This window comes from Sarcophilus harrisii, chromosome 2 (genome assembly GCF_902635505.1).
Source record: "Sarcophilus harrisii chromosome 2, mSarHar1.11, whole genome shotgun sequence".
Classification (NCBI taxonomy): Eukaryota; Metazoa; Chordata; class Mammalia; order Dasyuromorphia; family Dasyuridae; genus Sarcophilus; species Sarcophilus harrisii.
This window is the reverse complement of record NC_045427.1, coordinates 194,285,237-194,564,046: the sequence shown is the minus strand read 5'-3', so window position 1 is coordinate 194,564,046 and position 278,810 is coordinate 194,285,237. Positions and strand designations below refer to the sequence as shown.

The 278,810-nt window shown below is 34.3% G+C and overlaps 1 protein-coding gene across 3 annotated transcripts; it reads left to right on the top strand.

Annotated features, from left to right (window-relative positions):
* The first annotated feature begins 129,211 nt into the window (after positions 1–129,211).
* Positions 129,212–278,300, top strand: MBOAT2 (membrane bound O-acyltransferase domain containing 2). 3 transcript variants are annotated; one of them, XR_004231857.1, is made up of 14 exons: positions 129,212–129,444; positions 169,858–170,003; positions 177,683–177,760; positions 218,058–218,153; positions 232,519–232,574; positions 243,744–243,798; positions 248,991–249,174; positions 259,739–259,931; positions 263,799–263,902; positions 268,623–268,687; positions 269,299–269,431; positions 270,642–270,793; positions 271,926–272,217; positions 277,693–278,300. XR_004231857.1 is itself a non-coding variant. In XM_003757883.4 (13 exons), exons 1-13 carry the CDS (start codon positions 129,367–129,369, stop codon positions 272,149–272,151), a joined length of 1,566 nt encoding a protein of 521 aa, XP_003757931.1. In that variant the 5' UTR covers positions 129,212–129,366; the 3' UTR covers positions 272,152–278,300. The 3 variants fall into 3 exon arrangements, 2 of the variants coding, with proteins under 2 accessions (XP_003757931.1, XP_023350412.1); XM_003757883.4 differs by having other exon boundaries at positions 271,926–278,300; XM_023494644.2 differs by lacking the exons at positions 129,212–129,444; positions 169,858–170,003; positions 177,683–177,760; positions 218,058–218,153; positions 232,519–232,574 and adding an exon at positions 236,972–237,035 and having other exon boundaries at positions 271,926–278,300.
* Positions 278,301–278,810: the final 510 nt, after the last annotated feature.

The window sequence follows — 278,810 nt, the reverse complement described above, 5'->3', positions numbered from 1 at the left end:
CTTTGTATATATTCATTCAAATATATAGAATGTCCAGGATTTACATAGTAGTTCAAATGTGATTTTTTTTTAAAAAGCTGTTACTATACTATAACATTTTGGTTCTTCAGTTTTTGAGCTGCTCTCTCTCTTCTGGTCCATTGTCAACCTTGCCAATGGTGACTAGAAAAGAAACCATCAGATGGGGCATCTAGGAATCCACCACACATACCTCTGGGCATCCCCCCTACATTCTGATGTGACTTAGTAATTATTTATTCATCATTAATTCATTTAACAAACATTTATTAAGCTATGTGCTGGCACTGTGCTAAATCGTAGTGAGATTGAAGACTTTTTCCAATTCTTTCTGCTTAAGTTAAATCTTTCCTTTTTAGCAGTCTGATTCTTATTCAGCCAGTTGATTATATCACTGCTTTTATTAAGGAACTTCTATTCATTTTCATCACCAATTTTTCTTGAAGTTTTTCAGGGTCAACTGTGACCTTTATGTTGAAAGCACCTGGTGTCTCTGCTTCTCATCTTGAGCCTTGTATTTATCAGTTTCCTAGACCATTTGTTTAACATCTTCTTTGCCTTTGGTGACAATGATCTCATTCTTCTGGCCTGTGCTCTTATACATAGTAGGTAGTGAAGAGGGCTGTTTCTATCAGTGTCAGAGGTCTCTTCAATCTGAGAAATATCAGAGGAGCAAGGGGGAGGATTTTTGTGGGCTTAGATTTGCCAAGTAGCTTATTCTCTTTTATCACTGCTCTCAGATTTATTAACTAACTGGGGTAAGAATACTGATAAGTAAGTGGCAAAAGGTCTATATCTGCTTGGTAAATATGATGGTATTGAAATTAGAAGTTTTAGTACCAAGGGAAAGAGGAGTAACATCCATTGGTGGTAGCGAATTCTGAACATTTTCAGATTTATCCCCAGACAAAGTGGCAATTGTACCAGAAGCAAGAGCCCCATCAGGATGGATACTCTTATTCAGCTCCCTAGCATGGAAGAACTCCTGGGAAAGTTTCTACAACAGAGATGTCAGTGAAACTACCTACTAGGATGAAATCATTGATCTATGACTTTAACCAGCTTTGCATCTTTAGAGATTTTTTTCCCCCCAGTGGGGTCTAGTGTGCCATAGAAACTATTATCATACATATCTTCAAAGAGCAGGGAAGAGGGCATAGAAGTCAATACTTCATAGAGGGAATCAACCTCAGTTCTGCTCTGAGTACTGGCAGAGAAGGTACAATTTATATATTCATGAGTGGGACAAAGGTAACAGATGGCTCTCTTATTCTCACTGATTTTGTGTGTGTGTGTGTGTGTGTGTGTGCTTATTCTTGAATTTAGCAATGAAATGGTAGACTTAGCAGTTATCCTTAGCTGTGGGTTTACTTTCAAAGATATTATCTTCAATTCTGAGCATGAAGAAATTGAAAGTCAAGTCAAACATCAACACATTTCTTTTGGCTGAAAACCTATCCACATTTTTAACAATAATAGTAATAGATGGCTCATTGATGATTCAGAGCATGGTGAGACTAGTGATGGCCTTTTTGTTATCTTGATGTTGGTTGTCAATGAAATAGGCTTTTACTGTGGCTATTGCATCAGTAAGTTTTTCCAAGATAAGTTTTGATAGTTTATTTTATCTTTCTAAAGACCATAGAAAAAATCCTTGGATAGAAGCTTTTAGCCTTCCTTTTGTGTTGTACCTGAACCTTAGGTTTACCTGCATCAAATACCATTGTCAAAGGCTAATGCTTCAGGTAAGATTATACAATTGTATCATCAAATCTGCAACCAATCAGATGCTTGATTTCACAAACTGCTGGTGGGGCTCATTACAACTGGATTCTTTGACAACCAAATGGTCTTAATAACAATATAAGGCATTTATACAGCATTTTAAAGTGCTGTACAAAGGTTATGTAAACCTTTGTACATATGCTGTCTCATTTGGTTACTATAACACACCTGGGAGGTAAGTGCATTATTACCCCCATTTTACAGTGAAGAAACTGATATTGAGAGAGGTTAAGTACTTGCCCAGGATCACATGACTAGTAATTATTAGTAGGATTTTAAAGCAGGTCTTCCTAACTCCAAAATCTAGTGCTCTTACTCAGTATACTACCCTGCTGACTATTCAGTAATAATTTTGTCTTCCATGTTGAAAGACTCTTAGATAATAATAAACAGGACCAAGGAAAGAAGCAACTTCAAATGCCTTCAACATAGTTACTGGCAAGTTTGGGTCCTTGCTGATCAATGACTACTGTTGCTCTAAGTGAACTTTGTGGGAATTTTTCTAGCTTTATTTGTGAGGTTGTTTGAGCTCCTATTTTTGAGATTCTAGAATAGAAATGACCTCATAAGAAATAGGTTAACTTAGAAGAGGAAATCATAAAGCATTAGATTTGAATGACACCAGTATAAGTAATTTTTCTGAAGAATAAAAGGAGTCACAGAAATTGTGGCCATATGGAGAACTCATCAGATAATAAGAAAACATGTCAAAAATAATATAAGCAAGGCTGGGTAAGTGGTGACAATTTAATATAGCAGTTACCTATCATATGTTTGCTTTTTCACCCACATATACCATCTCATATTTGCCATCTCTAGTTCCTGGATTTCCTCAAGAGCATATTACCTCTATAAATGATGCAAATCATTTGCGTCTGTGCCTGTTTAATCTATCATATTTCTTTAAAATAAGGCAGATGCTTTTAGTCATGTTCCAGTCATGAGTTCTATCCATCCAAATCTCAGGGATACCTGTTAATATGTTAGAACATCTGTGCAAGTAGCACAGACCTCTCCAGTTTGGGTTTAATATCTCTTGTAACAAACTGCTTCTGCTCGAGAAACCCTCTCCTCCCCTTTTCTGAAATTTCTGGAAATTTCCACACCCCATGCAACTGTTATTTTTGTTCAATGTCAATATTTGGATGAAGACCAGTAGAGCTTCTCTTTTGTAATAAAAGCTCTGGCTATGCCCAAGTTCAAAGCCCTTTGCATTTTAACCTTTGCATTTTAACAACTTGAACCCTCCCTGTGGCAATAGATGAATCATTCTGGTCAGCCCCTGGCATCTCTCTCCCTGCTTATGATGCCAGAGATGGCAAGCTAATCATATGTACCTAAAAGAGAACATGCCCTTTTCTTCTCTGATAATCATAATCAACCTCTCCTTCTCTGATTCCCTTATTTTCAGTTTCTAACTACCTACTGATTTTTTTTTTCCTGGATATCTGTAAACTACTGTTATCTACAAGGAATACTGTCATTCTTCCTCCTACTTTTTTGTTTATTTTTAAGGCTTTTCACTTGGTGGAGCTATAGGCAGTTTTCTCCCTTCCTCTTCTTTGTAAAACTTGAAGCAAATAAACTTTTTTATTACTCAATCAACAAACATATATTAAGTAGTAGAATATTCAACAATCTTCTCCATCCTTAAAAAAGAATCTCATTAGACCCTGCTATACCATCAAATTATCATCTTATATCCATTCTCATTTTCACAAACTCCTAGAAGAGGCTAGGTATCTTCATTATTCCAGGTTTTTTTCTTCTTTTTTGGCGTTTGAAATATGCACAGTCTCAGATCTCATCACTTAACTATAACTACTCTCTCCAAAGTTATCATTGGCTTTCTAATTCTCAAAGATGATGATCTTTTCTAAATCATCTCTGCACATTTGTCACAATAAAGCCTAGGTGACTTCCTCTGATTCAGCACGTACTACCGGGATGTAATTTTGGATTAATACATAATACAATTAGTAAATTTACCCCGTCGCTTTTTGAGATAATTTGTACATAACCTTCAGATTCCCCCTTGTAAATTTACTTCCTGCTATTTGTTCCTTTATACAGCTACTTATAAACTTACTCTACTGATTAGAGTCAAAGGAACAAGAACAAGATATAATTTTAACATGAGATACATGAAGAAGAGATGGAAGATAACCTTGTGAAGAAGACTTTATTTCTGGGGAGGGAGTGGTGGAGGCAGTAACTATTGCTATATGTTGCAGAAAAATCTTACATTTATCATGTTGATTACCACTGAGATAAGAGGGGTTATACTCTGAAATCTTAAATCGAGGCATTATGGAACTAATGGGAAAACTTTGGTACAGGGATTCAGGAGACTCAAGCTATTTTATCTCTGCTATCAATTATCTATATTATTATAGTTATAACTTAACATCTCTCCCCCAGTTTCCCATCTGCAAAATGACATGATGATTATCGTATTATATATTTCAAAAGTTTCATAAGTTCCTTGAAGACAGGGGTTATTTCTTTTTTTTTTCTTTCCTTTTTTTTTTTATTTAATAGCCTTTTATTTACAGGATATATACATGGGTAACTTTACAGCATTAACAATTGCCAAACCTCTTGTTCCAATTTTTCACCTCTTACCCCCCCCACCCCCTCCCCTAAATGGCAGGATGACCAGTAGATGTTAAATATATTAAAATATAACTTAGATACACAATAAGTATACATGACCAAAACATTATTTTGCTGTACAAAAAGAATCAGACTCTGAGTTATTGTACAATTAGCTTGTGAAGGAAATCAAAAATGCAGGTGTGCATAAATATAGGGATTGGGAATTCAATGTAATGGTTTTTAGTCATCTCCCAGAGTTCTTTTTCTGGGCATAGCTAGTTCAGTTCATTACTGCTCCATTAGAAATGATTTGGTTGATCTCGTTGCTGAGGATGGCCTGATCCATCAGAACTGGTCATCATCTAGTATTGTTGTTGAAGTATATAATGATCTCCTGGTCCTGCTCATTTCACTCAGCATCAGTTCGTGTAAGTCTCTCCAGGCCTTTCTGAAATCATCCTGTTGGTCATTTCTTACAGAACAGTAATATTCCATAATTTTCATATACCACAATTTATTCAGCCATTCTCCAACTGATGGACATCCATTCAGTTTCCAGTTTCTAGCCACTACAAAAAGGGCTGCCACAAACATTCGTGCACATACAGGTCCCTTTCCCTTCTTTATAATCTCTTTGGGATATAATCCCAGTAGTAACACTGCTGGATCAAAGGGTATGCACAGTTTGATAACTTTTTGAGCATAGTTCCAAACTACTCTCCAAAATGGTTGGATTCGTTCACAACTCCACCAACAATGCATCAATGTCCCAGTTTTCCCGCATCCCCTCCAACAATCATCATTATTTTTTCCTGTCATCTTAGCCAATCTGACAGGTGTGTAGTGGTATCTTAGAGTTGTCTTAATTTGCATTTCTCTGATTAATAATGACTTGGAGCATCTTTTCATATGACTAGAAATAGTTTCAATTTCTTCATCTGAGAATTGTCTGTTCATATCCTTTGACCATTTTTCAATTGGAGAATGGCTTGATTTTTTATAAATTAGAGTTAATTCTCTATATATTTTGGAAATGAGGCCTTTATCAGAACCTTTGACTGTAAAAATATTTTCCCAGTTTATTGCTTCCCTTCTAATCTTGTCTGCATTAGTTTTGTTTGTACAAAAACTTTTCAGTTTGGTATAATCGAAATTTTCTATTTTGTGATCAGTAATGATCTCTAGTTCTGCTTTGGTCATAAAGACCTTCCCCTTCCACAGGTCTGAGAGGTAAACTATCCTATGTTCCTCTAATTTATTAATAATTTCATTCTTTATGCCTAGGTCATGAACCCATTTTGACCTTATCTTGGTGTACGGCGTTAAGTATGGATCAATGCCTAGTTTCTGCCATATTAGTTTCCAATTTTCCCAGCAATTTTTATCAAACAGTAAGTTCTTATCCCAAAAGCTGGGATCTTTGGGTTTGTCAAAGACTAGGTTGCTATATTTGTTGACTGTTTTATCCCTTGAACCTAATCTATTCCACTGATCAACTAATCTATTCCTTAGCCAATACCAAATAGTTTTGGTAACTGCTGCTCTATAATATAATTTTAGATCTGGTACAGCTAAGCCACCATCATTTGATTTTTTTTTTCATTAATTCCCTTGAAATTCTTGACCTTTTGTTTTTCCATATGAACTTTGTTGTTATTTTTTCTAGGTCATTAAAATAGTTTTTTGGGATTCTGATTGGTATAGCGCTAAATAAATAGATTAGTTTAGGTAATATTGTCATCTTTATTATATTTGCTCGCCCTATCCAAGAGCATTTAATATTTTTCCAATTGGTTAGATCAGACTTAATTTGTGTGAAAAGTGGTGACAGGGGTTATTTCTTATACATATTATTGTTCTTGACAATGTCCTACCATATGGCCTTTACCATGTTAGGGAGATTCGATTGATTTGAGATGAGATAATGGAAATAAGTCATGGAGGATTTCCTGTACAAAATACAAACAGAAGAGAGATTTCCTGTTGGTAGAAAGATCCTATGGATGCTCTTGTTTACAGATGACATTGAGCTGATTGCAGCAAGCCCTAGAGCCTCCTCACTTTGATCTATGATCACTCAAAGTAATTAGCCTAGCCATCACAGAGGAAAAATCAAGCAGACAAAGAGTGCATATTTTTTAGATTATAAAATACAGCTGGTTGGATGGGCAATCCATTGTGTTAGTCTGTAAATACATATACCAGGTGCGAGGACACAATGAGTTGGGCTCAAATAGGCATAGTAAGAAAAGAATAGACTGGATCAAATTCAGCAACAATAACTGGAAAACCTGACTGTTGCACTGGTATCCTCAAAATGGTAAGAAACCAAAAAACAGAATAATCAATCAACAAACATTAAATACCTACTACTGTTTGTTCCAGAATTGTACTCAGTAAAAATAAGGTAAAATAGTTTCTGCCCTCAAGGAGTTTATAATATCTCTGTGTGTAGATAGATACATAGATAGATAAAAACATATCTATCAACACACCTACACATCTGATTCCAAGTCCAATGCTCTATCTACCATCTCACACTGTTCCTAGTTTTGTTTTGTTTTAATGTTTTCAGGGACAATTTTGAACACTTGGCTTCTTTTTTGCTAAAGCTTTATGTATGGTGTACCAGTTTCTATGGAAACTGGCCCTTGATCTGTGATGGTGCTAATTATTGTTGTTACTGGGCATGTAGTAAAGTTGTTCCTAGCAGTTTGTAATGGAAGAGCACTGCGTTCAAATTTGACTCTACTTCATAGGGCAAATGTTTCATCCAACATCTTTGAAACTCATTGCCTTTATTAGTAAAATAAGGATAATAATACTTCCATAGCTACCTCATAGAGAGGATTATTATTTTAGTTAACCAATTTCATGAATTTTTCCTTTAGGTACATATCTAAACCCAGTTCCAGGTTTCCTGAAGACTCTTGTGGATCGCATTAGAGAGAGACTGCCACTGGCTATTCATTTTTCTTAGAAAAGACGGAAACAATTTCTCAATGACCTCTCTAATCCTTTTCCAGGGAAAACCTAAGCCAGGAGGCAAGTATAGTCATCTGAATAACTGATTCCACACATAATCATAGAAATGTTATAACTTTCTTGTGCTCTCCTCTGCTAGAAACTGAGGGCTGGGGAGAATGATATAACTTGGATGGATAAGTAATTGGGAAGGAGGGGATAGAAATCATAAGCTAGATTACTATGTCAATGTGTAGCCCAGAAAGAATGTAGGAAGGACAAGTAGAGAGTCATAACAAAAAAGAAATGCTAGAACTTCATGAAGAGATTGTATGTGTATGTGTTTCTCTCTCTGTCTCTGTCTCTCTCTGTCTCTCTGTTTCTCTCTCTCTCTGTGTGTCTTTGTTTCTCTCTGTCTCTCTATTTTTGTCTCTCTGTCTCTCTGTCTGTCTCTCTCTCTGTCTCTCTGTCTCTGTCTTTCTCTGCCTCTCTTTCTCTGTCTCTCTCTGTCTCTCTCTCTCCCTCTCTTTCTCTCTCTCTCTCTCTGTATTGCATTATTTTTATTATTTGTCCTCCATTCTGGAAGAGGACGAATGACATCAAGCAAGTGATGGCTTGACTTTTCTGTGAATTGGATTTACATGAAGCAGAGTTGTACAAAGTTCTCTCTCTAAGAGTCCTCAAAGTCCAGTGAAATCCTGAGTTGCATTGAATAACCTTGGACTTTCTAAATCAAAGTCTTTCTTAAGTCTATAGTCTATGGGCAATGTCAGAGGATAGAAGGGGGCATATTTGAGAGATGTCATATGAAAAGGTGAAATTGGCAGTCCTTGGCAACAGATAAGATTAAGCACGGAAGGAATAGAACACAACAGACTGGAGTGGAATAGGATAGAATGGGATGGGTTAGAATGGGATGTGATAGGATGGGATAGAATATAATAGGAAAGAATGGGATTGGAATGGAATTATAGAAAGAAATTCATTCTTCCCTCTCCTAAATTCTTCTGGTTGAATTGGAAACAGAAGTAAATGAACAAGATTTTGTTAGGTAGACTCCTGAATCCAAATAATCCAGTTATACCCTTTGGTGCTGAAATGGCATTCAAGTTCCATTCATATTATTGAGTCAACAAATATTTATTGTCTACTGACATGGATATATTCCTGAAGCTTCCTGGAATGATATGGAAGAGATGGAAGTGACTTTAGGGTTCATTAGCTCATTTTATTCAGAAAATTGAAGCCTAGAAAAATTGAGCAGCTTGTCTAGTCACATTGTTATTTAGTGGCAAGGTGGGACTAGAACTCAATTTTCTTTCTCTTAGTCCAATCCTCTTTTTACCCTAATACTTATAGGAAAAATATTCTTACTAGATTCCTCAGGATCCATGCAAAAGATCATTTCAGTCATGTCTTGCTTTATAACCCTCTTTTGGGAATTTTTATTGGCAAATATATTAGAATGGGTTTGCCATTTTCTTCTCTAGCTCATTTTACATATGTGGAAACTGAAGCAAGGGCATTTAACTTCTAAATGTCTAAAATCAGATTTGAACTAAGAAAAATGAGTCTTTCTGATTCTAAGCTCAGTGCTCTATCCATTTCACCATAGGCAATTGTAGGGAATTAGTCTGAGAGCTATAAAATGATTTCTGATTTTGAATCGACCTCATTTTTCATAGGCTCTTCTACAGTTTTTTAGTAGAATGATGGAGCACAAATTTGCTTGAATTTTGACAAGATGGATTTTAGTGAATTGTATTTACGTATGTTATCTAGTTGCTAGAACTGTTAAGGGGCATTCAAGTATCCACCCATTTAATAAATATTAATTTGTCTCCTATCCTGGGTCTTGCCTTCCCCTTTTGCCTGAACTGCTTGGCTGTACACAGAGTCCGGATGGCAAGGTCATTGGACCTTACCATCTGCCCTGCCTGTGCTCTTCCTATCCTTCAGGCCTTATCATCAGCCTTGCCTCTCTGCCCTCCAGATTTCTGTAGCTGTTATCTAATCTGCTGATGTCACAAGGAGAAAGGGAAACAAAAGAAACTCTTTTCAGGGGCATGTTGGGGAGAAAAAGCACGTATATGAAACAGTGATCGGATAAAATGAAATATTCTGTAGTCACTCTCAGCTTGAGGCTGTCCTCTTGCCTTGAGCAAGAAGTAATCACCTTATTTTGGCAATGTCATCCATGACAGGGCATGACATACACTTCTTGGTATGTTACCCACCATCCTTTGGGCTGGCTGGCTGTTTGCCTCCAGGCTGCAATTATAGCACTTTTAACACTGAGCTGTCAGCATTTTATGCCCAACATTGGTGCTAAACTAGAAGAGAATGTCAACTATAATATATAATAATAATAATAATATAATGAAATGTTTCACGAATGAGGCCTTTAAAGATGGAAGGAGGTGGGGAACTGAAGTATTTCTGGAACCAGGATAATGGCAGGAGACCAATAGAAACTACAGAACATTTTCTTCTTCCTATTAAGAATAAAGTCCAGTCACTCCTCAGGATACTTCAATTACCTGTGCTAGTTATTAGGGTTAAGCCAACCAGGCTTCAGTCTATTCAGGAACTACCATGTAAGGGGATTTACACGTTACAAATTAATCAGAGGTCTCTAATCTTTTTATGTCAAGGAACTATTGTGCTTCTTCCCTTGGAGTTGTTGGGGGATGGATACATAGGGACATACTGGGAAGGAATGCTAGTAGATTGATCTCTCAGATCTCTTTCAGGTCAAAAAAGTCTAGAATTTGATGACAAAGAGGAAAGGAGAGATATTAAGATCTAGAGTGGAGCCTTAACCATCACATGGTGAACAAGCCTCTCATTTGGTAAAATGATCAAGATCCTAGAGAAAGATTAAATCACTTACTCAAGCTCACATGCCTGTTGACACAGATATTAAATAGTAAAATGGATATTTGGAGGGCTGATAGGTCCTACTGGGGAAAGGAGTGGGGCAAGCTTAGAGCTGTGAAACATAGGGAGTCAGCATGCTGTGGTTCCCCACAACTCACATTTGGAAATGCCAGTTATAAGCTACTAGGAGTGGCCTTGGAAGCACCTTTTAATCAATCATGGACCAGGCTTGCCTTCATGATCAACTGGTCCTGACTGACTTGCTGGGAACCTCTGGTTTAAAATAATAGGAAAAATTCTGAAGTTTCCTGAAACTAAAGGCTAAAAGTATTACAAATTCAGAGCTAGGAGGGGCTTCAGAGGTGATCTAATCCAACCTTTCCGTTTTTAGTTTATTAATTTAAATTAGATTAAATGATGTTCACAAAGTTGCACAGTAAACAGGTACCAGAACTGGGCTATCAATCCAGTTTCTGTGACCTCAGACCACCTGTATACCCTGCTAGTCTTCTAAGAGGGACTTTCATAACTTTATTTGGTACCAACAACATAAATGTGTTTTTGTAGTTATGTTACAGGGTTGTTAGGTGGTGCAGTGGAAAGAGTGCTGGGCTTGGAGTGAGGAAGACTCACCTTGCTGAGATCAAATATGGCCTCAGACCCTTAGTGTCCAGGCAGGTCACTTAACCCTGTTTGCCTCTGTTTTCTCATCTCTAAAATGAGCTGGAAAAGGAAATGACAAATTACTCTGGTATCTTTGCCAAGAAATCCTCAAAAGAATCACGAAACACAACGGAAATGACTGAACAACAGTTAGATGACAAAGCTGTTAATTAAAACTAATGGCTAATGATTGTAATATTTACAAATGCCTGAGCACAACTTTTACAGGATTTCTCTGTGATCTTCAGAAGAGGTATTTTTTAAAGAAAAGGATTAGATTTGACCCTTTTTAAAAAGTATAAAATGTGTACATAGACACTAGTTGTTTTTCCTTTTAAAACATTAATAAATTAAAAATGTTAGTTTTCAACATTCATTTCCTCCCTTTTTCTCTTACCTCCCCCTTCCCCAGTAAAGCAAGCAATCTGATATAGGTTACATATGTACAATCATTTTAAACTTATTTCCATTTTATCTATTTGTTTTTCTACTTCCTTCCTACTCTGTGACTTTCTTTGTCTTTTCCTTTTATTACTTTTTACAGTGTGTGACAATATCCTATTCACAGTGCCAGGGAAAAGAATAGCCATTTATATCTTTATTGCATAATGACACTCATGATGTAGACAGAACATAGCCATATACATGTCTTTGCATATTAAGCTATAGAACCCAGGAATATGGAGTCTCCTTTACTTGAAACAATGCTTGAGTTTGTACCTGGATCCTTTGAGCCAACATTTGACTACTTACTTAACATGTAAGAACTCAATGAATTTATGCTGAGTTCAGGTTCTCTGTAGTTTTGTTAAATCAAACTATTGTTGCTAGTATTATTTATAAGAAGCTGGATTTTTAATTTCAAATTTTAAAATTAAAAATATAACCCTTTATTATTCTTCTCTAATAAACATCATTCACTGTTCCATTTATAGTGATTAGTTTTTATTTAAAAGACTCAGGTTGTTCCAAAGGACTTTCCATTTTAGAGACTGAGCCTAGAAATAGGTAACTACTTATTCATAGTTAGGGAAATCCAGAGCAACATTAAAATGCTTTCTGTGTCCCTAGTTTGTTCTATCTTTTTACCTTATGTTAGATTACCTTAGATTACCAATTAGGTCTCTAGATCCTATTATCCCTTATTTATAATTGACTAATATATACAACAATGTACATACTTTCTAAGTAGTGGCCACAATATTCTTAATCAAAAAATCAAAAGGATGGAAGGAAATAATCCCTTTGCCATAAAGCAACAATGATCCCTAACTCAGTACTCATTGATAGTTTAACTGAACTGGAGGTTATTTGATCACATTTTAAGCCATCTGGAATAGCCAGACAGGGGGAAGGCCCACCACAACTCAAGATCCCGTCTCCTTTTGCCTTTGCTCCTGGACTTTTCCCAGGGCTTGGATGAGATGGTTTTCAACAATTCTATTCCTTCAGATAAAATGGAGGACCAACAAGACTTACTATCTGCCCTGCTCCTGTACACTGTAGGCACTGGCACTGTTATCTAATCTGCCTAAGTGCAAAAAAGACTGGGTATTGCCATGTGTCCCACCCCTGCACCTTTAAGACTTCAGAGTCTTTCCATCTGTCCTACAGCTAAACTTTCTTTTATGTATTCTCTCTCCCAATTAGTGTGATCTCTTTGAGAGCAAAGACTAATTGCCCTTTTCTATTTGTATCCCAAGAGTTTAGCAAAGTCCTTGGCACATAATAAGTGCTTAATGAATGCTTTTTCACTCATTCATCCATTTCATTCATATTTGCAGCCTTGAGTGGGGATGCCTTCTGAGGATTTAGAATTTCAAGATCGTCCTATCCAATCCTCCTCATTTAATTAAAAAAAATTATTAAACATTTAATATGTATTAGGCACTGTGCTAGGTGTTGGTATAGAAAGACAAAAGGAAAAATAGTCTCAGCTCTCAAAAAACTTCTACCTTACTTAGAGAGGAAGTACTAAGAGTAAGGGTAGAATAAAAAATGTAAAGAGAAAAATAAATACTAAATAATTTGAAAAGTGAGAGAGAATAGGTAAATTTGGAAAGGCTTTCAGAGATTGCCACTGAGTTGAGCCTTGAAGGATGACAAATATAGCATATTTGCTTTCAAAAATCAGTGCTCATATAGTATAGGTAGTGAAAAATATTTGTATTTAAACGTTTGACAAATCTACAAACGCAAATTTACAAAAATTATCTCAAATGGAACTGACTTGTGTGGGAAATGATGTTAGCTTAAACAAAAGAGGAAAAAAATCGCCAATTTCTTTAGGAACCAGCAAACTAGAGTTGCTAAAAAATAAAAATCCTAAAGTAGAGGATCTCTAGGGGCCCCTAAAAATGTAAAGTCTTGATTTTATCACAGAAAAAGCCCCATATAGTAAGTATAGTCTCACTCACTCTTCCAAGAGTCAAACCAGCTGCACCCCTCCCCTGAGGGATTTGGAACTATCTCTTCTCTATTGCTATAGACTCAATCTCCCTCTAGGTTGTGTTCTCCTTACTATTTGGTGCCCATGATTAGCATCCTTAGTTACATTTTAACTATTTAACATCTATTAGCTTTTAGAAAGGAATTTTTACTTGAAGATTTAGCAATTACAAACGTTCAGACATTTTACCACAACACTTGAGGGACACACACTTTGTTATACCACCTTGGTCTCTGGGAAGGAGGCTTAAACTTAATTTAGATCTATATAAGTTTGATCCCACCAAGTTCATATCCAAATGTGGCCTTCCTGCTAGGTGAGTTCTTATCTCAGCTACTACTGGGCAGGTTCTCAAGGTCGCTCCTAGTCAGCAATACTGGGCTGACTACAAAACTCAGCATGCTCTCCAAATCCCAAATTTCTGTAGCTCATTCTCCTGACTACTCTCCTTTACCTAAAATGGAAAAGAACACAGACAGATAGATGCCCTATCACAGGCCACGTGACTTTAGAAGAAAAAAAGCCCCTTTACAAAGCATTGTCTCTCACTAGCAACCACCATTAAAAGAATCAAAACACCAGTGTGAATCTGAAGAGAATCAGGCAGGAGAATAAGCCAAAGTAGACTTCTCTTAACTATATCTGGGGTGAGCAGACTTGAGCTAGTAAAAGAATGTCTACTTCCATTCTACATCATCACGACTCTCCCGGAGGCATGCTTTTCAGAATCTCTGTGGATGTCTCAGACTTCCATTATATAGGATTTTAAAATAACCTCAAAATCAGATCAAAAAGGAAAAAAAATGAGAAAGAAAATAAAATTCAAGCAAACAACAAAAGAAGTGAAAATGCTATATTGTGATCCCACAGCCCTCTCTCTGGTGCAGATGGTTCTCTATCACAAGATCATTGGAACTGGCCTGAATCATCTCATTGTTGAGAAGAGGCACGTGGGACTTTCTCTTTTGGTATTTCACTTTCATTTGGTATATATTCTCATATGTATACTTTCTCTGATTTCTGTTTGCAATTGTCTTGGGTAAATGGGTTTCTTCACTAATTGCCATTTGGGTTCTTGGGAAACTGGTATTTAGTAAGAAGGAAAAGCCTTGGACATAGAGCTTGGGGCGTTCCTTTCCCTGTCAGAAAATAGCAATGAGGTTGTTAAGCTGGTACTTTAGAATTACATTCCCTTTGATCAGGACTTCTTAAACTTTTTTTCACTCATGACCCCTTTTCATCTAAGAAATTTTTTGCATGACCCCAAGTACATAAGTGTATAAAACAGGCATACAAATCAAACATTTACTGAAAATAAATCATAATTTATTTTAAAACAATTCTTTGGTATACATATAATTTTACCATTTATTAAAGATGAAAGCAAATTTTGCATTAATGAGCTGGATATGCTTGTTTATTTTTATATAAAGAATTAAATCTTGGTGGAATATTTGATACCCTTTATTGCTGCCAAATTTCTTGTGACCCCCACATTTAGTTACTTAACCCCATATGGGATTGCGACCCACAGTTTAAGAAGCTTTACCCTAGACAAATAATATTTAAAGAAGCAAAGAGATATCATTTTAGCCTAAGAACTCCTCTCTCTGAAGAGATCAAAGTGAATAAGGTTTTGGCCCCAACTTCCTGGTTCCCTTCCTAGTAAGAATTAAATCTTTGTGGGAGAAGTTGTGGGGGGAGGACGAAAATGAGAGATAAATATATATTCATGCTTCCCTTTAAACCATACAGGACAAACCCATGTTGAAGCATGTGTGTGGAGGATGGAATAAGAAGTGGAGGTGAGAAGGCAGGGCAGAAGACAATATTATACATATTAAATTAAAAAAATTTAAACTATAAACAACGAACCTTTTTTATATAAAAGAACAAGAAAAAAGGGGGTTGTATTTGAAACTGTCACCTTCTATTGTATACATTTGTTTCCTAATTAAAGAAGATGTATAAAAACATTAATGTATGATATGAGCCAGGTATTAGGGTGTTAGGTTTACCCCCAGTCTCTCTGAAGTAAGTTTTGCATGGATTTGTCTCTTTGGAAGAGGTGAATGCTAATTCCATGATGAGGACTGTAAGAAGGGACATCTAGGTGTGTACCTATTAAAGGATGCCCCTTTTCCCCAAAAGATGGGGACTCTTTTCTTATCTCTTCATCCCAGGCTTTGGTTTGAGAGTCATATCTAATCTAGGGGAGTATGACTTGTTTAAGGTTATTAAATACTCTCTGTTTCCAATTTCTGCTTATCACTTTGTGTTTCAGTTACATTAAAATAACTGAAAAAGACTGTGATTTTCCAGGGAAGAAACTGTTACTTTGCCACTTCCTGTCCCATGCCTCACACTATTTGTTACCTGTGTGTTCTGCTTTTCTCCAGACTACCCAACACCAAACCAAAATCCCCAACTCTCTATCAGCTAGCATCAAACAAGACACAGAGTGAATGATTTCTGATTTCTTTATAAAACAATGGAAATAAACACGGGGAAGAGAAGGACAAAAAGTACAGGGGAAAGGGGAACAGCTGTGGGTGCATACTGGCTGAGAACAGTCAGCTCCCCCAGGAACCAAGGCTCAATCCTCCCTTAATTCCTTCTGCTCACAAAGAATTGGAACAAAAATTTTTGGAGAAATGAAACAATTGAGAGCAGCTGCCTTATACCCCAGGCTCAGAGGCATGGGAGAAGGAAATGGTTTTTAAGGGGAATTAGTCTCATCTCACCCAAGCTAGTCCAATCAGTTCAATTCAGCAAGTATCTTATTTGTTGCTTTTTCTCAGTCCTTGCCAACTTTTTGTGATTTAGTAAGGCAGTGGTTCTCAAATCTTTGTTCTCAGTTTCCCTTTATATTATTGAAAATTATCGAGGATCTATCCAAAGAGTTTTTGTTCATGTAGATTATAGTCATATTTATCATATTAAAAATAAAAACCAATTTTGAATTTGTAAATCCTCTGAAAGGGTTTCAGAAACAACTTCCCACCCAGAACTCTCTGGACCACACTTTGAGAACCATTGCGCTAATGTAATAGCACTAGCCTGAATCTCTCTCCCTTTTTATATTTAGACATTGGGGATTAGAATTTCTTGAACCAAAGATCTTGGCCACGTCACATGATGGAGAATAGACTTCAAACTCTCAATCTTAATCTAGCTTCTTCCCTTCTAATGTCTCTATTACTGAATTTTTTAATGTAAACTCTCCCAACCATTCCCCAAATAATGTCAGTACTGATGGATTCTGGGGAAGCATTTCCATTTCCATGGCAATTGAAATACAAGATCATATTTTTTTATGGTGTTTATAGTTTATTTTTTTATTAAAACTTTTTATTTTCAAAACATACGCATGGGTAATTTTTCAACATTAACCCTTGCAAAACCTTGTGATCCAATTTTTCCCTTCCTTCCCCTCCCCCCCTCCTCTAGATGGCAAGTAATCCAATATATGTTAAACATGTTAAAATATATGTTAAATCCAATATATGTATATATATTTATATAATTATCTTGCTGCACAAGAAAAATCAGATCAAAAAGGAAAAAAAAATGAGAAAGAAAACAAAATGCAAGCAAACAACAAAAAGAGTGAAAATACTATGTTGTGGTCCATACTCAATTCCCATGGCCCTCCCTCTGTGTAGATGGTTTTCTTCATCATAAGATCATTGGAACTGACATCAGTCATCTCATAGTTGGAGAGTCATGTTCATCAGAATTGATCAATCTCGTTGTTGCCATATACAATGATTTTCTTGTTCTGCTCATTTCACTTAGCATCAATTCATGTAAGTCTCTCCAGGCCTTTCTAAAATCATCCTATTGATCATTTCTTATAGAACAATAATATTCAATAACATTTATATATCATAACTTATTTAGCCATTCTCCAACTGATGGGCATCCACTCAATTTCCAGTTTATTGCAAGGTTATATTTTTTAATGTCTATTAGATATGCTAGGATAGTAACAAATATTTATCCCCTTCTAAAGTTCTAACATTTTTGTTTTTAAAAAATGTTTTATTGACCTTCTTTTTTTGCATTATTGCAAATCTCCTCCCCAACTCTCCTCTACTCTCTAAATATGTTATCTTTCATAACAAATAAATATAGGTGAGAAAAACAAATTGATTAATTGACAATGTCTGAAAGCATGAGTCTCATTCTGCAACTTGAGTCCATTATCTCTTTGCCAAAAGAGAAGCAATGATGTTTCATTATCAATCTATTCAAGTCACAATTGGTCATATCAGTTTTCTGAATTATTAAATTTTTAAGTTAATTTTCCTTGATATTATTGTAGTCATTGTATAAACTGATCTCCTACTACCTTTCACTTCACTCTATAGCAATTCCTACAAATCATGTCCCTTTCATAATTTCTTATGGCAAAATTATATCCTTTCCATTCATTTATCATAATGTACCAAGCCATTCCCCAATTGATCCACTTTGCTTCCAACTCTGCCAGTATAAATATTTTCTAACTTATGGATCCTTTCCCTTTGTTTTTTTTTCTCCATGAGGGCATATGTCTAGTAGTAGTGGTATTACTGGATTCAAGAAGATGAATGGTTTAGTACTTTTTTCCAATTATAGTTCCAAATTATTTTCCAGAATGGTGGAAACAACTCAAAGTGATGAGTATGCTTGATCTCTTACAATCCCTCCAACAATTATTATATTTCCTTTTTTGTCATATTTACTAATCTGAAGGTTGAAAAATAGAACATTAGAGCTGTTTTTATTTGTGATATTCTTATTATTAGTGGTTTAGAGCATTTCCACATTTTATTGATAGTTTTGTTTCTTCCCTTGAGAACTACCTATTTATATCATTTGGCTACCTATCTACTATGGAATATATTCATATGGCTTCCCTATATAGCTGAGATATAAGACTTATCAGGAAATTGCTACAATTTTTTTGTCAGTTAACTATTTAAGGGGGCACATTCCAGGCAAGGAAAATGGCTATGTAAACATGTCAAGTTGGAAGATGAAATGCCAAATTTGGAGAATATTAAGTAAGCTAACTTCACTAGGTAATAGGGTAAATGAAGGGGAGTAATGAGAAACCAATCTGAAAGGTAGATTGTGATAGTAGTAAATGACTTTAAATGTTAGATTAAAGGCGGTTCTATTTTATCCTCAGGCTAATAAAAAACCATTGAAGATTCTTGACCAGAGGAAAGACACAGTGGAAGGAGGATAGACTAAAGAGGCTAAGAGAATGGAAATACAAAGACAAATTAGGAGGCTTTATAACAGTTCAGGAAAGAGGTAATCAATGAACTAAGTGGTAAATGTGAATAAAAAGAAAGAATGTTATAGAGATCGAATCTCTAAGATTTGGCAAGTGATTGGATATGTGAGATGAAAAAGGAAGGTTAAAGATGACTCTAGAGTTGTGAACATGGATAACCAGAAATATAGTGGTACCTTCAGAAGAAATAGGAAAATTTGGAGAATCTGTGAGGCTGGGGATAAACTTTCCAAATTTTGCTAGACCAGACCTCAGAAGACAATCCACAGAGGGCTAGAACCTATACCTGAAACCCTTTTAATTTGGTACCTGGTACAATGTCTCATAACAGGAGCTCAATAAATAAGAGTCATTGATTGATGAGCCCTCCCAAAACCTGTACTCCAGTAACAGTCCAGGATTGCTTTCGCTCCATGATGAAATGCTGGAATATAATTTTATTGGAGGATCCCTTCCATTTATCCTAAAAATACCACACAAATATATCTTTATCTTTTTCATGATTTGCTTTAGTTCTAAAATTTTGATTTGGCTGAATACTTCAGATTTTAATTTTTTCCATGTGGGACGGGTGCAAGACCCCCTTTCCCAATTAACTTTTCAGAGACATCTTCAGGTACAAAGAGAAAGCATTTATTTAATCCCTGCAGGGAGAGGCCCAGACACACCTGGGAGCCATCCCAACATTTTGCTCCTGAACCTGGCCAGCTTCTGCCTTGTCCAGGACTTAAAAGCAAAAGACCCGAGCCTTCTCATTAGATAGACTAAAAGGACATAACCATCTTTGACCAATGGTCACCAATGTTGTCTGCTTCCTGTAACTTCACTAACTTCCTGCATCTTGGAGTTCAAGGATGGGAATAGGGATCATGTAACTTAGGTCTGGTGGAATAAACTTGAGAAAACTTCATCCAATCATTTCCATTCATCTAGCATCATCTAGCCCTTATAACCCATATCATTTATGTGAAAAATATAATTTACTGACTTGTATCATTAGTTACTTTGCCTTGTGTATCTTGTCTCCCCACCTAAAGATACTTTCTGACAAAATCCTCTATAATCTGGTGCTATTCTATCTGTCTGATTTTATTTTGTTCTATTTTTTCATACATACACTTTGTCCTGGTTAAACAGGACTCCTTGCTATCTCTCCAACACATCTCATACTTTACCACTTCTGTAAATTTGTTCACGCTGTCCTTAATTCCTAAAATACTCTCACTCCTCTCATATCTAATACTTGAAATCTTTCTCCCATCTCAGACCCTGCTGCAATGTTGCCTGTTGCATGAAGCCTTCCTTCCTCCCTATCTTCACCATATTCATAGATGAGCTCCTATATAGTATTATTATTTCTTTTTACTTCTCTTATACTTTTATTATTTTCTGATTTATATTTTACTTGTCTGTATAGGTCATTCCATCCTGCCCCACCCCCACAAGGCTGTAATTTTCGAGAGAGCAGAGACCCTGAGTTGTATATTTTTTTTTATCTTCCTCATTATATTAGAGGTTTTATAAATGTTTGTTAAATTAAATTGAGACCGTTGCATAATGTCTGCTTGGCCTTAAATACAAGAAAATTGGTATGAAAACAGTTTGTCCTCTGATTAAGATTGTTAAATGAACTCTCTACGTCAGCCAGTTCAGGCTTAGCATTGTATCCAGAGTGTTCATTTCCAAGTACATGTTTTTGATGGTTGTTTTCTTATGGATGCTCCTTGTCTTTTGTTTGTTTTTTAAATATGACGCATATTTTAAGACCTGGATGAAATGTATTTCTTCATTAAAATCTTCCTTTTCTTCTTCACACATCTTATGAGGTTTGTTTTACTTTCCCAGTAAGATGATAAACTCTGAGATCAGGGACAATGTTTTATGCTTTACTAGCTCTCTCAGAGAACTTAGGATATAATAGGGATTTAGTAAATATATGAAGACAGCACTGAAATGGAAAACAAAGCTCTTGTTTACATAGGTCAAGGAAGTCACATATCACATCAGTTGGAGCTAGAGTCAGCAGACAGGTCCAGAGGGACAGGTGCTAAGTCAAAAGAAGAACCTGGGAATAAGAAACTTGAGGGAAAGAGAAACTCATGACTTGAAAGTTGAACTTGGTCTAAGTGAAACTTTAATTAGCCATTCTCCGATGGCTGTGCCAAACATACTTGTTTTGGAGAAGTGAATAAATTTTCCCAGCAGACTTAGGGAACATGAAGCCTCTGGGGGCTGAGACACACCACACAGCAGGGTACTTATGTTTTGTTCAGGAGGTATACAGATTCAAGCCCTTTCAGTAGGCAGAGAATCAAATCAAAATTTTTAAAAATTACATATTTGTTGAATATCTATGGTATGCAAGGCTAGTGCTCTTTTATCTTAGTCTCAAGGACAGAGGAATGCCTTTGACATTCAGATGCCTGTGTAGGACAGAGAGGATCACAGAATTTAGAGTTTATCTAGTCGGACCTCTCCCCATCACCTATTATATAGAAGATCACTGAGAGGACTCTAAGAGAAAAAGACTTGTTCAAAGTCTTTCAGGTTACTTGTAACAAAGTCAGAATTTGGTTCCATCATCTGCTGATTGGAAATCCCCTGTTCTTTTTACAAGACTGGTGCAGTAACAACAGTAAGCACATGGAGGGGGAGAGAAGTAATATGTTTGGGAAACATGCCCAAAGTGATCATTTATTTCATGTGATAGATAATTCATTTCAAAGTGATGATTCATTTCATAATCCTAGGTTATTACTTGAGCTAACAATTGAAAGAAAATGTTCTTCTATGTCTTAACTCCATTTTTTCCCCCACTGGATGTTCCCCATGGCTGGAATTCTTTCTATCCTTATTTTGGCTTCCTGGTCTCTCAGGATTCCTTCTCATCTCATCTAAAATCCTCATTTCTGCAAGAAGTCTTTTCTGAATACCCTTAAAACTAAGACATTCCATCTGTAGATTATATCCAATTTATCTTACATAAGTGTTTGAACATAGTTGTTTGCTTATTTTCTCTCCCATTAGACTGTTTTGTTTTTATTTTTATGTTTTGCCATTCTTCATATCCTTATTCTCCCAGTGTGCAATACCTGGAAAATAGTAGATGCTTAGTAAATACTTAGTAAATACTGATCTGACTTCCATTTAAACTAATTTAACCACGAAACTACAAAATAGTTCCTTATTGTTAAGGGCCAGAACTCTGAACTTGAAACAAAGGATTTTTACAAGGGACTAAGTCAGTGGAATTGATAGAGATAATAATTATCTAATTTAGAATGGTTCAGTATGATTGATTTAATCCTACCAGGAAATATTATGGGCCAGAACTTGAAACAAGGTACTAAGTGGAATTGAGGAGACAATGGTTAAATCTAGTTTAGCATTGATTTAATCCTACAACAAATAATGGTTTCCTAGTGATATAATAATTGGTGTATACTCAGTGTGGGGCATATAAGGAGAAGTTCTCAGGGCCAGAAAAAACAAGCACACTAGAACCTCTCGAAGGCTCAGCCAGGATTCAGTCAGGGAGATTCAGAAGCCAGAGAAGGCAGGCAGGAGCTCAAGCTCTCAGAACCAAGTCCAGACTGAAAGGCTCTCCAGAAAGCTGCCAGCCCCAGGAAGGAGATAATACAGGATCTGAACTATATAGCAAAACTAACTGGGCCACAGGAAAGGAGACAAAACTTTGGACTTTAACACCTGGCTGCATTTGGGGTGATTACTGAACTGAAACGAAGGCTGCCTCCAGAAACCCCAAGAAAACCCCAATAAGAGATTACATTTTAGAGAAGAATATTACACCTTATATCTGGAAACTTAGTGGATGCTTATCAGTTGAAGAATGACTGAATAAGTTATGGTATATGAATGTTATGGAATATTATTTTTTTATAAAAAATGATATTAGGATGATTTCAGAAAGGCCTGGAGAGACTTACTTGAACTGATGTTAAGTGAATTGAGTAGAACCAAGAGAACACTGTACATAGCAACAGCAAAATTATGCAGTGATCTGTTCTGATGGATGTAATTCTTTTCAACAATGAGATATAATTCAGGCCAGTTCCAATGGTCTTGTGATGAAGAGAGCTGTCTACTCACAGAGAGAGGACTGTGGAGACTGAGTGTGGATCACAACATAGTATTTTCATTTTTTGTTGTTGTTTGCTTGCATTTTATTTTCTTTCTCATTTTTTCTTGTTCAGCATGATAATTGTGGAAATATGTATAGAAGAATCGCACATGTTTAACATATATTGGATTATTTGCCATCTAACAGAAAAGGGTAGGGGAAAGGGAGGAAAAAAATAAAGTTTTGCAACAGTGAATGTTAAAAATTATCTATTCATGTGTTTTGAAAATAAAAAGCTTTAAAAAAAACAATAAAATATAACAAATGGCAACATAAAAAAAAAAAATTGGTTCCTTAAATACAGTAGTAAGTGCTGGAAGAAAACAAAGTATAGGATATAATCTTTGATGTCCCAGAGTTTGGAATCTAGTTATAATCTATAATTCCTCACTTGCTGAATTCTTCTCCCCTCTTCCTTTCACCTCCCAAACCTTTGTCTTGAAGCCCTCATTGGGGACCATTTAGCCTGAATCTTTTTCTCTTGTTTGTTTCATTGCTCCCTCCCAGATGCCATTCTTCCTATCCTCCCCTTCCTAGAATGCTTCTATGTATTGTCTTCCCTATTAGAATGTAAGCTCTTGGAGAATAAGACTGTACTGCATGCTTGCATTTGTATCCTCAGAGTTTAGTACACTTCCTGATATACTATAAATATTGCATATATTTTTCCTTTGTGTTTCTGTGTTTTTGTCTCTCTCTTTTACTCTTTCCCTCTCTCTCATATCGTTTTGTTCACAAGAGTCAGAAAGGCAATGTCAACTAAGGTAGACAACTTCCTCAGCAAGGTTCCAAAGTCCCACTGCTTGAGACAAATTAGTTTAATAAATGCTTGTTGGTTGATTGATTGGAAGCTTCACAGATGCCTAATTGCTAAGTTAGAGGATGGGAGTGGATAGGGGTGGGAACTGGGCCAAAGCCAGCCTTACCTGACTGGGTTTCATTTCTCAAGCAGCTTACAGTCAGGATGGTGATTCTTAGAAAAGCACCCAGAAATCTACCTATATCATACTGTACACATTACTATCCATGATGCTCTTTAATGAGTCAGACTTTTTCTCTAGTGACTCCATATTTCCATATGGACTGAGTGTGTTGCTTCCTTTATTGCCATAGGAAGTATGGGACTGGGACTGGGTATGGAAATAGCTCTCCTTTGATGTAGGAGAAACCAGCATTCTCCCAAGCCAACTCCCAGGTTGTATTGTACAATAACTATATTTTTGAATGTAGATGTACAGCTCATTCTCATAATTTTTCCTGCCTTTACCACACATAGAGACTCAAATCATGCTTACACTGTTGGATAGTTCATTAACTTTTCCCCTAGTGATCCTACTTACTGAAAAATTTTTGTGACCCTGGATTTACACACCCACACACCCACATACCCACACATCCACAATAAGAATACAAATCTAACATTTGCTGATAATCATAATTTCACAACTCCCACACTCAGACCCTGTATGGGGTTGTGACCCATAGTTTAAAGCTGAAAGACAGCAATTGATTGGGTATGAGAGCTGATAGGAAAGAGTCAAAGGTGACTCTATGGTTGGGTGAACTTGAGTAATTGGGACAATGGTAGTAGTACCCTTGACAAACCCTGGACCTTTTAAAGGAAAAACATCTTAAAGGAAAAAGATGAAAATGACCATCATGAACAAGCTTTTACTAAATATCTACTATGTGCCAGATATTGGGCTAAATCAACTGCATGATACTAAGACAAAAATGAAATAATTCCAGATCTGAAAAAGATTATATTCTATTAGGAGAGACAATATGTTTACTGTACATTTTTGGTATATACAAAATACATACAATAATAAATATGATTTAGTAGGTGGAGGGCTGAACTTGGATTCAGGAGACTTGGATTTAAATATTGTCACAAATATTCATTGGACTTCTACTCGTGGATAAGTCACTTCTGAGAGTTTCAAAGCTCAAAGATGAGGACAATTATCTACTATTGCACTATCTTCCTCACAGAGTAATGAAAAAAATGCTTTGTTAAAGTGCTATAGAAATATAAATTATCATTATCATCATTTACTAGTATCCTATTTAATGGAGTTCAGCTAGAAATGGTCCTATGACTAGTTATTATTTTGCTATTCTTCTTCAGTATTTAACATTCTGGAAGTTATCTCACAGGTTGATGAAATATTTGCTTTTGGTTTTCTTTTGTAATTGATTGAATTTATTAGGGCAGCTACGTAGTGCAGTGGCCTGGAATTAGGAAGACTCATTTTCCTGAATTCAAATATGACCACAGACACTTACCAGCTGTGTGACTCTGTACAAATCAGTTAACCCTATTTGCCTCAGTTTCCTCATATGTAAAATGAACTGGAGGCAGAAATGGCAGGAAAACCCCAAATGGGATCACAAAGAGTCAGGCATGAAAGAAACACTTGCCAACAAAAGCATTAGGATGCAGGCTCTTTGAAAATATAGCCAATACAAATTCCATAAAAGCTGAGGATAATATGTACCCTCACCTGTTCCCACATGAATTTGATCTCTTCTATTAGGTTTATATATTTTGAAAGCTTTTTGTACTATAAAGCTTAGCAATTATTAGTACTGGGTAGAGCAATACCTATAAAACCATTGTTCTTTAGTTTTTATGGATCAATGCTATGTCTGGATGACTGTGGGCAAATATAGCCTATGAGAATGATTCAGTTGAAGTAGAATCTATTGGTTGAATTCTCAAGGATTTTTTGAGATCAATATTTGTAGTATCAGGATTTGCTCTCTGTTCATCTACAAAAGATAATGAACCTTTGACATATCATGCCAGTTACAAGGTAATGTATTGCTAGGTATATTTTTATTTCATTTCTTCAACTCTTTTTTGTTGGCATATCATTTTGACTGAATTCTTGTGGATGCTCCTCATAGAAAACATCTGGGATCTAAGCCTTCTCATAGGCTCTATCTAGAAATAAATTACTTTTGCTAATATAACAGACTAAACAGCACGCATCAAGCTTTACTATACATAATGAAGTTATATCTGCTTGATTTAAAAGTGTTTCTGGTTTGGGGCTATTTATAATGTGTTCTGAAAATATCTATCAATATTCCTCTTTTTGTGTCAAAAGTGTTTTAATTTTATTATTCCTCTTTTTTTTGGTGACAAAAGTGTTTTAATTTTATTTTTAACATTAATTTTTTAGAAGACAATTGGGATTAAATTACTTGCCAGGATCATACAGCTAGTAATTGTCTGAGGTCACATTTGAGCTCAGGTCCTCCTAACTTGGGGGCTGGTACTCTATGTACTACACTACTTAACTGCCCTGTTAACATTCATTTTTAAAAAACTTTTGAGTTCCCAATCCTCTCCCTCCCCTATGTCTCTCCCCCCACCCACTGAATGTGAAAGTAAATGTGAAAGTAGTTATTCATATGAAGTCATGCATAACATATTTCCACATTAGTATCTTGGGGGAAAAAAAGCAAAAAAAAAAGTAAAAAAAATGCACGCTTCATTCTGCAAAGTTCATCAGTTCTTACTTTGAAGGTGAATAACATTTTTCATCATGGTTCCTTTAGAACTGCCTTGGATCATTGTTGAGAAAATGTTAATCTTCCTATAGTTTCCTCAAAATAATAGAGTCCAGGATTGTTTAATATTATTTTTGTTAGTACGTTTTCCAAATTGGTTGTGTTCATTTTTTAGGTATGAAAGTGTACATTGAGACTGATATTGTCTAGGTGTTCATTGTCTTAAAAGGATTTTTCCCATTTAGCTTTGATTTCAGGGCACTAAGATGTCTCATAACATAATCAGTCACTGCATTCTTAATAACTTTCTATTGGATGTGTCTTGCCTGAAGAAGACCTTGCTAAGGCATTATTATTATATTATTTCCTCATTCCTTTCCAGACTGCACTCTAGACTTCTACCATGCAATAGAAACCTGTTCATCCTTGAAGCTCACTCTAACCCTGGAATTACTTTGTGGAAGTACTTTGGCTTCTTCCTCTGATTGAATGTCTTCTCCCAGAATTTCCATTTAAGGAGGATAATCAGGTCAACCTTGTCTCATTCCTCTCCTGTCTATATTTCAAAATGTATCATCACTACCATTTCCCTTCAAGAACTTTCATGAGTTCTTCTCCCATTAGAATATAAACTAGAGGGCAGGGCCACCCTTTCAGCTCGTATTTGTATTCCTAGAATTTAATAACATGCATGCCTATAGTATTTACTTAATAAATGCCTGTTGATTTTTGCATCATTGAATTTATTCATTGAATTCTCTAGTTTTCTGTCTCTGTCTCTGTCTATCTCTCAATTGGGGTTAAGTAATTTGTCCCAGGTCATACAGCTAGAACTAGGGTCCTCCTGACTCTAAGATCTGTATTCTGCCACCTAGCTGCCCCTATTCATTGAATTCTCAAGAATATTTTGAGGTCTATATTTATAGTGTGGTAATTTGTTATCTATTAATTTAAGAAATATCAAACTTCTGATGTATAATTCTAGCAAATAGATTATGTCTTAGTTGGTATTTGGCAGGCACAAAATATCTGTAACCTGTAGTGAAGCTCCCCAGTCCCAAGAAAGATGAATATGGGTCAAGAAGTAATTAGTCTGACATTTTTGATATTTCAGTGCTGCCAAACCAGTGGTCAATTATCACCTACAAGTTTCCATTCCCTGTACTCATGACCTTTATGATTGCTTCCAAGTCTAAAATTAAATAATTCTGTGAAAATATAGTATGTTGGTGTCTGCAAGCAATATTACAGTGCTTTTTAAAGGAAGGATCCAAGGAATTAATTTAAAAAAATAAATATAGATTTACATGTTAATTTGTTTGACATTTTCATGTAATTTTAGTGGGGTTTTTTGTTGTTGTTAAAATCTAATCAGGTCCTAAGCCTTTCTGCCTAGCTTTGGTAATTTTCTTCAATCTCCCAGACTCCCTGCATTTTCTTCCAAAGCACAACAATTCCTTCAGTTTTAGATTATCTCAGCTCTGTCACTCACTAGCTGTGTGACCTTGATTAAGTTATATTACTTCTCTAAACCTTAGTTTCCCTCTCTGGAAAATATGGGGATTAGAGTCTAAACTCCCTGGTTTAGTTCTAATTGAGTCCTAATAAATGTATTCTGCCTCTTCTACTGAAACCACCACAGATGCTTGGCAAAATCTTTGAAGTTGCTAAAGTTTGCCTTTTGTCCTCCCCACCACCGTGGATAATGCACTGTCACCCCTAGCTTTCTCTCTCATTCAATACTTCTTCCTGTTCTCTATAGAAGCCCAGTGCTTTCCTGCTGTCCAAAGTTGTAACCAGAATGGGGTAAATGGACAAAGTCCCAGATGTGGATGAATTTAGACAGTGCCAAATTAGCATTCCAAGCATAGAGTGGGAAGTTACTATGACACATGAAAGGCTAAAGGGGAGAGATGGAACTGACTGCCTATAATAGACTCTTCCTGAATCTAAAGAAGTCAGAAGCATATTTTTATGTTTCTCTTGGAATACCAGGGCTCCATCATCCTAGGTGCCTCACACTCAAAGCAAAGTAGAGGTAGTTTTATGGATGAATGGTAAATCTCCATCACCTGACAAAATAGGTACTTGATCATAGAGGAATGGGGAGGAGGGAAAGTATGGCTCCCCCTGCCCCAAGCAAGGTTCAAGAGCAGAATATCAGCATTTATCACCCTGTAGTATAGTAGTTTACCAAGTATGATCTGGAGCCCCCTGAGGGGGGTCTCCAAGTCCTTTTAAAAGGAGCTGTAAGGCAAAAACTTCCTGATAATACTGAGATGTTTAAATTTCCCATTTGGTTATTATGGATATATATATATATATATATATATATATATATATATAACTCACATAAGTAAAAACTCTTTGGGGTCTTCAATAATTTTTAGGAATTTAAGGGAACATGACTCATGGAAATATGTTAAGAATGAGTATACGTCTAACATGTATCAGATTGCTTGTTGTCTGGGGAAGGAGGGAAGTAAGGGAGGGAAAGAGAAAAAATTGGAACTCAAAATCTTACAAAAATGAATGTTGAAAACTATCTTTACATGTAATTGAAAAAATAATATACTATTAAAATAAAATAAAATTTAAAAGTTAATTCAATTCAATAAATGCGTTTCATGTTCAAAACCCCCCAATAATTTAAAGGGATCTGAAGTCAAAAATTTTGAGATCTAACACCATGTATTTGATAAGTTTGACCTAGGATGTAAAGCCAGGACCAGAGAACCTCTGAAGTGGCAGCATTCCAATTTACCAGCTAGGATGAACTTGAGCAGGGAGGGAAGGGGAATCCTGTCAGCACTGAGCTTCCCATAGCCATAAATTCCTATTTTCTCCCATGCCATAAGCCAATTTTCCTCCCTTTGGGTAGCAATGAATAGAGAGATCACATATGGCCTTTCTTTCCCTTATGCTATGTCTCCTCACCATCAATGTACACCATTCTCAAACATGTGAGGAGGATCTCAGTCCCTATCCAAACCTTATCCATAATCAGTAAAAAGAGGGAGAAATGGGAGTCTGGGGTCCCATCTGCATGTGGGCAGAGATGGTAGTGGTAAAGAGGAAAGGTAGATGGATGAGGAATAGTATCTTACCTCCCTACTTCCCACATTTGACAACTTAGAACTACCAGTGGTACATTAACTCTACTTAAAAAGAATAATTAGTTCAAAAAACAAGCTATATTTCTCCTCCCTTTCACAGTGACAATCCTGGAAGTAGTCACCTATACTTCTTGCCTTTTCAGCCTTTTCCAAGGATTTTTGAATTGCTAGATCTGATTAACTTTTTTCAGTTTTCATTCTTCTGGACTTTTGGAGCTTTTGATATTGTTGGTGTGGAAAGACCCACCTAAGATGAGGACTCCCAAAAGGGAGACAGAATAGACATTTCTAGCTTCTTCTCTCCTCTTACCCCCTTTCTAGAAGACTTTGATTCCTGCCAGGAGTATAAGCAGGAAGCTGGGGCCAGAGGCCACTCTGCTCTTCATCAGAGAGCAAAAGAACAAAGCTACAAGTATATTTAACCACTTTCTTAAATACTATTAGTCTAGGGGGTATGATTGGGTTCAATCTAATTTTTGACTACTTAGCCATTATTGGGGAGAAGGGCAACCTAAGCTTTATATCTAAAACTTGTCCCCTTCCCCACCAAATATCAGCTCCACAAAGTGAATAGCCAAGAAACTCATTTATCCAAATCATAGCAAAACAGCAATCAAAGAAGGGATACATGGGACAATATACCAGATAATACAAATTGAAGGAGCTCTCCCTTTAGGAGAGAGGTAACAACTCAGCCAAGAGACTTACTAAGGGGAAGTAAATACTCAAGGATATACCCAAATACCCAAAGTCTTTAGAGTATCTAGCTGGGGATAAGGACATGAGGGAGACTTCTAGCTTCTCTCTTTTCCTTCAGCAGCCTCAAATCAAATTGGCCTTTTTCATCTTCCCTCTCAAAGCTGATAGTGAAAAGCACCTGAAATCACTTAAAGCTCAAAGCAGGCTTCTGCTGAAGCAAATTTATTATCTTCACCAATGAGGAGAGAGTTCTAGCTCAGTGGGCTTTGCAACAGGGGTCATATTGATTATCTCTTCCTCATCTTTCCTTCTCCAGATTTCATGACACTACTCTGGCTGTCTGACTGCTCCTGCTCAATCTTTTCTGGCATACTTCCTAACAGTGGCTATTCTCTAGTGCTCTGTCCTGGATCCCTTCCTCTTCCTTTTCCTCCTCTCTCCTCCCCCTAACTCTCCTCTCCTCTTATTCCTTAGTGATCTCAGCTCCCATGTTTTCAATTATCTTCTTATAAGATGAATCACAGATTTCTAATTCCAGCCTTAAACTCTAGGTGAACTCCAACTCCATTGGACGTTTCCAACTGGATATCCCACAGGCATCCCAAATTCAACGGGTCTCAAATTATTTTTTTCAAGAGTCAACTAAAGTATACAATAGATAAAAGGCTGGGTCTAGAGTCAGGAGGACCCGAGTTCAAATTAGCCTCAGACATTAATTAATTGAATTACCATGAGCAAATTACTTTAATTTGTTTGGTTCAGTTCCTTAAATGTAAAACGGAAATAATAATAGCACCTATTTTACAGGCTTGCTGTAAGGATCAAATGAGTTACTATTTGTAAAGTGCTTAGCATTGTACCTGGAATAGACTTATTAAATGTTTAATGCATTTTTGCTTCTGTCCCTTTTTCTCTAAACCTAGAATCTGTCCCTGACCAGAATATAGCAGGTGCTCATATCTTGGAAGGATTCTTCTCTGCTTTTTCAATGGTTCTACACAGAATGATGGCAGCAAAGTTCTTTCTGTCCAGGCTCATTTCCAGTCCCTAGTCTGGCTTTTCTCTCTGTGTGTTTTGTTTTCTTTTGTTTTCAATCTGGCCCTTCTGCCAAGCAGCACTCCAGCCCACAGAGAGACAGGCCAGGTTCAGTTGAGGATTCTGCCTTTCTCCTAAGAATATTAAACAGGTTAATAATTATATGGTCAGCTCGTCTTCCTGTCCTCTCCCTGTCTTTCTTTCTCTCTCTTTCTGTCTCCCAGCTTGCCTCCCACCCATCAGGTGGCTTTAAGGATGGCTTTAAAAATACCAACTCTCATAGAATCCAAAGTAATTTGTATTTTTTATAACCCATTAACTGTTGTATTTTTGGAGAATATTTATAGTGGCTTTCATTTAGATTCACTTGAATAGATTTCAGTTGGATATATGTAATAACTGCCTTCAATAAATAATCCATATTTCATGGTAAGAAAATACTAAACTCATAATTCTAGGACTGGAAGAAATCTTACAAATCATTTTATTCAAGTAATTTTGTCATCATTTCTTGAGCATCTATCCCTATCCCTTAGCACAATGTCTGCACATGGAAGGTATTCAATAAATGTTTGAATTGAATTGCAAAGCTCTATGATAGACACTGAGAAGCATACAAAGGCGATTGTATTTCTGCAGCTGAAATATGGGGCATTACTTCAAACTAGGTTTTTTTTTTTTTTTTTTTTTTTTTTTTTTTTTTTTTGTAAAGACTAGCCTTTGCCATGGTAGCAGGAATTTTGGCAAAGACTGACAACTTTGCTCCTCCCCCACCAGTGTTTTTGGTGCCTTATTGAGACTTTTTGGAATTTCAATGCAATTTGCACTGTTGGGTTCTGGTAGGAGACAGAGGAAGGGAAGTGGGGGTATGAAAGAAGTTGAAAAGGCAAATGGAAAAGGAGATAAGCATCTATCACAAGAGGATGACTTACTGACTGAGGGATGGGGAATACGCTGCCTGCATCCTGAAAGCAGGGAGTTGGAAGTGGTGAATTCAGTCACCTTAACACAAAGCAAGTGCTGGGAACCTTCTACTGAGACGTATGAATCTTCTGACGGTATCAAATTGGCCTTTTTTGTGTGCCAGTAGAACAGCAAAGATAAAACTGTGTTAAGTAGTCCTAAGGCATGTTGGCCCCTTTATGTTCTCCTGGCAAGAAAGAATTGACACTTCTCAAAGTAGCTGCAGCAGAACTTCAGTAAATGGCAACTGCAGAAAAGCATCTTGGGCTGCATCATTCTGTCTGCCTTCAATGGACAGGAACAGTGTTAACAGAGTACAACAGCACAGTAGTGAGTTTTGGAAATGCATTTTGAAATGCATAAATGCAGGGTAGATCAGTAGCAGTACAGTTCCTGGACCAGCCCAAGGGCTACAGGAGATGAACCAAGCAGCAGTAAGGCACAGGCAATTGGAGGATTGTGGTGACTTCTGTGGGAGAGGTTTTCTAAGTTTATGATGAAAACTTTATCACACGCCAACTCCCATTCCACCAAAGAATGGGCCTGTTGGGAATTGTATTAATTTGTATAGTGGGGCTGAGAGTGATTCTCATGTTTTCCTTTTTTCTGTTATCCACTTTGATAGCATGTTCCCAATTAAATCATTTGATATTTGATTGATGGTTCCTTTATGGTCTTTCAGTAGAAGCGCTGAATGTGGCTTAAGTTGAATATTATTTAATTTCCTATATTGAACAATCAATCAGCATATACTTATGAAAAATGATACATGATGTGGGCTGCATAAACTTATACAATACTTTTATACAAATGGATATAAATGAAATTCCCAATATATATTCTACAGCCATGTTCTACCTCTTCTTTAATGGGGGAGAAGTATTAGCTATGTCTACATTTTAAAAACATGTTTATAAACACATTTTAAGTTTGAGAGATATAATTTCTAGGTGATTAATCATTATATTAATAAAATGATGGGCATTTGGCTTTCTTTCTTGGTCCAAAGATGAATCGTGTCGGTGGTCTCACAGTTTACATGCCCTCGGAAGAGCTGGTATGGCTGAGGATGACAATCAATTCTGATTGGTTAACAATTAATGAAAAAAATTAATATTATAATGAGAAGTGGGTCTATTGTAATGAGTGGCTAGGGGATGTGAATAACCCTCAGCTTCAGGAAAATAGGGCACGAGTCTTACCTTAGGTTAAATTCTTTGTAAGATTGAGTGGAGTAGTAATATTTAGATTGAGGAGGAGCAGGGTAAAAAGAGAATGAGAAAGAAAGATAAACTGGAGAAAATAGGGTGAAGGGAAATACAGTTAATAACCATAACTCTGAATGGGAATAGGACCAAAAAAAAAGGAAAAAAAAAAAAAAGAAGCATGTAATTTTATATTACTTCTGATCAGAGAAATACAAATCAATACAACTTGGAGATACCACCTCACACCTATCAGATTGGCTAATATGATAGAAAAGGAAAATGGCAAATGCTGGAAGGGAAGTGCAAAAATTGGAATTTGAATGTCCTAGTTGTTCAGCCATTTCAGAGTAGGATTCTCACTCACCACACAGGACTTTGAGGTGAGTAAAAATGGTAAAATGGTATGGGTGATGTCTTTTAATTTTTGCATAAATTAGATTTAAGGAGGCAGAGTTGCATGAAGTCGAGGCTTCATTCTTTTCCAAACTTTGGAATCTAGTGGCGAAAGGAAAGTTAAGATGTCTGGCAGTGGCTGGGGTTCAGTGGATGACCTTGGCTTCTTTAATCTCTAATCAAGCTCTAGCTACTCCACAGAAACACCTGCTTCAGTCACTTTCATCGTCATTGGAACAAAATGTTCTCATCCCTATGTCACCAGAAAGCCTTCACATGCTTGGAGCAGAGAGCATCGTCCATCCCAGTTCACTGATGGGTTTGTGGTTCCTTAGTTACTCTTAACCTTGTTTAATACATCGGCCAAAACAGTTTATTAGGCTATGGCTAATTTTCGTGCTACTGCTTCTTGGAGCCACAGGTAAGAATAGGGTGGCAGAAAGACCCAAAGATGGATGAGCAGCCCTGAGAAGGACTCAGCTACCCTCCCACCACAGGGACTAATCTTCCTTAAACATCTGTAATCCAGGGCAGCTACGTGTTGGGGGCAGCTAAGTGGTACAGTGGATAAAACACCAGCCCTGAAGTCAGGAGGACCTGAGTTCAAATATGGTCTCAGACACTTAACACTTCCTGGCTGTGTGACCCTGGGCAAGTGTCTCAACAAAAAAAAATAAAAAATAAATAAAAATCTGTAACCCTTTTCAAAATGTGATGATGGTATAATATCGTTTCTATAGGAGACAACAATGATTTTGAGGTCCCCCTGATTTCAGAGGGGCTTCTGTTCTAACAATAAGTCAGTACTCCTGAATCTTCTGGCTTTGGAGTTTCCCTCAGGGACTTCCCACATGCTCAATCTAAAAACAACAATTTGTCTGATTCCGAATAGACCACTCCTCAATTCATGGATGACTGATAATCTGGTCAGTGAGAACCAGATTCCAGAGACCACTCCCTGGCCCTACCTATGAGCCCTAGAACTAGCATGTCAATGAAAGAAAGCTGGATAAATGTGTCTCTTTGCTCCTGTTACTTTGCTAACTTCTTTTGGAACTTAGCCCACTTGTAATGGCGTTAGAACTACAATAAAACTTTGCCTATTGACTAGGAAATGGGTTCAAGCCAGCAAATTCTTTTGAAACACCTTGCAACACTATATACAATGAAGTATATAGACCACATGATGTATAGAGAAGGTGATAAAGATTTCTGGAAGGGAGGTTTGGATCCTCACTGAGAAACCTTAAGGCTTGAACACCTTTGTCTCTTAAGTGACTGGGATAAGGAGAAAATGTAATGAGTACGGTGGTACTGTGAGAGGAAGCTCTGAGCTAGTATGGAGGAGCTGAGAGGTTAGAATGAATGGTGGTCCCAAAGGGGTGAGAGTACAGCCACAGAAACAGCAAAGGACCCAGGGAGTTATAGGGCTTCATGGCACCTATAGTAATAGCATCCCTGAGGATGGCTCAGTGTTTGTTCCGAAATAAAGGACTGAGGACTGTCCTTTTAAGAATTTCAGAAAAAATTGTGAAAGGAGGTTTCCCCCCCTCTCCAATCTCTTTCTTGCTCCTTATAACTAGGAGCTCCCTCATGTTTGCTTCTGATTGATTTATTTACTCTACTTTGATTAGCTCCTATTGACTCCATTTTCTATTCCATATAAAATGGTGGCCAACAATGAGTATTGTATCGTTCCTGTGTATACTTTGGTGTGTAAATGGGGGAGGTTCTGGCTGGTTGCCTGTGCAAATTCAACAAAGTTTTTTTTTTTTTTTTTTTTTTTAGCTTGGTAGTTAGAGACTGCCTGTGGGCTTGGCAAGCTGCTGATTCTTATTAATAATCTGAACAGTTGGAAAAGTGTCCCAAAAGGCAGAACCTTTTAAGCTGAATTTGGGATTTCCCTTTCACTTCTATACTACTAAGCTTATTGTTGTAGCAGGGTGTGGTTATCTAATCTCCATTCACAAGGAGACAGAAAGAGGAAAATATGACTCATGGATCCTATAGGTAAAAACTTGCCTGGATTTCTACTGCCTTAGCAGAAGAGAGAGTATTACTTCTGAAGTGGGAAACTGAGGCAACCAGGATTAAAATGACTAGCACAGAGTCACACAGCAAAGGGTTTGAGTGTTTGAGATACATGTTTAAGATTTGAATTCAAGTCTTGCTGATTCCAGGCCTGATACTCTATGTAATATATCAAAGTTTCTTAAACTGTGGAACACAACCCTATATGGGGTTGTGTAACTGAATGTGGGGGTCATAAAAAAATTTGGCAATTTTTTGAATATAATGACCAAAATTTAATTCAAAATAAAAAACTTCACTCTATCCTTGGTTTTGAACATACTACATGTGCATTTTGCATAAGTAAATGCTGCCAGAAACATCAGCTCAAATTTGAAGTGTAAAAATTTCTTGGTTGAAAAGGGGTTGTGAGTGGAAAAAGTTTAAGAATCCTGGTGCTATATCACCTACCTACTTAGATAAAGGATTAAAGTCTTCTCAGAAGGGAGGAGGGAGGGATGTATTCCCTATCCAGCCAACCAACTTTCCCTTCCTCAGTTTTTGTTGTCTCCTATAGAAACTATATTTTCTAGCCCTTCCCTTGAACTTCTGGTTAAGCTGGCAATCATAGAAATTAGAGAATCACACAATTTTAGAGTTCAGCAGGATCTTAATGGCCATTTAGTCAAACCTACAAACAAAAAAGAAAGCATAATACGATCCCAACAAATGATCATCTAGTTTCTGCTCTGAGGTTTCAAATGAATCTCCTGCCTCTTGGACAATCCATTCCATTTATGGCAAATTCTGATTGTTATGAAGTTTTTCCTGCAAATTTTCTTCACTTTAAGCCATTACTCCTGGTTCTGCTCTCTAAAGCCAAACAGAACACATCTTATCCTTCTTCCACAGGACAGCCCTTCAAATATTTAAAGACAGCTGTCATGTTCCCCCTGAGCTTTCTCTCATTCAAGCATAAATTGAATCAGGTGCTTGAAATATTGGATGGGAGCTTGCATTAATGTTTGATGGCAGATGGAGCTTGGTTAGCTGAGATGCCAAAGCTCACCCAGTGGGAATCCTCACCTGGAAAAAAAGTTAACCTACTTCGTGCTCTCCACTACAAAATGAAAAAATTAAAGAATAGGAGAGTTGGTAAGGACCTTAGTGGAGAATCCCCAAGTCCTCCAGATCCCTGCCTTTACAAAGAAAGAAAATGAGTCCCAGAGAGATGAAGTTACTTGTCCAAAAGGAACTCATGCTAAATACCCTATGAGTGTGAAAGTGGCACTAAGTAAGAATTTTCTGGCCTGATCTCTCTTTTCACTTGTGTCATGAGCTTTTTCTGACAAAACTTTCTCTATGATCCTTTAAATCCAACATTTCTTTGATGTCTATTTAACAAAAGCCCATACAGTATTACCATATTAGGAGCACCGTGCTTGGAAATCAGGAGATTAGGCCAGGGGGCATCTAGTAGTGGTTTTACTTTTAATAGTCTGTATGGTTTTGCATAAGTCACTTGACATCTCAGTTTCTTTATCTGTGAAATAAAGGCTCTTTTTAAAATCCCTTAAAATTTAAGCAATACTGATATTGTATTTTATGGTTATCATCTTCATCACCATCATTTTCATGTTATTGTTCAATCTTGCCTAATCTTCATGATCCCATTTGGAGTTTTCTGGGCAGACATACTGGAATGATTTGTCATTTCCTTCTCCAGATCATTTTACAGATGAGGAAACTGAGGCAAGTAGGGTTGAGTGACTTATTCAGGGTTATACAGCTAATATGTGTCTGAGACTAGATTTGAACTCAGGAAGATGGGTCTTCCTGATTTCAGGCACAGTAGTCTATCCACTGTGCCCATCATCATCATCACAGGTCTGGACCAAAAGATTATAAACATTTTTTTCTCTGTTTTCTAGAGCTAATTCATCAAATGTCCAACCCACTGGTGATAACTCTTCTTAACACTTAGGCTGGTCCCGCAGTCGTACTGTATCCTTTTTTCAGGATCAAAATTACAGAATCTCAGAGTTGGAAGGGACGTCAGAAACTCTCTAGCCTAATTCATAGTTAAAGAAGAATATCCTTGATGATTCATCTTCATGAATGGCTACAACTAGAAGTCATTCAGCCTTCTCTTCAACATCTATGGTAACAGGGAGCCATCTACCTCCTGGAATATCCATTTCCATTTTGAATATCTAAGATCATTAGAAGGTTTTCTTAAACTAAGCTTTAAATTTGCCCAACTTCTATCTATTGCTTCTCTATCTGCCCTCTGATGCTAAGCAGAACTATTTTGAAGTCAGTCAGTTAATATGCATTTAGTAATCACCTAATATATACCAGGTACTGTGATCAGTTCTGGGGGTACAAAGAGCAGAAGTGTGGTTCCTCCCTTTTAAAAATTTCACATGCTAATGAGGAAAAAAAACAACAACATGCAAACATCTATGTTCATTTCCCTCTGTCTCTGTCTCTCTTTTCTCTCTTTGTCTATCTCTCTCTCTTCATGCTCCAGTCATAGGAATTGTGACAATATTCCTTAGGAAGAAAAACTCTAATTGCTCCCTGCCCTCCACTCCCTTTTACAAGGCCTATATTTCCTTTCTATCAATAAGTTCTTTGTCTAAAGTGCTAGGCTCATCGATACTTATGGCTAAATAGCCAGTGTCCTCAAACCAAATTCTATCTTTTTACCTAAGTTTTATGGTCCAGGGGTTTGGGTTTTTCTGTCAGAAATCTCATTCTAGCTGATGGTGAGCATTACCTGTCTTCCAATTTAAATCTCTACGAGTGAGACTATACCTAATTATCGAGGAAGTAGAAGCTATTTACCCAATAGCAGCCACAAAATCTCTCTGGGTCTCTCAGTTTTTCAAACACAAATCACTTCTACTTTTCTAAGTAAATGAGTAGATACAGTAAATACACAGAAACAAATTAAGCCAAGGAAACGAAGTCATCTCCTATCTGGCCACATTCTTGGCCTTTCAGGCACACGTATATGAGATGTTGAATCCACCCTTTCTGTCTAGTTTCATGTGTGACCTAAACAGAGACGCTGAGTGAAAATGTAATTACTGATAAGATCACCAAGTGAGAGAGTTTATAAGAGATCATGGCTCTTGTATTGGGAAATAACACAATTATCATAACCAAGCTCTTATGACATATTTGCTTTGAAATTAAAAGATTAAAAATACAAAAACATCCACAAGAAATATTTGGGAAACTTTCCCAAATTAGGGAATTAGGAAATTTTCCTAATATGTCTGCAATCTCAAATTTATTTTATAAATTTGTCAGCAAACTTTTGTCCAGTGAATTCTTTTTTAGTTAAGTATTTGTTTATTTTTTATATTTAAATTGTTTTTAATGGACAAAAACAAAAATTTCTTCCTCCTACCTCTTTGTCCCATCCCATTGAAAAAAATGAAACTCTTTAAACAAATGTTCATAATTAAACAAAACAAATTTTGGGTTGGCCATATCTAAAAAATATTGTCTCCATCTGCACCCTGAGTCTATCACCTCTCTGTCAAGTAGTGTGTTTCATCATGAGTCCACTTGGGATCATAGTTTGTCATTTAACTGATCAGTCTTCCAAAGTTGTCTTTGCAATGTTGTTATTATAGAAATTATTTTTCTGGTTCTGCTCACTTAATCTGCCTCAATTCATACAAGTCTTTGAAACCACCCTTCCATCCTTTCTTAAATCAAAATAATATCTCATTATTTGCATATAACATAATTTGTTAGGTTGTTTTTGTTTCCCCCTTTTTCCCACTTTTCCTTCCCAATTTTGGCCTTTGCATTAGGTCCAGGCTCACATGAGGGTGTATCCAGTTCTCTTTGTTCTCTTGGGATCCTTATGTAGCTTTCTCCAGGTATTGAGTGTTGTGCTCTTCTAGGACCTCTAGGATTGAGATAGCTCAATCTGAAGATCTTGTGACAATTGGATGGGAGTTTAATTTCCACAGTTACAAAAAAAGTAAATTGGAGAAATGAAGCTTACAATAGAATAATAAAATTGAAACCTAAGAAATGGAGGTTAAGATGTAAAAGAAGGAAACAAAACTAATAAATGGAAAATGTAATTGTGTGGGGGACTCAGACTTGCAAAGGATTGTAATCAGAGGTGGAGACTTAGAATAAGAAATAGTATTGTAAAATTTAATTAGAGGTGGAGAACCACTTACATGTATGTGTGTGGGGCAGATGTAATGATATAATCAGTGGAGGAGACTTACTTAAGTTGGGGGGACCTAATGATGTAATTAGGGGTGGAAACTCACTGGGGGAGGGAGGAGAGAGTTATAAAGATGTAATCAGGGTGGAGATTCACAATCATATGGCAGGGATTAGGAGCTCCTGATGGGTTGTGACTTCTGTGGTACTTAGTGAACAGAGAATTAGGAAAAAGACTTGCATAAACATGTCTGTTGATTCCAGTTGTTCCTATTCTATGGGATACCCACCTCTGTAGCTGTGTAATCAAAGATTTTTAACTTCACCCCTCCCAAGTCCAATGGAGATATTTTTCACAGTCTGCAAGTTTTCAGTGTGCCCAAAATGGTCTGATCCAGGGTGAAGTCTGATCATTGGCTTCTTTGCCTGAGTTTTGTGAATTCCAAACCTGAGTTTGGGTCTGAATAACACAGTTTGTCTGTGGTGGGCTACTGTTGGTCCCAATTTCTATCACCTAGTTAGAAGGTTCTTCAGGAGCAGAAATTCAGAATTGTTGGTTCCCTATAGTCTGAATTCCCTGCCCTGTTAATTTCACTAGGCTTCAAACTGGTAAAGGGCCTAGATCTGAGACATCCCTTCATTTCTAGAATCAGAGACACACAACTGCTACTAACTTCTGCTCCTTGCCTAGTAAACACTTTGTTCTAGATTCAAGTCTCATTTTCAGTCTACTCTGGATCGGTGACCCAGATCTGGGAACCTAGTTCCTGTAGTGTCCGACTCCCCTGGGCTGTATCTGGGGTCTCTTTTCTCAGTAGTATATACCCTCAGGCCCTCGTTGACTCAAAAGTCTATCTCCCCAAGTCATCCTGGGCTAGAAAAGTGGTCTAGTGGTTTTTCCCCCTTGAAATTCTTAATCAAAATTTAGTTCGAACTCTTCTTTTGCCGAGGAAGTGATCTTTTCAAGAACCAAATACTCTTAAGACTACACCTAACACAAAATTCCCATCTGCCTTAGAAGAACTCTCTTTACCATAGGAATACTAAGTAGTAAAATCTGTTATAATAAAAGCAAGGTCTAACCTCCTTTCCTTTTCATTTTTCAATCTTTCCCCCTTTCTTCTCATCCAGTCTCCTGTAGGTTCTCCTCTTTCTAAGATTCCTTCTCCTCAATGCTAGCCTTTGATTTGACTTGGATGCATCATGTACTCCCCTCTATCCTCTTTTCATGAGCCTTTCCATTTTGTCATGTAGTCCGACAAAAAACACTGATTCAGTATATTATCAGATTCTGTCCCATAATGCCCTAAGCCAGACTCTTCACTTGTGATATATTTCCACCCGAGTTCCACTTTCACCTTGTCTCCTTGCATACATTTAGAAAAAATACTATTACTGGTCTCTCATCTATCACTTTATAGCTGATAGTGTCTTTGGTTGTTGTATTCATTTATCTCTCCTGCTTTTCTGTAGTCCCTTGGTGTTTAATAAGCAAATAATCTCTTCAGAACTACTTTTCTCTCTAAGAATATTTCAGTTACCTACCTCTTTATTATTGAACTTCAATATTTTTTTCATTTATGGTTAAGCTCAGATTTTCACTCTGGGCTATATCCTGAGATCTATCACTCTGGAAAGTATCATTCCATTCCTTCCTTCACTTCTGATAAGAAGGATAATAGTCTTATGTTATTCAAATTTCCTTTCCTTAATATTTTAAGATCTTTCTCCAGATGACTTACAGAACTAGTTTCTGAATTGAATTGTTAAATTTGACTATTTTGTGACAGAGTTTGCAGCCTTGTTTTGTTTGTTTTGGTCTGTTTTTTTTTTTTTTTTTAGGAGATGACCTATACATTCTTTTATTATTTCATTTAATGTGTCTTTTTGAGAGTGAAATATATATGTACACATGTACAATCATATTAAACATTTCCACATTAGTCATATTGTGAAAGAATAATCAGAACAAAATGATGAAAAATAAAAAAAACAACAACAAAATGAAGATAGTATACTTCTATCTGCATTCAAACTCCATAGTTCTCTGGATGTGGATAGTATTTTCCATCATGAGTCTTTTTGAACTGGCTTACATCATTGTATTGTTGACTAGAGCTAAGTCTATCAAAGTTGATCACTGCATAATGTTGCTGTTACTATATACAATGTTCTCCTGGTTCTGCTCACTTCACTCAGCATCAGTTCATGTGAGTCTTTCTGAAATCTGCCTGCTCATCATTTCTTATAGAACAATAATATCCCATTACATTCATTCACCACAATTTATTTAGTCATTTCCCAATTAATAGGTATCCCCTTGATTTCTAATTCTTTACCATCACAAAGAAGCTGCTATAAACAACTATAAACATGTATAAAAATTCATATGGGTCCTTCTCCCTTTTTAATGATCACTTTGGAATACAGACTTAATAGTGATTGCTAGATCAAATTGCTATGCCTTTGGGCACAGTTCCAAATTGCTTTCCAGAATGATTGAATCAATTCACAATTCTACCAACAATGTATTGGTATTCCAATTGTCCCACATCTCCAATATTTATCATTTTCCTTCCCTCCTATATCTCCCTGCTCTTCCTTTCTTCCTAGATTTGCTTATTTATTTATTTAGATTTTTTTTTTTTTTTGAGTAAAGGAAAGACATCATTCTTTGCCTCAATTTCTACCTAATCTTAGTCACTAAATGGATGTGGCCTCAAACTAAGAACTGTTGGAGACTTTATATTAAAAAGACCAAGGTCTCCTCCTGCATTCAGGGCACTCTCCAGTCGTTCTGTGCTATATTTGGCCACTGGACCCAGATGGCTCTGGATCCCTTACTTAAGTAAGGCAGGTAACTTTGCACAGTCCCTCAGTTAAATCCAATTCACTTGAATGTCATGGCATCACCTTCCAATGTCATGGTCTTCTTTGAGAATGAAGGACAAACAACAACAAGAAGGATGCTGAGGAAGCTGGGGAGATACTAAGAATTCAAGGTACATTAAACAGCACAGTAAGAAGGTTTCTCTTTACCATTTTATCCAGGGAAGGACATCTTGTTCTGTAGGATTGATACCAAGGAGAGTGACAGATGGGTAGTGGAAATGCTCTCAGAATTCTCCTTTTTCTTTTAAATCACTCACCAACAAGTTGGGTTCCATGTTTTCCTCAAATCTCACAGTATCCTATGTCTCAAGTGTTGGATAATTTTCCATGGTTTTTCTTTCAGTACTTATTCTTAGACACTTCATTTATTAAATTTTGGAGGTCATATTTCCTTCTGCTAATGCTTCTTTGATGATGTATCTGTTTATGTTCAAGATCTTTGAGTTTTCTAATACATGTTAAATATGTTAAAGTATATGTTAAATCCAATATATGTATACATATTTATACAGTTATCTTGTTGCACAAGAAAAATTGGATTCTAGAAAGAAAAAAACCTGAGAAGGAAAACAAAAATGCAAGAAAACAATAACAGAAAGCTATGTTGAATCATGCCATTTTTTATAACACAAAGACAGTGATAGAGCATGAGAATAATGTTTGTCCACAATCTTTTGTTGTTTCTTGCTTTTTGAACAGATGTGTTTCTGAGGAGTTCTATGTAAATCAAATGTTATTAATAGGACTGCATTTTAAATATTCTAAGGGAACTCATTTTCTCATCTATAAAGCAGTAAAATTAGATTAAATTGTCTTATATTCTTTCTGACTTTGTTTTAAAGATCTTATAATTCTATATGTTTTTTTAATGCTATAGAAAGTGTTTGTTTTGTTTTGGGTACAGCAAAGAACAATATTTTTATAGTCTTTTATGGTTATAAAAGCACTTCCATATCAAAGGATTATGAGATTAAGAGCTAGAAGGGACATTAGAGATCATCCAGTTCAAGTCTCTCATTTTACATTACATTATATGATTCACAGCAACTCTGTGAGGTAGGTACTACAAGGACCATAATCCCCATTTTATAGATGAGGAAATGAAGCCTCAAAGAGATTAAATTGCTTCTTCACAATCACACACTTAATGGCAAAACCAGGACTCCAAATCAATTTTTTTTTGGGGGGGGGGATATAATCTCAGGCTTGATGTGCTATCTACCATACCATACCACTGACTCTCAGCATTTGGATGATTTATTCAAATAATTGCTTAACTTTACCTATGACTCTTCTTGTGTGCTTCTGACCTTATGTTTCTAGTATAGTATTTTACTTAATTTGGGATTATTATCTCAGGTCAATAGCAATTTTGATGTAAGAACCTTAAAGTGGATAAGTAGTGATTGGTTATTAGCTGATGAAACTAACATTTAATCTAAATTTATACTCCCAAGGTGTCCAACTTCACTATAATCTGTGATTGATTGTTTTATGCTTTTTTTAAAAGCTTTTTATTTTTTAAACATATGCATGGATAATTTTTCAACATTAATCTTTGCAAAACCTTGTGTTCCAATTTTTCCCTTCCTTCCCCTATGCCCTCCCTAAATGACAAGTAATCCAATATATGTTAAACATGTTAAAATATATGTTAAATGCAATATATGTATACATATTTATACAATTATCTTACTGCATAAGAAAAATCAGATCATGAAAGAAAAAAATGAGAAAGAAAACAAAATCCAAGCAAACAACAAAAAGAGTGAGAAGGCTATGTTGTGGTCCACACTCAATTCCTATAGTCCTCTCTCTGGGTATAGCTGGTTCTCTTCATCACTGAACAATTGGAATTGGTTTGAATCATCTCATTGTTGAAGAGAGTCACATCCATCAGAATTTATCATCATATAGTCTTCTTGTTGCTGAGTATAATGATCTCCTGGTCCTGCTCATTTCACTCAGCATCAGTTAATGTAAGTCTCTCCAGGCTTTTCTGAAATCATCCTGCTGGTCATTTCTTACAGAACAATAATACTCCATAACATTCATATACCACAATTTATTCAGCCATTCTCCAATTGATGGGCATCCACTCAGTTTCCAGGTTCTTGCCACTGCAAAAATGGCTGCTACAAACATTTTTGCACATGTGGGTCCCTTTCCTTCCTTTAAGATCTCTTTAGGATGCAGACCCAGTAGAGACACTGATGGATTAAAGGATGTGCACAGTTTGATAACCCTCTGGGCATAGTTCCAAATTGCTCTCCAGAATAGTTGGATCAGTGTATATCTCCACAAACAATGTATTAGTGTTGGTTGATTCTTGAATGATGGACTGGTCTGATACTAGAGCTTTCTGGTATCTAACATATTTAAAAAGGAATGCTATTAGCAAAAATAATTTGCAGCCTCTTTGCTGAAAAGGAAGACTTAATAGATTAGCATCCTCTACTGAAGAACTCAGATGCCTCATCATGCTATACCTGGGTCCTAGAAGGCAATGCTAGTAGATTACAAGTTAAGGGAAATCTTTTTAAGCTGGAAAGGCTTTGGGGAAAGTTGAGGACCAGCCTAGCAATGTTCTGAGAAACTCGTTGCTAGAGGGTTGACTATCAAGCAATGATTCTCCCCCCCACACCAGATTTAAATCCTATGTCAGTTTTCCTTCTCTCTTCAATGTACCTTATATTATACACTTGTATGTACAGTTTCAATTCTTTCCCTTTCTTCCCTCTCCCCCCATAGAATGTAAGTTATTTGAAAGTAGAGATTGTTTTATTTGGATTCTGCATATACAGCACCAAGCCCTGTGCTTTACTCATAGTTAATAATTTTTTGTTGGCTGAGTTGACGTAATCTTTTCTTTGGATCAATCTTTTCTTTGGATCTTGCATAGCACTTTGCACCTCTCTTACGCATTTAGGTTTTAATTTTGTTTTATTTTCATATTTATAAATTTGTCATATTCATATTGTAATGCCAGGGATAGCAGAGAACATGTATGCACTATTAATCTTTATATCTTTTCATTAAGGTCTATCCAATATTTAAGCAGGGACTTAAATTGGCAGAATTGAATTGTAGGTATGGTGGAAAGCTCCCAAAGCTACTATATACCCATCTTTTTTATACTCTCATATGACCACATGCCTCATGCTTAGAATTATCAATCACCCCCACCCTTCGGGAGAAACATCTGAACATGAACTTACCTTTTGAACCCACCCAAGTGTCTTTTATTTCCCTTTCACAAATTGAAGCCTTGGCCTTTTCTGAGCAACACAGTGAATTTCTGTTTTACCCTCAGGATTTTGAATGATCTCTTGAGCAGCTGCTCAAACAGATTGTGTTGTCTGCCACTTTTCTCCTCCTTCACTCTCCCTAGTTGTTTTTCTTTGTTGAGGATTGTTGTTAAAATTTGCTTATTCACCTTTCAGGCAAAATAATTGAACTTTTCTAGGATGTGAGTATAAACACAAACATATACACATGTACCCACTCACACATACAATATAGCATCTGCCTACTAGAATACTAATTTGGAAATGATATCCATGATATCCTGCAGGGAAAAGATCAATAAAAATGGGGTCAGTGTTATTAAGAAGAAAACAATTCTTTAGAATTTAAGCTTTTCATGCATCTTTCAAGGTTTCTTGTAATGATCAGAAATAATATCATGAACTTTGATGCCCCTTTTCACTCTATTATTTCTAAATAATTTTCAAAAGTCAATATGTTAAGTCTTGAACTAGTATTTTTTTTTTACCTAATTATGTAGATGGAATAACACTGACTTAGTGAAGTCAGTGTCTTTATTCATTATCATTTAGCAAATCAGGAAGGCATTTCTCACAAAGACCCCATGCTTCCACACTAAGTCAGTCTCTTGTGAACACTGAATCTCTGCCATACTGCCTTGCTTATTCCTCTCTAACACAATAAATTCCCCACTGGAATTACGTCTAACTTCTGGCAAATCTGTTCAAGATCAAGAGCAATGAATGGATGGATGGGTAAAATAATTAAGTACTTCGTGTAATGTAGATACTGGAGACAAAAATAAAAAAACCAGACAGTTCCTGTTCTCAAGAAGCTCATACTCTAATTGAAGGAGATAGAACCTTAAAAAAAAAGTTCAGCTGCAGGCCAGATGGGTAGGCCCATAAGTCCCAAGGGTTCAACAATGGGACAGTGGCCAAAGCCCTAGGATTCTTATTACTTAAGCACTTGAGATGATAATGTCGGGGAACAGTAGAAAGACAAAGAGTATGGTAAAGGCGGGAGAATCTTAGGAGTCAGTCACAGGTCAGATGGTAAGGTTTGCTGGCCCTCCATCTCACTGGAAAAATAAAGTTGGTGAATTCCATTTTATCCATTTGTGTGAGCAGCCAACCAGCTCTGGGGAGAAGGGTTTTAGCAGGATAGAAGACAAACAGGAAAAGCAGTGGAGAACAGTGGAAAACCCTAGTAATTTTTTTGTGTGTGTGCTGAAGCAATTGGGGTTAAATGACTTGCCCAGGGTCATACAGCTAGTTAGTGTTAAGTGTCTGAGGCCAGATTTGAACTCAGGTCCTCCTGACTTCAGGGATGATGCTCTATCCACTGCGCCAACTAGCTACCCTTAAACCCTAGTAATTCTAAGTGGATTGTACCTCCAGATATCTGGTTTAGCAAGTTTCAGTGATAATGTTTCTAGGGAAGGAGGGGCAAATCCCATTCAGATCATACAACTAACTGGAAAACTTCAAATACATGCCTATTAAATGGTCTAAATTTAGATCTATTTTCTGATGACTATCATAGCTAACATCAGAGAGGATCATCACCAAAAGTTTTTCCATTAGCAGAAGAATTTTTTAACCACAAAAATACATGAAAATCATGTGGAAAAATAAGATTTAAGAAAGCTTCAGGATTGACTGGGGACATACAAGGTATTTTTAATGGGAAATCTAGCAAATAAGGTAATATAAGCAGCACATTCTTGTCTGTCCTGCCTGTTTTCAAGGAAGAATCATACCAATATATTAATTAGCTGGAAGCAAATCATTTAGAATCAACCAATCCCATTTAGCATTATATTTACTTTTATAAAAGGTGTGACTATCCAGCTTTATATCTTTGATGACCCTATTCCTTTTTTCCTGCTTTTCTATTGTGTCCTCTTGGATAGTCTGTTCTGTGGTTAGCAAATGGCTCCACATTACCCAATAGAAATAGCAATAAAATAAGGGTATGTTTCTTTCTACTGCTATTTAACATTGTTCTAGAAATGTTAGTGATAGTAATACAAGAAGAAGAAAGGGTATAAACACTGACTAAAAGAAGATACGGTTATGCCTATTTACATGTTACATGATAGTTTACTTGGAGAATTAGTGAAGAAACAATTGAGAAAATTGAGCTTCAATTAAATAGCAGGACACAAAATATCTCCTCCCCCCCCAGATTGTCACTATTTCTCAATAACAATTACAAAATGAAGGAAGAAATTATAGAAAGGGAAATCTCATTTTAAATAACTACAAAACGTATAAAATATCTGGAAGTCAATCTACCAAGACACACTCAAAACACATATAAATACAATTACATTACAAAACATTTTTTTTCCTCTTTGTTTCTCTCTCTTTTTTTTTTATTAAAGCTTTTTATTTACAAAACATATACATGGGTAATTTTTCAACACTGACTTTTGCAAAGCCTTCTGTTCCAAATTATCTCCTCCTTTCCCCACCTCTCCCCTAGATGCAGGTAGTCCAATACATGTTAAATGTGTTAAAATATATGTGAAACCCAATATATATGTATAAATATTTATACAGTTATCTTGCTGCACAAGAAAAATTGGATCAATAAGGAAAAAAAAAACTGGGAAAGAAAACAAAATGCAAGCAAACAACAAGAGAATGAGAATGCTATGTTGTGGTCCACACTCAGGCCCCACTTTTATCACTGAACAATTGGAACTGGTTTGAATCATCTCATTGTTGAAGAGAACCACGTCTATCAGAATTGATGATCGTATTGTCTTGTTGCTGTATATAATGAGCTCCTGGTTCTGCTCATTTCACTTAGCATCAGTTCATATAAATCTCTCTAGGCCTCCCTGAAATCCTCCTGCTGGTCATTTTTTACAGAACAATAATATTCCATAACATTCCTATACCACAATTTACACAACCATTCTCCCATTGATGGGCATCCATTCAGTTTCCAGATTCTAGCCACTACAAACAGGGCTGCCACAAACATTTTGGCACATGTGGGTCCCTTTCCCTTCTTTAATATCTCTTTGGGATATAAGCCCAGTAGTTATACTGGGAAAGAGCCCAGTGGGTCAAAGGATATGCACAGTTTGATAACTTTTTGAGCATAGTTCCAAATTACTCCCCAGAATGGCTGGATGTATTCACAATTCCACCAACAATGTATCAGTGTCCCAGTTTTCCCACATCCCCTCCAATATTTGGTCATTATCTTTTTCTGTCATCTTAGCCAATCTGACAGGTGTGTAGTGGTATCCCAGAGATGTCTTAATTTGCATTTCTCTGATTAATAGAGATTTGGAGCATCTTTACATGTGGTTACAAATAGTTTCAATTTCTTCATCTAAAAATTGTCTGTTCCCATCCTTTGACCACTTATCAATTGGAGAATGGCTTGAATTCCTATAAAGTTGAGTCAATTCTCTAGATATTTTAAAAATGAGGCCTTTATCAGAACCTTTGAATATAAAAATGTTTTCCCAGTTGATTGCCTCCCTTCTAATCTTGTCTGCATTAGTTTTATTTGTAGAAAACCTTTTTAACTTAATATAATCAAAATTATCTATTTTATGATCAATAATGATCTCTAGTTCTTCTTTGGTCACAAATTCCTTCCTCCTCCATAGATCTGAGAAGTAAACTATCCTATGTTCTTCTAATTTATTTATAATATCATTCCTTATGTCTAGGTCATGAACCCATTTTCATCTTATCTTAGTATACGGTGTTAGATATGGGTCAATGCCTATTTTCTGCCATACTAGTTTACAATTTTCCCAGCAGTTTTTGTCAAATAATGAATTTTCTTATTCCAAAAGCTGGGGTCTTTGGGTTTGTCAAACACTAGATTGCTATAGTTATTGGCTATTTTGTCCTATGAACCTAACCTATTCCACTGATCAACTAGTCTATTTCTTAGCCAATACCAAATGCTTTTGATGACTGCTGCTTTATAATATAGTTTCAAATCTGGTACAGCTAAGCCACCTTCATTTGATTTTTTTTTTTTCATTAATTCCCTTGAAATTCTTGACCTTTTGTTCTTCTAGATGAATTTTATTGTTATTTTTTCTAAGTCAGTAAAATAGTTTCTTGGGAGTTTGATTGGTATAGCTCTAAATAAGTAGATTAGTTTAGGTAATATTGTCATCTTTATTATATATGATTACACTATCCAAGAGCACTTGATAGTTTTCCAATTGTTTAGATCTGACTTTATTTGTGTGCAAAGTGTTTTGTAGTTTTGCTTATATAGTTCCAGACTTTCCCCTTGACAGATAGATTCTCAATTATTTTATACTATCAACAGTTATTTTAAATGGAATTTCTCTTTGTATCTCTTGCTGTTGGGTTTTGTTAGTGATGTATAAAAACTCTGATGATTTATGTGGATTTATTTTGTATACTTCAACTTTGCTAAAGTTGTGGATTATTTCTAATAATTTTTTAGTTGATTCCCTGGGTTATAAAACATTTCTTAAAGAAAATAACTAACAAAATATTAATTGATCAAAATTGAGCCATGCCAATAGAGTAAAAATGAAAATGCTACAGACACTTAGCACTTCCTACTGTGTGACCCTGGGTAAGCACTTAGTCCCAATTGCCTCAGCAAAAAAAATATAAATAAAATAAAGAAATAAAGAAAGAAAAAGAAAAAGAAAAAAAAGAAAGAAAAGAGAGTAGTGATCAAAAAAAAAAAAAAAAAAAAAAGAAGAAGAAGAAACCCATACTTTTGATTATGTAGCAAATACATATAGTTAAAAAAAACAAATTCCCACATTGGCCTACTATATGAAAAATTGTTCCAAATTTTTAGTAAAAGCAATACCCATCAAAATTAATAGGTTTTTCCTCTTAAAGTGAAATTTAACAAAGGTGACAAAAAATTGTCAAGATTGGAATGTTTGTGGGAAGACAATCAAGTTAATAATATATTTTTTTGGTACCACTGTGAATCATTCTAACCATTCTGAGAAGCAATTTAAAATAATACTGAAAAAATGAATGGGGGGAAGAGGATTCTGGGGAAATAGATCAGAAAATTCCAAGCTCTCCAGATTTTCCTCACAAACAAAACAAAATTGCTCTTCAGTGAACATGGAACAATAAAAAACAAATAAGACTTGAGGCAAAATTGAGTTCTCCTGAGAAGACCAGAAGAAAGATCCCAGAACCAGGGTTTAATTGATGTGAAGTGTAAACACCTAAACGCTGATTCCACAGAAAGCTAGTGAAAATCCCTGGGGCTCACTGAGTTCCAAAAAAGCATAACCACAGGAAATTTCACCTTCCAGAATGCGGACGGCATCTGAATGAGGACATCTTTGCTGATTAGGAACTCTAGGGCTAGCTGTGTTGCTGAGATCCTGAGCAAGAAGGAACCAGCACACTTGGTGAGTGCAGAAACAGTGAAGCAGGGACATTCCTGACTGTGGGCACTTACAGGTGGTTGGAGCTTTTGATTTGGGGTTCCAGATCAGAGGGAAGAGCTAAAGTGAAATTAGAGGCAGCTGAAGTGAGGCTACAGGCATCATTCCCCAGCCCACCGCAGGATTAGAGGTGCTTACACTAATAGTTCTCATTTTAAAAAAAATTAAAAGGCAAAGAAGGAGAACCCAACTGTAGAAACTTACTGTAGGAATAGGGAAGACTGGCATTCATCTTCAGAGAAGGATATTGAAGTCCAAAAAGTAATGTTAAATGGCTACCTGCTGAGAAAAAATTTACAGAAGAACTCAAAAAAGATTTTAAAAATCAAATGAGAGAGAGTGAAGAAAAACTTTTTTAAAAAAGAACCATCAAAAAAAGATCATGAAAAGAAAGTCAATCAAATAGCAAAGGAGGTACAGAGTCTTAAAGAAGAAAATAATTCTTTCTTTTTTTTTTTTTTTTTTTTTTTTGGTATTACAAAATTTATTTATTTATTTTTTTTAAATAATTTTTTTATTGACAGAACCCATGCCAGGGTAATTTTTTTTTTTTTACAACATTATCCCTTGCACTCACTTCTGTTCTGATTTTTCCCCTCCCTCCTTCCACCCTCTCCCCCAGATGGCAAGCAGTCCTATATATGTTAAATAGGTTACAGTAGATCTTGGATACAATATATGTGTGCAGAACCAAACAGTTCTCTTGTTGCTCAGGGAGAATTGGATTTAAAAGGTATAAATAACCTGGGAAGAAGAACAAAAATGCAAGCAGTTTACATTCATTTCCTAGTGTTCTTTCTTTGGGTGTAGCTGCTTCTGTCTATCCTTGATCAATTGAAACTAAGTTATATCTTCTCTTTGTTGAAGAAATCCACTTCCATCAGAATACATACTCATACAGTATCATTGTTGAAGTATATAATGATCTCCTGGTTCTGCTCATTTTGCTCAGCATCAGTTCATGTAAGTCTCGCCTATCCTCTCTGTATTCGTCCTGCTCGTCAAAAAATAATTCTTTCAAAGTTAGAATGGGCAAAGGGAAGTCAGTGAAGCTACAGGAGACCAACAAATAATATATACAAATACAAATACAAAAAAACTTCCAAAATGTAAAGAATGAAAAGATAGCACAGAATATGAAATATCTTATTTAAAAAATCAGATCTGGGGAATAGACCAAGAGAAGAAAATATAAGAATCATTGAACTACCTGAAAACTGTGACAAAAAAAAAGAGCCTTGACACAAAAAATACAAGAAATAATCAAAGAAAATAAAAGTAGAAAGAGAAAAAAACAAAACAAAATAAATGTTGAGAAAATGAGCTTTTCACCCTATAAATGGAATATCATATATATCATATTTAATATATTTACTTATATTAACCTGTTTTTAAAATAATAGCTTTTTATTTTCAAAATATATGCAAAGATCGTGTTTAACATTCACCCTTGCAAAACCTTGTGTTCCAAATTTTTCTCTCCCACCCACTCCTTCCCCTAGACAGCAACTAATTCAATGTATGTTAAACATGTGCAATTCTTCTATATATATTTCCACATTTATCATGCTGTACAAAAAATAAATCAGATCAAAATGGGAAAAAATGAGAAAGAAAAGCACTACTTTTTTTTTTAAAAAAATCTTTCTTTTTTAATTTCTGTGCCAAGGGATGGCTCACTGGGTAGAGGAAGAAGGAAGGATTCATTAGGAAACAAATTTCATGTAAAAACAAAAGGCATCAATAAATATAAAAGATAAAACAAAACAAATCAAATAGTCCTTTGTATTAGAATTGCCCACCTCACCTCAGAAATTACTCAAATATATGTTGCATTTACTTATAAATATACATTCTCCCCTACCCCCTTCAATGGAATGTAAGCAGGGACTGTTTAATTTTTACTTTAAATCTCTAGTGCCAAGTAAAGTACCTAACACATAGTGAGTACTTTATAAATTCATGTTGAATTAAATAAACAGGAAAATGCTTCTTCAAAGATACAGAACTACAAGGGATTTTAGAGAACATTTAGTCAAAATTCCTCATTTCACATACAAGGAAAAGAAGACCCCAAAATCTGTAATGACTTGTACAATGCCGTGCAGGTACTAAGGGGTAGAAACATGATTTGAATTAAAATCAGTTCTCCTACTACAAATCTAGTACCTCTTCAACAATACCATGCAGTCTCTTTGTCTTTGCAAAGAAATCTGACAGTAAGACCTGCCTTAGGAAAACTGGATTTGACTGATTATTTAGCTAGAAGCTTAATAAGACAAAAGAGACAGGCAGGTGAACAGTCGACAAGGATTTATTAAGTGTTGACTATGTGCCAGGCATTGTGCCAAGTAATGGGGAGACCAATGGGAATTGTCCCTGCCCTCAAGGCGTTCACATTTTAAGGATAACAAGCTCAAGACAGATGCAACACTGAAAAAAGGCACTTGTGAAAAACTGAATTGGCATTTAATATTATAAAGATCTCTGTAAATATGAATAAAGCTAAGTCGGTTATGGAATATGAACAGATCCATTCTCTTATTATTCTGCGAACTACCTGGAGAAGAGAATGAAGTGTCTGGGAAATAGCTGACAAGTCTGGACATAAAAGCATGATATAGTAGTGATGGAAGATTTTCATATTCCAGCATCTGCTACCAGAAGCAAAATAGTTAACAACAAAACAACTGTTTTGTTAACTTCCCAGTTAACAAAGCTGATTGTTCAGCTTTCAAAATTTAGACAAGCCAACAACAGGAAATGATATTTTGAATCTCATTAACAAAGAGATTATTGGATGGAAAATGACAAGAACCTTTTTGGGGGAAGTGATAGAGGAGGAGATATTGAATGTGGTCTAACATGCCCCCTAGATTTTAGAAAATGAAAAACTCTTAGAAATAAAATTCTGACTGGAAATTGAGTGAATGCCCATCAATTGGAGAATGGCTGAATAAATTGTGGTATATGAATATTATGGAATATTATTGTTCAGTAAGAAATGACCAACAGGATGATTTCAGAAAGTCCTGGAAAGATTTACATGAACAGATGCTGAGTGAAACGAGCAGAGCCAGGAGATCATTATATACTTCAACAACAATACTATATGATGACCAATTCTGATGGACCTGGCCATCCTCAGCAATGAGATGAACCAAGTCAATTCCATTGGAGCAGTAATGAATTGAACCAGCTACACCCAGTGAAATAACTCTGGGAGATGACTAAGAACCATTACATAGAATTCTCAATCCCTATATTTTTGCCCACCTGCATTTTTGATTTCCTGCACAGGTTAATTGTACACTATTTCAGAGTCCGATTCTTTTTGGACAGCAAAATAACTGTTTGGATATGTATACTTATTTTGTATTTAATTTATACTTTAACATATTTAACATGTATTGGTCATCCTGCCATCTAGGGAAGGGGATGGGGGAAAGGAGGGGAAAAATTGGAACAAAAGGTTTGGCAATTGTCAATGCTGTAAAATTACCCACGCATATAACTTGTAAATAAAAAGCTATAAATAAATAAATAAATTTAAGAAAAAAGAAAAATAAATAAAATTCTGAAGGTCCTCAGAGGAAACAATTTTGATGAGAAGAAAATAAGAGTTATCTAGAGAGACAAACAGTGATGAATAGAGACTGCACCAAACAATCAATGTTTTTAAAGGATATTTACGGAAGAGAGAAGAAAGAAAAGATAATAAGGGGTGAGTATAAAACATAAGACAACCCTAGGAGAGTATCAGGAATCACAAAGTTCAAATTGAATGAAGGTCAGTGAGAAAAACTAAGGACAACAGGGTTAAAATAACTAAATTGGGGGGGGGGAGGGTAAAAGAAGTAAGGCTGAGATGAATGGGATAACCTAGAAAAAAAGAGAAGACAGTCCTATTCAGTTCTTCTTTTGCTTCCCATCTTTCCTCCTTGCATCAAGGAGAATGCCATCTGAACAGGAAAGGTTAGAACAAAAATGGCTAACAAGGGGAGAAAACACAAGATAAATAAGGTGAAAACAAAATAATTCCTAACTACTCTTGATAAATACAAGCCACTTGCTCCAGATATACTATTTCCCAAGATACTGAAACAATTACTAAGTGGACTTGCCAAGTGATGAATATTTAAATGATTTGAAGATAAGAAAGGTACTGAAACATTTGGAGATAGGTAGATGACATGATGCTGGAATCAGAAAGAACCATCTTCCTGAATCCAAATCTGACCTCAGACACTTATTAGCTGAGTGACTCTGGGCAAGTCACTTAACTGTCTTTGCCTCAGTTTCCTCATCTGTAAAATGAAAAGAAAATAATAAATCTCTTCAGAATCTTTGGCAAAAAATCTCCAAAGGAGTGCACAAAGAGCCCGAAATGATTGCATAATAATAACTAATGCATTTTCTAGAAGAGGAAAGTATTCTGACTTTCAAAAATAGATAATGGAGTCTACAAACTATAAATTAGTGAGTTTGACTTTGAATCCTGAGAAAATTCTGAAACGTGTTATTAAAAAGTTGTTGAACATCTAGATAAGGAAATTGCTTAAAAGAAATAAGGATGGTTTCAAGAACAGGTTTTACCAGATGAACTTTATTCCTTTTTTTTCCCCCATAGGATTACTAAACTGGTACAGCAGGGAAACGAACTAGTTAAAGCTTACCTAGATCTTATCAAAGTATAGGATAAAAATATCTTATTCCATTCTTTTGGGAAGATGCAGTAATTTGGGCTAGATAAATGCATAATTATATGGATTCAGAATGGATTTATTGAATAGCTTGGCTAAAAAAGTAGAAATTAAAGGTTCTACCTGTCAATTTGTAAGGAGATTTCCAGTTAAAAACCCCAAGCATCTTTACTAGGTCCTGTGTCTTCTAACAAGTTTTTAAATAAATAATTTGGATAAATATATAAATGGCATCTTCATCAAATCTGAAAAATCATGCAAATCTGGGAAGAACAGCAAGTTCACTGGATTATAGTCAGGATCCTTAAAGTCGTTGATAGGACAGAACATTGGACTGAATCTAATAAGATAAAGTTCAAGAAATCAACTTAAGTACAAAAATAGGGAGACACTGGATAATATCTAAAAAAAATTTTGTTGTTATTGTTTTTAGTATGTTTCAAGCTCACTAAGAGTCAATAGTCTGAGTGCTGGACACTTGGTAATTAATTATTTGGTCATAGCCACCCATGAGACATCAGAAAACACAAAATGGCCCTCAGGTCTATATGGTCTGCTTTTCATTCTGCAATGACCATGTTGGAGTGGTGAAAAGAGGGGGTTGAGTAGAAGAGGGGAAGAGGGTGCTAAGAATTAAAAGTTTTTAGGCTGTAAATGTTAGCTTAGCTATTGATACTCTAAATGTGAGAACCTTACTCAATTACCAATTAGTGATCAAAAAATATTATTTGAAAAAATGAATAGTCTGTTTTGACAGTCTAACTACATTTTGTAATGAAAATAAGTAACAACTGATAGCATCCTCCATTGCTATTTGTCAATAGCATATCAAGAAAATGGTAGGATAGCCTTCAACAAATTGGATGGATCCCTATTGTAGTACAGGAACAAGAATAACATGGAATGGTATATATTTGGTTGGGTTATGATTTGCATCCCTGGAGAAAATACCCACATTGATGAAATTTCTACCATTGGTATAAATTAAAATGAAATAGTTATAACTAGCTGGTTTTTATTGCCTTTGATTATCTGTTTTGGGTGCAAGTTTCTATCTCTATTTAATGGAGGCTAGTGAGCATAAGCAGCAATCCCTATATGGAAGAGGGTTGGGAGCCTGTTTCAGGAAAGGCATGTTGACATGCAATGAAACCAGAAGCATGCTGATAAATATTTAACAACCAGCTCTTTGAAAACACAACACATTTAAAGTTTAATTTGCATTATTAACATTTTTTCCTTCACTTTCTTAAATCTAGAAGGCAACAAAACAATTCATCAAATACTAATTTGTAATATCTGCTGCTTTCTGAAGCATAAATGATTATATAGAAAAGTTAACAATTGATTCTTGTGAGACTGTATGAGATAGCTCCAGGATACCTTTGAGTAAAACAGCCTTGCTCCCTAGTTTGGCGTATGTGCAGACTGATTTTAACTGATTCTGGTCAGTTAACTATATGGTGAAGTAATGAATTGTTGACTGACTGCTGAGCCAGAAACTGAGTTCATTTTAAAAACCAATACACACACACACACACACACACACACAGCCCTCTCATTTTCTTTCTTGGTATATTTAACTGAAGAGACAAAGACTGATGTAGGCCTTTGGTTGGGCCTTCCTTTTCCTGGGGCCACCTTTCTCATCTATGAAGCCATGAGAATATGGCCCTAATCCTTTTTTTGCCTCTCTATTGTGTCAATCTTTGTCTGCTTTTATTTGAAATAGTATTGGAGCAGACTACAAACAATGAGTTTCAAAAGGTCAAGAGAGAAATCTGGGAGATGATTCCATGCTTGGATCTGCCAAAAACCAGATGATGAGGAGTAAAGTTCCAAGTGATTTGTTTGATCTAGCATAGATCAAAGGTAGCCAAGAGATAGCTACAGGGATTCCTCTATTACTATGCTGAACTTGGTAAGGCAAGAGCTTTGTATAAACGCTTTTCAGTTTGAGCCTGTTCTTATTGGAGACAAAGGTGGTACAGAAGAGCATATGCTCCCACAAGTCCAACACAATGCTTTGTAATTTCTCCTTTTAGTATGTCTTCATGATATTTATCCCTTTATAAAAATTTTATTGTTGTTGTTCAATTATTTATCATGTCTAACTCTTTGTGACCCTATTGGGGTTTGTTTGTTTGTTTGTTTTTGTTTTTGGCAAAGATAAGAGAGTCATTTGCCATTTCCTTCTCCACCTCATTTTATAAATGAGGGAACTGAGCCAAGCTGAATTAGTGACTTGCCCAGAGTCACACAGCTAGTACATGGCTAAGGCCATATTTAAACTCACAAAGATATGTTCCTGACTCCAGGCCCAACATTATCCATTATACCAACTAGCTGCCCTTTATAAAAACTAATTGACATTATTTAGATAAATGAACCTGAAACAGTAATCACTGGTAGTTGACATAGGTTAGAGCATTCCACAATAGAGATTCAATTCCATATCACTAAAAAATGACATCCCCAGCCCTTTAGAAATACCATTCTAACCCTATAACCTGGCCTCTTGGAAAAGTGACTCTAGAATATCCTATCTTTAAACAGTGGTTTTCCTCTAGGTTGACCAAAGAAGTGAATATAATAATCCATGCCTTGCTTACTTCACAAAACATATTTGAGGATCAAATATGACCATGGATGTGAAGACACATTATAAACTATAAAGTATTGGTAAATAAAAATAAAGGCTTATGATTATTATTTCATGGGTTTATTTTTCCTGTAGAAATCAATATGTGCACATTGGATTTTTGGCAACATCCAAATCTCCATGGGGTTAGTAGAAGGTAGACTAGATAGGAACTCTGTCCCAGGGAAGCTTTTTGTATCAGTCCTATTATCTGGGCATTTAAGGCCCAGGAAGATTTGAGATCAGTATACATATGAAAGAGACATCAGGCCACTGGAATGGTAAATGAAGTAGCTCATCAATAGAGAGTTAATTAACTCAACTCTCAAAGCTCAGTATTTCCTCCCTCACCTGCCTCCTCTTCTTACTATTGAACCAATCTTTCATAAACTACAATTCTCATCACCTCTGGCTGGTACTACATCCCAGAGCCCTTTATGTGTTTTGCCTTGGTCTTAGGCCAATCAGAAAGCCTCTGTCCTCTTTGCTACTCCAAATTTTAGCTTCAACAGTCTGATCAGGACAGGATATTTCACTGAGGAAAACAAGGAAAATGAACAAAATGATGTCCATTAACAGCCTTCATCGCTCATGTATTATTAATGGCTTTGTTGGGAAGGGGTGGGGAAGTTTGGTTGTTATCATGCCCTAAGAATTGGACAAATACACAATATTTTTTCTCTTTTAAAAATACTCTTCCAATGTTATCAAGAAATCAAACAAATATATTTTTGAGTATCTACTTTCAAGTTAAAATATTAGGCTTGTTCTTTGAGAGTTATAGTAGAATCAGTAATTTGCTGCTTTGATTGGGAAATTATGATTTGGGTTCACTCAATCTAATTTGGGTTCATTGTAAACAAAGAAAACCCATGAACAGCAAAGGATGCTGTATTGGGCTAGGTAGAAGGAAGTGACCATGATTATTTGTTGTTGTTGTTGTTTTAATCATGGGAAATAGCTGGAAGAAAATTAATTCCTTCACCAATTTCAGTGAATTTCTGATCTCATTTATACAAACTTCCTCCAACGGGCATCAATTTATCTGTGCTTTCTAATCTTGTATGATTTATCTTATCCATGTCCTATAATAAATATTCTGTGATGCGGTCTACCTACCCAAAATGCTTCATAACCTTTCTCGAAGTCTCTTAGTATTACATGAATGCCAGCCCAGGGTTTTAGTGATTCACTTATAATCACTTTGTAATTTGGGAATCAAACAGGACATGATGCACAAATCTGTCCTTCCTGATTTCAGCTGACCATGAATGTGGACTTTGTTCTTGGATGTTGTGAGGACACCAGATCTACTGCTTCTAACCATGAATGCATGACAATCTGAAGGGTTTGTGTTTTGAGATGACAAAACAACTCCCTTATTGAGTACTGAGTAGGAATGACTCAGTGGACTTTTAAAAAGGGGACAACTTTATTCCTAATTCTTTCTTCTCCCCTTCTCCTCTCTCCTATGAAACATGGAGTCCCCTTTGTGTCTTGGTCTGACCTTGTGAGTTTGAGAGAATTGATGATTCCAGCCCCATTGGGTTAAGTTGACTGGTATCAGAGAAGCCCATCACAAGGTGGAGGAGAAATCCAATCCATTGCCTGACTGATTAGTAGAGTAGCAGACTGAGGGAACAGTGCAGAGTAACTAGACTTATTAAGCAATCCCATAAATTGCTTTAATATTCTAGTTAGGTTCAAGTAGCAACTTCCCAGGGGTGGATAACCATAGCTACGAATTAAGTCACTGAATTCTATTTTAAAATATCTATCAATATGCAATCCTGAAAGTTTTACATTTAAGGAAATAAATGTCACTCCCATACTTGGTTCATATTGTACACTTCTTCTTCCAATAGAAATCCTAGATATGAACCAAAATCTAAATGTAAACCATGCCCCAGGGAGAATCAAGATGAAGTATAATAAGCCAGAAAATAAGGAAAGGAAACCTAAGCACAATCATGAGAGGCCAAACTCTCTTAGGATTGCACTCAGTATACCCTTCTTATGTAAAACCCTAAAGCAGACAAGCTGCATAGAAAAGGAGGGAGTATCTCTTTGTAACTCTGACTGTTGGATTTTGTTAGTGATATATAAGAATGCTGATGACTTATGTGGGTTTATTTTATAACCAGCAACTTTGCTAAAGTTGTCGATTATTTCTAATAACTTTTTAGCAGAATCTCTGGGGTTCTCTAAGTATACCATCATGTCATCGGCAAAGAGTGATAATTTGGTTTCCTCATTGCCTATTCTTATTCCTTTAATCTCTTTCTCAGCTCTTATTGCTAAAGCTAGCGTTTCTAATACAATATTAAATAGTAACGGTGATAGTGGGCAACCTTGTTTCACTCCAGATCTTATTGGGAATGGTTGCAGTTTGTCTCCATTACATATGATGCTTACTGATGGTTTTAAATAGATGCTGCTGATTATTTTAAGGAAAAGTCCATTTATTCCTATACTCTCAAGTGTTTTTAATAGGAATGGATGTTGGATTTTATCAAATGCTTTTTCTGCTGAGATGATCATATGGTTTTTGTTAATTTGGTTATTAACATGGCCAATTATATTGATAGTTTTCCTAATATTGAACCAGCCCTGCATTCCTGGTATAAATCCTACTTGATCATAGTGTATTATCTTGGAGATGATTTTCTGTAGTCTTTTTGCTAATATCTTATTTAAGATTTTAGCATCAATATTCATTAGGGAGATTGGTCCATTTAAAGTAACTACTGATAATATAAAATATTTAGGAATCTATCTGCCAAGGGAAAATCAGAAACTTTATGAGCAAAATTACAGACCACTTTTCACACAAATTAAGTCTGATCTAACCAATTGGAAAAATATTAAATGCTCTTTGGATAGGAGCAAATATAATAAGATGACAATATTACCTAAACTAATCTATTTATTTAGGCTATACCAATCAGAATCCAAAAACTATTTTAATGACCTAGAAAAAATAACAACAAAGTTCATATGGAAAACAAAAGGTCAAGAATTTCAAGGGAATTAATGAAAAAAAATCAAATGAAGGTGGCTTAGCTGTACCAGATCTAAATTATATTATAGAGCAGCAGTTACCAAAACTATTTGTATTGGCTAAGGAATAGATTAGTTGATCAGTGGAATAGATTAGGTTCAAGGGATAAACAGTCAACAAATATAAGAACCTTAGTCTTTGACAAACCCAAAGATCCCAGCTTTTGGGATAAGAACTTATGTTTGATAAAAATTGCTGGGAAAATTGAAACTAATATGGCAGAAACTAGGCATTGATCCATACTTAACGCCGATACCAAGATAAGGTCAAAATGGGTTCATGACCTAGGCATAAAGAATGAAATTATTAATAAATTAGAGGAACACAGGATAGTTTACCTCTCAGACCTGTGGAAGGGGAAGGTCTTTATGACCAAAGCAGAACTAGAGATCATTACTGATCACAAAATAGAAAATTTCATTATACCAAACTGAAAAGTTTTTGTACAAACAAACTAATGCAGACAAGATTAGAAGGAAGCAATAAACTGGGAAAATATTTTACAGTCAAGGTTCTGATAAAGGCCTATTTCCAAAATATATAGAGAATTAACTCTAATTTATAAAATCAAGCCATTCTCCAATTGAAAATGGTCAGTTGATATGAACAGACAATTCTCAGATGAAGAAATTGAAACTATTTCTAGTCATATGAAAAGATGCTCCAAGTCATTATTAATCAGAGAAATGCAAATTAAGACAACTCTAAGATACCACTATACACCTGTCAGATTGGCTAACATGACAGGAAAAAATAATGATGATTGTTGAGGGGATGCGGAAAACTGGACATTGATGCATTGTTGGTGGAGTTGTGAACTAATCCAACCATTTTGGAGAGTAGTTTGGAACTATGCTCAAAAAGTTATCAAACTGTGCATACCCTTTGATCCAAGTGTTACTCCTGGGATTATATCCCAAAGAGATTATAAAGAAGGGAAAGGGACCTGTATGTGCACGAATGTTTGGCAGCCCTTTTTGTAGTGGCTAAAACTGAAACTGAATGGATGTCCATCAGTTGGAATGGCTGAATAAATTGTGGTATATGATATTATGGAATATTACTGTTCTGTAAGAAATGACCAACAGGATAATTTCAGAAAGGCCTGGAGAGACTTACATGAACTACGATGCTGAGTGAAATGAGCAGGACCAGGAGATCATTATATACTTCAACAACAATACTATATGATGACCAGTTCTGATGGACCAGGCCATCCTCAGCAACGAGATCAACCAAATCATTTCCAATGGAGCAGTAATGAACTGAACCAGCTATGCCCAGAAAAAGAACTCTGGGAGATGACTAAAAACCATTACATTGAATTCCCAATCCCTATATTTATGCCCACCTGCATTTTTTATTTCCTTCCCAAGCTAATTGCACAATATTTCAGAGTCTGATTCTTTTTGTACAGCAAATTAACGTTTTGGTCATGTAAAAAAAAAAAAAAAAAAAAAAAAAAAAAAGAAAAGAAAAGGAGGGAGTACCATAATCTATACTTCTGATCCCTGCAGTGGATTATTATTGTTATTAGATGTTTCTCTTGTTAATGACTTCCAACTTTTTTTTTCTGATTATACATCTCTTTGATGAATTTTTATGCCACTTTTGCAACATTTATCGTTATTTTATGTGCTATATATTTACACTTATCATATTATATATGAAGTTTTGCTGATGTATCAAATCCTATAGCATTACAGAAACTATTAAAGGAAATTCAGGAACATTCAAAGAATCTGTTCTAACCGTCCACACAGGATAGACTAGGTGGATGAAGCCCACTGTACATGGGGTACAATAATTCACTGAAGCAATTCGTCAGTACAACTCTCTTGGACAGAAATTAGATGAAAATTAGAACTTTCATTCATATTTCTTTAAAATTCTTGTTACTTTGACCTGTATCTTCTTTTAAATTTGTTTTTGTTAAAGTTTTTTTTTCTCTATTAAATAAAGTACTGTTGGTTTTACTTGACCTATATCCACTGCCTTTTGAGCATTCCATGTTACTTATTTTAATAGCTGCTTAAGCTAATATTGACAGACATAGCAGAGTTTACTGAAATAATAATACTCAAGAGAGAAAAAAGATGAAGCCATACAACTAAAGAATTGTACTACTAAATTCTTTGCTATTTTTTATATAATTATATTGTTCTTTCTCCCCATTTTAAAAATAGCAGTTATATTTGCTAATTTTAGCATATCTTATTCAATTAAGACATCTCAAAAATAGTTTGCATTCATGCTTCTGGAGAAAGAGTTTTCTCTGAAAAACTTATTTTGCATAGAAGTAAGACGACACAGTGGAAAGATTGTGGGACTTACTTCAATGGAGATCCAGGTTCAAATTCTTGCTTCTGATACTAATGGCATAACTTAAAGCAAATCGCTCAGCCTCTTTATGTTTCAATTACCTTGTAAAAGGGGGGAAATAATATTCATTTAGCACAGTTTAAGTACTTAATGAGTGCTTGGTGACTTGATTTGATGTGAGGAAAAAAATATTACTTTGTAAACCTTAAAATACTATATAAGTGTGAATAATTATAAATAGGGTAATGATGTGGGGCAGTGAAGAGTGTTGGACCTGGAGTCAGGAAGACTATCTTCCTGAATTCAAATTCTGTTTCAGATACTTATTAGCTGTGTGGCATTGGGCAAGTCACTTCACCCTGTTTGCCTCAGTTTCCTCATTTGTAAAATGAACTAGAGAGGGAAATGGCAAATCACTCCAGAATCTTTGCCAAGTAAATCCCAAAATCATAGAGTTGAACATAACTGAAATGACTGAGCAACAACAAATTTTATAAACAGTATGCTGATCATAATTTTGAGAACCCAAAATAGGGATTTCTGACAAATGTTACTCCTTTAAAAAATTTCTGATTTGTAAATTACACTTTCATTTCTTAAAGTCAGGACTATTATACAAAATAGAGGATCTATCTATATTTATTGTACCCTCCTTGAATGTTATGGGATCAGCATACTGTCTAATCTAACTTTACTTATAATACTTTGAAGGCTTTGTAGCAAGAAATTTGGCACAGGTGCCTCAGAAAATGAGAATAAGGAAAAACTTAATACTTATTCTAAAATGTTCTTGATTCCGGCTCTACTGGAAAACTCAAACTGTTAGATTTAAATCCCCCTAATTTACCCTTATTTCCATCTCTATCTCTACACTCATCCAATATCACTTAGAGATAAACATTTTTCTGTAAGCATTTTATTACAGCTGTGTCCAAGAAAAGTGGGAAGGCTTTATTCTTCAGTGGTTTATGGAGAAGTTGAGACAAAACTGTTCACTTGTCCACAAGAAAGTCAGAAAAACTTGGGTTCAAACCTTGCCTTTTACACATACTGGCTGTGAGATCTTGGACAAGTCACAGACCATCTCAATGGTCTAAACATTCTTCTAAGACTATAAGTTGGAGAAGGTACCAATAAGTATTGATAATAAGACAATATAATTGAATAGATATACAAGACCTTATATTCACAGGAAGCCAATATAGGGGATATTGTGTGAATTCTGCATGAAACTCAGACCATATTCTTCCTTCATTTTTTCATTTATTCTGGTTTCCCTTTTCCCCTTTTCCTCCTATGGTCACTCCTTTTAGTTCAGTTAGCACTTTCAGTACTCTATCCTCTCAGAATGTTGTTCCTCAGAAAGATCATCCATATTCTTGGCTTCAAATTAAGGGATTGATTCCTAAATCTGTATCTTCCAAACTGCAGGACCATCTTTTTAACTACTTACTAAACATTTCCTATCCCTTCAAACAACATTTGTAAAAGCCAAACACATCATCTTTTGCCCTCTGCAAACTTTCACATCTTCCTGAATTTCTATTTTTTTATTTAGTAGTACCATAATTCTTTCAGTCATCCATGTTTGAAATCTGAAGTTTTCTTTCACATGTTCTTCTAGAGGAATAAGTACAGAAATCATCATTAGCACAGATTGCAGAGGTATATATAAACTATGACACAGCCTATTGGTATTTTCAAGTCTTTGTACTGTTGTGGGACTTACACAACATAGGTGTAGTCTCTTTTCCTGTTGTGTTTACTCAATCCTTGATACTGACCTACACAATGTGCTTAGTTACTATTGAGTTATTACTCACTGCTGTGATTAATTGATTTATGGTGCTTATGCTATCAGAAATTCCCACCAGCAAATGTTCTTGAGGATTGCCTCATCTAGGGCTATGTATCTCAAACTTTGGTAACATTTGTGCTGTCACATATCCCAGATTTGAGGAGTGTTGAGACTCCAGGGATAACTGTGTGGGCAAGAAATGGCATAAATGTTCCTTTTTACATCTTTTGCTAATTTGAACTTTTAACAAGTGAATGTTCCCTGCTGGCATATTCTTTGGCTCAACTTCCAGAATCTGAGGCGAGTTATTTTATTGGCTTGTTCAGAATTAGCTGGTATAATCAGACTTCTATACCCTCTTTTTTATTGCCCACTCCAAGTCCCATGGATTCTGTTTCTTCTTTTCCAGATTAGTGCCACTTTCCCAGTACAGCCTTTTGTCATACATTCTCTTGCAACAGCAGCATCATTGGTTTTTGCTGCAAATCACCCTTTTAATCCAACCTACATAATCCAATCAGATTAAATTTATATGAAAACATTTTAATCAAGTCACTCCTTGACTCAACATTTTTCATGGTCCTCCATTCAAATTTCTAATCCTAAAATCCCCCACTTTTAAAAACCCATTTTAGTCATAGAATTTTAGAACTGGAAAGGAACTTGGAGATTATTTTGCTCCATCATTTTTCTGATGAGTAAACTAAGGTTAAAAAAAAAAAAAAGATGAAGTAATGTATTAGAGATGCCAGTTAAATGACAGCAGAACTTTTTTTTTTTTTTTGCAACCTGGAAATGTTTTCCAACTTAAACCTTCCATTCAGGCCAGACTGGTCTACTCATTATTCCTCAAACATTACTTTTTCATTTCACTTTTGATTCCCATCTTTAGGTTATCATTTTTCTAACTCTCATCCTCCTACAAGGTCTAGATCTCTCTTAGGAAGAATGATTTCTATATTGGGAAGTTAATTGATTGGTTGTCCTTTGTTCTCGAAGAGGACCAAAATAGCATTACTATTTAGAGTCAAATTACAATGTATCTGACTGTGGCTGATCAAACCAATATGAGCTGAGACTGTTCTGCCACAGGTTGGACACAAACAGTCCCTATGAACATCTGGGGGGCTTCTCTAACTTTGCTCATGTCACATTTCTTCTGAGCTACTTCAATTCTGCTTTGCTCATAGAGCACATCACCTTCTCTGATGAAGGCGTGCCATGCTGTGTGGTCCTGTGGCAGGATCTCCCATGTCATAAAATCAATTCTAAAGCTCTTAAAAGAGACTTTGAGAATGTCCTTATATCGCATTTTCAGACCACCTTGTGTGCATTTGTCCTGTGTGAGCTCTCCATAAAAATAATCTTTTTGGAAAATGTACATTTGGTATACAAACAATATGGCCAGCCTAATGGAGTTGTGCTCTCTGCAATAGAGTTGGAATGCTTGTCAATTTAGTTCACAAAAGGACCTCAGTGTCTAGTATCTTATCCTGTCAAGTGATCTTCAGAATCTTTCTAAGACAATTCAAATGGAAGTGACTCAGTTTCCTGGCATGGTGCTGGTAAACTGTCCAAGCTTAACAGGTATACAACAATGAAGTCAACACAATGGCTCTGTAGATCTCCAGTTTAGTAGTCATTCTAATACTTTCCCACACTATCCTTTGGAGCCTCCCAGAACTATCTCTGGCAATATGTGAATCCATCTCATTATCAATGTGAATATTCCTGAAAAGTATAGTGCCAAGATAAGAGAACTTACACATAACATTCATAACTTCACCACTTGTGGTAACTGATGATTCCACATATGGCTGGTGTGGTGCTGGCTGATAGAGAACTTGTGTTTTCTTGGTGTTAATGTTAAGACCAAAATTAGCATAAGCAGCAAAGAATCAATCCATACTTGGTCACACCTCAGTTTTGGAGTGCACTATTGTCTACAAACAAAAAAATCAGGCACCAATATTCCCTCCACTTTAGTTTTGGCTTGTAACCCTTTCAATTTAAAAAATTTACCTTCAGTGTGGTAGGTGATTTTGATTCCATTTTGTCCTGTAACAAATACAAGAAGGGTGGGGTGTCTCTCTCTTAGTCATTGCTGGCAAGATTCTTGCCAAAGTCCACCTTAATAGGTTGACTCTATGCCTGAAAAAAGGCTCATCTACTTGAGAGCCAGTGTGACTTCAGAAGAGTCTGAGGAACAGTAGATATGGTGTTTACTGCCTGACAACTCCAGGAAAAATGCCAGGGGCAGAATTGTCAGTCATGATGGCTTAATGGAAAATTGTAGTGTTCTTCTTTTTCTAAATTATGATGATTTTCTGGGTGCAGGTTTCTTGGGGAGGTTTTCTGGAGAACTAACTGAACTAAGGTTTCGGTTGAGTGTAATAATCACCTCAAACGCAGCCAGATGATAAAAGTTCAAATCTTTTATTGTCTCTTCCAAAATAGCCCAGTTAGCTTTCTCTGGTTCCGAGAGCTCTTGTTGGTAGCTTTAGCCTCCAGTTTTCTCTCAATCTTGGTTCTGCCCGACTGCAGATTAGTTTCTCAATCTCCTTAACTCCCTGACTCCACTGACTCAGCTCCTTTTATGTTCTTTTAGACGTGTAAACTCAAAGGTTGACTCCTCCTCTGAGAGTGGGATTATGGGAGGTGTAACTTTGTGAATCTCCCTGACTTGTGAACACTTGTGAATCTCCCAAACTTGTGAGTTAATGTGTGAACTCTCAAAGGTGTAAACATAAACATTGTTTCTATCAATTCCATTGAGTTAACACTAGGATTCTAACAGAAAATTATGTCGAAATTTGGTTGTCTAGAGAAGTTCATCAGTATAGTACATCAATTTCATGATAGCATGCTTGCCCAGGTTCTAGACAATGGACAATGCTTTCAATATTGGGAAGGATAGATAATGAATAAGAAAGAAATGGAAAAAGGACATATATTTCCCTAAATGGGTTCAAATCATCATATCTAAAGGCACTATATCTTACTTGATGATATGCTTATTGAAGTGTCTCTGGTAATCTTTTTTTTTTTTAATAATTAAAAATGACAGTTCTGTAAAATTGGAAGGTAGCTAGGTGGTATAGTGGATAGAGTGCTGGATCTGAAGTCAAGAACACCTGAGATCAAATGTAGCATGAACTACCTATGTGTTCTTGGGCTCAAGACATTTAACCTCTAAATGGGAATAATAATAACCTGCCTCCAGGTTTGTTGTGAAGATTAAATAAAATGATATTTATAAAAGTTCTTTATAAACCATAAGTACTATATAAATGCTAAATATCATCATCATCATCATTATAGATATATCAAAAAGGGAGTAAAGGTAGATTTTGAAATTGAAATTCTATTGTCTAAGAACCAGAAATAGTTTGACCTAAACTCCTCCAATATTCTCAAACATATTATTATTAAAACTATGTTTTGTGCACTGCTAGGAAGGGATCATTAAGAGCTTCCATGGTTTTATAAAAAAAATTAACCCAAACTAGATTTACTTCATTTTTTTCTTTGACAGGTTTCCTAGATTGATGAGCCAGAGGATGTGGTAAACACATTATATCAAGATTTCAACAAGGCATTTGTCAAGGTTTTTTCACAATATCCTTGTGATTAAGGTGAAGAAATAGTACATTTAGGAGAATTTGGAACTAGTTGTTTAGCAGAAACAAAGCATGGTAATTAATAAATTGATGTTAACCTAGTTCTAGAAGATCTCTTGTGGAATGTCATTGTCCTTGGTCCTATTCTGTTCAACATTTTTTATCAATAATTTAATAAAGTCATATATTACAAGCTTACATAATCCTTTTCAAGCTGTATGAAGCTATATAATTATAGGTAAGACACTTCATAATACCCACAAGCAACTCTAAAATTCTAAATTATAGAGAGTTGCTAATTTTCGCTAAGGAAAGAAAATTCCATACTGGGAGTTCCCCACACCAATAAAATTACAGGTCTGGACATTCCACCACCCCTCTCATGAAGCTGTGGAATATAACTGAAACATTCTATTTCAGGACTAAGATCCAAAAATAACCTGAAAAACTATAATGACAGACCAAACTTAATCAGATGTATTTTTGAAAGATCTTTTTAAACTTGCCTTAGTTTTGGGTTGGACCATGTAGTTTCTTGGGAAGAAATATTAGCATGATAGCCATTATCTATTGCCATATGTCTTTTGTGTGTATTTGCTAATACTATCATTCACTAAAACATTTACAAGCATGGAGGAAGGAATCATATGTATATGAGGAAATGCATTCCATTTTAATTTGACTTCTCTTCATCATCCAACAAAATACTGGACTTTTGAAAGCAGCTAATGGGATATCATCCATTTTAAACCACAGAATCAATTGCTGAGAGATTGGAGAAGATAACCAAAGTAAACAAGATTTCCAGTAAAATATATTAGCACTAAACATACTAAACCAACATGACATTGGTAAAGATGTAGTTACTAAAAGATAGTCATGCACCTTGACTATTGTTTTATATATTTGAGTGCTCCAAAGGATTATAATTACTCTGTCATTCTCCCACCCTCTTGGAATAATTGCTTATGTGACTTACTGTTTTTTATTGTTTTCATTATTTTTAAATGTTGGAGTTTTTTTTCATTTTTTTTTCTATTGAAAGAGCAGGAAAATGCCCATTAATAAGAAGCACCATACTGTAAATAAGCTTTCATTTGTTTTTGTTTTTTTAAGTGCTAAATGCAATATTTATCCAAGAGGAGATGAATGTCTCCTAAAGAAATGTTCCATTCTCTATTTAGATCAAAAGCAGTGGAAGACAAGAGAAAAAGACATCAGAATCAAAAAATTCACATTTAAAAAAAATCATTATTGAATCGACTAAAGCTTGAGTAGCTTCATCCAACTTGGTACTTTTGCTATTAATTCCATGAATTGTCTTCCTCCTTAGTCTTATAAGTGGATTTTTTCTCATGATTTTATTTTAGAGCTTCTAAAACTTATGACTTGATAAGTTGAAGTCTGATAAAAATCTTCCGTTAGTTGAAATTAAGTAGCTTTAAAAAATAGTAGTTTGCTTCCTTTTAGGATAGTGAAAAGAACACCAGATTTGGTGTTAGAAAAGCTGATTTTAGATCCCAGCTCTACAGTTTCCTACTCCTGTGACCTTGAAAAGTCACAGACATATAAATCATTTCACCTATGTCTTGATTTTCTTTTCTGTAAAACATGGAAATTGGACTAGGTGATTTTTTAGATTTCCACAGACATTGCCACTATTCTTTAGCTTCCTGCTCCCTTTGCCACTGATTACCCATTGATGATTACTTTCCTGATCCACCAATTTGAGGAAGAACTCAGACCAGCCATGCTTTATTCTCCAGTTTGCCACTATGTCTAGTTTTCCTCTGACTTTACTTTCTCATTTTCCTTTATGTGTGATCTACTCTCATTATCCACTAATCAATCAATCAACACACATCTATTACTATGTGCCAGGAACTATACTAAACAATGGGAATACAAAGAAAGGTTAAAAAAAAGAGTGCCTACTCTCAATCTACTGGGAAAAATAACATGCAAACAACTATGCAAAACCAAAACGGTTAATTGGAAATAATCTCAAAGGAAAGGCAATAAAATTGAAGAATAGGAAAGTTTTCTTATAGAAGGTGATATTTTCATTGAGAAGTGAAGAAAACTGGGAAAGCTAAGAGATAGAGATGAGAAAGGAGAGAATTTGAGGCAAGGAGGATAAGCTATTCATGGGATAGGATATGGAATTTCTTGCTCCAGAAATAACAAGGGGGTGAGTATTATTGAACTGCAGAATACATAAAAGTGAGGAGGAGTAGAGAATAAGAATGCTATGAAGATAGGAGGGGACCAAATTATAAAAGGCTTTAAATGTAAAATAGAAAATTTTATATTCGATGCTGGAAGTGTTAGGAGCCATTGGAGTTTATTGAGTTGGGGGAAGGGTCATGGTCAGACTTGTGTTTTAAGATCAGTTTGACAGCATGGAAGATGGACTGGAGCAGGAGGCAGTGAGACCAACCAGCAGGTTATTACAATAGTCCAGGCTTGAGATTGTGAGAGTCTGAACTAGGATGGTGGCAGTGTCAGAGAAGAGGGGTTTAGATGAAAGATTTTACAAAGGTAGAATTGGCAAATAATTAGATTTAGGAATAAAAAAATTCAATTTTCAAGCAAGGATTCAAGCATGGTAGCTACATGGTGAACCTGGGTGACTGGGAAGATGGTGGTACCCTCAACAGTAATAGTAAAGTTAGGAAAAGAGAAAGTTTGACTTAAGTTTGGTACATGTTAATTTAAGTTGTCTACAGAATATTCAGTTAGAGATGTCTAAAAGCAGCAAGACTGAAAGTCAGGAAAGAGGTTACAACTGGGCAAATAGATTTGAGGATAACAACAACAACAATAACAACAATAGCTAGCAATATATAGCACTTTTTAAGATTTTACGAAGCATTTTGTAAAATTTATTTCATTTTATTCTCTCAACTCTGAGAGGTAAGTACCATGTTTATACCCATTTTTACAGATAAGGAAACTGAGACAGACAGAAAATTAAAATTTGTCGGGGGAGGGGGAGGAGGTTATACAGTTTATCTGAGGTTGAATTTGAACTCAGCAGAATGATTTACATGGAGATGATCACTGAATCTATGGGCTGGTGAAATCAGCAAGAAAATTCATATAGGGGAGAATAGAACAGAGCCCTGAGGGATCCTCTACTTTTCAAAGTCATGATGTGAATAAAAATTCAGCAAAGGAGACTGAGAAGGAGCTGTCAAATAGGTAGAACAATTGGGAAAGAGTAGTTTAAGAAAACCTAGACTGGAGAGAGTGGCAAGGAAAAAAGAGTGATCATAGTATCAAAGACTACAGACAGGCCAAAAAGGATGAGAACTGGAAAAAAAAACAACCCATATATTTGATAATTGAGAGATCATTGATAACTTTGAGAAAGTTTTAGTTAAATAATGTAATTCAAAGTCATAATGCATAGAATTAAAAAGAAAGTAAAAGGAAAGTTAGTAGAGGAACTAAATGTAGATGATCTCAGGAAGTTTAGTCAGGAAAAGGGAAGAGAGATGTTGGAAAACAGCTAATGAGAATAGATCAGGTGAGTGTTTTTTGAGAATGAGGGAAAGACAAACCTGTTTGTATACAGTCGGGAAGTAGTTAGAAGACTTCAAGAAACTGAAAATTAGTGATAGAATGGGGAAATGATAGAGGGAATCTATCATTTTGGAGAAGATGGGATAGAATGGGATGTTTTGTGCACACAGAAAGATTTGCCTTGGCGAGTAAAAGAACCATCTCTTCAAGTGAGACTGGGGTGAAGGTGGTAATTCAAGTGATGTGAGATGAGGAGAAGGGAAAACAAAGAAGCTCTTAATGAATCGTATGAAATTTTTCAATGAAATGAGGCAAGGTTCTTAACTGAGAAAGTGAAGAGAAAAGGGATCCATGGAAGTTTCAGGAGGGATGAAAAGGATTGGAAAGCTGTTATATTGAGTGAAATAGTGAATTGATTATAGAGGACATAGATAATCAGCTCCTTGAACACAATCTTTCTCTTTACTTGTATTTCTATTCCCAGCACCTAATGCCTATTAGTAGGCACTTAATGAATTCTTGTTGATTTTTATTTCCTTTTGAATCTGGATCCTGTGATTCTAAGGTACTAAAAGGTAAGGGCCCACTATAGAAAGGCAGTTCAGCAGAGTCTACTGCATTGATTCTATCAGCATCAGATGTTACTGAAGGAAACTGTAGCTGGAAAATTCCTATTCAGTTAGGGTTAGACTCAACAGGTAAATAAGCCAAAATCGAAACCTAGACAGATGAGCAATAGAGCTGAAAGGGAATAAGTAGGAATCAAATTCAAGAATCAGAATAAGATCTAAGGGTAGGTAAGTAAAATAGAAGGCACAGGATTGTGGTTGCAATTATTTAGTACCAGGCAAATAACAAGCTGCCAGGTCAGGGAAGGAGGAATTTCATTTTGTCCACTTGACTGACCCATGAGCATGTGTGTTTTTATGTTTAGCACTGTGTGGTTAACCCTGCCCTAGTTTCTCTAAAGTCCTTTCAGCTGGAATTCCTGCCACCACCGTCTGTTTTTACACGGTAATGATTGAATCCCTTGAGAAGGGAAAGGTATAAGACTTAAGTAGCTAGGAGATGTGTAGGTTTCACACAGGCCAGATCAAGTAGAGAGATAAATGATTGCCTAGCTAATTCTTTGTCTCTCTGTTTCTCTGCCTCTCTCTGTTTCTGTCTTTCTCTCTGTCTCTGTCTGTCTCTCACAGATACAAACACAGACACACTTTTTTTTTTAAACTATTCAGGAAAAAAGAAGGGGGTTAGTTCTTTTTAGAAACCTGGCTATATAAATGTGAGAAAATAAAATGTATAAGGACCCTTATATTGCCTGTTCTTCCCTAAGCTGGGTGGAGCAGCAGAGAAAGTGCTAAATAGAAAGTGACTCCATGAAGAAGCTTGAGAGAGGTATCATGGATGAATATTATTAAGGTCAGTGAGACAAGAAGGATATCAGAATGGAAACAATAAGATCCCCTTTCCGGACTGATTGCAGAATCTTTCCCACCTGCTCTATGGTGAGCTGCCTACTATAAGAAGCAATGAGAGATCCCTGGCAATAATAGAACACTAAAGAGCAAAAGCACTGGTCTAAAGGAAGTTCAGCTTACATTGGGATTCTGAGTCCATATCCCAAGATGCAGGAAGTCTCTGAGTCTTCACCAAGACTATTGAATCAGTGAATTGAACAGCAGTTGTCAACTGTGTTAATTTATCTGCTCTCTGTTGCCTGTTCTCAGGTAGAATACCCTTGAGTATTGAGCAAACTGAGCTGTGCATTTCCTAAAACTCATAATGTAATCCTAAAAGTCTTTTAAAAAGGGGTTTGGAAGCGCAATTTATTGGTAAATTCTTTATTATGATTTTTATTGGTTTTATTGCTTTGATACTATAAATAAAATGCTAAATACACTATTCAAGCAAACTTGCCTATTTCTTTACCTTGACAATTCCATTATGCTAAAGTCATATGAGTATATCTCAGTGAAATATAGCAAATTCAAGGAGGAAATAGGATTTTCCAGGAGGATGGGAGCTTGGATGTGATTCTTATTTGATAAATCCACACCAATCCATACCTGTTATTTAACACATCAGTGATGGTAACCATAGAGAGGCAAAACTAGGGGATAGAAATCCATCTTCTCTTTGAAAACCATAGAAACCTTGGCATTTCTCCCAGCATTTCCACTTAGAGGGTGAAGCACCAGAGTTGAACATGGGATTTGTTCTGTAACTTATCCTTCTTACTGAACAGACCAGAATACTGGTTATCAATCCTACATAAAAATATATAGCTGGGCAATAAAGTACAGATGGCCCTAGCTTAAAAATGCATGACTTGTAAATGACTAACACATGAATAGCAATTGCTACCTCTGCCCATCAGCAGCTGTTACTAACATGAGAACAGTCTTCACTATAGCTGAATTTCTACTGGGCCTTTGTCACTAGATTCTCACCATCCTATCCTATAACTCCTATGTCCCATCAAAGTCCCTGACCTTCTGCAGTTAAGACTAATGATATTAGTGGAACAGGGAGAATCCCTGTTCCAAATAAAAAGGCCAGTGATGAGTTGGGGAAAGGAAAATAATGTTTAGACATCATATTGAAACTTGGAATTAATTTTTTTAATAAAATAAGATTATAATAGTAGTTATTCATATTATAATAATGGTTCGTAATTATATGATGCTTTACAACTTACAAATATAACTGTTGTTTCAGAAATTCTCTCCTGACACAAAAGGCTTGGTTATACTTTGGGGACTTTTTGTTTCTATGGCTTATTGTGCCTATCCAGATAACTTGGGAACTTCAGGAACACCTCTTACAAGCCCACAAGTTCACAAGACTAAAAGCATAAGGATTTTATTCACAAACACATAGAAACAAGGCCTATATTTGAGCCCACATGTGACTAACACTAATGAACAATCTTTCTGTAAAGAAGACTACAGGCTAAGTGACTCACAGTGTATACAGATACACTGTTTTACAAACCACACTGCTCTATCTTGAAATGGGCAATTGAGGTTTGTTCCTCAACATCAGTGTTCTTTTTCATGGTCCCTCTGGCTGAGTCTAAAAACTGTTTCTAGAAACTCTCACTGGCTTCTTCTGTTCTCAGTAGCCTCACATTGCTGTTAACCATAATTGCTTTCCATAGCTTCACTGAATCTCTCTGCATCCTAACTGTAATAATATTTTGTGATCAGCCCCATTCACTGTCCTCCACAATTCTACGGTCTCCTCTACTGGTAGAAGTAGATGGTAGTATTATTACTTTCCTGGGGACCAACTCTCTTATATTTAGTCCATGTAGGGAAGAAACACTAACTTCTATTATCCTTAAGTTTCTTTTCTTTTGTTTTTTTTTTTCCTCCTCATAGCCCCAGGCTTCGCGTACAAGGGTCCCTTAGGATCCAAAGGAACATTTTCTCCTCATGTCTCACAAGTGAGCTCTAATCCTAAATTAGCTCAAGGTGACTCATTACCATTTACTTCCTCTCTATCTCAAAACCTGGGTAGCACATCTCCCACCCATGTCATTAACACCTCCTCCTGGATTCAGGAGCTTAGGAAAAACCATTGTGTTTCCAAAGTTCGCTCTGTGCCCTTCCTCATCCTGTGCAACTGAACCAGATTTTTCAAATTACTTGGAAATACTTTAGAAAAAAAAATTTAGGCAAGGGAGAGGGGGTCAACACAGGGAGATAGAGTTTTGTAATCTCTGCTGTATTGAATACTTTCCCTATAACAAATCTAGTTGTTAGTATTATTATTCTCTTTTTACAAATAAGCCAAGTGAGGCTGAAAGAGGTTAAAAGATATATTGAGGAGTAATATAGCTAGTTACTGGAAGAGATAAGACTAGAACTCGATTCTTCTGATTCTATAGTCCAGGGTTTTCAATACACCAAGGTGAGCTGGAACCTACAGAACTAGTATTAGTACTTAGTGTTTAGCATATTATGAGTTAAATGATTTTAGTGGACTAGCCCCAGAGGAATCTAACCACCATTTAGAACATTTGTCTAAGGGGAGTGTGGTCCTTGTACAAATAATTGACTCAGAATGGTTTGCAATAGAAACTATTCATTAACTGAGGACAACCAGTTTGGGAGAGAAGAAACATTTCCAAAACCTATGATTCTGTCCGAGGCAGTTAGGTTATCTCAATTTCTGTCCCAAATTCACATTTGCTAAACTAAAGATATATTTTTATCTTATTTCTAAAACAGAGCAAGTTGTGCTCACTTCTGATAAGGGAGTCCAGAGTAATCCAAACATAGAAGAAAGTACAGTTCTTGACTGATGAACCTTACACATTAAACTAGATAAAGACAAATGAAAAGGAAGTAAGAAAGTAAACAATATAAGAGAAAAGTAAGGCATTCTTTGTATTCTTTTTTTCTTCCTTCCTTATTCAGAACCCTTTTGTCCTAATGGAACACATGAGAACTCTATCAATTATTCTTTTCTCTTGCCATATAATCAGGCCATCTTTTTTATTTTCTGTTCATACTTTTTTTGATGACATCCTTTATACCTCTTCCCTTTGTAATTCTGTGTTCATAAGGTATTACAGCCCCCTCACACACATTGTGTGACATTATATTACTCTTTGGGTAACCTTTATATTATGAGTAGAAAGTAAAAGTAAAATGTGTTAAGAATATATGTCAAAAAATTGTCAAGTGCTTAGAGATGGCAAATCTAAGAAGTGATATAGTGATATAGGTAGTGAGCATAGGTTAAAAGATGAAATAGTGAGGCAATATATATGCTGAAGGATTTGTTCTGTTATTTATTTGTTCAACAGCTTATCATAGTCTGAATAGCAGACAATTTCTTCCATTCCCCCCACACATATGGAAAATAATATCTAAGATTCAATCCAGTTCTAACATTGTGATTCTGACTTTGCAGCACTGTAAAAATTAAAAGAAAGAATATGTTTAAAGTAAAATGACTAGATAAGAAACTTATAACATGCCTGTAATTATACTTTTTATTTACAATGTCATACCATGAAAAACTCAAAAAAGTTTTTATTGCCATAAATTAGTTCTCATAAATGTTATATCCTTATGAAAAAATTTGGGAAGCAGATGGAAAAACAATCACAGAGTTTTTGAGTAGTCTGCCTGGATTGGCACAGAAGTGAAAGTGTCTAGAAGACACTTTATATTTCCTGACTGGATGTAGGGTGTCTCTTTTGTTAAATCACCTTTCCTTCTTCCAGGATCATTGGCCTTTGTTAGTATTTTAAGGACTCAGTAATGGGATTATGGAAAGATTAGTAGGTGGGACCCATATTTTTATCTGCCTCTTCAGCTTAATAGCTAGATGAGTTGGACAAATCACAGCTGCCCCATTCTTAGTTTCCATAACTGTAAAATGAATAAAATTATTGATCTCATCTATCACGGTGAGTTGACAGGATCAAGTGATCTAAATGATTATACAACTTACAAGTAAATGTTTGTTGAGTTGAAAATGCAAGACAGAAGGTAGTATCCTTTTGTGGTTGAAGTCAATGCAACAAGTATTTAGCAATTACCTAATATGCATAGAGGAGTATCTTCTCTGAAGGAAAGCCTCATGGGACTTGTAGACTAGGAGGAGAAAAGGATTGATATAAACTAAGCACAATATAAGTAAATTTAATATAAATAAGATTACAAAGAAATAAATATAATTCAATAGCATACCTCCAGAAAAAGAGACAGTATTTTTCAATGGAAAGAGCATGGGATTTGCTGTAAGAACATCTATGTTTTAATGCCAATGCACTTTACTACTACTTACCTCATGATTGACCTTGGGCAAATTATTTAATTTCTCTGGGTCTTAAGTCTCTCTCTGAAAGAAGGGAGTTGGCCTAATTTAAGGTTATTTCCCACTCTATATCTATGATTCTTAGCAACCTCTATTGCAATCTCTGCTTTCATGCAAGTCCCATCTTAGAAAGAAATGTTAGAGAGAAGGAAAGAGGAAAATTCATGTATTTGATTTCTTTCCACTAAGGCAATTTGCTAAGACCCAAATAATTTTAAATATTCCCTTTAGATCTTCATTTTAAATTCTATCTTTGACACAGCTAACTAAGCCTGAGAAGGCTTAGACAATTTGATGGGAATTTCCTCAGCCTTTCATCTTCATTCTTCTCTATTCTGTGAAATGCATACATGTATGAGAAAAAGGGCAATCAAAATAGCCTGTGAGTTCCCAAGAGGAAGGTAATGTCATTATTATTTGGGCAACCAGGAAAGACTTAATGGGCTGGCCTTTGAGTTGGGGTTTTAAAAAAAGATAGATAAGAATGCAAAAAATCAGTGGAGAAAAGGTCATCATGGGCATAGGAGATGAGTCATTAAAGTAAATAAATATTTATTAAATATCCACAATGTGCTAGGAAGTTTGCTGAGCATTGGGGATACAAAAGAATGACCTTAAAGAACTCATAATCTAATGATTTAACTAAAAGTAAAAAAGGGTAGTGGCAAGGTGGGGGATGGAAAGGGGAACTATATAGAGAAAGATGAACAGTACAAAGCAAAGTATATAGAAAGAAATCCTATGAGATGATCCATTTTCCATTAAGTTACTAAAGGGATTTTCTTACAACACTGATCTGATCATATTCTATAAAGTCCAGTGGTTTCCTATTGCCTCCAGGTACAAATACAAAATGCTCTGCCAGGCATTTTCAGCTTTTCAAAACCTAGTCCCCTCCTATCTTTCCAGTCTTCTTAAGATTTACTCCCCAATACATATTCTTCCCTCCAATGACACTGGCCACCTGGTAGTTCCACCAATGTGATAACTCAATCTCTCAGCTCCTGGCATTTTCTTTGACTGTCCCACATACCTGGAATATACTCTCTCCAACTTCCAATTCCCCTGACTTCCTTTAAGTTCCATTTAAAAATCCCATTTTCTACAGGAAACCTTCCGTATCCTCACTGTATTCCCACTCTCAATGATCACTTATTTATCCTTTATATAGTTTGCTTTGTGTGTGTGTATATATATATATATATATATATATATATGTATATGTATTTTTTTTGCATGGTGTTTCCTCTTTTAGAAAGTAAACTTCTTGAGGGCAGAGATTGTCTTAAAGAGCTACATAGATGCTAGTTACTTTATTATTACTATGAATAGCATTTATTAGAATAGCATTCATTCATGTTGCTACATAAATGCTAGTTGTTATTAACAGTAACAAAACATTTATTAATGTTGCTTTATAGATGCTAGTTATTATTAGTGACTATAATAAAGCATTTGTTAAGCATTTAAAGTTTGCAAAACTTTTCATAAATATATGTTGATAATTAAAAGTTAATTGATGACAAAAAGAAAGACTTCATATTTACTAAACTATTCATAGCAGCACAATTAGTAGTAGCAAAGAAATGGAAAAAAATATGTGCTGCCCAACATATTGAAAAGAAAGGAACAGATATTTATTAATCATCTGCCACCATGCCAAGCACTGTGCTAAATGCTTTACAATATTATCTCATTTCTTTCTCACAACAATCTGGAATGTCAGTTACATTATGTTCCCAATTTTACAGTTAAGGAAACTGAGACAAAGTGACATAAAAATGACTTGTCCCAGGATCATATAGCTTAGAAGTGTATAAAATCAGATTTAACCTTAGGTCTTCCTGAATTCTGATCTAAAGCTTTATTTATTGGGCCACCTAGCTGCCTCTGATATTGAGGAAATGGTTGGAATTTGAAATGTGAATGAATATAATGGAATATTATCATACCATAAGAAATAATGAATGATGAACTAATTCAGAGAGAAATAAATTCAGAGAGAGCAATTCACACAAGCTCTCTGAATGAAAACACTAAAAAACTTCAGAACTTTGAAAAATGCAGTGATAAATCATGATTTCAGAAGACCCACTTCTTATCAAAAAGGTAATTAAACTGAGGCATCAATTTGAAATGAGGTTTGGAATAAGACATACAATTCCAGGGATGATTAAATATTGATCTGTTCAGAATTAAGAATTATTTGTTATATAGGGAAGTCCTATTGGTATAGGAGTGGGAAATAATTAGGAAGTGACAATGATGTAAAGCAAATAGCATTAGTAAAGCAATTTTTAAAAAGAACATGAGGAATTCTGAGAAATATGGGAATATTTGTATTAACTGAAGCAAGACAAAGAAAATAGGTCTAGAAAAATGATACACAATGAAATCAGTAATGAAAATAAATGAAATGAATAATAGAACTAAAATGAACACTGTATAATTATAATAACTAATATCAACTCTGGAAAAAGAAATGAAGATATGAAAAAAAGAAATGAGGAGATTCACCTTCTTGCTCCATTTGTTTTCAATCAGGGGACTATGGTGGAATGTTGATGCTGTCAGAGCCACCATATCAGTTTTGTTTATATGTTTTAGTCTGTCACAAGGGAGACTCACTAGGGAAGCATAGATGAAGAAATGGTTATGAGGAAAAACAAACAAAAAAAGCACCAAAAAGACGTTTTTTGGAAAATTCATTGATTCTTTTGAGAGACCAGTTTCAACAGAATGGTGGAGAGCTAAGAAGCTAAAATGCATCAGGTTAAAAAGAGAATGGGTTATAAATAAGGGAGCAAGAAGCAACAGTGTAGACCACTTTTTCAAGATTTTTCAAGAAGCCGCTTTCTTTCAAATTAAAGGAAGGGCAGAAATGAGGCAGTATTTGAATGATGTAGATATCCTAGGAGAGTAGGTTTTGTTGTTTTTGTTAGGGTTTTTTTTTGAGGGGGGAGATTGGAGAGATCTGAAATAGATATATCTATATCTCTGTCTCTATATCTATCTAGGTAGATATAAAGGTGTCAGTGTAGAGAGACTAAAAATATATGGGAAAGGAGGGAATTGCTTGACTAAGGATTTTAAAGACAAAAAATAATTAAATAAAAGAAAGGGAAAATTAGTTTTAGTAAAGAGTAGAAATATCTTTTTTTTTTTTTTCTGAGATAGAAAGGAAATAGGAGAAACTAGGGAGGGATAAACATAGAAGTCTGGAAGAATGGACAAGAGAGGCTGAAGAAATTCTTATCAGATTGTCTGAACCCTCTCATTGTTACTCTTAGTTGTTCCAAAGGTAAAATATTTTAAATGTAAAAAGAATATTTAAAATTATTTGGGTCTTATCAAATTTAGTAGAAAAAATTTTTTTAAAAAAGAAAGAAATGTCTTCTTTATTTTCCTCTGACATTTCTTTTCAAGATAGAAGAGAATATACCACAGGCTGCTTAGAATCATAGATTTAAGGCTGGAAGTAACCTTGAACATCATTTAGTCCGATCCAGTGAGAGAACTTAGGCCCAGAGAAGAAAATTGATTTGCCTACAATTAATGGTAAGTGCCAATTAGCTGAATAGACATTCAAAACACAGATTCTCCTCCATTAAAGTAAGTGTACTTTCCACTGAGGCACACTGCCTCTTTCTTAGGAATTATGCTTTGCCTGCCTCTTTAAGAGACTCAATAAATTTTGCATTTTCCCAGAGCATGGAGAATTGAAAAGAGATAAAAAAAAAAGGTGCCATGATAGACAAAACCAGAGGATCAGGGGTTGAAGGGACCTTGGAAAACAATTATTTTATAACTTAAACATTTTCAGGGTTTATCTGCAGAGCTATATGAGGGTAAATGGCATTTATTCAACCAATATAATGAATAAATAGATTTCATTCTCCTGGGACTTAAGCCTACTTCATTTCATAAGCTTTCTTTTAATCAGAAATTATTCTTCTGAAAAGATAAAAAAATTTTGTTACCATAGTAAATATTTTACACTGTAGCAAGGTCAAGTATCTTTCTGGTACTTTGTAATCTCATGCAAACTCCTCAAAACCACAAGGATACATGTAACAGAGTAAAAAATGTTGGAAGGTCAGGTAGCTTGTATAGTACCCTATTTAGAAATTCATCTATGGTAAAACTAAAAACAAATAACATTTTCCTCTAAACCTCTTTCCAGATTTTGGGGGGTAGTCTCTTGGAAAGTTGATGAAAAAATTAGATAAAGGGAAGAGAGAGGGAGGGCTTTCATTAGGTAGATGGATTAAAGGTCAAGAACCAGATTTCACTTTTGACTTATTCACATGATTAGTTCCTCATCCACATGAAGTGATTAGCGCTAAAACTCATCCATCTAGAAATATAGATGGAAAGAGGATATCTATTTAACATAGGAATGAGGGGAATCAGTCATAAGTTATGAGAGGGACAGTTGCTCAATATTAGAACTGTAACCCCCACTCTATTTTAAGATATCTTTTTCTTATTCATGATTCATGTTATCTGAAGTCTTCTTGGGTCATAGAATCATGTTGGAGGGTGTAATGGAACTCTGCCAGTTCAGACATTTCTCTCCCCAAGCTAGAAATGGCTTGACTATGATGAATGATAAATAAAATTGTTTCTGGCAAATGTGAATCTAAAAATTGATTGACTAGTTAAGAATTGGCATAATTTTTTTTTTCCTTTGACACTTTTATCAGATGGAATGTCCAGAGTTCAGAATGACCATCCCAGTATGCAATAAAATTTGGATAGAGAGACAAATTGGCAAGGGAATTAAAGAAGTTATGTAAAGCATCAAAGAACAGATTACAAGATCTGCTTTGTCACTTTCTGGCATTCAGAATAAGTGAAAATGTCAGACTTCTATAAAAGTTCCACAACTGTTCAGTTTAGTAACTAGGCTTGAGCTCTCAAAGTACTCAAAGAGGTAAACTAAGGTTGTAGTTACCAAATAAATAGCTTTGACTGAACACTCACCCTATAATTACACAGTGCAAGTTTTCATTCTTTTATATTTGGTTTTCTCAAATTCACATTTTAACCTAATGTTGATATGTGTGAAGGCAGCCAGGTAGTGTATCACCTAGAACACTAGCTGAAATTAAGAAGACCTGAATTCAAATCTGGCCTTAGATACTTACTAGTTGTGTGACTCTGGGCCAGTCACTTCACCCTGTTTGCCTCACTTTCCTCATCTGTAAAATGAGCTAGAGAAGGAAATAGCAAACCACTCAAGTATCTTTACCAAGAAAACCTTAAATGAGGTCATGAAGACTTGAATATGAGTGAAACAATTGAACAACAAATGCAAATATGAGAGACTTAGAAAATTCTCATAGTATTCCTAATTGATTCCAGAGATTTAACTTGGACTTGGCTCTGATAGGTGAGCTTTGGCCTCCACATCACTTCCTAGCATTTTTAGGCTGCTGCCTTCCCTTTCCAGTTCCCTTTTCTATATCATCTTCCCCCCCATTAGAATATAAATTCTTTAAGGGCAGGAATACTTGTTATTCAGTAGTATCAGATTCTTTATGACTCTTGGCACTACAGTGTGGTTTTCTTGGCAAAGATACTGGAGTAATTTACCATTTCCTTCCCCAATGAATTAAGGTAAATGTAGGTTAAGTGACTTTCACAGGATCACACAACTTGTAACTATCTGAGACTGGATTTGAACTCAGGTCTTCCTGATTTCAGACCTGTGCTATCCACTGAGCAACCTCACTAACTAAGGTATGGTCTTACTTTTTTTATATTTATATTCCCATCATTTAGAATAGTACCTGGCAGTTGGTAAACTATATCCATCAAGAAAGGTGCTAGATACTTTTCTTATAACAATTATAGATTTTTATTTTTAGCCTTAATTTTCAAATCAGCATATCAATTCCTTGAAAGCTTTAGGAGATCCTCAGAGATGCTGATATTGTACTTGGAAAAATTGAAAATAGCAAAGTTGTGCTCAATTAGAAAAAAGAGCAGAAGAGAGGGAAAATATTCAAAATTCAGAATTTTTGTCACAATAATAAGTTAGCATATATAATACCTACTAAATGCCAGGCACTAGTTAAATCTTATTTATTTATTTATTTATTTTAGTTAAGTCTTTATAATTATTATCTTATTTGATTCTCACAGTAACCTAGGGAGATTACATGGTATTATTATCCCCATTTTGTAGTTGAGAAAACTGAGGCAGACAGAGGTTAAATATCACACAGTTAGTAAATAATTGAGGCTGTTTTTGAACTCATGGCTTCCTGATTCCAGGCCCTTTACTCAGTTTATATACATCATTTAGTTCCTCAGGTCATTAAAGTAACTGAGGCTTTGAAGTCCTGCATTTCACTCTTTTACATTTAGTCTCCAAAAATACTATTTGGAAGCTGAGTTAGAATGAAGAACACAGACTGGAGTCAGAACATTTGGGTTCCAGTCCCTTCTTTGTCTCTCACTGACAGCGTGAACTTGTGCAGGACACTGAATTTCTCTAAGCCTCAGTTTCTTCAACTTATAAATGGGCACAATGATATGTAAGCAACTGTAACAAAAGTGTTCTATAAATTGTAATGCAATATAGAAATGCAAGTAATCATTATTTCAGTAAGGGAAGGAGTATAGAGTACTTATCCTTTCTAAAACATAGTAGACACAACAAAAAATAGTAGTCTTCAAAGATACAAAGAATTGAAAGGAATCATAAAATATTAATTTTGGAAAGGGCCTTAAATGTGACTAGTCCCTTCATTTAAAGATGAGGTAACTTATGCCCAGAGAGGTGACCTGATTTGTTCATCATTACACAGCTAGTTAGTGTTAAAGCCAATATAAGAAGCTTCAGATCCTCTGTTTCAAAAGCATTTATTAGAATTCAGGAAATAGTTCTATAAAGATCTAAAAGGAATACAGAATAGCAAAAGTGGGTGTGAAACTCATTGTAAACGTAATTAAAGAATATAACTTGGTTAAATAAGAACAGACAGGAACAAGTATTTACTTAGCACCTAGTATGTGCTAGGCACTTTTACAGATATTACCTCATTTGATCCTCACAACAACCTTATGATGTAGGTGTTAACATGAACCTCATTTTACAGTTGAGAAAAGTGAGGCAAATAGAGGGTAAACAACTCATCTTTAATCACACAACTAGTGTCTGAGGCTGAATTTGAACTCGGGTCTTTATGACTCCAGGCCTATCTACTGAACTATCTAGGTTGGAATTATCTTCAGAACTGGGCATTGTAAACTCCTTGAGGGCAGAGACAAAAGGACACAAAATACAGTAGATTGTTTCACTAAATGTTGAAAGAGAAAAGGAATTTATTATATTTATTTTTACATAAAGGCAAATAATCAAGAATAAACCAAGGAAGAGACAATCTCTCTGATAATTAGTTAGAAATATTTTTTCCTTTCTTCTGGGATAATTTTTCAAATGGAAAAACAAAGTTAAAGAGTTGAGAAGACTACAAAGAATTACCAAGCATCTTGATTGAATTAATCAATAAAAAAAAAAAAAAGAACTGGTTGTGAATAAGTCCTTAATCAAGTCCAAAGGATCATATGGGCTTTGGGTCAATAGTTAAAAACAGAGAATGTCACAAAGGAAATATTTCATAATTAGTTGAAGAGATTCAGTCATGATCAATAAGGATATCTGCAAAAGCAGCAAGCTTTTTCAAATTCAGACAATAGTCTGGATTTACCTGGAAGGGAAAAAAGAAAGAAGAGACAGAGAAAGAGAGAGAGGAAGGAGAGAGACAGGTAGGGAGAGACAGAGAGAGAGAGGAGAGAGAGAAAGAGAGGGAAGGGAGAGAGAAAGAGAAAGAGGGAGGGAGGGAGAGGGAGAGAGAGAAAGGAGAGTGAGAAAATAGCAGTGTACAGAACCAGTAGTAGTATTCATAGTATTGCAGTGGCTAACAAGAACGTCTGCATCAGTATATGAGAGACACAAAGACAAACTAGACCCATTGAGAAAAGACAAGATTTAGGGCTGACCCTATATGAAGACTCCACAAACAAAGAAAAGGACTTCTAATAATAAGGAACTGTGAGTTTACTTTTTGGCTACATGTGCTTTCTAAGTTTGAGCCTACTTGCTTTAGAGATCATGTATGTATCCAGGGAATGTAATCTTGAATTAAGGGGTGTGGGAGAGGCATTGCTGTGACAATTATCTTTGTAATACCTGCTTAATTTATGCCTTTTCTAAAAGTTAAGTCTAATTGATAATCATTGGTGAACCACACTGATGGGGACTCATCAGTAGCAGTGCCAGAAACCCAGGGCTAGAAGGAGTAGTCATCAACCATCTTCTAGGAACCTGGCAGGCTAAATATGAGAGGGAGTTGAAGAAGAAGGCTTGAGAAAGTAGCTCAATTTGAGTGATATACAGGCAATAACATCCCCCCATCTAATTTGAAAATAAGAAATAAGCATATTTACCAGATTCAATAATGGGATATGTCTGGTCAGGAAAATGCAAAGTGCTTTTTTAGCTCTAATTTCTATAATTTTGTTCATATTTTGAGGGTCAAATTCTAAATTGTGTCTTATGATTTTTCCTTCATATTCTTTTTTTAAATAGCTTTTTATTTACAAGTTATTTGTATGGGTAATTTTACAGCACTGACAATTGCCAAACCTTTTGTTCTAATTTTTCCCCTCCTTCTCTCCACCCCCTCCCCCAGATGGCAGGATGACCAGTAGATGTTAAATATATTAAAGTATAAATTAGATACACAATAAGGATACATGACCAAACCATTATTTTGCTGTACAAAAAGAATCGGACTTTCAAATATTGTACAATTAGCCTGTGAAGGAAATCCAAAATACAGGCAGGCAAAAATAGAGGGATTGGGAATTCAATGTAATGGTTCTTAGTCATTTCCCAGAGTTCTTTCACTGGGTGTAGCTGGTTCAGTTCATTACTGCTCCATTGGAACTGATTTGGTTCATCTCATTGCTGAAGATGGCCAGGTCCATCAGAATTGATCATCATATAGTATTGTTGAAATATATAATGATCTCCTGGTCCTGCTCATTTCACTCAGCATCAGTTCGTGTAAGTCTCTCCAGGCCTTTCTGAAATTATCCTGTTGGTCATTTCTTACTTGGTATTCTTTTTTAAAGAATGTTTTAATTTTTTCTCAATTAAATGCAAAAACAATTTGAACACTTAAAAAAAATACTTTTTCAGTTTCAAATGCCTTCCTTCCTTCTTTTCCTCCTTCCTTGAGAAAGCAAGCACTTTGATATGCATAGTACATACTCAGTCATGCAAAATATATTTTCATATTAACTATGTTGCAAAAGAGAACATAGAACAATAGCAAAAAAAAAAAGAAAAAAAAAAAACGGAAGAAAAAATCCAAAAAAAATTGAAGAAGCATTCTTCAATCTGCATTCAAACTCCAAGGGTCTTGATATTCTTTTAAAGGTTCTTAGTGTAATTCTATAACAGCAGAAAAGATTTAACTTGTCAACCTTCAAGTGACTATTTTATCATTAAAGACTAAAAGTTGCCTTTCTTCTGCTTTTTGTAGCTAAACTCCTTGAAAAGGCCTTCTACTCTAGGTGCCTCCATTTTGTCTCTCCTCTTACTCTCTTTTCAACTCCTTACAATATGGCTTCTGACTTCATTATTTCACAAAAACTGCTCTCTCCAAAGTGACTAATGATCTCTTAGTCCTATGGCCTTTCCTGAATTCTCATTCTCCTCTACTTCTCTGCAGACTTTATATTGTTGATCATGCTCTCCTCCTTAACATTCTTTTTTCTCTAAGTTTTGGAGATATCATTATCTGTTGGTTTTCCTCTTATCTAGCGGATCACTTTTCTTGTCTCCTTTGCTGGATCATGTTCCAGGTAATATTTTCTAAGTGTAGATGTTAGCCTCTGCTTGCAAGATCTTCTGGGAAGCAGAATTCACAATCTCCCAATGCATTCCACTTTGGAATAGCTCTAAGGAGCTAAAGTTCTAGGAGCCTTTTCTTAACATCAAACCTGAATTTTCATATTTGTAACTTCCATCTATTAATTACTTCAAGGTTTTGTCCTCTAGAGGAAGAGCAAAACCAGGTTAATCTATCTCACCTAGGGTATCTTCTCAACTTGAAGAAAGCTATTCTCTCTCCCCTTGGTCTTCTCCAGGCTTAACATCCACTCTTCTTTCAATAAGTTGTTAGATGGCATTATCTCTAGACACTTCATTGTTCTTCATCATCCAATTTACCAGTGCCTTTCCTACAATATCACACTCCAAACTGGCAACAGAATTACAGGAATGATATGACTAATGTAGCATACAACAAAACTATCCTCTCTCTGAACACTATACTCTTCTTAATGTAACCAAAGGTCATATTCCTATATCATGATAGCACTTAGACTAAATTTGTGACCTGCTAAAAGCTCCAATTATTTTGTTGAACCCAAGTTGACACTTTATATTTATTCTTATTAACTTTCTTCTTAACAGATTCAGTACGATATTCGAGCCTGTCAAGATTTTTTTGGATCCTGACTTTCATAAGGACCACAGAAGAGAATGTTTAAGAAGTAATTTTGAAAAATGATTTCAAACTTCCAGAACAATTTGACATTATTATTATGCATTCAAGCAGTTATGATATAAAAGCTCAGTTTCACCTCCACTTCTATAGAGCTTATTGTATCCATTATGTTCTTCCAGTTAAACAGAGGACAATTTTCTCCATTAAAAAAAAAATAGCCTGAAGGAGAATAGCCAATTGTGATGATTATATTATCAGGGAGTGTGGTAGTGGAAAGATCAGTAAATTTATAATGAGGAAATATGACTTCTAGTTCAGGTTCCACCAAGAACTATGATATTGAGTGAGTAATCTCATCTTCTATATCCTCAGATTTATTAAATGAAAGGACCATTCTTTCCAAAGACAATGTGAAATTGAGAAATGTTTAATGAAATAAATAAAAATTTGAGAAAATTGAGAAATATTTAATGAAATAAATAAAAAAGGTCCATGTTTTTAATATGGTTTTCTAAGTCAGTATGCAACAGCAGAGATCCTCATGTATGGTTTTGTGTCTCACCCCTCACCTACTCACTGTTCCATAGTATGATTCTCTTCTATGATTCTTTATTTGGTGTAAGAACCAAATATTTCTTATGGCCTTGGCAACAAACTGATTCAGAGCCCAAATTCAGGTCCTTTGTCCTGGGTACAGGATGTAATGCAAAGCAAGCAGTAGTGTATAATCCTACCTTCAAGGAAGCAACAGGTTATCTAAATGTAGGGTAAATCTCTATTTGGTTGAACTGCCTTATTATGTCTGCTCACCTACTCCATAGTTCTAGTATTAAAAGAAAGCTTTCTCAAGGCTCCATAGAATTTGTAAACTTCAACCCGCTAACCAATGAAGACTGTGGCTAGTTTATTCTTGCATTCACTTCTGTGTCAGAATGCTCTTCCATGCAGCTAAAATACAGCCCATGTATGCCAGGACAACTAACTGAGTTCTAACTGAGCATTGAGGGGAATCCCAAATGCTGTTTTTTCCAGAGAATTAATACAGAAGTTTAGTTTGTATTTTGAGGGTTTTTTGCAAACTGGTCATTCTTCCCTACCTATTCATAACTCAAAGAATGAGATCATGCTTCTAAAACTGTGTGATTAATTATCAGCTTCACTGTTAGGACTGAGAATGGGTATAAAAGCTTTTAGAATAAAAGTAAGGGCCTTTAGAAAGGTTGTTAATGGAAGTGTCTAAGCTTCAGATTGTTATTTGAAATCTTTTATATAACTACATGTTATTATTTTTTTTGTCAGAATTTACAAGTTGGAGCTGAGATTTAGGATATGTCTACCAAAATATGCTTCATTCTCATTTTGAGAGATCCTGAGCTCTCAAATATTGAAGCTAAGAAAGTTTGACTGAAGAAGGAATCTAAAATACAGTTTTCAAAAATAATTTTTTAATGTCCTATGGCTTCAGTCTTTTAAATCATTGTTGTAAAACTCAAATAGGCTAGCCTTACATTGAGTTAGAATACTATGCATTAACGTTACTTACGCTGTATTGTATTTTTATTTATTTTGTTAAAATTTTCCCAATTATATTTTAATCTGATTCAGATATGCTTGGAATTGTGAGCAATGGGCTGCATGTTTGACACTTCTCCTCTAACAGATATTGAAAGCTAAGTTTTCTGCTCTAAGTCATGTGTAACTTGCAGCTGGGAAAAAAAGGAACAAAAAGAAAGGGGAAAGTTTCAAACAATCTATAGGGAGATAAGATAAGGAGGAGATACAATTAAGTAGGAGAGGTGAAAAGCTCTAAGGGCCCAGGAAAGGTTAGGAACTGTGAATTTGTAATGAGTAAAATCAGCTTAACTTCATGACTTTCTCCAATACTGTTTAGTGGCCCTTAGAAAAATTAGATGATGGAGTTTTGTAAGAGTGATATTTTGAAGGTTAGGAAAGTAAAAGATTCAGTTTTAAATAAGGTAGAAAAGGTCAAAGCTGAACATGAAGGCAGATGAGACTGGAGTAGGAGAGAGATACTGAAAGGATAGGAATAAGGGACCAAAGGGTATGAGCAAGAGAACAGAAGAGGAAAAGAATAGCAGGATGTAATCTGAGAATGGAATTTTGACATTCCAGTTTCTGGAGGTGATCCAATTCTGAGTGATAGCAAGAAATCTAAATTATGAACGTAGATACATATGCTGCTGATTTTTGGTAGAGAAAGTCTTTTCAGGTAAAAAGGCTGAGGGATTATGCTGTCAATTTGCTACAAGAATTGTCAATATGAATATTTAATAAATTGGTGAAAATGACCAGAAATGGAGAAAAGAAGAAAACCAGGAGCCAGGTAAAAAAATTATTTAAAAAGAAGAATAGATCTTTAATTCAGTAAACCATAGGGACTAGAACCATAAGGGACCTACTCTGTAATCCTACTTTGATTATTTTATATATGAAGAAATAAGCCTTAGAGGAGGGGTTCTTTGTGTTTCATGGGGCCCTTTGGCAATGTGGTGAAGACCTATGGATCCCTTCTCATAATCATGTTTTTAAATTAATAAAATAAAATATAAAGGATCACAAGAAAAATTGATTATATTGAAATACAGTTTTCAAAAATATTTTTTAAAAAGTTTGTGGACTCCAGATTAAGAATCACTGACTTAGAGATAAAGTGACTTGACCAAAGTCATATAGCTAGTAAATAAAAACTTAGATTTGATTCAAATTCTGTTGTTTTTGCTATCATATCATGACAGTAACAAGGATGAGGAGATGATATAAGCAGAATTTATAGAGCTCAAAAATGAAACGTATTTGAGGAGAGAGAGTTGAAGAATGTTCTGGAAAGTGTGCAAATGAAAAACACAGCCCATTAAAATAGAGGAGAAAGGATTCTGAGGTAAGAATAAGGTGGTCATCATTGCAACTGGTGAGCACAGTGATTATCTTGATAATAGTTTTAATCAGTAGCCAAATAAGGATGTATCGGGGCCAAGACAAAAAAGGTTTTACTTCTGCTGTGGTGGAAAGAAATCTGATTTGGAGTCTGGAGGCTTGGATTCAAATTTCAAGTTTGCTACATAATAAGTCATTTATCTCTCTGAGCCTTAGATTCCTTATCTGTAAATTGATGCAAGTTGGACTAGATAATCTTTAAGGTTCCTTTCAGCCTGAATAGGCAATGAACCCATTAGTAAAGGCAGTAGGTACTTTAAATTTAGAACAGTAGGAAAAAACTAGAAGAAAATCAATCCAAAGATACTTAAGGCTAAAAGGCCAGAGAAAGACTAAAGGAGCATGGTAACAGTGAATCTCTGGAAGTCTGTTTAATGTTTTTAAACTCATGCAAAGCTATGTAATATGGAATTATATTTGTGATATACCCCCTCTGTGATTAGTTTTTCATCCCAAAATTCCTTTGTTCTGTAAAAAAAATTTAGGTATGCTTTGGCCTCTACTAAGGTTCTCATTTCCTAAATCTTTTCTCCATCTTTACATTTTGTTTTGTCCCAATCATGAACTTATTATTTAACTGGTTCAACTGTGTACTATCGTCTCTACTCAAATTCCTTGCTCTGTGACCTATTGCTTCTCATTCCTTTCCAGTCCCCAACCTTGGATTATCCCCTGATCATCTTCTTCCTGTTCAGTTACTTTAGAGCAATGAGGATTAGAGGAAGTCATTTAGCTTATTACAGATTTATATAATTTAATCTCAACTATGGTTTCATAGCCAAAAGTTGATCTTTCTACTTTTCCCAAAATTGATTGTTCACATTATCCACATCAGCCACCCCAAACTTGCTTCTCTCCTCCAGATTGTCATAGTACACCTTCTTCTTATTCTCCACAGAAAACTGTACCTCATACTTTACTAATATAAAACAACACTGACCAATTAGGGCCCAGTTCTGGGAGCACAAGGGTTTGGCAAATCTGCTTTTAGAATTGGTTACTCATTCACAATTGGAGGACACTGACTCTCCATTCCAGAGCTTGCAGGCATTCTGTAGCTTTTCCTGTCCTTTCTCTCAGGATGAAAGAAAAGTCTCTTGGTTGACTGTCAAATATGTTAAAAATGAACTTGATGTCAGGACTATATTAATGCAGGTTTAAAACAACAAAATTAACAAAAAGGGTTTACTTAGCTATAATACAGAAAGGTTATCATCAAATATCTATATTATCATCAAATATCTATACAGTATTACTTAGCTTCAGCTTTGGTCAAGGAAGGCAAGAATCAATGAGATTACAACTTTATCACTTTTTAGGGAAAACTAATTTCTAATTATTGGAGGAGGAAATTTAGACCTAACATGTTATAGGGAAATACTGGTACTATCACAAGCTAGGATTGAATATGTGTATTTTAATTAGCCAGATCCCAAATGGATCTTTTTTTTCTCACTTTCCTGGTAGCTACGGAGATAAGAACTGCTGTGGGCCTCTTAGTGCATGAGGGACCTCTGACATGTGGCCAGGGAATGGATGACACTGCTGTTGTTTCTGTCTCTGTGGTTTCTATTGCTTGCTATTCTAAGGTGAAAGAATATTGGTCATTGGAAAAAGGTTCTTATAGTCAGAGTATTAAGGGCTAAGTTAATTTTTATTGATCTGAAAACATCATGCTTTTGCTTCATTTTCTACCTCTGCCATAGTCACTACAAAGCAGAAGAGGGTTGTATAAGATTGAAGACTGTGTTATGTTTTACTCTATTATGTGGTTTACTAAAGCTAAAGAATTCATCACAAAATAGCCAGCTTACAAGATGAGCCTCTCCATACTTGGAAATATTGATCTCAAAAAGTAGATATTCTGTTGCCAGGACCATGGAGTAACATAGTAGAATCTTTCAGAGTTTGAATTCTGCTGACATTATCTTTAAGAACTAAGGGCCACCTAGCTGACACAATAAGACATTGAAATAAAATTTTTTGAAATTATGCTTATAGAAAGTCTAAAACTGGTGTTATTTTCAGCCCCCTTTGTGATGTAGCATGTTTAATGAGACCAAGTGAATGATAAACCTCTCTCTATATATATTTTTGCTTCACTTTATAATTTTGTTCCCACTATAGTCCTTCTCTAATGCCTCATTGTAAGACAAGGGTGACCCCAGGTTCTTGAGGGTTATGCCAGTGAAACACACAAGCTTTTCCCACAAAGCTGGAAAGGATGTAAGTAGGAGCCTTCTTTGTGTGACTATTTTGTATTTAGAACAATGAATTTCCAAGAGCCCAAGGGGTCAAATAAATAGTGCTTTTTACTAAAAATATATTCCAATACTCACAGGTAAAAGCAGCTCTGAAGGTAGTTTAAAAACCAATTTAGGAAGTTAAAAACCACAATTAAAGTTTAAAAGCAGCTGACAAGGAAGTTCTGCAGGGGTCTCCTGAGCTCTCCACCGAAGTCTCAAATGGAGCTTGGGAAAGAACTATTATATATCTTTTGTCTAGGGGTAAGTTGCCTGTCGTGTGATGGATTTTTTTTTTTTAACTATAGCAGCTCTCAAAGACAATTCACTACGTGGCAGAGTTGGTCTTTGCATCATTGGAGGGAGTACTTAGAGCAATGAAATTACCCATCCTTGAAATATTCTGATATGTTCCTTTCAAAGAAGTGATTGAAACAAACAAAAGCATTTCTTTATCAAAAAGTAGAATAAGCTTCTAATAATAATACCTAACAATTCTATGGTATGCTAAGGTTTATAAAGTATTTTATATCCATTATACCATTATAAAAGCTCCCTTCAAAGCATAGCTCAGGAGACAATTCCTATATAATACCTTTTCTGATTTTTCCTTCCACCCAAGTTGATAGCTCTTTTCCTCTTCCCACCCCTCCTTTATCTTGTATTTGTTAAGTGATTTTAGTGTTGGGCTCTTTGTTATACCATGTGAAGTTTTCTTGGCAAAGATACTGGACAGGTTTGCCATTTCTTTCCCCAGCTCATCTTGCAAATGAGGCAAATTGGATTAAGTGGCTTGCCTGGCTAATAAGTAAGTGAAGTAACATTTGAACTCAGGTCTTCCTGATTACAGGATAGGAGTTTTATCCCACTATATCATCTAACTGCCCTTATCTCCTACACTCCTTGCATTTCCTTAATTGTGCACCTGTATTCTACCAGTTGAAGAAGTTCCTTGAGAGCAGAGAGCTTTTTGTTTTTGTATTTATATTTCCAGCACTTAGCACCATATTCTGTACACAATAGTTACTTATATCTTTTAATCTTGAGTTATTTATGAAGGGGAACAAACAGTTTTTAAAGCATCAGCTAAAAGGTAACTATGTGGCATAATGGGTACAGTGCTGGGCCTGAGTTCAAATGTGATTGATTAGTTGTGTGATCCTGGACAAGTTACTTAATACTGTTTGTTTTAGCTCCTCCTCTGTAAAATGAACTGGTGAAGGACATGGCAAATCATTCCATTATCTCTGCAAGTGCTCCCAACTGAACAACAACAATATGTCAGGTATGGTGCCTTATAAGCACTTTATAAATATTATCTCATTTGATCCTCATAACAACCTTATGAGAGAGCTACTATTATTCCCATTTTATAGCATCTGAGGCTACATTTGAACTTAGGTCTTCCTTATTCCTGATTCTACTCTCTACCTTTTATGTACTAAACCAAATAGCTGCCTAATATTTTATTCCTTACTTCATACCTGTTGGAGTTGGAAAACATGGATTGTAGCAACTAGGTCTACCAATTTTTGTTCCTACAAAAAAAGATTTCAAAAGAATAGAGGTGTTTTTACCTAGAGATTTTTTTTTGAGATGTTTAACACATGTTTCACTATGATAGAGCGAACAAGAATTTGGTTAAAAGTATCCTATATTGTCTATTTGTAGAACTGCAGAAACCAGCAAGACAGCTGAGCCACAGGAGGCATATCTATAGGGATGCTCAGAGATAAGATACAATAAAGAATGAAAAGCAGTATACTGAGATCCAAAGTATAGGAATCAGGCCCATGGAGAACAGAGATCAGGGTCTGTGAAAAGTGACTCCCATCTCCTGATAGTTAAAAGAATTTATAAGAAGTAGAGAGTAAAAGGGGAGAGCAAGCCCTTTTTCTCTCCACCACCACCATCACCATTACTGAAGCATTACTGAGGGCAATACTGGAAGTCATAGGTCTCTATGTCAGTCCTTATCACATAGTGAACACTTAATAAATGCTTGTTGAATGTAGAAATCTGGGGATGGATTATGATTACTACAAGGGACAATTCTTGACTTTCTAGGGACTTACATATGAATCATTTTTGTATCCATCAATTTTTAAATAAATCAGTCTTGCGCTGATCTCCATACTTCAGAAAGTACCAAATATTGCCCATATTCAAATTCTCACCTGGATATGGGCAATGATTCAGGAAAATAAAAGATCTCCAAAGTATACTTGGATCCTTTGTTAGAACAGACAGCCTTTAACACAGGATGTCTGTCTTGTCTGTCTGTCTATCTATCTATCTGTCTGTCTATAATCCTCTCTACATATAGACACACATACATATACACATACGTGTATAAATGTATATATGCGTGTGTCCATTTAATATATTAACATATTAGAAAGAAGAATCAAAGTGGTTTGACCATTCAATGACTGAACTCATAAGGGAAGGAGAGGACTTGCTAATACTGCTCCTAAAATTAGAAAAGAGAGCAATTTACTATCTGCAAAGTATTTTTGAGGCAAGAAGAAGAGAGAATGTGATTCTGCTATCTCAATTCAGTTTATAAAGTCACCGTATATCATAACAAATGATGAGGTTTTAATTTCTAGCAAGGTGTTACTAATTGTTAAATCTGGACACACTTAGTAATCCCTTTATGAAGTATGAACCCCATTGTTCTCATTAATCAGGATAAAAAATTGGCCATGCTTTTGCAGGACTTTAACTAAGCCAAGGAAGGAATTCCAAGCTAGAAAGCAAGTACAAAGGAGAACTCTGTATCTATAGTAGAAATACTCACTTCTCTTATTTGGCCATATCACTTTCAAGCAGTGCTACTAGAAAACTAGGAGACACTGTAGCCAGCAAAAATTCATTTGAGTTCTTGTGGCAACTACAATAAATCTGAACGACAGTTGTATTACCATCCTGATCAGAGCACCACATAAATTTCTAAAAGAAAAAATGTTATATTGGTGATTTCTGCAGTAAGATTATAGGTCATGGACACATTCTGGAGAGATCCAGATATGGAAAGGCAATCACTTGAGGAATGTGAAGAAGAATCGACCAACTTGGAGTTGATCTAGGAACCTATTTGACAAGTCACCTAACAGAGAGACACTGTACAACTAAACATTTATGAATTTTATTTTCACGTTTATGTGTTATATTTAACACATCTTGCATACAGTCACAAACCCTTTTTTTACTTAGCTTAATGTTTGTTAGATGGAATAACTTAAAGAAATTTCATTATTTGAAATAGTGTCACTGTATATTTAAAAGTTTTTCACATCAGTTTCATAAAAAATGTGAGATGTACCATGAGAGTAAAGAGCATAATTTTACATTTATTTCAGAAAAAATTGTACTGTGAGGCAGCATAACTATCAAACTGTCTATGTTCATGTTCTATGAATGGAAACACAATAGCCACAATTGTTATTCAAAAATTTAAAGTTATCTAATGAATTTATCTTTGAATACTCCAAAGAATATTTTCCTTAAAACCTCGAGGAGACAGGTTTGAATTGTAGTTCAAATATCATTTAAAATATAGAGGTAGAAAAAGACTAGATTAACTAGAGAAGTTACTTTTTTCCCCACCTATATAGCAGTTATACTGGTTCTGCTGATTAAAACCTGTTGGACAATTACTGCAATCTCAGCAGTTTTGTTACTAAAATTCTATTCATGGGTCACCCTTCCCCCAGAAGCAACAAAATTGCTCACTCCAGGTTTGTTATCCTTGAAGCTATTTAGGCAGGGAAGTGGGAGGAGATCCTTGTACAGTATATGTGGCTAAAGGCCAAATGCTGCCTCTGGATGTACCATCACTGTTTCTATTCAAGTCTGTGGGAGTTAAATATGTGTATTTGAGAACAGGACTTGGACTTTAGTCAGGAATCCTGACAAGGAGCCTGTTGTGTTGGCTATCAGTAAAAAACAGGCATGGGATCAAGCAGGCATTTAACATGACAATCTTTTATTGCAGCAAAACTACGGTGGGATATCTCCACTGTAAATCATTTCAATGTAAAAACTACAGGAATTTAAAAGGACAATCTCCCCCTCCCTGAAAATATAACAGTTGGCAAAAGTTCAGTCTAGAGTATATAATACAATTTTCCTATTAATTGACATAATTTTGTAAAGCAATAAGGTTTACAAGCTCCTTTGCTAGGTCATTTCTGTATAAAGTGAATTGGTGCAGAAAGATCAAGTAATTTCACTTTTCTAGAAGTAGCAGCTATGGAAGAATTTTTGCATCTTTTACTATATGGCGCTGGTAAGGAAGCATACACACACACACACACACACACAAATTGCCACTATCTGGTGACAGAAAAGATACTACTAATGATTTTTTTTTTTTTTTCAAAATCATCCAAAGAATCATACTTTAAATTTTTTTCAATATGACAATACCTGACACACCTATTTGAACTCTGACCTCAGTCATTGTGGCAGGAATTTATCTTGATCTAGCTACAGAGTTCTTAGGTTTTCTGATAAAAAAAAAAAATGAGTAAAGAAAATGTAAAAAAAAAAATGAGTAATTAGAATTTATTTTTGTTTTTATTGTCTTTAGTTAAATCTAGTTAGAAAATCTTAAGATGTTGTCCCATTCACTAATACATTGTTGGTGTATTTGTGAACTGATCCATTCTGGAGAGCAATTTGCAACTATGTTCAAAGAAAGGACTATCAAACTGTGTATACCCTTTGATCTAGCAGTGTCTCTACTAAGTCTGTATCCCAAAGAGATCATAAAAAAGGGAAAAGAACCTACATATCTAAAAATGCTTATAGCATTTTTGTAGTGGCAAAGAATTGGAAACTGAGTGGATGCCCATCAGTTAGAGAATAGCTGAATAAGTTATGTTATATGAATGTTATGGAATATTATTTTTCTATAAGAAATGATCAGCAAGCTGATTTCTGAAAGGCCTGGAAAGGCTTATTGAACTGAAGCTAAGTGAGTAGAACCAAGAGTACATGGTACATATGTGATGATCAATTGTGATGGACTTGGCTCTTTTTAACAATGAAGTGATTCAATACAAATCCAAAAGACTTGTTACGGAAAGAGCCACCCATTTCTGGAGAGAGGACTATGGAGACTAAATGTGGATCACAGCATAGTATTTTCACCTTTTTGGTTGTTCATTTGTTTGCTTGGTTTTTTTCTTTCTCATTTTTTCCCTTTTGATCTGATTTTTCTTGAACAGCATGATAAATATGGAAATATATTTAGAAGAATTGTACATGTTTGACCTGTTTGGATTGCTTGCTGTGTAAAGGAGAGGGGAGATGTAGAATGAGGGAGAAAAATTTGGAACACGAGGTTTTACAAGAGTGAATGTTGAAGACTATCTTTGGATATATTTTGAAAAATAAAAAGCTATTACAGATTTTAAAAAGATATTATTGTATTAGCATTGCTCTTGTTATTAAATATAGAATGACGCTTTAAAACTACAAAGCATGATGACAACTTGGTTAAAATGATTGTCTACAAGTTCCTTAATCTTATCAGAGATTAATGTAGACCCACTCTCAGAAATAAGCACCCAAGTGTTCGAAACATAACACAAAGGATTGTAATTGTTCAAATAGAGGATTATGGTTGAACTAGACCATTTAGTAACTTTAAATCATCTTGAGAGTTTATACAACAATCAGTAGGCACTTTTGGAATAATCTTTTATTTTTCCCCATGTAAAAACAATTTTTAATATTCATTTTATAAATTTTGAATTCCAAATTCTCTCCTTCTCTGCCTGTACCCTTCTACACATGCATAATCATGCAAAATATATTTCCATATTGGCCATGTTGTAAAAGAAAACACAAAGAACCTACTAGAAAAAAATAAAATGAATAATAATATATTTTAATCTTAATTCAGACTCTTATCAGTTCTTGCTTTGAAGGTGAATAGCATTTTTCATCATGAGTTTTTAGAATTGTCTTGGATTGTTTATTGCTGAGAAAAGTGAACCCATTCACAGTTTATCATGATATACAATATTACTGGTTCTTCTCACTTCACTTCAGTGAATCAGTTCATCTAAATCTTTCCAGATTTTTTTTTCCTGAAATCATCCTGCTTATAATTCCTTACAGTACAATAATATTCCAATGTAATCATATACCACAACTTATTCATCTATTCCCCACTTGATGAACAGTCCTTTAATTCCAAATTCTTTGGGAATTACACTGCAAAAAGAGCTGTTATAAATATTTTTGTACAAATAGATGTTTTTCCCTTAAAACATTCTTTAGGATACAGACTTTTCAGAGGGATATGAGCAGTTTTATAGCACTTTGGGCATAGTTCTAAATTGCTCTCCAGAATGGTTAGGTGAATTCACAACTTCACCAACAGTACATCAGTGTCTTCATTTTCCCTCGTCCCTTCCAACATTGATCATTTTCCTTTTCTGTCATAGTTAGTGAATCTGATAGGTTTAAGGTAGTACTTCAGAGATGTTTAATCTACATTTCTATAATCAATGATGATTTAGAAAAAATTTTTCATACAACTATAAATAGTTTTGATTTCTTCATCTGAAAACTATCAGTAAATATTCCTTTACCATTAATTTGAGAATGATTTATATTCCTATAAATTTAACTCAGTTCTCTATATTTTTGAGAAATAAGGCCTTTATCAGAGTCACTTGCTATAAAATTTCCCCTCAGCTTTCTGCTTCCCTTCTAATCTTGACTGTATTGGTTTTAAATGAGCACTTTTTCTTGACCTCTAATTTGCGTTTATTTCATCCTCTCTTATATCAGAGTTATTTGTGAGCTTGTCCCAACTCTTGTTAGATGGTAAAATTAAGAAACTGGGCTAGATAACTTCAGAGCTCCCTTACAGCTTCAAATCAGTGATTAGGGAAAGACCTTAATTTAGAAAGGCAAAGGTCATTCTCTATATCCCAAGTCAGAGCCAATTGTCTTGATTTCTGTCTTGCCATTGGACTTCCATGATTCTGGAGGAAAGAGCTCAATGGCTTTGTACAGTTCTGCCTCACTGAAATGCAATTCATGTGCGAATCAAGACATCAGTATCTTGATGTCATTGGTCCTCTTCCAGAAAGAAGGATGAACAACAGGGGTATGCCCTTTGCAAATAGATTCAGTACTTTATTTGATTATTTCTCACACTTCAACATCTAGTATAATGCTTTACATGTATATCATGAACATTTTAAAAATGCTTATCAAATTAAATAAAGAAATTGGATTAAATTAAGAACCATGGAATAGTCCTATAAAATTAATATTCTTTCTTCCTTACTTAAAAAAGTTTATAAATAAGTTTTTGATGCCTTTTTTATATCACCTTATTTTCTTTAAATGTCCCTCTCTCAAGGAGAATAATTCAATATGAGTAGTATTTTTAAAGACAAAAATTAAAAAGAGGAGAAACTAAGCATAACTTATCAACATATTTTAAAATATATACAATGTGCAATATGTGTAGCTCTCCTGAATCTGTAAAGAGTTGGTATGGGGGTATCATTTTATATCTTTTATTTTGAGTCATACTTGTTTTTTTTACAATTTTGCAACATTAATTTTTTTTATGTATGGTTGTTCTTTCTGTTAATTATTGTGTATTGTTTTCCTAGCTCTATTTTCTTCATTCTGCATCAGATCTTGTATGTCTTTCCATACTTCTCTGTATTTGTCACATTCATAATTTTTATAGCACAGTAATATTCCATTACATTCATGCACCACAATTTGTTTGGCAAGAGTTTATTATCTTTCATAATAATTAAAATAATTTATGTTGACAAAGCAGTTTGCAGTTTTCTCATGATCCTATGAGACAGGCAGGGAAAGTATTATTTTGCTTATTTTAATAATGAGGAAACCGAGGCTCTTAGAGTTAGATTGTAACATTAGAACCTAGAGAGCTACCTAAGTTATTTTTAAGAGTTACCTAAGTTACTCTTAAGTGAGTTACTTAAGGCCACATAGCTAATGAATTTCTGAACTAGAATATAAATGTCTTCAGACTATGTCTAGTGCTTTTTGTACCTTGCTACTTTTCCAATGGAAAAACAGATACCTTTCATAAGTTCTTCAGAATTACCTAGAATGTGCTAAAGTCCCTTTTAGTTTTTTTCATACATCAATGGATCTCTGATTTCTTGAATATTGGTATTACCTCCAATGAGGCAAATCACAATAAATGTACCCCTCTTCATCCTATAAGACTATTATTCAGGTCTAGAATTCTCTAGAATACAATCAAGATTCCTAGTCTCTTGACATTGTATGAAAATTAAAGCATGTGGGCTACTTAACCTTCACAATCACTACTTGACTGGCTGGTTGCCTTTTTCAGTTGTACATGTCTCTGATGTTATTCTTTATGCTATTTCCCCTGCTCTTAGTTCTTCATTATAGTATGGTGTAGTCTTCTATGTATCTCTCCTTTGTCCAGTGGATGACCTGCAATTTCATTTCTTCAGAATTTGTGTCCTCTAACTGTAGCCATGTAACATCACTGGAAAAACACCAGTATTTAAAACAAACAAACAAACAAATAAACATGAGCTTTGTTTCAAGAAGGCTAGAACATAAAAGCACTGCACGTTTTCTATAAGCAATCCAACCCAATCTATTCTTTTTTTTTTTTTTTTTACAATCAGAGTTTATTCATTGTTTCTTTTTTTTTTTTTTTTAATAGCCTTTTATTTACAGGATATATACATGGGTAACTTTACAGCATTAACAATTGCCAAACCTCTTGTTCCAATTTTTCACCTCTTACCCCCCCCACCCCCTCCCCTAAATGGCAGGATGACCAGTAGATGTTAAATATATTAAAATATAACTTAGATACACAATAAGTATACATGACCAAAACATTATTTTGCTGTACAAAAAGAATCAGACTCTGAATTATTGTACAATTAGCTTGTGAAGGAAATCAAAAATGCAGGTGTGCATAAATATAGGGATTGGGAATTCAATGTAATGGTTTTTAGTCATCTCCCAGAGTTCTTTTTCTGGGTATAGCTAGTTCAGTTCATTACTGCTCCATTAGAAATGATTTGGTTGATCTTGTTGCTGAGGATGGCCTGATCCATCAGAACTGGTCATCATCTAGTATTGTTGTTGAAGTATATAATGATCTCCTGGTCCTGCTCATTTCACTCAGCATCAGTTCGTGTAAGTCTCTCCAGGCCTTTCTGAAATCATCCTGTTGGTCATTTCTTACAGAACAGTAATATTCCATAATTTTCATATACCACAATTTATTCAGCCATTCTCCAACTGATGGACATCCATTCAGTTTCCAGTTTCTAGCCACTACAAAAAGGGCTGCCACAAACATTCGTGCACATACAGGTCCCTTTCCCTTCTTTATAATCTCTTTGGGATATAATCCCAGTAGTAACACTGCTGGATCAAAGGGTATGCACAGTTTGATAACTTTTTGAGCATAGTTCCAAACTACTCTCCAAAATGCAACCCAATCTATTCTTACCATTTATTTCTGAGCTCAAATCATTGTCTATCCACAGTTTCTGTATGTGGTATATATGTACTGATAGACTCTAAATAAGATTATCTATCTAATGCAAATCAATAATAGATACTCTTCACCTACTTGATTTTTCTTGTGTTCATAAATTAAATCTCTCTGTGGTTGTGTCTCTCTGTCTCTCTGTCTCTGTCTCTGTCTCTCTCTCTCTGTGTGTGTGTGTGTGTGTGTGTGCATGCGTATGTGTGTGATTGATTATGAATGTCATTTAAGAGGCTTTGCAATATCCCAGGACTTGATATCATACTCACAATTTCACTTGTGAACAAGATCACCAGAAGCATCACTAAATCTAAAGGGAATCATGGATACATTTCATAATAATAGAAAACACTTTTGGTGAGAATGTTATCTTCTGTTTTCACGTTGATTGATAATTAATCAGTAGTTCATTGGATAAAGGTGACTCTGTTATAGCTTTCAAGCACTCTGGTATTTTTTATGCTAGTATTAAGTACGTCAGTCTTAAAGTTAATGTTTTACTCTAGTAAGCCAATAAATTTTTTATAAACAACAAACAAGCACATCAGGAAGTTGTATTCTCTAACTCATTTGGTAAATTCTGTGACTATAAAGAAGTGGTCTACAATTTAATATTGTTTACAAATGTCAACCTTTATCACACCTTGATTAAATATTAACTTAGTGCATGTATAGATTATGAAAAAGTAGATTTATAGGCATATAGTTATTGATCTAACAGATGTATCATTTGCAAAAGGAACCTGGAACAGGTAGAAAGGATCTGACTACAATATGATTGTCAATCACCCAGCATTCTCCGGGACTAATTCCCTATTACTCCCAAATACTCTCTAGAAGTTATTTGTCAATAGTTGGCTTGCCTAAAGGAACTGAAAACTGAGTGGATGCCAATCAACTGGAGAATGGCTGAATAAGTTAGGGTATATGAAGTTATGGGCTATTATTATTCTATAAGAAATGATTATCAGGATGATTTCAGAAAGGCCTGGAGAAACTTACATGAACTGATGTTAAGAAGTGAGTAGAATCAAGAGAACATTGTAGATAGCAACAACAAGGTTACATGATGATCAATTCTGATGGATGTGGTTCTTTTCAACAATGAGGTGATTCAGGCAAGTTCTAAGGACCTTGTGATGGAGAAAGCCATCTGCACCAAGAGTGAGAGGACTATGGAGACTGAGTGTGGATCACAACATAGTATTTTTACCTTTTTGTTGTTTTTTGCTTATGTTTTATTTTCTTTCTTATTTTGTCTTTTTGATCTGATTTTTCTTGGGGTATGATAATTGTGGAAATAGGTCTAGAAGAACTGTATAGGTTTAATATATTTTGGATTACTTGCCATCTAGGGGAGGGATAGGGAGCGAGGGAGGGAGAAAAAAAATTGGAACATAAGGATTTGCAAGGGTTAGGGTTGAAAACTATGCATATGTTTAAATAAAATAAAATACTTAAAAAATAATTAGTTTGCCATTTCCCAACCCATGTGAATCATTCCATCTAACAATTCCAGGATGTTAACATTCAGCACAACATCAAACTAATAGTTAAATTATTTGACTATTCAATTAAAATATAATAATCATAGCAATGGCCCCCCAGTAACAGAAATTATAGTAAACCTCAATTTTCCCCTATCAGGAAGTTTGCTTAAAATATACTTATTGCCTCCAAATATTCTGGGTTCAGAGTGGAGTAAGAGGAATCTTCACAACACAGCCCAGGGAAATAGGAGATCAGCCATGCAGGGGAAAATCACAGGGGCTCCAATAGTGAGCAAGGCATGTATTGAGTGTCAGGTTCCAACATACCTGACTGCTGGTCCCTTCTCTAAAAATATCAACTGCTGCATGCTCTTGTCTCCCAAAGCTGTACTGACTTTGCTTGCTCTGATGAAAAATACAGAAATGATCGTTCATGCATCCAGCTTTATTTGCCTCAAGAGATGAAAGGATTATTGCTTTCCCAATCCCAGGATCTGGAAAAGGGATTATGTCCATGTATGCAGTCATACTAGATCATTTCTCTTCACTGCCTCCACATTGCTCCAAATGTCCTTTTACTCCTTCATTTTCTACCTCTATGCATTGACTTGCATCTTGAATTATTTCTACAAGCCAAAATCAAAATAGGCAGTGCTGACCAACTGGAAAAAATGTCCCTTGCAATACTTGCAGTCCCTGTAGAAACTCTATCCCCAAGATTTTGAAACTACATGCCAACAAACACATTCCCTACATCCTCCCCCTCAATAAACTTTTAGAGTCTCTCCTACTCACGTGCTATAGAAGAGAGCTAGAGGAAGTTAGCCGACTGAGCTGACTGGGTTCACTACAAATTTATGTTATCTAATCTCAACTGGATCTGCAGTGCAATAAGACAATTCTTTTGCTCCTTTGTAATTGATTCCCTATCCCAGCTCCCTCAGAAGCTATTCCAAAGCCTCTTTTTCTCTCTGAGTCACTCAGACCTTTTTCCTCTTTTAGCTGAGGACCTTACTTCTTACTTTACTCTAAAAAAAAATCTGAAACCATTCAACCTAAATTACTTTCCTCTTTTCTTTTTCTTTCTTTCTTTTTTTTAACTGCAAAACCTCTTGACATAATTTCCCTTCTGTCTTTCTTTATTCTCTTTTCCTTCATTGTCTGAAGTGGCTTTGAAAAGATTAATACCTTTATGCATGCCTTTGATACCACCCCCTTTCCTTTTTACTCCAGCAAAATGTCCCCTTATTTATACGCTTTTTCTAGCCTTTACTAGCAACTGGTTCCAACCTTCCATATTCTCATTTATCCTTTTAAAAAACAAAAATCTTCACTTGACCACCCAGTTTCATCAAACTGTTCTATATATTTTTTCCTATTTCATTAAAAGAAACTATCCACATTTGATGTCTTCCCTTCCTCTCCTCTCACTCCCTCCAAACTTTTGCAATCTGGCTCCTGATCTCATCATTCAACTGAAATTGCCATTTCCAAAAAATCTGATAGTCTGGTTTCAATCACCATCCTGTTCAACTTATCTGCAGCATTTAATTCTGCTGATCATCTATTCATTGCTCCAAGACTAATACTCTACCCATTGAATCCCAAATTTTATATTTTGTATTATGTATTCCCAGTTCTTCTCTATCCTGTTGAAACTGAGAAACTGAGGTAAGACAGAGATTAGTTTTTAATCTTTTTAAAGTGGAGAGTTTAGGCTAGCCAGCCAAATCGAACTCATGTTCAAAATTCATCCGGCCCTGAGGGATTGAAGCAGGAACCTTTTTTATAAGGTTTTTTTTAGCTAAACAGGATATATAGCCTGAATATACAATTTTATAGGGGAACAGAGGTAGATAAGGGTGGGGCAAAGACACGGGGTGGGTGGATAAACTATAATTCCAGGAGAGGACCATAACTTAGTCCTGCCAGGGTAAGAATACACAATAAGAAAGTTGAGGGCAGGACTCAGTGAGGCAAGAGACAATACTCAAAAGGAGGGGGAATTATCTCAGCAAGGATTGAGATAAGGCACCTGGAGTTTTACCACTCAATGGTATTTTAAGGCTTCTTTTCCAACTCAATTCTCCCAGTCCTAATGGCAAGGATAGGAGAGGGAGCCATAATAATTTTATTCAGGGTGTAGCAATTCAGGGCATGACAATTCAGAACATAACACTGTCTGTTCATTGTTCAAAAGTCTCTTTTGCTGGGTCATCACCCATAATATGGCCTTCTAACTCTTTTCTTATTTCTAGTCTCTCTGTTGTTGACTTCATCAGTTTCCATGGGCTTAAAGATCATCTTTATGCAGATGATCCTCCTCTGAACTCCAGTTTTGCTTTGCTAAACTAGATGAAATTTAAAAATCAATACATACAAGAGAGATTCCTATTTCTCTCCTCTATTTCCCTTAAATGAAGCACCTTCTTTCCAGTCTCCCAGGTTCAAAATGCTAATTATTTTTAATTCCTAATATCATCCCTTGCTGAATCTTGCAATTTCTGCTTCTACAATATCTCTTACCTCCTGCCTATTTTCTCTCTTCATATGGTCATTAACTTTAGTTCAGGATCTCATCATCTCTAATCTAGACTATTTTAAGATTCTCTAATTTCATTTTTCACCAAATTCCTTCATTATTCCCCAGAAAACTCTTCATCCTGGAAAATCACTTCAGCATTTGAATTCTTACCTAAGAAGTATCCATATCCTCTGTGGCCTCTTTTTCTCTCTCTGATTGGACTCTTTTCTTTCAAGACTATTTCTTTCAAGACTATTAAAGAGAGCACCTAGGCCAGCAATTTTAGACTGCAAACCAAACTTCTCCACCTTACCTAAATTGGGAACCTTTCTACAATCCCCTTTCAGCTGCCTTTTATGGGTTTCATGTCTCAGATCTATTACACAGGCATTGTCTTTCTTGTTACTTATATTTGTATCCCCAGCATTTAGTTAACTAGTTGGCATGTAGTAGGTGCTTAATAAATGCTTGTTGCCTAGTTGACTAATTGATCTCTCATTCTCAAGTCTCTCTCTACTGCAATCCCATCCCCACACAACAGATAAAAATATTTCCTTTAGCACAGTTCTGATATACTCCCCTAAACAAATTCTTATTGCCTTAAGGATAAAAACATATTTTTTGGTTTTGCTCCAACCTATATTTCCATCACTATTTTACATTATTCCCCTTCCCGTACTTTACAATCCAGTCAAACTGGACTTTTTTCCTGTTCATCACACAAAGCTTGTTATCTCCCATCTCCATGTCTTTTCATTGGCCATTCTCCATGCCTAGAATGTACTCTACTTCCCCCCTATAGAATCATTCCCTTCTTGAGCATAGTAGAAACTTAATAGTCATAGGATGAATGAATGAATAAGGACTTTTGAAAGTGATCCTTATCCTAGTTGATTCTAAGCTCTTGGCTCTTGAATTTGAATGCAGTTTGTCTGTAAAATCCTTTAAAGATTAAGTATCTTATCTAAACTTATCTGTGGATTTTGTTGAGTTTGCATTTCTTATGTTTTGTAGCCATAAATTGTAATCTCATTCATGTCAACTGTTCTTCATATATTATTCCATTTTATGCATTCCCAGTTTCTGCCCAATAGCACTACCAAATGTCCTGTGGACTTGACATTCTGTCATCTTTCTCTGTGTGTCTTTTCACAAACCATCCCTCATACTTAAAATGCATTTCCCCACTTTTTTTGTGAAGCCTTTCCTAACTCCCTCTCCTTTCCCCACATCAAACTGTCCCTTCTCAAATTACCTTGTTTTTACTGATGTATGTTTTATCTTTCCAGTAGATCCTATGCTCCTTGAGGGTAGCAACTATAATGATTTTTGTCTTTTTGTCCTTAATGCCTAATACTTTGTACACTGAAAGCATTTAAAAATGACTGTTGAATGGAATTATACTATTCTTGAAGTTTTAGGAAATGCTATTGCACAAAACATTCTTTAATAGTTGAAATTCAGACCAATTTTTTTCTATTCTGTCAAACAATTAACAAGGGCTTACTTTATTTTTGGAGGTAATTGGAGATAAGAGACTTGCCCAGGATCACATGCTAGTGTCTGAGACAAGATTTGAACTCCAGTCCTCCTGATTTCAGAGCTGTTTCCTTTATCCCTTTCAGAGTGAGGAGTGCAGTTTGACAAGTGAAAACTCTCCCAGAATAGGATCCAGGCTGTTGGCAGGAATTTCCTAGAGGAACTCTAACTGGGAAAGGAGGGGAAAGGTGGGTGACCATCTCATCCTTTATCAGGGCTCACGTGGTTTCCAAGAGTGTCCAGCCCAGAGGTGCAGGACAATATGGGCATTTTCTATTTCCGAGGAAATCGTCATTCTGAAGCGATTGCTCCAGGGCCAGGGCCAGCAGGGACAGGGACAGGATCGATTCTTTCTCACTGCCTTGGTAGACTCTGACAGCAAAGTTTGTATCTGCTGGGGAAATAGTAGTTCAGCAAACATATAGATGAGTGTATTCAATCCCCTTATCTCATTGAACATGCTCCAAGAGGATTTATTAGGTACCAACACTTCAATAAGCACCAGGGATAAAATGAAAGGTAAAAACATTAGCCCTGCTCTCCAGGAGCTCATATTCCAATAGAGTAAGCAAAATACAAATAACTATGTATATGCAAAACATATTCAATGTAAATGGAAAAGTGGAGGGTGATATTAGAAAGATGGGTGGTGGCTGGAAGGAGAACCAGGAAAGGCCTCCTGCAGAAGTAGGATTTGAGAGGAGTCATTTTATAATTAATTTTAAAAGTTTTTGGATTTTTTTGTTTGTTTCTTGTTTTATTTTGAGATAGGTCTTGAAGGGAGGAACCTGAAAGTGGAGGGAAGGAGGAAGAGTATTCCAGACACAAGGGATTGTCTGGATAAATGTATGGAGTCAGGATATGGAATGTCATATTTCTGGCAGTGAAGATGGATCATAGAGCACTCAGAGTAAAGTTTAAGGGGATTGACAAGGGTGCCTGCAGACATTTGGAAGCTGTTGGAGTTTATTGAATAGAGAGTGACATTTAGATCTGTGCTTTAGGAAGATCACTGGCAGCTGGTAGAGGATGGATTGGAACAGGGAGAAACTTAAGGAGACCAATTAGAAGGCTATTAAAATAGTCTGAGCAAGATATGAGGAGGGCCTATACAAGGATTGTGAGTGGAAAGAAAGGGATATATTCAAGGGGATGTTATGAAGGTAAGGCAATAATAACAACAAGATTTGACAACAGATTGAATATGTGAGGTGAGTTCAAGTGAAGAGCCAAGGATGATACTGGGTCCAATCTAGTGAATGGAAGGATGGTGGTACCTTAGACAGTAGTAGGAAGTTGGCTGAGAGGGAAGAGTTGGATAGGAAAAACAATTCATTCCTAATCATCAATATAGAACAACTCTAAAGAAATATCATGTTTTCTCCTCAGCTTTTTCTCAAATAAATAAATCCTAATTATTTTAGATATTCTTTACAAGCCACATTCTCCAGTCCTTTCATCATTATCATGTCCCTGCTTTGGAATTTCTTCAAATTTTCAGTCTTACTTAAATTACAATTTATCATAAACTTTTTCCCATACTTGTCAGATGACACTTTCAATGCCTTCTAAAGATGGTAAATTATGGGAGGCATCAGAAACAGACTGTATTTTAATGAAATGCCTTTGTCTGTTCCCTTTGTCTCTTGAGTTGCCATCTTCCTCTTTATTTTCTTGCTGGGTACATCAAGACTGAGTAACCAAGAAGTTGTCTTTTCTCCTTCCTCAATGATAGGTATGCTCACTTTGATGTTATTCATCTTTTATTCTCAGAGGACATCAGAAGGGTGATGTCTTGACTTTTGAGTGAGGTAGGACTTTGCAAATTCACCAGCCTCACTTTCTCCTCCAGAGTCGTCAGAGTTTAGTGGTGGCCAGATATGTGGCCTGGGTTTAGGCAATGGCCTGGGTTTAGGCAGACTTTGTCCTTTTTTTAAGCTAAGGTCTTTCCCAGGTGTGAGTTTGTCTGAGGCAATGTCCATTCTGTAGTTAAAAGCAAAATATGGATTAGTTTGCCTTCACAAAAGAATCATTCAGGGAAGGGAAGGCCATCAAAATTTCTGTCCAGAACAGAAACAATTGCTATTTACACTCATTCTGAGCCATCAACCCAGACAATGAACCTGCACACTCACATAGTTTTGTCACATACTAACTCCTTATGCTCATCTGTATCACAGGTTCTGTTCCTTTGTTCACCAGTCTCTAAAGCAATCAGAAGTCTTCTCTTTCTCACATAGAAGTGTACTGAACGGGGTCTATGTGCTGTGGAGCATTCTCTGAACCACCAATGAGTAAAGATCTTTAGGTCCAAAGCATTGTAAGAAATTCAGTCCAAAGTATGTCCCCTATATTTCATTTATAATCTATATAATGTCTAACAAAGTGCTATGCACATAGTAGGCATTATTACATTTGAATTTAACTAGATTTAAGTCCTAAAAATAGCAATGAAATTAGCTTAACAAAAATTTAAAATATTAATTTTATATTTTAGTCTAAATTCTTAGAACTATAGTCTCTAAAAAAATCAATATTTGGTAGAAAAAATTTTTAAATATAAGTTTGGAGGTTAATATTGTTACATAGAAAAAAATGACACTTGAAAATTATAAGCATTTGTAATTTTATCTGTGTTGTTATTTCTTCTACTAATGTCTATCTTCATGAGTTGCTTCCATTCAAAAAAATTCATTTGGTAGTTTTCTGGTGAAGAGTTTCTCTAAACTTAGATCATTACTTAAATGAGAAATGCAGAGGCTATCCTGGGACCTATCCCTGAAGCTTTTCCAGCATGGTAGGACCTGCCAAAATTGGCAGTCTGCTGGAGTAGTTTTTGAAAATCCTGGGTCTCCTCCAGGCCAAATGGAGTCATTGGAAGGAGTTAATGGTAATGATTATTTAATAAGACGTGCCAAGATGAATCTACTCAGCCATCAGAAGAGCATATGATTTGAGGTATTTTTCCAATAGTTGTAATGTATCGTACCAATTCATCCATCCTGCCTTTGCCAGCTCCCCTTGTGGTTAATGGCCTTTACAAAATGACCGGCTGGCCAGAATTAAAGATGCAAAACTAGAAGTGAAATGAAGCCAATTGGCCCACAAAAGAAGTAGATTCACGATCTAGATTCTAGTAATTCAACAATTCAGCATTAAGTGCCAGCTCTGAGCAAGGCCTTCATATACAAAGAAAAACTGAAACAAATCCCTGATATTAAGGAGTTTACATTATACTGTATCACATATTTCAATGGAACTAAACAATTATAAACAGTGTGAATTTTTCAAAAGTTTTATTGAGTTGTGCTTTAAAACTATTTTAAAATGACATTTTTTTGTGACTTTGAAATTAGTTGCTTATTCTAACTTATAAATTAAGCATCATTGAAGAGACCCATATTCAATAAAATTAAGTAGTGGTATATTATTGAAAAAATTCAATAAAGCATTATTGAGTGGCTACTATGCATGAGGCCCCTATTAACTCCTATGAGTGTGTACAACACAGTCTCACTGATAAGAAACTTGCATTTTAATAAGTGGGGAATAAGATATGTAAGCAAATGAATATAATACAATGTAAAGTATGGAAGTGCTATGTTGTCTTGAAGATTTTGCTTTTTCTGACTTTATATTTCTTTATCTGTCAAGTCTTTGATCATGTCTCCTTCTCCTTTCCTATTACCTTCCCTTCTGCCTTGTCCCTCCTTTGGAATGCTCCGCCACCTTCTTAGCCAGAAATTTCTACTATTTAAAACTATCTTGGGTAGAGACTCCCAAATTTCTTAGCTTGTCTGTTTCTGTGAACTCAAGGGTAAAAACCCAAACAGACATCTTCCTGTAAAACTCCTGATCCAGTACTGATTATGACACTAGAGCTGATCCAGGAACTTTTCTCTAAAGCATGGATTCAGAAGTCTGAGACTATTGCATACACAATGGTCCTGCCCTGGTCAGAAGACCTTTGTTCTTAAGACTCTTTGGTGACATTTCTGTCTGTATCCTTTCCTTTCCCTTTCCCAGTTCCACTTTGGATGTGTTTGTCCATTATAGTATGAAGGAAGTTGGTAGGCTACCCTAATTTGAAGATGTTAGTACAAACTCCAGTGCAAAGAGAGAATCAGAGGAATGTTCTTATTTTGTTGTCCATGACTATTACTATATTAATTGTCTCTAATTAGTTAATCTAAAAGTATTAAGCATCTACTGAATGTCAGGCAGACATTATGCTAGGCAATCAAGAACACAATGATGAAAATTAAAGTATCTATGCTCTTGAGGAGCATATTTTTTTATGTTGTATTATATATACATCCATAAAAATGTGTAACTGAAACAAGGTAGTTATAGAGAGGGACATAAACATCTAGGGGTGGGGTATAAGAAAATGCTTCATGTAGAAGGTGATACCTGAGCTAAATTTGAAAGGAAAAAAAGGATTCTAAAAGGCAGAGATGAGGAGAGAAAATTTCAGATATGGGGAATAGCCCGTTTGAAGGCAAACTGAGATGGAAGATGGACTATCACATGAAATAATAAATAAACAAGTCAGTTTGGCTAAATTATGGAACATAGCTTTTTAAACTTTTTCTACTTGCAACCCCTTTTAGCCTGAGAAATTTTTACATGACCCCAGTTATATAAATATATAAACTGATATACAAATCCAACATTTACTGATAACAAATCATAATTCCATGACCCCCATATTCAGTTAGAAGATCCCATATGGGTTGTGAACCACAGTATAAGAAGGTGAGTCATAGATTTTAGAAAGGGAGCAAAGTATGATAGTGCTGGAAATTCAGATTGGAATAAGGTTGTGAAGAGCTTTAAATGCCAAACAAAGGAGTTGACATTTTATCCTAGAAGTGATATGGAATCACTGAAGTTTATTAAGTAGAAGAGTGATTTGATTAGGCCTTTGTTTTAGGTATATCCCTTGGACAGATATGTATAGGATGAATGGGAGAAGGGGAGGATCTGAGGCAGGGGGACTAATTAGGAAGCTATTTTGTAATTCTAGGCTACTGATTAGGACCAGAACTGATGTGATGGCTAGATGAGTAGATTGAAAAGAACAGATTTAAGAGATGTGAAGGTAGAATCAAAAAGATTTGCAACTAATTGGATATGTGGAATGAATAAGAGAGAAAAGTCAACAATGATTTCCAGATGGTAGGTCTAGGTCACTTAAACAATGGTGATATTCTGGACAGAAATACAAAAAGTTCAGAAGAAGAATAGGTTTGGAGAAAACATAATGAATTATAGTATGAATATGTTGAGTTTGAGATACCTATAGAATACACAATTCAAAATATCCAATAGGCACTTATACCCATAGTTAAGTCAAATATCCTACTTGGGGCTTTCAGTTAAATATGCTTTAAGAGCTTTAATCAATGACTAGATTATCTAATTCTGTGAAACCTTACAAGTCCCAGCTACAAACTTTAACAATATTCAAGAGTTGTGAGAATTTAAAGGATAGAGAGACTGCTTTAAAGGGAGAAGACTTGGAAAATCTACACAGAGATGATATAGATGATATTACTAAGTTCTTCACAGATGAGTTGGATTATAATTGGTAGAGATGTTGAAGGAGAGTTTTCAGAAATGGAAAATAACATGAATAAAGGCACAAAAACAGGAAAACATGAGATGTATGTGGTGAATATGTAAGTACACTGGTTTGTTTGAAACAGGTTAAGGCATTCTAAGAAATAAGACTGAAAAGATAGATTGAAGACTGTGTAGAGCCCTGAATGTCAAACTAAGGAGCTGGAAAGGCAAAATAGTTAAAGGGTATTGGATTTATTTAAAAAAAAAATCTGGATTCATCTCCTTGTCTGTTACTTACTAGATGTGTGACCTTGGTCAAATTATCTTTCTGAGTTTCAATGTTTTCATTAAAAAATAAAACTCATACTACTGTCATATAAGTATGTGGTAAGGAAATTTTTTTCCTTACTTTTTCTATCTTAAAACATGAAGTATCATTTGTGAGATGAATAGGTTGGATTAGATCAGGGGTTCTTAATCTTTTTCATGTCATGGACCCCTTTGGTACTCTGGCGAAGTCAATGGAATCCTCCTCAGAATAATATCTTTAAATGGATACATTTATCAAAATATTTTTAATAAAACAAGTTCATGGACTCCAGGTTAAAAACCCCTTGGATTAGATGATCTCTAAAGTTCCTTTCAACTTTAACATTTTGTGATTTACTTGCTTGCAATAATAGACCACTGAAAGTTTTAATTAGGTAAATAATGTTATCTTTGTGATTTAGGAATATTAGTTGGTGGGGAGGGAGAGAGAGAGGAAGAGATGTTTGTTCTGGATTTGAAATCCAACACTATCACTTACTGTGTGACTTCCTTTCTCTGACTTAGTTTGCTCAATTATAAAATAAAGAAGTTAGACCAGATAATTTCTATGGTCCTAAATGAAAATCTTATCCAGAATATAGTTCTGTATTTGATGGTCAGTTTTACATTGTCTCCTAAAATCTTTATATTCTTTGGCACCAGTCTTGAATATTCATATATCTTAGCTGCCTATCTAAGATGATTAATGTCTACCAATCTCCTTCTAGAGTACTTTGAAGTCTTATAATGGCATAAAGCATCTCCAATATGGAATTAAAAAATTAGTAGGTTTCTAATTCTTATGAAATCTTCTGATGGGTTAGATTGTATGAATTAGTAATAAATGTAATATAACGAAAACAATAATAATAATAGCAACTAGCATTTATGTACTTTACACAGATTAATTTATTTGATCTTTACAATAACTCTGGGAAATAGGTGCTATTATTTCCTTATTTTAAATTTGAAGAAACTGAGAAAATTCACATAGCTATTAAACGTCTTAGGCATGATTACAAGTCAGGTCTTCCTGAATAGAATATACTTTTATATTTATTAACTTTGTATGTTTGAAATAAATTTAAATTTCTAGTTTTGACATATGTTTAAATCAGGAAGGAACCTCATAGTGCCGTTAGTCCAATTCTCCCATTTTACAGATAAGGAAACAGTTTAATAAAGGTTAAGTAATTTGGTTAGGGTCACACAGGTAAAAATTAAGAAAGACTGGAATTCAATGCAGAGCTTTCTAATTCCAAAACCAATATTCTATTATATATATAAATCATGCATTTGTTATTTGCACATAAGGAAAAAAATGCCTTTATATGGTAACTGGGTCATGTATAATAAGTAATTTATATATATATATATATGTGTGTATGTATACACACATATATATATAAGCTTTATTAAAACAAGATTCTAATCAAAACAGGAAACTTTAAGGGCTTGAAGATTAAAGGTAGATTAATGTCAAAGATACATGAGCTGATTCTACTCCTCAATTAATTTACTCCTTTTTATATTCAAACAATCCTGTGGAGTAAAATTTTAAGTGTTCTCTTGAAGAAGTAACTAGGGACCAGAAAGTGGATCTATATTTAATAAAAGAGGAAGTAGTTGTTTTATGAAATGAAAACAAGATCCTGGCTTCTATGCTAGAAGACTCTATGATTCTTTGATGGATTATAAACTGGACAGCAACCAAAAGAAGATGAATATTCATGAATTTAGAAAGAATTGTTTACAGAGACAGGAACAAGATGACATCTAATGAAAGTTTAATTTTTTCCAAATCACTAATCAAAGAATAAGCATTCTGGCCAAAATGCCACCAAGGATACATAAGCTTTCTAAAGATTATAAATTGATGCTTACATGTACTCAGCTCTTGTTTTAGGAATTCTTTTATTGATTATTATATCTGACATAGTTTAATTGTTTTTATTACTTTTTTGATCTGTCATTGTAGGCTAGAAAGGCTTAAAAACAGAAATCAGGTCATTACTAGGGGAAGAGAGACAGGAAACAGTTAATTAGGGTTTCTGTAAGCATGTATCTGCCATCCCCCAATAGTGCCAAATTGTATTGTCGTGTGTGCCTCAAGTTTATGAGTAAAGTAAAATGTATTTATTATGTCTATATTTCTTCTATATGAGTATGTGTAATGTTATTATTATTTCTTTCGTCTTATTGTTAAATAAATAGTTATGTTTAAGATTTAAAGGCATCATTATTCTGAGTAACTGGTTTTGTAAAAAAGGAAGTACACCAGAATGAGCTCAAGTACTAGGGTGTTGAGTAGAGAAAATGAATTCTGTCTCAATAGAATTACCTTTAGGAGCCTGAGAGAATCTGAATGCAACTTATGATGGTAGTCCTTCTCTGGAAATCTAGACTTAACAATGTAATAACATGTTGGAGGAGAGATGTGCACACACCCTGTGTGAGAGGTGTGAGGTGATAATGTGCAGGTAGCCACCCCATGTACCTGTTTCACTGGAAAGACTTGTATGAACTATTGCAGTGATATGAGAAGAATCTAGAAAACAATTTATATACTGACTACATTATTGTAAAGGAAAATAATTTTGAAAGATATAAGAATTCTGGTAATTGGTCTAGTGATCAATTGCAATTCCAGAAAATTAATAAAGAGATGATGGATTGTAGGAACAGAATGAGATATATGATTTCAAACATTATCTATTAATGCAACATAAATTTATTTTATTTGTATATATTCGGATGCTACTGGGTTGGGGTCAAGGTAGAAGGAAATAGAGGAGGAGGGTAATGATAATGATTTTTTAAAAAGAAAAAAAGAGTGTCAATGAAACTAGTACAAAAATGCGCAAAAGAGAGGAAAAAGAAGATCATAAAGGACCACAGATGATTTGGTAGTGTCAATACAATTATATTAAAGTTGATGTATACTTTTAAAAAATAATTGAGCTATACATAATAGATTCACAATTTTGAATGCAATTATTCTTTTTATATGGAAAGTTCATGTTTGTTGATGATAGTCAAATGGATAATTTAAAAATGTTTATTTTAAAACTTTTAAACAAAACAATCAGTATCTGCTTTCTAAAGAGAAAATAATTTTTTAAAATCTGAATTAAAATGAACAAAATAACTGAACATGGGTCTTCTAAATGGCTACTTCTTTCTCATTTCTGATGTCCTCAGGCAAAAAACAAAGTAGAGACATGGTAACTAAAGCCTTTGTAGGTTAAAGTCAGTTCTCATATCCAGTATCTAGTTTCTTGGGACTTGATACTCAGCCCAGAGAGTTATAAAGAGAAAGAACAGGATCTTAAAAAGAAGAGGATGATGAAAGTCAATGCCAGTAGAAACAAGGACACCCACATCACAGTTTTCACAGAATTTCAGTATTGAAAAGGATCTCAGAAATCATTTGAGCTAAAAATATACTTAAAAATTAATTATCTCTGTAACTTACCTGACAAATGATCAACAAATCTTTTTTTGAAGACCATTAGTTAGAGGGAATCCATTGTCTCCCAGGGTAATCCATTCTATTATTGGAAAATTTTAATTTTTAGGAATTTTTTAATATCAAGCTTAAATTTTCCCATATGTAGCTTTCACTCATTGCTCTTACTTCCATTCTCTGGAACCAAGGAAAATTAGTTTAATCTTTTTCTCATATCACAGCTCTTTAAATAACTGAAGACAGCTATTATATTGCCTCTAATTGTTTCCTTTTACTGCTTAAAAATGCCCACATCATTGTGTCACCCACCTGAAAATGTATTAAGCATTTTAAATGGTATTTTAAAAAAATTTAGTCTTTAATAAATATGTTACATATCACAGGGTCTATCACAGATATCTGTCTGCTAGAGACTTCTGAGGTGACCTCAAAATTTTAATGGCTACTCTTTGGATCTGTCCACTCAATGACTTTTGCATCTAACTGTACTATCAACTAACTCATATCTCTCTACCTTATAAACAAGAATCCCATGAAATACTTTGTCAAAAATGCTGGATAAATTATACCTACAGGTTTCCTCTGATTAAATAAATCTGTCAAAAAAAGGAAGTGAAATTGATTTGACTATTTGTATTTATAATTTTATTTTCTAGATGTTCATTGACATGAGCTGAAGTCAAGTTCATTTGATCTATCATGTGCAGATTCTATTTTTTCCTCCTTTTAGAAACTTGGGAAAATATTTATCTCTTTTCAATCCTAATGTGTCTCTCATTCTCTTTCAAGGATCAATTTTAAGTAGCTATTATTCTTAGTAATCACATCTTCCAGTTCTTTCATTACCTAAAGTTATAGATTATCTGGATAAGATAATATAAACACATCAAGGGTAAATATGATCTATTACTATTTCTTATTTATCTTTCATATTAAGACCCTTTTAGAAATTTTTATTGTATTTTCCAGTTCAAAGATCACTTTCCTTATCAGAGAAAAAAAGAAGTAAGAATTACTTCATTATCAGCTATCATCACTTTAAACAGTAGTCCTTTCTCTATTTGATTCTTCTCCTTTTTTTTCCTGAATAATGAAAAATAAACCAAAAAAACTTTAACTCCTCCAAAAACTCTTGCTTAAGTCATCTATCCTTGCTAGCTAACATGCTATATCTCTCCTTCTTTTCATAGCTAAATTCCTTGAGAAAGCCATCTACAATTAATATCTTTACTTATTTTCCTTTTATTCTCAACTCTCTATAGACCAGCTTTCAGCTTCATTATTCAAACTGAAACTGATCTTTCTAAAGTGACCAATTATGTCCTGATTGCTATATCTAATTATCTTTTCTCAAATTTTTTCCTTCTTGACTTCTCTGAAGACTTTGGTATTATCAATCACCTTCCTTTCTTGAATATATTCTCCTCTTTAGGTTTTCATGATTCTTTTTTCTTTCTTGCTACTAACTGTTTCTTGGTCTTCTTAACTGGATATTCATCTAAGTAAGCCCTATTAACCATATGTATTCACTGAGTCTCTTTTCTTTTTCTGCCACATTACATAGTTTGGCATTATTATTAGCTCCCATAGATTCAATTATCATCTCTATGGTGATGATTCTTAGATCTATTTCTTCAGCCTTAACCTCTCTCCTGACTTTCAGATTCATAAATCTTTCTATGGACCTTGAGAATTAGATTTTCTGCATACATTTTAAACGCATAATATCAAAAACTGAATTCATTATCTTTCAAATTTTCCTTTCTTCCTAACTTTCTTGTCACTGTTGAGGGCAAATAATCCTCATAGTTACCTAGGCTTACAATCTAGTCACTTAGCTCCTCATTCTCACCTCTGTATATCCAATTTAACCTTTGCAACATCTCTCATATATTCTTGCTTTTCTCCTCCAATACTTTCACTACTCCAAGGCTGACCATCATTTCCTCATGCTGGACTACTGAAAGTCTTTTGATTGTTCTCCTTGCCATAACTCTCTCCCCGTTCTACTCAGCTATCAAAGTGATTTTAAAGAGTAGATCTGACTAAGCAATTCTTCCTATTTAATAAACTTCAGTGGCTTCTTATTATCCCCAGTATAAAATATAAAATACCGTGTTTGGCTTTTAAAATCCTTCATAACCCGGTGCCTTTCACCTTTCCAGTCCCTTTCAACTTCCTTCCTTTCATGTACTCTATGGTCCAAAGATACCTTTCTCTTTTTTAAGCTATATCCTCTGATTTTGTGCATTTTTAAATGGCTGTTTCCCATACCTAGAATGCTTTCTTTTTATCTCCTTGTTTTCCCAGAGATAATTTTCCTTGAATTTTTCATAATTCCACTTTGTGCAAGAATCATTTCCCAGTCCCTTTAATGATGTCTTCCCTCTGTTAATTATTTTCCATTTATCCTACATATAATTTGTTTGTATAGAGTTGTTTCTCTGTTGTCACCTCATTAGATTATGAGATTCTTGAGATCAGGAACTGTTTTTAACTTTCTTTGTATCCTCAGAGCTTAGCATATTACCTGGCATATACTAGGCACTTCATAATTACTGGTTGATTTGATTTGGTCTTATGAAGACAGAAGCTAAAAATAAATAGAGAAAATAATATCTTCTTTGAGTTGGATTCAGGCTCTGTTGATCTTAAAGTAGATAGAGAGGGAAAACATCTGAGGGGGAAAGGGGATTTGCTTGTGTTGCTCTCTACTGTCCTCTCTGGTTTGAGAGAGAGACATAAGAGGTCAGGGGGAAATTCTTTGTGGGGAAACAGCTAAAGAAAATAATATTTCCTGTTCTTTAAATAGCTAGAGAAAGGTTCTATGAATCCTATCACTATTTACTGCTAGAGAGAAAGAAACACCTCAGAGCCCCAGAGCAGATCTGTGGACCTTAGATGTTCTCTGGATTAAGAGAGTTGTTTATCACTGAAAAAGCCTATCAGATTCTCAGCATCTTGCCAAGGGAGAATATTTGTCAAAAAGTTTGTCATTTATAAAGTGACTTATGAACAGAAAATTGGCTTTGCCCAATAGGAAAGTTTTGAGGACCAGAAGGGGAGCAGATAGTAGTGAAGTGGTTTTGCCCACTTCATGTGGACATGTGTTCTAGACTCTTCTCTAAAGAGATCAAAGATATCAAGACCTGCCATCCAAATTTGCCATAGATGATTGAGTGTTTTTACTCACATGGCTCCCTAGGAGATTTTTGGAAGTATTTACCTGCTTTTCTCTATAGACAATATGTACATTTGTAGGAAAGTGACATAGATTTATTGGCAAACTGTTATATTATCTTTTATTGAGTAAAGATCATATTTATTCCTGTGATCATTCCTGATTTTGTCTTATCATTGTTTCATATTTAAGAGGTAATAGTATTATTGTGACTGATTGATTTGTAAGAATGACATTGCAGTGGGGACTCAAGAGATACACTTTAGGAGTATATCTACTCCCTCCTCTTACCCCCATCAGATCTATAATAGAGTTACTCTTAGGATTCTTTAAAAGAATTTAAGTGATAGCTGTAACTCTGGAGACACCATCCAACCTGCTGAAATAAGTTCCCTGAGAAAAGGTATTTACTCTTCATTGAATGGTTTTCATTCATTTATTGTCCATCATAATCAAAATACTGCAGCATAAAGATATAGAATAAATAAAATATGTGCTCCAATTTGCTATTTTTTGTGAAATTAATTCAGGTAGAAAAGACTAAATGAACTACTGAGAAGAAATGTAAGTAAGGGTAAGTTGGCAAAAAAAGAAGGATTTTAGCAGATATCAATTACCATAGCCATCTTATGAGTCAGCATATTAAAGTAACACTTGTAGGTTGAAGTCTTTTAATGTGCTAATTTCCATAGCCAGAATTAACAGGGGAAGTTGGGGCTTTGCCTAAGGCACCAACATGCAGATGTGTGCTTCCTTCCCTTTACATTCCAGCTCTCTTTGTGAGCCCAGAGCCTGTCATCCCATGGAGTTTCAAGACTGGTAAGTTCCCATCCTGAGATCCATCTTCTCCCGGGACAAAGATACATTGTTTCTGATATGTTCCTCTTACCTGGTGTTCTTCACCAGGTAAGATGTCAGAGATCAACAGGGGCTTGAAAGTGAAGAAGGCATATGTAATTCTTCCCAATAATAAACTCACTCTTAACCAGATTTTTTCTCTACAATTTCTGTTCTACCAGAGCCCAGAGCCTGTCATCCCAAGTAGTTTCAAGACTGTTAAGTTCCCGTCCTGAGATCCATCTTCCCACGGGACAAAGATACATTGTTTCTGATATGCTCCTCTGACCTGGTGTTCTTCACCAGGTAAGATGTCAGGGATCAACAGGGGCTTGGAAGTGAAGAAGGCATATGTAATTCTTCCCAATAATAAACTCACTCTTAACCAGATTTTTTTCTCTACAATTTCTGTTCTACCTTTTCGAGTCTCCCTCTGGAACCCTCCTTTATTATTTAAAACAGCATTAACAACTGCTTTCATCCTATATCTCTTTCTTTCACATTCCTTTGTCTTATAATATTCACTGAAACTATAGTTTCTGCTGGCATCTCCCTATATCTGGCTATTTCTTTTCTCACACTGAAATATGGGACCAGAGGAGTTGACATACTCCTTATTCCCTACTCTCTTTCACTGTCTCTCTCTCTAACATCCTCTACTCAGGAACTACCTCTTCTACTTTAAAATTCATTCCCTTACAATCCAGCTCCTTGTTGCTGTTGTCTATGGACAGGTCTATCACTTTCTTCCTTCCCTACTAAATTCAGTACTTGCCACCTCAAGCCCAGCTGTCTACAAAATCCCTGATTTCTTAGTTTTTCAACTTTCCTTATGATCTTTCAACTTCAATCACTCACATGAGTGGCCAATAAATATTTCTCACTCTCCTTTTTCTTCTTCCCCTGCTTTGGAACTTGGACAAAATTCCCAATTATGCCAATTGCTGATCATTGCCCACAAAACTCAATCTAGGACAATGGTTTTACATTAATATGGTTAATAGACTAAGACTGGAATGTTATATTTGCAATTAATAGGAATTAATATCAGTATATTATTCATCTTTAATGTTTTCATATATTTTTCCTTTTCAAAGACTTTTAACACCTAATTTTATCCTTACAACTAAAACAATCTTATTAGGGACCTGTTTTAGATGAGGACAATGAGACATAGAGATTAAGTGATTTACTCAAGATTTGTGGTAGAGCCAGAATTAGAATCCAGGTCTGTGACTTCCAAGTTAGTACTCTTTTCACTAAATCATATGTATATATCTATCGCTTCATACATAATAAATGTCACATTTTATGATCTGACGTTAGTGGTGGTTATTGTACTTTGTGCTTGAAGTGGATCAAAATGGCATCATTATGGTGTGTCTGATTATGGCTAATCAGACTAATATGAGCTCAGAATGCTCTACCACAGTCGAAGTACAAACGGTCCACATGAACATTTAGAAAGGAGATGTCTCCCAATTTGTACATGTGTTTCTTTTGAGCTACTTCAAGTCTACTTTCTTCTAGAGTACAGTGCATGCTGATTGGTCCTGTTCCAGTGTCTCCTATGTGTCACAATCAATTCCAAAGTCCTTCAGAGAGACCTTGAGAATGGCTTTGTCTCACTTCTTCTGACCTCTTTGTGAGTCTTGGCCTTGTGTAGGTTCTCCAAAAGATAGGATTTTAGGCAAACATGTATTTGCCATTTGAACAAAGTAGCTAACTCATTAGAATTGCACTACCTGCAGAAGAATTTGAATGCTTGGCAGTTTAATTGGAGAGGAGACTTCAGTACCCAGCACCTTATCTTGTTGGATGATTGTCAGAATCTTCCTAAGACAATTCAAATGGAAGTCATTCAGTTTACTGGCTCCGTGCTGGTATGTTGTCAAGGTTTCACAGGCATATAACAAAGAGGTCAGCACAACAGTTCTCCAGACCTTCATTTTGGTAGTCAGTGTAATATCCTTGTCTCTCCCTTATTTTCCTTTGGAGCCTCCCAAACACTGAGCTAGCTCTGGCAATCATTTTTGTGTACATCCCTACCAAGGTAAGTGAACTTATCCACCGCATTCACTATTTCTTCATTTGCTGTAACTGATGGTTCCATGTATAGATGTGGTACTAGCTGGTGAAGAGCCAGTGTTTTTCTTGGAGTTAACTGTTCACCAAAATTAGCATAAGCAGCAGGGAATCTATCCATACTTTGTAGCATCTCAGTCTCAGAGGCTGCAGGGATGCACAATCATCCGTGAACCAAAAAATGATATACCAATTCTCCCTCTATTTTAGTCTTAGTTTGTAGCCTTTTCAAATTAATTAATATACCCTTACTGCAATATCTGATCTTGATGCCATTTATATCTTGTTGAAGCTGTCTGACAACACTGCTGAAAGCACCATACTAAAAATATGGGAGCATATGTTTCACTCCATTGATGGTTGGGAAAGCAGGAGAGCATAGTTCATTATCCAGAACTGGGGCAAGAGTGCTGTCATGAAAGTGATATATGTTACTGTTGAATTTTGGAGAACCAAAATTTGCCATAATTTTCTATAAGCCCTCCCTCATGATTGACAGTATCAAAGGCCTTCATCATATCATGACATTTGTAGACATTGAGAATAAGAAATAGAGCTGACTTCTGAGTGAGGAAAGACCTTGGTACATACTGGCTATGGATTCTTGAGACAGACATTTAACTAACTCTCTAAAACTCTAAACAACTTTCTAAGACTATAAAAGTTACCAAGAATTACTATCCTATATGAGGGAATTTTCTCACTTGGGAGTTCCTTTACCACTGAAATCTCAGGACCAATCTCAATCTCATTCTTAGGCAATCTTTTTAAACATGAGAATTTCATTAATGATAGGTTCTGCCAGTGTTACACCATTCTATTCACCACTTTCATTAGAATATAGCCTAAGAGGAACTTTTTAAATATCCCTTTACTATCTCTTTAGAATAGAGTCAAAGACAACAACCTAAGCCTAAAGCATGGATTAAAGTTATATCACATCATTTAAAACTTTCAGCAATGATCAATAGCTATATATAACTTATTTTGATACTCAAGCAAATTCCTTTCTTGCAATAGGATCACTTCATGCCTTCTATTTAATTTTTAAATTTTATTCAAAGATTTACTTAAAATTGTATTTTAACTTTTTTATTAAAATTCAAACCACTCCACACTTTTAAAAATTTGTGCCCTTCTCATAAAACTTTCCCCAAAGATTCTCTGCTTAAAATGCCTTGATGCACTGGAGGCCTTCTTCTCATTAAAAAATAATAATAATTTGCAGGGAAAGGCAGTATGCAGATAGAAAGATATTTTCAGAGTCAGGAAGGAGTATGGCTATGTGACTTACAGCTATGGATAAGCCATGTTATCCCTATATTGATAGAAGCAGTTTTCTCACTGGAAGTTTTCCTACATGAGTGAAACAAAGAGGATCACTAGTATTATCATTCTGTTGCCTCCTACTTTTACTACACCACCAGCCCATAATTCTTTCTCATTATATATTTTTGAAAATAACTTTAATTCTACTCTTTGAATGTACGCTATTGATGGTAATATGTGGTAATTTATTCATGCCCATTATGCATCTTTCCATTACTTTTGGGTAATTTTGAGTCTTCAGAGACTGTGACGTTCCATAATATATAGATATGTAACATCACTAGGAGGAGACTGTTATAGTTTTAACATATCAGAGTTTGAATTTCGCCATGGAACCAATATCTGACTGAAAATCCTCTCTCAAAAAAAAAAAATCATTTGATCTTCACTTGAAGAGATTAAGTTAGAAGGAACCCATCACTCCCCATGCAAGCCTATTTTATTTTTGGACTGTTCTAATCATCAGTGTTTCTGAAGATTATTCATCACAATTCAATGGCCTTTTGCAGAAGTCAACCATTTGGAGATCATTGAAAGGATTGTACTGTTTTTCAACTACATCTATCTTGATCTACTCTTCTGCAAGTCTTGAATCAACTCATTGTCCACTTGCCAAGCTAATACAAGTGGATAAGATACAGGTATAAACCTATAAATCTCTTTTAGAAGTCTCTGTCTCTGTTTTACACAAATAACACCCACCCACACCCACCCATCCACCCACACACCACTGTCCTGTCTCTTTCTCTATCTCTATCTCTATCTCTGCCTCTCTTCATATATAAGAAAATATCTATTGTGTCTAGATGGGGGCAGCTTATCAAGTTAATCCATAATATAGGTATCCGGTTGCATGCCATAGTTTGGGCATATTAATCTATTTTTTCCTCCAGTGTCTATGACCAGGAAAAACTTACATTACAAAACATTTTACTTGGAGACTTGATAGTGTTCCAGACTCGGAGGCAGTGAGTACAATGTCATCCGTGAATAGGTGTATTTGGAGGACTTCAACATTAAAAGAATGCTTTTAAAAAATACTTCACTTGATACCAATACTCAGTGATAATTTTTAATATTTTCAATAGTCTTACTTTATAAGTAACCAGTGATTGGAGTGTCTTAAATGGCTGTATTTTGTTCTGGCTCAGAAGAATCAAAACATGATTGACACAGTGGGAGTTTAGATCTTGTGTTATGACTGTAGATATAATATATAGGGTTATGGTTTAAATTCTAATTTTAAGTCTATATTTGTTGACTTTTAAATCTGTTCTAAGTATTATCTTCTCCTTCAAATCAAAATCCTGCAAATGTAACTTTTATGCCTTTAGTATTCTTAAAGTCCAGGACAATTTGTCTTAACATCTTTTCCCCCATGTAAATAGTTCGTAAACAAAAATGAATAGCTTACCCACGTTGAAACCTTTTAACACAGAGTTCAACAAGAGACTTGCAATGATACAGTTTGGAGCGGGTGATGGTGGACAGATTAGGGAGGACAATTCTTTCTCAGTATTGGGCATTTAATTCAATTGTTGGCTCCATAAAAATTAAGGTTTAATCTACGAAGGGCCGCTTCCTCGAGCACACAAAGTGTAGGTGAGTTCTAAGATCCCATCTCTCTCAACATATGAACCACCAGATAAGGGGGTGGGGTGATGGTGAACGAAACATCAAGAAGCAACAGGAGTTGGTTTTTGACTCCAGGTTCTTGACACCTCCAGCAGAGGAGGAGAGTTTGATGTTGAAGGTCGGGAGAAGCGTCCACTCTTCTCCGGCTTCCTACTTACCCGAGCCCCTAGACCTCCGGCATATAGGATTTAGAGTCGACAGGAACGCTCGGGATTCTAGCTTCTCTCACATCTCCCTTTGTGTGTGCCTGCCACCCCATTACCCTTTGTTATCCGTAGCCCCTCCCAGCAAAGAGGGGGAGTGTTGGGGACCAGACTAGGAGAATGACTTTATTTATTGTTTTGGGGGGATTGTTGGGCAAGAGGGCCCAAGGACATCTTTCACATCCCAGAGTCCACCACCCCCTTCACGCTCCAGCTTTCGCTCGGGTAAAGAGAGCGCGACGTGTGTGGGGGGTGTGTGGAGGGGAGAGGGAGTGAATGCATCCCCACACCCAGACGCTTCCCCCCCCTTATTGGTTAGCGCCCTCTGATTGGCTGAGGGGGTCTGCACGTTGCGCTGGGATTGGGCAGCGGGGCTGTCCGGCGCGTGAGTGTAGCAGCTGGGGAAGGGGCGTTGGCAGACTTGGGAGGTTTTTTCTTCGGGGGTGTCTGAAGGGGAGGAGGGCCGGAGCAGCCGGGCAGCCTGAGCCCGGTCTGACCGGGTCGGGTCGGACCGGAGGCTGTGTGGATGACTGGGGAGGTGGGGTCTGAGGCGGGGCGGAGTCCGGGAGCAGCGGCAGCGGCGGTCCCGAGAGGAGGGACGTGCCTGGTCACCGCCCCCTCCTCCTCTTCTTTCCCCCCCTCCTCCCGCGAGCTGCGAAAGGGGCCAGAGAGGCGGCAGCGGCAGCAGCGGCGGCGGTAGCAGCGGCGGCCGGCAGCTTCGTTCCCATCGTCCTCCTCCTCCTCCTATTCTTCCTCCGCCAGTGAGGCTTTCTCCGCCTTGGGAGCGGGCTCACCTAGGGAGCGAGCGAGGGGTAGACAGGAGGGCGGGCGGGCTGGGGAGAGGAGGCTTCGGCCATGGCTACTACCACCAGCACCACCGGCTCCACCCTGCTGCAGCCCCTCAGCAACGCGGTGCAGCTGCCCATAGACCAGGTATCCCCTGTGGGGGGTCGCGCTCCCTACGACCCTCCTCCTTGCCCCGCCCCCGCCCCGCCCAGCCCTCCCGGTTCGAGGTGTGTCTGTAAAGGGAACGAAGTAGGGGCATCGGGTGGCATTTTAGTCCTCGTTCTCCCTTTCCCAGTTACTTGCACAGGAATTTGGGGGTGGGGGTAGGTCCGAGGAACATTTCTCCCCCCTCCACTGTCCTGTGTGCTTCTCCACCAGAGCAAGGGAGAGGGCGATAAACCTGTTATTGTGCAATCACAACGAACCCCTCTGTGCCCGTCCCTGGGCTCCAGTCTCCCCAGCCCCCATCTCCATCCGGACCCCCCCCCCCACGCATACACACACACACCCCGCCTTGGCTCGCGGGCGGGGGCCGGGGATGGGCAAGAATGCTATTTATAAGAGACGCGCATGGATTGGGGTAGGGGGTATGGGGAGAAGGGTGGTGGTGGTGGTGGTGGAGGTGGTAATGATGATGATGGAAATGTGCCGTCCTTCCCCTCTTTGGGGTCTCTGCAGGCACTCCGAATGCTTAGCCTGTAGCTGCTTTCATAGCAAGGATGTGCCCGGATCTGTGGGGGTTCCAAAATCGGGGCTTGGGGCGGGGAATCGCGCACATCTGCCTAGTTCTACCAGCTGTGCAGAGCGAGCCTCTGGGCTACCCCCACCCCCATTCCCACCCGCATCCCTTGCCCGGGTGCACCTGTAAGGGTGCATTGGAGCTTCAGGGTGAAGCTGTCAAGTGAAGGGATAAAGGAACCCAGGGACGCGGGTGTGGGTGTACCTGATATTACTGAGCCTTGTTACACTTTTTAAAAATACAATTTTCACGTCCTACTGTGATGTGCTAACAGGCATCAGTTTTAGGAACACTCTGGGTTAGGGAGAAATAAGGCAGAAAAAATGGGAATCTGATTTCCCAACCGAAAAATGCGTTTAATTTTTCAGTAGAAACGGAAGGAGCCTACAAAGGTACTTTGATGCATCCGTGCATGGATAAAAATTTACATGTATCCTGATTTTACCTTATGTGGAGAAAATATATTGAGGAATAGATGGTTTCAGGAAAAGCATCACTAATTGTATTCAGAAAAAAAAAAGTTTGAGTAGTTTTATTTGTGAGGAGAGACTTTGGAGGTGTTGCTAATTGCAGATATATTGTAGAATTATTCTGATTTCAAGTGCAAAGATAATTAATTTTTAATTTTAGCTTTAATGTTATTACAAATGTTTCTTGATCTGATAAAGCAACAGGGTTTTCTTAGATAAATATTACAGGGTGTTCACAAATTGTCCTTGATCTTTAAATGTGTTGCTTTCACTGATATCAGAAGTAATTTCACATATGGTAAGAAGGGTTTATGAGATGACCCCTGTATTTGAAATTGCTTTTTATGAAACTCTTGATCACATAGAGAACATACAGAGCCCAGATATTAGGCAAAAAGTTAAAGCTTTTTTGAAATCTTATGGTTTTTTATTAAGTTTAAAAAGTTTTATTTGAAGTTCAGCATTTGCTGGTTTTAAAGTTTTACCTGAACTTCAAATAAATTATTTTAATTTAAAATAATAGAATTAAATGCTTAGATTACGCCATACATTTTTTAATTAGTAAAAAAATTTAAAGTGAGGTCCCCCAAAATACAATAATTTGTGTAGAACATCAGTAACGTTTAGCATTCTTATATATTGAAATGTGTTTCCGAATATTAATCTTGTGTTGCAGGAAGATGTTGTTCACTGCTCTTGACCCTGGGTAGTTAAAAGAAAAAATGAATTTATAGGTAAAGAACAAATCAGAATGCAATCTAGTTTCTAAATTATGTTCCATGTTTCCAAATGGTGGGTTATGACTTCAGTGTCTCAGATTCTTGACTTTACTAAGTTGCTACTTATATCCACAAAGATGATGTGTGTATCATGTATCAAGAATTTCTATCATATCTGGAGAGTAGCTGGTTATTAATTCTTATTTTCTTGATCACAACTACAGACAACCTCTTTGTTCACCTGTTGTTATGCCAGTGATTGAGAAAATATTCTTTTCCTTTACCTAATTTAATATTTGTATGTGACTTTTAAACTTTTATTCTATTAGTTATCTTAATGGACTTTTTTGAACAAGGGGGGAAAATAGGCTTTTAAAAAAATTCTTGACCATTTGTAGGTGATCTTTAAACCCTGTAAGATTTGCCTTTTTCCTAAAACTTTTGCCTTGATAGTTGAGAATCGTTTGTCTTTATTCTAGATTTATTAATCATGAATTTGGATTATCAGAGAATTTAATTTTTTCAATTAACTATAGAGGAAGAACATAGGGTAGTCATTTCATAAGGTCTTCTTTTTTTTTATATTAGTATGAATAAGTGTTTCTTTGAACAGTAACCTAACTTAACCTAAACATTAGCTTAGGGTTTTTAAAAAAAATGAAGCAACTTTTAAAATAATTGACCTTTCAGTCTTGTAAAATGTTAATTTTAACATTGGAAAATAAAATTTATCATTATTTGAAGGTCACATGAATACATATTTAAGTATATATGTTTACTTGAAAAAGGAGCCTTTAAGAAGGAAAAAAAAGAATTTTTAAGAGCCTTTACAAGGAAAAAAAGAATTTTTTATCACAGTGAAAACTGTGAGTTGGTTTTAACCAGATTGGTGTGAATCAGGATAGGATAAACTGGGAAATGAAAGGTGTTAAAATATTACCTGTTAGCATGTGTTAATTTTGTGTCAATTAATTTTACTATGCAAACTTAAGACATTATAAACTACATTGAAGCAAATATATTGAATACAAAAAACAAAAGCGCTTCAGGGGAAAAAAATGATTTCATGGCATTAATGAAAAATATAGAATGAATTAGATTAAGTAATAAAAGAAAATAAGGAAGGTTACAGATTGTAGGTTTAAAAAGCACAAGAGTTGAAAGTAGATGTTTGATTTAAGAATGAAAATGATGAAGTTGACAAGTCTTGCCTGGATTGATATATAAATTTTATCAATATGATAATTTGTTTTAGTGATATAATTCCTTTGTGTTAGTGATATAATTCCATCTTTGAACAATCCCTGCCTATACGTTCTTTAAATTCACTAGACAGGGTATTTGCACAGTTTATTTCACCAATTTATTCTTACCAAGTAGAAAATACAGTTGGGAATGTAAAGTAGTGGATAGAGTCTTGGCCCTAGAACCTCACCTCTTAGATGTCTTGGCTGTATGATCCTGGGTCAGTCACTTTAAGTGTTCTAGATAGCTCTGTAATACTGTAAATTACTGAGAAGGTGCTGACCTGCCGTGGGGGAGGCACTTTGTATATTTGGGAGTTCCCTGTATGAAAGTCCAGGCACTTTCTCTGCTTTCAATATCCTTATTGCTTTCTCCAGACCTTGTACTGTGAATTTATTTCCAAAATTATCTGTAGTGAGTAGTCATTGATATCTACTTGGTAAGAATAAATTGGTGAAATAAACTGTGCAAATACCCTGTCTAGTGAATTTAAAGAACGTATAGGCAGGGATTGTTCAAAGATGGAAGTATATCTTTGAGCAATAATATAAGTATTTTAAAGGAAATAAAAGGATAAAATGAATATAAAAATGAGATGAATGTAAGAGAATTTACATTCCTAGATCAGCCTATTTTTCAGAGTGTTTTTAACCACCAAATTTTTAGAGGTTGGTAAATTGCTTGTAAATTTTTCTATTCTTACATATTTGAAGAATTTCTGAGGGATCATTTTTTCATGCTTTTGTTTTTCAGCCATTTCTTTTAGATATCATTGATATTTTAGAAGTATCACAATTGATAGTGTGTAGTCTTGTATTTAGTATGGCATGTATGACAAAAAAGCGATTGAAAATTGGATCAGGTTAGAGGATGGGGTCAATATTTTTTTTCTGGGAGACCAGGCTAACCTCTTGTTTTTGTGTATTTGAGCAGGTACAGTTTGACAAAGGAAGATGATACTTAAATGGAAAGAAAGGAACTCCTTAAATTTTTTACTTTATGTTAATTCCACTCCCTTCTGTAATATTTTTTTTTAACCTATTCTCACTTTTATTTTTTTGAAAAATTAAGCTACTGGGGGCAGCTAGGTGGTGCAGTGGATAGAGCATCAGCCTTGAAGTCAGGAGGACTTGAGTTCAAATCTGGTCTCAAACACTAAACACATCCTAGCTGTGTGATCTTGAGCAAGTCACTTAACCCCAACTGCTCCAGCAAAAAAAAAAAAATAAATAAAAATTAAGCTACACTTCTTAATTGCTTTTTTTTTTTTTTTTGTTATAAACTGCATCTATTATAAATTTCTGAGTTTCTGAGGATCAGTCTACACTAAAGTTTATCTGTTCTCTCTACAGGTGGATAGCATATTCTTACATAAGTCCTTTGGAATTGTCTTGAGTCCATATTTCTTCTTCTGAAAATCTTCTTTTCCCATTTATCAATGGGAATGGCCCTCATTTTTGCAAATTTGTCTGTTCCCTATATATTTGAGAAATGAGACCTTTATCAAAGAAATTTACTAAAAAAATTTCTTACTTTCTTTTTGGCTGCATTGATTTTGTTTGTGCAAAAACTTAAATTTCATGTAATCAAAATTATCCATTTTACTCCTCATGATATTCTTTATTTTCTGTTTGGTTATAAATTCTTATCTATAGATCTGATAGGTAATTGACTCCATGCTCCATTAACTTGTTTATGACATCTCCCTTTATGTTTAATCATGTACTTTGTTTTGAGTTTATCTTGGTTCAGATAGTCTGAAATGTTGGTCTATGCGTAGTTTTTGCCAGATTGCTTTCTAGTTTTCTTAGCACTTATTAAAAAGTGATTTCTTGCCTAAAATGCTTGGATCTTTGGATTTGTCAAGCACAAGATTACTATGATTATTTACTACTGTGTATTGATAACTCGCTGATCTATACTCTATTTCTTATCTGGTACCAGATTACTTTGATGATTACCACTTTGTAATATAGTTTGAAATCTAGTACTACTAAATTTTCTTCTTATTTTTTTATTGATTACCTCAATATTGTTGACTTTTTGTTCCTCCATTTGGAGGAATTTTTTTTGATTATTTTTTCTATAAAATAATTCCTTGGTAATTTGTTATGGTACTCAATAAGTAAATTAATTTAGGTAACTGGAATTTTTATTATGTTGGCTTGGCCTACCCATAAGCAATTACTGTTTATAATGTTATTCAGATCTGCCTTTATTTGTGTGAAAAGTGTTTTGTAATTGTATTCACATAGTTCCAAAATATGTCGTGGCAGATAAACAAAGTATTTTATATTCTTTGTAGTTATTTTAAATGAAATTTCTCTTTCTGTGTTTTTCTATTGAGATGTAATGCATTGTTACTTTAAATTCATTAGTTGACATTTAACCAACTATGTAATTTTAATTGAGTTATTTTACCTTTGCTGGGCCTTGGCTTCCATATATATATTCCATATATAAAATTTGAAAGGATAAAATTGTTTTATCCCTTCTGACTTTTGTGTTTTCTCACAAGATACATTATATGAAATTAAAAGCTAAAAGTGGCTAACTGATAGAATTTGATGGGAATGTTTTTGGGGTGTGTTTAGAAAAGATATCCACTCTTATAGCTCATACTAGATGACCTCTTCAGTTTTTTCCAATATTAATATTGTGTCTTTTTAAGGGGAGGCTCAGAAGAGCGATAATGGGAGCTACAGAAGTTTTGAATTAATAGTTTAGTTTCAGCTTATATTCTTTATATCAGACAACTATAATGTTTCCTAATAGATGATTAATATTGGAGTTTCAACTTTTTTTTGGTTAGAAATATCTAATCTTCATTTCCCCAAAGTCTGCAGTCATTGGATAGTGGAGGTGTTGCTGGATTGAAGGCAATGTGATCTAAGCTTGAGGTGATGAAGTTATATGATGGTAGACTTGCAGTAAAAAATTCATATTAGATGAACACAGCTTTTTAAAAATGTTCTATTATATATTTATTTATGTTAACTATTTTCCAGTTACATTTTAGCTTTTTAAAATATTTTTCCAATTACATGTAAAGATGGTTTTCAAGATTCATTTTTGTAAAATGTTGAGTTCCATATTTTTCCCTCTCTCCCTTCCTTTCTTACCTCCCCAAGATAGTAAGCACTCTAATATAGGTTATACATATACAATCATTTTGAACATATTTCCATATTAGTCATGTTGTAAAAGCATAATCAGAACAAAAGGGAAAAAAAAAACAAGAAAAAAAAAAGCAAACAAAAAAAGGTAAAAATAGCATGCTTCAATCCTCATTTGGTCTCCACAGTTCTCTCTAGATGTAGATGGCATTTTCCATCCAAAGTCTATTGGAATTGTCTTGGATCACTATATTTGCTGAGAAGAACTAAGTCTATCATAGTTACTCATCATACAATCTTGCTGTCACTATATACAGTGTTCTCTTGGTTCTCTTCACTTCACTCAGCATCAGTTCGTGCAAGTCTTTCCAGGTTTTTATTTAAATTAGCTTGCTCATCATTTCTAATAGAACAGTAACATATTACCTTCATATACCACAACTTATTCAGCCATTCCCCAGTTGATTGGCGTCCACTCAATTTCCAATTCCTTTGTGCTTCCCACTTTCAGGTAAACTGTGGAGATATAATATATGGTGAATGGGGTAATATCTCTTCTAACTCCTTAAAGATCTATTTGAGGTTATGAAATTCACTAGAAGATTCTGATATACTTATATGACCTCCATTTTGATTTTCTTCATGGGCCATAATAGAAATGTACTCTATCAACAAGTAGTTAGCCAATTTCTACCACTAGTAGCAAGAAGCAAAAAAGCAGTTCTAGATTGTGCAAATCTAGAAATTTGTTGAAGGAGTACAGGCATGTCTATTTACTCTTTTGTTTTGCTTTTTATTTCATGTGGTCATTGTCATTTTTGTTCTTGTCCTATAATATATGATTAAATTATTCATGATTATTTATGATTAAAAAAATCAATTATCCAGAATTCTTCTTTAGAAGTTTGCTTTTGGGGGACATGCCGCTTTCAGAAGAGTCAGGTTTCAGTACAAGCTTATATTGGAGATTCACTTTTTATAAAAATACTCATATAATTTGCCTAGGGGCATTTCTTTTAATCTCCATAAGTCTGATTGTTACTTTTTTTGATTGATACTTTTTTTGTGTCCATGATATCTTTATAGTGAGATTCATTTTAGTGGTTATTAAAGATCTTTATCTTATTAAAGATTAGAGATTTTGAAATTAAAAATTTTTAAATTTGAAATTTGAAATATTAAGGCAGTGTGATATAATAGGAAAAGTACTGAATTTGGGAGTTGGGAGACTTTTTTGTCCCAGCTTTGCCTCTAGTTATGAACCTAGATTAGTCACTTTATTTTTCTGCAGTTCTGTTTTGTCATGAGTTAAATGAGTAAGTCGTACTAGATCTGTATTAAATTTTATCATTTGTAGAATGAGTGGGTTGGACTAAATTATCTTTTAAGTCCCTTCCCTTTGTTCAGTGTTCTGTGTTTTCTAAATCAGCAGAGTAGACTATATTTCTGAAAAATTTTTTGAAAAGGCAAGGAGCAAATGTAGAATTTTCTACCTAATTAGAAAATGGAATTAACTAGGCAGTCCCATATTCTGAGCATATCGTAATCCATCAGATTTTAAAATTATATTCACTTTATTCATAATAAGTGATTTCTTTTACATTTTTTCTTATTAAATTCACTTCTTTTTATTAATTTTTCTTGCAGCTTCCTTCGAAGTTAAATAGGTAAATAGAGACACAAAGATTGGTTGGATTTAGCTAGAGTTAGAATTCAGTCTCAGTGACTTCATTCATTTACTTTCATTCCCAAATATCCTAAGATAGAGCAATGAAGGAATATAGAAAGGTATTTATTTTATTTTTAAAAATTCTGTTAAGTTTCTAAGTATAAACTGAAATTCATATTTTATGAGAATTTTTCTTTATCGTTGACAAGACTGAAGACATTAGTAGGATGGATTTAGTTAGAGGAACTGACTTCAAATAATGGCTTCAATTAACCAAATAATGATCAGTACAATAGGGACTAGAATGATCTCAACTTTAAAATGGGGGGTTGGACTAAATGAATTCTGGGTTACCTTCCACTATGATCCTCAGTATGGATCTTAGAGAATTTAGAATTTTCAGATGGCCCAGAATTGAAAGAAGTAGCTAATATGATTGGTAACAGATCAGAAATTCAAGATACTCTCTACAAGATTGAGGAATGGATTTGATACTAATTTATATAATTCTTTAGGGCCAATTGTAAAATTTTGCATTTAGGCTTAAAAATCAACTTCACAAATTCTGTGTTATGGTGGAGTTGGCAGTGTAAGCTGAAGAAGGAAAAAAAGACAGAAGAGGAATATTCATCTAATAGCAATTTACTTGACAAAGATCAAGGACTTTTTAGTACAATAAAGATCAATATAAGTTATTTATGGACATGATTCTATCAAAGATACTTAGATTATGGGAGGTAATATTACAATTTACTATTGGTATAATGGATAGAGGGCTGGTCTGAGAGGGAGAAAATCATATTCAAGGCACCTGCCTGACACATATTGACTCTGACTCTGGGCAAGTCAGTTAATCCCTCAGTTCAACTCATACTATAACTTGGAAAACAGCTGCCTATATAAAAGATGAGTTTCTTTATCAAGAATTTCTTAAATGAATGAAATAATGGGTCTGTATTTGGTAACTCATTGGTTTGGAGGTGGGAGGCACCTTACAGATGAGGGAGTTGATGTTGAGGGACAACTTTGTGAGTTAGAAGTGGTTGTTGGTATGCAGAAAGATGGCATTAGGTGATTAAGGATTTTGTAGTGTTAACTGACTTGGTTAAAGTGGTTGTTGTATGTAATTCTCTTTTTCTATGTCAGAATAATACACAAACTGATCAGAAGAAGTTCCAATTTGAATTTTTTTTGCATTCTGTAAGAAGTTTGTACATGACAGGGGTCACAGTTTTGGAAGTAGGCTTGAAAGTTAACACCCTTTAAAAATGGAAGGTTGGAATTTCACACCGCTAATGTTACATTCTGTCTGCAGATCCAACAACACAGCTGTGCATTGGTTTACATAGAATGAAAAAATAGCCTTGATAAAGTATCATTTTAAAAATTTGATCTAGCTGGTAATAGAATAATCCCTAGAAAGATTTTCAATAGCCCAATTTATACCTATCAAACTTAGACAAAATGCTATCTTCTTACAACTCTTTGAATTTGGGACTTATTTAATATATCTCATTGCTTAACATGTCCTGTGATAGCAGGCCCTGCTCCATCCCTGGAACTACTAACTTAGTTATTAAAATTCACTGTATACCAGGAATAGAAGTGATAGTGGAATTCTAGTGAGAGAATGAAAGGGAGGAAGCAGAAGGAGGGGGTGGAATATAGATAATAGGATTAAATATTTTATGATAGATTTCTTTTTTATTCTTTTTTTGAACTTATTTTTTAGTGTTTTCCAAATTCTCTCTTCTCCCCTCTTCCACTCATTGAGAAAGCAAACAATGATACCCCATTATATTTGTGAAGTAACACAAAACATATTTCTGTATTAGCCATGTTGCAAGAAAAATAAAGTGGAAAAAAAGTGCTTCAATCAACCCTTATGGTTTAACAGTTCTCTTTCTGGAGATGGAGAACATTTTTCATTGAATCCTTAGAAATGTTAAGGATTATTGTATTGATCAGAGTAGCAAAGTCTTTCACAGTTGTTCCTTGTTACAATTCTGCTTTCACTTTGTACAATGTTCTTCTGGCTCTGCTCACTTTTCATCAGTTCCTATAAGTCTTCCCAGATGTTTCTAAATCCATCCCCTTTGTCATTTCTTAGAAAACATTACTATTTCATTATAATCCTATACCTCAACTTTTTCAGTCATTCCCCAGTTGATGGGCATCCCCTAAATTTTCAGTTTTTTTTGCCATGACAAAAAAAAAAAGAGCTGCTATAAATATTTTTGTTTATATACTTTCCCATTTACTTTCATGTCTTTGGGATGTAGAGCTAAGAGTGATATTGCTGAATTGAAGAGTATATCAAGTGGGCATAATTCGGGATAGATTTCTTAAAGAGCTAATGTTTTGGGGCACTATGGGAGATGAAAAATTTACTAAAGAAGAGCCCTTCTGCTAATGGCACTTTTGGTCTAATAAAGAGACTGTATCAAAACAGAAAAAACTATGATAAATCATGTGATAAAGTTAAAGAGTTACAAAACTATGTTAAGTCTAAGGTGGAATTCTTTTAATGATGAGATGGGAGAAGGATCAGGGAAGTCTTCAAGAAGAATGGTATGTAAGTTTAATTTTAAAGAATGGGTAGGAATTAGACAGTTGAGAAGTGGAAGGGATTTCTTTTCAAGAATTCCTTTTCAAAAATTGAACTAAATTGTAGAGGTAGAAAAGTACACCTTGTGTTCAATTTATAAAATAGAATGAATGGAAGGCAGTAAAATAAGATACATCATCCATAAATTGCCTTTCCTGAATCAAAGATTGCAAAATGCTTTTGGAAATTTAGAAGGTTAGAATAACCCTCATAAGGCAAGATGATATTGTATAATGTCCAAAAAACCAGGTTAAAGAATTGGAAATGTATTTTGTGGGTAGTAGAGAACTTTTGAAGATTTTTGAGCTAAGAAAATAATATGAATGGGGTCTGCATTTAAGGAATATTAGGCAGGGTAGGAAGAGTGGATAAGAGGATAGAAGACAAGGAAATGGGAAGACCTCAGGAGACTGTCACAATAGTCCAGGTAAGGATGATGAAATGTAATATTATATTCCATGAGAAGTAGGATAATGCTACTATAGTAGGAATAGTGATAGGGAACACATGGGAAATGATGTGGAGGTGATAGTGGACTATTCTAACAGGCTGTAAAAATGAAGGAAAGAAGAAGAGTCAGAGAAACCCATGGTTTTAAATGAGAGAAGATGTTATAGTTTTGGCATTGACAAACATAGTGAAGTAGAAGAAATTGTTAGGAAAAATTATTAAGTTTTTTTTTTTTTTATATCTTGAGTTTGAGTGCCAGTGGTATCTTTGGTATTTTGTATATTGCTGGGATAGAATTAATTTTGTTCAGTTTTTTTTTTTTCCTTAGAAAGTTCTCTTAAACTCTTGAATGAGGGGAAGGGAAAAAATTGGGAAATTTGATATTTAAACATTGAATTTCCATATTGTGGTAAATTTTAATGAGCACATTTAAAACAAAAATTGAGTAATAGAATGTTGTTACTTAGATTTTAGTTACAACTTGCACAGATTCAGAAGATTTATTTCTATTATAATAACTTTTTATTGACAGAACCCATGCCAGGGTAGTTTTTTACAACATTATCCCTTGCACTCACTTCTGTTCTGATTTTCCCCCTCTCTCCTTCCACCCACTCTCCTAGATGGCAAGCAGTCCTATATATGTTGAATATGTCCTAGATACAATATATGTGTGCAGAACCAAAGAGTTCTCTTGTTGCACAGGAAGAATTGGATTCAGAAGGTAAAAATAACCTGGGAAGAAAAACAAAAATGCAAACAGTTTACATTCATTTCCCAGTGTTCTTTCTTTGGGTGTAGCTGCTTCTGTCCATCATTGATCAATTGAAACTGAATTAGGTCTCTTTGTCAAAGAAATCCACTTCCATCAGATTACATTTTCATACAGTATCGTTGTTGACGTATATAATGATCTCTTAGTTCTTCTCATTTCACTTAGCATCAATTCATGTAAGTCTCTCCAAGCCTCTCTGTATTCATCCTGCTGGTCATTTCTTACAGAATAATAATATTCCATAATATTCATATACCACAATTTACCCAACCATTCTCCAATTGATGGGCATCCATTCATTTTCCAGTTTCTGGCCACTACAAACAGGGCTGCCACAAACATTTTGGTACATACAGGTCCCTTTCCCTTTCTTTAGTATCTCCTTGGGGTATAAGCCCAGTAATAGCACCAACAGATTTATTTGTAAGATATTAGGGTAAACTTTAGGTATGAAATATATAAACATATTTCATAATAAGTATTAACATCACACAAAATAATAAAATGTTAACAAAACTTACATTCTAGGGACATTTCTGGCAGATAATTATACCACAGAACTAATTTATAAAGTAATTTTTATCAGAATATGACACTGAGTGTGACACTTAAATAGATTTTAAAAAGGTTTTAAAAAGTTAGAATATTGACATTTGTGAAAATGTTTCACTTTGGATAGAGTAGGCTAGAAAACTCATAAGATATTTCTTTTTAGATGATCATTTTCTAAAATGCCTGTGTTCTTTATCGGTGAAAGAAGGGAAAGTTCCCTAAAAATGCTGAAATTATCAATCTAGTTCTTTCCTTTTTGTTTCTTATATTTAATGATTCTGTGTCATCTGGAATTTTAGCTTATTTGCAAGGAAAAGCCAGTAAATTTTTATTATATTTTGCCCAGGCAAATGACATGGGTAGGTAAGTGGATTAAATATCTCTGTGTTATATTATGAATGTTATGTCTACATTATGCACTTCACCATAATATGTTCAATTAAGACCATTTAAAATGTTATTTCTTTTTTCTTGAACAACAATCTATTTTCTTTCTTTTTTGTCCATTGGTGAGGAAAAGGGGAATACAGACCCTTCTAACAAATATTATCCATAGTCAATCAAAACAAATTTCTATACCATTCATGTCCAAAAGAATGTATGTGTCAAATTGATCCATGAATACATCACCTTTCTATCAGGAGGTAGGAAATATTCTTTATCATCTGTCCTTTGTAATTGTGATTGGTCATTTATTTTATCAGAGTCTTTTAAGTTCATCCATTTTTCCAAGTTGTTTATATTTGTATTGTTGGTTTACTGTACATTTTTCTCCTACTTTTTACTCTGCATCAATTCATCAAGATTTCCCAGATTTTCCTGAAATCATCTTTTTCATAATTTCTTATTGTACAATAGATTCACATACCATTTTTTTTTTTTTTAGCCATTCCTTAATTGAAGGGAGTCTCCTTGGTTTCCATTTCTTTGCCATCACTGAAAGAGCAAGTATTTTTGTACATAATTGGGCCTCTTCTTTCTCTGAAATCTTTGGAATATCCGCCTAGCAGTCTCTCTGGGTTAAATGAAGGGGTTATATCTCCCTTTCCCAAATTTTGATCGGAAAATGTTCCTAGTAAAGGTTAGCATTGGGCTTTGTCATGACTTGTCCTAAAGTTCTTCCTAGGTCTTTGTTAGAATAGTTGTGTAGAAGAGGTGGGCTGTATTGTCTCTTCCTCTACCATTTTTGCTATTCTTTCTAAGACCTTTCTTCTCAGAAGCTTACAATCAAATAGAATAGTTATTTTACGGGACAAATAAATTTCACAAGCCTTTATTTAATACCCACCATGTGCAAAGCATTTAAATTCTAGGAAATATAAGACAAAATTGAAAAAGACCTTGCTCGTACATGGCTTTCTACTGTTAGAATACAAGATGTGCATAGATCAGTAAATAAAAAGAATTTATTTTGAGGAAGCGAGCACTGACAATTTGCAAGATCAGGAATGATACCGATACAGAAAGTGATATTTAAATGAAACCTTCCAGGAAAATAAAAAGTTTGACTCAGAACAAATAAAGAGGTAAGGAGGGATAGTGCTTCAAGCATGGAAGGCAGTAAAAAGCACAGAGAGGAGATGGAATACCACATTTGGATAATAACAAATTGACTTACTTTGGCTAGAACATATTTTGTGAGAAGAAGAAATGTGAAATCAGTGTAGAAAGATATTATAGAACTACATTGTAAAAAACTTTAAATGGCAAATAGAGAAGTTTGTAGTTTGTCTTAGGGCAGAAATACTTGAATTTAAAATTTTTGATGAGGCTCTTTCATAGAATAGAATTTTCAAATACTTATAATAAAATTCAGAGGCTTAAAAACAAAACTAATTATATGGAAATAGTTATCAAAATATTTTTAAAACATTAAAAAACTAACTCACCAGCAACAAGTTAAGACTGCCTTACTTAGAGGCAAGAAGGCAGTGAAATTTCTTCAGCAGCTGAATAACATAATAGGTTTAGGAATAAAAATTTGGCATCCATTATGTAGGATGGATTACAGAAGTAAAAGACTGGATTGAGGAAGAACAGTTAGGCAGCTGTCATAATAGTTTAAAAACTAAGAGATGATTAGAAGTTAAATTGGGGTTTTGTGGTCATGTGAATTGATAAAAGGGAATGGATGTGAATGATGTGAAGTATAATTAATCATTAAGATTTGGTGACTGTAAGGATGGTGATGTCCTCAGAATAGGGATGTTAGAAGTGTAGGTTTGGGGGAAAGATAACTGTATTCTATTCTCTTTTAGATATTTATATGGGATGGCTAATTGGAGAAGGCCCCTTAGGAAGTTGGTGGTTTAGGACTACAGCTCAGGGTACAAATGAGGACTGGACATGTAGCTTTGACTCACCTGAATAGTGATGATAATTTAAACTATAGGAGCAATCGAGGGGAGACACCATGAGAGGGAGGTCTAGGACATAGTCCAGAGTATCCATGTGTTAGGTACTGTTAGGGGATGGATGAAGATTCAGTGAAGGAGATCAAAAAGATGAATTCTAGATTGGATGGGACTTGAGTAATTTATTAGGGTGAGTACCTTATTAGACATATAATCATTTTACTTCTCTGATCCTCATTTTCTCCATCTGTGAAATAGGGACAATAATATTTATATTGCTTATACGTCCCTTAATGGGTTAAGAGCAGAGATCTTTGTTTAGTTCAAAGCTATATAAAAATGTGAATAGTTCTGGTTTAGTCCAGCCGCACTCACAACTTTTTGGACTACATGACTCCTTTATACTTTTTAAAATTATTGCGGACACAAGAAATCTTGTGTGTGAGTGCATGCCTTTGTGTGTGTGTATATACACATACATATTATATTAGAAATGAAAACTGACATATATTTTAAAATATTCATTCATTTAAAAATAATAAATATTATATATTGACATGACATGTTTTATGAAAAGTAACTTTTTCAAAACAAAAAAATTAGTGAGAAAAGTTGGCATAGTTTTACATATTTTTGCAACTGGATTTCCATATCTGCTTTTGCAATCTGTTGCAATGTGTTGTTTTGGATGAAGTATATGAAGGGAATCTGGCATCACATTGAAGTGTATTTGGAAGAAGAATGAATATTTTAATATCTTTTGAATTATGTCTTGAGTAGCTAGGTGTTGCAGTGGATAGAGCCCTGGCCTCAGTAGTCAGGAAGATGGAAGTTCAAATCTACTTCCAGACACTTACTAGCTGTGTGACCCTGGGCAAGTCACTTAACCCTGTTTGCTTCAGTTTCCTCATCTGTAAAATGAACTGGAGAAGAAAAATGAAAATCATTTCAATATCCTTGCCAAGAAAACCTCAGATGGAGTCACAAAGAATTGGACATGACTGAAAATAATAATTATAACAACAAAAATTATGTCTTAGTATTATTATGAAAATGGTCTTGACCTTTCGGACCCCCCCCCCCCCCCCCCCAAAAAAAAAGTATCTAAAGGACCAACAAGTTTGGTGAATTCACATTTTTGTGAGCTGCTCACCCTACTCTGTTTTCATTTAGTAAGAGTCTTGTCTAGCACGTCTCAAAGAGGTCATCCGGTCTCTACTTTGAATTCTGTACTTGAGCAGAGAGTGTTCAACCTATTGAAAGATTTCTGCTTTCATTGTTGGAATGATTTAATTGTTGGAAAGGGCTTCCTTCCAGAAAGCCAGAATAGACCTCTCTGTAACTTCTAGTTCTGAAGCAATTCAAAATATATTTCCCACTTTTGTGAAATGTCTCCAGATCTTTGAAGAGTTAATTCCTTACACTTTAGCTTTGAATGTGTAGATTAATATGATTTTAAAAATTCAAGTCTCTCCTTTTTTACTCATTTATTTTCTTTCATTATTTTCTTTCTCTTTTCTTTGTATTTTCCTTTAAGCTTTTACTGCAAAAACTTGGTTGTTTATACAAAGCCTTCCTTGTTCATTAATTCGTGCTTGAGGATTACAACTGATGGCTAATTTTATTAATGCCTTCGTTATCTGCCCTAGGAATATGTATCAAATGTGTCTGTATGATTAGTAGAAGGGATTTGTTTGTTTTTAGTTGACTAACATGAAAGAATAATATTTTCTTAAGATGATATAAAACTAGATAGAGTGTTCTGGAACACAAAATAAGATTCAAAAGATTGATGATAAAAACAGGGACAATAATATTTGTATTGCTACCTTAATGGGTTAAGAGCAGAGATCTTTGTTTACTTCAAAGCTACATAAAAATGTGAATAGTTCTGGTTCAGTAAACCAGTTAGAAGGAGCTTGGGAAATAATGGGGTGACTGTGAGTATTGGGGGGGGGTAAAATTAATAGTAGATTATATTAATCTGGTTATTCTATGCTTTAGGTACTTTTTTCTTTTGGTACCGATCTATGTTTGCTTTGATGTTGGATTCTTTCTATACCAGTGCATTTATAGTTTTAGAATTCCATGGTACACCGAGAAGTTAAATGGCTGGCCTATATCACATAGGTCTTTCTCTTAGGTCTATTCTATCCATGTCACATTGTTTTTCAAGCTTTAGCTGTTAATTTAGGGGCATCACATAAGTACAGGGGAAGAGTGCCACTCGGTTAATAGTGTTTGCTAACTGATTACCTAAATTTTCAGACCTGTGGGTTATAACACAGTGGGACAAAAAAGAGTCAGTTGTGAAGGTTCTCAGAAGAATTTGAATTTGGGTACTAGTTAGGGAAGGGCGTTCCCTGTGCCAGATGAGGCTCCTCTGTTCAAAAAGAGAGACCATAAAGAAAAAGGTAAGTTAGGACATATTGCTAATATTTGAGAGCCACTTCAATTTTACTGGGAAGATACTTTTGCTAATTCTCTAATCCTTATAATCCAAGTGCAATTTATGAAACATAAAACCTATAAATGAATGCCCTATATTAAGAATTAGAATGACAGGACAAATAAAGGAAAGAAGTTTATAGAGAGCCATTAGAGTTTACTGAAGTAGTTGACATGCTTTAGGAAAATTAGTTTTGACTGCTGTGCAGAAAAGGTAACTACTCCTTGTGCCCTACACTTTCTCTCTTCCTCTCCACTAGCTCCCTGTCATCTTCAGGATAAACTATAAAATCCTCTAACAATTGAAACCCTTCCTAATATTAACTCCCTCTCGCTCCTTTCCAATCTTCTTTTTTTTTTTAAAAAACTTTTTAATTTGTTTATTTATTATAGCTTTTTATTTACAAGATATATGCATGGGTAATTTTTCAGCATTGACAGTTGCAAATCCTTTTGTTCCAACTTTTTCCTTCCTTCCCCCACCCCTTCCCTCAAATAACAGGTTGACCAATACATGTTAAATATGTTAAAGTATAAGTTAAATACAATATATGTATACATGTCCAAACAGTTATTTTGCTGTTCAAAAAGAATTGGACTTTGAAGTAGTGTACAATTAGCCTGTGAAGGAAATCCAAAATGCAGGCGGACAAAAATAGAGGGATTGGAAATTCTACATAGTTGTTCATAATCATCTCCCAGAGTTCTTTCACTGGGCGTAGCTGGTTTAGTTCATTACTGCTCCATTGGAACTGATTTGGTTCATCTCATTGCTGGAGATGGCCAGGTCCATCAGAATTGGTCATCATATAGTATTGTTGTTGAAGTATATAATGATCTTCTGGTCCTGCTCATTTCACTCAGTATTAGTTCATGTAAGTCTCTCCAGGCCTTTCTGAAATCATCCTGCTGGTCATTTCTTACCGAACAATAATATTCCATAATATTCACATACCACAATTTATTCAATCATTCTCCAATTGATGGGCATCCACTCAGTTTCCAGTTTCTGGCCACTATAAAGAGATTTGCCACAAACATACAGGTCCCTTTCCCTTCTTTAGTATCTCTTTGGGATATAAGCCCAGCAGCAACACTGCTGGATCAAAGGGTATGCACAGGTTGATACCTTTTTGAGCATAATTCCAAATTGCTCTCCTGAATGGCTCGATGTATTCACAATTCCATCAACAATATATCAGTGTCCCTGTTTTCCCACATCCCCTCCAACATTGCTCATTATCTTTCCCTGTCATTCTAGCCAGTCTGACAGGTGTGTAGAGGTATATCAAAGTTATTTTAACTTGCATTTCTCTGATTAATAATGATTTGGAGCATATTTTCATATGGCTAGAAATAGTTTTAATTTCTTCATCTAAGAATTGTCTTCATATCCTTTGACCATTTATCAACTGAAGAATGGCTTGATTTTTTATAAATTAGAGTCAATTCTCTATATATTTTGGAAATGAGGCCTTTATCAGAATCTTTGACTGTAAAAATGTTTTCCCAGTTTATTGCTTCCCTTCTAATCTTGTCTGTATTAGTTTTGTTTGTACAAAAACTTTTTAATTTGATATAATCAAAATTTTCTCTTTTGTGATCAGTAGTGATCTCTAGTTCTTCTTTGGTCATAAATTTCTTCCTCTTCCACAGGTCTGAGAGGTAAACTATCCTGTGTTTCTCTAATTTATTTATAATCTCATTCTTTATACCTAGGTTATGAACTCATGTTGACCTTATCTTGGTGTATGGTGTTAAGTGTGGGTCAATGCCTAGTTTCTGCCATACTAGTTTCCAATTTTCCCAACAGTTTTTGTCAAACAGTGAGTTCTTATACCAAAAGCTGGGGTCTTTGGGTTTGTCAAACACTAGATTATTAAAGTTATTGACTATTTTGTCCTTTGAACCTAACCTATTCCACTGATCAACTAATCTATTTCTTAGCCAATACCAAATAGTTTTGGTGACTGCTGCTTTATAATAATAGTTTTAGATCAGGTACAATTAATTCCCTTGAAATTCTTGATCTTTTTGTTTTTCCATATGAACATTGTTGTTATTTTTTCTAGGTCATTAAAATAGTTTCTTGGGAGTCTGATTGGTATAGCGCTAAACGAATAGATTAGTTTAGGTTGTATTATCTTTATTCTATTTGCTCAACCTATCCAAGAGCATTTAATATTTTTCCAATTGATTAGATCAGACTTAATTTGTGTGGAAAGTGTTTTGTAGTTTTGCTCATATAGTTTCTGATTTTCCCTTGGCAGATAGATTCTTAAATATCTTTCCAGTTTTCTTATACTATATTCCTCCACATGTATTCCTTGATCCAGTGACACTGGAGTTCTTGCTCTCTCTGGAAAAAAAAAATACTCCATATTTTGGCTCTGGGTATTTTCTATGAGTGTTTCTCATGTCTTCAATGTTCTTTCTTTTCCTCCTTACCTTCTGATTTCCCTGACCCTCTTTCAAGATCTAGCTAAGAAGCCTACATTCTACAGGAAGCCTTGTCTAATCCTTTTTAATTCTAGTATCTTCCTCTGTTATTTCCTATTTATCCTATACTTGGCTTTTTTTTTTTTTTTTTTTGTACTTGTTTATGTATTGTTTCTCCCACTAAATTGTGAGTTCCTTGAAGGCCAGAGACCTCTTTTGTGGTTCTTTGTATTTACACAGTGCCTGGCACATAGTGCTTAATAATTGCTTTTTGACTGACTGATTCCACACTGATACTTTTGATTTGTTAATGATATGATGTGTATATTAAGCAGGTAAACAGGTTGTAGAACTTTGCAAACTGTACATCTCCTTAGAGAAATCGTGTTGCAAAATTTAGTAGGTTCCTAAGCCAGCCCACAAAAGCCTAGTATGTTATGTACCTAAAAGTGAAAAAACAAAGTGGACTAGGAGAGGGAAGGTTTTTTTTCTTGGCTTGTGATTTCATAGGCATAGGAAAAAAGTCCCCAATGGGTTATATGGTATGATGCCAAAGGGATATATTGTGAATCAGAGGTGGCAAGGTGGGTCACATTCCCCCTTTCCCTTGATAGTTGTGAGCCTGGTCTTTAAAAGTCACAGTCAGTTCTGTCCTCCACTATTAAGAGACTCTGCCCCTGTCTCTGACACACAAGCTCCTCTTTCAGCTTCACAGGCAAGTTCAGATAATTCCTTCCCTTCTCTCAGATCATCTTAAGGCTTTTGTAGGTGCCCTTCTATGGGAATAAAGTAACTAGCATTATTAGTAGATGTAGATGAATTGGAGTCTGCCTTACAGACTTTTGTATTCTCTAAAACTTACTCCCTTTCTTGCTTTCCTCTCTTTCTCTGTCTATGACCCAGGTTTCACCACCTCCCTCACCCCACATATCCAAACAGCTGCCAAATCATCTTGATTTCCTTCATACTCTCTTACATCTGGCTTCTTTCCCCTCATATGGTCATCTCCCCATTCAGGCTCGATTCAGGCCTTAGTGCATCGTGTTGTATTATTATAATAGCCTCATAATTTGGTCTTGTTTCCTCCAGTTTCTCACCTTTCCAATTCATCCTCCATGCAGCTGTCAAAGTGATTTTGCTTAAGCACAAATATAACTATTTCAGTTCTGCTCTTTAATAAACTGGTGGTTCCTTATTGACTCAGATCAAATATTATTTCTTTTTTATCTCATCCTTTTTAGTTGCTATTTTATATTGTGCATAATTACTAGTGTGATAGTATGGGTACAAACTTTATAAAATAAATAAAAACTTTGAGAGTTTACATTGAAAAATATTTTGCTGATCATACTCTTGCAGAGTTCCTAGGACACTGAGAAGTTAAGTGACTTGCCTAGTGTCACAATCAATATGTGACAGAAACTGGACTTGAATTCAGTTCCTCTTCGCTTTGTGACCTTAAATAACATAATTTCTTCAAGTCATCACAGTTTATCTATAAAACGGAAATGAATATATCTGCCCTCCTTTTCTGACATTGCTGCAAGGATAAAAATTATATATGTGAACATGTTATAAAAATTGCAGAGTCCAATGTAGATTGTTCCAAAGCATAGACTTTAAGATGACTCATATATTTAAACAGCTTCTTTCCTGTTGCCACTGGGGGTGGGGAGAGGCACTACTATAAAACTAACAAACAAACAAAAGAAACCTAAATAAACAAAAGATAAACTTGAGAACTTTAAAAGAACATGTAGGTTTAGAAATAGGGAAGAAGTTGTAAAAAGAAGAAACCATGCAAAGAAATTAAGCTTGGGGAAGTCTCCTGAGTTGATGGAGAGTCTTCTTCTAATAATTCAGTTAATAAATGTTATGTAGACTTTTAAAATATTTATATATATTCATATGTATATGTTATAATAAATACAATATTATTATATATACTCTATATTGGTTCTAGGAATATAAAGATAAAAATGAAACACTTACTGTCATTTAGAAGCTTATAGCCCCTTGAAGGAGATTGTCTCGTTGGAATCAATTGTATATGTTATTTTCTTGCCTCTGCTTACTTTACTCCTTATCAGTTCATGCAGATCTTTCCATGCCTCTCCAAAATCATCATATTCATTATTTCTTATAGCTCAGTAATATCCCATTGTACCACAGTATACCATTTGTATTCCATGTACCTGTTGATTGTTTCTAATTCTTTGTTTTAACAAATAACTGCTATAAATATTAGGTGTATACGGTGATCTTTTTTTTTTATCATCTGCATTCTTTCCGAATTTCTGGGCCAAAGGAAATGAACACTTTAGTATTTTATTTGTATAATTCCATATTACATTCCAAATGATTATACTGATTCACACTTCTACCAGTAATGTACTAGTGTGAAGCCATTGGGATTTACTTAGTGTGGTAGTAGAATAGTCAAAAACATATCTTAGAAAAATTAATAAAATAGACTTGTCCTGGATCACATAGCCATTATCTGTCAAGATACCACTTGAATTGAGGTATTCTTACAGACCTAAGGCAGGCTCTACCAGATACCAAGTACAAGGTGCTACCTTTTCCTTTTTTGTTAGTGACCCCAAATCCTACTAGTGTGAGATTCATTTAGATTAATTAACCTTAATCCTTTAAAAAACGCAAATGCCTCTTAGAGGTTAAAAGGCCTTAGTGTGAATTAATCCAATACTTGTTTTCCTTAGATTTCTGAGCTGAGACAACTAACTGTAGCTAGGAAATAAAAGTATTAAGACAGTTAATTTTGTTACTTAACTTTTAAAATTCTGAACTTAATAAAATTCTGAGCTTGATAGCAAATAAGATAAACAATAAAGTGAAACAGAAAAAGATTACTCATGAAACTGAATTTCTATCACGTACAACATATGTAATATAATAATATAGTAATCAATTTTCGAAGTCATCCTGCTTATGTTTTCTTGTTATTCCTTCTGTGAATTAGGAAAAAAATTATTCAGTGACTCTTCTTTTTTAACCTTATCATCACCCTCTTCCTCACCTCCACTTTCCCCCTTCAAAAGCTAAACAAAAATCCTTGAACAAGCATGTCTAGTCAAACAAAATGAATCCTTCCAATGCAGTGTCCAAAAATGTATGTCACATTCTGCACCTTGATTCTATTATGATGTCTCTATCGAGAAGTGATTAGCATAATTCTTTTGTCATTTTGAATTGAGGTTGGTCATTGAATTGATCTAAATTCTTTCTAAGTTTTTTTCTTTACAATTTGTTATAGACTGTTTTCCTGATTGTTGTTTTAAAAATCTTACTTTATGTCAGTCCATAAGGTCTTTGCTAAAACAGAACATTTTTTCTTATTCCATAGTTAATAATTCCATTGTAGTCATATACCATTGTTCACCAATCCCTGGTTGATGAAAATCCCTTTAATTTCCAGTACTTTACTCTAACAAGAAAAGTTGCTACAATTTTTTGTATAGATGAGTACTTTTCCTCTTTATTTGGTGGTAGCTAATTTTATAACTTGGGACACTTTGTGAAAGTAGAGTGGTTTTGAACTGGGTAGCATTGGGTCTTTGATAACAAGGACATGGGAGAGGTGTATAGAAAGATAAGGGAGGGAGGGAACCAAAGAAAAACCGTTCTTTTAGAAGTTTGCCAATACATATATTGGCCTTGTGCCCAAGAATGGAGGAATAAACTATTTACTTCCCTCTCCTGCTTTCTGTTTTTTATCCTTAGTCCCTCAAGAATACAGCCTGTGGTTTAGTACTTTAATTCAGCAACCAAATTGGTCATATGAATGTTTTTATGGGGAAAAAAAATCTAAACAGTGAATTTTCATATGAACTTTTGGAATGTAACCTATTTTATAAAATTTGAATTTATCTGCATGTGTTTGAAAAAAGGCAATCTTTATCAATAAAATTGTTAGGTAAGTGATACTTTTTTCAGAAAATGTGTTCACAGTTACAGCTTGGAATACCAAGAGAATATTTTCCTTTGCTGGAGCCCTAGCAGTGAAGCCTTCCCAAAGTCCAAATACTTATAATGATTTCATGGGTTTTAAGATAGAGGGAAGGAAATGAGTTGAGAATGACACTGCAGCTTGAGTGTAAGTGAATTAGGAATTTAATTAAGCAAATTTTTGCTAAGTTACTATTATGTGCTGGACCAGAGATAGAATAATCTGATATTGTGCATAAGGGACCAGCCTTGTCCTGGATTCAAGTCATATGTCCAATACATTCTAGTTCTGTGAAGGTTATTCTATGTAAAATTACATAGAATTTTTAAGTTACAAATGAACCACTGATCTGCATTGGTGGAAGAAGTTTCTATGTTGGAAATACATTATGCCACGGAAATTACAGGGCTGTGTCTCTCCCCTTTACAACTACCTCCTTCCCCCTTCCAAAAAAAAGAAGAAAAAGGGAAAAAACCCACAAATACCAAGAACAGGTGCTTAAGATTAAAGTGAATTGGCGTGAAGGACAAAGACTGGTGAAAGTGAAAAGACTTTCACTTCATAATGATGAATATTCCTTGAAAGATTGCAGCTGCTCGGAAGATTTTGGGGATTGGGTTCAATAGTTTTTGTCATTTGATTATTAGTCCTCTGTAAGCTTATTAGCTTCATCCTCAGAGGGCATAGATAAGTATGCAACATTGGGCCTGTATCCAAAGCCTCTTCCAACTTAGTTATGATCTGCCAGGGCTTGTACTCTTCTAGTATAATGTGCCTTTGAGAACTCAGGGTCACTACTGTGCCAAAATGAGGAATTAGAGTAGGACATTAATGAAAGGGGTAGAATTAATAATAATTTAAAACACTTGCCCATATTTTTAAAATGAAAGCACATTTGTCTTCATTACATCATTGTTATGATTTATGTACAATCATTCTGTTATGATTTTGTACCACTTAGATACTGTAGTGCCTGGAAAACTGAAATTCTGTAAACCTGTGCTGTCATCCTAAACTCTTAAAAAAAAAACCTAATATAACTAACTTGTCATGTTGTTATTCAAACTATATCAATACATCCCATGAGATGGGACTTCACTGTTTCTTGAGGCACTCATTCCACCTTTGTTGAGCTCTGACTTTTAAGAAGTTTTTCCTGACATCAAACCTAAATTTATTTCTTTTTAATTTATACCTATTATTCCTTACTTTTCCTGTAGGGCCAGAGAGAATATGGTCAGATAGAATAGTGTAATCCCCTTTCCCACATTATTAAAGATAATTTCAGATTTCAGAGTAAATGTCCCCAATTCCTTCAGTCATTCCTTCCGTGACATGAACTCAAAAGTTCTTTACCATTTGAGTGCAGTCAACATTGTAAATGTTTACCATGTCATACACTATCCTGTCAACTCTAGGGAGAGGGATAGATATTCAGCTTGTGATTTTTCTAAAATAGTAATAGCTTTTTATTTTTCAAAATATATGCAAAAGTAGTTTTTAACATTCACCCTTACAAAACCTTGTGTTTAAAATTTTTCTCCCTCCTTCCCCACCTACCTCTCCCCTAGACAGCAAGTAATCCATTATAGGTTAAACATACAATTCTTATAAATTATATTTCCACATTTATCATGCTTTACAAGAAAAAAATCAGATCAAAAGGAGAAAAAAATTAAGAAAGAAGAATACAAGCAAACAACAAAAAAGGTGAAACTATCATGTTGTGATCCATATTCAGTCCCCATAGTCCTCGCTATAGATGCAAAAGAGGCTCTCTGTTAGAATTGCCCTGAATCACCTTATTTCAACCTATGATTTCATTGGCACAAAGAATCCCCAGGAATGCAAATTCCCTTTACAAATGTAGGGGGGCACCATTGTTGCAATTACATTTCTAGAGCATTGCTTAGAGTAGTGGGGTCAGACTCAAATGCCAGGGATCCCTTCAGGACCCAGTGCCTTCAAAAACCACAAATTACATTATTTTGTTTTATTGTGTTTTTTATTTTGTTAAATACTTTCCAATACATTTGTAAGTAGTTGGGCAGCCCTCAGAGTTTTCCTACATCCCCTGAATTTGATAGCTCTGGATTAGAGCACTAAGTGCAATGCAGGATCCTCTAGCCAGTGTTTGTCAGAGACTAGATTTCTCTCTCTCTCTCTCTCTCTCTCTCTCTCTCTCTCTCTCTCATCAACTCCCAGATAATTATCCAAAAATCATTCTCTTGGATGGAGAAAATGGAAGCAAAATGCGATCTGAGTAGGTTTGTTTTCCTTCCATCTGTTGTTAGTGATCACTATCCGGTCCTTCTCAGCACTATTTCCTTTTCTTGGATCTTCCCCCTTTCCCCCAGGATTGCTTTAAAGAAACCTTTTTGTCCTGTGATTCTTTCACAGCTCGTCACTGAGCTTCACTACTTCTGACCCTATTTTTGAAGGAGTGCCATGTTTCTCCTTTTAATCTTTGTTACCTACCTTTGCTTCCATTGTCACTTGATGAATTTTTTAGATGAACACGTTATCTGATAAATTCTGTTAACTGGTTCATTTCATATGCATTTTCAAAGGTTGATTTTAGAACTAGTGGTTACCAGGAAAGAGGTGTTTCTTGGATAATTAGGCTGTGATGAATGGCAGATTGTTAAGCTCATTTATAAGCCAGTTTACAATACAAAAATGAACTCTGATGAATGATGAATTTAATATGAATTAATATGAATTTAATATTTAAAAATGGTGAATTTAATATCAAACGGTAATTCAGCCATAATAAAAATAAGTCTAGAGGTTATAAGACTCACCCAACTTAATGGATTGATGTTAATAACTCAATGTAGGGTCTTCAAAAAGTTTATTGAACTTCATTGAACTTTCCAATATTGAGAGGGGAAAAAATTCTGTATAAAATGTTTATATTAAATGAGTACCTAGTTTTTCCTGTTTGGATCATATCTTTCTCTCTCCACTCACTAAATTATGTACTTGGCTGAAAACATATCTGAAGATAATGCAATCTTTGATTTTGTTTTGAGTTAGCAGTTTTATAAGGTTATAAGTTTATAAGTTTTTACTTTCATTGTCTCATTTGACCCTTACAGCTTACCACTTTGAGGCTAGCAGATCTTATTTTACATATAAAAAAACAAGACTCAAGATTGCATGAGTTAATAGTGGAGCAGGGACCTTAATCTAGTTCTTCTTATTGCTTTCTCTATTTTGGTTCAAGACAAGGTGATAGAATAACTTAGAAATGTTATGATTAAGACAAACTTTCTTATGGCTATTCTACTTCTGGAGATTAAGTAACTTCAAGTCAAGAAATATTTATAAAGCTGATTATGTGTCTGAAGTTGTGATAAGTGCTGGAGAAAATGGAAGGAAAGGCAAAAAAAAAACAACAAAAAAACAAATAAGTAAATGAAAAATAGAATGGTAAGTTTCCTCAAAAAGCTCACAATTTAATTGGGGAGACGACAACATACAGACAAGCCTACCAGAATCTTGTTTATTTTACTGACACTATAATTGCTGTCCAGTATAAACCTTATCTTTATTTCCATTAACCTGATAATGCTATGAACATCTGAGATTTGGTTAGAATATAAGGAAAGAAAAAATGACTGGCCCAAGCATGTTGATTGCATACAAACTATACAAATTTTTTTTCTTAAAAGTGGCAATGGTTTACATAGGTTTGAGTCTTTATCAACAATATAGCCAAAATGTAGCCAAGTGAGAGCAAAAAAATTTTTGAAATTGTATTCCAAAGCTGCTAAGAAAACTCGTAGAAATTTTTTCCTGAATTTTTTTTTCTTAAAATTCTTTTTTTAGATGTTTTGGTTTCAGCTACCAAAAGCTGATAACAGTTTTCATTTTTTGGGGGAGGTGAATGTTGAGGAAAGGGAAGCACAAAAATATTACCCTAAACTGATTACATTTTGATGTGAATGCAAGCTTTCATCTGCTTCCAAACAGAATGTCCAAGATTCCTTGCCTACCTCCTGCATATGCTCCGCCTTTCCCTTTCCTCAGACCAATATGGGTGGTCTTGATTTCTTTTCATGTGATTATGTAGACAGGGAAGCAGAAAAGATTCATATCATTTTTCTCAATTGTTATTCATTATTTTAGAAATTCTAAACATAGTTAGGATAACCACTTTGATTTCCAGTTATAAAATGTTAGCTCTAAAGAAAAGATCAAGATTTAGCAGCTAGCAATTCAGTTTTATGTAATGGTTGGCAAATATTATAGACAAATTTTTGCTTAAATACAGGGGTCCTCAAACTATGACCACAGGCCAGATGTGGCAGCTGAAGACGTTTATTATCCCCCTCACCCAGGGCTATGAAGTTTCTTTATTTAAAGGCCCACAAAAGTTTTTGTTTTTACTATAGTCTGGCCCTCCAACAGTCTGAGGGACAATAAACTGGTCCCCTATTTAAAAAGTTTGAGGACCCCTGGCTTAAAACAGTAGTTTGGTCCAGAACCTTATTTAAAAAATAAAAGAGGGAATTTATAAATGAGCATCTGGCAGCAGAAAATTTCCCATTGATAGTCCTTATGGCCTGCAGGGAAGTCCTACTTAGATTTTTCCTCACATTGTGTACAAAACCTGACAGACCTTCTCAGGCTAGAAAGAATTTTAGTTGATTTACAGGCAGCCTGTCCATCAGGGAGGGACTCAATAACTTTCAGCTGAAAAACAACATGGCTCAATTCAGAAAGGTCCCATCAGCAAGTTAGCTTAATGGCAGTTACTTTTCTAGCATCACAATCATTCTAATTGGTACTATATTACCTCACTATTTACATTGTGTTTCCATGACTGTTTTCTTGTTAGAACTTTACTGTAACATTATGAAGTAAATAGTTGAGCAAGTAGCATTATGGGAAATCTGAGCCTAGATTAAATGATTTACCTAAAGTCACCAATCTGGGTAAAATAATAAAAAAAAACCCATTCATTCTGATTTCTTCTATTTATGCATATATGTACTACCATGTGCCTTGACATCGCTATTCCCTTATCAAATTAGTTCTATCTCTCTAGATTCAGATATTTATATTAAAATGCAAAGAATTATTTAAATTTTCTTACTCATTTTAATTTCTATGCCTTTCCAAAAGGGTGATTTTGCTACACTAGCATTCTTGCTATGGAAAGAAAAGGAGGGAACGCCTATTCACAAAATTAAATAATCCAAATTAAATTTATTAAAGGCTATTCTTTATAGCTGCCTGAGTCCCCAGAAGTCCTGGAGAATAGTGGAAATACACATCTTCAAGGTACATCTGGCATAATTCATGGGAGGAGAGTAATAGCTCTAAAACTGGCTTTTTAGGTTCCCCCTGACCCCTGTCTTTTTTGCAGGAAAGGTAATGTCTCTGATGTATTAAGGATACTCCCTCCTGTTCTTCATTCATTCCAGGGGTGATCTTTAGTGGAGAAGCAAAATTGTTCCATCTGTTGCTTCTGCTTCCAGATCTATTCAGATCATTCTCTGAGTAATTAATTTTAAGGCATCAAGAAAGGAAAAGAGTCTGATTCATCTGCTGGCTGACTTTGGGCCTGTTTTCTTAGTGAAAGGAGTCTTATCTGTATCAGTCAACAATTGTTTATTAATTAAGCACGTGGGTTGACCAACTACTTGGGATATAAAGAAAAAAATTCAAAAAGCCCTTCTCTCAAGGAACTTATGTTCTTTCAGGAGGGGTAATTTATATGTAAACATGTACATGCAGAATTTACAAAATTCTAAGTTTGTAAATATATGAGGTGTTTTGTGGGAGAATTGGCACTAAGAAAAGGGCTCAAGAAAAGTTTCATGTTAAAGATCATGTTTGTGAAGAATCCTGAAGGAAATAAGGGATTTTAAGAGTCAGAGGTGAAGATGGAATGAATTACACCAATCAATTAATAAGCATTTATTCTGACCCTGGCCTGTGGTAACCAATGAGCATACAAATATGAAGAAAGAGAAAATCCAATATAGGGAACAGTTAGTGCAAAAGAAGGTGGTGGAACACCTTTTATATATGAGGAGCAGACAAAACCACTTTATCTGGATTTTAGAGTGTGGAGGAATGGATAATAAAGTTGGTGAGGTAAGTTTAGGCCATGTTGTAAAGGGCTCAAAATGTGCTAATGCAGTGTTTATATTTGATCTACAGGCCATAGAAGAGCTACTGAAGTTTATTAGGTTGGGTGACATGGCCAGAGCTTTTCTTTGGGAAAATTCCTTTGGCAGCATTGTGAAGCATGAAATGAAGAGGAGGAAGACTAGAGGCAGGGAAGCCAATTATACTGTTGGCAATAGTTCATGGTGTGCACTAGATGATGGCTGTGTAAGTGGAGAAGAGGAGTGGAATGCTGGAGATATTTTGGAGGTAGACAAGATTTGGCAGTTGAATGGATGTTGAGTTGTGATGTGAGTGAAAAGTGGAAGATGGTATAGAAATTGTAAACCTGGGTGCCTAAAAGGATGATATAACAGAAATAGAAAGTTCAGTAGAAGGGTAAAGTTTTATTTGTTTTAATTTTTATTTTGGTAGAGAGGGGAGAACAAGTTCTGTTTTGGATATGTTTGAATTTGAGACCTATATAACTAAAAACATCCAAAAGGCAGTTGAAGGTGCTAGAACTCAGGAGGAGACTAGGGGGCTGAATAATATATATATATATATAAGTTTATCTACATGGAGATAATATAAAGCTGATAAAGTTAATCAAGAGAGATCCATAAAGGAGAAAAAAATGCCCATGTTAAAGACTTGGGATATATGCATAATGAAGGGCATATGCTACATAGGATGAACAAGCAAAAAACACAGTATCACCAGTCAGACAGTAGGAAAACCAAGAAATTATAGTATTACAAAAATTCCGAGAAGTCATGAGAATCAAGGAGGAGAATTTGGCCAACAGTATCAAACACTAGGGAGGTCAAGAAGAATGAGAGGTTAAAAAGAAGCTAGTATTTGAACCCAAGTTTAAAAGAATGAGAAAATTAGATTAAGAGATTATTTATAACTTTGGAGAGAGAGTGGTTTCAGTCAAGTGATGAAGTCAGAAGCAGAGTTGCAAAGGCGTGCCTTTGGCTAAGCTCCTAGAAACTTTCCTAGAGCTCAGAAGTTCATCTTCTAGAACAGGTGGCCATTAGTTTCTAACAAGCCTTGTGGCAGAGCAGAGATGCCAAAGAATATTCATGGTTTGAATTTGTGAGTTAACTGAACTCTCCTGAGCCATCCTTCATACTTCAAAGCATGTTATAGGTAGAGCAACATATTAATATTTGTTTAGGGCTTTTTGTTAAGAACATCATTTACAAAAGTATTTTATCCATACATTAGTCTAGTAGGTAGTTAACATAATTCTAGAGTAAACCTTAACACACTTACTATATACTTACTAAAGAAATGTTTTGATTATATACTATTTGTCTTTTTCCTCAAGAGTCTCACTTAGATATAACCTATATTACGTCAGGGATTGAGGTTTAGTCTTTATATTCTCATAACATGGTATGTGGTACTTTGCTTTTAATATTTTTTTTGCTGATTATTATATATATATAAAATTTTTCTGTGGCCAATACTGATATGCTGGGCAAGTTCATCACTAAATATATTATGTATCTATATGTATATGTATAGGTATACCTATATGTAGTTTATGTTACTAATTATCTTTCCATGTTAGAATTCCTGTACATATCATGCAAATATACTATATATTAAAAACATAGATTTTGTTCAAATATTTGACGAATTTGGTCATTTAAATAAAGCTTGATGGGCAACTATAATTAGCATCTTTCTGTTGTTAGCAATGAGTTGAGCACTAACAGAAGTTAACAACATTAATTAAACTGGAGGGTGACTAAAATGGATAAGATCATGAAATGATGCCTTAGAAGGATTTGAAATAACTGGGACTGTTCAGCTAGAAGAAAACATGGAGAATCATGATATCTCTCTTAAGGTTTTTGAAAAATTATTCTGTAAAATAGGATAATTTTATTCTGGCCCCATAGGACAGAAGTAGAAGTCATGAGAAGTCTCAAAAAAGTAGATTTCATTTGACAGTAGGATGAAGTTTCTACTTGCATCCAAAGTGGAATGGCTCCTCTAGAAGACAGTGTGTTCCTCCCTTCTGAGCTCTTTAAGCAAAGGCTTGTCTGGTGTATTACAGAGCTAATTTCTGATCAAGTATGGTTTGGATTAGTTGGCTTCTGAGAATTGATCGTCCTGATTTTCTGAACTACTAATTTCAATTTCAATTTCTGAGAACAATGTATAGAGAAATAAAATCATGACATGAATGATATGTTGTATGGTACATTGTAATCATTAGTGATGGTATATTACCTTTAATAAAGCAGGGGACTATAATCATAAAGTTTTAGAGGTTGAAAGAGATCTTAGATTCCAATCTTCTCATTTCAAAAGTGATTATGTGAATACATCTCTTAAAATATCCTTTAAATTTGTCATCAGTGCTACTGATTTCCCTCTTCATTTCTTCATATAATCTCTTCCTCAAATTCCTAGAATTTCATCTTGTACATGAGACCTGTCCTGCTCTTCTAGTGAGTCCTTCCATGAAGAAATTAAATTTATTTACTTCATGTATGTTTATTTACCTATCTGTATTTGTGTTGTTTTCTTCCCAGTAGGATGGAGGCTGGCTCCTTATAGGGCATTTCCAATGTCAAATCCAGTGCGTGATAACATAATAGGCATTTAGTAAATCCTTGTGAACTGAATGAAGATTTAATGAGAGGTTTATTTTATCATGAACGATGGAAAACATTTTGATTGTGTTCTAACTTTTCACAATTGCTATGGTTATTCTTCCTACATGTATAAGACCTCAGTATGTTTTTCCACAGCTTTTTTTTTTTTTTTTTTTAAATCAGAACTATGAGTTTGTTACTTTGGAAAATCTTTCCACAAATACATATATGTAGCTCATTTGCATATTTTTGTTTTAAGGATTTCTGAAAAGTGCTGATCCAATTCTTAAGTAACTGCCCGAGGTCTTAGAGACACATGTATACTGGAAGCTGACCTTGTGCCTAAGTGATTATTCAGTGAAGAAAGTATCACTAGAGCTTATTGTGAGCTAACTGGGGCTACAGTGACAAAAATGAGACAGGTCTCTCTGAGGGAGCTTATAGTTCAATAAAGAAAGGACTCATGGCCAGGGAACAGAACTTTGCTGTAGGCAGTCTCAGGGATTGTGAACAGTACATTTTCCTGCCTCTCCCAGTATAATACTAGTATTGATTATAGGGCAAGATCAAGGAGGGAGGGGAGAGGTACATTGGATTTTAGAGCAGATGACAATATGCCCATATTGAGAATGTTCTGGGGGATGGCATGTGAAGCATGACCTGCTGCGAACTAAATATAACAGTGGATTAGGTGAGTTTTAACTTAACCATGAATCAGTTCAACATAGCCATATGGGAGAGTGCCAACACTGCAAGAACTCTAATAGGGTTAGGAGACATGGTCTCTGACTGCCTTGGGTAAGAGGGTCACGTAACCTGGTGAGGGAAAAGAGGGAACAACATCCAGACAGATGGCAAGAGTCCATACTGCATTGGCTTTCTGTGTCATGATAGATGTCTGATTCTGTTCACTCTCTCTCTTTATAAATCATTGGATAACATTCGTTAAATTTCTCTTAATTTTGGCAAAGTGACATTTCATAAAAGAACACATCTCTTATTATCATTTCCCAAGGAAGTTTTAAGTCATATAATAAAGAGACCAAATGAATTATAGTAGCTACATCAATCAGCAAGCAGACATTCTTACCAACTGGAGGGAGGGAGGGAGGGAGGGAGAGGAGAGGAGAGGGAGGGAGGGAGGAGAGAATGAAAATTAAGGGCACCATTAGTTTTAAATCATAAATTCATTTGCAAATTTTTAAATACATATAGTGAGCAGAGTTATTTTATCAGGTAGCTAGTAAACATTGTCTTTTTTGTTTCCAACCTTGTGCTAAGCTTTAGGAGACACAAAGAAAGTTAAAAGGCAGTTTCTACATTCAAAGGAACTCATGCAAACAATTCTGAATAGACAAGATATATGCAAAACAAAAGGGAAATAATCAATAGAAGAAAGGGGGAACTGGCACTAAGCGATATTAGAAAAGCTTAACATCAAAAGGTGGGATTTCCTTATCAAGTTAGAGCCAAGTCTCAATGAATGCTAGAAGGTAGGAAGATTGAATAAGGAAAAGATTTAAGATGAAAAAAATTTATAAACTCTTCAAAGGGCACATTGAAAGAGGTGGATAGTTATATGGTGGTTCAAGGCTCCAAACTAGGAGTTGGAAAGATCTGAATTCCAAGTCAGCTTTATGCACTTGACAGATTTGTAAGCTTTTTGATAGCAAGGAGTGTTTCATATATGTCTTTATATCCTCATGGCCTAGTATAATACCTGCATTAAAAATTCTGTTGACAGATTGTGTAACCCTGGCAAGAAATTGAATTTCACTATGTGATTCTTGGTATCAAGATTATATTTGTAAAGCTTTTTGAAACCATAAAGTTCTTTGTGAACTCTTATTAAGTCTTCTGTCCCTAGTAGTCAGGGCCTATTTTCACTGTCTTGTGGATCTTGTTCTGGCTTTTAGAAGTTCCTGTGCCTTTGATTCCTCACCCCACCCATTGTCGGATTGGAGGTAACAGCCACACTTGTGGGTCTATGAACGCTGTACATCTGTTAGAAGCCTCCTTGTATGTTCCAATTCCTTCCTTGCTTTTGTAATCCTGTCACATCCCAGAGGAGTGGTGGACTGAAATATAAAATTACACTTAGGGGGGAAAAATCTTAGACTTGTCATTCTAAATGTGTGGGCTATAGACTCTTGGGAGCAAGTTGTTGTAGTTATTGCAGGGTATTCTGGAATCCACATATAACAGGTTGCTCTGGCTATCAGGGAAGGATAAATTGTCAATCATCTTGAAGCTGGGGCCCTAAATCCACCGGCTTGAGGAATTTACTCCCCCTCCCTTTGTGGAGGTGGAGCTTTCTCAACATCTCACTTCCCTCTTGAAGCCACTGACTGGCCTTTAAAACCCAGAAAAAGAATAAATGGCTGCCCATCTCAGTTCACACACCTGCCTCTGACAAGAATACCTGCCACACTGACTCAAATTATCTTTGGGGATTGTTCTCTCTCTCTAGGCAATCCTGAAAATGAATTAATAAACTCCCCTCTGTTAAATGTGTGATAGTTAATCCTGGCAGAATCCAAATTGAGTTCACAAAACCTCAGTGATTTAGGACTCTGTTCTTGGAGTTTCCCTTCTTGCATTCAAATAAATAGAATTGGACTAGTTAGCTCTCTGGTGTTAATATGATTTCTAATGTGTAGTACAAAAAAAACAAACTACTGCTTAAAGAGATAATGGTTCTAAATGCCAACAAGAACCATCCTCTGGGTTGTCCCTTCTTTTGCATTGTATGTGTCTAGTTTATAGGGTTCCAGTCTGTTCCTACTTGAGTGGTATGTGTTCCATTCCAGATTTGAAAAATTCAACATAAACACATAGCTTCAGTCTTGGTTTCCAGACAATCTTGTACTGTGTCATTCTTTGTCCATCTTCAAGGTCAAAGTTCCTTCTCCTTCCTACCTATTTTCAAATTCTATTCTCCAAAAAAGCTAGTTTGAACTAGAAGTTTTAGACCAGAGTACTTGACTTTAGATCTCTCTCTCTGACCTCGTATCTTTTTTTGGGCAATGATAAAGGGGTTACACATAGGGAAAAGATCTGATAGCTGCAAAATCATTATTTTATATATATATATAGTGTGTGTATATATATGTATATATATATATATATATACACACATACTATATACACACACTATATATATATATATATATACACACACTATATATATATATACACACACACACATATAAAAACTATCTTGATATATAATTGGTTTCATAATATTTTGTATTTTATTTTGTGCATTTAAAAGCATTATTCTCAGTATTCCTTAGGAATTATCAAATTGCCAGAAGAATCTGTAATATACAAGGGTTAGGAACCCATATTCTAAGGCCACCTTTGCTGTTATGTCATTCACTATAATGGAGGGAGAGCCCAAACTAACCAAATTATGGGTCCTTTAAGTACTGAAGATTTGATTCAGTGTTTTATTTTAACTGGATTTTTTTTTGTGTGTGTGATTTAGCATGTTAACTATCCCTCTCAGTTTTGTGCCATATGCATATTTGCTAAGTGTGCTATCTCTACCTTCTGCCAAATAATAGGCAGAATTAATTGGAGTATAGATTTTTAGCTGGAAGGGACCCTTAGAAGCTAATAAGTTCAGCCCTTTCATTTTGCAAATGAGGAGGAAACATTTTGGAAGAGGCTCAATGACAAGGCCAACCAAACACATTTTTTTCTGTGATGGTGATGGACTTATTATAAACCTTCTTTCTATTAACATATTGTACCAGTAATACATTTTTAAAATTTAAAAATTATGTGAAATATTTAAATATACTTAGATACATATTTTATAATATATAACTTATATAACAACATTTATATAGTACTTTTTGGTTTACCAAAGGCTTTATACATTTACACATTTTCTTGTCATCTCTGATATGGTCTCCTGAGTCTGTCCTGTATACTTAATTTAAATATACCATGGTTTTTATTTTTCTAAGTAGTAAGGTTATCATATCACATTATAGAGGATGTCTGTGTAGGTTTTTCCTTTTGTTGTTGTTGTTTGTTTGAGTTTTTTTCTATACAAGTAGCATTACTGTAATTGAGAATCTGAGCTCCAAACCCACATTTCCACTTCTCTTATGGACATTTTGAACTGGTTGGGCCATAGGAATCTTCTGTATGAGAGATATTATGAGGTAGAAATAAGATTTAGCAATATATTGAATATAGGGGGAAGTAGAAAATGACACTGAAGTTGCAAACCCAGGAAACCAGGAGGCTGGTGGTCCCATGCATAAAATGATCTTCCTCACTTCTGCCTTTGGAATATGTGTGGTCTCTTTTAAGATTTAATTTAAATGTCACCTTCCCTGAAGTCTTCAAACAGAGATAGGATGACTTCATGTCTCAGGGTCTGTTAACTATGGGAATTTCTATCAAGTATTGGTTGGACTAGAGAGCTGCTGAAGTCCCTTCTACTTAAAGAATCCTGTGATTTTATCATTTTGAAAACACTAAATGTACCAGGCATTGCATTAAGTCTTGGGACTATAGAGACAAAAATAAAATAGTTCTTGTCCTCCAGGGACTTTAATTCTCCTGGAGTGCTCCATTTTCTTAGGGGCCATCTTAAATTGGCTTAAGGGTGAACTTTTAACTACAGTAGTCATTGGAACTTGGTAATACTCTTAACACTGAAATTCATATGTCTCTTTCACCTGAACTATTGTTTAGTCATGTCATTTAAAATGTTTAACTTTCTGTTTTGCACCCGGCTTCTTTTAACCAGGCAGCATTGACTTAAGAGTCAGGAACACTTGGTCCCAAATCCCATTTCTTAAAGTTACTAGCCATGTTATTATTTAACAGGGAAAACTAACCATTTAATTTCTGTGAACCTCAGTTTCCTTGTCTATAAAATGGGGATACTGACACCAAATACTTACATTACAAGATTAATATGAAGATAGATTGAGATATCTAAAGTGTTTTGCTTACATGAAAACACTATAAATGTTTTCATTTGTTGTTTTAATTTTTACTTAGTATGTTGGATATCACTTCCAACTTTCTACAATTGACAATTTTTCTCAGTATTTCTTCTGCATTTTATCATAGTAATTGTTCATATTGAAGAGGACATAAATCTGTGGCACAAATTTGTGAGGTATCTTCTTCCAAATTGATGTCAAAGAGGCCCATGTGGTACAGTAGAGAATGTATTGGCATTCTAGTTAGGTTTGAATTCTGGTCCCTCCACTTCCTACAGTTTCACTTTGGATAAATCATCTGTGTTTTAATTTCCTCAGCTGTGAAATGAGGGGATTGACCTTGATGCTCTTTAGTCAATCAACAAATATTTATTAAGAACTCACTCTGTGCCTGTCATTGAATGCTAGGTGATAGGGTTACAAATACAAAGAATGAAATAATTTCTCATCAGTTGAAATCTCTAATCCTGTGTGTCTAATGTTCCTTGGCTCTAGTTACTCACCAAATATATTCTCTTGTCTGCAAGAATATTGTAAAAGACTTTGTCAGGTTACCTTTTGGAAACTTAGTTGTTTTCTATTTTTATAATTCATTCTAATATCTTAAGCAGGAAATATTTTACTTCTTGAAGTCTATGAAACCACAATTTCCTTATCTTTTTTTCCTTGTCCATAATCACAACTTTTAATTAGAAGAAATAAAGAATACACATTTTGCCTCTAAAGTCTTCTGGGTTTTTTTTTTCCCCCCTTAGAACTTCAGTCATCAGGGATATATTTTAAGTTTTTTTCTGAAAGTATCTTGATTCCCACATCAATCAATAGAAATAATATGTGCATTTAATGAGTCTTGGAGGACTCTAATTGCAGTACATATTGTAGGAACACAGCGACCCTTTAAACTAGCCATATCTGATCTTTATGGAGCTACTTTTGTATTCTTCCCAGGAGAGTCACCAACAGCCGCTACAGGTTTTTTTTCTTCTTAGATTTGATAATGGGATTCTTTACCCTAAAAGCATCTTTGTGCTGTTCAAATTCCATGGCACAGAAAATATTTCTACATTAGATCCATATTAATTACAATAATTCTGCAGGATTTTTAATTCTTTTTTATTTTCTGTAACATTGCTACATGATTTCCACATGATACCTTCCTGACACTGATTTTGAGTCTGTCTTCCTCTCTTTCTCTCCCCCCTTCCCTCCCTCTCTCCCTCGTCTGTCTGTCTGTCTCTCTCTCTCTCTCACACACACACACACACACACATACACACACACGCTTGCTTTAATTCTCAGTAGTTGAGAGAGAGTTTCTTGCCTAGGGTTACACAGCTAAGAAGTGTGTTAAGTGTCTGAGCGGTTTTTGAACTGGCCCCTGATTTCAGGGCCAGACTCCTCCTATCCACTGTACCATCTAGCTGCTCCCTGATTTTGAGTCTTTTTACTCAAAATAGTTTTCTTATAGCTTCCTTCCTTGCCCAGGTCTAACATCTTCCTTAGATATAAAATCTTACATTTCCCTCTAATATATGGAGAGATATTTTTAATAATAATAGCTTTTTCTTTTTCAAAATACATGCTAAGATAGTTTTTAACATTCACTCTTACAAAACCTTGTATTTCTAATTTTTCTCCCTCCTCCCCCTCCATTCCCTAGACAGCAAGTAATCTAATATAGGTTAAATGTGTTCAGTTCTTCTAAACATAAATACATTTGTCATGCTGTACAAGAAGAGATATTTCTCATAAACTTTTCAGCTTTTCCCCAAGCAGGTCATAATGCATGTATAATATACAACTGATTAATACCTCAGGGAATAACAGTACAAACTAGGTTGCTGGACCATTAACTACTATTTACATGCCTTCTGGAACTATAGTCATTTATAACACCTTAAAAACCCCTAATGACTTAACTGGTTGTAGCTATTGGATTCTTATTAATTTAATTAATCAATCCACAAACTTTTTTTAATAGCCCAGTCTATGCCAGGCACTGTGAATGCTATTATATAATGGGCATATAAACACAAAGAATGAAACAATCTCTTAGGATTCAAAATCTCTTGATTCTTTGTATCTAATTTCCTTGATCCTGCTTATTCACGAAGTATCTTCACTTATCTGCAAAAATATTGCAAAACTTTGTCAGATGTCTTTCTGTCTAAATGTTTTCTATCTTTAATTCATTCTGGTATGCTATGCTCAAGGATAGCTCAAGGTCAGAGATTCTTAACTTTTTTTGTGTTTAGGGTTCCTTTAACAGTCTGATGAAATCTGTGAAACCCCTTCTCAAAATTTTCTTTAAAATGAATAGAATAAAACAATATGGTTTTAAAGGAAAATAGTAATTTTGAAATAGTTATCAAAATATTTTTTAAAGTTCATAAACCCCCTAGATTAAGAATTCCAGTTCTTGAAAATGTGTTTTTAAATTTATCTTGACTTCTCCCTTACCTTGGTGCTGCTTCTTAGCTTCAGCAATTTTTGCTGGCAAATTTGAAATGTGCCTTTGGTTAGCACAGAAAAGAATAAATAATGATTTTTTCCTGTTAAAACTTTCATTATGAGCAATTTTTAATAGTTTTCTTTGAAAAGTTTTTTTTTTTAAAGAAAAGTAGTTTGTGATATTCCATTTAGAGAAGGCTTTGTGGTACATATAATCCAAAGGGATAAAGTAAATTTATGTATTAGTCTTGTGATCAAGATGTCTTATCTCCCAGAACACTACTCTCCTTTTCCTTCTTCTGTTAGGGTATAATTTAGTAGAAATTGACAAGTCAAATTGAGGGGCTCAAATTGAGGTTGGATGCAAATTGATGAATTTTTTTAGCCATTCCCAGCAACTCTCAAAAATCTTTTTGAATGGTAGGAGGGTCTCTATAGTGTTGATTTCGGCACTCCCAAGAATTTTTATGTTGTTAACATCCATTCATCCATACATTTATTTGTTTCTGCAGGTTAAGAAGTCTAATTACTAATATGCATTGAAAAAACTGAATTTGATTTATATGGTGATGATTTAAAAAAATAAATGTTTTCAGAATGAAAACGCCGTTTTAACATTCTTAAGCATATTTTTGCCTCAGAAAATAGTCCAAGGGAATATCCCAGAGCCCAGTTTTGTTTATATATTATCTGAGAATATATGGTTTCTGCTGCCTCAGAACTAATAATTATTATCTACTTAACTAACCAGCTATTTCCATCATGAAATTTTAAAATGTTTTATGAAATTAACGTGGATTTATGTTGCTAATATCAATATTATATGTATTCTCTTTTACAGGTCAACTTTGTAGTGTGCCAACTCTTTGCCTTGCTAGCAGCTGTTTGGTTTCGAATTTATCTACATTCAAGCAAAACTAGTTCTTTTATAAGACATGTTGTTGCCACCCTTTTGGGCCTTTATCTTTCACTTTTTTGCTTTGGTTGGTAAGTAGCTATTTTAATCATTTTAAATGGAAATGCATGTTTTTGAGTATTCCAATAATGCTGTCAGTATGTAGTTACAATAATTAATGTATTTTAAATGCATAGTAATTATTAAATAATTAATGTATATTAAATATCAAATATAAAATTAATGTATATTAAAACAAAATATAAAATAAAATATATAAAGAATTAGAAAATTTTAAAAGTGGTAGTTTGATGGAATGTTAATTCCTCTTATGTAGTTTTCCCCCCTATTATTCAGCTTATATATTTTGTTTTAAAATTTTATTTAAAGTGAGGGAAAAAAGCATAGTACTATTCCATGGATATGTGATCTCACTATTGTTGATATTCTTTCTATAGAGCATATCTCAACCACAATATCACTCTTTTCTGTGTCTTCCCTGTGGTATTCAACTATCATGTCATTCTGCTATTCTATTGACATTGCATACATGCCAGTGGAGTCATTCAGCTAGTATTTACTTAATTTGCACTCTGTGCCAGGCACTGTGCTAAGTAAGTTTTTAAGGGTACAAAGGGGAAAAAAAGTCTTTCTCAAGGAGCTGATGGGGGAAGATAACATCTAAACAACTATGTACAAATAAGACGCACACAGGATAGATTGAGGGTAATCTTAGAGCATAGGAAAATAAAGGAGGACTGGGGAAAACTTCTCCATAAAATGGGACTTCAGCTAAGACTTGAAAAAAGCCAGTAGACAAAGATGAGGAGGGAGAGAATTCTAGGCATGAAGGACAGCCATTGAAAAAGGTCTGAGTAGAGATGGAGTATTAGGTGCCAAGTCACTGAGGAGGTCAGTGTCCCCAAACTGCAGATTATGTGGAGGGGGTGGATTTAGAGGAAGAATGGAAAGGCAAGAAAAGGAGCAGGTTTTTAAGGGAAGCAGATAGCCAAACAAAGGATTTTGTGTTTGGTCCTGGGAATAATAAGGGAATCACTGAAGTTTATTAAAGTTGGTTCAGACAACTTCTGAAGATCAATTTGATAGCTGAATTGATGATAGCTATCAATTTGATAGCTGTTCAGATAGCTGAACAGGATAGGCTGTTGCTATAGTCCAAGCTAGGGTTGATGAAGCCCTGAAAAAGGGGTTGACAGGATCACAGAAGAAAAGAATATATATGAGAAATGTTACAGTAGGAGAATTGACAAGACTTGACTTCTGATTAGACAGGGTGGAGAATAAAAGTGAGGAATTGATAATGAAACTTAGATTGTGACTGGGTGACTTGGGAGGATGAGAAGAGTAAAAGGAGAGTTGGATGGGTAGGGTGGGAGAGAAGATAAAGAGTTCCAGTTTGGGCATGTTGAATTTAAGATATCTATGACGTCCTTGAGATATGTAAAAGGTAGTTGGAGATGTGAGATTGGGAGTTGGGAGAGAAATTAGAATTGGATAAATAGATATGAAACTTATCTGCATAGAATAACAATTGTGAAAATGTGAGTACAATTGTAATGAGGTTACCAAGTGAAAAAATATAGAGAGAGAAGAGAAGAGAAGAAAGAGGTTCTCCAGCTCCAGTTACTGAATGCTCGAGAACCTCTACTCTTAGTAGGTAGTACATTTGGATAAAGATCCAGCAAAGCTGTCAGATGGATAAGAAAATGAGGGCAGAGCAGTGCCACAAAAACTTGGAGAGGGAAAAACATAATAGGAAAGAAGGTGATGAACAGTTTCAAGAGGGTTTAATAGGATGAGGATTAAGAAAAGGTCTTTAAATCTGGTACTTAAGATATCGTTAGAACTTTCAGAAGCCAAATACAAAAGAATTAAGAGAATTAGAGGAAAATAAGTGGAGGCATTGATTATAGACAGCCTTCTCAAGGAGTTTAGCCACAAAAGGGAGGAGAGATATAGAGCAATATCAAGTGAAGAGTTTTTTGAGGTGGGAGACATGGACATATTCTACATAGTGGAAAAGTAGCCAGTAAACTGAAACAAATTGAATGGCAGAGTTAGGGATAAAAGAAGGGAAAACCTACTGGAGAAGACAGGATGGAATGAAACAACTTAGGCATGTAGAGGAATTTACATTAGTGAGAAATCCACCTCTGTGTGAAATAGAAGTGAAGGAAGACATAGTGGTAGAAGGCCTCTCAGTGATGTGAGATGAGGAACAAAGAAGAGGGAATTCACAACAAAGGGCCTCAATTTTTTTCAGTTAAAATGAGGCAAGATTCTTGCCAGGGAGCTGTGGGAATGTTGAAATGAACGTTGAATGTTGATGAATGAAAGTTGAAAAAAACATTCAGCTGACGGGGTTAGTATATTGATTAAGGTGGTACAAAAGGATCGCCTTACCCGCAGAGACTTGGTTGAGATTATGTTGCATGAACTTGTCATGTATCCAGGCAAGCACGTTTTAGTGCTTTTTCTCCACTTTGATTCAGCTGATTTATGAGTAGGTTCAGTAGCAATGGATGAACTTGAAAGAAGACAACATTCCAAATTTGACCTGATTCCCAAGAGGTCAAGATGGGGAAAAGAAAAAAAAAATTGTAATTACTGTAAGAATGATGGCCTTAAAAATAAAATAGGGATGGAAAGATTGTGGAAGCCCTGGTCAGAATGAAGAATAAGGTTTAGAGTTTCAAAGCAGAGGAAGAGGTAGAATTATAACAGATTATGATTAGGTAAGGAATTTAAAATGTATAACATTTATAGTTGATGTTAAGATTAAAGTTATGACTGTCTTAGAATAGCTGTGGTGAGGGTGGAGGAATACAAGTCATGGAAAATGAATAAGTTGAGGAAGGTTGGGGAGTAAGGGTATTTGAAAGAGCATCAGTTATGTTTTTGAAGCTCTGTAATATGAGGGGCAGGAGTTGGAAAGAAGAGACAGAGAATAAGACATTAAACTCTTTTTGGCAGGAAGGAGAATGTCCTGTAATTCCATAGAATTCTGTTAAGGTGATAAATGTTTATTGAATGAATTTCACAGGTGGTAAATATGTATTAAATACATTTCAAAGACTATGAAGTGACTTGCTAGTATTAGTAGAGAGGAAAGCCTGAAGTTAATCCAATTTCTCTTATCACAATCAGTGAGTTTGAGTAAATATCTGAATGTGTAGCTAGAGCATGCTAAAAAGAGGAGCCATGTCTTCAGGAAAAAGTAACATCTCAGTTCAATAAGATGGAGAGAGTGAAAAAAAGAAAAAGTTTAATTTAAAATAAGAACAGGCATTTCCAGATTATGTAGGCTACTTGTCATCCTCACTAAAAAATAAGAAAGGAAAGATGAAAAAGCCCACAGAATCATTATAATTAATATGGATTTAATGTAGAAACATTTCCTGTTCCATGGAATAGGAATAGCTCACAGATGCTTTTAAGGTAAAGAATCCCATTATCAAATCTAAGAAGTTAGTGACTCTCATGGGAGGAACACAAAAGTAGCTCCATCAAGATCTGATATGGCTAGTTTAAAGGGGTGCTGTGTTCCTACAATATGTACTAAGATTAGAATCCCCCAAGACTCATTAAATGAACATACTATTTCTGTTGAAAAGAACTTAGAAGTTTCTGAAATAGGGCTGTTTTATTGTAATTATCACAATGCCATCAGTAAACAAACATTGAAGGTTCTTAACATTTTTTTGTGTATGTCAGAGACCCCTTTGGCAAGCTAATGAAGCCTGTGGATCCCTTCTCAGAATAATGTTTCTAAGTTATAAAAGAATATTTATGGGATTACAAAAGAAATATTATATTGAAATATCCCTCAAAATATTTGTTTTAAAGAAGGAAATTTTTAGGTTAATAATCTATACATCCTTAATAATAGCAATGAACCCTTTTGGCAAGCATATGTCTCCTTAATAAAAATAGTTATAAATAAATAGAAAAAGTATGGGATGGAGCATTTGTCAATTTGTTGTAGCAGGTTTAAGAATTGGAAAGGTTCGGTTTTTCCTTTTTTACTATATAACCTCAAAACTAAAGTCTTGGGGATTTTTAAATTCTGAAAAGCTATTAGAAAGGACAAAAGTACAGATTGTAAGAGATATAAATTGTCCTTTCTAATTGAGCTTTATTTCCCTTTATGTAAAATTTACATCAAATCATATTTCCACTGCATAAACTTTTGGTATAATTGATAGATAAAAAGATTATTTTAAAGGCTCTGTTGCTTTTTCTGAGAATCTTCTTAGCTTCTAAAGAAAGTATTTAAAAAAAATAAATAAATAGATATTTCTGTTCCCTTGTTTATTTTTTCTTTTTTATTCTCTCACTACATGTAGCTTTTATTATAAGAAATGACTTTCCATGGGCAAAGCACAGTTATGATCATTAATATGATACTTCTACCCACTGAGTAGAGCATTCTTAAATTTAGAAAAGGAATTATTAGCAGAAGTAGCAATGCACCTAATTTCTCTTTAGATGGAGGCCATGTGAACAGGATTCTGATTAAAATTACAAAATACTTTGATCAAGTAATTTACCTCTTGACAGTATTCATAAAGTCTTGAGTTTTGATAAAGTGCATTGTGAATTTTATGATTAAGAACTTCAAGGTGATTTAATGTTTTGTTGTTCTTTTGATTATAATAGACATGGAATTCTGTGTCCACACTGGACTGTTTGACATCAGAATTCTCTTGAGATGAAAAATCCCAACTTGATCTATGTCTTGATAGCTCTGTTTGTACTGTATGGTATCTTTCTATTTTATGTATGGTTGAAGACCAATATCTACAGAACAGGGATAATACCTACTTTTTTTCTGGCCTGTTTTAGTATTTGTCTCTGACCACTCCAGATGTTTTGTTGAAAACCAGAAATGTGCTCATCAGTGTGGATAAGCTATTATATTCTTTTTAAAGTGATTGTGTTTTGAGGCTCTTAAGTTTTTTTTGTTATTATTTGACTTTCCCCAAATCACTTCTGTATAACTTCTGAAAAACTATCTTGAAATGATACATTTTTAGATTATTTTATTTCTGTCAGCTATATTCTTCTAGGATTATTTTATTTTGTTTTGTTTACTGATAATTAAAACTTAAATATTCCCTCCCCCCAAAAAAGGGGTCATTATCAGAACATTAGCTATCAGGCAAGTAATGATCTGCTAAATCCTTATTTTTAAGGCCCACCACAATTTGACTGCAATCTAATTTTGTAACCATATATCACATTGCTTTCCCCAACCTTAGTACATTGTTCCTTCCAGCAACTAGATTAATAACTATTACCTAAATTTTACATTCCATCTTCCAACTCTGAAGATTCAATGAAGTTGATTATTCCTCATCCCTAGAATGTATTCCCTCTCCCTATACCTAGAATATATTCCCTCTTTATCTCTACATTTCAGAATCCTTGGCAAAGCTCAGATGCTGCTGCCTGCCTTCTTACAGTCTGCTTTCAAGTCCAACTCTCCCCAGATTACATATTTTTTCTTTTTTTAAATTTACCTACAGACAATGTAAATTTTTCCTTTTTCTTTTTCACTACTCCCCTTCACCCTTAACTCAGGCTTTATGCTCTATGAAACCACAGATTATAATATTTTATTTTTATATTCCCAGAGCCTTGTACAATATCTTGAATCTAACTTAACATTTTAATAAGACCACAGTTCTGTTAAAGTGGATATTCCCTCCAGTAGTACATACCTAGTTCCCAAGTTTTTTTTTTTTTAAATAAATTTGTCTTTAGTGTAGCATATTTACATCCTAGAATTTTTAGCCTGCTTTTGGATTTTTATCATCATCATCTTCATCACCACCACACTGTGGCCATCATCATGCATTTAGGAATGTTTTCTATTTGTCAGGTTCTGGGCCAAGTGCCAGAGACACAAAGAAAGGGAATCTTTTCTTTAAAGTTATTGCTTCTTTCAGATTGGTTTTGAAAATCTTTGTGCTTTTTGTACAACTTTGAAGCCATGTGCGTTAATTGTCATAATAGAAATAAGACATCATAAGAGATGGTGATTTTTTTTTTGTAGTAGCCATTTCAGTACCATAGCTACCCAAATGATTTTTTATAAAGCCTGATATTAAAATATTCAAGGAAAGTCCTTGACATTTCTTTTTCATTTCTTTTTTCTTCCTTTCTGAAGCCATATTTTGTTGCCTGAGTATAGTAGGGAAGTGTCCTTGGGTTCTTGATTTACATTTACATTCAGGCTCCTTAGTTCTTTTTTCTGGATGTAGATGGCATTTTCTGTCCAAAATCTATTGGAATTGCTTTGGATCACTGAAGTACTGAGAAGAACCAAGCCCTTCATAGTTGATCATGCCACATTCTTGCTGTTATTGTGTATAATGTATTCCTGGTGCTGCTTACTTTGTTCAGCATTAGTTCATTTAAATCTTTCTAGACCTTTCTATCATCAGCTTATTTGTCATTTTTAATAGAACAATAATATTCCATTACCTTCATGTACCACAACTTGTTCAGCCATTCTCTAATTGATGGGCATCTACTTATTTTGCAATTCTTTGCTACCACAAAAAGAGCTGCCACAAATATTTTTGTACATGCGAGTCCTTTTTCTTCCCCTTATGATTTCCTTTGGATAAAGATCCAGTAATGGCACTAAGTATTCATTTTTTATAAGATTTTTAGTTCCAAATTTTTCTTCTTCCTTCTCTGTTCTTTCCCCTGCCCAAAAGGGCAAACAATCTGATACAGGTTATACATATGTGATCATGTTAAAAATATTTCCACATTACACATGTTGTAAAAGAAGAAACAGAACAAAAGGAATAAACCATGAAAAAAAAAATGTAAAAATTGTATGCTTCAATCTTTTTTTTTTAATCAGTTCATTTTCTAGGTGTGTATAACATTTTCCATCATGAGTCTTTTTTGAATTAAAACGAAGTTCTAAATTTAGAATTTCTGAAGTTATCTGTAATATGCATATGCCATAATATAAAAATATGAAATGATAGTTCTTAAATGGAAAATGGTTGTTTTCTTGATGCTTTAAAGACCATGTGCTATTGTTAGAGTTAACCTTCACCAATTGATTGAACAGAATGTATTTAGTATTTATGAAGAGTTGAAGAAGAAATCAGTTGAAAGTACAAGGGATGAGCCAGTTGGGTAATGAGTTGTGAATGACTTAACATACTTAAAGCTAAAATAGATGTATTAAAATGAAAGGTGGAAAGCTGCTAATATTGACAGAATATTGTCAGAATACTGACAGAAAAATAGACATTCGCTCCTTGAGTAGTCCTAAGAAGCTTGACTTGACACCTTACTTTTTAAGACTTGAATTCTCCGAATGTTTTCTTATTTCTGAAAAAGCTTTTGTCATTGGAAGAGTACTACTTTTAAAATATAAAACTCAAACATTATTGCTTTTTAAAACTTAATTTCATAATTTTCTCATGTGATTGAGGCATTGTCATTTGCTCTCAATAAAAGTAGAACTAGCAAAATTAATTTGAGTAAAATTATCAGTGATCTCTATTCTCTAAGAAAATAGCATGTATATATATGTTTTATAATATATTTATATTATGTTATATATAATGTGTTATGTAATATATTTATTTTCTGCCATGTAATGGTAATTCCTGGGTAAGTGACTGAGATCTATAATTTTCAGTTTCAGAATGCATATTAAATACTTTTTTTTGAATGTTAACTTTGTTCTTCTAATTGTTATTTTATTTTTTTATAGGTATGCCTTACATTTTCTTGTACAAAGTGGAATTTCATACTATATCATGATCATAATAGGAGTTGAAAATATGCACAAGTAAGTTAATAATTTTCATATTTACTTAAAACAGAGAAATCAGTTTAAAATATTTATGAATACATTATACTTGAAGATTCTGTATTACACTTAATTTTTTTCTTCACTTCTTTGATAGAAGGATAGACCTCTCTGATCTTAAGTGTAAGTTTCTTTGAAAAGAGTAGTTTCTCAGAGGATGCTTATTCTTTTTCCATTTTGAACTTCTAAAAGCATGTCACTGCTAACTTTTAGAAAGACACATTAAAAAATTGAGACATTGCAATTCCTGCTGCATGGGCTATGAATGTTATCAAATTAATTCCTACATTAATGCTTTCCATTAATATGGAGCTTTTAATGTTTTTATTTCAAAATATCCTCACATTTTCCTTTGGAGACATTGTTTAAATGTAGGAACTAATATAGTTATATTGTAATATATAGCATAGCTTTGTATATGTACATATAGATACATATATATCAAAGGCATAGCTAAGATTTGAATTTAGTTACCTTTTCAACTAGAAAAGTAATGGGCTTCTTTCTTATTACTTTGAGAATATCCCTTTATGGACTTCTCATGATTTTCTCTCTTTTGGAAAATTCTTATGAGAGAATTGGATGCACAATATGATTTATTATAAATCCTGAAAATATATTTTTCTTTATGTTCTTGGTAATTATTCAGTAAAATTTAGTGTTCCTTGCTGCAGTATCTATTATAGCAATGATTTTATTTGCATTCATTTATATACGTATATGAATGCAAGTGTTTATCCTACTTTCTTCCATATAATAAACTCATTTATCCACAAGATATACATGTATGTATACGTGTGTGTGTGTGTGTGTGTGTGTGTGTGTGTATATATGTATTATAAAATGTATTTTATATGTGTCTTGTTTTCTATCAGTCAGCCCACCAGAGAAAATGTAGAAATATGCAGGTACATAGGAAATTTTCTGAGGAATCTTGAAAAGTACACAAGTTTTTCTCTGGCAGCTCAAAGGAACAACATAGCAGTTACTTGTATATCTAGCAGCCAATCTTTCTACTTAAATATACCACCTCTACTGCCTCTTTTCAATATCCAAAATGGCTTGCAACCTATATTAGCAGGTCCTCATTTCTAAGGAAAATCCCTTTAATTACATTGCTAATACACGTCACTGTTACCTATATTCCCTTTGATCTGCTGTTCAAGTTAAACATGTTCACAGTCTAGATCACCACTTTGACAAGAAATCCAAAGATTCCCGATGTACCCCACTTTTCCTCCTAGTATTTAACAATGTAGTGATAAGAGTGCCTGACTTGACTTTAGGATAGTTTCCACATTTTCTGATTTGTTTCTGGTTTTGAGAGAATCATGGTTTAGTGGAAGACTTGGGTTCAGGTAAGATGTTTGAGCCACACTGGTGGTGTCACAATGAGTTAGATCATTTAGATCCTCAGTGTTCTGACTTGTATCTTAAAGCTTCCAGTTGCAGAGAAGCTACCAACTTGGCATTGGTAGAGAGGTTTTTCCCATGGAGTTCCATTAGCAGTGAAATCAGAAGTTCAATCTTTGTCCTATGCTGATTTCAAGTTTTATCACAGAACTTCTTCACTTTTTAGATAAAACATCATGTCAGATTTCATTGTTCATGTTGAAAAGGAAGTATAAAAAATGAAACCACACAATGAAGTGCATTTTTTATTACTTGTTAACCTTAGAAGTTGGTTATTATATAGAGTATATATAGAATATTATATATACATATCATCATAGTATTATATAGTATATATAATATAGTATAGTATATTTTAAAAGTATAATACTATGTTGTTTACCTGAAGAATTTTTTGGTATAATTTGTGTAATTTTATGTTACTATTGCAATTTTCATATTGAAAAATGGTAAAGTAACAGTGAATAGAATAGTAAGACCTGAGTTCATATCCTGTTAAAGAAACTTAACTGGCTGTGTGACTCTTATTTTCCTCATCTATAAAATGGGGATAACAGTGTCTACCTCTCAGGGTTTCTGTGAGGATTAAATGAGATAATATATAAAGATCCTTTGCAAACCTTAAGATGTTATATAAATGCAGTTATTTTTAGAAATATTTCTTCATTATTAAGGCTTTATATAATGACATAAATGTTATGCCTTTGCATTTTCAGAATGTTAAAATCTAGAATTTCAAGATAGTCTTTTTGACTGTTAGCATTATTTTAAACATTTATATAAAATTTCCAATTATATCAATTGATTATTTTGTTTAGAAACTCATGATTTCTTGACTTAACTTTGAAATTTTTTTTGAAAACAGTTTTGAAGCATTTTGTTAAAAGTCTGCCTTTATTGGTAGATTTTTAAATAACTTTAAAGAAGATAGCTTCAATTTTAATGATTACAGAGTGCCATCATTAATTCATTGTATTTTTTAGTTTTTCCAATGGAGAAATAATTTATGTTATTATTTAGTCTTAAGATATTTCTTGAAACAATTTTGCTTTGTATAGACTTGCCTGCATGCATCTGTAATAATAAATATGATGGACAATGTATGCTATGTAATAATAATAATAATAATTCACATTTCTATATTGCTTTAATATTTACAATAAATGGCAACCCAAAGCAATAGATAATTCAAGGATTATCCTCATTTTGCAATTGAGAATATAAGGCTTAGAGAAGTTAAGTGACTTAACCACTGGAAGTAGAAGAGTTTGAATCCTAACATAATTTGTATAACATTAGGATTCAAACTCTTCTACTTCCAGTGGTGGTTGTTGACTTGTTTCATTCATGACCAACTCTTTGTGAGTTCCTTTGATTTTTTGGTTGACAAACATAATGAATTGATTTGCCATTCCTTCTCTAGCTCATTTTATTAATGAGGAAACTGAGGCAAACAAGTTTAATTGACTTACCTAGGGTTACATAGCTAGTGTGTCTGAGGTCAGATTTGAACTCAGGTCATTTACTCCAGACCTAGTGCTCTTTCCACTGTGCCATCACCGTGCTGGAAAAGCTTTAAGTCACGTACCAAGAACAGATCATACTTGTTTGAGGACTAGTACAATTAAAGAAAGGATCAATCGAATCAGTCGCTAACCCTTTATTAAGTGCTTTTCTGCATGCCAGACGCTGTGCTAAATGAGGGAGCTATAAAGAAAAAGCAGTAGCTTGTCATAATAATAACTTCTTTGATGATGCTGAACAAAGCAAAAGCATTTTTTTTTTAAACCAAGGTAATCAAAGCAAAGTAATGCAACACAGTAAAAAAGAAAATGTTATTGTTGATGTTTTTCTTTCATTCTCAAAGAGAACAGTGACATCAGGAAAGTGATGTCATGACTTGCAATTGAATTGAATTTACATGAGGGCAGAATGTGCAAGGTCAGTCTCTCCTATGGAGCCATATGGGTCCAGTGTCATGATACAGATTGGTGTGACTGGAGACAGCCCCCAATGTAGTGAGAGCCAGTGAAAATGACATAGTGTATAACAGTCCATACTCATAAGTGTTTCACTAATAACAGCTAACATTTATATAGTGTTTTAATGTTCACAAAACACTATATTGTTTCAGTTGATCCTCATACAACTAGTAAGTTGGTGATTGTCTCCATTTTTTAGATAAAAAAGTTGAGGTCACTTGTGAAATGTTATATATTCACTAAATATCTGAGGCAGGATTCAAACATAGTTTATTCTTGACTCTACAAGTACCAGATTCTGTCTATTCTACCTAGCTGCCAAATTATTTTGATGATTATTGCTTTAATAATATAGTTCAAAATCTGAGGATGTGGTACCTCTCTTATTCCTCCTTTTTTATTATTCCAAATGAATTTTTGTTACTTAGCCTTTTGTGAAATAACCGTTACATATGTTTATTATGTTAGCTTGACTTCAGAGTGAATATTGAATAGTTTTGCATAAAGTTTTCATTTATTTGTGTGGAGAATGTTTTGTAATTATATTTCTATCTTAGAAAGTTAACTGGTTATTTTATATTTCTCTGTAGTTATTGTGAATGAACTTAGTTTTTCTTTATGATTGTTAATCTTTTCCTTCAGCTTATGTCTTATGAAAATGGGGATAATCTGTGGATTTTTTAAAATCCTGCTAATTATGCTGAAAAGAAATAGAGACATAATAGACATGATTAGTCCCATCTTTATTAGTCCCATCTTTATTGCCTGTGTGACCCTGTGCAAATCACTTAAAGTATGAACAGTCTCAGCCATGTAAACTAAGCTTTTTTTTTTCCTTGAAAGGAAATGCAATCGCTATCATTGGCATAGCAGAATATGGTTCTGGCCATTCTGTGTAGCTTCCTAGTAGTTTAAGTACAAAGGTGAGCCCATGAAGTGGCAGGAGTGGCTTTTTTTTTTTTAATACTTGACAGTTGTGCCAACATGTCTAACAGAGACACTCAACTGAATAAATGCTGTATCCTTGCTGAAAATCCCTTCCAGGCTATAGTTAAGTAAACTTCCTCAAAATTTGTAAATTGTCCATTAATAGCTCATTTTTTTCTAATTCTGAAACTGAAACACCAGACCATCATTAATCAGGCCTACCCTGCAGTATCATTTAATTTCTCTGTTTCCTGGGCAACTCTCTAAGACTACAAGTCACAAAATAGTTGTTGATCCACTTTTGAGAAGGTTGTTTTTTTTCCTTACCAGGGAGCTCACAAATCCTGACAAAAAAACAAACAGAAAAACACTTCATCTGGAACTAGTTTATTTCATTTTTGGCATTGATTCTTTGAGGTTTGTCTTAACTTCAACAGATTGGAATATTTTAGCTTCTTTTTTTTTGCTCTTACCTTTTCTTTTTAATTTCTTTCTCTTGTTGCTATTAGCAGCATTTTTAATTCTATGTCAAATAGTGGGATAGGGCACATCTGAAAATTTCCCAACTAATGTATTCTTATGATAATTCTGGTAACTCATGAATATGCATTAAGGCTTCTATGGACCCAGGAGAACTCAGACTACTCTAAGAGATAATTTTCCAGCCTGTGGTAGCCCTGAAAATTTATGCTGGTTGATGGATTGGTTTGAAGACCATTAATACAACCTCTGGTTCTTTAATTTTTCCTGTAGAGAATCTTACATTTACTCAGAGATCTTGTAGCCCAATATGCCATCTAAATGGCATATTTTTTCATTCCTTTAGAGAAACAAAAATTAAATAGAAAATGATATTTTGGGTAGTGAGTAATATAACACAAGGGTGTTTATTAGTTTTCTTTGTAATGACAATTATTTTTTAATACAATTTTAATAAATTAATGAAAATAAAGTCTATTACAGTAAAACATTCATATCAGTCTAAGATAATTAGAAATATTTTTCAACTTGTTTTTGTCTTTTTTAATCAGCTGTTACTCTAGATTTATTAATATTTATTAGCATGTAACAATGAACAAGTCATTTAACTCTCATGAATTTGTCTGCTCAACTGTGAAATGAAGATAATAGTATGTATACTACTTAAGAGGGTAGAGGTAGAAAGAGAGAGACTCTTAAGAAGGAGGCTGATGGATAATTCCTGTTGTGGGTTGGTACATAACTGTGACGATACATAAGCTATGAAGATCTTGATGGGGTAAATGTATGTGGATAGAGGAAACTTGAAAAGAGGAAAGGTTGCTGTATTGTAGAGGCAGAGAGAAGGTCTGGAAGTCCAGTGGGAAGCATGAAGTACAGACGTAATTTTCCTGAACCAGTGCATTAGAGGTATTTGGAGGAGGTCTATCCAGTCTTGGATGGATGACTAGGTGTGAGTTTTTTTTTTTTTTTGGGGGGGGTGAAGGGGGGAGGGCGAGGGAAGCAGGGAATTAAGAACTCATTGAGTTTCAGAACATCAACAATAAAAACATAAGAGGGAGGAGTCTGAGATGAAGAGAAGATACTTGATGATAGAATTAGGATTTCAGAAATACAGAAATGGAAGGGAAGACAGTTTAGTTTGTCATTTTACACTCAGAGAGACTTGTCAATAGAGTTTTAAGTAACTTAGATAAGGTCGACACAAGTAGTAAGCATCAGAGGTAGGACTGGAACTTAGGGCCTACACTGCCTCTCTGAGGGAACCAGAAGTGATAGCATTCAGGCAACTAGGACTTCATATTGGGGGAGAGTAATTTTGGAGGGAATGTTGCTAGCCATTATATAGGAATATAGACTTTTTAACTGGGATTCCATCCTCAAGAGTCCTACATATAGCAGACAGCATAAAGGAAAAAGGGATATCAATGGTCCTTCCTTTGAATATATGATCATTGGATGATAGATTTAGACCCAGAAAAGACTTTAGAGTTCATCTAATCCAACCCTCTCGTTTTATAGCTATGGAAATGGAGGCCTGGAAAAGGTTAAATGATTTTACCCATTACTCTCATAATGAGTCAGCTAACATTTAGCACCATCACAAGTCCAGGCGTCATTCTGTTTACTGGGGATACAAAGACAAAAGTGAAACAGTTTCCGGCTTCAGATAATTTCCATTCTGTGATGGAAAACAGCATATTTATTTAGTTATTTTTGTTTTGATTTTGTTAATAGCTGTTTATTTTCAAGATACAACCAAAAATAGTTTTCAACATTTATCCTTGAAAAACTTTTGTGTTCCAAATTTTTCTGCTTCCCTGCCCTCCATCCCCTTCCCCTCTTCAGCAAGTAATCCAGTATAGGGTAAACATGTGTAATTTCTTTTAAATATATTCCCTCATTTATCATGATGCACAAGAAAAATCAGATCAAAAAAGGGAAAAATGAGAAAGGGAAAAAAAAGCAAACCACAACAAAAAAGGTGAAATACCATGTTACAATCCATATTCAATATCCATAGTCCTCATTCTGGATGCAAATGGCTCTCTCCATCACAAGTCTTAGAATTGGCCTGAATCACCTCATTGTTGAAAAGAGCCAGGTACATCACAGTTGATCACCACATAAACTTGTTGCTAAAGCAGCATATTTATATAAAAGTATATATATTTTAAGTAATTGAAGGGGAAGGGTACTAAAAGGTAAGAAAATTCATTCATGGTGGCACTTAAACTGAACCTGAGGTTTAATATAGGAGTATGTTTGGGAAAAGATAATGAGCTCTGTTTTCAACATGTGGAATGGGAGGCACATTTGAGGCATCCAGTTCAACGCATCAGAGAGTTAAGTGGAGAGAACACTTGATCCAGATGGATTTGTAGAAGAATTCTATGAAATTTTTAAATAACCATGCCAACTTACAAATTATTCATAAAATTGAGAAAGTACTCGCCCTACCAAAATTCTTTGATGAGAACTGTATGGTCCAAATACCTATGCCAGGAAAAGAATAAAGCAAAGAAAAAATGCTACATTCTAATATTACTAATGAATCTCAATTAAGAATTTTAGTATGAAATTCTAACAAAAAGACCATAGTAATTTATCAAGAAAAATTACAATAATCAAGTTGAATTTATGCCCAGAATACAAGCATGGGGCAACATTGGGAATATAGTTAACACAATCCAATTAAAAATAAAAGCATCCAAAACCCCATGGTCATATTGGGAAAATTCTCTTTACAGAGTACAACACTTAATTTTGCAAAAAATTAAAATAGGCATGTAGGGAAATAGGATTAAAATACAGAACTGAAGTTGGCAAATGACCTGTGTTTCATTTAATACAATATAGAAAAAACTATGCATTTTGGAATCCCTACAAATAATTTAGTCAATATCACATGGTCAACAGCGGTATACTTTCTTTTCACATCACACATTTCAATTGTTGAATCTGCATGATAAGACTTAACAATTATTACCAGCTTTTGTGAGAAATGAATTCATGGCTAGAATCTCCTCAAATGGTTTTACATTTTTTAGCTGAAAAAATTTTCCCCCTTATGCTGCCACCTAGGTATTATTTACTTAATAATTCTAAAAAATATCAACATGTAATATGTCATTATTTATATTTTCAGATAAATGAAACATCATTGGATTTGAAGTGAGAAGTCTTGGTTTCAAATCCTGATTCAGTCATTTATTCACTTTATGACCTCAGACATTCCCATTATCTCAGTGTAGGACTAGATTTGCTCAGCTGGAAAATAAGGAAGTAGACTAGATCTCTATGATCCCTCTGACTCTTATAAACTTTTATGTACTTGATCAGTTTGATCATGAGTAACAAGTTGGATAACTAACCATGTTTTGCTTCAGTGTAGCTTAAGTATCCATCCTCTCTTTGCTTCCTTTAGCTTCTAATACCTTCCCTTTATCTTTTCACATGGCAACTGAAATAGTAGATTAAAATGTTGTTTGGGGGTTTTCAGTTGAATATTCTACCATAGTCATGGTATATTATCATAATATGGAGGTCACCACTAGGGTGCCAGAGGAAGAAAAACTTTTCTAGGTCCTGCCAAGCATCAGGGAATCTTAATATGGGCTTGGTCATTTGCTGTTTATTTGTTTTTTATCAAAGGACCAACCCTGTTGCATTTGGAGGGGCTCACTACCAAGTTAGCCACAGGTTGATGATGTTCTTGGCCACAGCATCTTTTTCATACTGCCTACAGTTTTGTAGAAGTTGTGGGCTGAAATGTGTTTTAGTAGAAGTAGTGCCTACACCAATGAAATCCTTCGTTTTTGGAGTGTCAAGATATAAAGTTTGTGTTTATTTCTAATCTAAATCATCATTTAAAATTGCTGTTTTGTAGTCTTCTGCTTTCTCTATTGTAAGGTACAAAAGCAGTTTTAATTTGGATGCATAAATAAAAATACTTTATCTCTTCTGATTACTGGTAGGGATTAAGGTCTACCATGTAAATGCTGCCTGGAATACATTAGGTTAAAGCCAATTTAAGTCAGTTTTCAGATAATTAATTAACAAGGGTGAGTGGCTCAGATGGATTTCCATGGGGGAAACAGCCTCAGTTGAGGACAATTCCATATTCCTCAAGAGAGTTAACAGAATAATGCAAGAAATAAACCGGACTCTTAAGGGCAATGGGTTTTCTCTTTTGTTCTCTCTATGGACCATATTTAAAACTAGCCTTTTAGTGGTTTGGACTAAAGGGACAAAGTGTTTGTGGTTTTAGTGTGTTACATTCTAAATAGAGAACTATGAATTATGACTGTTCAAGAGGATATGTGTTCTAATAAAAGCAGAGGGAAGAAAATTCTGTTACCACTTGATCTTTGTTTTTTATTTACAGCAGAAAATGTCCCAATTGTTTCTCTCTCCTCCTTTCTGCTTTTTAGAATCCCTAGCTTCATCACCTCATATGCTTTCTCCTATAGGAAAAAAATATCTGATTCCTTTAGTACTTAGTAAATATTTCTTGAATTTTGGGTGAAGCTTTACTATGATTTTTTGATGTTAGAGAAAATTATTTAGTTGGGCTTTTTTTTACAAAAAAGCATTCAAATCCCTTTTACTTATTTAAATTTAAATTTTTATTGTAAAAGTAATATAAAATAAAAAAATCAGTGCTTAGACAAATTATGAAGTAGATTATTATTACTTCCTCTCTACCCTTTTTTGCTGTTTTTTTTTTTCCTTTTTTTTCCTTTCCTATTTTTTGGAGGTCTCTTCCATCAAACTTTCAATTAAGTCTCTGATATTAGTTATAGGATTTTAAAATCAGATTGAGCTCTTCTTTGCCATGAAGGAAAAAAATTAAGCAAAAACATCTTAAAAAATTTCCTGCCTTGTCATATGTATCATATTCTGTCCAAGTATTCTATTTACCATGAAGGGAGGACATATATTTCATTTACTTTTTCCAAAAAACCTTATTGGTTTTTCCATTGCTCAAAGTTCAACTTCCTTTTAATGATTTCTTCATTTACTTTGTTGTAGTCATTATGCATATTTTTCTCTTGGTTCTCTTACTTCACTTTTCATCAGTTCCTACAAATCTCCCCATATTTCTTCAAATTCCTTTAATTTACAATAATCCATTACATTCGCATACCTCCATTTTTTTGGGCCATTTTCCAAATGATGAGCATTTACTTTTGTTACTAGTTCTTTAATATTACAAAGACAGCTTAATATGAATATTTTGCTACATATTGGATCTTTCTTTATGCCTTTGATTTCCTTAGAGTATATTCACTGAAGTAGGATTGCTGAGTAAAAGGGGTTCGGCTGGTCACTTAGTACTTCCATTAACAGTACATTTTTATGACTGTCTACCACCCTTCTGACATTGACTGGCCAAATCTCTTCATATTAGCAACTTTGTATGGAGTAAGATGAAATTATTGAAATGTTTTAGTTTTTGTTTTTCTTAATTATTTATGATATTGGAAAATGGATATTTGTAATTTAGAATGTGTTTTCATGTGGTCATTTGTAGTAATTTATTGATTTGAAAATGTCATATTTTGGGCACTCATTGAAGAAAGAAGGGCTCTTGAATTTTATATTAATAGTTAACGCTTTAAGGAAAACAACTCTAACAAAATAATGAAAGATCTCTATTTTTAAAAAAATTCAGGTGTCATGAATTTAGAATATTTTTGAGCATATAGAGATTGAGATTGGGTTAGGTTTTCCTAAATTCATATTACATATTAGATAGGTCCTCTAGGAAATAAGGGCATACATAAGTAGGTTGATATTTTGTATTTTCAGTGTGCAGAACAGAACATTTCCACATTGTGTTGTCTTCTCAATTTAAAAAAAAAGTCCTGGATTCCCTTCTAATGCCAGATAACCATATGTTTACTTCTAGTTGAATGCAGCATGAATACTCTTTGTTGGTTCTCCCTCTTACTGTTTCATTTTCTTTATTTTTTTCCCTAGTTGTATCACTCTGATGACATAATTTATACGACTTTGTGCATTCCTGTATTGGTAGCATGTTGTTACCTGCTCCAACCCATTATATGCTTTCTTTTGTTGCCTTTTTTGTGACCCACAACTTGCAGTCAGTGTTGTCTTGATTATTCTGTAACTAGCTAAACAGCATCACCAGATGTTCTTGAGTCCCTGCTTCAAGAAATTTGGATTAATTACAAGCATTGTATTAGGAATCTAGCCCACTTTCCTATTCTTGTTTAATTAACTGTATACCTAATTCATCATTTCTACAGTTTCTGTCCAAGATATACATATTGATAGACCAGTTCTTTGGGTTGCCTCCAGTTTCACATCATAATTTGGATGGCAAGCTGAGAAATCCATAGTTTCATCAGAATGTGAAAAGGTGGTGACAAAAAAATTAAGAACCCTCTGATCTATAAGATTTTCCTCTTTTATTTGAACTTTGTGCTATACATATTCCAGGGCAGTGACAAAAATCTCTTGGTGAACATACAACTCTTTGTTTTCGATGTCTTTTGTTATTAATAATTAGAGGAACTTTAGAAAAATTTATTTATTATAAGGAATGTTTTATATATATATATTTCCCCCCTGAGGCAATTGGGGTTAAGTGACTTGCCCAGTGTCACACAGCCAGGCAGTATTAAGTGTCTGAGGTCAAATTTGACTCAAGTCCCCCTGACTTCAGGACTGGTGCTCTATCCACTGGGCTACCTAGCTGCCCCTATATATAATTTTGACATTTTCATTGGAGGCACCTGGCTGTAGAAGAATCTCTAAGGCAATGTTTTCCTTTGCTGAAAATTTTTTTTATCATCAGCAAACAATAAGCACACATTGGCTTTGTGTATTTCTTAATACCTTCTAGTCAATTGTGTGAATAAATTCTAATCCTAATCTATTATAAAGTTATGACCTACTATAAATTATAATTTATTTCCTTATGAAATTTTCATTAGGATTGCTTTAGTGTTTGTGTAAACTGTTCTTATGATTCAATTAGAAACAATGCTTTAGATTCAGTAAAATTGGTAAAAATAGTATGGCTATACTACTATAACCTCCCTTATTTTGGAGGTTATTTTGTTAATATAGCATATTACATTATGGGGGTTTTTTGGCTACCGTATTACATTGTTGGTTGACTCTTAAGAATTTCATGTCTTCTCAGGGGGTGTATTTTTGTTCGTCTATTCGTGCAATTGAAAAAATGGAACTTAACTGAATTTAGAAAATTAGACAAAGAGGTGCAGAACCAAGAAATCTCTTGAGTATGACTTATCTCAGTAATATGGTTCAATAAACATTTATTAAACATTATATGAAAGATATTGTGCTACTTGCTATAAATAAAAAAGTAAAACAATTTCAGCCCTCAATGAGTTGACAGTCTATTTGGGGAATGCAGCATATACTTAAATAAGCTGAATAAGTTCAAGAGAGGAAAAAGCACTCTAACTGAATGGGTTAAGAAAAGCTAAAGCAAGTGGCAGCTGAGTTGAGTCTTAAAGAGAATTAGAATTTCTATGAGGAGGAGGAGGACAGAAAGAAAAACATTCAGGCATGGGTAGTCTAGTTTATGAAAAAGCATGGCAAGAGAAGATAGAATATCAAGTTGGGAGAATAATGACCCTCACCATTTTAATCCACTCTTTTAATCTTTGAGATCACTGCTTATTTTAAACAAATGTATATGTATGTGTACATATATATATTAATTATATAAAAATCTATAATTGGATTTAGCACTTTAGGATAACTAAATTATCCACTTATTCAGATGTTTATATAGTTATTATTATATAAGGCATATATGTATACATTCTGTCCATATTTGATATGCAAAGAAAAGCAAATGTATCTTATTTGTTCTTTTCTAGGATCTAATACATTGCTTTATACATATTAGTTGTTGTTTAATGTTTATTGATTTAAGTGCATTAGACTTATACTGTGACCCGTGTCTAGCTGAATTGAAATTTCAGTCATTTGCTCATATCTCAAGGTCAAGAAAATTGACCATAAGACACTAGATGTCCAGTTGTAGCTTGTAGGTATGATAGCAATAAAGTTAAATTCTTAAAAACTGCACAAAGACTTAACAAAAGCATTATAGGTTTTTTTGCCATTACATTTAGGTATGCCAGTATAACTCTATAGTCTTTAATTTCCAGGGTACCTTTTGAAGCTCTTCTCTTGGGTGAAAGTTGCACTGATAACCCAACAACCCAATCTTCAAGGAACTTACATTATATTGACCTTTATAGGAACCAGGGATTCTGAGAGATGAAGGTAACTAGAGACTCTGTTCAAAGGGTAGATTACAGAGATGGGTACTGTATTTAAAATGTCAATGAAAGAAAGCAGTAATTTTGAAATATAGAGTATCTAAAGAGGAATACTATAAACCTAGGAAGGTAATTTATTACTAAACAGAAGAATTTGTATCTGACCGTAGAGGTAAAGATCTACTGGAATTTGAGTTTGGTAGCGACATGATCAAACTACTGTTTTAGGAATACCACTTTGTCAACTTGGTCACGGATCGATTAGGGACTAGGCTTATGGGAGTTAAGAGCTAATGAGAGGCCATGTAAGTAGAAAAAGGGCACTGACAGGAGAGATGTTGTAAAGGTAAAATGAACAAATTTGGTTAGTGATTGGATATATGGGTTGAGGTAGACTTAAAGATAAACATGGGCTCAGAAATTGAGAATCTGGTTGATTTCAAGTATAGTGGTACCTTTGACAAAAATAGGGAAATGTGAAGAGATGTGTGTTTGGGTGTTCTATCAGCATCTCAAACTCAGTAAGCTCAAAATATAATCAATTGGACTGGTTTTAGTTAAACTAACATAATGAATTCTGTTTAGGATGTGTTGCATTTGATTTGTCTTCCAGTATCCAGTTGGAAGTATCCAAAAGGAAATGAGTTCAATAGACATGCTAAATCTGGGAGTCATATGCATAGAGATTGCAAGCATTTCTCGATATTTTCAGGGCTTATGGGAGGCTCCTGTGAAATCTTTATTTTTTAATAATTATGATCATATTTATTTAACATACAAAACAAGTAAAATAGTACACTGTGCCCATAAAATTGCAGTTTCCATGCAAGAAAAATTAGATTCTTATACAGTATTCTTGCAGCTCCCAGTGTAGCTACAGAACTCTTTTGTGCATTTTTTCCCCTCCTACTCACTATGGTTGAGTCTGAATGGTAGAAGGACAAAATGGAACCGCTCCCACAGATGATATGTAGCTCACTGAAACTTTTAGCAAATTTTAATTGTGTATAATAAATTTATGTGTGTATATATATATATATATGTATATAATAAATTTATGTGTATATGTGTGTGTGTATATATATATATATATATATATATATATATATACACATACATACATACTTATGGCAGTAAATGGTAAAATATATTAATAATATATAGAATTTGTATTTATGGCTTACTAATTTTTTTTTAACATACCTTTCTTGTATGCTAGGTAGTCCAGTGGATAGAGTGCTAAGCCTAGAGTCAGGAAGACCTGAGTTCAATACTAGCTGTGTGAACCTGGACAAGTTACTTAACACTATTTGACTCAGTTTTCTTATCTACAAAGTGAGCTGAAGACAGAAAAGGCAAACTAACTCAGTATCTTTATCAAGAAAAATGAGGTCATGAAGAGTCAGATATGATTGAACAAATCAGATTTGACAATTAGGGATCTTTCAGTCAGTCATTAGCATTATTATATACTTACTATAATCCAGGGATGGTGCCAAGCCCTGAAAATACAAAGAAAGGTTTAAAAAAAACCCAATCCTTATGCTTAAGGAGCATGCTTTCTTATGGAAGAAGTCAATATGTAAAGAACTAGGTACATAAAAGATTATACAGAGTAGATATGGAGTTAATCTGAAAGGGGAAGGAATTAGCTTTTCCATGGACAAGTAAAAACTTCTTGCAAAGGTAGAATTGAAGCTATTTCTTGAAGAAAACCAGACAAGCTAAGAGGTAGAGATGAGGGGGAGCCAGCGCAATGACAGATATAGGAAATGGAGTATTGTGTTCAAGAAACTGCAAGCAGGCTTATCATGCTAAATGTAGCTGCTGAATAATAGAGTGTGTGTGTGTGTGTGGGGGGGGAGTAAAGTTAATAAGGCTGGAAAGATGGAAAAGGGGCAGGTTATAAATAGCTTTAAATGTTCAACAGAGGACTTTATATTTGATCCTGGAGGTAATTGGGGGCCACTGGCGCTTACAGATCAGGAGGTAACATGGTTAGACCTCCACTTAAGAATAAATCATCTTAGTAACATCATCAAGGAGAGATAGATACTTGAGGTAGGAAGACCAATTAGAAGGCTGTTGCACTTTTCCTAGAGAGAATTGATAAAGACCTGCACCAAATTTTAACTGAGTGGAGAGAAAAGAACACATATGAGAGATGTGAATATAGGTATGACAAGATTTGGCAATGGATTGGATATGTGAGATGGATTCCATTGAGAATTCTTAAGATGATACCACACTTACAAATGGGAGTAACTCAGATGATAATATTGCTATTGGCAATAATAGAGAAGTAAAAAAAAGGGATGACTTTGGGGAAAAGTTAATGAAGTTCTGCTTTGTTCAGATTATTTGAAATGATCAGAAGATCAATTCAAGAAACCTGAGAGAATTGGAGAAATATATGATTATAGTTCAGCAGAGATACTGAACTGTCTATAAAAAGATGATAATTGAACCCCCATAGGAATGAGTAAGACCATAAAGTTTAATACTATAGAGCAGTGATTCTCAAACTTTTGTTCTCATAATTTTTATACTATTAAAATTATTGAGGATCTGTCAGAGAGTTTTTTTCAATCTGGGTAATATTTATAGATATTTACCATGTTAGAAATAAAAACTAACTTTAAATTTGAAGACTCTCTGAAAGAGTTTCAGAGATCTCCAGGAATCTCTAGATCACACTTTGAGAACCATTGCTATAGAGAAAGAAAGAAGTCATAACCTTCAGGAATAACTACAGTTAGGGAACATGGCATGAAGTACCAACAAAGAAGAAGCAGTTAGACAGAATGGCAGAGTAAGAAGTAAAGCCTCGCTCTTCAGCAGAACTATATTAATACAGACATACAAAAAACCCCAGACCAAGTTTTGACGGGAAACTTCCAAGGTCAAATTATAGTAATTTTTTTTCTCAGGTCACCAGTGGGAGACACATAGAGGTTCATGAGATACTGGTTATAGAGCCTAGTTAAATGTGTGCTATATGAAACCAGGTCTTATAGTTGTATACTTGGACAAGAGACAACCCCAGATCCATAACAGTCGGGAATAGGAGCCAAGCAGCTGCTCTTCTTCAACTCGTATCCCATAGCTGAGTGGCAGATTCATTACTGGTTGATGAGGGATTGTGAGCCTAGAGGCAGAAGTGGTTAGGGCCCTAGATTGTGTTTTAGGAGCAGGAATAGAAGTGAGCTGCATTTTAATGGCTCTGATCCCGGGGCAGGGTCTTAGATTTAGCCCCTAACCCAATGGGAGTCCTCCAGCAGACTGACTAGGGAGCATAGATCAAGGGAGAGTCTGCAGTTCTGCTGCCCTGAAACTAACTCCATGATGAAGGCTGGGACCAGCATCATGTTACTGGGCTACAATTGGGGGAAAATTCACAGTTGTGTTGTGCAGCTTGTAAACCTCAGAACCTTAGACCAGATTCTTTAGGTGCTCTGAAAGCTTGTAGGTCCCCAAGCTCAAGAGTGCCTGAGAATCTAACACTCGATAGCCAGAGAAAGAAGCAACAGTGTCCAAAGAATACATATTAGGACCAGACAAAACCCATACATTCCCTTCACCAAGTGCAAAGATTCTAGAACTAACCTATAGTCTCACTTTTTAAGAAGCAAGTCTGGAAAAAATGAGTAAACAAAAAAACTGAGTCCTACTATAAAGACCTGTAATTTTGACAGGGATACAAACGTGAAAGAAGAAAATGACGCCAAAATATCTACTGGCTTTTTCTTCTTAATCCTTTTTGATCTCTCTGCACCATGTAACTTGTCAGTCATTAATAACTTAACGTCATTATAAGTTTTCATGACATTTCTTTTTCCCAGTTTTCCTCCTTTTTGTCTGTTTCTGTTTCTTTTGCTTATCCTTTCAAAGGCTTAATTTAATTTTTAAAATAGAACTTCATTCTTCCCCTCAACATTCAAGTTAGTTTCAGTTGGATGATGAAATGACTGCTTTCTCAAGGCATATAGCCACTAAGAAAAGGAGAGATAGAGGTCTCTGTTATTGGATCAAATGAGAATTTTTTCAGTTATAGGGAAGAGATGAGCATGTTTTAGGCAGCCAGGGAAGAATGAATAGAAAATAAGAGATTGAAAATAAAAAAGAGGGTGGCAAGAGCAAAAGTATGTGACCATTTCTGTAACTGAAGTGGAACGGAAGAGTAAGGTCATGGAAAATGAGTAGGGTACGGAAGTGGGACATTAGGAGTATATTTGAGAGAGTAATAAAACACTTATTGGCATCCTTTATTATTAGAGCAGGAGAGGAGGAGAAGAGAAAAACTATAAACCGGGACAGAAGAACATGGAGGAAGAAAGAAGAATGCCTTTGAAATCTTAGAGCACAGCTCCAAGCATTTGAACTAGACAGATTTTGGTAATGCAAACCTCAAAACAGGAAAGGTTGATTAGTGACTTTAGTGGAGGGTCTAGAAGTGGCAATGAATAGCAGGAAGTATTCCTTTAATAGCTAGTGAGTTTGGGGGAAAGGGTTTAGAAGGGAAAATATTTCAAATAATAGAAAAGTTGATAAAAGAAACAACTGTGGACAGGGAGTTTTGTCTCAGTGAAAGTTTAAAGATGGAAGGAGTGAGAAAAAGATTTAAAATGGAAAAAAAAGTTAATTAGGAATCAGGCATTACATAAGGGACAGTGAAAGGAATAGGTAAATCTGGATTAAAAACATAAAGATGATAAGGTTGAAGTGGTTAGAAAAGGAGAGGCCATGTAAGAATGGAGAGAACAGGATTATGATGCCTTTTGGTAAGAATTGGGGATCACTGGAATGGGAAGATATGAGGAATACAAAGTATACCATTGAGAAGTGAATTATCAGTGATTGAAAAGAAATTGGTTGAAAGGAACAAGATTACTGTTCCAGATTTTTCTTGAGATTCTGTCTCTTGGTAAATGCAAATGTTATGCTCTGTGAGATCCAAGGAGGTCTGCCTTATTTAATGTAAAAGTAGGCAGAAGTAGGGTAGAACAGTCAGGAGGCCAGGGTTCTAGTGTTTTAACTGGAAAAAGTCTTGGAGGGACAGAATATAGAAGAGGTCTTGACTTGCAGGGAAGTGATGAAGTGGATATGACCTTGGGGGCAGGGATTTATTGAGGTGAGAGGTGAGCAACTATTTTTCACCCCAATTGTATTTTCAAAAGTCTTGGAAGCTAGTGAGTCATATAAATGAGACCAATCATAAGTTGTCTTTTAAAAATTTTTTTTGATTGTTAAATTTAATTAGGCAATTTACTTGGATTTTAAACAAAGAATGATGTTACATATTTTGTTTAAAGGTTCCAAGGTTTCACTCTTTTGTTTCTTCAGAATGCTTGGGTCGATATCCTTGTACGAAGCTTAGTAATGAAATGGTTAATCTTTCATTTTACTTTCCCTCCACTTCCTCTATAATCAAGGTTTTTAAACTTTTTCTACTTAAGATCCTTTTTTGCCCAAGAAAATTTTACATAATCTCAGGTATATAAACATATACAAAAGTTATACAAATCAAAAATTTATTATAATAAGTCATAATTTCTTTACCTCCACATTTAGATACAAGACTCCCATGTGAGGATCGTGACCCACAATTTAAGAAACTGAGTTATATATAACTCATCTTTGATTCCCAGATCTTCCTTATATTCCCTACTGTGATGCATCTGTATCTCTCTAAAATAAGCTGCCTAATTAAATTTAATCTGTAAAAAAAATTTTTTAAAATCTATATGAAGATAGGGGATGATTAGTACCACATCAGAATTTACGGAGAAGAAAATGAATGTTTTGTAGTAGGATACATACTAGTCCTTTTCAGATGAAGAATATATATGTATATATGAATCTGTGTTTATTCAGCTTATAAAGTAAAACTTGTAAGTTGTGAATCAACATCAGACTGTAGTAAATGTTCATTTGTAAACATGAAGTGTATACTTTGTAGTCTCCTCCCTGCTGGCTCAGCCTTGAACAAGATTTTAAAAGTGTATAAAAGGTCAAAATTTCATTCTGGTATCATGTCAGATATATTTAATAAATGAATCCTGTTTCAGTATGGTCTTTATTTTAAATACTGAATTTTTTTAGTATAATTTTATCTCTGAATTAGAATGAACTTTTGGAGAATTAATTTTTTTAGGTATGTAATTCAGATAACAGGGCTGTCTCTTCCTGCAAGTCAGCTTGTGAGCTTTGCAGATGTTACTTTGGTGGATCTCAGATTTCCTTAATATTGATGTTGCTTCCACTAAAAGCCTATTGAAACTCTGCTATGCTTTGCTTTTTTGTGGGATTTTTGTCCACATTCTCTCATAGATACTCAAAGGAGTATTTACCCACCATTTCAGTCAATATAAGGACTCATCAACACTTAACTACTTATCAGACATTGTGCTAAGTTCCCATGATACCAAAAACAGCATAAATACAGTCTTTGCCCTCAAACAGCTCACGTTCTAATGTGGAAAATAAAATTCAAATAGCCATGTATCTACAAGATCTGTACAGTTAGAGGTATCTACATTTACATTTACTTTGAGTATATGTTATATTTGAGTATGTTTCCACATAGTAACATTGTGAGCTTCCTAAGATCCAGGGACTTTATTCTTGTCACTTAACATGTTTGTTCAATTGAATTGTTTTCCTACAAAGACGTATACAGTATATCACGATAAGTAAAATTAGTATTCACTTAGAGACTACTCTAACTTAAAAACCTTTAAGATTTTAAGGATTTAGTCAGTTTTTTTTAGTTCAGAAGAAAAAGTTATTGTTATAAGTGAGTGTCTTTGAATTGGCAGAACCTCTTCTTTGACTTGCTGGTAAGCAGTCAGAATATTCTACTATGAAAATATGATGCTTAAATAGGTACCCTTTAAATGCATTGATTTTATTTGTAGAATAATTACTAAAGGAGATATACAGCATAAGTGTACTATTAGCAAAACATTCAGTACAATGAACTTTCAAGGAGCACAAGTCTCCCTAGGTTATACGCTGGGAATACACAGATGAAAAACTAGTTTCTGACTTGTAGGAGTGGAGAGCCTAATGAAGAAGGACAGGGTAGAAGTAAAACATACAAACACATAAACAATCCTGCATTGTAGAGTGTAGTAAGGGCAAAAGGGCTTTGGTCTCCAAGGCTAATATACAGAGCCAACTATACAGACAGTGGGGAAATTGGAGACTTGTCTTCAATATAATATTGTTTTCACTTTTATTGGCTAATAACTTCTCATTCTGTCCTCTCTTATCACTGTGGTTCAAGGCCCCAAACTTTCCTCTTCTAAAATGGAAGTCCACTCCTGGGAGTGGGGGTGGGGAAGAGTTATCCCTAACTAAAACAGGCATTTGTGAAAGCTATCCAAGGGCTCTGGGAAAAATCCCTTCATTTCCAAACTGACCATACATTTGCCTGCTATTGAGATTACCTTCTGGTCGGAGCGAGCAGACTTCTCCTAGATTTGAGTTGGAGACAGTAGCCAGTGAATAAGACTATAACCTTTGACACTGCAGATCTCTCTAGCTTTCCCAACAAAATAAACCCACTTGAGAACTTTCCTTTTTCTGTCCTATCAGCAACATCCCAGACACCCAAATTATGTTGTCATTTGTGATTCCTCACTGTTCCTCACCCCACATATCTATTCAGTTTCCTAATCTTATTTCTCTTTCTACAACATCTCTTGCATCCATCCTCTTCTGTTTATATTGACACAGATACCACCCTAGCCAAACTCCCAAGCTAAATTTCATTTTATCAGTGAATCAACAAATATTAGGTGCCAACTATTTATCCAACTCAGCTTACAGTCTGCAGGATGTACAAAAAGAACAAGAATTAATGAAAAAAAACTTGTGCTTAATATGTTACAAAACACTGTGACAAATGCAAATAGAAGAAAAAAATAGTCCCTGATCTAAAGGTGGTCACTTGGTAATAGAGAAAACACACAAGTTTTTAGCTTCAAATCAGATGGAAAGGCTCCATAGTGCTTAGGAGCAAATGGTAATTCATCTTTTAAAATTTCTATTAATGTGCCAAGATCTTTGATGGCAAGAACTTTGTTTTCCAGATTTTCAGTAGTTCTATTGACTAAAAAACAGAGGCTCTGATACTTACAGAACCAGTTGCAAGATTGTTTTGAGGCAGCTAGGGGTCACAATGAATAGTGTTATACTTGCTATCAGAAAGATCTGAGTTAAAATCTTGCCTCAAACCCTTAGTAACTGGACGACATTGGGCAAGTAATTTGATCTCTCTGGGCATGTTATAAAGTAGGGAAAATAATAGCATCTATAACACAGTGATGTACAGATAAATGAGACTTTGTAAAATAGTTGGAAAACCTTAACACTTTAAAGAAATGTTAGCTATTATTCCCTCTCATCCGAGTTAATTTTCTGGATGATGGCTGTTAGAGCTAGGTTAGAAGGAGGGTCTGGTATTCTGGAGTCTTTTGGACAGATGAGTCTGGCCTGTGCTCACAGTATAGGTGGGAATATAGGGGGAGATAGTTTGAGTTGACTGTCATGGGATGCCTCTTGCTTCTCTCTGCTCTGTGTGTAGTTGATAGGGATGGAGCAAATGCATATCAAAGTCTCATCAGTCAGGAAAACCCTTTTCCTTTCCATTAGTGAACCACCCAGGTTTTCCAGTCCACATTAGAGAGCCCATCTCCCTTTATACCTTCCTACCCCTCATATAGTCCACATATGGCTCATGGTACCAGTGAAAACATGTTTCTTTGCTATGCTGATCTTTTAGATTTGTTCCTGCCTTTCATGGTTGTCATTGTATCAGTGTTTCCATCTGGTCCCAGCTTCTCGATCCCTCTGCTTCTTTGCAGGGGCCATGTAAACATGTAAGCTTTTCTATAGTCTCCCCACATGCAACTTAATATCTCCATCTCTCCTCACTATCTGTGATTCCTTAAACTCAGAAGAAGCCTTAGGACAATTTCTTATGAATGGGAGCAGGAGAAGAAGAGAGCTCACCTTCATAGCCATTACATTTGAATTACTTTCAGTATTGTTTAATGCACTGTCATGTTCATAGTATAAACTTGATTTAAGTTTCTTGAATTGAATGTAATGATACAGTAGCAGCTAAGTGAAATTTAGTGAAGGATCCCAGATTTGCTAATGTAGTAATATGGGTTTTTGACCAAGCTGCTTAATAGAGGCCCAGAGCCTCTATTCCTTCTCTCTAACATGAAAAGTTGGGCAAAATGATTTCTAAGGTCACATCTAGCTCTGCATTTTACGGTTTTTAGATTGATAATCTGGGTTGAAAGGTTTCAACCTTTGCTCCCTAAAAGGAAGGGAAAGCTTCACTCAAAAGCTTGATCATCATCTAGACCTGGAAGATTTGAAGAGGAGAGGACTAATCTAGGGGAGAGGAAAAACACTGAAGTTTGGTACCAAGGCTAATAACTATGTGCATGGCAGACAGTGAAGAAGAACATAGAGTTTTCTCTTAGATAATAAGGTAAAATGTAGCTTTGTTGGCATTAGTGCTGGAGTCCAGTGGAAACTTTCAAAGCTGTGGAAATTTTGAAATACAAATATTATAGGAATAACATCAATATTAATAATGTGCCTGCTTTATAGCATGAATGTAGTTTTGCTTTAAAAAAAAAAAGACAATAGGGAAGCTTTGAATTTAGTGTCAGTGGTCACTAAAGGACTGGAACACAACTGTTCTTATCAGCTGCAATCCCTGAAAAATAATATCCTTATCAGTGGTTAATTTTAGAAGTAACAAGCTATTTTTTAGACTAAATTTCTTATTCACTTCCCACTAATTAGATTACCTTAGATTGCCTTCAGAAAATGTAGGCAAATACATTTCATTATTTTAAAAATAAAGTGCTTTCAGTTGTAAACTATTGATTCTCCATTCATTGTATATTGTATAATTTCCCTTAGATTATTATGTTCTTTGAACTATATTTTCTGCCATCTTTTTTATTATTATTTTATTTATTTAATATTTTCCCTAGTTACATTCAAAACAATTTTTTAACATTGCTTTTAAGATTTTTGAAATCTAGGTTCTATTCCTTTTTCTCATTCACAATTAAGAAATGTGATGTTATACACCCACATGTGAAGTTATACAAGTTGTGAAAGAAAACATAGATCTCCCACCCTAATAAAAAGGAGAGAGAAGAAAGAGAATGCTTCAATCTGTATTCAGACTTTAATATCCAGCTTATGTTTTTATGAGTACTTGGATAAATATTTATTCCTAGCATTTAAAAGCTCTAATTGTTTTAATGCATAAGTTTTTTTATCCCTTTATAATTTTTAGGCATATCTGTTCAGATTATAGTTTATGTAATTAGCAAATGGATCTACAGCCTTATATTGGTAAGGATACTGATGAATTTTATATAGTCAGGCCATATATGTACAATGATCATATTTCTCAAACCTAAAACTGGGATATGTGGTCTGAGAAAGTTTTTGTTTTTCAAAATTTCTTTAAAAGTACCCTGTTTTTATCTTGAAATATTGGGGCTGCTCTGGAAAACTCATGAATATGATTGTTATCATATATCTGATTCCAATTTCAGTATGGAGAATTTCCTAAATCTTATATTTTATCATGAAATTTGGTCAGCATGTTTGTTTTTTTCCTAGTTTTATAAACCATTCAATAGGAATTTATTGAAAGTTGAACATCTTCTTGGCACATGACTTAGTAATTGTATTGTCTAATCATATGCCAATAAATTTTTCAGTAGAGTACACAGATTACATATGTATTTTAAACTTCAGAAAAATGTGGCGTGGAACTGGTAGGTATTAACAGTTGTATAGATTTGTATTCTGAAAAACTGAGAATATATTCTCTTCATGATTTCAGTTTGAAGGAACAAACACCACATTGAAGTATGTCGACCAGAGTTGAATTTATGGTCACATAAATCTTTTTGTGACTTAAGACATGTTTTTGGACACTGTTCAATGTTGTCTTTATTTTGATCCTTGAAAGTAATTCCCATAACATTGATATAACTATTAATTTTATTAGATGTCATTCCTGCTATCAAACTGCCAAACTATTTCACTAGAAGCTAAATCAGTTGGAAGCATAATTTCATTGCTTTATGTTTTACTATCTCTTATGTTTACTACTGTCTGAAATATTAAGAGTCATTCAAAGTACAGAGCAGGACAAGTTAACAATCAGCCTTTCTTCCCTTCTCCCTTTCTCATAGAATTAACCACACAATCCAATTGATTTTTGGGCCTCAGGCATGGTAAAGAACCTGTTAAGAGTCAAGGGATTTGAAAAGTGGTCTGAAGGAAGATGTAGTCTCTCTCCCCCCCCCCCCCAAAATATTCTTTTTGAGGTAGTGGAGAGAGAAGTACATTGATTGAGATTTCAGAATGCAAATGAATATATTATATGAGTAATAAGTTAGATGTTGGGACTGAGAATGGGATTAAATTAATTTCAAAGACTTAAGCCAAACAACTTTATTATTGAATTAATTTTGTTCTATTTGCAGAAGGAGTGATTTTAAATATTTCACATTTTAATAAATGATCATATTTTCACCAGAACTGTGCTTTTAATCCATCCAAGTTTCAAATTAAGGAAAAGAGAAGCAAAGAAAATAGATATCAAGAGGCAGGATTTAAGAAAAAAAAGTGACTTAAATATTAAGTATTATACTTCCTAGAGTAAAAGCATATTTAGCTAACTGGGTAGTATAATGAACATCTTGTGTTTCTATATTTTACCAAAAAAAAAAAGTATTCTGGCCTGGTTACTTCCCCTCCTTTTTTCCTCCTCCTCTTCCCTTTCCTACATAGGAACCACACAGTATGTGATACTTTGTTGAGTATTTATTGAATTTAACTTTTGAATCTTCCATTTAATATTTAGTATTATTTTATGATAAATGAGACATCTATTCCTTCATTTTCCTCTACTCTTCCTTCCTTATCAGTAATCTCATTTTAAAATAAAATTTATTGATATACTTTTAAAAATTCATTTTTTTAATATAGGGAAATAAAGGTAAAATTTTATAACTTGTGATTTTAGATAGTTTCATAATTATTATAGCAACATTTATAAAAACTTTATTGCCGCCTTTAATTTTACTTCATTCAATTTTAGATGTGGCCTTTGCTTTCTTACTCCTTTCCCTCTTTCCTTAACAAGGAAAAAAAAAGAGTTAAGGAAAATCAATATGTAAACCGAGGACCTCCAACAGAAAATATTATACTCTTAGTCCATATCTTATCACTTCCAAAAAAAATAGAGATGAATTTCCTTATATCCTCTACTGAGCTAAGATTGGTTTTATACAACATTCACCTTCACTTTTCTGTGCTTTATGTTCTCATAGTCTTATTAGAACGTATTTTTAAAAGGGTGACTTGAATTGCCAATTTTTCCATTTGAGTAGCTGATTTGATAAGGTAACATTTGAAAAACTTTTAAAATAAGTTTGGGATTTGGAATTTCTTTATATATTTTTGTATGATGTCATTTTAAAAAATGTAGTAGTTTCTCTAATCCCCCTAAAATTCTTTGTTTACAAAGCTTTGACCAAATTGGATAGACAGATTTGGTTTTTCCCCACTTTAAAAAAGCAATTTGTGTGGTCTCAGTTACATAAATGCTGTGTTTGAGGTTGAAATTTATTAAAGTTGTGAACAGTATATATAGTCTATACAAATAGTATTTTGCTTTGCTAGCAGACACGTACATTTTAGAAGACTTAGACAAATTAGCTTGTTAGAATAAAACTGAATGTGATTTTCTCTTTATTTTCTGGGGCTGGCTTGAAAAACATAATCCCTATTTAGTGTAGTTACTGGAAAAACAGACACAGTGAATAACAGAGGAAATTTCTGACTTGGATAATTGGCCAGGCATTTTAGTGAAAGGATGTTTTAAGTAATGATGGGCATGTATTTCTTTTAGTTAGAATGTAGTCTTGGTTTCAACCCATTAAAATTGCTGGGTAAATGTTTCTTTTTCTGTTCATACCTAAAAGTGAACTTTGGTGCAATATCACTTTTTGCATGTTAGAAAATGCCTGAATAATACACAGTTGGTGTGTGAATTGAGAAATTGACAAATTTTAACACTATTAATTTCTGATACGAAGAAAATCATGTAAAAGCAAAACACTGTATTAACATGTATTAACATATGTATTCTGAAATACAACCTACTTGGAATTTGATTCTTAGGAAAATAAAGCCAGAGTTTATGGGGATGACAGAAAAAAGCATTCTTTTTTTCTAACATAACTTGGATTTTGAATGGTATTTATAATTTAACAGACCTTTGCATATGCAGTTCTCCTTAGATTAAAAAATGGAATATTTAGAGACTGTTTAGGATATGCAAACTTTTAAAAACATTGTTTAAAATATTTATTCTTGGTGTCAAAAATTTTAAATATTGAAACAGGAACCTTAATACTTTATGAATATGTTAATTCTCAATCTTAAAATGCTTAAGAAAAGACTAGAATTTTGAATCTTGATTGTCTTTTTGGACAAGTTATTTAACCTCTCTAGGACTTAGTTTTCCTTTTCTATAAAATGAGGGTAATGAACTAAATGTTCTAATGTTCCAAATCTTATGTTCCTAAGATTTATGTAATTTTATGGAGGGGGAGGGGATTGGGCAGGAATATTACTTAGTTTTCCATATGAAACCAGTCTTTATAATTTTCATATATTCTTTTTACTTTGCATTATATATATTTGTTGCTAGACTTAATCATTAGTTCTTATTTTGTTATTCTTTTTCATAGTTCAGGATGATATTATCAAATTAATTCTCTTACTTCTCTCACTTCAATTATACCTTAACATTCAACTTTTTGGCTTTTAATTGTTAATCAAATTTGAATTTCGTGATTAAAGCTTATTTCAACTTTGATTCTTCAGTGCTTACATGTAATTTCCTTTTTTGTCCATGAAGCCATGAATCTTTGTTATATAATGGCTTGCTATTTCAATTTAAGGATAGAATAAATTCAATGTATTAAACAGCAGTGAGGCTAGTATCACTGGATTGTATGGAAGGGAGCAAGTTGTGAGAAGTTTGGAGAGATTGGAAAAGTCTTCGATATGAAGAGCTTTTAAAGCCAAACTAAGAATCCCAGAGATGATAGACAACCAGTGGGCTTTTAAAAAATTGAATAGGAAAGCAAATAGGAGATGCTGGTAATTATGGTCAGACCACTTTGGGAAGGTCATTTTGATAGCTTGAATTAAAGATGGACTGGAATGGTGAGAGACATGGGCTGTGGAGACCAAACCAGGAAGCTGTTGGTTTCTGACATGAAGTGATGTGAGCCTAGTCAGGTTGGGAACCATGTCAGAGGAGAGAAGGGGGTATATATAAGAAAATGTTGCAAAGGTAGATTGACACAGATGAAATAAGGTTGATGAGAGATAGAAAGGAATTGAGGATAATACCTGAGGTTGAGTGGAAGGTGACTGGAAGGATGAGAGTATCCTCAGATATAATAAGGAATTTAGGAAGAGGGGAAGGTTTGAGGAGAAAATGATGAATGTAGGTATACACGTTGAATTTAAATTTTCAGTGAGTTGTCCAGTTTAAGATGTCTAGTAGGCATTTGGTTGGGCTAAATAAATAGCTCTGTGAATTGTCTATGGAAAATGATAATTGAATTCATGGAAGTTGATGAAGTCACCAAATGAGATAATTATTAAGGGATAAAAGAAGAGGTCCCAGTACAGAATCTTAGGAGATTTCCACAATTAAGGGGTATCACTTGATTGAAGATCCTCAAAGTGAGATTAGAAAGGAATAATGAGAAAAGATTGGAAGTTAAGCAGGAGAGAACAGTGTTGTAAAAACCTAGAAAGAAGAGTATCAAGGAGGAAGTGGAGGTATCCATTATAGTCAACTTAATTAAGTAATTTAGCCACTAGAAGAGAAGAGTTAAGGAATGGTAGCTAGCAGCCACAGATGGGATCAAGTGAGGTTTTTGAGAATTAAGGAAACATGGGCTGTTTGTAGGCAGTAGGTGTGTCACCAGTAGACAAAGAGAGATTGAAAGTTAGTGAAAGAGAAGGGATGATGGAGAAGACATGATGGAATGAGGTCATGTGTACATGTAGCAAGAGATTGGTCGTGTGCAAGAGGCCATTTCTTCTCCAGGTGGGTAAAGGTTTACCTTGAGTGGAGGAAAGCATATGTGGGATGTGAGATAAGGAGCAGGGAAGAAGACAGAGCTCTTAGTGGATGGCCTCAGTTTTTTTTTTTTTTTTTTTAACTGAAATATAAGGTAAAACTGTCAGCTGAGAGTTAGGGAGAGGGAAATCTGTCAATTGAATTCACCAATTATGGCAAAAGAACTTAGAATTTCAGTAGGTAAAGTAGATAATGTAGGTAGATTTTTGATGTTACTTTGTTTTAATAAACTAAGAATTAATGAATATAATTAAGTTGTAATAAATGTCTGATTCTCACTATTTGTCTGCCATACTTTAATGTATTAGCTCTACAATATAGAAATAGACCTCTTCACTATCAAAGCATAAATGGAACTATTATGAGGATAAGCATCTGACTAAAGGTAAATTCAGGTGTAGGAGTCCTTGGATTCAGAGAAATGGCATTATAAAGAGTTAATGATTACTTGTGGGTATTCACAAAGGTTATCCTAGGCACTAACTAATTTAGGGATACTAAGCCTATTCTACAATGAACGAATTCTAATTATGTTGTCTGGGCATCTATAGTTAGGAGATTTCAGAATACCTTTAGAGCCTGATATATTAGCCAAGTTTGCATATGTTTGTTCATAAATTCATAAGCACCTCTGGTTTGGAGATCCTGTTACATAATTCTCTGATCAACAGCTTTTGTCTTTTAAGTGAAGGCTCATAGCTGCCCCTCAAAATAAATGTTGTTATAGTTATGATACAGAGTTTCTGCATGAACTTTAAAGATACAGTGTGGTAGATGTTTTTTCATTGCTACTCTCTTACAGCAAAGATTCTTCATGTGGAACTATATTTAAATATATATTTGGTTTCCTTTTTAAACCATAGCTATTTGATTTTATTCGTTAGCAACATTATTCTGAAGAGATTCATAAGTTTCACTATACTGCCATGGTGTAGAACCTGACATAAAAAAAGGTTAAGAAGCCCGCCCTGCCTTACAGTTTCCTTTGAAAAAATATCAAAATCATTTTAATGCAGATATATGAAATTACAATTGGATATATAAGCATTCTCTGCCTTAACAATACACAACATAAATGTTAAAGAAGTATTCATGCATATGTTTTGAAAATAAAAAGCTTTAATTTAAAAAAAATACATGATAAAAATTCCCGGCATACTTGAACCTCTTTTGGGGAGTGTTCAGAGACTATATAATACTGCTCTGACCACCCAAAAGCATGTTGGTAAGAAAGGAGTTCTCTCCAATCAGATTTGAGAGGAGAACTTTTGGCATTGTGAAAGTGAAAGATGAGTTCCTAGAAGTTTTGATTGGAATTCAGAAGTATTGTTCTTCTTATGGATGTTTTACCAATAGATGTGTATAGACTAGTTAACCATTATGTGGAACATTGTTTCTTTGGGAAAATCTCATATGAGTTCAAAATAGTTCATAGGATTTTATAACTAGAACTGAAAGAGGCAGTCTAGTACATTGACCTGGAAATTAAATTTTGTTAATATCACTTGTTTGAAAATTGGGCACTATGTTCATTGCAAAAAAAAAAAAAATTGACCTAGACAATTTTATGGTCCCATTCTTTAAATGAGTATTTTTCTGTTGGAGGGAGGCAGGGAGGGAGGGAGAGAGAGAGAGAGAGAGAGAGAGAGAGAGAGAGAGTGCGTGCGCGCACGAGTCCATCTGTTTTCAATAGAATATGTAGGACTGGGTATTTCCTATTATTCTATCTGCTTTTGGAAGAAATTTATTTAATAAATTAAATATACTTTATTGCCACCCTCTCCCCTTTTGAGAAATATTTAAACCTATAACTAAAACATAATTTTAAATTTGATAGGCAAAAAGGAAATGATAAAAAAAAGTCATTCTTCTAGTAATTTGCCATACTTAAGGAAGCAACTTAACAAACTCACAGATAGTAGGATATATATATATATATATATATATATTTTTTTTTTTTTAAATCTGTGATTCTGAGGAGAACTTTTAAGAAAGCCTTTTTACTTTTTACTAATTTTACTAACTCCTTGCAAAATAGGTTCAGTTTTTCATGTAAAAACTGGGTAATAAAGTTGTTGGGTTTTCTAAAAGCAGACTTGGAGACAGAGTGTTCAGTGGAGGAGAGCAAAGTGTAAGAAAACTGGAAAGGTAGGAAAGGCTAAAATATTGTAAAGAGTTTTAAATGCCTAATGGAAGAGTTTATATTTGATTTTAGAACAGAGAAGAGGAGGGTGGGGAGGGGTGAATGATTATACCTGTGCTTAAGAAAACTTATTTTGGGAGCTGTTTGGAGAGTTGAGAGTTGAAAGAAACTAGAGATAGGAAGAACCAGTAGACTTAGTGTACATAAGCAGTTATGAATGCTTGGACTCTGGTGATGACATCTGGGTGATTGATATAGACATAAGAGAAGTTGCAGGCACAGAAATCTCTAGTTTTAGATTATTAGATATGCAAGATGAGTGAGAGTGAGAAAATGAGGATAATGCCAACATTGTGAAACTAAGTAATTAGAAAAATTAGGGATATGTAGTTCTTAGCATCATCAGCAGAAATAATTAAATTCATTGGCACTAAATGAGGTCTCCAGTCAAATGTTAAAAGAAAGCCTAGAATAGAGTCCTTGGGGGGGCATTCCCTACAGTGGACATGACATGAATGATGATCTATCAAAGACAATAGAAAAGGAGAAGTAATAGGAATAGAAAGAATCAAGAGGTTGTAGCTAAAAACAAGAAGCAACTCACCAAGAGTTTTAATTAAAAAATTAAAATATAATTAAAAGTAGATAATACTTATGAATAATTCTATTTTCCATATCTCATTTTTTTTTTCCTTTCATGTATAACTGATGAATAAAAAGCTATATAACTTTTCTTATTTTTTTTCCTTAGATTTTAGAGTTATCTGCTTTTTTGTATTATCTTCATTTTTTTCCTTCCAAAGCTATTTTTTCCTGTAGGTTTTTAACAATATTGACCTTTTCTTACTGGATACTTTTAAATGACTTTTATTCTTTTCATCTTCTTCCTCACTAATAAATATGAATATTCTAAAGGAAGAGGCATGTCTTTAACTTTCTTTCACTATCCTCACCCCTCCATCCCATATTCCTTTGATAATTTTATGGCTTCTTCCTCTTACGTTGATGACTCCATCATTTGTATTTCCAGTCATTGACATCTCTTCTGAGTTGTATATTTGCATCTCAATTTGCCTACACAACATTTTCACCCAGATATATTCTGCCATTTACTTAAACTCAGAATGTTCAAAATTGAATATACTATCTTTTCCCCTAAAGATCATATAGTTGTAGATTGAGAACTGAAAGGTACATAAGAGGTCAATCAGTGCAATTCCCTCATTTTATAGATGAGCAAATTGAAAGAGATTAGTGATTTGCCTTACGTGTTTTCTATCTGAAATACTTTTTATCAGATTGTAATCTTTGTCTCTTCCCTTTTACTCATCTTTCAATTAGATGCAGGTTCTGTTTTCTTTCTTTTTATCGTCTCTCTATTATCTCTATTTTATGATTTCTCTCTATTACTCTTTTTTATCATCCGCTGTGTTCATATGCTCTTTTCTGTTCCCCTTGCCAAATTTCCCCAAAACAAGACCATATTACTATATAAGTCCAGAATACTGTCAAGCCTCCTAATATACCTGTCTGTTTTTCTTTTCTTGACCTTCAGATCTATCTTAACTGGTGTTAAATAGAATAAATTTCTTACACATAGATCTGGTCATGTAGCTGTTCTCAAAAATTATTCACTGGCTATTTGTTGCCCTTTGAGTAAAAGTTTGTACCTTTTTCTTGTCCTTCAAGGCACCTATGACCAGGCACCATTGTCTCTTTCTAAATTCATCTCATAATTTTCTAATTTACATCCTCTACTTCAGTCATACTGAAAGACTTCATAAACTTCTCCCACTCCTGTCTTTGTTCATACTGTTCTGTATATCTTAAGTGTTCTCCTTTTCCCTCAAATGTCTTCCCTCTTCTTTTCATTTATTAAATTCCTATGCATTGCTTTTTTGATGTAGTTCTAGAAATGCCTACAAAAACAAGACAAGACACAAAACTGACTTTATTTACTATCCTTATAAGAGATTAGTTCGAAAATCCTGAAGAGAAAACAAAAAAGATAAATGAAACAATAGTTTTAATAAAGTAGCAGGCTATGAAATAATATAAAAAATTAGCAACGTTTCTATGTAATATTAAGAAACAATAGGAAAATCCCATTAAGTATAAAAAGCATAAAACAGCTGGCGTTCAGTCTACCAAGACATTCTTAAAATTTGTATAGATATAGTTATAAAACATTCTTTAAAGAACTTTTAAAAAAATTCTTAACTAGACGTCAATTCAGTACTCATGACTAGACCATGCCAAAAACCTAAATTTATAGATTTAGTGCTATTTCTATCAGAGGACCAAGAAGATACTTTATGGTGGTGAACAAAGTAATAAAATTCATTTTGAAGAACAAGAGGTTTAGAATCTCAGTGAAAAAAATAATAATGAAAGGAGAATAGCACTTTCATAGTTATACAGGAAAACAGTTGTCATCAAAACTGTTAGTGCTACATAGGAAATAGAAAAGTGATGTCATATCATGAATTGACAGTTTACCTTGGGTTTGGAAAGACCTGAGTTCAAGGCTTGTCTCTTGCCTTTGACATATACTGGCTTTATGATCACTGCAAATTGCTTAATTTGCTGTAGAAGGGGCTGTAGAAAGATAGTCATACTCTATACCTAAGAGACTGGTAAAAAAAAGATGACAAAAGAATGGAATAGTCAATACTGAAGGAGCTGTAGAACTCAGACACTGTTGATGTTATGAATTAGTTGAACCATTCTGGAAAACAATTTTTATTTATGCTAAGATAATAACTCAAATATCTGTATCCTTTGCTTAGAGATTTCACAGTTAAGTATATATACTAAGGACATCAAAAAAAGAGAGGTCCCAATATACAAAATTATTTAAAGGAGTGCTTTGTTACAGCAAAGAACCGGAAACAAAATAAAGCTCCATCAACTGGGGGTTATCTAACAAGATTGCAATATGAGATTATAATAGAATGTTATTATACCATAAGAAATTATGAATGTCGTGAATATGTAGAAGAATATATATAGAGATGAATATAAGAAGACTTATGAGCTAATGCAAAGTAAAGTTATCAGAACAAGAAAAACAGTATATATAATGTAAATGGAAAGGACAAAAAGAACTAATCATTAAGTAACTATGATGACCAAGCCTACATTGGCCAAAGTAATGAAAACATGTATTGTTTCCCACTTTTGTAAAAGTAGGGGACTATGAGTTACAGAACATTGTATGACTATACTTGGTTGAAATACTGGTTAATTTTGCCAAAGTGCTTTTCTTCTTTGTTTATTATTTGTTAGAGTGAATGGCTCTCTGGGTAGAACAATAGTATATTTGAAAATGAATGATGTTAAAAACAAAAGATAACATTATCATAGTTTAAAAGCACAACCAAAATGCTGTTTTCCCTATGACACTTTTTCTGATTTCCCTTCTCCTTCGTTGGTAAAGATTTCCACGAACTTTGTTGTACATCACTTAACACACATTTATTTATTAAGCATCTGATATTCTTTACCCATATTACATTAAGGTTATTTGCTACAACATTTTGAATGAGAGCTCTTGGTGTGATTTGGAGTCTTAAAATGAAGAGGCTTGATAACTTCTTCCGCCTATCTTATTAGCTTTGGTAGCAAAATCTTCTCCATATGATAGATAAATTGATAAATCATCATCCACACAAAAATGGAAAAAAAGAAGAAAATCCTTGCCAAAAGACTTGTGTAAATGAGATTTATTAATGAATATTCTTTACAGCTTTCCAAGGCCTCAGGAAAAGTATGCTGTGGTCTTCCACATCTACATCTAAATTAAGAGATTGTGGTAATTCACAAAATAACTTTTCAACTTTTCTATTCTATATAGGACAAACCCTATATCTGACATCAGAGTTTACAGGATGGTGATTGATTGGGAGTCAAATAGAATCTTCATGTATTGGTAGATATTCTCACTTCTAAATTTATGCTTTAGGATCTTTTGGTAATTATTGGTTAAGGGAAATGAGCATGTAGTATTGGAATGTCTCCCATGGTACACACAGTTGGCTAACCAGGGAGATGTGAAGGATCTTGTATATAATCTCTCTTCTTTCCTCCCCAAATAGGGGCCATTTGGACCAGGTTGATACTTACCTGTAAAGTTGTACTTGGAGAACTGGGAGAGAACTTGGCTAGTTTTAGAAGCTAACAGAAGCAGAAATAAGAAGCAGTAAACTAATTACCATTGGCTTGAGTATTCCTGAAAATCATCTAATCAGAGCCAAGAGGCTGGTCTTATGTTATTCTCTTAAGTGGCAAGCAAGGCCACTTTGAGTGAGGTGCTTATAGCTTTTCCCCTTGGGATTCCACATCTCAATTCTACCTCAAGTTTTATAGGGGAAGAAGAATAAACCTAAAAAGAAAGCAAAGGCTTCATTAATAACATGTAGATTGGACCTGTGATTTCATTGATGTAAAAATCACATCACATGAAAAAACTTCCAGTGAGGAGCTTTACCATCGCAAATCTATATCTTTTTTGGAGTAGAGGTGTCAAATGTGCAGTTTGAACTCCTAAGTACAAGTTGAACCTGATTAAAGCATAATTGGAAAATATTTAGCAAAATAAGTGAAAATATAATGAATATAGATAGCTCAAAACCAGATCTAAGCTCAGGAGTTTTTTGAGCATGTCCAGAATACAAATGAGTCTGTTGTTTTTGACTTGAGCATAAATAACCCAGAAGAAATAATGTTTTTTGGTATTATATCACATGTATTAATTTTCTTCAAACTACATTAACACAGTTATTTTTTATTTTTACATAGTGGAGGAAATTAGTTGAATGTGGTAGTTTCAATGTGTGTTTTTCAAGTTTTGCTTTTGTGTTATTAGATATTTCTCTGAGGGTTTTGCATAGATTATTGTGTAGCTTTTTCATATCATTTTTAGGAAGAAATCTAAACATTAAATCATCTAGGAGAGTCATCCCCTTCCTTTTATAGATGTGGACATTGAAGCCCAGAGAGATTAAATAATTCCCCCAACATCATAGAGGTAATTTGTAGATTTGGGATTTCAACCTAGTGATTTGAAATCACAATCTGTTTCTCTTTCCATTATACTTTGCTGCTTTAGAGTCTCCTCCATAATGTTTTAAGCTTAGGTTATGTCATGGCCTCTTTTGGTAGTTGTTAAATCTGTGGACTCCTCAGAACAATTATTTTTAAATATATAATATAAAATAAAATTACAGGAGAAAGCAATTATATTGAAATAAAATTTTAAATTTTTTTAAAAATTTCATAGACCAGGTTAAAAACCCTTCTAAGTTATTTGGCATTAGTTCATCTAGGACTTCTATAGTAGTTCCAATATTTCTTTCAAGTAAGTACTTTGAATTGAATCTTGGAAAATTAGTGATCATCTTGTGAACAGAGATTGCTGAAAGCTGAGATATTTTGTAGTCTCAGCTGAAAGGACAAAAATGCCTCCTACATGATGCAAAACTCTATAAAGTATCAGGAAAGATGCCATCTTAGAGACAAAAACAAGGACACATAGCTGGTGCTTGATAAATGGCATCTGAATTTAACTTCTGCACTTTCAATAACTGAGATAATTGATACTAATCAACTTTGCAATGGAAAGGGACTGCAATTGGTATAGAGAGGAGAGTCAGCCAGAAGGTAAAGTGCTTTAAAAATTGCTGTGACCATCTTGCTCTAAGGTTTCTTCAGGCCACGAACAACCCAAACTCTTGTACTCTGAAGTTTGAGAAGGTTAGTATTTGGCCCCAGGGACCGGTGTGGGAAATAATGTGGGCCAAGAGAGATCACAGAATCAGAGCAGATAGCAGAGAGGATTGTGTACTGAACACACACAAGTGCACTCACTAGCAGTGTACTGAACAAGGAACAAATTTAGAAGCAAAGAGTAGCTTTGTGAATCTTATCCCAAGAGCAGAACAGGAATTCACTCCTAGGCTTAAGCCTGTCTGGAATAATCAGGAACAGGTATCCCCAGCCAAAAAATTCAACCAAAAATTCAGTGGCTCTGAAATTGTAGAACCTTCCAACAGCTGAGTCTAGCAGCAATCTAATAAAATTTCAAACCAAAGACAAGCCAATAGATACAAACCTGGGTGAGGAACTTAGGAATCTGAGAGATAGCAGGGAACAAATTTCATCCTAGATTACATCACTTTGGGATCACTAAAAGGTTGCAGATCTCTAGCCTGACCGCTAAAAGCAGCAGGATGCCAAAGGACAAAAGCTCAGATCAGATATGCTCTCATAAATGTGCAATGCCCAGTCCTAACATAAATTTCAAAGTTACTTGCAATGATTAAAATGAGGGTGTTGACTAGGCAGCCTTTAAGAACTTTAGCAGTTCTTAATTTATGTATGAATCCTATTTTTTAAAATTGATAAATAAAGTGGCTTTTTCTCCCCCTTTTAGATACCTATGGAGATAATCTAATCCTTGTCTTCTTTATTTCTCATTTTATTTTGCTTCATATTTTATCTTCCTCTCCCTATCACCTCCCCTCTCTTGGTTCTTCTAAATTATCATTCTTCTTTGACCTTTCTGGAGCATTTAACAATCTTACTGTTACCCATCCCTATCCATTATCTTATTTATTACCTGTTTTTTTAGGTTTATCATACTTTTATAACCGTTATTCTGTTTCTTTCATGGGCTCTTTGTTGTCTTCTTAATTCTTCTCAGTCAATATTCCTTAGCATTCTGCTCCAAATTTGGTTGTAATACATTAACAATGTTATTATGAGATTGTGAATTGAAATTGGTTAGGGCAGCATAAAACTTACACAGAAAAAATTTCTTTCACTAAGACAAGTAGAGTTGAATGGGAAGATATTATTAACACCTTATGAAATTACAGAGAGCATCCTGTTGGTAAGGAGTCAGAGGGTCAGACAACAACTAGGAAGGTTCATTTTGAATTAAAAAGTTATACCTTTCTCAAACCTGGTATAAAAAACAGGTTATGTTAGGGTTAGGTTGAAGATTAATTTATAATAATTGAAATTAGATGAATATGATATATTATTTAAACATTAATATTTCTTTAAATTATATTTAAATTCATTCCAGACACATATTAAATAGAACTGAGCATAACAAGAAAAAAAAATTGTAGACCCTGCATTCTCTTGTGAAAATTGTACAAACACTTTTGATAAATAGTAAATTTTACTCCTCCATGAGTTTGCCCTCAATAATTTTATTTTATAATAGCATTCTGTATGAATTTTAATCAAATCCTATGATAAAGTTGTAAAACCCTGCTCTAACATCACTTAGACAATTGCCCATTTTAAATGTTCCTATGAAATTAAAGGACCTCAATAGAATCATTTGATTAAACAATGTCTCATAAAACACATTAAAGTAGACTGAGTGTTCCTGTGATAAACCAATATTAACTGATATTTATGCTTAGTTATTTTTAAAAAGAGTTCTATTTTTTAGGGAAAAAAGCAATATTTAGTAGTTTATAGGATCATTGCTACTGAAGTTCAGTTGATCTACCCTTATATCATCCTAGGAATGATAGGTTTCAATTTGATGTAATTTTAATGATAGAGTAGTAAAATATGCTCTTTGTGACTATTAAAAATGCCTCTGTTAAGTCCATAGCCCTGCCAATACTTGCAATGATAGCTGATCTGAACCATAGGGATGGCACCTAAAAAAAAATAGAAAAAGTTGGAAAGTCATCTATTCTAGTCTTTTTTTATAGTTAAGGAAACTGTAACCTTAAAAAATGAAGTAACTTACCTTATTTCTAGTTGTGCAAATAGCTTCTGGGGGGTAAATCCCACATCCCCATGTTGGGGAGGTGGGGAGAGAGAGAGAGAAAGGGAGAGAGGAGGAGAATTGATCACAGCTATGATTTTTTTTTCTTCTGTTGTATGAGTTTTTCATTTGAATCAGAAATTGCAATTTCATTATTTCTTCTAGTATGATTTTCATCTCCATGTTTTGTTTTATCTTAGTGGAAAAGTACTTTGGGATTGGAATCAGGAGAGACCTAGGTTGGAACCTCACATCTGATCATTGCTATTTCCTTATTTCTAGAATGGAGATAACAGTTGTAATGCTTATCTTCTTAAGGGGCTTTTCTTGCTCAAATGAGAATTACATATTTAAAATGTTATGGAAGCCTTCTTTTTAAAATATTGCTATATAGGTACCATTATTCAGTAATTATATTTCTGGAATTTGTTATACTTTTTCTTGCTTGAAGACCCATAATTATATAGCTTTCATTTTGTCTCAGAATTTAGTGCTATCGGTTCTCAAGTGCTATTAGTTTAGATTATCCATAAATATCGATAAATATGTATCTTGGATCATTGAAAGCCACAGGAAATTTTAAAACTTCACATGTAAAGAATTTCTGTCCCCAATTAGAATTTATCAGAAGAAATTTTTAGTGTTTCAATACCTTTTAGAGTCCTTACTGTGTGTAAGACACAATAAATATGTGTCTTACTGTATTAAGAAGTGAATAAATACAATGTTGAGCCAAAAGACAGATAGTATAAAGGAGAAGTCGATAAAGGGACTGAAATGGATAATTCACAGGTTGAATTAACTCCTTTGTAACCTCAGAGAAGACATGAGACATCCTCTCTGTGCTTAAGCTAGCTGTAAAATGAAGAAATTGGGTTGATGGCCTTTGAGGTTCTCTTTAGGTTTAGATTTCTGATTCTATAAACTCCGTAGTAAAGAATTTAACTGTTCATATTCTTAATGCTTGGAAAGAAAAAGACTTAATAGCCATGGAAGGGAATGCATCCTGGTAAACTAGGTAACAGTGAAAAAAGCTTTGTCAGCAGTCTTCAGGTAGAAACAGAAAGATAGCCCTTGTCTTAAGAAGCTTACGTTTTAGTGGGGAAAGAAAACCAAACAAGGAAGCTGAATGGAAAGAAGTGTGATTGATTTCTACTTTAAACTGATGAGTTTGAGATGTCCCTGAGATATCTAGTCACTTGAAACATCCAGTGGGCATTTGGTGATGAGGGGCTACAATTCTGGAGAGAGACTAGGGTTATATACAAACACATATGTGTATATACATAGTAATAATAGCTAACATGCGGTTCTTATTATGTGCCAGGCACTGTACTGAGTGCTTTACATTTATCTCATTTATTCTTCACAACAACCTCTGTGGTATAGTACCTTTTATTATCTGTATTTAAAAATTGATGAAAGTCAGGCAGACAGAAATTAAGTAACTTGCCCAGAGTCACATGGTTATACATATCTGAGATGGGATTTGAATTCTGATCTTCCTGATTCTAGACTCAGCACTCTATTAAACTACAGTGTACCAACCTATGGTTATATATATAGAGATATCTATCTATCTATCTATCCATCTATTGAGACTTATAGATAGATAGTTAGCTAACTAGATAGATATTAGATACAGATTAGGAAATCATCTGATTAGAGATCAGATAACCAAAAAAGAGTAAATCTAGAGAGAAGAGCCTAATTTATAGACCATTAGGAGATACTAACTAGAGTTAGTGGCTGTGACATAGATAGACATAGATTCAACAAAGGAGATCAAGAAAGACAAAGACCAAGATGAGAATAGGGTCATGAATACCCAGAGACAAAAGGGTAGTTAGCACTGTAAAATGATAATGAAAATGAAAGTGAAATAGAGTGAGGATAAAGAGAATAACATGGTAATGTTAGTTGGAATTTAAAGACCAGTGATCTTAGGATTTGGTATATAAAATTTTGCATTATTTTTGTTATATAATTTATCATCATTTCTTTGCTTTCCAGATATTGTTTTGTGTTTGCTTTGGGATACCTTACAGTGTGCCAAATTACCAGAGTCTATATCTTCGATTATGGACAATATTCTGCTGATTTTTCAGGGTAAGAATACAATTTTCATTTGAAAGATACATCATATGATATCTAATTATACAAAATATTTTGATAGTCAAATAAGGTACATTTGTTTTCTGTACCACATTTAGTTTTATGGTTTTTTGCCATTTCTACTTTTTAATTAAAATAATCCAATTTAGACACAAAATAATTTTAAATAATCATTTTACCACAAAACATTAATTAATTGAATTTAATTAATGGAAAAATTCAAAACATTTGAGTTCTTCTTATACTTATCTGATTTTACTTTAGACTTTGTTATTTCTATGGGAATATTTTTATATTGTGTTTTATAGTTCACCCTTTCTTGGGGGAATATGAAGATGAAAAATGATAGGCCTTATTTTTAAGGAACTTGATGTCAAAAATAAATATGATAAGAGATAAAATATGATAAGAGATACAAAGTATTATTAGAAAAATATGAAGACATAAAGCGACAACTATTTGGAAGTTTCTTCATTCTTCTCAGCTTCTCAGTCTCATTTGAGGCTGGTAACTATTCTTTTGTCTTGGTGGTTTTCATGATGCTCTCTCCTGGTTCTTCTATCTTGGTTTTTCTTCATCTCCTTTGTTGATTTGTCATCCATGTGACACCCACTAACTTGAAGGAAGAGAATGATGAAATATTGTGCTGGAGAATTGACAGAACTTGAGAGCTAATTGAATATGGAAAGTAAAGAAGAAAGATGAGTCAAAGATAATTTTGAATTTTCAAACATGGGTGACAGGAAGGATCAACAGAAATAAGGAAGTTGGGTGGAGGGGAGAGATTTATAAGGAAAAGATGTCAAATTCAGTTTTTTTATGTATTGAGTTTGGGCTGTCGGGTTATTGTAAGTGCTTACTTCAAAACAGGCTTAATATGTCAGATAAATATGAATTGTTACTTTTTTTTATTCAAGTGGAAAGTAGGAAATGGAAAGTTCAGTGGAAAGATTGTGCCTACATATGTAGTCTACTTAAAGATGAGAAAGCCATGCGAATAGATAACAAATAAGACAGATTATTTGAGAATACTTTAGAGAATGGGAAAAGACTGTTAAACAAGGAAGAAGATTAAGAAGGAAAGAAAAACAACAGAGTAATGTTACAGAGAATCAATGAAGAGGGTTAATAACTTGACAGAATGACAGAGACATTTTTGATAATTTGTATTGTTATATTTGTCAGGATATTTGTATGTCATGAAAAAGAATCCACTGGTGGTGAAGACATTTTTAAGGCAAAGCCAAGACAGTGGAGTACGGCAGGAATTCTGCTGAGCTCTCTCAGATTCCCTTCCAAAACAAAATTCTCAACTGATAAAGCCAAAAAAAATGAGGTGAAACAATTTCCAGCCTAAGACAATCTACACAGTTGATAGGAAAGGTCTGTCTCACCCCCAGCTAAGATTAAGAGTGGAGCACAGTCCAGCTTAGATGGTCCAGGCAAGCCAACAGCAGCCCACACCCCAATAAGGCTACAGCAAGACTACATGCTACAACCTAAGTTACCAGGGAGTTCTTGAGCCCTTGTGTGAGTTAGCAGTGAGGCCTTGTGCCTCCCTCAAGCCAGCTACAGCTTCCCCTCTCCAGCAAGCTAGTGCAGATCTTGGAGGCAGTTGAATCAGCAGCACTGACTTCCAGAGCTTATCCCACAGATGGCAAAGGGGCAAGAGAGGTGGTTAATATCAGATTGTAGGAGACACAGTGCTGGCAGTGGATACAAGTTGATTGTATTGCCTAGCAGGGACCTGGGTCACAGTTCTGAATTACAGTCTCAAGGTGAGGAGGAGCACTAGTACATTATATAGCCACAGGAAAGTGGAAATCCTGGTCAGAGAACCACATTGGAAGGGAATGCTTTTCATCGCTCACAGACAAAAGCATAGGTCAAGAAAGTAATGAATACACCTCTCCTTAGATCATACTACCTTGAAAGAACTGAAAACATACAGATCCTTGGAATTAGCTCTGAAAACAGTAAAATGAAAACCTAAAGTTTGGAAATGTTCCCTCCACTCGGGGTTGTTGTTGTTGAAGCCTCAAAAATGTGAATTGGTGTCAGGACCCCCAAAAAAGTCCTGGAAGAGTTCAAAAAAAGGCTTTTGAAAATCAAATAAAGAGAGGTTGGAGAAAAATAGGGGGGGTAGAAATAAGAGTGATGTAACAGAGTCATAAAAAAAAGGTAAACAGCTTGGCAAAATTATCATAAAAATGGAGAAATAGGAATAAAAATTTACTGAAGAAAATACCTCTTTAAAAAGGAGAATTGGCCAAATGGAAAAGGAGGTACAAAAGTACAATGAAGAAAACACCACTCTAAAAAGGAAAATTGGACAAAAGGAAAATGAGGTACAAAAATTCACTTAAGAAAATACCACTCTAAAAGGAAAATTGGACAAAAGGAAAAGGAGGTATACAAATAAATGCTCACTTAAAAATTAGATTTGTGTAAGTGGAACCTAATGGCTCAACAAAGCATTAAGAAACAATAAAACATCATCAAAAGAATGGAAAAAATAGAAGAAAATGTGAAATATCTCATTGGAAAAATAACAGACCTGGAAAATAGACCCAGGAAAGATAACTTAAGAATTATTAGATTACTTGAAAGACTTAATAATAAAGACCCTAGATATTATATTTCAAGAAAATGTCAAGAAAAGCTACCCTAATATCCTACAACCAGAAAGTCAGATAATTCACCAACCACCTTCTAAAAGAGATCCTTAAATGAAAACTCACAGGAATATTGTTGTCAAATTCTACAATTCCCAGATCCAGGAGAAAATACTGAAAGCAGCCAGAAAGAATTCAAATACTGAATAGTCACAGTCAGGATTATATAGAATTGATCAGTTTTGCACTCTTCTATCTGCTTCCTTTTTTATGGGTGAGTTCATTCCATTTACATTAATGATATGTTTTCCCCATATTTATGATTCTCTCTCTCCTTTCATACCTTGCCTCCTCACCAGTGTTTTTCTTCTAACCCCTGCATACCTTAATTTGCTGCTCTGCCATCTATCAGTTCTCCCTCCTTTTCTTGTCCTCTTTGCCTCATACTGCCTTAAAGGATAAGATAAATTTCTGTACCTGAGTGTGTATATTAATTGCTCTTTAAACCAATTAGGATGACAATAAGGTTCAAGTGATGCTCCCTTTTATCTAACCATATTAATAGATCTTTCACACCTCTATATGTGAATTTTTTACCCCATTCTATCTTTCCCTTCTCCCTTCCACTTTCTCCATCCAATATTCTTTTTCACCCTTTCATTTTTTTATATCATTACATCAGAATAACACATTCTCACCCAGAACACCATTTAAATGTATTCCTTCTAACTGCCTTAATGTTAAAAGTTCCTAAAAGTTACAAGGGTCATCTTTCCTGTTTACTTTTTTTTTTTTTTTTGAGTTTTGTATTTGAAATTGAATTTTCTGTTTGGCTTTGATTTTTTTCATCATGAATGCTTAAAAAGTTCTGTTTCATTGAATGTCCATTTTTTATTCTTGCTTATAATCCTAACTCCTTTGCATATTCTAGAATATCATATTCTAACCCCTCCCCCCCCGATCCTTTAATGCAGAAATTGTGCTAAATGCTGTATAATTTTGACTCTGGTTTTTGATATTTGAATTGTTTCTTTCTGAAGGCTTTCCAATATTTTTTCTTGATCTGGAAACTCATTAGTTTAGTTATAATATTCCTGTAAGTTTTTATTTGGGAATTTCTTTCAAGAGATGGTTGATGGATTCTTTCAATTTTTATTTTATTCTCTTGTTCATTGTTGATTTCTTGAACCTTGCTGTCCAAGCTCTCTTTTTTTTTCCCATCATGGCTTTCTGGTATCTTAAAATTCTTAAATTGTCTTTTAATAATCTGTTTTCTAGATCAGTTGTTTTCTTTCCCAATGAAATATTTCACATTTTCTTTTATTTTTTTCACTTTTAATTTTGTTTAATTTTTAATGTCTAATGGAGTCATTATCTTCCACTTGCCCAATCTAATTATTTTCTTCAATTAGCTTTTTTACCTCCTTTTTAATTTGGCCAATGCAGTGAATTTTGTACATCATTTTCCATTTTTTTGAACTTTTCTTATCAAGATAATGATTCTTTCTTCATGTTTTCTTATATAACTCATTTCATTTCTTTTTTCCTGCCTCATTTGAATTTTAAAGTCCTTTTTGAGCTCTTCAGGGAGTTATTTTTGGGTCTGAGACTAATTCATATTTCTCTTTGAGGTTTCATATGTAAACCTTCTTATAGAAACTAAGTGATTTTTTTCCTTCCTTCCTTCCTTCCTTCCTTCCTTCCTTCCTTCCTTCCTTCCTTCCTTCCTTCCTTCCTTCCTTCCTTCCTTCCTCCCTCCCTCCCTTCCTCCCTCCCTCTCTCTCTCTTTCTCAGGGTCACACAGCCAGGAAGTGTTAAGTGTCTGATATAAGATTTGAACTCGGGTCCTCCTAACTTCCAAGGCTGGTGCTCTATCCACTATACCAACTAGCTGCCCTGAAACTAGCTGATTTCTTAAAGAGATATTATTTCATTGAGTGCTAAATGTAGATAATATTGCCAGAGATATTATTTCAGTGAGTGCCAAATGTAGAATAATATCTCCTTGAACTTCAGCTTTTAAAGCCAAGGGTATTTCATCTTTCTTCAAAGACTGAAATCTCTTCCCATGGTAGCATTAATCAGACATAAGATACATATATGCACATATATATGTATATATATGTGGGGTAGGGCATGAAATCAAGTTTAGCAAACAGTCTGGATAGGAAAAATCTCAGGATTTCTCCTATCACTTATGAGGTACAATCAGTTTCTTCTAAGTTAATTCCAAGAGAAGAGAAATTGCCTACTATTTTAATGAAGATATGCCTTTGACTTACTAATTAACCATCACGTGAAGGAAAATGAAAAGTTTTTTCCTGTTGGTCTACTAACACTATGCATGCCCCATTAATTCCTGGCTAATAAAGTAAAAGAAAGTCACTCAGCTTCTACTTCCCATTGTTTACAATCAGAGGAAGGGTCAGAGGTATTGGTACTCAGAGATTGTTACCTGTTCAACCCTGTTCATACTTGTTATGTGGTGGGAAACAAAAATGGCTACCCATTCAGGCTTGGAGCTTAACTTTAACAGTCTCCTATACTGCATTTGATCTTTGCAATTAGTGTAAAATGTTTCTTTCCATTTTAATTTTAACTTTCTGAAAATGTTCCACTCCTTTGTAAAGTGGAAATAAATCTTACCAGCCTATCTTTTTTGTAATAAGTAAATCATGTATTTCTTCACTTTTCAAATTATTGTAGTGTGTAGAAAAGGCATAAAATTTGAAGTCAGAAGCTCAGGGTTCAAATGTTGGCTGAAGTCCTTGCTCCCTTTCTGACCTTTACTCCCTTTCTGACCTTTAATAATCATTCATGATCCATGATCCATGAGCCTGGTTCCATTATCTGTAAAATAAAGGAATGGGGTTAGGTGAACTCCCTTCCCATTTCAAACAATAAAATCCCATGATCTTGAAACTGAAATGTTGCACAATTTGTTCTTTTCCAACCCATTATATTCCATTAGCTATAACACATTTTTGGAACACCTTATGGTACATACAAATAACACTATTCAGAGAATCTTGGGAAGTTTTCCCTTTGTAAAGGAAGCATATGTTTCTCTTTTCAGAAGTGGATAGAGAAAATGTAGCTGTACTGAGTGTACTTGAGTCAGCTCAAGGGAACCATAACGTAGTATCTATGGGCTTCGAATCCTACTCTCCCAACCTCATATCACACTGGCAAATTGAATCACCAGAGCTTAGATAAATATATCTCCCTCCAGGATTCTAGGGGATAGGTCTGAAGGTTTGGAAGCATCTCTTTAAAGTATGCTAGCTCACAATCCCCCACAGGTGTGCCTCCCACATTATCTATTGATATTAATGAGTCATCTGGAGTTAACTACCTTTTAGAAAGAAATATGTACTAAAGTGAGCTGATGTAAAACACCCTTCTTTGAACTACCACTGTGCTCTCCTGGAAGTTAAAAAAAAAAGCCAGCTAATACATACATAGTCCAGAGAAAAGTTGGCCTAAGTTTAAGAGAGTACATATGACCAAAGGGTAACTCGCAGTTCTTGGTTGCTGGAAGTAATTTTTCTCCTTGAAGCTGACTTTCTTAGTGTATCCAGTCTGTTCTCACCTCCCAGAAAATGATGTTAGGCAACTAGAAGGTGCAATGGATAGAGCCCTGGAGTGAGGAGAACTTGAGTTCAGATATGGCCCCAGATGCCTAACACTTACTAGCTGTTTGACTCTGGGCAAGTCACTCAACCACAACTGCCTCGCCACAGTAAAGAAGATACTGCCATAGGGAGCTGATAGGGTAAGTTCAGAATTTTCCATGTTTTTTGAAGACCACAGAGGCTTCCTCAAATCAATATGTAGGTTCTTCTCTCCCAACCCTCAGCAGTTCTTCTTATAGACTTCATTCATTGGAAGAAGTACAACATTGGAACTGTCAGAATAGTGACTCCTTGGCTTGTTTATAGAAGTCTTTCAGAGCTTCCACATTTTCTCAACCATTCCAAATGGGCTTGCTGTGCATTGTTACTCAGGTTCATCAAATGACTTTCAAAGCCATATGAATTTTTTCCAGAGTGTTTTTGTTGTTGTTGTTGTTGCAATTTTTCTAAAAATCAATTATTGTTCATTTTAACCAGGTAATAATACTTTTTAACTTATCAAAATAGCATCTTGAATTTTATCTGAAAGGCCGTGGTGGTGTTTTATTTATTCAGTCAATACGCACACTTAACTGCATCAAAGATTTAATGCTGGAAGAAACCTTAGAAGTTGCCTAAGCCTGTTCCCTCATTTTACAAATGAGGAAACTGAGGTCTCAGAAGGTTGAGTCACTTGCCCAAGATCACAAAAGTAATAAGTGACAAAACCAGATTTTAACTTAGATCTTCTGGCTCCAAATTCAGCATGTTTTCCGTTATAGCAAGAAAATGAGAAGCTATTCAATATTGCTTTTTTCCCTTTTGTTGCTTTTCTGAAAACAAAAAGCAACTCTTCTTGAAAGCCTTCTGCTAGAGAAATTGACTGATTTTTATGACTCAAGTAAGGTTTGTCTCATCTAAAACCTCTTTAGGAATGACAGAGGTGATGAATTTTGAAAGTATCTCTACATTCAAAGTAAGCAGAAGGCTAAGGGATCAACAAAATTTATAACATAATCAACTAAGTGCTGTCAGTAGTAAAATGTTAGGCAACCAGAAAGCACATATGAAGCATTAATAACATAACAAGTCCTGTACTAGCCATTGGGAATTCGGAGACAAAAATTAAATAATGCCTATTCTTAAGGAGGTTAGATTATCTTGGGGGAGATAACATATAAATTATGCAGATGGATTTGGATTCTCATCAATTTGGATGCTTAGTGCTGTTCACAGTTACATATAGATACAAAGTGTCCCAAAAACTTCAGTGCTACTTTGAGCTTTAATTGCTTCAAACTCACTTCACCAATGTGTATCACAGGGAACAAGGAACAAATTGTGATCAAGAGGTCCAAGCACTTGTCCCTCCTCATGAAGCCAAAGTACTTCATGGGATGGGTTCCAACTCACCTCCCACTGTTACTAGTCGTACCATTAGGAGCTAGTTTAATCCTCATATTTCATTTGAAATGACGAAGAGAGTTTTCAATTATAGGACTGAAGATTGTCACAGACTATTAGGTAAATAGTAGAGACCAGTAGAAGGTCTTCCCCATTTTCTAGCTGGTGAGCAAGTCTCTGATCTTGAGCCAGTGGGGATGTGGAGAAGGGGTATAGGCAGGGAGTTGGGTGTTGAAAACCCTGATTTATGTGCTCCTTCTGTTTATGTGAAAGAATATTCATTTGCTCCCTTTAACCAGAATGAATTCTTTAACTTGAAAAGGCTGCCAGCCAAAACTAAATTGGAGAGAGAATTGTTGCATTTTTTTGTTTGCAGATGGTTGTGCACTGAATGAAGCCTCTGAAACTGAGAAGGAACAAAGTATGGATTGATTCTCTCCTGCTTGTGCTAATTTTGACTTAACCATTAACACAATGAGAAAATAGGTTCCCCTCATATTTGGACCCGGTGATGCTAGCTCTATATGTATCCCACAGAAATAAGTGTTTATAGCATCACATCATCCATATGTGGAACCATTGGTTACAGCAAATGGAGCAGTTTTGAATACTGTTTATACATTCATTTTCCTTGGCAATAAACTTTTTATGGCTATATACATTGATAATTAAGTTGATGAAAGCATTGTCAGAGCTAAGTCAGGATTTGGGAGGCTCCTTAGGAAAGTATGGGAGAGAAGTATTAGGCTGCCTACCAAACTGAAAGTCTGCAGAGCTGTTGGATTGGCCTTATTGTGGTATGCTTGTGAAACCTGGAAGTGTACCTGCATCATGCCAGGAAACTGGATTATTTCCACTTGAATTGTCATAGGAAAATTCTGAAGATCATCTAGCAGGATAAGGTACCAGACACTGAGCTCCTTTGTTGAACTGAACTGCCAAGCATTCAAACTCTACTTTAGAGAGTGTGATTCCAATGGGATTGCCCCATTGTTTGAATGTCAAGTTTACCTAAAAGATTATTTTATGGAGAACCTAACACAAAGCAAGTGCTCACATGGGAGAACAGAAGAAGTGATACAAGAACACTTTCAAGGTCTCTTTGAAGAACTTTGGGTCAGGGAAGTTGTTAGCAAACAAATCCGAGCCTGGTGTGCCTTCATCAAAGAAGGTGCTATGCTCAAAGAACAAAACAGAAGCAGTAGCTCAAAAGAAACATATAAGATATACAAATTTAAAGACATTTCCACTCCAAATGTTCATATGGACTATTTGTGTCTAAACTGTGGTAGAGCCTTCTGAGTTTCTGTTGGTCAAATTAAATTGTGTATACTATCCCTAGATTCTAAGGAATGGTATAATTTCAGTTCTGTTTGAGAATGAAGAACAATAAACCAACCAACCAGGGTTCCAGCTTTGATAGCCATTAGGTTATTATCTCCTCTCCCACTCCCCCCTACTCTGATAGGAAGATTATAGAATCTCTGATTTTCAGCCTGTTATGTGATCAGGCAGGGAAAAGGAGCAGAAAATAAAAGGCCTAGGTATTTAGGATAAATATTTTTACAAATAAAATTTTAATAAATATAATAATAAAGCCAATTTAGTTTTTATACTCCATAAAAACTAATTTGATATCAGATTTAATCCATTTTGTTAATCTTTATCACATATTCATTTAAATGAGAAAGGATGGGTTTTTTTTTTCCCACTAAGAAATAGCAATAGTTCAATTCAGCTTTTTTGGCTTTGCCACTGGTGTGTCTTTGGGGGAAATCTTTTTAAATGTTATTACTTTTATTTGTTTATTTCTACTGTCTAAACCACTAAAACCACTTAATCTACAGGAGTATTGTACATAGGGGGTATTTAAATCTATATCATCATGGAAAAGAGGGACAAAGATGTACAAAATACAACATTTATCATTATTACATTTATATATTTTAGGTATAATGTATAGAATTATAGAATCTAAGGATTAAATATATGAAACTTGTGAAAATCTGTTACTTCTCAAATTTTTTTTATTAAAAGAAGGTATATTTTTATACTAAAAAAATTCTTTTTACTGAGTGAAATCAGGATTCATTCAACTCACAGGATAATTCTAGATATTCTTAGAATTTATTGGATAGACTAAAAATATTTGAAAGATTTGAATATAGAATTTATGAGGAAGAATTAAAATTTGATTTTTTTGCCATAAAAGGAAAGAATAAGGGCCGTCTTAATTGATTTGAAAACATAAATATAACATCAGCTGTTCTACTATGCAAAGGATTAGTAGAGAATTTATACTTAAAATGGGACCTGAGCCTTAGCTGTGAAGAATGTTTTTAAAGAATGAATGCTGCAAATTAAAAGAGTCCTCAGATTCCATTTCACATCAATCAGATAAAGGTGACAGAAAAGGAAAATATCAATTACTAAAGGGATTACCTACAGAAAACAAATGCTCTAGTATACTGTTGGTGGGACTCTGAATCGATTCAATAATTTGGGAAGGCAATTTGAAAGTGTCTCCAAAGTCACTACACAGAGCATATACTTGGAGTATAATGCAATATTACTATGCTATAATAAGTGATAAAAATTTGGAAGGATTTACCTGAACAGATGCAAACTAAAGTGAGCAGAATCCTGGGGATAATTTATATAACACTAACATTATGAAGAAAACCAACTTTGAAAGAATTAAGAACTTGTACATTGCATTGATCACGATTCTAAAGAAAGAATGTGGAGGCATGCTACTCAGCTCTTGACAGGAGGACTTGGAGGCTAATGTAGAAATTTATTTGCTTGACTAGGCTTGTTTGTTACATGGATTCTTTTTTTTTTTTTTTTCAATAGGAAGGCAGTGCTGGAAGGAAAAGGGGGTTGAGGAGAATAACAGTAAGATTTTTTTTTAAATCAGGGAAAAAAAATTTTTAAACTCACAGAAGAGAGCAGAAAGAAGGCCAGAAAGAAAAAGGCTGAACAGCTTTTAAAGTTAACAGCTTTGGCACCAGCCCTGAAGTCAGGAGGACCTGAGTTCAAATCTAGACTCAGACACTTAACATTTCCTATCAGGGTGACCCTGGGCAAGCCACTTAACCCCAGTTGCTTCATCAAAAAAAAAAAAAAAAAAAAAAGGAAGGAAGGAAAGAAAGAAAGTTAAATGTTGAATTTATTATGTACTGGAAAGGAAAAGCGATATGCATGTAATAGAAATTTGTGATTTCATGTACATAGTCCTCTTTGTTGTTGTTGTTGTTTTGTTGTGTCATCCTGGTTGCCCTCCTTTGGATATTTTTCACATTACCAGTGTCCTTCCAGCACATGGTAATCACCACTTTATTCCTGGAAGTGATACCTATCTTAATGCAGCCCGACATCTTTTTTTTTAAATGACTATCACTCTTTTAGGAGATTGCCTTATTCTTTGCCATGAGGCAAAATCAACAGAATGATCTGGGGGAACATCAGTAGGGAATCTCTCACATCTATTTGAATCCTTTGCTGGACATCCTACTTGGCAACTGTAGTCTTTTTTCCTACATGTCCCTGTTTTGTGCCTAACGATATTAATGATCAGTCTTTGAACAAAGTTATCCTTTTTTCTCCACATTTTTAAATATAATTTTTAAAAGAAATATTTTATTCCCCTTAGCTTTCTGAGACTAAGCTAATCTTGAATGTTAGTTAGCATTCTTAAAACAGTTCTTATAGGACCATGATAAACTTTTAACATTCCTCTTGCATTATTGTCTATACGTCTTCCATCTGTTATATAGGTGTTTAAGAAATTTAAGTTGGTTGGTGAGTTAACTGTGTATTCATAATATGGTTTTAAATTTATTTTTTTTTCCTCAAAATTGTTTCCTCAGCCATTTGAAAGATGAAATTATCATTAAGGCAAGTCAGAAACGTTCTTGCTCTGCTTTTGGTAGAGAGAAAAGTCCATCAGCTATTCATATTAATTGAAGTGACTCTTCTCCTTGCCAAAGGCACAGTCTTCAAAGGGTGCCCTTAATCTCATCTTATTGGGAGATTTCCACCTCTATTGTTCTCACTCTTTCCCTTTTTACTAGCTGCTTCTCTGCTGCCTATAAATGTGCCCATGTCTTCTTCCATCCTTTAAAAATCTTCATTTGATCCAACCATCCCCATAAGTTATAATCCTTTATCTTTTTTTTTCTCTTTAGTGTTTAAACTATTGGAGAAAGCCATCTATAATTAATGTCTTCACTTCCTTTCATCTTCTTCTCTTCTGAACTCTCTGCAGTTTCACTTCCAATCTCATTAAATTTATTTGAAAATGTTACCAATGATATTTTAATTACCAGACCTCTTCTCAGTCCTTATCCTTCTTCATTTCTTTGTGGTCTTTGACTTTGTCAATCACCCTCTTCTCCTGGATACTTTTCTCCCTCCAGAATTTTATGACATTACTAATATTCCTAATTCTCCTACCAATATCTCTGCTTCTTCTCAATCTACTTTGCTCGATCCCTCCCCTAGGTTCTACTTCTAACTTTGGGTATTTCCTATGGCTCTAGCCTGGGCTTTCTTCTCTTCTTCCTCTATATCATCTCATCTGGTAATGTCATCAGTTCCCATGGGTTCAATTATCTTCTCTGCAGAGGATTTTCAACTCTGTAACATGTCCCAAAAGTCTTAGTGTAGTTTTTAGCTATTGAAGCTATTGAAGCTTTTAAAGCTTAAAACTGTTCTAATCTTATATAATCGATTGCTTTTTGAACATCTTGAAAGTGGATGTCTTGCAGATATCTCAAACTTGGCATGAAAATCAGAACTCATTATCTTTCTCCTTAAACACTTTCTTCTTCTCAACTCATTAAGGACACTACCATTCTCCTAGAGACCATGACATTATCAGTGTCAGCCTTAACTCTGTGACCATGTTAGCATCTTAATAAATAAACTCTAGAGGGTTCCTTATTACTTCAAGCATCAAATATAAAATTTTCTTGACTTTTGAAGCCTTCTATAGCCTAACCCCTTCTTAACTTTCTAGTCTTTCTACATTTATTCTTTTCAGTGAACCTTATTGCTCTCTGACACTCTACTTCATCTCTGTATGCCTTTTTTTTTTCACTCTGTATTCCACATGTCTATAATGCTTTCCTTCAACTCTACCATCTTTGGCTTCCTTCAAGGCTTTGTTTAAAGCAGTCTCCCATCTCTTATGGTGCTCTTCTTTTGGGTTTACATTTACACTATGTGTCTTGTGTGTGTATATAGTTATTTACATGTTGTATCCATATTGAAATGTGAGATCCTTAAGGGCAGTTATCATATACTCGCTTTTCTTTATATCCTTGCCTTTTAACACAGTGCCTGGTACATAGTAAATGCTTAACAAACACGTGTTGACTGACTAATAATTGAAATTTACTTTTACAGATGTGATGTCTCTGTTCCAGGGCTTGTGATGTTTCACAAATTCCTCATCTAGTTCCCCTTTTAAGTGGACCCATAATTAATAACCAATAGTTATAATAATAAATAACAATTTATTTCTATTTCTGCTTCTATTGATATTCTCCCAAGAGCCCTCCATCATGTCTCCTCCCTCTAGTTCCTATATATTTTCTTAATATACAATGGTATCCATCCTTCTGTGAATTGATTTAATCTTTGGGGAAGCAATTTGGATTTTTTTTAAAATTGACTTAAAATTTCTTTGCCTTTTGACAGAGATTCTACAAGTTAGATACATACCCAAAGAGAACAAAGAACCAAAAAAAAAAAGATCCCATATGCATACCTTCTCTTTTTGTAGTAGCAAAGAAGTAGAAACAAAGTAGATGACCATCATTTGGAGAGTAGCTAAAACAAATTGTGTTATGTGGATATAATGAAATTTCCTATCATATAAAAATTATTAATATGAAGAATTCAGAGAATCTGGGGAAAATTATATGAATTAATACTGTATAAAATAAACAGAACCAAAAAAAGACCTATATACAATGATTTTATAGGTGTAAATATAAAGAACAAACATGAAAAAAAAGCTGCATGATATTATAATGACCTGACTTGTTTCTAAAGAAAAGAGGTACATCTTTCTTTTTTTGAAGAGGTGAAGGGATTACAACTGTGGAACATTACATATGCTGTTAGATTTGGTGAGTGTATTGATTTAGTTTTGCTGAAGTACTCTTGTTAAGTATACTTTATTACCCCTTTATTTCATTGATATATGAGGCTCAGTCCTTCAATTTCATTATTATACACACGTTTGAATCTTTGATAGATAGTTATCTGATAGCTATCACAGATAAATAAATAGTAAGACCCACAAAGGAGTGAAGAACTGTTTTCCAGATTTACCTGTATCCAAAAGGATGAGGGAAACACAGGTTTCTCCCAATAGAAATCCTTTTCTTTAAAAATGTAAACCTATTGAAACAGCAATAAGCATTATTAACTAAACCTAAGAAATTAATTTTTATCTTTTTTGGTCCTATAAATCATCACACATTGTAGAAACAAATATATACCTAACCTTCAGATTAAAAAAAAACAAAACACTTGCTTTTTATTACTATTGACAAGTTCTTCTTTTTCCTTGAAACATCTTTGTAAACAAATTGTGGAATAAGATTTTCTAATCAACTTTTGTTGTCATAAACAATGAAGAAATCTTTCTAAAATATGTAGATATTATGTTTAAGATTTTCTTTTAAAATGTTTTCATTTTCTTTGCCACAGACCAATGATGATAATTACACAGAAGATCACTAGTTTGGCTTATGAGATTCACGATGGTAAGGATTTTAAGCTGAATTTTTTATTTTAAATTCTTCACTAAGACTTTTTTCTTTTAGCTAAATTATTCTTACTCTAGAAAAATAGTCTTGAACAAAGGAGTGGCCTTCAGTCAGACTTCTGACTTATTAGCTATGTGGCCATGAATAAGTCACTTTTAGTGCCCTCAAAGATTAGAAGCTTTAGAAATGTTGCCAGTCTCCACTTAGGAAGACATGGAATAAAATTGTAGGTTCAGATTTTTTTAAAAATCAAAGCAAAAATTTTTTCTTATGGAATTTTATCTCAAAAATGTAGAGAATAATTTGGGAAAGGATGGTTAACTCACATACTCATTAGTTATAATATCTGTGTTTATATAGACACATGTATCTATCTCTATACAGAGATATGTATACTATACATATATTCATGTATAATAATATGTTTGTATATGTACACAAGACATATTAGCAACTAAAGTTAAAAATAAAAATGAATTATTTGGTAATATATTTAGAAACAAAATAGTATAGTGGAAAGCATATTGGATTTAGTCAGAGAACCTTGGTCAGATTCAATTAATGTGTTAGATAGTCTTACTTGAAATAATTTTTTTCTCTTTTTCTTTGTTGGAGGCCATGGTTCACTGAGTGAAAGATATTAAAAAATTAAGGCAATATAGATACAAAACTTAAAGTCAAAATTAAAAATAAATAAAACACTACTATCCTGCTTCTATTTGTACCCTAGGTCACTACACATACTATAGTAAAACAAAAAGAGCATTGTAAAAAAAAAAAAAAAAAAAAAAAAAAAAAAAAACTGCAACTGTGTTTTGTACAGTTTGCCTTTTGTTATTAAGTATTACAGTAAGTTCAGCCTTTAACATTCAGAGCACTCTTGATTCTCTGGTTTTGTTTTGTTTTGCTTTGTTTTGTTTTTTAACCTTTTTTTGTTGTTATTTTTATTCTCAGAATTTTAAAAAAAGATGTCTTAATTGGCCTTTTTTCCCCCTTACCTCCTCTATACCCATATTTCTCCTTTTCCTTCTACCCTATGCCATTTGGTTTAAAAAAAAAAAGAGAGAGAGAGAGAGAAAATGAAAGCTTTGGTAACAAATATACATAATCAAACAAAACACATTCCTACATTGGCTGTGTTTGAAAAACTATAGACAGCATCCTGAGTCCTTCACATCTTTGTCAAGAGATAGGTAGCTAGTTCCATGCTTTATCACCACTCCACTAAAATCATGATTGATCATTATTACATTGCTCAGAGTTCTCAACTGAAGATCATTTTTTTCCTCTATGTGTAATGTTGTTATTATTGTATAAATTGTTTTCTCAGTTCTGCTCACTTTTACTTTGCATCAATTTATATAGGTCTTTCCAGGTTTCATAAAGAATGTCCATTATGTTATTTTTACATCCATATACCAAAATTTATTTAAAAGTTTCACAATAGATAAATACCCTCTTAGTTTCTAGTTCTTTGTTACAATAAAAACAGCTGTTATATGTAATTTCTTACATATGGATTCTTTTTCTTTTTTCTCCTTAGTCTGTAGACCTAGTATTAATATTAGCAAAGCTTGGGTTAATAGGTATTTATATATCTATAATTTTCCTGATCAATTAATAGTTCCATTGACAATGCATTAGTGTGCTTGGTTTCCCAAGGCACAATTTCCATTTTCTTCTTTTGTTATTGCTAATCTAAATAGATTATTATGAATATTAGATATTATGAATAGAACCTCACTTGCACTTCTCTAATTAGAAGTGATTTGGAACATTTTTTCATATGATTGATGCTTGGATGTCTTCCTCTGAAAACTATATGTTCATATCTGCTATTTCGCAACAGTTATTGTTCTTATCAATTTGAATTGGTTCATTATATATTGTGGATATGAGACTTTTGTCAGAGAAACTTGCAACAAAGTTTCTCCCCCTCCCCCCCAGTTAAACTGTTTTCCTTTTCATTTTACCTGCAGGTGATTTTATTTATACAGTTATAAGCATAATTTAAATTTTGTTTAATTTGAAAAACTTAAAAACTTTATATAATCAAAGTTGTTCATTTTCATGATCTTCTCTATCATTTTTGGTCACAAACTCTTTCCCTACCAAAGATCTATAGGTAATTTCTTTTAATTTTTCTTCTTTCTTGCTCTTGGCTTCTCATTTGCATTCCTCCCCACTCCCACTGAACAAAAATGAAAGCATTGTAACAAATAAATACGGTCCAAAAAAAGGTAAACTGTCAAGTCTAGAATATATGTCTCATTCTTATATTGCATCCATTACCTCTTTACCAGGAGATGAGTAGCCTGCAGATGATCTTTGATCATTTGGAATGATGGTTTATCTTTGTTTGATTAGGTTAATTTGATTAGATTTGCTTGATTGGTTTTAAAGTCTTTCAAAGTTGTTCTCATGTTGTGTAAATTGTTCTCATTTTACATCACTGTATCTGTTTATACATGTCTTCCCAGTTTCTGCTGGAAATATACATTTTGTCATTTTTCATGGCACAATAATATTCTATTACATTGATATATACTAGAATTTCTTCACTCATTCCTTAATACATGAGCATTCATTTCTTTGGAAAGCTAGATTGAGATATTTCTTGGTGACTTTGGGTATAGTTCCAAATTGTTTTATAGCCCAATTCACTGCTCTGCCAATAGTGCATTAGTATACTTGGTTCCCCACAGCCTCTCCAACAATTATCATGGCTGTGAGTTGGAAACTAAAAGTTACTTTAATTTGAGTTTTCTTTAATTATTAGTGAATTGGAGCTTTTCTCCCCATGTGGTTGTTGTAGATAACTTGAATTTCTTTCCTTAAAAACATTGTTCCTCTACTTTGACCATTCTGTTGATAAATGACTTTCTTATAAATTTGAATCAGTTTCTTAGATGTCTTGGATATGAAATTTTATAAAAGACCCTTGGTAAGATATTTTCCCTTACTTGCTTCTTTCTCTCCTAATTTTTGCGGTATTGGTTTTGTTTGGGCAAAATCTTTTTATGTAATTAAAATTGTCTATTTTATTTCCGATAATTCTCTCTGTACCACTTAGTTATGAACTGTTACCATGTCCATCTGAATGGTAATTTCCTCCTTACTCTTCTAATTTGTTTATGGTGGTCCCTCTTTATATCTTAAATCATTCATATATTTGGAACTTATCTTTGAATATGGTGTGAGGTGTTGACTTGTACCTATTTTCTGCTAGACTAGAGTCCATTTTTCTTAGCAACTTTAAAAAAAAATCAAAGTGATTCTTTATCTAGCAGCTGAAATCTTTAGGTTTATAAGACATTAGATTATCTTTATTTTTTAACCATTCCCAAATCATTTTGACTTCTGCCTTGTGATATAGTTTGAGATTTGGTACTTTTTTGGGCCACCTTCCTTCCTAATTTAAAAAAAATATTTTTTTCTTTGTAATTCTTGACTTTTTATTCCTCAAGATGAATTTTGTGGTTACTTTTTTATTTCTATATAGTAATATTTTTAAATTTTCATTGACATGGCATAAAATAAGTAAATTAAATGAATTTAGGAATTTCATTTTTATTATATTTAACTTACTCTGAACAATTAATATTTCTCAAATTATGTGTCTCCATGTTTTCATAAAAAATGTTTGGTAGTTGTATTCTTTATTCTTAATTTTTTTACATTCTATAAGTATTTTAAATTGAATTTCTCTAATAAGTATTGCCAATATTGATAAAGATTATAGTTTTAATTTTATGCCTTTTGGAATACTATACTCTTGAGTTCTCTATTCCTTTATAATGTTAGCTGGAAAGTCTTATATGCTCCTGATTATAGTTTCTTTTTATATGAATTCTTTCTTTTTGGCTGCTTGCAGTATTTTTTCTTTAATATGCAAACTCTGGATTTTGGTTATGGCATTACTAGAAGTTTTCATTTTGTAGTTTGTTTAGGGAGATGCTAAGTGGAATATCACTCTGCCACTTGGTTCTAAGTTATCTGGGCAGTTTACATTTATGACTTCTTGAAATGTTATATTCAAGCTTTATTTTTCTGGTCATGTGGTAGTCTACTGTTTCTTAGAGTCTTTCATCTTGACCTATATTCCACATCAGGGTTTTTTTTTGATAATATATACATATTTTTTTCCCTTTTTTTTTTTAGTCTTTTGATTTTGTTTAATATTTCTTATTGTCTCTTAGAATTATTTTCTTTTTGAAGTCCTAATTTTCAGAAAGTTGAATTCTTCAGCCCAGTTTACCACCATTTGTTCTAAAGTATTAACTCTCCCTGCCATTTTTTCCTCCCTATGTGTTCCATTGTGTATCTCTTCTTTCATTTCTTCCAGGTACTATTGTAGTCCTTGTGGCCAAGACATTCTTTTTCTCTGAGGTTCTACTTGGACTTGTGGAAGTTTTCTCTTCTTCTGGGTTTACTCCCTTGAGCTTCTCTCAGTCCAAGGTATTTTCTACATTGTATTTGACATTTTCTCCTGTTGATTCATTTCTCCAACCTCATTTTCTGAATGGTGGGCTTGTGCTAGGGTCAAACTATACTCCCACACTTGCGGGTGGTGTGGTTAGGCCCTATTTAGTCCTGAGTGTATTGATTATGACCAAACTCTACTTTGTTTAGCCTTGTTTGTCGTTGTGATTTTGGCCCGGGCTGCTTGAGTGCTGGATTGAGCATGTGCTGCCTGACTCCTCTGCTAGGTATGGGTTGCTTGAATTCTGGCCCTATTTCTCTCCTCGTATAAGTTCTAACTCACCTCACCTTGGGCACTGCACTGTGTCTGTCTCCTTGCACTTGGTACTGGGCACTGTTACATTCCTGTTTCCCTATTATGGATAAGGTTGGGGCAGACCCTAGATGTGCTGGGTGCTGCTTTTGCCCTGTTTCCTGTTTCAGATTTGACTCCTAGATCATCCCTGTTGGTCACTGATCTTGCCTTGTCTCTTCCGACTGGTTGGGTTCCTGGGTCATTCCACCTTGGTTGACAAAACCCACAGCTTCATCCCTCGCCTCAGTTGCCTTGGGTAGCTTGTGCTGGGTACTGCCCTAGCCCCACTCTTCCACTGTCTGGCAGTTTCATATTTTATTTTCTACCTACTCTAGCTTATCTTAGTTCCATGATTTCACAGGATTCTACCAGTCTTTTTGTGATATCCTAGATTGAATGGAAAAGTTTATAGCTGATTCTTCATCATTATTTCTTAATAGCACAATTTTAGGGGTTATTAGAATGTTTGTGAATATGTAGGTTCTTCTAGTTCTTAGCATGTCATCTCCCCACAATTTTCTCCATCTGCATTTCACTGTATTATAAAGTAATACTACTTAGAATTTTCTATCCTTCCTTCTCAGTATCGTTTTATAAATGAACTTGAACTCTAAACCATTGTTGTCCCTAGTGGCTGTATTTTCTTTTCATATAAAGATTGTGTCTTCCAGTTAAGGTGGTTTCTTGGCCCTTTTGAGGTGATCACATTGTGGTGACACAGTCACAATATGGTGACTGTTATGTAGGCATTCAGCTTTACTAAGAAATGATGGTAGTCTGCATCTTTACGATCTTTACTTTTATTCACCTCTCCTCCAGCTTTTTTCCCCTTAAATGGTCAGGTTTGAGCTATTTAATTTACATTCTGCTGCTTTTATCTTTTTTCCTTTCTGCTAAGTTGGCATTAATTTTGACCTTTATATCCAATATTCCTGACTGACCACAGAAAGATAATTTTGAGATAACTTTTCTTTCTATTTATTCTGTACCATCTATCAAGATATAGTCAGTTTCATTTTTGTTATGAAGATTCTAGTGCTCTCCATCTCCTTGAAGAGAATATGAGATATTAACGAAACTTTTGAGTATTTTATCATCCTAAATCATATTACAGTAGAATTTTCACCTTAATATTTTTTCTTCTTACCCATGGAAGTTACAAATATCAAAGTACACACTGACTTATTTTGAAAGACATTGTCATTTTCTTCTTATAAATTATCTATTCCATCTGCTAATATGGAAGTTGACACATAAACTGCAGTTGTATTCATGATGTTCTATTAGCTTACCTTCTTTTGGAGCACTGTAGGGTGAGCTGAAGTGTCCAGTGAAATATGCCTTGTATGCTTTGTAAGATTAATCTAGGTTCAGAGGATTTTGCATTCAACAGTCATAGTCTTGAGGGTGGGTACAAGTTTATTACTGCTCCAAACCTTGATTTAAACAAGACATAAGAGGAAATTCATAGCACAAAAGTAACACACAATTAACAATCACAGTGGCTACCATAAAGATACTGTAACAAACAGACAAATAACATTTAATGTACACCATTACCACTCCAAGTCTCAAGATTGATTCTTAGCACTGTCTTCTTCCCTATTTTCCTATTATCATAGCAGAAGAAAGGATTCGTGCAGGATTATTTCCTGTGTCAATCTCAGTTTCTTAAGTCATCATTGACAAAAAATCATCAACTTAATGACCACCTACTTAATTAAGAGTCACTTTATATTAGCAGGTTTTTGAAATTTTTTTCAGTCTGGGCTACCTGCTTTACCATGGTTCACTTTTCACTATCCTGATGATCTAGGGTCATATCAGAAGAATATATAAGGAAGCACCAATAATAATAACTCATTTACATGATATTTGATTTTCAAAATATTTTGATCAGAAAAACCTTGGTCTATATATTATTACTATCTCAGTACTTAGAGCGGAGGAAATTAAGACTCAAATACAGTTAAGTGATTTCTGACATATAGCTAATAATGATCAAAAAAAGTACTGAAATTCTGTTTTGTGATTCAGGTTCTGTGTGCTTTCTACCTCACCAAGTTACTGGGATTTCTTTTGGCTCCTAAAGGAGATTAGAGATTTTTTGGAATGGCAGCTTTGGGATTTGGAGATTATCAACCAAGTTCCAGGCTTTCCATAGTTGTTTCTTCAGATCCACTTATCAAAATGCAATTACCTCTTTCCCCTTGTACAACTCAGGAGTGATAGTCATTTTAAAAGAATACACAGGCACTTCATTTTAGTAGTAAGATTATTTTCATTGCAAGTAGACAAGGGTATATACAAGCAAAAGAACCCAAATAAGTTTTGAGATAATATTTGTTAAGTGCTTATCACAGTACCTGGCACATTGTGGGACAGTATTGCTTTATAAATGTGGAAAATCTTTTTAGCCAACACCATATCATGTTATAACCATTAAATACTGGATGATTTTTTATTTTCTAAGGATCCTAGCAACGTGTTAATTAGCCCAGTTTTCTCCCTGAAACAAAGATTGGTCTTTTTAACACTAATTTTCTGTTGGTACTGTGGGTCCTGGAATAACACAGTCTCTGAAGAACTCAAGTTGAGGGTCTCCCAGAGAGCTGTGGAAAGTGTCATGATAAATATGAGCGACTTAGTCCATAAACATTTATTAATCATGTATATGTACCAGGTACTGTGATAAACACTGGAGTGTACAAAGAAAAACAAAGAACTGCTCCTTCTGTCAAGATATTCACAGTCTAAAGGAAGAAACAACATACACACAACTATTTATTTAAAAAAACTGTTCAAGATAAATTGGAAATAAACAACAGAGGAAAGAAGCTAGGGTTAAGAGGAAACACAGACGACTTCCTGTAGAGTGTAAGTGTTTCAGGTATGGGGAACAGTTAGTGAAAATGCTCAGAGTCAGGAAAATGAAGTGCCTTTTTTAAGGAATATCTAGGAAACCAATGTCATAAGAATAGAAGACATAAGAAAAGACGGGGGGGGCGGGGCAAATTACAAAGGGCCTTGAACATAAGTGTTTGTTTTTTTAATTTGATCCTGGAGATGATCAGGAGTCACTAAAATTTATTGAATAAGGAAATGACATGATTAGACCTGCACTCTAATATACACATTTTGACATCTGAGTGGAAGATGGACGAGAGTGAAGAAAAGCTTGTAGCATGGAGACTCACCATCGGCCTATTGCCATAATTCAGGCATGAAGTGATAATGAACTCCCTAAGGATGGTGGCAAAGTGGCAAGAAGAGAAAGAGGCATATTCAAAAAGTATTACAAAAGTAAAAATCATCAGGCTTTGGCAACAGATTGAATATGAAAAAGTAGGAATAGGGAATGGGGGTTACAATCAAGATTGAAGTCTGGGGTGACTGGGAAGACAGTAGTGCCCTCAACATTAATGAAAATATTTCTAAATATGACCAATTAGAATTGTGCAGGAAAAGGAACCCTAAGGATAATCACTATAATTATCAATAAATATGTGAAAAAATTGGTGCTAATTATTACTATTTGGAGAAATGCAAATTAAGACAGTTGAGATTCTGCCTTACCCTTAACAAAGTAGCAAGGCAAAAGGAAGGAAAATGTTGACTGTTGGAGGGACTGTGGCAATAGGTACATTGATTCACTCTCAGTGGACTTATGAATGTGTATAATTCTAGAAAGCAGTATAGATTATACACTTAAGTGCTTACAAACCCTTAGAACCCACCTTTATCATTGCTAGACTTATATGCAAAAGTTATCTAAGAATGAGGAAAAGACCATATATTTCTATGTCTTTATCTATATTATATCTATATTTGTAGCATCCCTTTCTGTGATGGCAAAAAAATGGAAAATAGGGAGATGCCCATCACTTGGGTAATGGTTGAACAAAATGTGCTATATAAATGTGAATAGAGTACTATTTTCTGTAATAAATGAGGAAATTTAAAAGAGATAGGAAGATTTAATTGAATTGATGCAAAATGAAGTGAGTGGTACCAGATGAATGATTTATACTTTAACATCAATATTATAAAGTCATTTAATTTTGAAGACTGATAAAGAATGAAAAGCAGAGAACAATTGATACAATAGCAAGACTATAATGACAAACTACATTTAAGTCTAAAAGAACTGTGATCAGTGTAGTGACCAACCACAATTCCAGAGTTCTGATAAAACATGCTATCCATAACGTAACAGAGAAGTGATGGATTTAGGGTACAAAATGAGACATATTTTTAAATAGAGCCAGTGAGAGAATTTGTTTTCCTTTGCTATGAATACCAACCTTCTTTGACAATCATATACAGCAGTTACTGTGGCTGTTTCTAATATTACCACCCAGAAGTGTGTTTAATCAATGTTTTTCTATCTAGTAATTCAGTTCATTTAAATAATATATAAACTACTAATTATAAAGCACTGTGCTGTATATGTGGGATTCTCAAAAATTGAACTTAAAAAAAAAGTTCTTGCTATCAGGGAGATTATATTTTGCAGGAATTGGAGATTCAACCTATATACAGATAAGCAAATTTAAGGTATTCTAAATAAGGAAAGAGCCTTAACAACTGAAAGGCTTAGAGGAGATTTACTGGGGTAGCAGTATCTATACAAAGCCTAGAAGAAAAATGAAGATTTTGATAAACAAAAATTAAAAAAGGGTGTACTCCAGGTATGAGAAAACATGGTCAAATATACAAAAGTGGATATGGGGAGTAAGATATAGTGAGAAATCCAGGATGACTCCTAGGTTGCAAGATGAGGGGATTGGGAGAATGATGATGATGTCCTCTACAGAAATAAGGAAGGTAGGAGAAATGGAGGGTTTAGAAGAAAGGATCCTGAGTTCCCCTTTTAGACGTATTAAGTTTAAGATGTCTATTGGACATCCAATTCAAGATGTCTAAAAGACTGATTATGTGTGTATAGAACTAATAATTAGCATTATGACTTTGGACAAGTCACAGTCTCTCTGAACTTGTTTTTTAATCTATAGAAAAAGAAAGCAATAATATCTATATCTTATAGTAATTGTGAGGATATTAGAGAATATATATAAACCCCTTTACAAATTTAAAAGCACTTTATAAATATAAGTTATTATTATTAAGAGATTTTCCTAAAGTCATTCAACTAATAATTTTCTGTGCCAGTATTTTAAATTTATGGTATAAGTACTGATATTTATTCATGTCCCCCCCAAAAAAATAAACAAGTAAAAATAGGCCTTTTAGAAATTCAGAATTCTCTTCATATGATGGTGGTGGTTATAACAGCGGGGTTTTGAAAGGGGATAGTGGATTTGGGTATTAGATTGTTATTTTAGAACTTTACAAATGTATTATTTTATATTTTTAAGTGTTCTTAAAGCAGTAGGTTATTCTAGTAATAGCATACTGAGTTCTTATAAATATTAACATACGTTTCCTTTAAAAAATGCAGCTTCCTATTTTTTATGTGAATACATTTAAATATTCTTCCAGAGTACTTTCAGTAGCACTAATAACCTGGTGTTTCAACTATCCATTTTAGTGGTACTTAATAATCTACTTACTAATGCAGTTATTTAGCAAATTGAGGAGAGAGAGAGAGCTGTTAAATGGACAAGGAATTAGCTGGCTCAGCAAGGAGATTGCCATTTATGTTCCAGCACAGTGCACCTATAATAATCTCATCAATAAAACTATTATGAGTAACATTTTCCAGATGATAACACTGTTAGATTTTGAAACTTAAAGATGTATAGTGGAATATAAACTTCTTGAGGATAGAAACTGTCCTTTGTTTTTCTTTTCTTAGTATACATTATGAATCCTAATTTCTTGCTGAATTGGAAGCTGGACAGTTTATCATGATGATATATGATCTTTATCATCTTCAGTATTTAGGACTGAGAAAGCATTCAAAGGAAATTACACTATTATATGTAGTGCCTTACAAAAAAAAATGTCATGAAGTCAGATTATAGGGGGGATCCAGAACTGTTTTCAATGATTTAAAGTAAACCACTTGGATTGAAAATCCTTAAAAATACAGATAAGCAATAAACAATTGGTATTTGAGAGTCACCAGTCATACAGTGAGGTTAAGGGACTTTTTTTTTTCTTTTTGTTCAGTTGTTCAATCATATCTGACTCTTTCTAAAATGAAAGATTTGGATTAGATGGCATAAGATCCATTCTGATTAAAAATCTGTGACTATTATATTCCACATTTTAACTATCTCAAACAGTTGAGTATGTAGTGATTTGCTTTTTCATAAAATGACATATTTCACATTCATAAAGTCCCTTTTCAGTTTTATGATAAAATGCTGTCTCTCCTTTAAAAATATATATCATTTATAAAGTAGCTTATTTCTGTTTTATAGGTATGTTTCGAAAAGAAGAAGAACTAACTCCATCACAGAGAGGTTTGGCTGTAAGGTATGTTCTGTATAGTACCTAATTCTTATTTCTTGGTCTTTTGTGTTCAGTAATGTTACAAAGCTAACAAGATTTTTTACAAGATATTGATAAATTTAATCTCTTTCTTGGCATATTTATTATATACTGTGGGAGAAGAAAAAGGTTGGTATATGTGTATTATATATAACAAAAAAAGTTCATCCCTCTCATAAGCAAAAACACATTTCTCCCTATTTTCATCCAGTTTTAGTATTCAAGTAATTAATATTAAATGTCTGTAGGACATTGACCTAGATTCTAGATTTAGATGAAACGTACTTCTGCCATCATTGATCTTACAGTGAAGAGTAAAATACAAAGCTTCCTTACTAATAATATGCAATATTAATTGCATTAGCCCATTCAAGGATTGTAAAACAAAGTATATTATATGAGGTTATATGAAGAAAGAGGTCATTACCAGTTCTTTAGGAGGGGGGAAAGTGAAAATGTCATTGACTGAGGGAAGGAGTTTCTTGAATTGGTTTTTAAAGAATGAGTAGGTGAAGAGAACATTCTCAGGAGAGGGAACAATGTGAATAAATACAAAGAGGCCAGAATGTGCAAGATATTTTTGAATAGTAGGATTGGGTTGAGGAGGAAAGCAAGGAAGTAATGTAAGGTAAAGAAGCAGGATAAGTAGGATGACCTAAGATCATGAAGGGCTATGAATATTTGGAAAAGACTTTGAATTTTATACTTATGCAGTCAGTATGTCCTGGAAGTTCTTATCTCTGAAGGGTGACAGGCCGATCTGTGTGAAGGAAAGAGTTTTCTAGAAAGAAAAACCTAAAAAGAGAATAAAAAGAGACCTAAAAAAAGAATAGAGGTAGAAAAAACTTTTTGAGGAGGTTATTTTAGTAGATTAGACAGTTGCTAATGAGGACTTGTATGATAGTGATATCAAAGGGAATAAAAAAGAGGGGATAAGTGAGAGATTTTGAAGAAGAGAAATCCAAAAGTGCTGCTAATTGATTGAATAGTAGAGATGAAGGAGAACAAAACATGAAAGACAGTTGCATATTTTAGATATGGAAAACAGGTAAATAGGTGGTCTCCTAGGTAACTAGAGAAATAGAAGGACAAAATTTAGAAAGAAACATACAAATGGAGTATACCAAGGCCACTGGAGATTTGGGCTTCAAGCTTAGAAGGGAAAACAAGTGTACAGAGATTAGATAGTCATCTATTTAGGGACTGGAGCTCTCAGAGTGAAAGAGAATGTTAGGAACAGAGTATATCAAGAGAGAAGAACAAGGACAGGCCTTGAGAAGACTGATATATGAGGTTAGAAAGATTACAAGCCACCATGGGAAAAGAATAACCACAGTAGGAGAATAAAGAGGAATGAGTTATCCTGAAAGCTGAGGAATGGAAGACATCTCCCAGGAAGGGAAGAAGCATGGTATAGTAGAAAACATGAGAGTTGGATTCAGAATACTTGGGTTCAAATCCTTTTCTAGTACAAGGCCTTGCTAGCCTTGTGATAATGGACAAATCATTTCTCTGAACTTCATTTTTAAAATCTATAAATGGGGTAAAAATGTTTCTTACCAATTGTGTTTATGGGAAATGATTTCTAAATCTTAATATACTATAACTTATTGTGTAACTTATTGTTAACCAGTAAAGTGATCAGCAGCGTGTGCTGTAAATAAGTACAGTATGGATGCCAAAAAATTAGATTTTTCTGTTAGCTCATTGGTAATCATTGAAAGAGTAATTTGACAATTAAGTAAAGAATGAGCTGGAGTAGGGAAAGACCAACCAGCAGGCTAGTAAAGTAACCCAGGTATGAAGTGATGAGAGCCTGCATCAGAGTTGTTGCAGTGTCAAAGGAGAGAGAAGGGAGCATTTACTAGAAATGTTGGGAAACTAGAATCTTTACAGAACTTGGAGAACAGTTTGAGAGAGTGCAGAGTTAAAGTAACACCTAGGCTATAAGCTTGAATGTTCAAGCTGGAAAAAATTAATGGTCTTGATGTTAAGAGTTAAGACTCCTTTAAAACCAAAACAAAACAAAATCCTAAGAAAATTTGTAGGCAGATGAAGATGCATGAGAAGATATGATTGCCTATTCATATTCCTGGTGGACATAGAAAGGAAGAAGATAAAAGGAACAAATAGAGGCTATTAGCTAAATTAAAGATTTTTCTTTCTCTGTTCCTAGAAACAAGAAGAAAAAATATTTGATGAAACCAATAAGTTTTAAGGAACAGAGGCAGAGCGGAGGGAGCAGGCCTCGTGGCCTTAATCATCTCAGCAGAATTGAAGGGCTAGGACATTCTGCCAGAATTAGAAGTTAGGAATACAGATGGAAACTAGAATGTCAAAGAATGGTCTGAAGCGGTCATTGTGAGCAGTGAAATAGGGATCTTAGAAATGGTATATTTATATCACAGTCATGGCTCCAGATCTTAGAGATGGCCTGTTTCTGAAAGATGTTGAAGTCCAAGATCTGACAATACTAATGACTAGTGGAAATAGGATGGATAAAGAGGAGATTGTTTTTGTAGAGGAAGTAGAGAAATTATGAGGTCAGCTGTTAGAAAGTTTTTAAACATGAATGTGAAAGTACATATTACAATGATGGCCAAGGATGAAGAGGGAGAAGAAATCTATAAGCTGGATATCGTTTCTATTACTGAGACTCAAAGCTTGAAGTAAACAATAAAATGAATTGCTATGGGTTTTTTGTTAATATTATGTTAACAGAGTCACAAAATTTTCAAAATTTTAACAGTTCTGATTTTTACATATAGATAACTTTATTAATTGATATTGACTGATGGCATATTTAGAGATAGCTTCTTAAACAATAGATTAGATCTTCTGCCTTAGTAAATGAACTTTTGAGTCATCATCTCTGGCTAGAAAATTATTCTCTGCTAACTGTAAATAGTGCCTAACTGCCTATCTTATTTTTATACAGGGGTGACTTAATCCTATAGAAACTATCAGTTTTAATGAATTAAAAATGTTAAAATTTCTAATTCTCTATTGTCACATAAAAATAGTTTAATTAAGAAATGTCTTGCTATGTGTAAAACTAGAGCCAGTAGGAGGCTGTTAGAAAAATATCACAGTATACATTAATGAATTAATGAATACCCAAAAATAGTTAATAAAATTATTGAAAATTCAATTGTACTTGTTCTATTAAATTACATAAATGGGATAACATTTTGGGGGGCTGAGGCAATTGGGGTTAAGTGACTTGCCCAGGGTCACACAACTAGGAAGTGTTAAGTGTATGAGGCTAGATTTGAACGCAGGTGCTCCTGACTTCAGGGCTGATGCTCTATACACTGTGCCATCTAACTGCCCTGATAACATTTTTAAGACACAAAATTATGTAATATAAAAAATGATGAACTTAAAGACAAGAGACACTCTAGGTTCACTTCCTGCCATTGGTGTCCTACTCTATAAGATTATTGTAAGCATCAGTATGAGAATCATGTATGTAAAGTACATGATGAACTTTAAGCTCTATATATAAATATTAGTTATTATAATATTCTTGTTCAGTAATTTTTCAGTTTTGTCTGACCTTTCATGCTTCTCAAAGATACTAGAGTGATTTGCCATTTCTTACTCTAGCTCATTTTATAGATAGAAAACTGAGACAAACAAGATTAAATGATTTGCACAGTCACTCAACTATTAATTATCTGAGGTTGTATTTGAACTCATTCCCCCAATTCCAAGTCCACTGTTCTCTCTCTTTTATTATAGCATTGAAATACAAATCTTTAGCAAATGTTATTTACTTAATGAAAAAAAAAAGCCCAAGTGCTTCATTGATTTTTCTGATTGTTATAAAGTTGAACCAAAATTTATTTTAGCAAATTTTACTTTTGCTGAAGTTTTAGGATACTAACTTTATGTCCCTACACTTTGTTTGACTATGTTAAAATGTAGAGATAACTTTAATTAATTGGATTTTGTTATTGAAGTGACTGATGATGAAAATGGAACTTAGTTGCTTGAGTATAAAAAGTTTTGTGATTCTGATTGACATATATTTAGCAAGTTTATTGTAGCCTTTGAATCACTTTTTCTTTATCATCAGAAACTTCATGATATGGGACAGTGGAGGAGGGTGGCAGAGTGGATATGGGAGGGAGAATGGTAAAAGGGAGGGAAATTTCAAGCAAAAGATTTAAAAATGCAAATTAATAAATCTTAAAGCCATGTTCTTATTTATATGATGTTAAAGGTTAAAGGAAAGCTTTTTAAATCCAGTTCATCTTTTTACTAGACATGAAATGTGTCTATTATAAGATTTCCTTGCTATTTTTTTAGGTGAAAGAAATTTCAGATTAAGGAAATACATGTCCCAATATCCTCCATTCAAATCCCACTCTGGTGCCTCCTTATGGCATGGAAGTTACCCTAAAGTTCTATGTGCAAGCTCTAACAAGCCTTTCCATATTTCAAGGGCTTCAAGGAGAGACTCTATAATAGAGTGTATTTATGTTATCCAAGGATCAGCCTAGCAAAATTTGGAGTACATACCCATATTTGCTGCCAGGTGATGAGATATTTTCAGCCATAATAACTTTTAAAATTATTATTATTTAAAGTTATTATATCTAAGTCAAAGAGAGGATTGTAATCTGCATAAATTCACTGTAGCAAAATCACAAATTGTTGAAAATATTGAAGGTATTGCAAGGTATTAATTTTATCATTAACAACTTTCTATTTTTAAGAAATTTGTAGCCCCAATCATAGAACTAGTCTACAAGACAGATTCATTCATTCATTTGCAACTTAAGATTTATCAAATTTTTAAATTTTTTTCCATATTAAGCAGCAGCATGTTTGGACTCAAAAGTGTTCACATAGAATAATGAGCAGACCATAGAATAAAAATTCTCTAGATTCAAATAATATACTAAATTTCACATCATTACATATAATTCTTAAGTTATTCTACTTGGTAGAAAATTTAAGAATAAACACTTCTACAGATTTGTGATCCAAAAACTTGTCTTTTAATGTTGATGTGCCCTTTTATTGTACCATCCTTATTACAAGAATTAAAGAAAAAATTCATTTAATTTTGAAATAGGAAAAAAACACTAGGAGGAATGGCTAGTCTTGTAGTAAATCACTTAAAATATTATGCTACATCTTACAAGATGCTTGTCTTTGAATTCCAGACGCATGCCAAGTCTACTGGAGTATTTAAGTTACAACTGTAATTTCATGGGTATCCTGGCAGGCCCATTATGCTCTTACAAAGACTATATTACTTTCATTGAAGGCAGATCATACCAACTGACACAGTCTGAAGCAAATGGAAAAGAAGAGATACAATATGAAAAAACAGAACCATCTCCAAATGTAAGATCTCTAAATTTTGTGGTGCTATTATATGCCAGAATATTGCATGAAAAGCTTTCTTTAAATTATTTATTTATAGACATTAACATTTTAAAGTATATTTGTGATTTGTTTTTAGTAAAACAAAAATTGTTCTTTAAAATATTTTAGGATACTTAAATAGATAAATGCCTATACCTTTGGTTGATTTCACAAAAATAAGATTGCTTCCCTCAGAAACCATTAAATTCTACCTCAGATGACATAATTGATGCTCATAGGTTTATTGATTTAGAGTTCAGGCCTTTGAGGTCATGCAGTATAACCTTTTCTCTTTATAGCTAAGAAAATAGCCTCTAGAATTTAAGTGATTTGCCATAGGTCACACAAATAGTGAATGATGCCTTTAGTATTTTATAGCAAATAAAACGAAACATTAACTATTAAGGGGAAATATATTTAAGAGATATTCATTTAAAACTAGTAAGAAATGCTTAAGACAATAATATATTTATTATCTTAAATATCTTAATTATTATTGCATGCTTTTTGTTATATTTTAATAGGGCAATTCAAAACAGACCTAGTAGAACATTTAGAAACCAAGAGAAATATCCTTTATTTGTAATATTGCTGTCTTCTTTGGCCTAAAAATTATGTAACATATTCACAGAATTGGTATTATTAGTCTTTGAAGGACCCTAGTATAGTAAATATTAATATACATTAAACATAGTCCAAACCCAAGCTGAAAGGTTGCTCAATGATGAGCTATGACTCCGTGTATGAGTCCTAAATTATCTGCATCTCCCAGAAGTAAAGCAATTTGTTACTTCATGGCTACTCTTATGAGTAATATTATTAGGAGGTTCTTCAGAAGGTATTTTAATTTGATTGCCTTCATGTTGGGATCCAGGAGGCACCAAGATATTTATGGGTAGAATGCTAAATTAAGAAGATTTGTGTTTGAACAATACCTTCACCATTTAATAGATATGTGAATTTGGGCAATAACTTAGCTTCTCTGCTCTTTAGCTTCTCTAGCTGTAATATAACTTTCATACTTAACTCACAAAATTGTTGTCAGAAGAAAGGGTAATTGAATGTTTTCTAAACTATATGGCAGTCTACAAATATAGAAAATGATTGATTCCTGCCCCTGATCACTTTTATGAAACTGCAAGAAAGTAAGTAGAAGTGATAGAAGTTAACCAAGAAGATCATGTGAAAAAGTGGCTTCCAAAAATAATAAAAATGAATAATAGCTGACAATTGTATGGTGTTTTAAGATACACCTTGTTACAAGGTATATATTATTTTAATTGGGAGGGCCTTTTGAATTCTTCATAAAATTCTTTTAGCTTTTTTAATTCTCTACAAATGTTGGATGTCTCTAAGCATTGCTTGGGAGATTACTAATTCTCCAATTAAATGTTTCTCTTACTTTTCTACCACTTCTTCCATATACTTTCTAGAGAGATGTTATGAGCCACCTTTCCTCTTTACAGTGTAAAAATTCCTTCTGTTTTTTCTTTTTTTTATATCTGGGATTTTCAGACCATTAAATTCTTCTCATAGTATGTTTACTCATTGATCATTGGATGAGAATCTCACATACAAAATGTCAACAATTTAGTTTATGGATGCTGAAAACCAAGCTGATTCTTAGTGTATTCTGTCCCTATTCCTTTCTGCCACTTTGCCACTGCAGTTACAAGATTGGTACAGTGGGTATTTCACAAGACAAAGAGCATTTTATATTTTTCTTTTCTTTATAGGTTGATATGAGTAAGGATTTCATTGCCAAATGACTAGCCTACAGGAGATCAGACTTCACATTTAGCTAGACTCAGTATTTTTTCTGGAACCATAACTGAAGCCTTTCCAGCAGGTATAGAATTTTCCACAGCTTGTGTTCCACTGGCATAGCCATTGAAAATTCCCATCAGTGGAGGAAGAGATACAGTCAGTGAGGTTGCAAATCTGAGTACTGAGATTTTACCAAGAATTTTCTTGTATTATATATACCTTGTGACAGTAGAAAAAGTATGGGCTCTAGAATCATAGGATCTGGGTTCAAATGCTACATTTAAAGTCATATTATCTGTACGACTTGAGGTATGTTACTTTTCTCTGGACCTTTGTTTCCTTAAAAAAAAAAAAAAGAGGGAATTAGATTAGATATCTCAGAGGTCCCTTCAAACTCTAAAATGGATACTGTGATACTGTGGGACTTTCATATAAATGCAAATAGGTACAGAATAGTTAGCAATAAGATAGTTTGAAAGGCATTAGCAGTTGGAGGGGGAAAATCAAAAAAGGCTTCATACAGAAAAGATGGTATTTGAGTTGTATCTTAAAGGATGATAGGGAATCTGAGGAAGAAGTAAGGAAAAAGTACATGCATTCTAGGTTTGTGGGATTCTCCTTATCCAGGCCCAGAGATGGGAGGGGAATAGAATATAAAAGTTCAGAATCAAACTGGGACATTGATGCATTTTTGGTGGAGTTGTGAACGAATCCAATTATTCTGGAGAGTAGTTTGGAACTATGCTCAAAAAGTTATCAAACTGTGCATACCCTTTGATCCAGCAGTGTTACTACTGGGCTTATATCCCAAAGAGATCATAAAGAAGGGAAAGGGACCTGTATGTGCACAAATGTTTGTGGCAGCCCTCTTTGTAGTGGCTAGAAACTGGAAACTGAGTGGATGCCCATCAGTTGGAGAATGGCTGAATAAATTGTGGTATATGAATATTATGGAATATTATTGTTCTGTAAGAAATGACCAACAGGATGATTTCAGAAAGACCTGGAGAGACTTACATGAACTGATGCTTAGTGAAACGAGCAGGACCAGGAGATCATTATATACTTCAACAACAATACTATATAATGACCAGTTCTGATGGACCTGGCCATCCTCAGCAACGAGATCAACCAAATCATTTCCAATGGAGCAGTAATGAACTGAACTAGCTATGCCCAGAAAAAGAACTCTGGGAGATGACTAAACCATTACATTGAATTCCCAATCCCTATATTTATGCACACCTGCATTTTTGATTTCCTTCGCAAGCTAATTGTACAATATTTCAGAGTCTGATTCTTTTTGTACAGCAAAATAACAATTTGGTCATGTATACTTATTGTGTATCTAATTTATATTTTAATATATTTAACATCTACTGGTCATCCTGCCATCTGGGGGAGAGGGTGGGGGGTAAGAGGTGAAAAATTGGAACAAGAGGTTTGGCAATTGTTAATGCTGTAAAGTTACCCATACATATAACCTGTAAATAAAAGGCTATTAAATTAAAAAAAAAAAAAGTTCAGAATCAGGAATCCTGGCTTCAGACATTAGTGGTGTTGTGAAAATAAAGGAACTAAGACTTTTAAAGTGCTTTGCATACCTTAAAGCTATATATAAATGCTGGTTATCATCGTCAACATCATCAGCATCATGTATGAAGAACAGAGAGAGGACCTAAACTTGATGCATTTCAGAGTATGGGAGAGGAAGTAATGTCTGATGAGGTTGGAATTCAGGTTTTGTTGTAGGGCTTTAAAAGCTGAAACCAGGAGTTTATATTTGCAGTCTAGGTGAGAGGTAATATGGACCTGATTTAAAGTGATAGCCCTTTGGGGAGAGAAAAAGCCCTTTGTATGGAAGATAGTGTAGAAGTTGGAATAGCAAGATTTGGTGTCTGACTGAATGTATGGTGAGGGAACGTGAGGAATCCAGGATGGCACAAAGGTATCAGTGAACCAAGGAGACTGGTAACTTGGATAAAAATCAGCAAATTTGTAAAAGAGAATCATTTGAGAGGGAGAAAGATAATGAGTTCCATTTTGAACATGTTTAAGTTGAGTATGTTTCTCTTTTAGAGATAAAAATTAATATGAGATGAATTACACTATAGGAAAAAGAGAAAACCATGATGGGGAAAAATGAGTGATCACAAAAAATAATTTAGGAGTCAAATTCTAGCTAGAGAAGGAAAATCAGACATAAGAGAGACACATATTTAGACACCCACACACAAATTCTCAACAGATCTTGCTTCTGAAAAAGATAATGATTTTTAGATATAGGGATTATTAGTGGATGCAGATTTCATCTAGACATAGAGATACTTATACATAGGTACTAGATACTTATAGCTATTTGTAGTTTAAAGGAATAGGATAACTATTCAGAAACTTTTTGAGAACTTCAAATATTTTATTTCTAAATTATATGTATACATATATAAATAAAATCAGGAAAATAAAAAAGATATTATTCAAAGTATTTGGTTTTACTGTACAACTTCAGATAAGATTCTTTTTTATTATAGCTTTTTATTTACAAGATATATGTATGGGTAATTTTTCAGCATTGACAATTGCAAAACCTTTTGTTATGATTTTTCCCCTCCTTCCCCCCATTTCCTCCCCCAGATGGCAGGTTGACCAATACATGTTATATATGTTAAAGTATATGTTAAATACAATATATGTATACATGTCCATACAGTTATTTTGCTGTACAAGAAGAATCGGACTTTGAAATAGTGTACAATTAACCTGTGAAAGAAATCAAAAAATGCAGGCGGACAAAAATAGAGGGATTGGGAATTCTATGTAGTGGTTCATACTCATTTCCCAGAGTTCTTTCACTAGGTGTAGCAGGACCAGGAGATCATTATATACTTCAACAACAATACTATGTGATGATCAATTCTGATGGACCTGGCCATCTTTAGCAATGAGATGAATCAAATCAGTTCTAATGGAGCAGTAATGAACTGAACCAGCTACACCCAGTGAAAGAATTCTGGGAAATGAGTGTGAACCACTATATAGCATTTCCAATCCCTTTGTTTTTGTCTGCTTGCATTTTTGATTTCCTTCTCAGGTTAATTTTACCTTATTTGCAAGTCCGATTCTTCTTGTGCAGCAAAATTAACTATGGATATGTATACATTTATTTATTTGTATTTAACATATTTGTTATTTTGGATTTATTGTATTTAACATATACTTAAACATATTTAACATGTATTGGTCTACCTGCCATCAGGGGAAAGGGATGAGGGGAAGCAGGGGAAAAGTTGGAACAGAAGGTTTTGCAAGGGTCAATGCTAAAAAATTACTCATACATATATCTTGTAAATAAAAAGCTATAATAAAAGATTTTTGATTTCTAGGTTTTCTCCCTTATCCCTACCCATAACTAAGAAACTACAGATAAAGTTATGTAAAACATTTCCATGAAAGTCAAGGTGTGAGAGAAAATATAGATCTCCCACCCTAAAAAAAATAAAAACCCTCAAGAAAAGTTAAGTTAAAAATATATATAGAGAAAGAATGCTTCCATCTGTATTCAGACACAATCAGTTCTTTTTCTAGGTATGGATAGGATTTATTATCATAAGTCTTTCAGAGTAGTTGTGGATGATTGTATGACTGAGAGTAACAAAGTGACATAAAATTCTTAAACGGTGATTAATGTTTTAGATTTTTACTGTAGAAATTAAGAATAACTTTTATACTAATAACTAACAAAAATATAGTAAACTCCTTATCTACCTGAAGGTCACTTATTAGGCAAGCTCGACTAAGTCTGCTTCTCCCCTATCTCCCAAAGCTTCTGGGAACCTAAAATAAGTTGTCATACCCCATTGAATGTTAAAAATCTGAAAGGTACCTTAGAGACTACAGAGTTCTCCTCCCTTCATTTCACAAAGAAATGATTCTGGGGCAGCTAAATGGCACAGTGGATAGAGCACTAGCCCTGAAGTCAGGAGAACCTGAGTTCAAATCTGGTCTCAGACACTTAACACTTCCTAGTTATGTGATTCTAGGAAAGTCACTTAACCCCAATTGCCTCAGCAAAAAAAGAAAGGAAGAAATGATTCTGAAATCTTGAGAGGTTAAAAAATCCATGTACTTGACCTATAAGAAAGCTATTCAGGTTCCTCTCCAAGTACATATTAAAACACAGTTTAAGCAAGGTATTTGTCCAATATTCCCTGCCTGTTACAGTTTTAAAATGTGGGAAAAGGTGGTGGAGATTGCTGTTAGAGACCATCATGTCACAGCAAACAGGAAAGAGATGGATGAAAGACAGATTATAAACAACAATAACAAAACCATGATACAGGAACTCAGAAAGCTTAGTAATATAGGGCTATTCAGTGTAGGGGTAAGTTAACAGCATGCTCCACTTAACCTCAGGAGTCTCTGTTCAGGAAGTATCTCTTCATTAGGTGGAACACAGTATAATAAATATCATATTGATGACCCTATCATCAAGACAGTTAAGATTATTCATCATTACTGTGTTTAAGACATCAAGGAGAAATAATTTTTGGAAAGATTTCCTTTCCAAGTAAAGACTTGATGCTGGAAAAGAATAATTTTCAGTTATCTGGAAAGTTAAATTATGTGAATTAATTATTTCATTCCCTGATTATGTTCAATAAATGATGTATTCTGCAGTCTTATTTTATATAAAGAAAAATTTGATAATCTGAGAAAATAATGTGAACTGTGATTTCAATGTCAGGTTTTTATCTTGATTGCTGATCAAGGATAATAACCTTCCTTTGGAAGTGCTAATTGGGCATTTTTTTCACTTTTAAAATTATTTTAAATAGTGTCTGATTTGTCAATCATCAACTTAAGTTGACTAGCTGTACATTCTTTTTCCTTATTTTATGTGTCAGTACATAAGTGTGATTTCTTCTGGTAAAAAAATTGATGTTAGCCTTTGATAGAATGAACGTAATTATTATCACAGCTTATAATTTTGATTGAGGCAGTATACATAGTGGATAGAGAGCTTGACCTTAGAATAAAAAATTCCTGGATATGTGACTTTGAATAAATCCCTTAACTTCTTACTGCTCCCAAGAAACTCTTGAGGACTAGATGACTGGAAGACTAAGAAGCTAGCAGTATATGCATTCATAGGGGAAATTCCTTACTGCCTATTAAGCCAGAAGTCCTGCCCCAAAAACTTGGTAGAAATTTAATTTTGACAAAAATTAAAATGTTTCACCTTTCACTCCAGTTCTATGGAAAAGCACTTTTCCTGCTTTTTCTTGAAGAGGAGGTATAAATTTCTCTAATGAATAAAATTTAGGAGAAAAGGATTGTTGGTTATCTAATAAATTCTAATTGAAACTAAGTTCCTTGACGAACTTACTTCATTTTTCCTTCAGGACCAAGGTGCTTGACTATAGTAGCTGCTTACTAAATGCTTACTGCATGATTGAGTAATTTAATTTATTGATGAGATCCTTAAGGTTTTTTGTTGTTTTTTTCCCTATTTTTCTTGAGGGAAAAAGCATTTTGAAATTCAGTGGTATAGCTGATCAGATGATTTAAGGTTACAGCCCAACTCTGCTAGCTGTTTTACATTGGGAAAATCACTTTACTTCACCTGAACTCAAGTATCTTTCTCTGTAAAAAGAGAGAATTGTTGATCTCTATGCCTCTTGACTGCTCTAAACCTGTGACCCTCTCTGATCTAGGTACCAACTTTTATTTGTAGACAATTATTGTGGACAAATATTGTATATTTTTCTTGCAGAAAATGTTGAAGTTCACTTCGAATAAGAGGAATAATGTACAAATTAGTTTAATTTGATAACTTCTATTCTTTGAGTCTTTTTTTTTTTTTTTTTTTTTTTTTTTTTGCTGGACAGTCTCACTTATATGACTTCATTAGCTCTCAGGAGTTCAGACTAACATATTATAGAGTACAGTGCCAATAATATAGTTGATGCTTATCACCCAACTGATGCTTAATGAAGTTATTGGACAATGTTGTGCAATAAAAAGTACACAGAATTCAAAGTCAGAGGGCCTGGGTTCAAACGTGAATCCTGTTTTCTTTAATATTATTACCTGTGTGACCCTGAGCAAGACCTGTCTGGGCTCCATTTACTCAGCTGTCAAATGACAAAGTTAGAATGGATGGCCTTTGAAATGCCTTCCTGCTCTAGATCTAAAATTAATCCTATGATCATGAGAGACTTGTTGGTTATTCTTCTCACAAAAAAAACTACTCCCTAAAAAAATCTATATTTATACTTCTTCATTTCTCAGACCATTCTAATCTAGCTTCTGACTTCACATTTCCATTGAAACTACTTTTTCAAAGATTACTAAGAACTCTTTTGTTGTTGTTGAGGCAATTGGGTTTAACTGACTTGCCCAGCATCACACAGCTAGAAAGTCTTAAGTGTCTGAAGTCGGATTTGAACTCAATTCCTCCTAATTTCAGGGCTGGTACTCTATCCACTTGTGCCATCTAACTGCCCCAATGGACTCTTTCTTAAAAAAATGTTTTTACAAAGGAATATTTACTACAAAGGTCTATAGCAGGAACAAACATACTAATAATTTACCCTCCCCTTATTGCCTGAGACATAATTTCTCCATTGTGCTTCTCTGTGGAGGGATATTTATTTGTTCTTTTTATGAGTTCTCATTCTTCTTAACTCTGTCTGTGCATCTAACATTGTTGGCTTTCTCATTTTGAATACTCTCTCTCCTTTGCTTTCATGATGCTTATTTCATTGTAGTTCTTATCAATGTGTAACTACTTGTTTTAGTTTTATTTGGATCATTATCCTTGTTCCATCTTCTACCGCTGGCTGAACAGCAAAGGTCTAGACTGCTCATTCTTCTCTAATCTTTCCATACCTTGTCTCTTGGTGGTCTTATCAGCTCCTATGTGTTCAGTTATCTCTATGCAAACAATTTATAGGTGTTAATATGCAACTCTAATCTTTCTCCTGAGTTTTATTCTATGAGTATTAACTCATTTGTTGTTCATCACCACTTGGCTATCCTGTAGGCATCTCAAATTCAACACATCTTAGACAGAAATTGTTTTTTCTCTAAACTTATTATTTCTCTAAAATTCCTATTTCTGGTAAAGGTGCCATCATTCTTCATCACCCAGTTTTGGAATCTCTTCCTTGGCTGTAGTCTTTCCTTTTCTTCCTCATTTCCAGTTTCTTGCTTGTTAATGTTATTTACACAGTTTATCTCTCATCTGTCCCCTCCTTTGTACTCAGTTACCACCCTAGATTTTATTATCACCTCTTCCTGGACTATTCCAACAGCCTCCTATTTGAACTTCTTGTTTCTTGTAAGAAAATCTAGAAACTTGTAGTTTCTTCCTTTACATAGTTGCCAAAGTAATCTCCTTAAAACCAAAGTTTGTAAACTCTTCAGGTCTACTATTCTAGTCATATTTTATGTTATTTTCATTCATGTATTATGTGTCAGCCAGTCTGCTCCCAATTTTGCTTTTCCTACTAACAGCATTCCTCCTTCTGTCTCCCTACCTTCTCAGAAGCCATTGCTTTTACATGAAATTCACTCTGTCTTTTCCTTCATCTCTTATAGAATTTTTGGCTTCCTCCAAGGCACTCCTGTGCTCACCTCCTGCAAGAAACCTGTTCTGATGGTCTAGTTGCTAATCCTTCCAATCTCCTCAAATAATTTTCAATATATACACATACACACACATATATACAATCAATATATCAATATATGTATATACATATCTATGTTTGCATAGAACAAGAACAATGCAAATCCCTAGAGATCAGAAACTATTTCTCCTTTGATCTTTGTATCTCCAGCACCTAAGTGATGTCTCACACATGCTTGTTGAAAACTGGATTGGGTTGGGTTACTTTTAAACTCTGTAGAGGACATTGGCCATTTCAATGTTGAGCATTTTTGGTGTACTCTTGTTTTATTCTTAACATTGATTAGGATAGATCAATTAATCAGTTTCTATGGCTGCATTTATCAAGTAATTTTGAATGATTTTAACATATGCACATGACATAGTGTTTTCATATTTGGAACAGTAGAGTATGTTGGTATAAAAATTCCTAAGAAGTAAGCAGCCTGTGATAAATCTTTTTCATAGATTATTAAAGCTAGGGAGAAACCCAAATAAATTGCTTAATTCAGGAACCCAGTTAATTTAATTAACTTGCTCAGGTTTACATAGAAACAATTGATGTCAGTTTGAACCCAGATAGCATTTTTCATCATAATTTTTTTGTATAACTAAATCCTCCTCTCCCCTTTTTAAAAATTTCTTTGGGTTACAGACTTAGTAGTGGTATGGCTGGGTGAAAAGAGTATGCACTGTTTGATAGCCTTTTGGGCACAGTGCCAAATTGCTCTCCAAAGTAGTTATATCTTTTCACATTTCCATCAGTTGTGCATTTATGTTTCAGTTTTTCTACATCCCATTCATTATTTATTATTTTCAAAAGGATCACTTTTAAAAATTTCTACCATAGTTACAAATATAACTCTTGAAGAGTGTATTGGAGAAGGAAGGAGTAGGAATGTGATTTCAAGATAGTCTCAACCTTTTCCCTATGCACTAATTAATTATATGTATGTGAAACACAGGTTTTTTTTTTTCTTTTATGTACCATTGGTTGCTACCCTACAATATTCCCTTCCTATACATGTTAGAAGAATTGTAGATTCTTCCCTTTCCAGGGAGTTGAAGTAACTCACTAAATCTTTTATTTTGCTTTGTGCTTTTCAGGTTGCAGTACTGCAGAAGCTCTTAATCTGTGGACTTTCCTTATTATTTCACTTGACTATCTCCAAATCATTACCTGTAGAATACAACATTGATGATCATTTTCAAGCTACAGCTTCACTTCCAACAAAGGTTATCTATTTGTATGTCTCACTTATGGCTGCCAGACCCAAATATTATTTTGCATGGACTTTAGGTAAGTTACATTTAAAACTACTTCTATCAGTTTATTTTGTGGTTGAGAGTGCCATCTTGAGGATAATGACAGTTACTTTTAAAATTAGAGTCAGAGAGGTTCTTGTAGAATCTTGTAAAATCTTATGTTGTAAAAATGAGTTTTCACAGTTGTTTTGAGTTAATTTTAGAGCCTGTGGGCAACTATTTTTTAAAAAGCTAATTTTTATCCAGGTTTCTAGTCACAACATGATTTCGTATGAATTTGGATTTATTTTTACAACACAGTAAAGAAAGTTTGGACATTTGTATTTAACTTAATCCTTCTGATTGATTTATTAAACTGAATTTACTATAATTTGGTGCTTAAATATTCAATTTGGATTGACCACACTGTTGTAAAATAAATTAGTAATTTTTCCTTGATTTGATACCAAAAAAATTCTCATTTATGGAAATTAAAGCAAAAATTTTTGTGATAAAATGCATATGTACCATTTGGTCATATTCTGTTTTCTATCTTATGCTTTCTAGTTACTAATGGAAGACTTTAATAGTCACTAGATTGCTTAATAAATAAAATTGTATTTTCCCCTTAAGCATTGTCTGACTTTTCCAATTGAAACCACTGTATTCTTTGGCAAGTAACTTGCCTTCTTTGAGTCTGTTCGCTCACATGTAAAATTCAAAGGTTGAAATATGTGACCTTTAAGGTCCTTTCAAGCTATTCTCTTAATAAGCCTCATTTTTTCAAATGCCATTTATTCTTTGATGTCTAAAGTTTTTCTTCATTGAGGATATTTATTATCCTTCTATTTTTAATAAGTACCTAGTTATTTTAAAAAATACAACATTTTTGCTGTTGTTTAAAAGTGTTTCACCAAGGACATTAGATTTACTTGTGTATTAATAAGCCATATTTTAGCCATAGTAACTATACTTAATGGTTTTTGCAGCTAGAAAAGGTATAGTTTTAGGGGATTCTTTTTTTTGGACCAGGAGTCAGGAGGATCTGATTTAAATCTGGCTTCAGACACTTACTAGCTTTGTGAACCTAGATGAATCACTTAACAACACCGCCTGCCTCGGTGTCCTCATTTGTAAAATGAGGAAAATAATAGTACCTTCCTTCCAGTGTTATTGAGATAATATTTGCAAAGTTTTCTGTAAATCTTAAAGTACTATATAAGTGCTAGTTGTCATAATTATTTATAACTAAGTGGAATTATTTATCAACTAACAATTCCTTAAAATTAAGTAGAGAGTGAAATGATGAATGATATTCTTTTTTCACTTATCTCTCCATAAAGAGATGCTACTAAGAAAAATAGTATACTTCAGCAAAAAAATCTTTTCGTTTTCAAATTTCAAGTGAAGTTCTCTCTATTTGTAATAGTTTTGTCTTGGGTCACAAGATATAAGATATCGATCCTGTGTTTGAACTGGGCAAATTTTAACTACTTTTCATTATAATAATTTTCTTTTGTACTGTATTTCCCTATTTAGTTTGTAAATTCACAGAGGGTAATATGTTTCTTTTTAATTTTTGTATACCTGGTATTCAGATCAATTTCCCTATAGGTAGATAAACCCTCTGGGACCTGGCAATTTGAACTTCTGGGAAATGAACATTGAGTGTCCCCTGCCCGTTCTCTCTTCAAAGCCTCTTTAAAGGCTTGATAAACTGAAGGGAGAAAAACTCACATTATATATCAGAACTATGGTTCCCAAAAGTCCATGCCTTCAGAATCTTTCCCTGAAATCTGAGAAATTAGTACTAACAGCCAGTTCATAAATGTCTTTAGAGAAACTATTATTAACTGCACACAGGATTGGTCCTTAATAAAGCCTACTTGGATTAATAAATAAATCAAATTATTAACCCAATAGAGGGTTAAGATAATTTATAGGCCATTTTGGATTTGCATTCAGTAGATGGTCTATTCTTAGTCTGTAAATGAAGCATATGATTTGTCTTTAGAGGTCAATTTTTTCTATTTTTACCAAACAAATGAATTTACTTATTATTTTAATTTTTACAAGTTAATCAGAGATTAAAATACTCTCTTTTCTCATATGGATTTTACAGTATTTTTAAAGGTTCTTTTTGGTTCTTGTAGAATTTATGTTATCAGCATGATTTTCAACAGTAATTCCTAAAAATATCTAAACTTAACAACTTTTTTCAACTGCCGTCTTTGCAATAAGCATATTATTACAATCCTGGTCATGTAATATAAAGTAAATACTGACTTTGATTTAGAAATGAGCATTTATCTATATCCTATAATGTTGTTAAAACTAGTATAAGAAGAAATGTAGCCCATTTGTCAGAACACAGGATTTTTAAAGAGATCAATCTGTAGGTTATATATGATAATTCTTTGAGGCTATTCTCTTAACATTTTCAAACCTATCAGTGTTGATAATATGTCAGTAATACAACCTAAACTTATGGAACTGTTGAGAACATCTGTTATTTGTCATAAAGAATTTTGTTATCTCATTGGCGTCATTGTAGTTTTATAAAATGAGATTCTATTTATTTTTATCAGTATTTTCTAAATTATTGCAGTGCTGATGGTAAAAATTTTTGCAAAATGGTTCACAAAACTTATTTTTAAATTAGTGAGTTTTAGGAAATGAATAATAAATAAAAACTTACTTGCAATGAGTTGATTCCTTCATTTTTTCCTCAAAATATTTAAGATTTCAAAAGTAATTGTGATTGGAAATGCAGCCCCAATTAATGAATGCTTAGTATGATGCTCTATCTTAACTAGTCAAATCCCTGTTATAAATGAGAAACTGAAGTCCAGAAAGGTTGACATGCTGTTGTTAGTAAGTGCATACTCATGGGATCATAGATTTACATTTAGAAAGGATCTCAAATATCATTTAGTCCCGTGTCCTCATTGGGCCTCAGTTTCCTCAACTGCAAAAGGAAGAGATTGAAATGGCCTCTGAAGTCCATCTCTAAACTTATGATCCTTTGGTCAACATTCCAGTCCTACTTCTACTATTTACCGCAACCTAGAGAAAGTTATTTAACTTATCCAGATTTCAGTTTCTTCTTCTGGGGAAAAAAAATCTACTAGATGCCTTTTTAAAAGTTCCTTCCCACTTTATCTATCTGTGAATCCTAGGGGAAAAGTGATTTGCTTAAGATTATACAAATAACTTAGTATCAAATTATTCAAATCTGTTAAAATGTTTTCTATTTGTTCTATTTGTGACTTTCGTTTCCAAGACTTCTTTTTAAAATGCGTTTTCTGTGTACTAAGAGCAGGTAGGGTGAATAATAGCTATCAGATAAATAAAATATTAAATAGGCATTATTATCAATATTTTATTATTTTGCTTATCTTGATAATGTTATATATGTGTACATATATGCATATTCTGTTATTTTGTTACTATCTTTTTCTCAAGTCACATGCCTTAGACAAAATGCTGAGTGACACATATTCTCTGAACCATTTTCTCTTTCATGACATGTTGGGAAATAGATCTTTGGAGGCAGCAGTTTCCTCTGTTTTTTTCAATATATAAGACTAAAATTATTTGGGAAAAGATTATATAAGCTAAATATTAAGGACAATTCATACATGGACTATATTGATTATGGTGCAGAATGAAACTAATTATGTTCTAATAACTCATTTATGTGCTTCCCTATTTCTAAAAAATATTTTGAATGAACTTCATTTCAAGGGCATTGCTTACCAATCATGTTATTTCAACAGAAAAATGTAAGAGTATATATATGTAAAACTGGTATTTGATAAATTGTGGTAATTGTGGAATGGTATATAATGGTAAATCTTTCTTGGGATAATATGGCCACTAGTAACAATAACTATTTTTCATAAACTCTGTTTCAATACAGCTGATGCTATTAATAATGCAGCTGGATTTGGTTTTAAGGGCTATGATAAAAATGGACAAGAATGTTGGGATTTAATTTCCAATTTGAGAATCCGACAAATAGAGGTAAGTGAATGATAAGTAGTAGGCTGGTACATAGTACGTCATATAACCTGTCTTATAACTTCAGTTCTAATATCCTAAGGGTAGAGTAGAAGTTTTGGGGGGAAAAAGACACATTAATTCATTTCCACAGTTATTGCCTAACAGCATATCACTTCAGTAGTAAAACGTAAAGAGAATTATAATGAAATAAAAGTAGAATAATAATAATCTGTGTGTGTGCCGCATGCGCATGCATCTTAAACCTAGCAGGAACCTTGGCTTCCTTATTTTACATCTGAGAAAAATAATACTCAGGTGTGGAAGGACTTGCTACACTAGTAGTACTGGAACTCAGGTCTTTTTACTCTCCATTCATTGTTCCTTCCATTCCACAGCACTTCATCTACGTTGTCCTTTACCCTTTAATCTGTTTCTCACCTTTCTTTCTCTGCTCATGCTTTGCTGAACTTCAAACCTAGTTTACCTACATCATCTCCCTTCCTGGTTTCTATTCATATGCTGCTTAATTACAATCACCTGGGCTCTGAAGGTTTCACAGACATTCTTTTTATCTTTCTCTGATTTACTGTCATCCTCCCCATAGCAACCATTACAAACTTTTTTTTTTACACTTCCTCGGGCCTCTCCCTTGATTTTGAAAGAGTAAATATCAGAGTTCAATAGATAGGAGGGATCCCACAGACTAAAATTCTACAAAGAAAAACAACCCAAAAGCATAGGAAGGCAAGGACTGACCTTTGTGCTTTTTTTTGTAACCTCAGCACTCAGCACCGTGCCTTACAGATAATAGGTGCTTAATAAATGCTTATTGATAGACAGACTGACTGACCCCAAAGAGAAGAAATCCAGTACAGAGGAATAATAAAAGTTGGAGTTGCACAGAGGACTCTCCCCATCCAGCTCATATTTTTACAGGAACAATGGAAGTAAGAACAGAGATCACAATCAATAAAAAGCATAGCATTATACTTTAAGGATAGTACCAGAAGTGCTAAAGCTCAGATTAAGTTTAGGCAAGAAAATCCAAGGCTACAAAAAGAGGTTTTGTATTGTTTTTAAGCTATATCAGGGAAAAAAGATTATAGAAAAGATAGGAATACTACTCGGGGTGGATGGGACAATGATAATTGATAACAGAAAGAAAACAAATCTGTTTTCTCTTTTCTCCACTAAGGAGAATGATTCTTGATCTAGAAAGGACAGAACAAAAGTGCTTGATAGGCTAAGTAAGAAGATAATAAAACAACAGTTAGCTGCCTTTTTTGATGTCTGGTCACCTGGCCCATAGGAACCTACAAGCTTAAGTCCTGAGTGATTGCTGACTGAAGATCAGGGAGAATGGATGAGAGATATATCAAGACTAGAGAAAGGCAAATGTATAGTTCTCTCCCACCCAAAAAAGTGGAATATGAAAACTATAAAATATTGGCTGTGACTTTTATTTCTGACAAAATTATAAAATAGATCAATAAAAAAGAAGGATAGTGAACATCTAAAAAAGGAAGTGGTAATCACAGGGAGCTATCATAATCATGAAAAACAAGTCAGAGTAGACTAACCTTCTGTCAGAAGTGAATGATAAACTTTTTGTAGATGGGTGGGAGTTTGAGCCTGAGACCTGAAGGAAGCCAAGAAAATTAGCAAATCAAGCTAAGAAGTGAAAGTGAAAGAATCCTAGACATACATAAGGGAATAGCCAGTGAAAAGGTGCAAGAAACAACAAGGAAAACAACAAGAAACAAACAAGGAATCACAGAACAAATGGAGAAGGGTTAGATGTATGAAAGTTGAAAAGATAAAAAGGGGCCAAGTTATGATGGGTTTTAAAAGCCATGGTGAAAACTCATTCCGTAAGAGTCAGAGGAAAATGTGAGGAGAACTGGTAGTCAATAATTCCCTATTGACAGATATTTGAGCAGTTTATCATCCACTGACATTTGTTTTGTTAAGAGCCTAAATTTCTAACAACTCTTAAAACCATGGTAAAAGTATAAGTAAGTTAACAATTCAGTTGGGGTTTTTTGTTAAATATATTTATATATTTAGGTGTCTTGCATCTGAGGTGAGTCACTCTTCATTTGTCAGATGATAAAATATTATCTAATAGCTTGATTTTCGATTCTGGCAAAATTTTGGAACATATTAAATAGCTAATTATTGAATGTCTTGCAACGGAAGTTATAAAAAAAGAAAATTTGGCATGGAATCATCAAAAACAGGCCATTTATACTAGATCAGCCTTATTTCATTTTTTTGACAAGGTTACTAAGTTAGTAAAATTCTGTAACTATAGTTCAACTAGATTTTAGTAAAGCAATTGATAATGTATTTCATCTTTTCAGCTTTTATTTTGGGAAAAAAAATACAGTTGAGCTAAATACTGTTTATAATAAATTAATTTGACCAATGTTTTATACTATTTATCAAGATAAGATAAAAATGGATACATGATCTAGATATAAAGGGAGATATTACAATGAAATTTGAAGAACATGGAACGTATTATCTATCAGACATATGGATAGGTAAGCAGTTTATGAACAAGAGATTGAGATGTTATGAGATATAAAATGGATTTGATTACATTAAATTTAAAGGTTTTATACAAATAAATATAATTAAGGTCAAAAGGAAAGCAGAAAACTGGGGAAAAATTATAGACAGTTCTTCAGATAATAAAGGTCTCATATCTCAAATAAATAAAAGAACTTTTTCAATTAAAAATGCAAGTCATCCCTCAATTGATAGTCAAAGAGCAATCTATAGTCATATGAAAAAAATGCTCTATTATTATTGATTATTCATTAGAGAAATGAAAATTAAAACAATCTAGAGATATATTTTACCACCTATCAGATTGGTTGAAATATAGTAAAAGAATGAAGTGCAAATGTTGGAGAGAATATGGAAAAATTGGGACCTTAATTTGTTGTCAGTGGATCTGTGAGCTGATTCAGCTATTATGGAGAGAATTTGGGGATTATTCCCAAAGAATTATTAAACCGCCTATATCCCATTTGACCCAGCAATACCACTATTAGGTCTGTTTCCCAAGATGATTAGGGAAAAAGGAAAAGAATCTACATGTTCTAAAATATTTATAACAGCTATCGTTATGGTAGAAATTGCAGGAATGCCCACTAAGTGGGGAATAGCTAAACAAATTGTGGTATATGTTCATGATGGAATACTAATATAAAAAATAATGAGTTCAATGATTTTAGAAAAGCAGGGAGAGAATTCCTTGAAACAATGAGAACCAAAATTAGCAAAATTAAGAGAACACATTATAAAATAACAGCAGTGTATTGGTTTAAGAACAACTTTGAGTAACCAAATCAAACCATTATAAATCGCCAAATTAACAACAAATATCCTATGAAGAAAGATGCTGTTTGCATTGAGAAAATATTTTTCTCTCTTTTTGTCTCTGTCTCTGTCTCTCTCTCTCTCTCTCTCTCTCACACACACACACACACACACACACACACACACACAGATTTGTATGTAATGGTAACCTTCCCAAAGTTTTGGGGGAGTGGAGAGAAAAAAATGTTGCATGATAACTTTGTGGTATATTTGAAAGGAATAGCAAGTTGTTCATAATGGATCTGCAATTTCACTTGCAGTCCTGTTTTTCTATTCCTTTGTTAATGGACATGTTTGTTTTATTTCAGAATAAAGTTCAGAATAATAGTTCAGAATAAAATAAATAAATTTTTAAAAATAATTAAATGAATTTGAAACAAAGAGAAGTCATTAATAGTTTGATATCAGCTTGAAAGGAAATTACCAATTAATATGCTCCAAGGATGAATGGTTGCATCAGTATTATTTTACGTATTTCTTAACAATGCTTGTGATAAGGGCATAGACACCATACTTATCCAACTTTTCATATGGTAGGCTGGGGACATAGCTAACATACAAGAAGCCAGAGAAATATATTAAAAACTCTTGGCCAAATGAAACATTAGGCCAGATCAAATAAGATTAGATATGTTTTTATTTATACATATATATGTATATATATAATATTAGGATAATAGGAATAAAATCTTAATAAGGTTCAAAGAATCAACTTTACAAATGTAAACAGTGAATGGGTAGAATTCATCTGAAAAAGACTTTGGTTTGGTTGCTGTTTTATTTGTTTTGGGCTTTTTTTGTGAACTACAATCACTGTGTATGATAACAGTTAATATAAAATGCAATTAAGAAAAGTATATGAGTTTGAGATAATTACATTAGTAAGTATATGATAGTAAATCATTGAATATTTATTAAATGCTTACTATGTCCCAGGCACTATACTAAGCACTAGGGATACAAATACTAAAAAAGAAAGTTCTTGCTCTCAAAGAGCTTACAATCTAAGGGAGGAGACAACACAGAAAAAGCAAGCTGGAAAATAAGGAAGTAGTATAATGGTAGAATGGGGTGGAGAGAATAGAATGGGGTATGATGAAAAAGTCCATAGCTTATTGATTGAATTGTTGCTTTCTGTGAATCTAGTTTAAATAATCTATTATTAACTTGATGCTGCAGTGTTCTGAAGAGAGTGTTGTATACAAGTTACAGATATAATTTGCATAGAAATTCATTTTCAATTATAAATATGTTTTAATTAAATGCATAAGTTACTTCAAGTGAATAAATATAATCTATCTTTGGGATTTATTATTTTTCTTGGTCCAAAATAATAACATTTTCCTTACAGTTTTCAACAAGTTTTAAAATGTTTCTTGATAACTGGAATATTCAGACAGCTCTTTGGCTTAAAAGGTATGTGCTTTTAGATATGTGATTCCTATCAACCCAGTCTTTGTTAACATTGCATTTTTATCCTTTGAAAATTGCTGATTTCTACTCCTTGTCTAAATTAGTAGTGTCTTCCATGTTTTAAAATTATTAATGCTTATTCAGATTTTATGATTTGTATAAAAGGGGGTGATTTTTAATACCACATTGATTTTTGAGGACCAGTAGAAGCACTGCCTTCTTTTTAAGAAAACTTAGCAATAACAAATAATTAACATAGACAGAACAGATATACCTACCATTTATAATTTTTATATTTAAAATTTGTTTTGTAAAATATAAATAAAATTACATAAAAAGTATGCATCATCAATTCACTGAATATTGCATTTAGTGTTATAGTATGTTAATTAAATAGATGGAAATTATTTTTCCAAATTTAGACCTTCCTGAAGTCAAGTCCCAGGGTGACAGAAAGTTATTGGTAGAAGAAAGATGTGCTTGATCTTAGGATTCTCAAAAAAAAAAATTCAGATTAGTTATTAGGAATGACATGATAACATAACATTTATGTGGTATTATTGCCATCATCATCATTCTTATTTATGTATGTATCTTTCCCCTTGTGTTCCTAGGGTCTGTTATGAGAGAGCCTCCTTTAGCCCAACCATTCAAACTTTCATCCTTTCAGCCATTTGGCATGGTGTATATCCAGGATATTACTTAACATTTTTAACAGGGATGGTAATGACATTAGCAGCACGAACTGTGAGTACTTATGTGTTTCAAAATCACAGTATTTTTTACCTGTAAGATGTTGGAAAGGACAGTTCAGTTTCATCTTTAAAAATATGCTTCAAGTGATCACTTCATGACCCTATCAGGGAGAAATATCTCTGCTTTGACCTTACTAGTTGATGGGATGGCATATTTTCCATTAACACTATGCCCTTTGCATCAGATGGGACAGAGGAATTGCTTCTGTCTTACAAAGACTTTTAAATCTACTGGGAGTTACATATATATATATATATATATATTTTTAATGAAAGGCAGTCTGAAGAGCTGCAACAGAGGACCCAGTACAAAATAAGATTTGAAACAAGGAGCCCTGCTTCCTACCTTTATAGTGTTCTGTGCTATGAATGATCACAATGGAGTGGAGTTAATAAATACTCTCTTGAACACAAAAGGACTTAATTTTTATTTTGAAGGAAAGGAAAAACGTGAATTGGTAAAGATCCACTCATTTAACAAATATTGGTTGAGAAGTTGATGCATTCAGTGCATTGAACTAACTAGATGTTAGAGAGATGAAAAAATAAGTAAGGCATAGGCCCTGCCCTCTGCAATTTTATACTAATATAATAAAATTAGAACAAGTTCATAAGACCAGCAATAAGGTTCATTAAGATCAGAGAAGGGAAGAAATCATGACTGCTTTGTGGGGAAGAAGGACTATGGAGAAGTAATAATAGAAGAGCAGTAGAAAAACATGGTCAAACCTACATTTAAAAGATCATAGAACATTCTGACAATTACTAATACACATTGGGTAAATTAAAGAACCTATTTGAAAGATAGATATACAGTATAAATATAAATAAAATATGACTACTTTAAATGAAACATAATTTTCTTAATTCTAAGAATTTTGATCTTTAGATATATGATCACCTTCAAATTGAAAAAAAGGGGGGGGCCTTCTGAGTTTTTGTGCCCTTGAAATATTTTTCACTATTTCTTTAAAGGTAGTTAACTGCATCTTCATTTCTTGATTAAAATTATAGTACTGACATGTAATTCAATAAATATTACTTGACAACCTTAGAAAGCATATGCTCTGTTTTTAACAAGGTCAAAATATAAAGAATCTGTAAAGACTTTTATTAGCTGTAATAGAAAAGCATCTTAGATATGATCCATGTAATTTACAGAAGAAAATTAATACTTTTGCTATTGTGTTTTTGTCTTTCAGATGAGAAATAACATTAGACATTACTTTATTGAACCTCCAGAGGTTAAATTATTTTATGATGTCATAACATGGATGGCAACTCAAATAGCAATAAGTTACACAGTGGTACCATTTGTACTTCTCTCTATAAAACCCTCTATTTTGTTTTTCAGGTAAGTTTATCTTTTTAAAATATCTTGGTGAAGTTGGTTTTAAAAAATACTTATTTTAATAAGAAACTCCTTGGAAATGAGAAAGGATAGATAATCTTATTTTAGCCACATTATTTACATCTGTATACATTATCATTATGTCTTTTAAATATGATAGGACTTCTAAGTAAAGGTGTAGGAGTCAATTTTCTGAGTGGAGAGATTTTCACCAAACATTGGAAATGAGCATCTAGTCATGATGAAAGGAGAAAAAAAGCTGTGTAAACTTTCTATGCAAGATCTTGAAGATTTGGGACTTAGCACAGTTCCTGGAACATAGCAGGCACTTAAGAAATGCTAGTTAGTTGGTTGGCTAATCAAGTGATAAAATCAATTTTACTAAAAATAAAATAGTTTCCTCTATGGAAAGTCTACCCCTTTAAACCAAAGAATGAATAATGCTGTTTATAAGATGTATGTTTTCCATTTTCCTAACTATCATCATAAGGTATGAGACATCAAAGAACTTACTCTGAAAAATTATTTAGCTAAATTGTTAAATTTTAATCATTGTACTCAGGCAATGTGGACTGGATTTTGTTTCCAAAGTCCTTTTTAATGACGTTGCTTGTGCCTGATGGCATTTGGTTCAAATCATGGCAATATTTTAAGAGATTTTTTTCTTTAATATATTTTTCCATTTGTCTAATTCATCAAAATATTACATTATTATTATTTGTTGAGTTTGCACAATCCTCATAAAATTACATTCCAATTTGTTAAAAGTCAGTTTAGATATTTAAGAATGGTCCAGGTTAAAGTTTTTGATAGTCTGCTTTGTCATTATACTGTCTTTGAGTTACTATTTGAGTATTTCCTAGAGTAACAAGGATTCTTTGGAAGTACTTTTAAGAAGATCTAGTTACCCATAAGTCCTTTTTTTTTTTTTTTTTTGGCTATATTTAGTCACAGCATTATGTCCTTAACTGGGAACTAGAATGTGATGCTTAATAGCATGCTTATATGCAGTCCAGGTTTATATAATAGTGTTTTTAGTAGCAATAACTTAGCAAATAAAATAATGACATCTTCATAGTATGTATTTATACATGATTAATAATTCAGATTTTGATGAAGTAATTTTTTTTTTTAGCTCCTGGTATTATTGCCTTCACATTGCTGGCATCTTGGTAGTGATCTTGTTGCCGGGGAAAAAAACTATCAGAGGAAAGAAAATACAGCAAGAAGACCACCTCTCACAATCCAAAAAAGTAGAGGAAGAACAAAGTCTTTTGGGACAGAACAGTTATTTAGCAACAAATAACGTCCGCAGTCAGCAGAAAAAAGTAACTCCCAGATATTCAACACTAAAACAATGATGGAGAGAATATTAAGCTGGCTATTTTTCATGTCTTCAGAAAACAGTTTTAGCACCTTTTACAGAGGTTTGTATTCAACTGAAACAAAATTAAGTGACAAAATGGACATATATAAATATAAATATATACATATATATATAGGGAATATCTTGTATAATAAATAGACTGCAAATAGAGTGAATTAACCCCTCCTGTGCCATGTCCCTGTGGGTCATGCCTTATATGAAAATATTTCTATAATTTCAATGGGCACTCAGGACTTCAACGTATGTCCATAGGGTCATATGGGTGCCCTTTGATGAATGTACGTTGTATATCCTAAGGCACTGAGGGGGGTAGAAACAATTGTGTCAATCTAGATGAAGAGAGGGAAATTTAACTTTTCCAGATAAATGCTTTGCCTTAAAACCCTCTATTTACTGAAATAATTGTTTCTAAATGGTATTTTCATGTTTAATATTTGTGTAAAAAGATGATTTCAGATATTTAATGTTAAATGCAGTAAAGGAAATTAGAAGAGAGAATTTTAATCAGAACGTTGTAAATGGTTTGTAAAATGCAATAAACATCTCAGTATTTCGAGGGTTTTCTTACAATTATCTCAAAACAACTTACGTAAATTGCAGAGTTGTAAACATTACCAATGCCAAAATATAAGTAGCCTTGATTGGCTGATTTTAATTATATTGTTTCAGTCAGATTGAACCCTTCTTAGAATATTTTTCTTAGACATATAATTTAAATATGGAAAATCGGATATTTTGAGTTTTTTTTTTTTTTAACTTTTTTTAAAAAAAAGAAAACAGTAAGTGGACCTTGCAATTAGAGACAAGTTGGCAATCATAGGACCCAGATCAATAAATTGCAAGTACGTACCAGGTGCTCAGCAGAAGTGCTACTTACCCCCTAACATGTCTGAATTTATGTTATTATTGTGTTTAGAATATTCACAGATTTAATAACTAAATTTCTTTAGAATTTTTAAAATAAAGCTTATCAGGCATAAAAACCTATAGAATTAGAAATAGATTATTAAATGATATAGCTAAAACAGGATCATGGAAGTAAGTAAAACATTTTCACTGGGTTAAATATAAAAGCAGGTTACCTTAGGCTAATTATGGACTATTTAGCCTCTGAAATATAACAGCCTAATTCATGTTTTGAAAAATTTAAGGGGATTTATATGACTGTTGGTAGAAAAGATAAACCACATCTTTAGAAAAGCTTACACAAAGTAATATTTAGAATTATTAGATAGTGTATAAAGTATTGTCATTTAGCACCTTTTAATTGGAAATTCTCTAAGTACAAAAATATGCTTTTATTTTTATTTTGGACCATTTTCATGTGCTTCCCCTAAATACTACAACATTGTCATTATTCCCAAAAGCCATATAATTCTTTTGCATTAATTTGATCTTGGTTGTGACTAAGAAATAGCATATAATTATTAATTTTGTACAAGGACATTTGTCAGGAACCATTAAAAAACCATTCAGGCTCCCTAAATATTGTAATAACAGGGCTCCTAATATATGGAACTGCTGAAAAAAGGAAGAAAGATGTGTTTTCATTTTTTCCTGACATTTTGTTTTGCCTTACTTTTATTAAATGCAAACTTTTTACATTCACCAATTCCTTTTTGATAGATTATCATGTACAAATTATGATTAACAAATTGAGTTAAGGGCACAGCCTAATAATGTGGGAATGTCTGAAGTAGTGCTGGATTTTGTAGTGGTTTTTTTTTTTCTTTTTCAAAAAAGCAAAGAAAGCTAAGACACCTGCCATTCAGCAGGTCCTAATCAGCAAAAATGTACAATTGCCTTTTTTTTTTTTTTTTTTTTTTTTTTTTTGAGCCTTAGAAAAATATCATAGACTGCCTTGGCTCAGTCTTTGTTGAAGCGTCTTGTTTCACATCTGTCTGGAAATGTAGGTGGGGCTGGCCCTCTCCTAAGAATTTTCCAGGAAGAAATGGAAAATGAAAGCATATTGAAATTAAGATACAGAGAGGACAGAAATGAATGTACACAGAAAGACCAGTTAAATTTGTTGGCAGAAGAGTTTTACCTTAATGATGAGTATGGCAGAAAACCTAAGGACTCTCTAAGAAGAATTATTAGAGTATTGGTTTTATTTAGACCTTTCTGGCTAGTGGAAAACACAAGCCTTGTACCTAAATAGGGAGCAGAAGGAAGCTCAAATAATCTTTTTATTTGTCTGCCTTGCCCTTAAGAAAATAATAAATAACCAGCATCCATTTTAGTTTGACATAATTTGTTTGCAGACTCTGGAAGATTACCTAACCAAACTGCTCATTTTACAAGTGAGCAAACTGAGACCCAGAAACATAACATGATTTACCCCAAATCACAAAGCTGTAGAACCAGAACTGTATTTCCAATTGAGTCCTCTTTCCATCCCATAATGTTTCCTCCCTCACTTTAGTAGGCTGCTGTTTTATGAGGTTCAGTCATCATTTGTCTGTATTATTAAAATGAAAATTTTTTTCATTCACTCAGTTCCTGCCAAAGTAAATAATTTTTTTTCCTCTGGTCCAGGACAAATTATAGCATAGACCTTTGCTTCAGAAAGATCAGTGGACTTAACTGGTTTCTAGCTTCTATCTTGGTTTCTAGCTAAAAAGAATATTTCATTCCCTGTCAAAATAGAAGAGCATTAATGCCATATGTATCCCCATCACAGGGCCTGGCTCTTGATAAGCAAATATAACTAAATATTTGGTGATTAATTATTTGTGGAATGTTATAAAGATTAATGTGTTGACTGTTTCTTTTGGAGGATTATACGCTAATGGGCACTTGCTTTAAAAAATAATTTTAGCAATAGTGCAGCTAGATTTTATTTTTTCATTTCTTAAACTGGCATTAGTGAATTATACACATAATTTTTACTTTGTGGTGATTATATACAAAATATGTAAAATGCATAGTTTAAATTTGAGGATGTTAGATCTTTAACTATTCTTACTATTTCTCTCCTTGTTTTTATTTTTATCGTGCAGTTAATTTCTATTGTAATTTAAATGAGTAATCAATATATTGATTAAAATAACTAAAAAATCCATCACTATTTTACACAGTTCGGTTCTCTAATTTTGAAATAAACATTTTCTTTGGAATGAAGGATAATAGAAAAAATAGATGTGTCTGACAAAGAACATGTCCCTTCATCTCATGCCATCAAGATTTAGGTTTTTTTAACTCTTATGGTCGTGTGTGTGTGTGTGTGTGTGTGTGTGTGTGTGTATGCACAAAGCACCATTTTTCTCATCTGTAAAATGAGAATATTAAATTGGGTGAGTTCTAACGTACCTTTTATCCCTGAAGATTCCGAACTTTTATAGGTTCCTATAGGTACCTATAAAAGTACATGGCCAAGGGAACACTTAAGGAAATACAGCACATTTATATTATTATTGTCCCTTAGTATTAGTAAAACTAAAAGTCCAGAGATCTGTGTTCTTATTCCTGGTTATTTGATTAATGACCAGTGTGACCTTGGGCAAGGCACTTAAATTACTTGAGTTTCATTTTTACTCATCCAAAACTACAGATTTTGATTAGCTAGTAGCCACTAGTCCTTTTTCAGTTCCAAAATCCTAACATAATGTACATAGAGGGACTGGAATGCTATGGATAGAATCAGCAGGCAAGTTTTATAGATATGTATAAGAATATAAACTGCTGTCATTGTATTCATTTAATATCATGAAATAAAAATTGTAACTGTGCAAAAGGTTGTCATGGTAACACAGGAAAATTCTTGAGCGCAGTGAATCAAAAGGCCTGTCATTGTAACATTTCTGCTGAATAGATCTCTTAAAATAATTCACTAATAATACATCAATTTGTATACATCAGAACATGGCAGATTTTCCTCTTACTTTCTCTGCTTTCCCCCCTCCCCCTACTTTGTATGATTTTGAATCAGGAAGAAAAAAAGTAACACTATATCCCTTTTCTCCCTTTCCCCATTGTTTTTATTACCCAAGAAATAGTACCAGTTAATTAAGTGTTTCTTAAATTATTTCATTATAAATTATTTAAGACATGTTTCATTTCAAGATTATTTTTATCATATTTCAAATTGCAAGAAGTTCTTTACTTGAATAAAATGAAATATTTACCATTAATTTAAATCAGAGAATTCATATATTAGGGTTTTTGCAAAGTTAAATATTTAATTTTCAATATTTATAATTTATATGCACTTATTTTAAACATAAATGGAAAAGCTTGAGAGTTCATACAATTCTAATATATATTTATTTAATTTTCTTCTTGCTACCAATTGTTTGTAATTGTTCATTCATAAGTTTTCCAAAGTATTGCATTACCATCAGAAGATAAAAATAACATAAAAGAGAAGTAGTTTGAATAGTACATGTTATTATGGTTTCAACTAAGGGCTTGCTCAGAGTTTTTAATTATAAACTTATATTTTAAGGAAGTTTCTCAGTCATTAAAATTCCATCCAAGCTGAAAAGTAAAATATCAGATTAAGTGTAGAATTTTAAGGAACACTGTGAAATTATTCCTTATGACCCTTCCCTACTGTATAATCATCTTAGGTTAAGAGTTAATTGGAAATGTATTTCATTCTGTCTGTTTCTTGTACAAGTAAATTAGTGATTTTTCCTGATGTGCAAGAAAAACAATTACTTTCAAAAATAAATTCTCTCGATAATCTGAGCATTCGGAATTTAGTATGTCACAAATTTTAAGTCCCACACCTCCTATTTATGTTTGCATATTTAGTATGATAAAAGTATATATTTATAATTGTGTGTAACATATTCTTTTAAAAGAAAAAGATTTATCATGTTGTATTTTGTAATCATGCCCTCATAATCAATGATTTAGCTGCTTTTATCTAGGCTATTATTGTGTAATAGAAATAGCCAATTTGGCACATTGGCTAATGATTTTAAAATAATGTTGTTAATAATTTTAATCATTTTTTAATATTATGTAAACCCAAGGGTGTAGGACTTGAGGAAGAAAACAGTTTTCCAAAGTATAGCCTCAATGCATATTTTTTACTTCAAAGCTAACTTTTGTTATGTCTTTAAAACTCTTTTATTTTGTGTTTTAACACTACAATTTAAAAGGAAAAAACAAGCTATATAATGTAAAAATAATTGTGTAAAGGCCCAGGTCAAACACATTTGCCACATCTGAAGACAGAATGGTCAAACAGAATACAGAGCAGTGGAGGAAATAAGTGATTTGTCCAAATCCTTCTAATGGAGAAAGAAGTACAAACTATCTTCTGGACAGTATCTGCCTCCTGCACAATCTCTACTCTAGAATTATCCCTCTTTGAGAAGTTAGTTGGTAACAATCTTCTGTGTTGTCTCTTTAGTGGAACAATTATTCATTGGTCAAAATGCCTAACATAGATTTTTGTTGATCTGCATAAGATTCCTCATTTTAAGCTTATTTTAAATCTTAAATTTAATCTGATTTGTCTAGAAAAATAAACTTGTTTCTAATTTTTTTTCATTTTGAATAGAAAGTTGACCACCAAATAGTCATTTGTTCCAGTCCAGCACACAAAATTTATATTAGATCAGCTAGAAAAGAATGATCTCTGTCTTCAAAAGGGCCTAACAGAAAGCAGAAGGATTGAAAGCAAAAACTCATTCAGGGAACTGAGGATGCTATAATAAATTGTTCCATTTGAGAATTTAAAATGTGTAATTAATTTAATTCCTGTTTTGGTTCTACTTTAAAGAGTTTTATGTCTTTGCAGAAGAGAGATCCTTTCACTGGGGGAAAGAAACAATTCTAGCAGTCAATATTTACAGTATTCCTTTTCTTACCTTTCCTTGTTGATATTAGAATACAGTGTCTGTGATTTTAATTTTTCTTATTCTAAAATATATTTTTAATAAAAGTGTTATTTTTCAACAGATCCACAAACCTAGGTGTTGGTGATTGGTAAATTGAAAATACCACTGTTAGCTACACTGTGATGTCATTTTAATAATTATCCATTTCTAGTCTCTGTCAGAGCTGCACTGGTAGCATACTACAATGTTTTAAAGGTGTTTTTAACTTCCATATAAATGTTTTTCTAATTTGTGTGTCTTTAAAATTGATTAAACAATAGTTTAAAAATGTTTGAATGTGTGTACTAATTTCAAAGTCTTCTGAACAATAGCAAGATAAAGTCCTTTAGTAAACTTTTCTGTTCAGCTTATTACTAGGCTTAAAAACTTTACCTGAGGTTATCATAAATGATCCATGGACTGGATATTCACAAGTATAAAGGGATATGTTTGTTTTAATAAAATGGTATTGCTAGAAAGGATATTCACAAGTATGTTTTAATAAAATGGTATTGCTAGAAACATGAAAATTTTTCAAGGATTCAAAGTTTAAAAAATGAGGTGATTATTAATGACTGCTCAAGGTACTCTCATGGTTTACATTCAACCCTTAAAAAAGTATATTAAAAAAATCAATGCTTTTCCCAAAGTAAAAGAAAGATTTCATCAGGAATATCTTAATATGTGAACAATTATGAATATAGAACTGTCATGTCTCTCAGTAAAGCTCATATCAAAAGGTAGAAACTATGTGATACAATATAAAGAATACAGACTGTAGAGTCTGGGTTTACATCTC

What these genes read in the sequence shown, in the direction of transcription:
- MBOAT2 (XM_003757883.4), top strand. Translation starts at nt 129,367, where the DNA reads ATGGCTACTACCACCAGCACCACCGGCTCCACCCTGCTGCAGCCCCTC. An exon ending in AAACAGAACCATCTCCAAAT is followed by an intron (nt 249,175 to 259,738) that starts GTAAGATCTCTA and finishes TGTGCTTTTCAG; the next exon opens with GTTGCAGTACTGCAGAAGCT. An exon ending in ACAGCTCTTTGGCTTAAAAG is followed by an intron (nt 268,688 to 269,298) that starts GTATGTGCTTTT and finishes TTGTGTTCCTAG; the next exon opens with GGTCTGTTATGAGAGAGCCT.